The 278,277-nt window shown below is 36.5% G+C and overlaps 32 protein-coding genes, 4 long non-coding RNA genes and 1 pseudogene across 52 annotated transcripts in view; 19 read left to right on the forward strand and 18 right to left on the reverse strand.

The window, feature by feature from the left end:
* Positions 1 to 2,141: 2,141 nt before the first annotated feature.
* LOC113705667 (ACT domain-containing protein ACR8-like) lies at positions 2,142 to 5,708 on the reverse strand. The gene is made up of 7 exons (XM_072063857.1): positions 5,290 to 5,708; positions 4,551 to 4,596; positions 4,315 to 4,429; positions 4,108 to 4,175; positions 3,405 to 3,971; positions 3,177 to 3,281; positions 2,142 to 3,030 (listed from the first exon to the last, which is right to left on the reverse strand). Exons 1-7 carry the CDS (start codon positions 5,349 to 5,351, stop codon positions 2,668 to 2,670), a joined length of 1,326 nt encoding a protein of 441 aa, XP_071919958.1. The 5' UTR covers positions 5,352 to 5,708; the 3' UTR covers positions 2,142 to 2,667.
* A 17,356-nt stretch (positions 5,709 to 23,064) lies between these two features.
* LOC113707191 (ATP-dependent Clp protease ATP-binding subunit CLPT2, chloroplastic-like) lies at positions 23,065 to 28,218 on the forward strand. Its single transcript, XM_027229392.2, has 6 exons — positions 23,065 to 23,397; positions 23,493 to 23,531; positions 23,623 to 23,732; positions 25,588 to 25,767; positions 27,449 to 27,573; positions 27,776 to 28,218. Exons 1-6 carry the CDS (start codon positions 23,153 to 23,155, stop codon positions 27,896 to 27,898), a joined length of 822 nt encoding a protein of 273 aa, XP_027085193.2. The 5' UTR covers positions 23,065 to 23,152; the 3' UTR covers positions 27,899 to 28,218.
* Positions 27,733 to 29,855, reverse strand: LOC113707190 (protein DETOXIFICATION 56-like). Its single transcript, XM_027229391.2, has one exon. The coding sequence runs from the start codon at positions 29,685 to 29,687 to the stop codon at positions 28,173 to 28,175; it is 1,515 nt and encodes a 504-aa protein (XP_027085192.1). The 5' UTR covers positions 29,688 to 29,855; the 3' UTR covers positions 27,733 to 28,172.
* Positions 29,856 to 45,511: 15,656 nt separating this feature from the next.
* LOC113706606 (AT-hook motif nuclear-localized protein 24-like) lies at positions 45,512 to 48,314 on the forward strand. 3 transcript variants are annotated; one of them, XM_072062308.1, is made up of 2 exons: positions 45,512 to 45,883; positions 46,171 to 47,384. In XM_072062308.1, exon 2 carries the CDS (start codon positions 46,198 to 46,200, stop codon positions 47,074 to 47,076), a length of 879 nt encoding a protein of 292 aa, XP_071918409.1. In that variant the 5' UTR covers positions 45,512 to 45,883; positions 46,171 to 46,197; the 3' UTR covers positions 47,077 to 47,384. The 3 variants fall into 3 exon arrangements, with proteins under 3 accessions (XP_071918409.1, XP_027084337.2, XP_071918407.1); XM_027228536.2 differs by adding an exon at positions 47,679 to 48,314 and having other exon boundaries at positions 45,513 to 47,104; XM_072062306.1 differs by adding an exon at positions 47,679 to 48,314 and having other exon boundaries at positions 45,513 to 47,086.
* Positions 48,315 to 50,671: 2,357 nt separating this feature from the next.
* Positions 50,672 to 61,625, reverse strand: LOC113707275 (kinesin-like protein KIN-UB). 2 transcript variants are annotated; one of them, XM_072063707.1, is made up of 18 exons: positions 61,262 to 61,625; positions 60,653 to 60,753; positions 60,387 to 60,509; positions 59,761 to 59,946; positions 59,357 to 59,578; positions 59,076 to 59,232; positions 58,019 to 58,168; positions 56,585 to 56,673; positions 56,197 to 56,400; positions 55,466 to 55,582; positions 55,249 to 55,380; positions 53,929 to 54,061; positions 53,760 to 53,852; positions 52,991 to 53,116; positions 52,741 to 52,866; positions 52,073 to 52,216; positions 51,259 to 51,387; positions 50,672 to 51,182 (listed from the first exon to the last, which is right to left on the reverse strand). In XM_072063707.1, exons 1-18 carry the CDS (start codon positions 61,500 to 61,502, stop codon positions 51,019 to 51,021), a joined length of 2,637 nt encoding a protein of 878 aa, XP_071919808.1. In that variant the 5' UTR covers positions 61,503 to 61,625; the 3' UTR covers positions 50,672 to 51,018. The 2 variants fall into 2 exon arrangements, with proteins under 2 accessions (XP_071919808.1, XP_071919809.1); XM_072063708.1 differs by lacking the exon at positions 59,357 to 59,578 and having other exon boundaries at positions 50,880 to 51,182; positions 61,262 to 61,624.
* An 8,242-nt stretch (positions 61,626 to 69,867) lies between these two features.
* On the reverse strand, positions 69,868 to 70,873 carry LOC113705596 (zinc finger A20 and AN1 domain-containing stress-associated protein 1-like). The gene has a single exon (XM_072063434.1). It carries the CDS (start codon positions 70,607 to 70,609, stop codon positions 70,109 to 70,111), a length of 501 nt encoding a protein of 166 aa, XP_071919535.1. The 5' UTR covers positions 70,610 to 70,873; the 3' UTR covers positions 69,868 to 70,108.
* Positions 70,874 to 84,019: 13,146 nt separating this feature from the next.
* On the reverse strand, positions 84,020 to 88,458 carry LOC113705477 (uncharacterized). 3 transcript variants are annotated; one of them, XR_011820493.1, is made up of 5 exons: positions 87,967 to 88,377; positions 87,795 to 87,873; positions 85,303 to 85,371; positions 84,619 to 84,791; positions 84,020 to 84,532 (listed from the first exon to the last, which is right to left on the reverse strand). XR_011820493.1 is itself a non-coding variant. In XM_072063365.1 (4 exons), the coding sequence occupies exons 1-4, from the start codon at positions 88,326 to 88,328 to the stop codon at positions 84,684 to 84,686; spliced, it is 618 nt and encodes a 205-aa protein (XP_071919466.1). In that variant the 5' UTR covers positions 88,329 to 88,454; the 3' UTR covers positions 84,659 to 84,683. The 3 variants fall into 3 exon arrangements, 2 of the variants coding, with proteins under 2 accessions (XP_071919466.1, XP_071919467.1); XM_072063365.1 differs by lacking the exon at positions 84,020 to 84,532 and having other exon boundaries at positions 84,659 to 84,791; positions 87,967 to 88,454; XM_072063366.1 differs by lacking the exons at positions 84,020 to 84,532; positions 85,303 to 85,371 and having other exon boundaries at positions 84,659 to 84,791; positions 87,967 to 88,458.
* Positions 88,459 to 89,002: 544 nt separating this feature from the next.
* On the reverse strand, positions 89,003 to 92,797 carry LOC113705402 (probable sodium/metabolite cotransporter BASS5, chloroplastic). The gene is made up of 9 exons (XM_027227248.2): positions 92,495 to 92,797; positions 92,326 to 92,373; positions 92,130 to 92,233; positions 91,784 to 91,914; positions 90,893 to 91,086; positions 90,572 to 90,824; positions 90,235 to 90,488; positions 90,067 to 90,149; positions 89,003 to 89,572 (listed from the first exon to the last, which is right to left on the reverse strand). Exons 1-9 carry the CDS (start codon positions 92,649 to 92,651, stop codon positions 89,501 to 89,503), a joined length of 1,296 nt encoding a protein of 431 aa, XP_027083049.2. The 5' UTR covers positions 92,652 to 92,797; the 3' UTR covers positions 89,003 to 89,500.
* Positions 92,798 to 100,107: 7,310 nt separating this feature from the next.
* Positions 100,108 to 104,975, forward strand: LOC113706212 (uncharacterized). Its single transcript, XM_072063476.1, has 4 exons — positions 100,108 to 100,877; positions 101,766 to 102,002; positions 102,109 to 102,326; positions 104,178 to 104,975. The coding sequence occupies exons 1-4, from the start codon at positions 100,533 to 100,535 to the stop codon at positions 104,356 to 104,358; spliced, it is 981 nt and encodes a 326-aa protein (XP_071919577.1). The 5' UTR covers positions 100,108 to 100,532; the 3' UTR covers positions 104,359 to 104,975.
* Positions 104,976 to 108,900: 3,925 nt separating this feature from the next.
* LOC113705559 (probable LRR receptor-like serine/threonine-protein kinase At1g12460) lies at positions 108,901 to 112,800 on the forward strand. Its single transcript, XM_027227453.2, has 2 exons — positions 108,901 to 111,051; positions 111,142 to 112,800. The coding sequence occupies exons 1-2, from the start codon at positions 109,886 to 109,888 to the stop codon at positions 112,622 to 112,624; spliced, it is 2,649 nt and encodes an 882-aa protein (XP_027083254.2). The 5' UTR covers positions 108,901 to 109,885; the 3' UTR covers positions 112,625 to 112,800.
* A 343-nt stretch (positions 112,801 to 113,143) lies between these two features.
* Positions 113,144 to 118,194, reverse strand: LOC113705451 (1-aminocyclopropane-1-carboxylate synthase 6-like). 2 transcript variants are annotated; one of them, XM_072063435.1, is made up of 4 exons: positions 117,409 to 118,194; positions 116,629 to 116,758; positions 114,784 to 114,940; positions 113,144 to 114,696 (listed from the first exon to the last, which is right to left on the reverse strand). In XM_072063435.1, the coding sequence occupies exons 1-4, from the start codon at positions 117,877 to 117,879 to the stop codon at positions 113,841 to 113,843; spliced, it is 1,614 nt and encodes a 537-aa protein (XP_071919536.1). In that variant the 5' UTR covers positions 117,880 to 118,194; the 3' UTR covers positions 113,144 to 113,840. The 2 variants fall into 2 exon arrangements, with proteins under 2 accessions (XP_071919536.1, XP_071919537.1); XM_072063436.1 differs by having other exon boundaries at positions 117,405 to 117,528.
* Positions 118,195 to 121,601: 3,407 nt separating this feature from the next.
* LOC113705640 (protein TPX2-like) lies at positions 121,602 to 128,865 on the forward strand. 2 transcript variants are annotated; one of them, XM_072064094.1, is made up of 18 exons: positions 121,602 to 121,920; positions 122,601 to 122,747; positions 123,325 to 123,420; positions 123,683 to 123,836; positions 124,220 to 124,328; positions 125,302 to 125,352; positions 125,807 to 125,904; positions 125,989 to 126,064; positions 126,142 to 126,204; positions 126,385 to 126,471; positions 126,764 to 126,816; positions 127,294 to 127,369; positions 127,442 to 127,507; positions 127,597 to 127,659; positions 127,753 to 127,818; positions 127,910 to 127,954; positions 128,093 to 128,193; positions 128,267 to 128,865. In XM_072064094.1, the coding sequence occupies exons 1-18, from the start codon at positions 121,749 to 121,751 to the stop codon at positions 128,283 to 128,285; spliced, it is 1,542 nt and encodes a 513-aa protein (XP_071920195.1). In that variant the 5' UTR covers positions 121,602 to 121,748; the 3' UTR covers positions 128,286 to 128,865. The 2 variants fall into 2 exon arrangements, with proteins under 2 accessions (XP_071920195.1, XP_071920194.1); XM_072064093.1 differs by having other exon boundaries at positions 128,375 to 128,865.
* Positions 128,866 to 128,869: 4 nt separating this feature from the next.
* Positions 128,870 to 131,237, reverse strand: LOC113705639 (guard cell S-type anion channel SLAC1-like). The gene is made up of 3 exons (XM_027227556.2): positions 130,698 to 131,237; positions 129,728 to 130,533; positions 128,870 to 129,574 (listed from the first exon to the last, which is right to left on the reverse strand). The coding sequence occupies exons 1-3, from the start codon at positions 131,235 to 131,237 to the stop codon at positions 129,214 to 129,216; spliced, it is 1,707 nt and encodes a 568-aa protein (XP_027083357.2). The 3' UTR covers positions 128,870 to 129,213.
* A 4,026-nt stretch (positions 131,238 to 135,263) lies between these two features.
* On the forward strand, positions 135,264 to 136,262 carry LOC140013275 (uncharacterized). Its single transcript, XR_011820354.1, has 2 exons — positions 135,264 to 135,734; positions 135,839 to 136,262. It is a non-coding gene; the product is annotated as an uncharacterized lncRNA (long non-coding RNA).
* Positions 136,263 to 136,631: 369 nt separating this feature from the next.
* On the reverse strand, positions 136,632 to 137,840 carry LOC140013207 (uncharacterized). Of its 2 annotated transcripts, none has more exons than XR_011820274.1 (2): positions 137,704 to 137,840; positions 136,632 to 137,014 (listed from the first exon to the last, which is right to left on the reverse strand). It is a non-coding gene; the product is annotated as an uncharacterized lncRNA (long non-coding RNA). The 2 variants fall into 2 exon arrangements; XR_011820273.1 differs by lacking the exon at positions 137,704 to 137,840 and adding an exon at positions 137,509 to 137,696.
* A 4,820-nt stretch (positions 137,841 to 142,660) lies between these two features.
* LOC113707351 (uncharacterized) lies at positions 142,661 to 143,595 on the forward strand. Its single transcript, XR_003452201.2, has 2 exons — positions 142,661 to 143,131; positions 143,236 to 143,595. It is a non-coding gene; the product is annotated as an uncharacterized lncRNA (long non-coding RNA).
* A 433-nt stretch (positions 143,596 to 144,028) lies between these two features.
* On the reverse strand, positions 144,029 to 145,237 carry LOC140013211 (uncharacterized). Of its 2 annotated transcripts, none has more exons than XR_011820278.1 (2): positions 145,101 to 145,237; positions 144,029 to 144,411 (listed from the first exon to the last, which is right to left on the reverse strand). It is a non-coding gene; the product is annotated as an uncharacterized lncRNA (long non-coding RNA). The 2 variants fall into 2 exon arrangements; XR_011820277.1 differs by lacking the exon at positions 145,101 to 145,237 and adding an exon at positions 144,906 to 145,093.
* Positions 145,238 to 153,165: 7,928 nt separating this feature from the next.
* On the forward strand, positions 153,166 to 158,502 carry LOC113707276 (blue copper protein). The gene is made up of 5 exons (XM_027229517.2): positions 153,166 to 153,356; positions 153,850 to 154,062; positions 154,806 to 155,122; positions 157,167 to 157,344; positions 157,962 to 158,502. Exons 1-5 carry the CDS (start codon positions 153,338 to 153,340, stop codon positions 158,303 to 158,305), a joined length of 1,071 nt encoding a protein of 356 aa, XP_027085318.2. The 5' UTR covers positions 153,166 to 153,337; the 3' UTR covers positions 158,306 to 158,502.
* A 1,292-nt stretch (positions 158,503 to 159,794) lies between these two features.
* On the reverse strand, positions 159,795 to 161,900 carry LOC113706938 (probable sugar phosphate/phosphate translocator At1g12500). The gene is made up of 2 exons (XM_027229019.2): positions 160,576 to 161,900; positions 159,795 to 160,190 (listed from the first exon to the last, which is right to left on the reverse strand). Exon 1 carries the CDS (start codon positions 161,678 to 161,680, stop codon positions 160,625 to 160,627), a length of 1,056 nt encoding a protein of 351 aa, XP_027084820.1. The 5' UTR covers positions 161,681 to 161,900; the 3' UTR covers positions 159,795 to 160,190; positions 160,576 to 160,624.
* Positions 161,901 to 172,556: 10,656 nt separating this feature from the next.
* Positions 172,557 to 176,351, reverse strand: LOC113706214 (geraniol 8-hydroxylase). The gene is made up of 2 exons (XM_027228102.2): positions 173,812 to 176,351; positions 172,557 to 173,373 (listed from the first exon to the last, which is right to left on the reverse strand). Exons 1-2 carry the CDS (start codon positions 174,733 to 174,735, stop codon positions 172,762 to 172,764), a joined length of 1,536 nt encoding a protein of 511 aa, XP_027083903.2. The 5' UTR covers positions 174,736 to 176,351; the 3' UTR covers positions 172,557 to 172,761.
* Positions 176,352 to 183,207: 6,856 nt separating this feature from the next.
* LOC113706215 (nudix hydrolase 14, chloroplastic-like) lies at positions 183,208 to 186,168 on the forward strand. The gene is made up of 7 exons (XM_072063993.1): positions 183,208 to 183,725; positions 183,984 to 184,089; positions 184,209 to 184,286; positions 184,415 to 184,507; positions 184,645 to 184,737; positions 184,952 to 185,050; positions 185,757 to 186,168. The coding sequence occupies exons 1-7, from the start codon at positions 183,478 to 183,480 to the stop codon at positions 185,991 to 185,993; spliced, it is 954 nt and encodes a 317-aa protein (XP_071920094.1). The 5' UTR covers positions 183,208 to 183,477; the 3' UTR covers positions 185,994 to 186,168.
* A 773-nt stretch (positions 186,169 to 186,941) lies between these two features.
* Positions 186,942 to 190,274, reverse strand: LOC113705290 (copper chaperone for superoxide dismutase, chloroplastic). Its single transcript, XM_027227096.2, has 6 exons — positions 189,882 to 190,274; positions 189,722 to 189,748; positions 189,435 to 189,507; positions 189,208 to 189,342; positions 188,620 to 188,840; positions 186,942 to 187,340 (listed from the first exon to the last, which is right to left on the reverse strand). Exons 1-6 carry the CDS (start codon positions 190,140 to 190,142, stop codon positions 187,107 to 187,109), a joined length of 951 nt encoding a protein of 316 aa, XP_027082897.1. The 5' UTR covers positions 190,143 to 190,274; the 3' UTR covers positions 186,942 to 187,106.
* Positions 190,275 to 192,936: 2,662 nt separating this feature from the next.
* Positions 192,937 to 195,386, forward strand: LOC113705462 (subtilisin-like protease). The gene has a single exon (XM_072062938.1). The coding sequence runs from the start codon at positions 192,937 to 192,939 to the stop codon at positions 195,193 to 195,195; it is 2,259 nt and encodes a 752-aa protein (XP_071919039.1). The 3' UTR covers positions 195,196 to 195,386.
* A 2,458-nt stretch (positions 195,387 to 197,844) lies between these two features.
* LOC113706573 (subtilisin-like protease) lies at positions 197,845 to 200,299 on the forward strand. The gene has a single exon (XM_072063890.1). The coding sequence runs from the start codon at positions 197,850 to 197,852 to the stop codon at positions 200,091 to 200,093; it is 2,244 nt and encodes a 747-aa protein (XP_071919991.1). The 5' UTR covers positions 197,845 to 197,849; the 3' UTR covers positions 200,094 to 200,299.
* A 5,086-nt stretch (positions 200,300 to 205,385) lies between these two features.
* On the forward strand, positions 205,386 to 207,783 carry LOC113706607 (subtilisin-like protease). The gene has a single exon (XM_072062435.1). It carries the CDS (start codon positions 205,403 to 205,405, stop codon positions 207,665 to 207,667), a length of 2,265 nt encoding a protein of 754 aa, XP_071918536.1. The 5' UTR covers positions 205,386 to 205,402; the 3' UTR covers positions 207,668 to 207,783.
* Positions 207,784 to 209,652: 1,869 nt separating this feature from the next.
* On the forward strand, positions 209,653 to 211,836 carry LOC140013717 (subtilisin-like protease; annotated as a pseudogene).
* A 1,209-nt stretch (positions 211,837 to 213,045) lies between these two features.
* Positions 213,046 to 215,200, reverse strand: LOC113705672 (uncharacterized). The gene is made up of 3 exons (XM_027227591.2): positions 214,925 to 215,200; positions 214,020 to 214,135; positions 213,046 to 213,795 (listed from the first exon to the last, which is right to left on the reverse strand). Exons 1-3 carry the CDS (start codon positions 215,036 to 215,038, stop codon positions 213,285 to 213,287), a joined length of 741 nt encoding a protein of 246 aa, XP_027083392.2. The 5' UTR covers positions 215,039 to 215,200; the 3' UTR covers positions 213,046 to 213,284.
* Positions 215,201 to 217,264: 2,064 nt separating this feature from the next.
* LOC113707166 (uncharacterized) lies at positions 217,265 to 223,300 on the reverse strand. 4 transcript variants are annotated; one of them, XM_027229360.2, is made up of 10 exons: positions 223,093 to 223,300; positions 221,584 to 221,685; positions 220,273 to 220,502; positions 219,938 to 220,189; positions 219,742 to 219,818; positions 219,481 to 219,659; positions 219,288 to 219,409; positions 218,358 to 218,414; positions 217,743 to 217,804; positions 217,265 to 217,664 (listed from the first exon to the last, which is right to left on the reverse strand). In XM_027229360.2, exons 2-10 carry the CDS (start codon positions 221,669 to 221,671, stop codon positions 217,610 to 217,612), a joined length of 1,122 nt encoding a protein of 373 aa, XP_027085161.2. In that variant the 5' UTR covers positions 221,672 to 221,685; positions 223,093 to 223,300; the 3' UTR covers positions 217,265 to 217,609. The 4 variants fall into 4 exon arrangements, with proteins under 4 accessions (XP_027085161.2, XP_027085163.2, XP_027085160.2 ...); XM_027229362.2 differs by having other exon boundaries at positions 217,402 to 217,664; positions 220,273 to 220,698; positions 223,093 to 223,263; XM_027229359.2 differs by having other exon boundaries at positions 217,402 to 217,664; positions 220,273 to 220,511; positions 223,093 to 223,231.
* Positions 223,301 to 227,365: 4,065 nt separating this feature from the next.
* LOC113706216 (transcription factor bHLH118-like) lies at positions 227,366 to 231,371 on the forward strand. The gene is made up of 5 exons (XM_027228103.2): positions 227,366 to 227,394; positions 227,505 to 227,544; positions 229,995 to 230,114; positions 230,837 to 231,184; positions 231,294 to 231,371. The coding sequence occupies exons 1-5, from the start codon at positions 227,366 to 227,368 to the stop codon at positions 231,369 to 231,371; spliced, it is 615 nt and encodes a 204-aa protein (XP_027083904.2).
* Positions 231,372 to 237,065: 5,694 nt separating this feature from the next.
* Positions 237,066 to 238,594, forward strand: LOC113705255 (transcription factor bHLH118-like). 3 transcript variants are annotated; one of them, XM_027227047.2, is made up of 3 exons: positions 237,066 to 237,518; positions 237,701 to 238,042; positions 238,147 to 238,594. In XM_027227047.2, the coding sequence occupies exons 1-3, from the start codon at positions 237,219 to 237,221 to the stop codon at positions 238,195 to 238,197; spliced, it is 693 nt and encodes a 230-aa protein (XP_027082848.1). In that variant the 5' UTR covers positions 237,066 to 237,218; the 3' UTR covers positions 238,198 to 238,594. The 3 variants fall into 3 exon arrangements, with proteins under 3 accessions (XP_027082848.1, XP_027082849.1, XP_027082846.1); XM_027227048.2 differs by having other exon boundaries at positions 237,067 to 237,518; positions 238,160 to 238,594; XM_027227045.2 differs by having other exon boundaries at positions 237,072 to 237,518; positions 238,175 to 238,594.
* Positions 238,595 to 238,995: 401 nt separating this feature from the next.
* Positions 238,996 to 240,763, reverse strand: LOC113705254 (leucoanthocyanidin dioxygenase-like). The gene is made up of 2 exons (XM_027227044.2): positions 240,105 to 240,763; positions 238,996 to 239,830 (listed from the first exon to the last, which is right to left on the reverse strand). The coding sequence occupies exons 1-2, from the start codon at positions 240,602 to 240,604 to the stop codon at positions 239,203 to 239,205; spliced, it is 1,128 nt and encodes a 375-aa protein (XP_027082845.1). The 5' UTR covers positions 240,605 to 240,763; the 3' UTR covers positions 238,996 to 239,202.
* Positions 240,764 to 243,455: 2,692 nt separating this feature from the next.
* LOC113707421 (PGR5-like protein 1A, chloroplastic) lies at positions 243,456 to 250,233 on the forward strand. 3 transcript variants are annotated; one of them, XR_011820547.1, is made up of 11 exons: positions 243,456 to 243,785; positions 244,730 to 244,845; positions 245,171 to 245,267; positions 245,388 to 245,488; positions 245,856 to 245,912; positions 246,720 to 246,796; positions 247,061 to 247,112; positions 248,701 to 248,822; positions 248,901 to 248,998; positions 249,085 to 249,169; positions 249,937 to 250,233. XR_011820547.1 is itself a non-coding variant. In XM_027229750.2 (11 exons), exons 1-10 carry the CDS (start codon positions 243,578 to 243,580, stop codon positions 249,143 to 249,145), a joined length of 978 nt encoding a protein of 325 aa, XP_027085551.1. In that variant the 5' UTR covers positions 243,458 to 243,577; the 3' UTR covers positions 249,146 to 249,169; positions 249,472 to 249,590. The 3 variants fall into 3 exon arrangements, 2 of the variants coding, with proteins under 2 accessions (XP_027085551.1, XP_027085550.1); XM_027229750.2 differs by lacking the exon at positions 249,937 to 250,233 and adding an exon at positions 249,472 to 249,590 and having other exon boundaries at positions 243,458 to 243,785; positions 248,701 to 248,811; XM_027229749.2 differs by having other exon boundaries at positions 243,461 to 243,785; positions 248,701 to 248,811.
* Positions 250,234 to 251,538: 1,305 nt separating this feature from the next.
* LOC113706227 (expansin-A18-like) lies at positions 251,539 to 252,927 on the forward strand. Its single transcript, XM_027228110.2, has 3 exons — positions 251,539 to 251,713; positions 252,112 to 252,427; positions 252,519 to 252,927. Exons 1-3 carry the CDS (start codon positions 251,539 to 251,541, stop codon positions 252,829 to 252,831), a joined length of 804 nt encoding a protein of 267 aa, XP_027083911.1. The 3' UTR covers positions 252,832 to 252,927.
* Positions 252,928 to 254,253: 1,326 nt separating this feature from the next.
* LOC113706599 (uncharacterized) lies at positions 254,254 to 255,722 on the forward strand. Its single transcript, XM_072063925.1, has one exon. It carries the CDS (start codon positions 254,594 to 254,596, stop codon positions 255,515 to 255,517), a length of 924 nt encoding a protein of 307 aa, XP_071920026.1. The 5' UTR covers positions 254,254 to 254,593; the 3' UTR covers positions 255,518 to 255,722.
* A 2,519-nt stretch (positions 255,723 to 258,241) lies between these two features.
* LOC113705556 (B-type cell cycle switch protein ccs52A) lies at positions 258,242 to 262,801 on the forward strand. Its single transcript, XM_027227447.2, has 10 exons — positions 258,242 to 258,959; positions 259,190 to 259,312; positions 259,407 to 259,511; positions 260,465 to 260,644; positions 260,757 to 260,819; positions 260,923 to 261,117; positions 261,449 to 261,550; positions 261,645 to 261,707; positions 261,836 to 261,904; positions 262,345 to 262,801. Exons 1-10 carry the CDS (start codon positions 258,462 to 258,464, stop codon positions 262,396 to 262,398), a joined length of 1,452 nt encoding a protein of 483 aa, XP_027083248.1. The 5' UTR covers positions 258,242 to 258,461; the 3' UTR covers positions 262,399 to 262,801.
* A 2,270-nt stretch (positions 262,802 to 265,071) lies between these two features.
* Positions 265,072 to 267,258, reverse strand: LOC113705295 (protein STAY-GREEN 1, chloroplastic-like). The gene is made up of 4 exons (XM_027227102.2): positions 266,696 to 267,258; positions 266,391 to 266,564; positions 265,774 to 265,941; positions 265,072 to 265,686 (listed from the first exon to the last, which is right to left on the reverse strand). Exons 1-4 carry the CDS (start codon positions 266,828 to 266,830, stop codon positions 265,336 to 265,338), a joined length of 828 nt encoding a protein of 275 aa, XP_027082903.1. The 5' UTR covers positions 266,831 to 267,258; the 3' UTR covers positions 265,072 to 265,335.
* Positions 267,259 to 270,172: 2,914 nt separating this feature from the next.
* Positions 270,173 to 278,277, reverse strand: part of LOC113705296 (agamous-like MADS-box protein AGL19) — a 9,626-nt gene continuing 1,521 nt past the window's right edge. Inside the window, exons 3-8 of the mRNA XM_027227103.2 lie at positions 272,272 to 272,347; positions 271,376 to 271,437; positions 271,146 to 271,245; positions 271,018 to 271,059; positions 270,846 to 270,887; positions 270,173 to 270,533 (exon numbers count right to left, since the gene is read on the reverse strand). Coding sequence (XP_027082904.1) covers positions 270,429 to 270,533; positions 270,846 to 270,887; positions 271,018 to 271,059; positions 271,146 to 271,245; positions 271,376 to 271,437; positions 272,272 to 272,347 — 427 coding nt within the window. The 3' untranslated portion in view covers positions 270,173 to 270,428. The remainder of the gene's footprint in view (positions 270,534 to 270,845; positions 270,888 to 271,017; positions 271,060 to 271,145; positions 271,246 to 271,375; positions 271,438 to 272,271; positions 272,348 to 278,277) is intronic.

Raw genomic sequence — 278,277 nt, forward strand, 5'->3', positions numbered from 1 at the left:
TTAGAATGGTTAGGACTGTCAACGGGCGGGGTCCGGGCTGGAATTCATTGTTCAGACTCGGACCCGGCATATCATAACGGACCCGAATCCAATTCGTTTTACCCGACGGGTCTGTTACTCTATGTTCTGGATCTGGATCCGATGGGTCTCGAATCCGAGTTGAACCTATCCAAAAAAATTATCAAAACTTACAATTTCTAATAAAAATGAGAAAAAAAAATATTTGTAAACTAATTTCTAACTAATACAAAAAAAAACCAAATAAGAAAAGAAATCAAATTGATTTTATTCAAATACATCACCCTAATCTAATTATATTGATAAATATATATTTTTTAAATTATTAATCCATTTGTATCCGGATCCGGATTTAATACGGGCCGGAATACTATATTCCGTATCCGACCCTTTTTTTTTGTTTGACGAAATGGATCCGGATCCAAGTACGGGTAACAGAATTAAATCCCTACCCGTACCCGCAAAAATTTCACGAATTCGGTCCGGGTCCGGATCCAGATCCGACCCGTTGACAAGCCTAAGAATGGTGGAGAGAAATGGCGATACCCCAATTTTAGGGGTATAAACAAGTCGAACACTTTGGTGTTCAAATTTATTTGATTATTTTAATGAGTTTAAAATTTTATTTAAATTTAACTTATTTATTGATCGAATCAAGTTTGGACAATTTTTTAAATTATATTTAAATGTTATCGAACATAAAATGCTATTCAAATTTAATTAGTCTACGATCTAAACTCGAGTCAAATCTTGCGAATCTGAATTTAATTGAAATATCGGATAGTTTGATTTATCTTTCGGCCTCACCTAATTTATTGTGTCAACAAAAATCTAATAAACATCACTCTTTCGATTTGACTTGCAAGCGTGCATTTATATATCAATTTTGAAATTGAAACTATTACCGCAAATTGTTTCACTTACCATGTTAGTGGCTTTTATTTTACTTTTAGTATTACATTTTCTATTACACCATATGTATGAGGTGATACATGTACTTTCACTTTTTATATACTAACATTTAGTGGAAATTAAATGAAAAAAACACGTGTCACCTAAAAAAACCATTTGATGAAAAAAGACCTTAACTCCATGGTAATTTTGATCCAAATGAAGAAGACTAAAACAAAGCGCGTAATCACCTTGGATGGCAGAACGAGTAAATTAATTTTCTGGAAGCTTCAAACGACAGCCGCCCTCGCCTAACCTTTGAAAATGGGAAAACAAAATATGTTCCCCTTTTGCAACGCAATGCACCTACAAGACCCAACCATACGAAGTTTGCGGTGGGAATTTAGGGGTCAAAAACTAACCATGCATAAAATCAAAGAACTACGCTCAAAGTCTATGGAAGCAATGGATACTACACTCAGATTCAAAAGTGCAGCTCCCAATGACAATTATACGGGAGAAATATTTGAATATCACCTCCATGATAGCTTTCTTTCATTTTCACCACTTTCAATAGCCTAGTATCATGGAAGTCTACGACTGTAATTGTCACAATGTACGTGGGGCAAGTTTCTTCCATTCTTTCAGGCTAAACTAGAATTCTTTTTTTTATACATTGTCAATGTACACTTTTTTTTTTTTTTTTATATTAACAAGTTTAAATCATTAGCATATAATATGAATTTGAATTTAAAATTCAAATATGTAACATAGATATGTAACTGTTAATGTAAAAAATTTACTACACTGTTAGTATATCCTTAAGTCTGTAAAATATAGAATTTATCTATCTTAATTCCTAAATTATAACATCTATTCCAAATTAGCACCTAAAGCAAACCCATTTAGACATAAAATCTGTCTCACTTCCCGAATGAATGATGTTATTTGAGTTTGACAAATTTTATAATGTAGAGACAAAAGCTGCCCGTCTTGAAGTTTAAGGACTAAAGCAAACTTTAGGTATAGTAAAAGGATATGAAGTGAAATTAATCCCAATCAAAATCATCATCAAAAAGCACATCGTGCGATGGACCATTTGACTAACTTTTGATGCATTGAATCTGCGGCGTTGGACCAGATTTTCTTCACACAAATTAATGACAAAAACAAAGATGTTTCCCTCGAAAAGAAACAAATGTGATCGAAAAAACGAAGTCAACAATTAGAGCTGATAATTAATCCTACTACTACAGTAGTAGTTTTTCTTTAAACAAAGAAGATGAGTAGCGGTTATGTACAAATGTGAGCTCTAATCAAATCTCTTTCTCTATCTCTATCTCCACCAGCAGTGCTTTCTTCTCCTCTATCAACCCTTCACCGCCGGCAATCAACCCACCCACCAACAACTTTTACTTTTGTCTTCCTCTGTTTTCTCCCATCCATCATCCCTATTTAAAATTCAAATTCTAACCCCATCTTCAAGTTTTACATGCGGCTGTCTACCTGTTCAACCAACCAAACCACCACCAACTATAACACCTACTGATATCCAATTACCAAATAAGTAGAGAGTACCCACTTCCTTCTTTTTCCATATGTACACAAGCCCCCATATCCCTTGGGGGGGGGGGGGGTATTATCCTCTGGGCAATTCTTGATTTCCCAAGCAAAGTATATATGCCAACAGGGGGACTGGGGACATCCCCCTGCCAAATTGTTGCCTTTCGTAGAAGGCTCTCGTCCTTTCTCAAGTTTTCAAGAATATGATCTGATCAACCCCAAATTGTATAGATTCCTCATAACTAAGCTCCCCAGTGATAACATGGCCCCACCTACACCAACGGTGGGCTCACCCTTTTCCTCCGCCTTCTGATGATAGATCAGCGGCAGTTCCTTCACTTTCAAGTCATTCAATCCGATTTTTTGTCGAACCCCCTCGATAATCTTGGAATCGGCAGCATTCCCAGCTGCATCTGTTACGTAGAATACGTTCAGGGCAGTGTCCCCCGTTGTGGAGATCTCAGCTCTTGTCACGTTAAGACCGTTTTCTCGGAAGGTTCGTGTTACATCGGCCAATAGGCCTGCCCTGTCGCTTGTACACAGCTCTAACCTTACACCCTGTCATCAAAGAAAAATTGGCACATAGTAACTGTTAAGACTTCTTCTTCCAAAGAAAGAGACCAAAATAATCCTACTTACTCCAGTTTTTTATTCCTTTCACACACACACACACACACACACAAAAGAAGGGAAAAAAAAAATACCTGAGACGCCCTTCTTTCAATTGACGCTTGTAAACAGAGAATCACTCGTTGCTTCTCAGCTTCTGAACTAATGGGGGTTCCGTCAGTGTGCTTAATAAAGAATTCCTACAACCATCCATTTTTTATCAAGATTAAGCAAGTCAGTCGTGATTAAGCAAAACTAATACTAACACAAACAGCTTGGAGAGAGTCTCAAATGCTTAGTGAAGAATATATATATATATATACCATGCACGCCCTGTCTGCAGCAGTGTTAATGGTGGCATGAAACACAACATATTGCATGTCTGTCAAGGTGCAAACAACGTCGAACAGAAGCTTCATCCGATCCTTGCACTGAACATTTACAACAGAGTATCCCCTCTCCAAACAATTCTGAACTAAAACCACCAGAGAATCATTGCTTTTGCTAATTATCGGCTTCCTCTCGTAATCACGATCAGCAAACATCATTTGATGAAGCCTCCTCTCTGTATGAGTAACAGACATGGAAATCGATGTTTTGGCACTCTTGATATCATTATCACCCTTCAAAACGTTCCTTAACCGGGCTTCTATCCGATTGATTTTCCGACAATCCTCAATTTGGGACCCCGAATCACAGTCTTTAACGTGAATTAGTGACGCAATTCGTCCATTATGAGTCCACACCTTAGATTCCACCACATTGCACTGCAAATCAGCTAGCACGGCGAAAACCTCAGATAATAGCCCAACTCGGTCAGTTCCGGTTAATTCCAGTGCTGTTAAGCCCTCAATGGATCTTGAACTCGTATAATGAATTGTCCCGAGTGACTATACCAAACATACCAAATCAGTAAATCCCACGAATTGGCTTTTACGAATATTACCAAAGAAAAAAAAAAAGCAACTAAATGGTAATAAATGCAATTAGGATGAATTGAAGATGAGAATAGCTAATTTTATGTACCTGTTCAATGTAATTGATGACGCTTTCGTCGGTTAATTTGTTGCCGTTTAAATCAGTCACATGAAAAACTGCAAAACAGAAACGAAACGCCACAATCAGCAAAAGGGCTAATAACGAAACTAACGTCCCCAAAGAACGGTAACGTAAGCTAAAAGGCCGGCGCGTTTTAACAGAAACCTTTAAAAAAAGACCAAAAAAAGTGCTTACCGTCCATGAACCACTGACCATCGGAAGAAATGTAGGCTTTCTTAATTGAAAGATTCAGATCGGTCAAAACCTGTACTGCTTCCAGAAGAATGCCGTGTCTTCGAGCGCTGTCAATCTGGGAAGAAAGCAAAAAAGGAGAAACAAATCAATCAAAATTACTACTAATATTTAGATGAATATTAAGGAAAACTTGAGTCAAATCATTAGAAGCCCAGAAGAGTATAAGCCGACTTTACCGTAACGCGTGTTGCATTAGAACAGCCGGCATTGTCAAACATGACCCTGTGGGGAAAGAAAAAAAAAACAGAATTGGTGGGGAAAACAAGTCAGAATTGGTGAAGACGTAAGAGACTTTAAATTGAAATTTCAAACTTTCGAATTCTTGAACATTTCAAATAGGGATTTTTCCAGCCAGATTTTCCACGTCCTCGAAGAGGAGTCAAGCGTGGGAATGGAGTGACTTAAAAGGTAAGGAATGTGAGCACAAGTGCCACATTAAAAAAAAAAAAGAAACTATAGTGATGAAATTAGTCAACAATAAGGAAGTTCTAAAAATTCGTGGAGATGTATGATTTGATTTTGTGAATATGTTGTACAAGAGCTGGACTAAGGAAACTTCCATAGGAAGATCTGAATATTTTTGAGGTTAGAAATCACAACAAGTTTGGAGCGAATATTCGGAAAAATGGAAAGGAAAATATTTGCAGAAGTTTCCGTTTTTTGTTTTTTCTTCTCCAAAAAATTCTTTCCGCAGTAGCAGGGAAACCCAGAAAACAAAGAAAACAGAGGAATGAACCGACCAAAAATTCACCAAAATCTTCAAGAAATTGATGAATAAGGCTTCATTGTTTTACTCAAAAATGGACTATTCAAGCAAAACTCGGATGAAGAATCGAAACAAAATCCGGAAAAGTAGACCCAAAAACCAACAAACAAGTGAAGAAGAAACAGAGGAGAGCAAAGTTAGTAGCATACCTAGGAGTATTCATACGAATCACAAGCTTTTGATATTCATCTAAATAAGAAGGCCACTCCATAATTTCTTTCTCAGTAACCCTTCAAAGATTTCTCCTGTTTCTTGATTCTTCTTCAGCTATAAAAACCCAACAAAAAAAACACACGGCTCTAATTGACGAACTTCACAAAGAAACTCAGAACTTAATATAATCTTCGTTTCACATAGTCCCAATCGCCATTAACAACAAACAATAGATAGCCGTTCTTCTTCTTCTTGTTGGGTGAAAACACACACCAAAAACGAGCCTTACTTTCTTTGGTAAGAGAATACTACCATGTGTAGCTCTGTAATGTAAGCTCTGGTGTTGTCTCTCTACAAAATCTACTCTCTCTCTCTCTCTCTCTCTTTTTCTTTCTCTAGCAGCGCAAAGCACGCTTTGTGGTTATGTGCTTTACCCTGTCTCACTGACTCGCCTATTTATATATTCTTTAGTTTATTTACTAATAATTGTTTTCTTTTTATTTTTGGTTGATTTATCATATTTTATTGATGAATTTTGAGACCACGCCTCTACGCAAAGGGTGGTAGCGTCACATGCGTGACTCGTGCTGCCCCAAGTGCCTGCCCGACGTGACCTACATTTGATTTTTCACTTTTCCTCTTTCATTTTCTTCCCTTTCAAAGAGCCATTTATGATATTTGTTGGTATGTAAAATCAGTGGTATACTTCGAACCCAAATATTCATACAAAAATCTCCTATGTTTTAAATGGGATATAAAATCTTTAACCTGAAATTTCATATACAAAGTAGTGTAACATGACCGTAATGTTAGAATCCCCTATGATGTAACATTTAATTTGAATTCTCGTACACAAAATGACGTAACATGAACGTAACGTTTTCGTATACATGATAGTAGATACTTATTTATTTGAATTTACCTTCTGCTATAACTATAAAAGAAAAAAAAAACTTAGAACGACTAGTGCCAAAACATAGACACCACACTCATACATATAAACTCCACGATTTAATTCATCATTTAAATTTAATAAATTTAGATTTTAATGTATTCATACATGTTTGATAACAAAAAAAATTTTGAATTAACTAAGTTGCATTAATTTTTTTAATCAAAATTTATTCTGAAAAATAAGTGATAAATTATTTATTTATAATTTAATGTGATATGTATTCAAATGTATCGAATTTAGTATATTTAGATTTGAAATTTAAGTTTTCACGTTTCAAATTTCAAATTAGTGGAATTTAAGATGGAATTGCTAAATTTCAAATACAGTTAGAACTTGAGAAGGAAATGAGGAACACAGTAGATGGGATGGGCATATTAAGTCTTGAATCCTTTGGTTCTCTTTTTTTTTTTTTTTTTTTTGGTTTGCTTAAGCGAACAATAATAATGTGACAGGCGTCCTCTGATCACAAGCTCCGGGGGTTGTTTTGAGGTCCAGCGACGATGCCACGTTGGCTATTCTATCGATTGTGCCTTGCGTGCGTTCGACTCAATAGAGATTACAATTGGAGTTGGCGGGTTGGGTGGAAGGGCGTAAGCATAGAGGAATTGGAGGTTGGAAGTAATGAAGGGACAGTACATATTCATTCTACATCGACGTCTAGGGTTTGTTGCACGTGGCCCAGTGGGAGGAATGAATTTGGGGATTCCTTTACCTGTTACCGCCACCCCCTCATCATCCCACCACCCTCTTTTATTAGTAGTAATCTTTTATCTTTTGTAACCATAATAATCCTCTTATAGTAGTACTCTTTCTCGTTTGTGTGCAAACTTTAGGCATGAAGTACAAGGCAAAAATAGAAGAATCAATTAATTTAGGCACTTTTTAAACTTACATCCACTTACATTTCAAAGATAAGGACATTAATAATGGCAAGAAAGTCTTATAATACATTAATTTTTTTTAATACTTTAATTTAAGGCCGCTAGCTCTTCTATCTTATCACTCATCCCCGTGGCAAAAACATTAATGATTGTAATAAAGTCACATAACACAAAAACCCGTCCAGGCTGTATTGTTTTCATTTGAATTGCTATTTTCTGGAGTTTTTGTAGAAAAATGTATTGTAATAATTTGATATATGTGTGATAAAAAATATTTAAATATTAAAAAATATTAAAATTTCTCTTTAGAAAATAACAATGTAAAATATTTATACGAGTATAATGTATTTGTAGTTATAATGGATAAAGGGTAAATGAAAAATGATTTCTAGTGACATGTAAGCTTGTAATAAACCCTAAGTACATTCTTAAAGCTCCAAATATTCTAAGTGTTTGCAATTGAAAACTCCAAACACTTACTATATTTTTATAAGAAAAAGCAGCTTCGAGAAAAATTCTTTTGTGCTTCTTGTTTTTGTCTTCTTGCATGGTAGCTTGAGAATCAAATTGATTACCTTTAATTCATCTGTTTATGGATTTGGATTCTTAATTTAATGGGAATATTCACCAGCATTGTGTAAATTCCAAGATAAAATCAGTAAAGTTCTTTGTGCGTATATATAACAGAAGAAATTGGGGCAGTGATGGATGAGGAGGAATTATCAATTAAGATGGATTGTACGTTAAGTTGGGATCTGCCGAGTGCCGACCAATATTATGACGTCCACACGTGACAACACCGCCTCAGTGTTCAGTTCCACTCGGCTTTTCTCCTGTCACAGTACTGGCCGGTTTTCTTGTGATCCTCCGTCCCCTTTGATCATTCCTGTTGCTTATAACCAATGTTTTAAAAACCGGACCGTTAATCGAACCGGTGAAGTGAAAGGGTCGAGGTTCAATCGGTCGGACCGGTTCAACCTCGGTTCAATGAATTTTTTTTAAAATAATTTATATAAATATATATGTGCACAAAATAAGACATGTAATGGATAATTTAATACTTTATATAATGAAAAGTTTACTATTTTTGAATAACTTGGATTTTTGAAAATAAATTTTTTATATTATAAGTTAAAACAAATAAATTTCATCTCAATTTCAATTATATCTACCAAAAAAATCTTAAATATAATCCAAAAATATCACAATATTTGAAATTATACAAAATTCACGTCTATGAGAATTTAGACATTGTGAACTTAAATTTTAATTTACATTTTGGAATTTAAATTTACAATTTAAAAAAGGAAGTTTGGAGTTCGAAGAAAATCAAGAGAATTCAAAATAGAAATGCAAATTTGATAAGAAACAAAAAATGAGATAAAAGTGAGTGGTTGTGGTATTAAATAAATTGGGTTAAAGAAAAATAATTCTTTTTTAACTTTTTAAAATTTAATGGACAAAAACAAAATTAAAATATGGAAGAAAACATCAATAAATTAAAAATAAAGATGTTTGATTAAAAAATGAGTGGTAAAAGAAAAGATGATAGAGAGAGAGAGAGAGAGAGTGTGTGTGTGTGTGTGTGTGTGTTGAAGATTAAAAAGGAAGAGTCATGAAAGGATGATATTTTGTAAAAAAAATGGAACAAAAGAAATATGAGTGTTTGTTTTATATAAATAAGTTATCGAAAAAAACTAATAAGATGTGATAGTGCAACGGTTACTACATTGGTCTTCTATTAGAAAGGTCTTGAGTTCGAATCTTGATAACTACATTTTGCAAAAAAAAAAAAAGGAGGAAAACTCAAAAACCGGAAATAACCGGTTCAAATCCGGTTCAGCGGTTTTCGCGGTCCGACCGGTTTTTGACCGGTTTCTTGACAAAGTCAAACCTGGCATTGAACCGGACCGGAGCCATGGCCGGTTCGCGGTCCAACCGGTCGAACCGGCCGGTCCGGTTTTCAAAACACTGCTTATAACATAACGAACTTGCTTTCTTCCTTCTCTTGCCCATGTTTGTGATATCAAAAAAAAATATATATATATATTTCCTTGCCTGCTCAGCTATGATTAATACCAGCTAGAGGTCGTTAGTTACTAATTAATGATGTCTTTGGATGGAAATTCTGAAGGAAAAATGTAATTATTATTGAATAATCGAGTTAACTCTACAAAAGATGTACGGTAATACACGTTCCGATGCACTCACTCTGATAGATTTGATTTTTTACACAGTTTAAAAAAAGTTAGTTAATTTTGTTAGAAGAATAAATATAACTTACCATCTTCCTAATATACCATTACGCTAATGGAGCATGACTAATTAGTAACATATTCTTACCCTATCAAAGTGTGACGGAGGGCATAGTAATCTTGCAGAGTAGTTAACAAAAGACTGATGATATTAACTTCAATTGTGTCGTACATGCATGCCAGGTTAATACTTGATTTCCTTGCCTACATTTCCATTTTTCCAAAAAAAAAAAAAAATTCTTGCTGAACCCTTTTGGTCAAAATGTGCACAAGATGCAAATGGACATATATTTGCAGTTGAACCAAACTTAAGAATTGTATGGGACAAAATGCACGAAAATGGTTTCAATTCACTTGACAAAACTAGAGCAAAACAAGATTGTTGCATCAAGGTGATCGAGTTTGAGTAGAGCGATCATTATAAGGTTTGTCCTCTAACTTTACCAACGCGAAGCTTCATAATGTTGGTTTCATCTAAAGTACATGCCACTAAACACTCCACGTGACATAAAAACAAGCTAATCATCCAACCCAATTTGTTTTCAAACGTAAAACCCAAACACAAAATACAAAAAGAGGAAAAATATCAATGCCATTTTAACCCTTTCTTTATCATCCATGTCAATATCCAAAATGGCTTTATGGATTCATGGTGGTCTTATAAGTACACGAGAGGTTTGTCTCCCTTGTACATTTTAAATAGTAGTATAATTATGCAATATGAGTGGTGATGCATGTTAAAAATTTTAATCAAAACATAAAGAAATTCTATCATTTCTTTTGGATATTATACTAGTATTCTTTTTTTTTTCATTGAATACCACGCTCATCATTATAATCCAACAAATTCTTGCTGCATCATTTCATAATTTAAACTCTTAAAATTATTTAAAAATTTATATATCTTTTTATACATTCAACCATAAATTAATATTTATATTTATGAGTAGGGTAGCCAAAAGTGCTATAGAACTCTTTCAAAATTTTTTTTAATACTACTCCATTTGAGAACTCCTTTTTTATTTTTTTAAGTACTAAGCTGTAGTAAGTTGTAACAGCGGACGTGGTGAAATGAAGGCACGAGCAACGGCCCAAACATGGGTCCCAATTAAGTGATCCTTCTGTCCTGACAATCACGTGCACAACCAGCAGAAAACACGTTCCTTTACTGGCCGTTGCCTCTGCGTAGTTCCCCAGACGTGGCACTATTAAAACCGTCGGTCGACCAATTTTTCCCCGACAAAGATCTAATACTTTAATCATCAATGCTGCGCCGCACGATCTTTCCCGTGATCTATTCAGGTTTCAGCCACGTGTCAGACAAATCAAGTGTTACTTCAAGACGTGCGGTAAGGTAAGTACCGTTGGTAACGGCCGTTAAGACGGCAGTTATGGCGGTTGCTACGTTGTAGTATTAATTGGCGGGAAAGTGAGGTGAATATGGGATGATGCTCCCGCCAGATCCGACGGTGGGGGCGAAGTTATCAACATCCACAATGTCGAGTGAGGGTCCCACGAGTAGTTGACGTGGATACTACGTAGGTAATAAGGCGACTGATTCCAGATGGCGGGGAAAAAGATCAAAAGAAAGACCGGGTCGGGGCGGGCGGCTTTTGCAGACGCCAAGAGGCAATGTACGAGGAGGATTGGGCGGGGAAGGATCTTACAAAAGTGGAAGGGAACTCGACACGTAGATGACAGCTCTATCTTGGGTATTGGTCATTTGTCAGCTGTCACTTTTTCTTCCCTGGGGATATTTTTAGCTTTAATTGGAAAACCCGCCATTTTCTGGCTTTTTGACCGTTCAAATTCAGGCGCTAAAATTCGAAAGCTTTTTAAGGTTGGTGGTACCTTGTCACGCCCAAAAATGGTAACCAGGAAACGTAGAGCATGAGGTGAATAAATAAACGTAGAAGTCCAATTGAAAAGAGTAGCGTAGATTGTTGCTACTAGATTAAAAAAAAGTAACACGCACAAATGGAGTGAATAAAACACTTTTCGTATTAGTGGGGTGAATAAAATTTATAATCTTGATATCTTAATTACTATAGCTTTGAATATTTACTGCCCATTTGAGATTCATCATGAAAGCATCACTTGAACATGGCACACCACATGCTAGTGATCTAGCGTTGGAGTATTCGTTCTCCTTGGGTTTAATGTTCAAATTGAAAGGCATAAAGTCCTAGATCGAGGTTAAGGAAGGACAGCAAAATTCCTACAAACTTCCACGTTATTGTATAGACAGTAGTAGATATTGTCAAAAAATTTCTATATATTTTTTGCGAACATATTTTTAAATTATTTTTTTAACTCATATATATTAAATCATCACAATACTATTTTTTTTATTTACAAAAATTTCAAAAAATTGCAATCGAAACAGGATCTAAAATGCACGACCCAAGAGTCCAAAAGGAAGGACTATAGGAGTATTCAATGAAGTTACGTAACTTTTACAAGGCATGCAAGAAAAAAGATAAAGGTTACTGTAAATTTTTTTTTTTTTTTTGGGCATTCCAATTTTCCGCTGTCAAGGTAACACCCGAGCGTTTCTATTTGGAGATTGCAATTTGCAGAATAAAGGTAATTTCTAATCTAGTACTAAAAGAAATATTGACTTTGATGGTGGCTGGAGCATTTTTCTATATTTTATAAGGCAGCACCTTTTAACTCTCCGCAAGATACTGGCAGCATGTTTTCTTGTATTCTGATTGAAACATGATGTTTAGGAAACAGATCTCTTCCAATTCGCACTTGATCGAATTTAATTATGCTAATTATGTATTGCATGAATCATGATTGGATAGGGAAAACTAGGATCCTATAACCTATAATTTCGAGGCATTGAGATTTTGATACAATCTTGTTAATTTGATATTGAACGCAGATTAACCAATTTGAACGAGTAGGTTAGTCAAACGAGCGTTAATCAAAACACTGGAAAATTTATAGAATAAAAGGTCAAAGTAGAATCCCGTGAAGTCATTAGGCTGGATTGTTGGCTGTCACACGTTAATTGAATACTGAGGGAATATTCTTTCTTCTTAGAAAGATTCTTGTCTTAATGACAGTCAATTAGCATTTAGGCATTTGTGTACGAGGCAGTCGCTTTTGTAGAGTGGAAACTGCCTGATTGGTTAAAAAAAAAGGGGGTAGCTCGATGTTTTAGTAATTTTGTACCTTTCAATCTGTAGCAATTCATCTTGTATGGACGCTGCTTGATCGAAATAAAATGACCCTGTAAATGTTTGAGTAATTTTATACCCTTCAAAGTTCAAACTATGAGCTTTGAAAATTGAATGACAGTTCAATGGTGTGCTTGGATTGCAGTTTTCTACCAAAAAGTTTTTTTTTATATATTTTTTGTAAATATATTTTTCTATCACCTTTTTATCTCATATATATTAGATCGCTACGGTATAATTTTGTATATATATAAAATTTTCAGAAAATAACAATCCAAACAAGAGTACATGCACTAACACAGCCATTTTTGCCGGGAAAGAAAGGAATATCATTGCATGCGTATAAAGATCACAATATATTTTTAATGTAGCAAGTCTAAAAGTGAAAAAGGAAAAAAATTAAGGGATTTGATCCAACTAAGTAATCTCCAACATGAAAGAAAAATGGAAGTAAGTGAGAGGGAACTCCTCCTTTGTGTTTTTTTTTTTGTTTTTCCTTTCATACAAACAGTAAAAATGAAAAAAAAGGAAACCCAATAAAAACGAGTTTCTTTGTTAGTTTTCAAAAAAAAGAAAGCCAGAGTAGCATCTTTACTTGGAATTATTTCTTAATCAAATCCATTATATCCGGAGGGGGGCTGACCAATAATCTGATTGAGACCGTGTCTGCCTTGGCTTGTCTTGCAGGTTTAATCCATTCTCCATGCACCGAGTCCTCCTTCAACACAGAACACGGCAGCAATAGACTTGACTTCGTCCATTCTTTAAGGGAGTATTATTTATTCTCCCAATCGGACCCAACCTTCTTGTTTTGGGAGAATGAAAAACGAAAAGGTCAGACTTGACTTGAAGAAAATATGAACCGGTATTCTAATTTAACATTAGATCGTAATATTGATCTATTTTCTGTAAAAAAAGGAAAAAAAAGGGGGGGGGGGGTTTGCTCAATTTTAATCATTTCTATGACGCTTTAACATTTACATTTAGATCAAATTTGTAAAAAGAAGCCCAATGAATTTTTTTCTTTCTCGTTTTGGTAATGCCTATTGTTGTCATTCAATGAGCCATCTAAGTAAAATAGCTATTTCTCGTGAAAATGATACTAATCTTTTTGTGATACAAACGAACCGGAGGAGAAGTTATTGGAAAAAAAGTAAAATTTGATAACGTAAAAATTACCACTGGAAACTGTCTGAGATTGAATACTACCTACAAGAAACATATTGTGCAGGTGAGGAGCAATAATTTGTTTTGGCTGTCAAACAAATTGTTAGTTCTTCCTGTACAATAGTAGTAATGTATATGAGTAACAATAATCACTGCGATAGCACATCAATTCTGTGAACTTTAGTTAGTCAAAAACTTAAGCAGCCTTATCAAAACTGATGCCTACATTCCACTGCTATTTCCACAGAACAGTTCCAAACGTTAAAGGCAATTACTGAAAGGTAGCTGGAGCGTTGAAAGCAGTGGGCGGAGAAAAGTAGGAAACGCAGCGATTATCTGCCCAGCTATTTCAGCGTGCTGCAACCTTTCCAAGACTTTAAATCCACCTCCTGTAATTTGACTGTAAATGTTTTTTTTTGAAAAAAAAAAACCAGCTAACTTTTTTTTTAGGTATAATTCACCGGTGTTCGCATCTATTTTATGGTTTGCGATTAATTCCGTTCGAGTCGGGTTGGGTCGCTTAGAGTCAATTCAATTTTGGATGAAAAAAATAATCTTCATTTTTGCGGCTGATTTGTACAAGAATCTTGATTTGCCCCCCCCAAAAAAAAATAAATGGAGTAATAATAATAATGTGCATTTGATCTTAGTTTTATAACTGGCGAAAGGTTACATGGCTTGCGATTCTAGTAATCGTTTTTATTTGTATGGTTTCAATGCACCAGCACCACCTAAAATTTGGAAACAAAAGCAAGAAAGTGAAATGTTGAGTACGATTGAATGAGAGACAAACTCGAGGAATTGCGCATATAATAATAATAATACAATATAAGCCGTGTTTGCCCGTGCTTCACTCGTTTACTTACGACTCGGTCCTTGAGCTGGTAAAGGACAGAGGTAATTAATTCCTGGTGAACTGAAGAAGAATTCTCAAGTAACTTGAGAAAAAGCAGAGACAGCTGCAGCAGCACTCTACCATTGGTTGGTTTTCTCTGTCAGCGCTTATAATTCTGTTGACATGTTGAAAAAACAAAAACAAAAAAAAAAAAAAAGAAAGAAAGAAAGGAAATCAACAGAGACTATTTTGGGCTGCAATTGTCAAAATCGGGGGTCAGCTTGGTTTATCAGGAACAGGATTTTATGTCACAGGCAACAAGTGAAGCCAGTAACCTTTGTTCCCCGGACAGGAGGAATTAATTCACATGACCTGGACAGGAAGGCCATGAACTCAGGCTCGCTCTGCCATAATTCATTGTGGAATCAATAGGCATACCCAATTGCATTTGCAGCAATAAAAATCCAGCGCCTCCGCAGTCTGTCTTTAAGCTTTGGTGAAAATTGCATGTGATGCTCGTCTACATCAATTCCACAAAATGGCGCGTTTCCATTTATGTTTTTGCATGTGGATCTCCTTTCTTATTAAAAAGATACTACTACTATATGTAAATTGTGAACTATGCCCGTTTGGATTGCTGTTTTTTTTTTTAAAAAATTTTTTTTTTGGTAACTTTACATTGGAATAGTGGTTCAATCCCACGTAAATAAACAGATGTTTGTACATGTGTATCGGTATCTCTCACTACCTCCTAATTCCACATTCTATCTACTAATCTTATTGCAATTCTTTTCCTCTTTTTTCTTGATTAAAAAAAAAGAAGAAGTAAATTAGGAAAATAATTGGGCAGTTTGTTGGCAAATCAATTACTAGTCCTCCATATGCTCTCGGGGCTTTGATCTGGTGATAGCAACCTAGTTAGGCGAGTACTACCGCTAAGAATCGAAATCCGGGTGAAACAATTCACACGATTTGGGTAGGTTGGTGGGGAACATGTGTGGAATAAATAGTTTGGTGATTTCGACAAAAATAAAATAAAATAAATACTAGTCCTCCATATAGTTTGTTAAAAAAAAAAAAGAAAAAGAAGAAATGAGCAATGTACTAGGTGGGGGGAGTTTCACATCAATAAACCCATTAATGCAAGCTCGGAGATAGAGGTGCACAGTAGCAAGTACTCACGGACTAGGCTTGACAGCAATGCGCCAACTGATGCCTCATTTAATCGACTTCTCCCCTAAGTCCTAATGCATGCATGCGAAACTCGTGCGAATGTGGTAATTACACTAATAGCCTCTGGCAGCACTTCATCTTGCCAAACAATTACACTGAACTTCCAGCTTGCTCGTGATTCATTTTCGCCATTTTTCTTCACTTTGAGCTTTTTTTTTTGGGGCCCTTTTTATCACATGACTTCCTGAACTCATTTCTTGTCGAGCAACTCTTCTTGCATGCTAATTGTGGTTTGATTAGAGAGTTACTGACTAAACAGAGAGCTGAAAACTCTTCTTGCAGTTGCATGCTACTTATAAAAATGCAAGCAAGAAATTAGCTTTACCAGGTACGTTCTAGCGAAGCGTGCAATTTCTTGATGGTTTTTTTTTTTCTGCTTTCTACTCATCAACTCGCATTGCCGAGGTTAGTTGGACACCCTCGTTAAGGAGACAAAAATGATTAAATGTCTCCTCTTAACGTCTACAATTTGTCTCTCCTAAGTCCTGGGGTTGATTATTTTCATGATTTTTCGTTCTCCAAGCCAAGGATGGAAAGTCAATATTCGCGATAATTGTGTCTAAAGTGGTCCTTGCGATGGTAATTCTTCCAGTAAAATATGCACTATTGCAGTACTACCGAGTGAATGATATGTAATTAATGACATAGCATTACTTAAACTTCTTTTCTTGAAAGGTCGTTACTCGTTCGGTTCTGTCTGCTGTGAACAACAGGATCTATTTACTGACTAATTTTCTTTCAAATTAGAAGGCATGAGATGAGATGTATGTAGGATATTCCACCCCTCTTCCCCAAAAAAGACAAAAAAAAAGAAGAAAGAAGCTCTAATGATTGACTACAAAAAAGGTGGGGTATTCCACAACCAAAAGAAGATGATAAAGATGGAAAACTGGCTCGTCCGATACAACTTTCAGTCCCGTATCAACCAATTAGCTAGAACAAAATTTAGTCTGATTCAACAAAATTTAGCCGACCTAAGCCTGCTTTTAGAAAGCCTAGTCAATTGGCTTTATAAAAGATTGAATACTCAAGAAATTGATTGGTTCCCTCATCCTCTTCGCAATTTGTTGAAGTAATTCATGAAACTACATTAACGTTATGACAAATATCTAATAGAATTAATTACATTTTGCCCCCTGAACTTTGAAGATAGTCACACTTTGCTACTCTAAACCTTGAAATTAGACACCTTATGCCCCCATGAAAACGAGTCAAACATTGGAAAAGCTAATTCCATCCAATTTTTGATATCAATCACATTATTTCCGTTCTATTGTTGTTGAAAATGGAAATTTAGGTGCTGCTAATGGTTTGAATGCTTTCTTTCTTATTGGTATAAATTATGTTATTCTAACAGAAAAAAATTGTTTTTCTTGCTGTGGAGCAACTATTTAAGTGTAATAAAACATATGCATGCCGTTTTGATATGACCAAGTTAATATAATCATCAATTTTCTATCTCGTTTACCATCATGCTTTGTATTAGAAATCTTGACAAAATGGTTTTTTGAAATCAAATTTATAATTTTTTTTTACATGCCTCATTTCCTTTCTCTTCTTTGAGACCAAAAACCTTAAGATTAATGCTCATAATTTTAAAAAGATACTTAAACATAAGGTTATCCATGATGCATTGTCATAGAAAATTAACAATAGACGCTGCTAATCCCATCTTGAAAACAGACATTATAAACAAAAAAAAAAAAAATTAGAGACTTTTAGATTTATTGTAAACCTAGATGAAACTTATTTTCAAGAACTGCATATGCGGGATTTTCATTAAAAATAGTAATGAATAAACCATATTTGGTTTTTGAGCATTACAAATTATATGCTAATCCTATGACCATTACATATATTTAAATTAACTTCTAAACAGTTACGAGGAAAAGAAAAAAAAATTAGGTATTTACGTTACCAAATTCCCAGTTCTTTGGATACTTTATCACCATAAATACTGAAAATATACACTTTGCCCTTTGGGCTTCAAGGAAATCACACTTGACTGCTTGGCTAAATTTCGGTATTCGTACGATTTGTCAACCCAAAAAAAAAAAAGTACTAACAATAATATGCTATCTTGGGGGGGGGCCAAAGTGTATGTATTTCAACTTTCAAGTTGGGGGTCACAAAGCATGACTGCCCTTAAAGTATAGGGGGCAAAGTTTAAGTTACAACTGCAAACATACTTGCAGTCAATGCCAATAGCGTACAAGGAGAATTGGTTACCGGGCGTATACTATGGACAAGTGAGTCAAGACACTATTGAATCACCCCACCCCTGCGTCAAAACAAAATACAACAACACATTCTAAAATTTACAAACAACAATCTCCTTTTGCTGGTATTTCGTGACCAGTTTGCCTTGTCCCAAATGCTTTCTTTCGCACTCATTTGTTTACACGGAAACGGTAACTGCAGTAAATGATGTCCGACAAATACAACAAATTTATTTATGCTTGACTGCAAAACAATCAAGCAGTGAAATTGCAGTACATCACCAAACACTTTTCTTTACCGACAGTCTCTGTCCTTGAAATCCAATTGTTTTCAAAGGGATGGGAAGGGGATGTATGGTGTTACCAGTTATGCACATGCGTCTGCTTCCGCATGACGATGCCCAGAACGACTCCTGATTTAAGGACATTTTGTCTGCTAAACCTTTGTAAGAGTCAGCTCAATTACTTAAGAGTGATGCTATCGATCCGAAGCATCAACATTCCATTTTCACTGGTCGTTCCTCTTACTAAAATCTATGGTGATGTGGGGCAAAAAAAAAAAAAAAAAAACTCCTAATAAGTAAATTTTAGTCAATTAGGAGGTTTCTCAGTTGTATTTGTAAACTAAAGCAGTCAGGAGTTCAATTTTAGTCAATTTTTCCCTCTATTTCTCCCTAAAACCAGTTCCAACAAAGGCCCTGCCCTTTGGTGAGGATCTCCAAAACCTTTCTCCCTGTAATTACTCGTACGGAAAAATCTATGAGATTAGATGTTTAAATCTAAGTGGGGCACGAAGTTCTCATCAACTTTAGTGGTGTACAACTAAGTTGCAAAGTCTTGAGTTAACACATGATCTTACAGAGGAGTGAGATTTGCCCACAAAATTTCCTCAGTACAAGGGCACAGCAAGCATAATAATAACGCCGGTGATTGGGGCCTGATTTACAATTAATTGGCAGCGGCACCCACCTCGCCTGGATTGGAGGACCCCAAAAAACAAAACCAAAAAAAAAAAAGAATAAAAATCAAAAGAAAAGCTCTACGGAGCTGAACCCTTTGCGTGTCGTGTCTCTGATGTAGCACTGCGCACCATATATCATTTCAGGGCCTTTAAAGCCTTGAAGGTGATGCAACAGAATTAGGTGAATGAAATGAATTCGCGTATTTTGACTCTTTGATCACTACTATAATTCATAAACTTAGTTAAAGAAAATGGAATTCAAAGCCTGGCTCTCCAAAATGGGATGTGACAATAGGAATATGAACTCTGCAAATGAATGGCAGTTTTCTTTGCCAACTGCCAAAGTTGATAGTTATTTTCAGATGTCAGTTTCTTTATCCCTTGAGTTGTTATTGTTGTGGATAATGGTGGTTCAAAATTTAATTTTACTACAATTGATCCCCATTTTTTTTTTTTTTCCCTTTTCGAGTCATGATCATATTTGTTTGGATTGCCATTTTTTCTCCGAAAAATTTTTACGCGCTTTTCAGAAGCACAATTTTCTAGTCATATTGTCACATCACATGCATTAAATCACTATAATATATCTTTCTACAAAATTCCAAACGGGTGACTGAAGCTTACGTTCTGCATTTTGCAAATGTAGTAGTGCTTGTTAAGATTATACACAGCACTATCTTTATCCGTGCTTTCTATGTGATGTTAGTTTCATTGAATTAGGTGTGCTTTCAATGAACATGAAGTAAAATAATTTTGAAGAAACTGATTTTTACAGAAACGTGTTCAGGGCTAGAAGTTGCACGATCATTTTTTTCTTTTTTCATTTTCTGTTTTGATTTCAAAGAATTTGTCAAACTTAGATGAAAAAGCTCCCCGGTAGTGACCACTGGACTTGTAAAGTATTACGTTGGTAGTTCTGCAATTGGTAAAAGTAATTGAAATTTCGAACCTTATAAAGCCATCTTGTCCAATTCCTAGGAAGTAATAATAAAAAGGATGACAATTATCGTTGTCATGGTGGTAGATCGAAACTAATTTGCCCAGTAAATTGGTAAAAAGGCGCGGGCTGTCACATGGAAAATAGGCCCAATTGTGTGGTTCCTTTTTCGACTTATTATAGGATGGCCCGAAGCAAAGGCCGCTGCATAAAGACACGTAGAACTCGGTGTCAAATCACTCAATGATCTATTGGGCTTTGTAAAAACAAAAGCTCCAAAGATCCTAATTCGAACACTGTTGGTCTAAAAGTCCATCACTGTTTCAGTATCCGGTATTGTGCTGTTTGCATTTTCATCGCACAAAAATTTAGCCCAGGTGTGTTTCACTAGCCCCTAAAAGAACATTCAGAAATTTTTGTTTTGATCGTAGGTTTAAAATGAGATAATTTACTTCTTGAAGTTTCACAGATTTGCCACCTTGGTCCTTTGACATACGAAGCTTCAAATAAACTTTCTAGTCGCAGGAGTTTGTTTAGAGACACAAAATTAGAAAATTCATCCTGATTTCTCATAAAAAATTGCGAATTTCAACTACAAGTTAACAAACTAAACTAATTAATCCTTACCAACTAAGTTTAGTTTTTGGGATATGTGTTTTCTTTCTTTTACAGTAGTAAAATAGATTTTGGAAATGGGTTATATGTTCTTCTTCGTAGTAGTAGCGAAAGAGTTAAAACAGGTGATAAATGTGATAAACTTGCAATAAAGTTAAAATAATTCACATATAACGGGGAAAAAATGACATGATATTAAACCATAACTCACATGATAGTATATAGGATTAATCTTATATACAATATTTGTATATACACAATCACTGCTATATATATATAATACATGTGCAAAATTTGAATTTAAAATTAAAATTTTGCTCATGTATCATCCATCCAACTATGATAGTGCATATACTGACAGTATATATAAGGTTTACTATAATATAAGGGACTGAATTATTTATTTTTCATATGTGCAACAAAATTAAGAATCTTTTTTAAAGGAAAATTTTTTTTAGAACCACTCTATTGAAATTTTCCTATTCATGAACTTCTACCTATTTATAGAAGTAGACATGGTAATTTAATGTAGCATCCTTATTTTTTTGGCATGCGGCATATCTTCCCTTTGAGAAAGTTGTAATTTTTTTCTCAATTTTTTTATTTCCCCAATTGACCAAGATAGAAGATCTACTATATGGGTATATGGGTTAAAACAGAAGATTTCCACTGCAAGTTATTTTTTTAACTGTACGGACTTGTGTTGCTTTTATGTGTTGTCTAATTTATAATCAAAGAATCGAGTTTTACAAATTAATGAAAAACTTTTAATCCTTATATACTGATTAATTATGTTTGATTAGTAGCTAACCTAACTGTTACATTTAAACGGCTCATTTTAAATGGTCAATTAAAGTCTCTTTTCTTGTTCCCTTATAAATTGTTTGTCAAGTTGCACTAAAAAATTAGCTTTCTTCCTTTCCAATTGTACTCAAGTCGTGCACTTTTTTCATTGCCTTCCTTCATGAACCTAAAGATTAGTGATGTATTTGATACATTCCTTTTCACTCATTTCCTATAGTCATAATCTAGTTCTTCACCTTTGCTTAGGAGAAGCTTCAAACTCATTTTGACTACTTTTGATTTAATTACAGCTAAAGTTATGTTGCTACCAAGTTGGTAATACAGACCTAGTGTATTTACTTTCTCTCTTTTTTTTTGTACCACCATATCACACAATGCTGATTCAAAATTATTTATCCAAATCATAATAAGAAGATTGAGGAACGAGTGCTTGTAGAAGAAGATGGGGTGAGCTAGACTGATGGCATGGGAACCTATGTTTTCAGAACCGGACCGGATAGCGACTCGGCCAAGGTCAGGGGTCAGGGGTCAGGGGTCAATGGGTTCGACCGGGGGTCGATAGGGGTCGAACCGGATGACGTCATAAATAAAAATTATTTAAAAATTAAAATATTATATTTATAATATCTAATAATATATTGATATTAAAAAAGGTATATTCATATATATTTGATGTTTCAAATATATTTAACAAGAAAATATAAAGAAATTAGAACAATTAAGTAGCAATTTATATTATTTAATAAATATTAACAAGTTTAGAATTAAAATTATGAGTTTAATTGAAAAATAACATCAAATTTTAGGACAATATTTATAAAGTATCAAATATTTGAGGTATATCGATAAGTTTTAACAATTTAGGGGGTCAAAACATAATATTATAAAGTTTGAATTTTTTTTTTTAAAATTACTGTTGAACCGAAAAAACCGATTTTTTCCGGTCAAACCCGATTTTTGACCGAATTTTAAATTTCCGGTTTTTAATAAGACTCGGACCGGCTACCTGGCCGGTTCCCGGTCCGACCGGTCCGAGTTTCAAAACAGAGCCTTCCTTTCCTCGCCTCTAGCCTAGACTTCAGACGAATTTCCGAGTTTCCAACGAGTGGAGAATGGCCTGTTCTCCACGGGGGCTAACTTCGGCCCTGTTTGGTACTTGAGTTTTTTGTCAAATTTATTTGTTATAAATTTTTTGAAAATTTTTATCTACAATAATCTCAAAAATTTTTTCAAAAATTTCAAACTATACATTTTAAAATATTTAAAAATTGACACACTTCAAAATTTTTTTAAAAAACTTCTACAGTAAAATACAGTAAAATTTTAAACAAATATCAAAAAAAGTTACTTACCAAACAAGGCCTTCATTTGTTATAAAATTCGAGGAGAGGGAAGGAGGATGAATGGTTGACTAATTTCATAGATGAAAATTTCTTTTTATAACAAATTTTAATTATTCAATGTTTAATTTTTCTTCTGTATTTCTGCTTATTTATGTATAAAAATATATAGATATGTTACTATAGGTTGAATTAAGCAACTAGATACCGAAGCTATTTTTATCACTGTAAGAAATAAACAAGAGAAATCGAGCACATTGTAGGCAACGCACGAGTCTCAAACTTTTCAAAGTCACTTATCTTAAACGCTGTCGTAGCCATTTGTCAAAAATTGTAAGTATATTAATTAATAAAAAAAAATAAAGAGAAAGGTTAAGAACAATTTCTGCAGCCTCTTTCAGTCTTCCTATCCAATCCAGAAAATAATTTTCAACTCATTTTCCCTTAACCCAGTACAAACTTTCTGGGCATGAAAATGGCTGCTCATACTCTCTCAACGCCAGCAACTACTCCACCTGGAATTTCCCCACAGAATTGGAAGCACACCAACCACTTTTTTACAGCCCAAAACATGTTAAAAACACAGAGTCCCACACTACAGAGTCCATGGCTGGGCTGTACAAGCAGAATATCGGTCCATTCCTCTAATCTCAGACCCTTTATCCAAAGACATCGACCCATTAAAGCCACTGTCATTTGTAGCCTGCCCACTTCGTAAAGTTTCAATTTTTCTTGTTCTCTTTTTAAGTTTGATTATATTATTTTTGCAGGAAAATAGAATAAAGTTGGGATTTTTATTGATGTCGCAGGAATCCTGAGAGGGTTGCTTCAGCTGAGAAAGTTCCCAAGTGGGTATTTTTTGAGCTTGTTTGTTGCTTAACTGTGATTGTTTGATTGCTGTATTGGGATTTTGCATTATGGGTTTTGTTGAAATTGTAGATGGTCAGCGAAGGCAATAAAGTCATTTGCAATGTCTGAATTGGAAGCTAGGAAGCTCAAGTATCCAACTACTGGGACTGCAGCTCTTCTTATGGGAATCTTAATTGAGGGTTGGTCAAATTTTTTCCCTTAATAATGTTATTTGTTTAGTGCTGGACGGTATGGTTTTGGTTATTGATTTATCGTCTTCATATTCATGTAACATGTGCTTACTCCATTATGCAACAAATTAGTCTGTTTGCTTGAGGATGAACTTATGTTTTGAGTGATTAGTTAGTTTAACAAACCTCAGTAGAAGAAAAGTAGTTTTCGATTGGACAACGATACAGTTAAGTATCCAATCGAGTCAATGAACGCATAATCTAGTTACTGTTTGTTTTTACGAGGTAGTAGATATAACGAATTTCTGATCAACAACGTGTAGAACGGTAGAACCCTTGTGGTATCTTTCACGTATTGCAGGATTAGGGACCTTTTCAATATAAAATGAACTGAGCCATAGGGGAACAGTATATGGAAGTCATGATCCGTCTACCTTGTGACATTGGTAGTACCAAGTTGTATGCAAGTGCCTGCATAATAGCTCCCAAGGGCATACCTTTGCTAAATCAGATGTAAATAAGTGAGAAGGTAAGGGCAGTAGTAGACAAATAAAAGAAAAAATTTTCAAGATCTGGGCTGATGTTGCCAATACGCCATGGTAATCACAGTTTTGCCTGTTTAATGTTGCTGCTTTTTGTCAACCAGGGCTCTTATCAGTGTTATACACTTATCTCAACTAGAGCTGAGTATTCCCTCATACATAAATTTGCAGCTTGATGTCAAATTCTGTCATGCAATTGTAAAACCAAAACCTTTGACATTAAGTCTTTATTTGGTTTCATTTCCATTCAGCATACTGCCATAAATTTGGAGAACCAAGGAAATGAAACTGAACAGGCTATGTTCGACAAAGACTGATGGATAAGCAGTTGTGACCAAACTATCTTTCAAACAGAACTCAATCAACTTGATCCTATTTTCTTAGCTCAATTTAGCTTCAGAGTTAGGAATGCTACGTTCTCTTGCAAAGTTGAGTCCCTGCTTCTACCTCCACTTTTTCTCACTTAGTCACTTGTAATGATGTCTAAGCATTGAAAGAAATCATGTCTTTAAGGCTCTCTGTTTCATTAATTTATGGTTCGGTTTTGTCTGCCATGCTTAAAGAAGTTAATTAGTAGTATTATTGGAGTGATTCAAGTTAAAAGGGATGGGAATGGGAAACATAAATGCACAAGGACTATTCTCTTTGTTTACTAAGTAAAGAGGATGTTAAGTAAATTGGGTTCTTTCAATTCCCCTCTAGATCATCGATATATTTAGCTGGTGGTTTTCCTTAGTCAAGAAAAAGCAGTATAGTTTTGGAACTGCTCCTCTTATATTTCCAGTTTTGGTCTACATGAAATTGAAAAAAACAGCTGGGCCTTGGCAAGAGCAGAAAAGAACTATACAGCAGCCAAGGTATGACTACATTAGTTCTCTTTTTTTGTTTAGCATTTTAGGAGCCTCTGTGTATCTGTATTATTTGATGACATGTGTAACTTCTAGTTGGGCTTGAACCTTTTTGATGTCTCATATGTAACTCATCATATCACTTGCCTACACTTTGTCTTCAGCTAATTGAGATAGAATCGTGTAAATGGTCAAGTTAGAGGGAGCTAATCATCCTCCAGTCCAATATGTCTTCTGTACAAAGAATCAGTTGAGAGAAAAATGTGTTCAATAGAGCTTCTAAAACTTTTCTAAATCACTAATCCAGAACTCTTTCCTGTGATGCATGATAAAATTACAGTTCTTTCATCAATGGAACTACCCATGATTATAAATAATATGCATGGCCATCTTTGATTCTTGTTTTGTTTCTGCAGATGAATGTGATTTATTTCACAAAATTTCACCCATGTTTCAAAATCTTTTGTTTTTTAGGAACAAATTTTGCTTCAAAATTTTTGCGGGCAAATGGAATTACACTTTCGAAAGTTCGTGAAGAAACTGTAAAGCTACTTGGAAAGGCAGATATGTATTTTTTCAGTCCTGAGCATCCTCCTTTGACTGAAGATGCTCAAAGAGCCCTTGATTGGGCTGTCGATGAAAAGCTCAAATCTGGTATGCTTCTACTACATCTACCAAGGTGGTTTATCTGTCAATTCAAATTTGAGATACCTCCTTCTTTTGATCAGTATGATCTATGATCTGATTTTAACTCATTACGTTGCTGGAATCAATTATAGTCAGCTTGTCTTTTTCAAAAGAGCTCGCACATTAGATTGGGGTTGAGCAATCTTACTCTTTTTTATAGTCTGTTCATGAAGCTCAGAAAGCTACAAGGCGTTAGTTATATGGAATTATGAAATTAAAATTAAAGGGAAGATCTAGGATCAGGTATTTCATATGGATCAAGAAAGAGGTGCTTTATCATGGTTGCAAACTAGTTTGTTCAAAAAATTGATTGGAAGTTCTAATTCATGCATCAGCTATATTGCATGGTAGTGTTGCTAAATATCAACAAGTGCAGCAAACTGGTGATCGTGGCAGAACTGGAAAAGATAGAATAGGAAAACAGTTTTTGAAACATAAGCTGAAAGGACGGAACTTTTTGGTGACTGCTTTTTAGTCGTGGATCTATCTGAGAGCTGAATCAATAGCAAATGAAAGAATCCTGGGCAACTAAGATGGGGTAAATTATCAGCTGAATAATGTGTACAGCATGACCTGGGGAATATTCAGATGCCTGGCGGCCAAAGAAAAGGACACTGCAACACTCAAACGGTTAATTATTGGACAAATTTAGAGAACATGGTTATAACAAATAAATGGTTAACAAATTTTTCCAGATAGAATTAGGTTGAGTTCTTTAATTGCACATCAAAACTTAGTATTAACGAACAAAGAAACTCAGGAAGCAAAGGGAGAATAACTATATTTAATATCAAAAGGTGTTAGAAGATGTGGAACTGGGGAAATATTATATTAACAAATGTATGAACGTAAAGCTCTTAGCTTTAAGGCCTTAATATAGACGAAAGTAGGAGGAGAAGAATCACTTTTATTTGTATCTTCTGCTGCCTAGAAAAGATTTTCGATTCTAGTTTTGTTGATAAAGAAATGATTCCCCAATAAATGAGAGTGAATCTCTGCTCACTGATTACTGTCCCTTCAAGTTATTTTTTCACCTTATTAGAAATTCAATATCTGTATAAATCTTGAAGCTAACCAACTAAAGAAACTTGGTGCTCCAACATTCTTTGAGTCGAATACTCAGATTTTACCTTGAAACCGAAACTTCTGCTAGACCTTATCCTGTGGATATATGTGAAGCAATTTGCTGATCATTTTTATCTTGTCTTGTTGGCTCGTAATTTGTATTCATGCTGACAAGTTTTGGCTGTTAGCTTGAATCTTCCTGCTACAATTCAAGCGAGACACTTGTAGAACATAAACACTTGGAATATTGATTGGAAGGGCAACAACAGTCAGTAGGAATGCACTAGATCAAGATTATAATGGGCATTGGAAGCTTGAGGTGGTTGTCCTAGAGCCAGTAAAAGCTCTTGTATTTTTTTGTACTCCTAGATGTCATGGCTCGAAGGCCCTAGTTTTCCATGACATGCGTTTTTTCTCAGCAAAAGAATTAAACAATGGATGGTGTAGGTTTGTTGTCGTGTACTGGAAAGAAGTACATGATGTGAGATGCCTTTTTTGTGTTTCTAAAGTTGCCTTTATTGCCTGCAGAAAATGGAATGTCTATGCTTTTCTATATTCTCAGTGAACATGCATGTGAATGCAGGTGACGATCGGGAAGTTACAACTGCTCACTTGCTACTTGGAGTGTGGTCACAAGACGAATCACCAGGGCACAAGATATTGGCTGCCTTTGGCTTTAATGATGAGAAAGCTCAAGAGCTGAAATCTGTAATTTCTGAACCTGGATTTATAGACGATTAATAGCTTTTGGATTTAATTGTTGCAATTGATATCATTTTTAGGCCTGAAAACTACATGAATGAATTATTTCATGCGATTATCAAAGAAATGGTTACGCATTTTTAGAGGGCAAGTTGATTCCAGTACTTGATGACAGTATTCCCGTGTTTTGCCTTTTTATTTTTGTAAGAGGGAGAAACAGAAGGTGGACATGAGGGGCTTGGGTTTTGGGAAGAGAAGAATAATACTGATTCCACAATATCTACGTGCTGATGGACAGGTGGAGCATGTATTTGCAAGGTTACGCAACTGAATCTAATGCTTTAGCCTCCAAAGCTTTTGGCCTTTGGATGCATGCTTTTACTTGTGAGACTAACTCAACTTTGATTTGATTCGGCGGAGTTTGATCTAATCGTCTGTTTTGCTGGCTTCTCTTGTTGTGCAAGCACTGTAATAAATAGAGATTAGCTATCCCAGAGAGTAAATCGATAGAGTGATCAGAGTAACCATTTTCTTTGGGCAAGCTTTGTGCAGCAGAATGGTTAGGCATTAAGAGAAATTGTTCCTGGAATCCTGTTTGTGCTTTGTCATAATGCAACATTATTTACTCCAGAATTCTTGTGGTCTTCGTGATCCTTGATCTCCTCCTCCACAGGGGATGAAGTCAGCGATCTTGCCTTCCTTGCTTCATCCTTCCAGTCGATCCGTGCTATAAAAACCACCAACAGAACCAAGCAAGCAATGCATCCACTTAAGAAGCCTATCAATATCCCAGGAAGGCCAAGATGGATCTTGAAAGCCAAAACAGCTCCAACGGGTAAGGCAAACAAATAGAAACCCGTGATATTGGCATACATGGCCAATTTTGGTCTAGCCGTTCCTCGTACTATTCCTCCACAAACTACCAATGGAAAGTTAAAAACTTCTGTTACAGCCATTATCAACAGCATCTTTTTCACATTGCTCATGATTCCTTTTTCGTGGCTAAATAAACCGCCCCAGCTGTCTCTTGCTGATACCATTACAGACGCTCCAATAATGCCTGAGATTACACTAATGCCTACAGATATGTATGCTGATCGATAAGCAGGGCCAACCTGGTTTGCTCCAAGCTCATTTGAGATGCGAACAGATGCAGAGGTCGATAGTGAAATCATCACTGAATAAAGTAAGTAGTCAAAATTCATTACAATTGCTAGGATTCCAATTGCTTGTTTGGCATTTGGGAGCCTTCCGGTTAGCAGCATTAAGATCTCGTAGCACCACCATTCAAGGCAAGTGGTGATGCAACAAGGACCACAAAGTTTTAGCAACCTCTTCCAGTCATGAATTCCTTGCTCCCACCAGCCTCCTCCATTCCAGTTCCCTCGCTTTCCATGTTCTGCTATCAAAACATAGAAGGCGAGTAGAACGACTACTACAAGATCACTCATCCAAACTGCCATGGACACTCCTTCGAAGCCCCTAGCTCTTGAGAGTAACATGGTGATGGGCACATGAAAGCCTAATCCAAAAGCTGAGCTCAACATTATGGGAACAGCTAGACTTTGTGTGCTTAGGTAGGATTTCAAAGGGCCCAAGAATGAATAGACAACCAAATCAGGAAGGAGATACAGTAGGTATTTCCTCACGGCAACCGAAATTTCTTCTTGCTGGCCAAACTGAATGAGGATCTTGTCAACGTAAAGCCACAAGATAGAAATGGGTATGCTTGCCACCAACAGTACAATGATTGCCATGACAAGGGTCTTGTGAAGAAGCTTAAAGTTCTTAGCTCCAAAGGCCTGACCACATATGGGTTCCATGGCACAACAGAGCCCGTTTAAGACTGCGAAACCGGTCACATTAGAAAAGGTGGCACCAAGTGTACCACCAGCCAAGGAAAGCTCACCAAGCCGTCCAAGAAATGCAGTTGTGACGGCAATCCTTGCAAACCATGTAAAATTCATTGCCAACATTGGAACTGTTATACCTCGTTGCAGTTTTAACTCCGAAAGGATCAAAGATACCATGTTCCCAGACCATCTTTCTTTGGGACTTGAAGGTGAACAAGGCTCAAGATGAAGTTTGTCTGCTGTGTTTTCTTCTAGTTTCGATGCCATGGAAAGAATGGTGATTGCAAGACACTAGTGGGATTTTGGTGACCGGGATCTCTAACTTGAAAAAATGAGAAGCCAGTCAATAAAAGAAGCGAATGATATCATATGGGAGCGCATGCATTTCGTGAAGGAGTTGTATACTGAAGAAAGATGACCCCAAAAACTTGGCTTTATGATGACCAAAACGAAGAGAATTTGTTGGTAGATTTATAGTGCGTGATGATTCTGCAAGCTAAAGCTTTAATTGGTTAGAGATGCTGATGGGAATCGCAATGCTTGGTTCAGAAATGTCTTATTGGTAAACTAACTGCCTCATGAATAATTACCGGATTTATGTTTGCTGCTACCTTTGCATAAGAATAACATCTACCACTTGCCCAACTTCACAGGTTCATCTACTTTTTTTTTTTTTTAATCTTAAACGCAAATCCAGTGTCCCAGACATTTATAGAATTCAGTTCCATGCACAAAAGGTAATCCCTCCCAAGCATGGTTCAAAGTCGTGGTCGCGGTCGCGGTCGCGGCCGGGAACGTTCCACATCGGTCTCGGCATATCGGTCGCGGTCTCGGTGAGACGCAAATTTTAAAGTATTTAATATTCTAAAAATTATTAATAATATAAAAAAAGTATGCTAAATAAAAATAATAAAAAATAGCAAAAGAAATGGCCGAGTCAATCCGTCACGGTGTAACTCGGCTAATTTCTCATCTTGACTCGGGATAACTCGGAGTGACTCGGCCGAGTCAATCCGTCGCGGTGACGTCTCGGCCGATTTCTCGGCGAGTCAAGTATTTCGGTATCGTTTCGTCACGGTATCGTATCGGTAGGGGCCGAGATGGTGACGACTCAGTCGAGTCGTCTCGGTCTCGGCCGAGACTTCGAACCATGCTCCCAAGGCCCCGCATGAACCTAATAATACCTTAGCTGGAAAATTTTGATCATTGAACCATAATCAATTAATGCTAAGGATAAATGACAAGGCCTTTGCTCTGTTTTACTATGTACGGTTCGCAGAACACCAATCATTTTGTTTAAAAAATATATATATATATATATTTTAAAAAAAGAGGAAGTTAAAACAAGAAGAAAAAGGGCTAGTCGATTGATTTCTTTCTTTAATTCTCTTTATCCCTACACTTTCTACTTTTGAAATTTCAGGTCACGTAGCAATTGGTGGACCGTGCAGAAAAGTTCCAGAATATGACACCATTGCTGTCTGTTCTCAAAAGGAGCAAGCAAATAATTCGTCCTCCACTGCCCCTTGCTTGCATCGCCCAAGGGGCTAGGAATTCTCTCATTTGGATGATTAAAATGATTTTTTTGGTGATGGAAATTTTGATCATTGTTCCATAATCATTTGTCTCATGATTACCTACATTTTCTTGTATCACAAGGCCTTCCGCTCTGCACTGCATGCGTATTACGTACAGTTCGGACAGCACCAATCACTTTGTTAAAAAAAAGGGAATATTATTTGCACTGTATTTTTTTTTTTATAGTAGAAGCGTAATTAATAAAAATGAGAGTGTAAATAATTTTTTTACAAAAAAAAAAAGAAAATGGGCCACAGTCAATTGATTTCTTTTTGGGTAAAAAACCGCGGTGTCCTCAAACTTTCAACTTTGTACATTTTTAGTCCTGCAACTAATAAGTGCGTAAATGTAGTGTTTCAATTAATAAAAATGTGTAGTCATAGTCTTTCCGTCTAATTTGACTGTTAAGATGGACGGGAAGATACAAAAATGATACAAAAAATAAAGGGATAATTTCATAAACCTTCCTTGAGGTTTTTAACAATTTCATTTAGCTTCCTTGATGTTTTAAAAATTACACATACCTCCCTTATCGTTTAAAATGACAATACTACCCTTGAATATTTAATGAAATTTCCTTGTTTGGTATGTTTATATTTAGAATGACTTTTAAAATTATTTATTATTCTTTTTCCTTCTTATTCCTTTTTTTAAAAAATTTTTGCCAATAAAACTATAAAACTATCACTATTATCTCTAGTTTCTATTGCAATCAAATGTCCAAATAGTGATTTTTTTGATGAGTTAACTTTATATGCAATCCAATGATTTTGCTGATCTTTATTTTCTATTTTTTGGTATTAAAATTAACAATAAATCAAATGAAAATGGTCCAAAATCACTATTAAATTATGACAATCCAACTATTCTCCAAATTCATAAACACTAAATGAATTATTTCAACATTTTCTTTTCTATCTTATAAATTTAAATCCATAATAAAATACCATCAAAAGTATCCTATCATAATGGTAAAATTATTATTATTGCCGTTTATCAATAGTAGGTACGAATATGAAAAATTTGGCACATTTTTCTTATAATTAAACTAGGTAATCTTATAATTGTATAAGGAAGTAAATTAAAACGCATTGCACAAGGGTATTTTTGGAAATTCATTTAAAAATTTGACCAAATCAATATTATTTTAAGGTTTTATTACTAAAACTATCAAATCAAGGGAAGTAGGTGTAATTTTCCAAACATCAGGGGAGCTAAGTGAAATTTTTAGAAACCTCTAAGGAGTTTTTTGTAATTATTCCAAAAATAAATGTCATGTGAGCAATGTGTGATGTGTTTCCCGTCTGTCTTACTAGTCAAATTGAACGGATGAACTACAACTACACATTTTTATTAATTAGAGGGCTACATTTATGTATTTATTAGTTGGAGGACTAAAAGAGTGCAAAGTTAAAAGATTAAGGATCACGCGATTTTTTGCCCTTTCTTTTTTAAATTCTCCTCATCCCTTCACTTTTGAATTTCAGGTCATGAAGCATTTGGTGGGCCGTGCATAAAAGTTCCAGATTACGATACCCAATCAACCAAAGATTGCTGTCTGTTCTCGAAAGAAGCAAGCAAATAATTCGTTCTGCATTGCTAAGGGGCTAGGAATTCTCTCATCTGGATGATTAAAATCTTTCCTGAAAATTCTACATTATTAATTTTGGACCCCCATTATTAATTTTGAAAACTATAGACTGATGTTATGGCTAGAAGGCAATATTATTCATCAAGTAGCACTTTATCTTCTTGGAAAATCAATTTGCAATCCTTAGCTTTTTCCATACTTTCACTTGCACCTATCGCTAAGGTTGAAACTCCAAGATTCAGAGATCTTTCGAGTTCAAATCCTCCTCCCAATTTATCAAATCCCATCCTTCCCTAGTCAGAAAAAAGTTTTTTCTTTCTTTCGAAAAAATGGGACTGTCAATCTGTCACACAATTTCCGATTTTGGCAAATTCCGCACTATGGTTCGACAATCTGATGAGAACGGGCAGTGGCATGATCTTGAATGGGGCTCGTCTGGATTGCTATTTTAAGAAGATTTTATAGAAAAATATAGTGTAACGATTTGATATATATGAGATAAAAAAGTAATTAGAAAATGTGTTCATGAAAAATATAAAAATTTTTCTACGAAAACCACAACCCAAAGTCATCATTGATCAATAAATCTTTTCTGCAAAATATAAATAAAAAACTGATGCTTGAGATCGTTCGCACGGAGTCTACAGATGGGCATGCCCTGTAAGTAAACGTTAAAGCGGTTAGCCAAGCCACGTATGGCAACCACTGCCTATAGCATGATCTTCGTGTTCACAGGTACAAATCAAATCAATTGCTGCTGATGTTCGGTTAAGAATCAACGTATCAAATCCTAAGGTTGGTGATATATTCGCCAACTACAGAGGAAGTGATTTGTAAGTCTAAAATCATATATGGTCTTAGCTTTGTATATTGGTGCTATATTTGTTGTACGAAGAAGGTGTACTGGTGTTATCTCAGCTTTTGTGTGGATTCTTTTTTGTTTTTGATGCACAATTCCCACATCCAAAAAGGTAGAATTCAAAGGGGGAAACGAAAAAGAAAAGACTGTGAAGACACTCATGAATCCACCAACAAAAAAAAAAAAGGATATATAACAAGTACAAGAATTGAAAAAAGTGTATTAAGAATTTAATAAATGGCACTTCACTAACTAAATGGAACTCTAAACGCAAGTGATTGGCTTTGATTTGATTGAAAGAGGATTCATCGAAGCTGCCTAGGTTTCGTTCTACACCATGCAAATATATGGGGTCAAGATCATCTAGAAGGTGAAACCAAAATTAGATCCATACCAAGCTAAAGAATATATGGAAGCCGAGGAAGAGAATAATTAAGGTTGAAGTACTATGATATACAGTGACAGATACCAGAAATACCCAGGTGGATTCCTTATTCTCCTAACACTCGTGGAATTTAGAGAAAAGCAAGGATTATGCAATCCTCGTAATCTCAATCGACATCAAGGATATGTAGAAGGATTAATCCATAAAGATTATCTTGTAATTGGATAACCATAATTGGCCCCTTTTACTTCTCACATGATAGTTAATATGTAAATACAAACTAAGATATAGTTCAATTATTTAGGTTAGAGAGAGGAAGTATAAGGGAAAGTTCTCGAATTCGAAACCTTCCATTTATACTAAAAAAATGTACAATTACTGATGTGTGCGTGCATGTGCATGCTTCTCTCTCTCTCTCTCTATATATATATATATATATATATATAAAATGCTCGTATTGAGTACTAGCAACCAAAATTTTATGGTTACAGTATGAAGCAATTGTTTAGTGAAAAGCCAAAGAAGGTGCTTCTAAGTGCGGGGTGAACTTTGCAATGCGCCGATAGGGAGATCAAAACTTTAAAATGAAAAGGTAGTGGCAGTTGCTGCAATCAAGCATTGCCAAAGGACTGTTTCACCTTTGCATGAGTTGGCTACCTAAATGGAGCAAAAGGGGACCATGAATCAATAAGCAACAAGAAAATGGCAGCCATTTCAATAAATAAAGATATGCATGCAAATCATTTAATATTGGGTGCTTTATATCTTGACTTCTTGACTCGACTGTGATTGAATCAAGCAGTAAAGATTCAGAGGTTTTGACATGGATGGCAGATGCAATGAGATGTGAAAGAACTCGGATGGATCAATACTGATTTGAGGATTCAAATTCTGCGATCTTGGTTAAAGACAGGAAGAGGGATAGGCTGGAGATAAAAGTTCTGTACTCAGTTTTGTGTACGTTAACTCTCAGCATTTTATTTTATGAGATTCAATTTAATTCCTGATTTTCATTCATCTTTTTCACTAGAATTCCAGTTTGCAGGGAAATATCTATAAGATGTGTAAAATTTCGCGAAAACTGAGTCTATGCCTACTCCTTCCCACTAACAATTAACAATTTTATCAATTACATTACCTTAATTAAAGTTACCGTGATTTGCAAGGCTAAACCTTTTGTCCCCTAAAATTAAGGAAGTTCCCCGATCAACACAAGTAACTTTTTTTTTGCTTGCTACAATTGGCTTATCAGATTTACATGATTGCAATGGAACATCTCTAGGTGCACTGACTGAGAGATCTAAAAACCAAGATAGCAAGTGCTTTTGGTAATCATCATCTCAGATTCTTCCTCTTTTAGTGGAATCAGAGTTGGACCTCTGTACTTTGTCCTGTCGTAATTTTAGGCAGCTAAATATTTGTGAAAGCTGGGCCCTGAGATCAATCAAGCAAAATATGATTGACAGCATTCAGAAAAGTTGATAAGAATTAGTAGTATCTTTCGCATCTATAACATCTAAAATTGCTTATCCTACCATCTCCGTTTTCTTCCACGGATCTAATTCCTCCCATTAAAATTTTGAATAGACCAGCGACCATTAGCTTTGTAGTCCCAAATGAAACGAACTCATTTTTTGCAGACGATGAAATTAAAATTTTTGTTTGACGTTTGATTGGTATGAAGCCAAGGAAAGAGCTATGCCGATAAATTCAACAGTGATAAGTCTGTACTGGGTTTAACCTGCAGATTTATAATTTCTAGCGCATGTTTAATCTGTTTTTAAGACTATGATGTAAATTAAATCGTGTTGGACGATTTTTAACAATCCGTTAGTGAAATTTGCTTATTATATATATAAGAAAAAATCTGTATCGAGTTCGTGCTTAATGCATATATTCAAATTCAAGGAAACTCTAAACCCCGTGTAAGGGAGAATTTGAGAACTAAATTAGAAATATAAACTAAAGATGTCATGGTCATTTAAGTAATACCACTACTAATCAAAGCTGAGTCTCGGGACTAATTTGTTGTTCTCGTATGGGGATGTATCATGTATATAGTGGACTATCATTGTAAAGTTGTTTGGGCCAGTGATAGTCTTACACGGATAACTGCTAAAAAGAGAAACCTTACTTACAGGGCTTTGCATTTCTCAGCAATCAGCGCAATTGGCCCGAATTAAGTTGAAGCTTGGTCCAACAGTTTGACGCGATTCTTCAAAACACGCCCCACATAGGCAGAGTAGGATTGACAAGGCCACGAGAAGCAAAGGGAACGATGAAACCCAAAAAGTAAACCAAAAAAAATTATTATTATTTTTTTTGGTAGTCGTAGTGAATGGAAGTGGATTTATTAAACTAAAAGGTTGATTCCAGAGATGTGATCTGCAATGGATAATAAAATTTTGCTGCTATGCTGTCTTGTGTGATTCCCCATCCCCACAGACTTGGGATGCAATTTCTAAATTACTATGAAAGATGAAGATGCTCCCAACATATGTGCCACTAGAAGAGTTAAAAAGTCAAACTATTCTATCACAAAACAACACTCTATTGAGCTTTTGATTATGTAACTAGACTTAATTGTTCAACGGATTTATCCTTCAAAACACAATTGTTCAGAGGATTTCTTTCGACTCACAAAGGTCTCTCTCTCTCTCCCCCAACATGTACTATTCACATAGATATAGAGTACCACAGAGGGATGTTCATTGTGAGGTCATTTCTTGAATACTATGGGGGAATTAGAGAAATTGTTCATGGAAGTTGAATACCATAAGTTTCAAGAGAAGAGCTCAGCTGCCCACTAGCTAGCCTTTACGTACTATTGGTCTGAAAGAAATCACTAAAAGGATGTACTAGTTTATCTCATTTATTTTGCTGTGTTTAGGTTCAGGGTTCAAACCTAAAACTCACAGTTGAGGTTAGGAAGGACGTGAGAAGAAGGGAAAGGTTTTTTTTTTTTTTTTAAAGAAAAAAAAGAAAAAGAAAATCCTAATCATAATCTTCAAATTTATACAATTAAATCGAAAGAAAATAATCATTTAAACCTACAAGAAAAAGTGAAGGATGCGAGATGTATATTGAACACAGAAACGAAAACAAAATGGGTTAAGGATCATGGTCAACTCCTAATGGCCCTCTTAATCTTGTGGTACAAACTCGTTAACATATGATTACTTAAATCGCATGGGACATTTAAAATCCTACCCCATTGTGGGAAGTGTCAAGTACTTACTCTTCAAACAAAGCAACAAGAGAACAACAGAAAGGCCACGGACTTGAAGAAGCTAGCTGCCAATTAAATTGCCAAGACACCGCTGACCCGAATCGCCATTCAAACAACTAGTCCTCTCAAATGCGGAGGGTTTGGTCCCCTCTGGCTACTAGAAAACAAGGCAGAATATGGTTGAATTTTGGCATCTGACTCTACTGATAATTGATTAGGGGATTAGTTAAATTATTTCTTGATTATGCGCCCCCAATGGCATATATCAACAATCACATGCATTCCTCATTTTTGTCGCTTGCTTAACCCTAAAGTAACTTAATTCTGTCGATGCTATTATCAACTAATTCTATCGTCCTAGAACACTGACGTCCCAAAATCCGGTATCCTCCCAAGTGAGAAAATAATGCTCGGATTATACAACCACGTTAATCTCATTTTATACAACTCAAATGAGCTTAATGCATGTATACCTAGTGTATCACTATATATCAGGATAAACATGTTTGGTTACAAAGCAACTATGTAAAGCTGCAAATTGGGGAGCTGGATAAGGTGATGAAATGAAAATTAAGATCGCCCTTTGAGAAAGCAGAACAGTTAAAACCTCCCTGATTACATGCCATTGGCGCCTATCACACTATCACATGGGACTTAATTGGTTTAGTATTTCTTTTCGTTTTTAGCTTCCAATTGGTGCAGTCCTCTGTGGGGTGGCTGGAGAAGTAGAATAATAATAATTTAATGGAATGGTTAAGGCATCAATATCTTTAGTGGAAATGATTGATTAATTAATGTCTGGTGACTTAGTAGTGCTTAAAATATTTCCAGTCATTAGCACCAAGTTGTTTAAAGTTTCTGAACCTCATCTACTTGCTACATTGTTAACACTGTTCCACCATGGCAGGAGCCTGCCTGTGAGGGTGAGCTAATCTTGAAGAACTCACTAGTTATTTTACTTCGCCTATGAGTCTCCATAAGCCCTAATGTTTTAATAGTCCTGAATCTTTAGCTATTAACTCTTTTTTAATACAGCTAAGCTACTTATTGATTCTCTTCCTTGAATTTTAGGCACATCTACTCCTATTTCATAAACACTCAAACGATTTTCTAAAGTTTCAAACGTAATTTAGACTTTTGTATGCGTTTATAATTCTCAAAATCAATTACTATTACCCTTTTTTCCGCTTTTGTAACAACTGATGCACATCATTGGGCTCACAAAAGCCTAGAAAAATATCTACTTCATGAAAAGACTAAATTCAATAAAATTTTCTCACCATCTCTCACTGAAAAAAGATGATCGCTTATCACTTATAGATCTTGTTATTGTTTATAAATAGTTACAAACATATTTTCTATCATCTTTTTATCTCTCATGCATTACATCACACAAAAAAAATGTAATAGTTATTTTCTACCTAAACACTCTATAATCTTCTTCATTTTAGATTACTTCTAAAATAAAGGGTGTGATGCTCTCTTGCGTTAGCTAACAGGCCAAGGTTTTTGACAAGTAATCATTAGGTACATGTATTTATGCGGCTGATCAATCAATCAATATTCAATAGTGTAGAGTTGGAGCTAATCATGGCTCTCATCTTTCTGCCTTTTTCATTAGCAAAATAGACAAGTTGATCAATAAGTTCTATAGCATCAAGATGTCTATTTTAAGCTTTCTTCATGTCCAATCACAGCATCAGGATGGTCATAGATAATCATAATAGAGCTCCGGTCATTAAAGATTTTAATACTTTGCGTGATAAACCAAATGAGGTAAGGACTAAGTACATTCCATAATCATGGGTATGTGCCCTCCTTTCCTTTCTTGTTTCTACTTAAATTTCATTAACTCGAATTGTACCTCGAAGACTCTTGTCCTAGGTTTTTCTCTGCTAAAATATGTTTAGAGCGAGAGGGGAGCGGGGCAAGGAAGGTGGGAAAGGAGAAGGTGATGATAGAAATTGAACTTCCTTCTCCTACCTGAACTTTGTTGGTTGTTTGCCCTTTTCTCTTTTTTCTTCTTCCTCCCTAGCTAATACCTATTGGATTAGATTTGATCACTTAATCTGTACATGATTTCATGGTTCTACACAAACTGATATGACTCTGGTTATCTGTATGAGATTATAAAATCTTCTTAGTGCTTAAAAAAGTAACCATAAAGAAAATTGAGTCGCGGTATCTAACCACAAGATTTTGTCACCAAACGAATACAAGGATGATCTATTTCACTGAACCCCTCAAGTAAAAGGCAGCCGCAATTGGACACCTCTCAGAGTTGACTCATTGGCGAGAGAAATTAGGTATTTGTGGCGCACTGCTTCGGTCCTAAATGAGTTGTGAATGGACATGGTGGGATGTAAAAGCACTAGCTAATTGGCAATATTACATGGTACTCCTAAAACAATCAATTTTTTTCTCCTCAAGAATGGATTCAAATCCATTTTACATGCAATAAATAACTCATTCAAGTATACAATTCTTTTTTTTTTTTTAGATACTTTTCCAATGTCCAGGAGTGGCGAAATGTCCATTTGAACTAGAAACTCTTTTAAGATTTGTTCAGTCTTCATGCATGAGATTATCTCACAATGCTTAGGTAAACTGAGGCAAGAGGTTGGAGATAGGGGGAGAGAGAGAGAGAGAGGGAGGGAGAGCCGACAATGAGCATCTTGGCTACATGGGTTTCCGCCCAAAAAAGTCATGCGAGAGAGAGAGAACGACAAGAGGATGGATCAGCCAGATTATCAGTTTCAGGACCAAGGAAGGAAAGAGAGAATCCCAACAACATTAAGAATTGGTACTACTCACGAAAAAGCAAGTAATAAAACAGTGTGTTGTGAACCAATCCAACATAGAACGAATCCCCCGCGGAGGGCGCTCGTGCTCGTGGTGCTCTTGCTGCTGATGCCTTCTAATTGTGTCAGCGCCACCCACGCGTCTTTTCTCCCAAACCCCAACTCCCTCTCCCAGCCCACCAACACCAACACCAACACTCTCATATCTGAAATTATGCGGTCAAACCATGCACTTGCAACCATTCACCTCTATACCCCTCCCTATAGCTTCTGATGCATCCGACGGCATGCCTAATTAACAAGCATATTCCACCCTGTGCCAACCCAAAACAAACAAAACTTTCCATGACTGCACCACTCCCCTGTGATCATGGATGCATCTTCTCTTCTCAAAGGGTTGATCAGAGCCACAGTTTTTAAACTCCTAGTTTCTTGCATCAAGTAATTGTACGTACTGGGCGATGATGTGTATTGCCGCAGCAATAATTTTGTTGCCAGCTACATCAATTTTAAACTAAAACGGCCATAATGTAGTTTATAGGGTAAATCTTTTCGTATAGTGTGTATATATTAGCATGTTTGAATGCATGTTATATAGTATATAATATTTGAAATTAGAATTCAAATTAATGTTGCTGGTGGCGGGAGGTTTTGCCCTTATGTAAAATGTTGCTGTGCTGTTAAAAACATAATTGTTCTAGCAATAACATCAACCATGAGCACTTCACTAGCTTTATATATCTAGGGAGTGTCTTTATATATACACCGTTTAGTTTAAACTCAAAACGGTAAGAAAAAGTAAATCGTTGAAAAGAAAAATACAATTCTTGGACTAGTTTAGATTTTAAACAATGAAGAACAAGTTTTGCACTCTTCTAAACTGAGTTTACAAGACACATTTAGGATTCGACTTTTAAAAGAAGTTATAATAGTTTGTTGAACAAATCATCACAATTACATAGATTACTCGTTTAATGATGGTAGTACTGTAGCGATTCATTATCAAAGGTATTAATTAAATGCATGACTTATATCTCATATACATGATAGATAACTTTTGAGGATTAATAGTAAATATAACAAAACTAATACACCATCTTTGTTACTTGTCCCAATCTTATCACCAATTTTACAGGTACTCAATAATATCTTCTCGAGTCAAAGTCTTGCTCCGATCGAGTTATTACTAGCAATGAATGAAATTTTTAAATCATTTCACTAACTATGTGTTTCAAAAGGAGGATAGGCTGCATAATCTTGATTTATACGAGATGTATATGTGAAGGATTATATGGTATGTTAGCGATTAGATATAATTACTCTATCTATTCCAGGGAAGAATTTCCCAGATATCAATGCAGTATTTGCTGTCTAGATCCCGTTTGCTTCATCTTACGCCCCCCCTTTCAGAGCAATGGTCCAATTAATCTTCTCTACTGGATGACGAAAATATTAATAGTTCAAAATTGTACCATGTATTGTTGGCCTTGTGTCTACTGAATTTCCTTCCCCGACTAAATCCCTGTGTGATTCCTACATATTAGCAATATAGATTTGTCTGACGGCGTCAAGAGCTCCAAATGCCATTTACTATTTTAATCTGTACATTCAAATCTAGTCTTCCCCGTTGCATGTATCTAGGTATATAGACCTTCAATTTTTAACTTCACTTCTTGAAAAAAAAAAAATTAAAAGAATCTGCAACCCCTCTTAGCTAGTAGTGTCATTAGGCATATCCTCATATGTTAGAAACTTTTTTTTTTTTAATAGTTTATTTTGATATGCAAATCTTAAATTCTTAATTGAACTACGGTAACTCTTTAGTCTTTCAGTGACTTATCAGTAAGTTGCAACCCTGCTTATATGTGGTCTATAGAACAACCATTTGAACCTTAAGAGTCCGAGGAAAGGCATTGCCATTTTCATAGCTAGTTACACAAATAAATGTGAGTTTTAGTACAAAAATGTTTGTTTTTTTTTTTTTTTTCCAAATTGTTGATAATGAGTCAAATATCGTCCTGTTGCAGCAGAAAATTGCAATTATGTGAAATAATCTCTATTCGTATCATACACCAAATAATAAAAAGATATCGGGTCGTGCAGGTGGAAAGTCAGATTGAAATCCATTACTGTCTTCCCCTTAAAATATTACATCCAATAGAAATTTTCTACAGAGACTGGTGAAACATGAGGAACCAATAGGTAATGTGAACTGCACGCTATCTTCATTGCATAACAAATTCCCGGAACCAACCACCACTGTGATTTCTATCTGGTCAACACATATTGGCCAAAAATGCACGAACCAAATTGCTCACTTCCTGCCTTTTTCTTTTTCCAAATTTCACGAAGCTTGGCAAATTTTCATTTTAATCAAGGGATAATTTCAGAAACCTCCCTTGAGGTCTCTACCAATTTCAAGAGGCTCCCTCTAGATTTCAGAAATTACACTCATCTCCCTTACTTTCACTATTTATGCTTTAAAATAGGTCCAACAGGTAACTAATTCCTTCAAACATCCCAAACTACCTTTTCTACCAAAAGACAAAAAGGAAAGATTAAAAATGCTTTGTTGATTGCCTTTCTTCTAACACCAAAGCCAACAAACTCTTTCTGCCAAAAAAAAAAAAAATCCAACTATGATGATTGACTTCTTCCAAGCAACACTACCACAAAAGCCAAGCAAACACCTCAATCTAAATCATAATAAATTTCAATAATTCTAGCACTCAAAACAACGCAACCTAATTTATGTCCAATAGCTGTAGCCTCTACACTTCCTAACAAGTTAGTTAAACTCATCACTTGGTGCTAAACTAGATAAAAAATCAACCTCAAATATTACCCAAAACTAACACTTCATTAACAACCAATTGCGTAGTTCTTTCCCTTTTCTCTCTTTGCAGACTCCTTTATTTTTCTTTTCTAAAGCCCATCCATCTCTCAAATTCTTGACTTTTGACATCAACAAGTTTAATTACCCATAATCAACCAAAATTGGATAAAACAAATAGACGCAGAAAAATCAAACCCATCACACTTAAAATTAAAAGGAAAAAAGAAGAAGATGACCCTAATCATGTTTGCAAAAAGGAGATGAGGATAGACCAAAAAGAAGAAGGGAAAGGAGAGGGGCAAATACGAGTAAGAGACGTCAGACAGAATTTGATCATGAATTGGAAAAGAAATATTAGGCAAAGAGAAATGGAATTTGTGCAAAGATGGAAGTGGAAAAAAAAAAAGCAAGGTAGAAAGGTGGAAACGTGAAAGAGGCGTGATAAGTCGATTTTGGTTTTCCTTGGAATTTCTAAAAATTTTCCCAAAAAAAAAAAGTCATTAAGTATCCTATATAGGAGTGGTAGAGTACTTTTGCAACAATAGGGAAGGAATGTTTAATTTTGAAATATTAAGGGGAGCTTTGTGAAATTGTTAGAAGTCTTAAGCAAGGTTTGTGAAATTATGCCTTTGAGCAAGGTTTGTGGTCCATGCATTGATGAAAAGATTGCTACAAGCGACTGAAAAGACTTGAAAATTCGCAAACTACTACCAAACCTAGTACTTTTGGTCTGCAATTCATGCAAGTCAAAAAGATGCTTTTGATGTGAAAGTATAATGTTTAAATCTTAGTCCTTAATTAGCAGTCATTTCCTTGACAAAAATGCACGCATAACACTCAAGTAACCAAGAATACGACTTATGGGTCGGAAGAGATTATGACGAAAGAAAACAAGAACCAGAAGAAAAAATGGGATATACCATACATTGAAGGCAGCAAAGGATATACCATACTGTGCATAATATGCGTACAACAAGAGGCTTCATATGATTTGAAGGCCCGAGACAGATTAAGGGCCGAGGACAAGGACTAAGAAGATGTCGTAGTTCAAGGAATAGACCCACGAATTGCGGGGGGTCTTGCCACGTGTCGGTGTGAGCCGTCGCATGTGGACCCCCGCTGGTTCTTGCACACACTGAGAGTTAGAGATAGAGTTTGCAGAGGATAGTGGTGCATGTGGGCGTCCAATGGATTAAATATCTCTGAGTGGCTCTCAAACTGTCACTATCCCTCCCACCTCCAAGTTTAGTATTTTTGTTTTTTTTTTTTTTTGGAAATCTGTAAGAATAAAAAGCCTATTGAGATTAATTGTATTAAAAAAAAAAAAAAGATCTTTGTGACCACTTCCTTCTCTTGAAGTAGGAAAAGATGAAGTCATGTTTAATTGTCCCGGCCGGCCCTATGTATTACTTGTAGCCCGTTGCAAATTTCCCATGATCACTCTCTGTAAGGCATTCAATTTTTCCTATTCAATTTGTTGAGCAATATCCATATGTTTATTAGAATATTATTGTTCTTTAAAAGAAAAAGAAAATTGCTATCCATGAGAAATTTAACTACCTATAATGGTTGCAGAAGGTTGCCAAAGGAGCCCCCGAATTTGAACTGAAATGAAATATGTATTAGGATCGAAATAGATATTATTGTAATGCAAGACCGTACTATGACATAATTGCTTAACAACGGAAGAATTAACGTGTCCGTCTTACTTTGTTATCCATCTAAATTTTAGTAGTTTACTCCAAATAACAATAATGAAATTTTAGTACTTGGTCAAGGGATTTTATACAGTACTATTAAACGAAATAGATTTTGGGTTTTTGGGTTTTCTATTCAAAAGCATGCTTAATTAAAAGTCATATATTTCTCATGAATTAGAAACTCAGTCAGTCATGACTCCATTGAGTTTTTCAGTTTAAGATGCTAGTTAGTTAATTAGAGCTGTCGCAAAAAGTTGTGCATTATAATCTTGATTATTCTATACATTTCATTTCTCTTTCATCTATCTATAGTATTGGCAATTAATTCACGACCAGTATGAATCGGATTTTCTCTACTGTTTTACTGTTTAATATTCTAAATTAATAATGCCCTAGAAACTTATTGGTTGCATGATTACGAATTCATAATCAAACTTCAAGAAGATATATATATATATATATATATATATAAGTTGTTTATATGTGTTTTCATTTTCAGCACTTGAATTCCCAACCAAAGAGCTCCTTTAAGTTCGTATGCAATTATTTGTGAGAATATATATATATATATACATGTGGAATCCTTTTTCACAATAATGCTCTATATCATATTTATTTTACGTTTGTTTTTGTCAATGTATGAAACAATAATGTTCCTTTTTTACGTAACTCGCCTCGTCCCATTTGTGAAACATGTCAAACTTTTAAAACACAAAACTACCGTAAATATAACCACCCATGCAAGAAGGTATGAAACTATAAATATTAAGTAGTATATAATAAATGGAAACCTTAACCAATCGTGAATCACTAACCAAGTACAAACACACCAATCCTTGATTTAAGCAGACAAAAACCAGCGAAAGCCTTCTTGGATTGGGACTATTGGGACTAGTGACTAGCAAAGGGAAATGGACAAAGGGAAGAGTTGAAGTTTGAGGAAACCTTTTTCTTTTGGAGACACAGTTTTTGATTGATTATGCGTTGTTGTTCCATCATATGCATTAGAGAAACACAAAAGGAAAAGAAGAGGAGAAATAGGGGTAGACGGTGACAATTAACCAAAAAAAAAAAAAAAATACAGAGAAAAGGAGGAGGGGGAAGAGGACCCATCCACCGCCCACGGGCACGCAATCTTACCACCAAAAATGAAAAAACCACGCCCCATCAACAATCTATCCTCAACAAAATCTAACCCTAACCCAATCTCCTAGATTAGTAACTCAAGCACAAACCAAACAAGACCTGTTCTAACTCTCTAGCTCAGTCCTCTCTTATCTTTTACCACTCCAAAACCCTCCAAGAATATAGTACTCCTCACCAAGAAAACCTGAAATAGCCTTAGGGAACCAAAAGCAAAAACAACAAGAGCACCATCGGCAAGTAAAGCTAAGCTACTCAGGATGAGGAGGATTGAGCCTTGAGCTAGCTGGGGGATATGGTGAATGAGTTCATTGAATTTTTCAGCTGGGAATTGAATTTTGGTGGGTAACACCCAGAAACTCTACTTCTTTCCTTCTCCTTCTTCTTCTTCCTCGGCCTTCTTCCTCTTGATGGTCATGAAAACTATTGAGTAGTGCTTTGATTTGTTAAAAAACAAGGCCAGCAAAGTGAGTAAGGCAGAAAGCAAGAAAAGGAAAGAGAGAGCAAAAATCCTCTCATCCCCAAAAGTCTACTTCTTTCTTTCTTTTTAGCTTTCACCATCTTTTTGAATCATTTCAGCCTTTACTTGTACTTTCATCTGGCAACCTCATCACATACATCCTTCTAGGACAAAAGAGAAAAGACTTGGGAAAGTATGGATCCAGTCACGGCTTCAGCTCATGGTCATTCCCTCCCACCTCCTTTCAACACTAGAGATTTCAATCTTCAGCAATTCCACCACCAGACCCATAATTCAGAAGATGAGCACAGCGGCACCAGCGGCCTAAACATGGGCCAAAAGCGAGATCGCGAGGAAAAGAATGACATCAACGGTGGCGATGGCAAAGATGGAGGAAGCTCAGCTGGAGACGGAGGAGAAATCACAAGGCGGCCTCGCGGCAGACCAGCTGGATCCAAGAACAAACCTAAACCCCCCATCATTATCACCCGTGACAGCGCGAATGCGCTAAGAACCCACGTTATGGAAATCGCAGATGGATGCGATATCATGGAAAGCGTGGCGAATTTCGCCAGGAGACGCCAAAGAGGGGTATGCATCATGAGTGGAACTGGCACCGTAACGAACGTTACGCTTAGGCAACCGGCTTCACCGGGTGCTGTAGTGACATTGCACGGCCGGTTCGAGATCTTATCCCTTGCGGGGTCTTTCTTACCCCCACCAGCTCCTCCGGCCGCGACAACCCTGACTATATACTTAGCTGGTGGGCAAGGGCAAGTGGTGGGGGGAAGTGTTGTTGGAGCACTTATGGCATCAGGGCCTGTTGTCATCATGGCTGCTTCCTTCAGCAATGCTGCATATGAGAGACTTCCACTAGATGAAGATGAGAGTTCGCTGCAAATGCAAGGAGGATCACTGGGATCTCCAGGAGCGGTTGGAGGGCAGCAGCAGCAGCAGCAGCAGCAGCAGCAATTGATGGCGGACCCTTCTTTGTTTAGCATGCCTCCTAATCTTTTCAACTCGGTTCAATTGCCTAATGAAGCTTATTGGGCTACTGGTCGCCCTCCATTCTAACTCATAACAGGTTATGAATTGATTTAAGGTGAATTATTCTCATGATTTAGTACCACTACTTTGTTTATTAATTATCTTGATCAGCTCTTTAGGTAGAAGAGTTTTCAGGTTGGTTCTTTCGAGCAATATTTCAGCTTTTGATTTTTCTTATGATCATGTGTTGAGTTTGCTTTCCATCGGTTAATTTAGTGAGCTAGCTAGTAGGTCTTTTGTGTTTTTTTTTGTTTGATGAGTAGAATGATGTGGCTTCTGCATTTGTATTTTGATTAAAGAACTTTGTAAATTATTTCTTTCTTGATTGAGGTCAATTCGAATAGGCAACAAGTAATTCAAGTAATTAATCTGGCTATAAAAAAAGAGGAAAGGAAGATGATGATCTTCAAGAACAAGAACAGTTATCCATGCATTAACATTTGCTATTGTTTTCCACTATCTTTCCAAGCCAGATTACACTTCCTCCATTCCATTTCATTAGTCATAATCCCATGATCATCTTATTTAGTATACCGCATTGAACATTGTTTCCTTTTTTCCCCGAACCCAACAGGAACAAATTATGCGATAATCATGATATTTAGAGTTGAAATTATTGTGTTTTTCAGGGGATGATACTCTATGACATTAAGAAGAGTGCTTTTGCTTGGACAAAATCATTTGACTGTTTGAATGGTTAGGTGGCATGTCATGATGCTATATTTACGAGAAGATAGAAAATGGAAGTATGGGCTTTAGAAAATTGCAGTTTCCAACATTTTTCCCATTCTGATGAATGTTAGAGTTTATTGGGTTGAACAATGTAGAGACTAGAGAGCCTTTATTAAGAGAGTCATATATATCTGGACATGTGCACAGTTTCAAACGAGCTCCTTTTCGAGGCAATGCAGCGGTTACAATGAAGAAAGAAGGGAAGAGGCAACCAACCTGGACAAGATGTCTCTTGAGCGTTATAGTTTTAGAGGCTCGGACTTCAGTTTAGTTTAGTGTAGTTTAGATTTCTTTGTTCTCTTTAAGAGTGTAAAATTTAAGGGGTTTGGGAAGGAAGGGATAGAATGCAAAAACCAAGACTAGAACACAGCTAAGATTCTTTGAATTGAAGCAAGGGTGAGAAACCCTTTCTAGTTTGCTCACAATGGTTGCTTGTTTTTTATGCAACAACCCATGTAAGGGGAGTAAGATTCATAAGCTTATCCATTCTCTAGAAACACTCGCTTCACTCGGCCATGCAGCTTTTGCTTTTATCTTGGGATGATGATCATCTTTCTTCTCCTTTAGTTTCATGGATTCATTTTACAACTAGGTAACCTCTGATCGAAAAAAACTATTTTATTCCATCAATGTTGGATCTGTCTTTATCTTTCTCTCTCTTTTGAATGCCATTTCTTTGTTTTTTTTTTCTTGACCTGGTTCAACTTTAACGAGGGATTTTCTTTGAACCTATATTGATTTTTTTGGGGGGGTTATTCTTTGGGCCCAAAATTTCATCTTTGAAATGCTTTGTCAGTGCTTCAAGTTCAACACATTAATATTTTTAATGGCCAATGATTGGATGCAGTCTAAATTCGTACCCTTCAAATTTGCTACTTTTTCAGTTTAAGGTTTATGTGGCTGGAGAATCCGTATCGGGTATGTGTTTTTTGGGGTCTTCCACACATATTATCAGATTTTTAGATCGATAAGGAGAGGGATGATATCCACAGACACCTAAAATTGTATGTACGGTGGCCCCTGGCGTTTCTTTCTATAGTGCCAGAGATCATATCACGCTGCTGGCACATTTTTCTTTTTCTGGGAGCAGCATTTGTTAATACACTAGTGTATGGTGGCGAGTAGTACATTAGACACTATCCATATGGGTCTTCTCCACTCAACTTTCTTTTATTCTTTCGGGCTGTTGGTAAGCCAATGATCGTGATCAATATATTTTTATCTAGTTCAATGCTTTATTTTCTCTGTCTTTTTTCTTTCACACAAATACAAGCAGAAAAAGAAAAGAAGCAAAGCGTAGGCAGAGAGAGTGAGTGCATGGTTCTATAGTTACGATCACCTCACTACCAGTCAGTCTCTGTGTAGCTTGGCTAGCTAGCCATTATTTCTGGCCAGAAATTTGGGGCATTTTCCTGGGAACATTAAATATAGATATGGCCACAGTTGAGCTGTCGCTATTTAGTGAGGCAACTAGTCTGTAGATATTGCAAGCAATTTCGGTAGGTTTTCTATAATGTTTTGGACGTATACGATTGTATGTATGAAGTTTACATCATCCGACACAGCAGTAAATGTTGATCAACAAAACTGTTGTTGCTTGCGTGGAGCACCCAAATCTATCTATCTATCTTCAGTTTCATGATTTTCATTTTACTCTCTCCAAAAACAAACAATTTCAACAGTTCTTTAAAAGTCCAGATTCGATGAGGAACAATATATATTGTCATCTTGAACCTAAGATTTCCCCAATGTGATTCGGTTTGGGGGGTCCGTCCTTTGCACGGACAACTAAGGCACACCCGTGTGTGTGTGTGTGTGTGAGAGAGGGATAAAAATAATAGGCAAGAATCTGACAAAATTTTCATGTTTTAACTCTAGAGACATAATAGTTCATCTATCCATTTTTATCTCTCCAAATGGCTACAGTCTACCGGTACTATAATTGTATATAAATCTATCAACATTGAGCCACTAGGCCTTTGGCCAGGTGATCACTACCGGTCTTGGTGGGGTGGGAGGCGAATCATTGACCTCCCACTAATTGCTACTTCATGTGCCGGTCTTAATTGATTTTTTTTTTTTTTTTATGAAATCTCTACTCATATTGAGTCCTTCTCCCCTTTCCTCTAGATTAGGTTATACGAATTCTACCGTTGCGACAAGCGTCCTGCCTCTTTAATTTTTCTATTTTTTTTTTTAATGAACTTGGAGAATTTAGCTGTACGCCTGCAAGTAGACCCATTTGTACTTATTTCTGGTTTAATTTTTGTGCAGAAAATTATTCGACTAATCTTAGTGTTTGGATTGTAGTTTTCTACTAAAAATTTTTACGTTTTTCATGATCGTATTTTTTAATCGTCTTTTATCTCATATACAACAAATCGTTATAGTATATTTTTTCCATACAACCTCCAAAAAATAACAGAAACTAGTTGAAGTTTAAAAAAAAAAAAGAAAAAAAAGATTCTAATGCAATAGCTGTAGACAGCCTAGCGGCCGACTGGCAAACGGTCGAAAGTATCCCAATTTGGTCAGTTCTGAACTATTAATAGTGGTTAGCCCAAGATTCGCGGAAACGATCTGACGAATTTCCAGGATAAACCATCTTCTTGAGCCGTGTACGGACTTGGATATTCAAAACCTGATTTTTTTTGTTTTGTTTTGTTTCGTTTGGTAAAAAGGGCAGCAGCGGAGAGGCACCAATTACAAACTTGAGGTGTGCCTCTGCAGTATCTGCTAATCTCTGCTTGGGAACTCAGTTAAATATATGGGACTGAAAAAATATTCCTAAACATGTCCAGGCCACGTGCTCATTTTAACAACTGCATGAATCCTAGAATACGAGGTTAATAGCTTGTTACCGGTACATTGTACATCTAGACTCCTGTCGTTAATTTTGTGAACACAGTAAATACTCAGCTTCATTCCATATACACACCAAACTATACAATACGCAGCAAGTTCATGTGAGAAGACCATCTTAACCAGGCAACTTCTATCTAACTTTAAGCAAATTTACATGATAAGCCAATGACCTGCAAATACCGGTCGTTGGATCGGACACAATAAATGCCACAAATCAGCCTTCCCGCAGTCCAAATAATGATAAAGACTTTCAGACAGTTGCTACCTCCAGGGGGGATCCTGCCCATTTTTCTTATGGGCAGCCACCTTGTGTTTATAATTGTCTCTGCAACCCAGGAGCTGGTATGTTAACCAAGGTATCATCACATTTCTTTAACCATAATCTATCCGTAGACGCCTCAGTTCCACTTGGAAAGCTGGGCTGTGAGTAAGTGTTTTGTGTGCAAGGTTCCTTATGTCATCTCGTGAACAATCCCGTGAGATTCGAACAAGCTCCCACAGCGCTCTTGCAGTAATCATATCCTTTGCATTTACTTCTGTTATACCAATTCAAACATTTTAGAGCAGCCCAAACAGTAGGAATCAAGGTTGGAGATGTGAGTGTGAACTTACCATGCTGTGCTAAGTGGCAAAGTGCTAGCTCAATATGTCGCCTGATTGGTGAGGCTTCATTATTGGCATTCTGTACAATCCATGGAAGGGCACCATCTTCAATTAGGAGAGACCTTCCCATCTTTGTTCCTGAAAGAATATGAAAATGACAAATAAGACGGAGAGCTTGAAGTACCTCAAGCCAAAATGATCTATTTATCCAGATGTTGATAGTCTTATTGCAAATTGAAGAAATTCAGCGCAAAGAGATTATTTTCGGTCAGCAACTACCAGCTTTTCCACTGCATTATGATTGCAAATTGTTGAAATCTAGGTAATTAGATTTGCCTTGCACAGCTCACTTAAAAAACCACAAAGTTTTTCAATTCCTTTTCCTTTTGAGATGTTTCAGAAAAATATTTCCAGTCCACAAGTTAATTCATGACATTTCTTTGAAATCTGTATGGGTCAGTAAAAGAACAAAAGGAACACTTTCATAGTTAACCAATAGAGATTCAAAATAAGTGTTCTGCAAAGAAACAAAATTTCTCATTTCTTTTGGACAAATTAGATGCCATAGGCTCACTCTCCAAAGTGACATTCCCGCTCAGGGACCTACACACTAGGGACAAGGACGTGAATCATGCATTCTACATAGAGCAAATAAGGCATGTAAACCAAATTGCTTTCGTTCAAACAATATGGTCGTAACTCGATACTAAGACTTAAATTCCAGGCAGAAAACAACTCTAAAAACCAAATAACCAACATGATATATCTGTGTGTGTGTTTGTGAGAGAGAGGGGGGAGGGGGGAGAGATTGCATACAAGTCACCTTGTGTGAATGCTCTAGACTCGCATTTTGCAAAATTCGCAATCCCACGGGCAACTTGAGCTAGAACATCAGGATGCCTGCATCTCACCATTCCTAGCAATGCTTTAATGCCGCCTTCGCCTCTTAGCTTCATTTGTAACTTATCTGTGAAATTAGAGTATTGCAAATTTAATAACAGTGAGGTGGAATCACACATTCAAAAAACCAAATGCTTAGCATGTTTATAAACGTCCGTATACTCATTGGGAAGATAAGCTTCTCAATTACACAATGGGTACAAAAGTTATGGTCGACCCAGAGTATGCCTATTAGAAACCCAGCATAGATTAAGGATGCGGCACTATCTCTTCAACAAAAACACAAATAACAAAAACACACATGCAGAAGATACAGATAAATCAGAGATTAAAAGTTTCAGGATTAAGGTCATTCCCTCTCTCAACCCAATGCAGCCAGTGCACTGTTTGAGTCATATAAGGATGTCAATGCTTCATTGGATATTTGATAAAATTAAGGACTATAAAGAACCAGCACAGATTTATAATATCTGTGATAATCCTTTTTTCCAACAATTTCATTGCCTGAGCGTTTTGAAGCAACGGCCTGATAATAATGCAACAAATAACAAATAAGTTTGAAACTGCTACTATTTCAAGAACAGAGACTACCATTGCCACAAAGATTTGCAATGGCTCCAGCAACCATGCGAAGGGTCTGCGGATCGTTGGCATTAGCAGCTGTAGTTGACAACAGTTCTAAGCCCCCTTGAGATACAATAAGCTCCTGGTTGGTTTCTGCTTATGAGAATTCAATTGTTATCTGGTGATTTCTTGTTGGGGTAAATGATAGCATAAAAATCTGTACAATAACCTTTCCAAGTTGTTATATAGTCTAGTTGGCAAGGTAACAAAGGATTACCACTCATTGCAAGGTTAGCAATTGCACCAGCTGCAACCCGTTGAATGGTTTCATCATCAGAGCTTCTAAGAAGCATCAAAAGGGATGTAAGACCACCTGCTTCAACAATTCTTTCCTGATTTGACTCTGTAAATTTGACAAGATGTATAAATCTCTTGTAATCAATATAAGTAAACCAAAACTGCTTTTAATGACTATGGTACTTCTGCAGTAATAGGTTTATCTTTACAATATAAACAAGAATTACTCGTGTTATTGCCACAGCTATAGAGTGCTCTAAATTCCTTTATCAGCTATAGAGTGCTCCAAGTTCGTTGATCAACTCATGTTAAAAATACAGCCGTAGCAATGCAATGGTCATGGAATGTATCAATTAAAAAAAAAAAAAAAAAATTCCTGCACTTGGATGCTATTCACTGGATGCCTGGGAGTGCCTTTGTTGGAATCTTGCTTGAATTTTGTTTGAAATGGGTGAAATTAGTGGATCTGAAGGAGATTAACATGTACTAGAAGGAATTGGGTGGAAGAGTCCCAATTAACAGGTTTCCCAAGTTAACAAAACCAGATTAAGGTAGTATTATTAGCTGATAAACATGGCAACAACTACTAAAATCCGTACAACATAATCAAACATCTCCAAATAATAGCAGTTACAACTTAAAAGGAAGAAAACCAATAAAAAGAAGTTGATTGCCTATTTAGGATTGCAATAAATACATTACTTTCAAGAAAAGAAGATAGTCAAAGAACATGAAAAAGGATTATTTACCTTCAGCTGCAAGATTAGCAACAACTTTTACTGCATGAATTCGCACATCAGCATCATCTGCTTCAAGTAATGACAATATCTTCTGCAATCCCACTGTGATTGGATTGTGTTTATCAGCAGAGGAGACAGAAATAGAGAGAAAAGTTGCAGAATGGACACTATTAACCACCTTGTTCAAAGAGTTTTGCCATGGAGGCTCCATCAGCAAAGTCTCTAGATGATTGATGATTAGATTGAGGTAATAGAGAATCTAAATCACCAGATAATTTTGCCATTTCTCCTTTGTCAAGATTTCGTCTAGTCTGCAGATACATAGAAACATGGATATGTAACAAGATCATCACCCAGTATTCTTGTAAAGACATACTAAGTAACACTAACGCATGACAACAGAAACTTCACATTAAAAGAGGTGACAGATGCCAAAAACTTTCTTAACTTCCATAATTGAGTGATACATGTAAAATTTCACCTAAACAAATGACTTAGCCAACTCCTAGCTAATCAGTAAATTTTGAATACAGTTCTCTCTGAAGTAATGCAATTGCAATCCACTTCTTCCATTAAGCATTTTGATGAGGAAAATTTTCCCATTGCCAAATGAACATTTTCTCAATCAATGGTGAAGCTCATCTAATCTCTTCTTACAATGACCATAAAGTGGAATTATTCATATCATACCCCAACAAATCCCCCTTCCCCACCCCCAAGGGCAGGAGACCAAAAAAAATATGATGTATATACATGCATCTATCTATATATAAGTATGTGTGTACAAATACATTATAAATATATGAATGTATGTATGTGCCGTTACAGGAAATGCCCCCTAAGCAACCTTAAGTGCTTAAGGGGAGGTGTGTGTGTGTGTGTGTGTGTGTAAAGATCCTACAGAATCATGATCCTATGCTACATGATCAAAGTAGTACGGTTGTTATGCTTATAAAAAATACCACTAACCCATACTCATACACCAGCTAATAGACTGCCTCTAACACGACACTAATCCATCACTACAAATAATAACTAATGATACAACTCCAGCCAATAACACATGACCTCTATTTCTCTTCTAGTTTACTTTGACCAAATATACCTATATACACACCTCCGGCCATTGTTAATATTAACATGTTATTCGAATTCAATCCAAGATGTCCTCTGCTTATCTCCAATTTCCACTCACCCACTAACATATGTGATCTCCACTTTGATGCCCAAGCCCACAAATTACTTGCACTTACTAGCCCTTCAACATCAGAACTCTTTCTTTTTCTGACAAAATTCCTATCCTATATCTTTTTTATTTTATTTCCTGAAAATATGCACACAAATGTTGTGCCTCACCACCAATATATATAATATGTATATATTCAATCTTAAATTGCCAAATACAATTATAGATGTAAAACCAAGGGCTGTAACCATATGAGAATGTAAAGGGCAGTTCTGACTATTAAAAGTGGACTAGAAATTAAGATTACCGTACCTCATCAGCTTCATAACTTAATTGCAATAGCTGACTTTGTAATGCTGCAATTTCTTCTTCAAGTTTTGCTTTTTCCTGTGATTCATCTTCCAGCAACTTGCGAAGCTTTAAGATCTCAGAACTTTTTGCTGCCTGAAGAACAAAATTTATAAGCATCACCAGACAGAAACTTCATCTGGAATCTCAAAAGTTTAGTATTTATTGGTATGAATCATACCTCCAACCTTTTCCACTGTGCCACTTCATTTCTTAGACCACTTATTTCTTCTTCTGCAGCTCTTCGTAGTAGAGTTTCATTTTGGAGCAACTTCTTAAACTCATTAATTTCTGTTGACTGTAGGACGGGGGACAATATGGAAAATTAATACCAAGTTATGTCTTGATGATTCAACTATAACTTGTGTAACAAAAAAGAGGGCATAAGTGACAAATATATTGTGTTCGGATGGAGTTTAGGATGCACAAGAAAGCAAATTTTGATCAAGTGACTATTCAAATTGGAGAGGACATGATCCCAACAACAGAATACATCTAGGTGAGATACCAGAAACTTTTCCTATTAAAGAGTTTAGCTAGTCTAACTATCATACTGTAATACATCAACTATATTTTTGTGAAAGCAAGATGAAGCCCCCATACAAAATATTGTGGATCAAGACCACCCCTAATTTGCAAAATTTTACATTTTTACAAGGAACTAAAAATTTTGCATAACCTCATGATTTATTGATGCATTAGAAGCTGGAGTTTTAGCTAGCCCACCATACTCGAACATAAATCAGGCAAAACCCAAGCAATTAGCGATTTATTAGATGTGCATCTGCAGGAAGTATCTCAAATCATTTGTCAAGCATTTGCATTCTTATGACATAATTTATGTTATACATCTACATTCTGTCTCCTTTTGGAATATCTGATACATTCTTCAACACACATACAGGTATTTACCTCCAGTGCACCAGCACAATTGCTCTCAACCTCAGCAATACGCTTTTGTGCTTCAGATGCTATTCTTTGAATTTCGTCCTGAAAAGTTTTTTGTTGTCTCTCATTTTCAGCAATTAGTTTGTCCAACTGAATGTCAAGCCTCCTGGACAAACTTTTGTAATCAAATTCTTCTTTAATTTTCAACATATTCTCCACCTTCATAGCCTGCAAACATACAGAAACCGTCAGTATTGTCAAGAACGTCCGGGGTTTACTGATATACCTATTTGCGGTATGCAACATACGAATATTTGAATTTAAAGGGTTCCTAAAAGACTGCATTAAGGTCTAAGAATAGAAGTAGAAATAACCGTTACATTCTCAAAGGAGATGGCCACGATAAAATTACCCTTTGTCCAAACATTATGGTACTTGCTGTCTCTCCCCTATGCTGTGGGGATGGCCCGATTGTAACAATTAATGATGTTCTTGCTGTGCCTACAACAATCCAACATTGTCATTCAGCATATCTTCTAAACTTGAATTGAATTTAAAAGATTACCGCCGAGCTGGTCAATGATAGCACATTAGGAATACATGCATCAATTAATTGTTGAAGGGACAACCACTTTAAGGCAATTTTAGAAAAATCTACATGGGACTACATATCTTTCAGTAACAAATCAATGTCGCTGAAAGCATAGAGAACCATATGAAGATTCCGCTAGTAATTTGAGGTATTTGATTGTGAATGAAAAGCAGTTTGTTGTAGGTATGGTTGCTTACAGTATACCAGCACCCAATTTAATGATATCATTGCAATAAAGCCGAAATTCATCTAAGCTTCAAAATCAGACTCATTCTTATGGTCTAAGTGGCATCAACCCTTGGAGCCTCTTTTTTGTTGCAGGTGATCACATGCAATGTACCACATAAAAACCTTGTGGATGAGCATGCCTTATATCAATCGACAAATCCTTCCCATAACTTGGTGGAGAGAAAAGATTACACAATGCTGTTGACTAGGGTTTGTGATATTTAAGGTCCCATTGCTTCTCTTTTAATTGAATACATCTATAGACTGCTGAACCAAAGTTGGGGCATGGAGATGGTTGTGGAAGGCTTAGAGAGAAAACATAAGACAAACTACTTACCTAAAACACATATAACTCTTAATAGTTGCTTTTGTAAAGTTGCTAAACTAGTTCAATGATTTAAATTATATGTCAAAGATTTGCAAGAAGGATCCTTCGGATCTTGAAAGTAAGCTGCTTGCACAGATTCATTCAATTATCAACACAATGCGTGTATCATATGCAAAATGAAACTTTGTAGGCCTTATTGCATGTCTAATAATTAGTCTCAAGAAGTTATCATAGTTTTACACTCCCTGATTGTTCAACCAAAATCCAGAATTCTCAATGAAAATTCCAACAACCAGGAGCCTAACCATTTGACACAGTAAACCTGACTGTTTACTCAAGCCACAGCTCAGACTTAGTTTTGAAAAAAATTACAATAACCTAAGGATTTATAATCACCTATACTGCAATTCTACACTATCCAAAGGCAGATATTATGTAGCCTCAAATTGTTTTCCTCTGTGGCCTTATGGCTAGATCCGGCCATTTTACCCATTAACCTTAACTGTAGTAAAAGCCAGAGTTAATTAAGAGATCTCGCTACCATACATTTTCTCTCTTACCAGTCATGCCTTCCCAAAGTCTAATTCTAATCTTGTACATGCTTCTTGTTGTCTAAGATTCCTTATATCAAAGATCTAAATTTCTTCTTTTAAAGAATATATGTTGAACGTATGTGAGAAATGTATATTATATTTTACCTCCAAATGAATCTCGAAGCAACCTTGTAAGTTTTGAATCCCGGACTGGAACATGAGGACTGTTCTCTGCGAGTGCATTAATACACTTCCCTAGAGCACTCAAAGAAAGGTTGATAGACTTCGCTTCCTCTAATGTATGACCCTCACTTCCTGCAAAACAGCACGCAGATAAAATTTAACTTGCCAGAAAGGTAGGCTAAACAATGGTCAAACACTAAATACTCTGATTCTTTTTGCTGTCCTCAAGCTCCTCTCAAACTAAGCAAAAAGGAGTTTTAGAAACTCTATAATTGAATAATATCCTAGAGAGGAAGCACACAAAGATCATCAATCAGAATTTCATTACTTGTCATGCAAGGGCGAGAAAAGTACAGCCATACACATGTAAGAAGTATAAGCCTAACTCAATTTATGAGTAAATGATAGAAAGAGGGGACAGGCTGGATGGTTTCCTATGATTAGAAGAGCAGAATTTCTGGAAGCAAAGCTACAGGAAAGCATGAAAAGAGAATACCTGCCATACTACCCTATGGCCGTTACGATGGGATTTGTGAAAGATTTCAAACATACTATAGAAACTTTTTGTTATATCCCAGTTTAAATTAAAAATTCATAATACAGCTACACACTTCCTTGCATATTATGTTCTTCGCAAACTGATATTCATTTGTTATCTTATCTGGACTGGGTCATTTAGCATCTTATCTGGACTGGATTTTGTGGCAAACAAAGTTGTTTAGAGGAGGTAATACATAAACATGCCAACCTTTAGAGATTCAGTGTCCATGAAACTTTTCCTTAATGTATGCCATTTCTTTTCATTAAGACACTTAAAAACGACACTTCAAAAAAAAGGACAAATGAAAAACACCAGAAAGAAACCTAAAGAATTTTGTTTTCCAGGGGAATAGACAATTTCAGCTTCAGAAGTTGTAAACAACAATACAGTTATATGAGCAGAATGAAAATCACAAGTGACAACTAATTTTTCTGCATTAAAGAAGAAGAGTAAAGCAACAGCTTTTTTCACCTAAGCTCTCTGTCTGACATACATTACCTGACTTATCAATGCGCTCAGAACCAGCAAGATCTACAATGACTAGCTTTCCTCTACGCACAATGGGAGGTTTTAAGATTTTAGCTGCATGAGAAGCATTCCCATTTTCAACTGAAAGAGCAGAATCCTTACCCTTGATAGACCTCTTTACATTTACCTGCAAGGATGCCAAAACTATTTTAGCATTTAGCAGCAGATATGAGATTCTTTGGAGCATTAACAAACCTATTTAGTGTTTTCTGCGAGATCATCAAAATATAGTGCAACAGTCTTGTGCATACCATCAGAATGGCATGACTACGTGAAGATTCAGTATTCAATTTTGTGTTAGCAGCAAATCGATGAGCCTCTCCTAAGCTTAATAGATCCACAAAAGTTTTCTGATCCTTAATCTCTACTAGAGTTGCCCCAGGCAGTGAAACATCTCCAGTTTTTGGATCTTCAATAATTGATATCCTATCATTAGTTGGCTGGAGAAGATCCTGAATAGTTTCCATATAAAGCTGCGCATTTTTTAAAGAAAATAAGCATCATACAGATCTAAAGTCAGAAGCAGTTTTTGAAACCTTTACAGGACTGAAACAGGTGACATTTAAAGATGCATAACACAAAACAGTGGTGCCAGACCAGTATAATAAGTTTCTTTATCTGTTTTTAGTATCACAACTTCAGAAGGTTAGATGACCTGCAAATAGGAGATAGAGACTGAATCAGTCTCCGGAGATATCTCTGCCAAAATATCCTCCAAAGCACGCACCATTATTCCACGAGCTGACTTATCTTCTTCTCCCAGCCGTGCAAGCGTGTAAGTTTTCCCCGTACCAGTCTGCCCATAAGCCATGACTGTGCCATTGTAACCGTCCAGAACACCCTGCATAAAGTAGTGCTCACAAGCTTATCAGAGCAGATTAAAATCATACAAAATAAGGAACAGATCTGGTTCAATCTTAGTTTCAGTGTCAGATTAAAGTGAAACCTATAGGCATATGGAACAGGATTATCAAATAGTGATAATACTGTATAAATGATAAAGTTAACTTTCGAAAACCCATAATGAGCTTTTAAAACACAACTCATACAACGTAAACAAATGAATTTGAATTTCTAATTCAGTTCAATACACTGGTAGATGAACAAGGGTATGCAAAGTCATGAAAATGCATCTATGAAATCTGAACATGCAAGAAAAAACTCAAGTTTGACAAACAGAAGATTGATTTACAAAATAACCCACGAAAATCATGAAGACATGCAATGTAAAAGAAGTTGTGCTGTAAAGACCCCAGGCCATTGCGAAGCATCAGAAATTACCTCAACAACAGGCTTGGCCACGACCTCATAGACACGCTTTTGTGATGCAAATTCAGTAAGCACTTCATCAAACTCAAAGGTATCTGAATCCCAGTTGTTGCGCCTAAGCTTCAGTCTTTTGAGCTGACAGAGAAGCAAAACACGTTTCCAAAAAATGAATTCCTTAAGGTTCTTACTTACACTACCTCAAGAGAGCAACAACAACCAGAACATGCTTAAAGAAAACATAACACTTTACGTTAAGTCAGTAAGTATTCAGTATCTACCTCTGGCTGCAATTCCACACAGTCGGGCATATCAGCATCAGCCACAGCCTCCTCTGCATTCCGAGGCCGTAATCTTACAGCAACTCGAACTCGCCCACGAACTGTATGCAAGAATTATGACAATAAAATCCTTCACTTACTCTCACTTCATTCTAAAAATTTCTCCCTTTCCCCAAGATTTATACAAATATAGTTTTCAAATTCTTAACAGAATAAAAAAGCACTCGCTAGTGATTCGCTTAACAAGATATGCGCAGCAAACTAATTAATCCAAGACCATTAGTAGATCAGTTCAACTGTAAGCCCAATTCAATAGTAATACCAAATATACCGTAGTTGCACCGCGTCAGATTATGCAGCAAGGCTAATCATTTCACAGGAAAAGTTCCTAAATTTTTCCGAGGAAGTGAACAGAGTACATGAATACGACGTCGATAACTGCGCTGAATTAATCAATACTAGTAACGCGCATTCAACATTTTAAGTTCAAACTACAACAATTAGGCTGCGATCAAACGTTAATTAAAACAAAATGAATTAAAAAATTAAAAAAAGAACGGAATAAGAAGCAAATTAAGAATAGAGCTGCCTACAGCTACAGAAACTGACCTCCCCGAGACTCGTCCTTAGCGGTGGCCGAACCGGCAATTGAGCCGGTGCTGCTTCTGCGCAAGCTCGACTTCGGCTTCAAGGAAGATGACGACGTCGTGGAAGACTTGGGATTGATAGAATTGAGTGAGGAGAACAGTTGTTGTTGCTGTTGCCTATCCGTTATCACCTTCGTGCCATTACTAGTTATGCTGCTAGTGTATCCGACGCCGCCGTTTCGGTGAGAATTGCTGCTCGCCATTATTCTACTTCGCTTTCACACATTTGCTTCTGAGAATTTCAGCTTTTTTCTTTTCTCTTCTCTTCTCTTCTCTGGCGCATTCAAGAAATGCAGTTATGGGAGAAAGGACTGGAGAAGAAAAGTTGTTTGAGAAGTAGTGAGGGAGTGAGGGGAGAGTCAAGGGTGGGGTCGTGGGCCGACTCTGGAGGAGAGGTGGTGGGTCAAGGACTATTCTTGCTTGTTTTGCACTTTAAAATCTACGGGAATGGCCCTCCAATTTCTTTTCGTTTTAAATTTAATGCATATAACGGTCTTGTATATTTGAACCTTTTTTTCCCATTAACTTGTGAATTTTAGCCGCACGGGTAGCTTGGCTTGACTGAGACTGACCGTCTGTAGTTACAGTAAGATTTCGGGTTCGATCCTTCCCTACGAGTAATTAGATTGTGTAAGTTAGGCATGCGAGTAGGAGGAAATAAGAATTTTTTTTAACGAATATTCAATGGGTACTTATTAATCTGACTAATTTATATCAAACTTATTATATGGATGCATAGACTCATATATATATATTACAATCATACATTCAATCACGTTTTCAAATTAATACTACTCTTATCAAAAGATTGAATCCTGAAACCTCAGTTAATAAGTGTACAATTAGGCACACATTAATCAAACTCGAGAAAAATAGTTTGAGTATTTGACTGCGATGTATCCAAATGTTTGGGTACCACACTCATCCCCCACATAAGTTTCATACATAATTTAGCACGTTGTATTAGTTGTTGATCCATCCCAAATTTGGAAGGCATTTGACACCTCTAAAACGGTGGATGAACTACACACTTGAGATGCAAAGTTGCTCCTTACAAACTTCGAGGGATTATGGTAACCCCTCGAGTGAAAGTATGTATATTGTTTAGAAATTAAAAAAAAAAAAAAAAGAAAGATGAAAGTGTGTATAGCGAAATGTTAGGAAATTTTATGGTTTTAGAGAACCATTTTCTCAATTTGCATTCAATAAGTAGTTGAAACATCATCATTAATCTAATGATGCAGTGTAATTACATTTTAGATGATTGAAATTATTATAATATTAAAGTTAAAATTCATATTCTATCATCCAACAATGAAATTTAACCTTAAAGTGTGATCCTCAAAAGAAAATACAACATCTCGAGTTTATGTAATAACACAAACGGAAAATACCAACTGGCTTTGGGTGCTTGTATTTCAGCCATTTTGACAAACCTAGATTGAGATGTAATGGCTCTTCAATTCAGCAGCCCTTAAAAGAATCTAAGTACAAGCATCCAAATTATTAAGGGTATCTCAATTCATAGAAATTGAATTTGAAATTTCACAAACCAAAAGAAAAAGGTACTGAAATCATTGCTTGTGTTTTGCAGCATGAATTTGAAATTGTCAAAACCCAAAAAAAAAAAAAAAGATTATAATTAAAGAAAGTGAAAAACTAGTCAGACGGGCTTTTGCAGAAAGTGAGTTAAAAGGTGAAAAGGAGGGCCTATACTCTAATAACAAAATAGAGAAATCAGCTCAAAAAAAATTTTTTTTTTTTTTTTTTTAAAAAATGGAGATGTCGGAAGTTTAATTCAAGGCGCCAAACTGGAGTATTTACCTCGCAAACCGTTTGAAATTAGTAGCAGTCCTAGGATTATAAAACTGTACAATGTCATAATAATAAAAAACTGTTTTCAAGTCAGCGGCACTGTAAAGCAAATTCGAGGGCCAGTCGAATAATTGATGGCCTAATTTCTGCTGCACCATCACCATTTGAAACTCATGATTCGCTAACAATATTAATGTTCATCTGTCTGTCTTATTGGTGCTTCTGCAAATTATTGATTTGAACCCCAGGAGACAGCATAGGAAAGAACATCCTCACCAATTTTCATTTTATCCGGCTTTGAATTATGAACATGATTGATGAAGCAATGTTTCAGTCGAGGGAGGACCCCCCGAGATGCCCCCCGTCTAAGAAAGTGTATGCCTTTAATGAATCTTGGTCCACATCAGGCATCCAAAACAGTACTCCCTAGTAAACGTTTTCCCTGCTTGAATTTCCCATGAACTTCAATTCTTGATTATTATCACATTGGGTGCCTGACATAAAGTAAAACCAAAAACACTGAATTTGGAGGCCATGAGTTGAGACACTCCATATATACCTACTTTGTCCCTTCAAGACAACAATGTACCTTTTCTCAAAGTTGCAGGTTTTCTTCTTCGTTGTCTTTGATCCCCTTCAGTACAGTATATATAGTTACTTTTCTCGGCCGTTTGGATGGACGCAAGGCTTTTTCAACATATCGACAAATGTTGTTGCTCCAGGAAATTTGCTCTTTAATGGAGTGAAAAAAGTTGTAGATGCCACTTTCAAGTAATTTTGCTTTGTTAAATATGCAAACTTCTGGACATTTCACGTCTGAATTGCTCTACTTTTCTAGGGTTGATACAATTGTATGAGCTCACCTTTATTTAGAACCCTAATGGCACGATATGTTCGGCTGAATGTGGCGAATACTGTATCATTCAGCGACAAGAAAGTTGCCAGTACAAGAGGTCATTGGGTGATACTGCACAGGAGAAATTTGGTCATCACATGAAGTGAAGGCAAGAAAGCATAACAATGAGCGAAAGTGAAGTTCATTTACAAATTGTTAAAGCCGACATGTAACGAGAGTGACATAAAGTGCTAGCAGATAAATGCAATTTGAAGCAAAGTGATTATAAAACCTGCAGGTTGGTGGGATTAACCAAATTTGCGATGAACCCAATTCAAAGGCAGATGAAAGTGCAAGAAAGCTAGCATGTCCCTGTGATGGATTAGCATATGTAATGACATAGTTTGAGGGCCTGTCTTACCAACCCAACGATATTAAGCAAATTATATTTAATTTATGGTTTTACATTAAGTCTCATGCCAATAAGTTTATGGGTTGATCAGATTTTTGGAGATATTTAAAGGACTTTTAACTGAACGACAGACAAGACTATTTTCTGTAGAGAAACTATATATTATACATGTTCAAAACTGAATAGATTTATGCGTTACATGCAACATTCGTTTATGTGAAAGAGATATACGGAGGAATACAAACAAAAAGGGTTCGTTAATTCTTTTTTAAAAAAATTATTTTGGAATAATTTTATAAACCTATTCATTTAACACCCTTAAACTTCTAAGATAAAAAACATTTAAAATTTTATCTCCCTTGTCATCAAGATAAGACCCAATCTCAAAGTAACAAGGCACCATTTAAAACTTCTAATCCTAGTGCTTTAGGCATATTTTAAGAAAAAAGTTTTCTCCCCAAAAGTCTTACTTGCTCGTTCTCTTTTTTTTTTTCCATATTCAAAAATGTTATGCCCTATTATTACTAAAAATGCCACGAAAAGTTCTACACCAATTTAGGGGCTTATATTTTTGAAGGTGTAGCTTTTTGACACTAAATAACCTACATTAGTTTAGATTATTGATGATCTCATCAATTTTATTAATATCACTAAAAAAATGCATTTTTCATGACAAAAGTAAATCCTATTTGGGATTTTTCTTTCACCTTGAAAAAAAAATTCTTTACTCTCCAAATTTTTTATTATGGCCTTGCAATTAGAGCTACAAATTTTTACATTGAAAGATGTTAGTGAATTGTATGGTCAAATCCACTCTTAAACTTGAAGAGTTTATACTTGCGCTTTCATATTCTTAATTTTGTGCTTTCAAAATCTACTCCTCAATGCTTTAATGTTTCTCACCCCTACCCTATTTACATTCAATTCCAGCACCATATATAAGTAACTGTTGCAATTGTACATTAATTTTCTGGGTGGATGCCGCTACTATGTTTGTTGCACTGCTCCTACAACCCCCTAATCTAGCATTTGGTGAGAAATTAGCAAGTAATAAAAGAAACAAAAAGGGCAATTTGGAATGAGAGTATGATCTATCGACTTAAATGAATATTTTAAGCTTACTTTTGGTCATAGGGACTATAACATTTTACAAGATATTGAACGAGGGCAGGTAGTGAAATTTCTAGAAATTTTGAGGTGCTAAGTGATATTGTTAAAAACTTCTATAGGTAGAAACTATTTTTTCTTGTTTTGACGATCAAATTAAAAGTCAGAAGTTTGAGGACAATTCTGTACTGAAGATTATTTAGACAAGGAATGTAGAATATGTCCAACCCAGTCTGTCAAATTGAATATTGGAAACGTTAAAAGTCATAAAGAAATGAAAATTGCTGCCATCACATTACAATTCTTTAAAAGCTACTAAAAGCTGAATATCACTTATAGATTCACAAAATCGAAATACCCTCAAAAAAGATCATTCACTCACTCGAAAGTTACGGTTGGATAAGCCCCAATTTTTTCACAATTCCCACCCTAAAACTGCAAGGTTGGAATCTAGTTTGTTTATGTGAAATCAACCAGGCCGTGAGTGCGCATTTGTGAATTATTCTTTCGTCTTTTTTGAGCTGAAAAGGTTGAAATCCTTGGTTCACAGTGCCTACCGACGGGCACTTCGCATCAGCTAAAGATATAATTGCTCTCAACTAGGCTATAGGCTGTTTAAAAGAACAAAAAAAAAAAAGGTGGGGCGGGGGGGGGGGGGGGTTGTAGCTTGGAAAGGGAAGAAGATGAGGATCCACCAGCTGCAGGCTTCAAGCTTTAATGGAGCTTTGATTTATTTTTGCATCTTCATCACACAGAATTGACTGGGACACTTCAGTTGTAAAGTTTAAAAGTTCACAAGACTGTGGTCCTATAGTTGGAAGTTGAGTGCCTCGCGCAACTCCAATTGCTACTAACGCAATCCCACATTCATGGCATCTTTTTTCTTTCTTCTCTATTTTTGTGCAACACATTCACAATATACAATACAACCTTTCTTTTTGGATTGACATCAAAGTTGCCATTATAACGAGACAGCTGCGCGCATTAGCGTCATCGACTGGAGACACATGCAGTTCTTTTGATTGCATAAATACTGTACACATCTTAAGTGAAATTTATTTTTTCATGAAAATTGTTCATAGCATTTTTCACATTTCATCAAATGAATTTTTTCATCCTTTTTTTTTTAAATAATGATTTTATATCCGTTACAAAATTTAGTTCCAACCTAAGTTTTCAACCACTTCTTATCTTGAATCTATCACATGACCTGCACATGGTCATTTTTTAGGAACAAAACCATTTATAGTTAAACAAATGACTCAATCCATACGTATTTTTTGTCCCTAAAAAAAGTAGGATTTGATTTTGAACTGTATCTACTTTTCTACTAAAAAAGTGATATCTAACCCAATTCATATTTATTTTTTGCCATTATAAAGTGAGATTTGACCTTTTTTTTTTGTATATAAAAAATGACTGGATGTGAGTCATGTGATGATATCGTGCTAAAAAGTGGTCGAAAAATTAAGTTGAGATCAAATTTTGCTAATTTGAATTTGTAAGGGACATAAAATTTAATATTTTACAAGTAAATGATGAAAAAATTCATTGCACGAGATGTGAGACGTTTAGAACAAATTTTCCTGTTTTTTTTTTTTTTTTGGTTAGAATGTATACTTGGTCCAAGCCACTAAAGAAAACTTTTTAGGATTTTGAGATAATTATAAGTTGTGACATCAATTTTTATGATCAAAGTGGTATTCTAAAGGTGTTATTTTTATGATACTACCCGCACTCAAGAAAGAGGGTTCTATCCTATCTATTCTACAACTTGCAGTGCGTGGATAGAAGTTGCAAGAGAATAGCATCTCAAGTTTATGCAAAAATTTGCCCCAAAAGGAACACTGAAATTTTCTCATTTTCGCCAGTTAATTGTTTGGTATCCTGAACAAAATGGTATCCTTTTGTTTTCGTACCTTGAACCTAGTTCCTCGATATGCTTGGCTTTCCTTCGACTTCAAGGAAGAAGGCTTGGGACGTGTTTCGACTGGAGTAATCAACAAAACAAGCGATCTCTTGCTTGCTTTTAAGGATTCTCAATTTGGACGCAATCTTGCCGGTAACAAAAAAAAAAAAAAAAAAACAGCTATTTTGTGGAATACCCAAGGATTATTTGATGCAAGATTAAAAACGAAGCTGGAAAAGCCTAATGTATTAGACAACCGAAACACGTTCCTACCAAACAATAATATAATACTAGAAAACCTTAGTACACTACAAATTTAAGAATATAGGATATGCCTTCGCTGTAAAAGTTTCCCCTCCACAGCAGACAGCAGATGATGTTAAAATGTAGAATTGCACTGTTTGCTAGGCCACTCTAATGTGATCAAAACTATTAACTCTGTTCTGCTAATTTTAAAAATTGGACCTCATCGAAGAAGACGAAGAAAACAAAACAAAAGAGAAAAAGCTAAATGGAAAATCCAAAAACCCTTTGCCCCGCATGTCCATTTTGTTAAATTAAAATTTTTCATCCTATACTATTCTTATTAGTGAATATCTTTAAAAGGATATGGAGGAAAGTTAACGAGAAGTTCTCATGATTTTAGGCCGTGAGGCCCATCGAATCTCCAATTTTATTTATTTTTTTTTTTTTTGAGGCAAATGTGAGCTCCATGGTGTCACGCTGTCACTCTTATGCTAACATGTAAGAGCAAATTTTTTTTTTTTTTTTAACTTTTGAAGTTAGTTAATTAAACATAATCCCAGATATAAGAACAATTCGAATCTTCCGTCAAAATATACACCAAATATTTTCTCACATGCAAAATGAGGCGGCTAATGACAATTTGGATCAAAGCTGTGAAGTGGAGCATTAGTTACGCAATCGAAGTTACTGCAACTTCAGGATCCACTTCCCTTCCATCCCGCTTCTCGAATCCCACTCTACCCCTCTCCTCTTAGGAACCGTTTTTTCTTTTTTTACCATAAAAATTCAAGCTAAAGAGTTCGTATATCACCCGATCATTTATTCCTGATAGTTTATACGTATACCTTCGCTTTACAGAAAGAGAGAAAGTTAATCACAAATTGAATTTTAAAGGCTATAAAAAATCTTCTGTCCGTCTCCAAAATTTACATTTCCTCATATTGTATACACGAGATCATTTGCCTCAATAAATTCAACGACAGCACTCAGGAGAGAAAGAAAAGATGAATATTATAACAAGTTACGTTTGAAATACCAAATTTCAGGGCAGCTTGATGTACGAGTAAAAAATATTATTGAAAATTTTATTCACTGAAAACGTAAAAATTTTTTGAAGAAAAATGGAAATACAAACAAGCAACATTTATGTCATCGTTTAAAGAAAAGCAATAGTGTAGACTTGGAGAAAGGCGATGAATGAGATAATCCTAGGCATTTTAAGAAATCAAGTCAATCCATATGTAATCGTCCAATTGCTTTGTTGCTAAGATATTTACTCTTTTTTTTTTTTTCTGATGGAATGGGTATCTGGATCAATCCTTACGGGGCCCGACTTATCCCACTCCGGTCCGGGAGAAAAGGCCCCATTCCTCCGAACACGATAATCACGGGACTCGGACCCTTGCGAGCATTGTTGAGACCAACCGACCTGTCCATGAAGAGCAGACAATTTGATGAGAGACAAGGATTGAACCCCACCAGGAGAGGTGGTGGCCACTGAGTTAGAGCTCAGTGGTTGCTTAGAGCTCAGTGGTTGCTAAGATATTTACTTCCCCGACATCATTATCCAATCAAGAATAGCATTTCATCAATGCAAGGCCGCCAAACGGAGGAAATTTTTGTATGAAGCCGACAAGTAGTAGGCTGAATAAGATTGATTGAGTGTACAATTTCATTAGACAATTGTTTGATTTGGGTAAAATATGGATTAGCAGGCGGGAGGATACAATGCAAATCACGATTGAGAATTTGCGTTAAACCTTTTCCAGCAGCTTAGTGGTCGGATTAGTCCACAAAACCAGAATTTTACTCATCCACGAAAAGGGTCAGAAATTTTTAATATTGTATCCCGGACAAAGACGCAAATTTGATCAAGAGATCACCCAAAAAATTAGTGGAGAATCAAATCCAAATACAAGAATCAGGAATTGATAACGCATTCTTGGCTAATAGATGAGCAACCATATTGTTACTTTTAGGGCCCTGCACCTAAAACACACACATTTAGTTCCTCGTCCACCATGGCAATTGATACACTAGTAATTAGTTCGTCCTTGGAAAAGAAAAATACATACCACCATATTAATCGTTCAGTGACTTCTTTTTTTTTTTGGCTTTTCGAAATCGACAAATATAGTATATCCTAATTTATTCTCCGCAAGGAGGGGTGAACCTAAAGAGGTCCAGGACGACTGAACCACTACCAATAAAACAATGCGCCAGCAAAGAAAGCATCCACCAAACTTAACCAGCAACAACAATAACAGTAATAATAATAATGCATTTTTCTTTTCTACATTATTATCGAATCCAATTAAACCCGTCCCATCCAACCTGTCCTCTACCCTCCACACTATCACCAATAATTACTTCTTCCAACCACAACCCACCTAACGGAGCTAAGAAACCCATTTAGAAACACACGACGACCCGACTCCGACCCGGATCGGTTCCGGATCCGGACTCAGGCCTAAACCCATCCAAACTAAAACCGCTGGATTTTATCACCCTTCACCACCGGGTTTGCCTTGGCTATGGCATCCCGGCCCTGGCCCTTGAAATCGAAGGTACAATCGTGCTTTTCTGGGTACCTGTGGAGCCCACAGAAGGTACTACCACATCTGCAGGTGAACCCCATCACCCCTACTTTTTTATTGCAACAAAAGCACCTATTACTCTTCACAACCGCCGCCGGCGCCGAAGCCGCTTCCTCCTGCCTCTCAACTTGCACCGCGGCCGTACCGTAAGACTCTGGAGAACCCACATGAAAAGCATCATCGGCCTTTTTCTGAGACGTCACGAGCTTCTCCAAGGCAACCTTAGCAGCTGCCTTCTGTTGTTCTTCCATCTGGAAATCGTTGTAGCACTTTGAGCAGAGATTCATCGTCGCCGGCGAGCCGAAAAATCCGCAGCCGTTCGCGCACAAGGTCGGCTCCGATGGCTGGTAGCTGGTGCCGTCGTTCATCTTGTTTCCTTCAGAACCCATCTTCAGATGGTCAAGGATTTTCTTCTTCGGATTTTTTGGACGAAATTTTTCAGAAAACAAGGAAGAAAGAGTGCTTTCAGGTTAAGGCTTCTTCTGTTTCGTGGGGAAGTTAAACTATGAATAAATAGAGGTTTGGTGGTCAAAAAGCTTATTTAATGACGGTGGATTTGGTGAATTGACGAGAGTACCCTCAGACTGAGTCCACATTGGAGCCGGAGAGGGGGGTATAGTAACGAGGGGGCAGTCCTGGGAAAGAACTGCAAAATCCAACTTCGTTAACACGTTTAATTAGTGGAGGAAACAGCATAGAAATAGGAGAGGTTTCACTTGATAAGAACGATGGGTTTTCTCCACTCGGTGCCTTTGAAAGACAAAATTAACCTTCTCCTTTCCTCTCTAGAATCAGACCGTGGGCTTTTTTTTGTTCCATTTAAGATTCGGTAGTTTATTCTCAAATTTGATTGAGAAAAAGTGATTTTAGAACGTTTTCCATTTTGATTTTGGATGACGATGAATTTTACTTTGTTTCTACACATTCATGACTAGCATTAGGGGTACTTTGAAGCTAGAGTTCAATGTTTTTATCACAAAAAATTGTATTTTCATGTTTTATCAAAATATGTCTATTTTTGGATTATTGATCCATCATATTGTTTTTGCTCCCTTTAGGGAGGTTGTTTTTGCATCTAACTAATGTCAAACATTGAGTTTCTTAATGGTTGACTCTCAAAATTCTTTAAAAATTCTAGGAGTACATGTTCTTGTTTTGGAAGTTTTAAAAATTAAAATTATCCATGAAAGTTCTTTACTGGTTGTTTTTAACAATAAATTCTTTTTTCCAATTAAATGATATGAAAATAAAAGTCAAATTTCAATGAGAGTATTGTTGATTTGAAAAAACTTAAAGGTGTGTTTGGATTGCTATTTTTCAAAGAAAAATTGCTATGTTTTTTGTAGACACATTTTTTAATCACTTTTTTATCTCACATATATCAAATCGTTACAGTAATTTTCGTACAAAAAGTTTAGAAAAATACAATCCAAACAAAGCCTTAGCATCAGTTGATTTCAATCAACCTTTTTTTAAAGGACAATTGATTTTAATCAATGGAGAAGAGGTCTATTCTATCTTTGTTCATAGCCATGGTTATTTTTTATTTATCCATCACATGTGTATCAATCTTTGCAGCTGTATCTGTAAAAAAAAAAAAAAAAAATTGCTTACGAGTTTTAATTGAGGATAACTTTTTATACACTCTTAATGTATAATTTTTTACACTGATAGATTTAGATTATACTATATAACATGAATTTAAATTTAAAATTTAAATTATGTACTTGTGAAATACATTTAAATCTCCTAGTGTTAAAAAATCATTACATTATTAGTGTATTAAAAAAATTAATCCTTCAATTAGATGGGACTTTTGAAGTGGGAGTTTGGGGGGTAAAACTGTCTTTACAAAGAGATACACGTGCACGCGCACGCCGAATTCGACGAGAACCCGGTAAAAGCAGCGTTTCTGTTTCTGGTACAATCCAAAAGACAAAAGGCATGCTTCTGCCATATTCCGGAACCGTACGCACCCAAACCCAAATCCGACCGTTAAATTCTCTTTCCCATGATCTGAACCATCAACGGCTGGCCATATTGCAACATTCGATTTCTGAAGTCAAAAATATACTACAAGGCATATTTTAACAGAAAAGAGTTTTTTTTTTTCTTTTTAACTAACAAAACATAGACAAATCTTTGAAGTCTAACCCAAATCATATTTGCTTGTTCAGTTTCAAAAATGCTGAGTAAAAAATTTGCTTTGTTAATTCACCTTCGCTGGAATTTCTAATTAACCATTCTATTTGTAAATTATCTCTGATTTACTAATAATTGAACAATTGGTTACACCTTGACACAAAAATAACGGGCACACATATGTAAACATACGTCGTAGTATACTTTATCACACTTTAATTGGTCACAAAGATGAGTTTCAACAACTAATTAGATTTCTTTCAAAAAAAAAAAAACTAAATAGATTAATAATGCATTAGGTGGTTCGGGAGTAAGGGGATGTAAGCGAGAATTTTCGGACTCGAATCCTCTCACTTATACTAAAAAAAAAAAAAATGTAAACCAATTAGATTAAAAAAAAATACTGGTCTTATTTTGAGAACTCGTATTTTAATGCCATAGCAAATTTTTATCGACGCACAAAAATTAATTTTCTCACGTAGAATAAAACATCATCACAAATTAACTTGAATGGACTATATATTCTCGTCATATACATATTTGCTGTGACATTATAGATTAGACGATTATGGCAGATCTTTTTTTTGTCATTACATTAGAAAATCAAAAGAATTGGAACAAGAAGTTGTCTTTTAAATATACCAGCAAAACAAGTAGTAATACAGAGGCGGGATTCCTAGAACACGGCCGCGGACTCAATCCTAAGGTTTCAAGTTGGTGGCAAATGGCAGCCGCTGTTTCTTGAGGCCGCAACTTGCATGGCTGCGGCACGCAGTAAACTTTGTGCGGCTGCCAAGTTGAACAAGTGGACATGATTTGGCCTCGGTGCTAAAAGCTTGTGATGAATATGGAATTTGTGAGCTTTTAGTGCTTTACGATTACTTACGTGGAGACCATTTCAGATCATGCAAGTGGTTGGAGAACGATCTGTGTATCAAAAACAGTAAATTTAGGAACCAATTAAGATTGATTCTCTAGTGTCTCGTGCTGTTTGATTGATTTCAGCATGCTATTATCCAGAGCTTTGGAAACATTACAAGAAACTATTGTAATTCTTTTGTCTGGTCTGAGGTTCACCCCTCAATTCCTATATAAGTCCAGTTTGGCTTTTCCTTCTCTGGTAATATAAGAGTGAGCGGAGTAAAATGTGGTTGTAAGGCAAAAAAAAAAAAAAAAAAAAGCTCAGAAATCTCGACGGTCCGTTGCAGATTAGGATTTTGGCACATTCTCAATTCATTATGATTTTCGTAAAATTTAATTTTAGAAAATCTCATAATCAGAAGTCAAAAAAGCAAATTCTTTGAAACCTTCTTCTATTTAGTTTTCTTTTTGGCATTGGAAAAACTAAAAACTACTATTTTTAAAACAGTACCTGAAAATAGTATGCAACAAATTACCCACAGTTAGAAGCTAAAAGAAAGTTTGACCATTAAAAATTAAGAGGATGCTTAAAAATACCAACTGAGAATCTGCCTCTCTATTAAAAAAATATATATATATATGCAGTTCAATGGGGCTTTTGGGCTCAGGTTCATACAGGGTTCTTGACTTCGCTCTCATTTTTTCATGTTTCAAACAATTTCTTTTGGCAGACCATTTCGGGTAAGGATGTAGAATTACCGTCGCCGCGGGCTTGAATTGCCGTGCTACATAAGACCAGCTTACAAGGTGGGCTAAGGGTTCTTGTGGCCCCAAAATGTGGTCATCTAAGACTGGATTAAAAAGTCTAGTAAGTGCCTTGCAATTCGCCAATGGCGTATTGGATGAACGGGCTTGCATTTCGATATCACAGCCAGCATTTCTTTCCCAGAAATTGCAACATTCTCTCTTACAGAATGTTGAAGCTCGGTCTAATGGCAAATACCAAAGGAAAAAAAAAACATTTTTTTTTCTTTTTTCAGCGACTTCTCAGTTGCATTGTGTCTTCTTGAATTTCTGTACAATGCTTCAAACACTCAACAACACAAAAGCCCAAACCCATGATCCAAACACAAGTAAGTAACTTTAGAATTCATCTAAGTTGATCTAAAAATTTGGGAATTAATCAATAGCCGAGTAAAAGAAAAATAATGGATCCATCAAAAATTGGCAAGGTGCACGCATTAGTAGTACTCAACATTTCAGCAACTATTGAGAAGAAGAAGAGACAGCGACCAATAGCTACTGTAATGATTAGTACTCCATTTCCAAGTGAATAAAATAGTTTTCTTTCTTTTGTGTGTGTGTGTGTGTGTGTGTGTGTGTGTGTGGTGAGGGGAGGGGAATTAGACCACGTCATGCATAATTTCAAGTAATAATGTAAATTTTGAATATATGTAGATATAGCTCCATAGATGACTTCCAATATCAAAAAAAAAAGAAAATTTTGGTCACAATTATGATCCTAATGAGTGGTTGTGATGATGTTGATCAAGAAAGACGGTGCTCAATCGATTGCACCAAGCTGTAGATGTTAGATGATGAATACGGTGGTGAATGGTGATAGATACATCATAAATGGGGTTGGATTGATATGGACTCGGCCGGACCCCATGAATTCATAAATGCAATGTTTTATCATGATTGATGCATGTGAATTCTACGTCATGTACAATCCAAATTGGCTACAAAGACAAAGAGCCATTTTGCACCAGTACACTTGAAAAAAAAAAAAAAAAACTGGAAGCATGGCAACTAGGGTTTGGAGGGGGGGGGGGGGGTGGGGTGTATTTTCATTTCCTTGTTGACTACACCAAGCTTACTCGACCCTCATAGATGAAATTAATAGTGGTTGCAGTAGTAAAAGAAGGAATAAGTGAGGTTTTGAGTGGTTCTGCTGCTCTTCAAATATGGCATTATTAGCCTTTACATAGATGCGTACACTACACTGATGATCAATGTAATGTAGATAGGCATATATATGTGTATGAATCATGAACCTCGATCATTTGCCCAAAGAAAGTAGTTGCTACTTGAGCCTGCCTTTGTACTACAACTTCTTCTCTTGCGGCTTCTCATCGATCCAGTTCTATTTATTAATAAGATCAAGGCTAGTAAAAGTTTTGTTGATGCACATTATATGAATTGAAACGAAACCTTTCTTTCTTTGCACCTTTGGGTTCTCAAATTCACTATTTACTAATTAGACATGAATTAATTCAGACACTAGTTACGGAGGATCATGTTGTGAAGCTAATTCAGGAAAGAGACTCCATCAGATATTATAGAACAAGTATGTTAAAATCCTTTTCTTTTTTTTTTTTAAAAGGGTATTTGTTATATACTATATGTTAGCTCGAAGGTTAATATATATCATTAGTTTAACACGACAAAGTTGTACAATTTTGATGTCGCCTGCAGCAACAGCATCCTTTTGTTGTCAACTAGCCGGCCAAAACTCCTATCCAGAGAACTATCAGTACACTATCAGTAAGCAATTATAGTGTGTCAAGTGGCCGGTTGTAAGCTGCAACGAACGAAGTGCGATCAATTAAAGGAGTTGTGGAATTCACATGACTAGAATTTTCTTTACAAGTGTATTCCTTCTGGTAATAATGAGTCTATGCAACTACATCAATTTTTTTTTTTTTTGGCAGTGGTTTTGTAATCTAGTGCACTCATGCATGCTTTGGTGATCATAACCGGGCCATCAAGCACAAAATAGACCGGTACTAGAGAAGGGATATATGCTATAGGCCCTCAACACAGATTTTGACTCTTTGATATTTGTGTTCAAACAAAATATAATGAGGATGGTTAGAAAGTCGGAGAGTGCTATGGAAAAGGAATTAGGGTGGAATATGAAGGCCGGCCACCTTCGCATTCTAATGGTCCATACGAAGTCTCAAAGCCAGCAAATTGAGCGATTCAATGGTCCACAAAAACACCTAAAAGGGCTCAGAGAAGAAAGGCGCCTCCTCTCGCATTAAAAATTTGACGTTTTCAAGGCTCGCTCGGTTAATGATAATGGGATTAGCAAATGTGTGTAGCATCAAACTCCTCCCTCAATGCCCATGTAACACCAGCTGAGAATAGTGCCATGCAAGATATTGCTAATTTGAAATTTGGGTAGTGGTTTACATGTACATCTTGTAACCACTCGCACCAGAACGGTAGTGGCAAGCACCTGCTCTAAATTCTCATGATCACATCAGGAATTCTTCTCTTTCTTGGTGGAAGGCATTTACAGAAGTTTTGTGATTGATTAAGTACTGTGTCGGTTCATTTCACCTCCAAAAACACACACGACGCCGTGTCTGCAAAAGATTCAGTTTCACATGGTGCCTGCCATCTTCTTTAAGTTCTTAAACTAGCTACAAGACTTAAAAACACACAATCTATTAAGAATTGAAGCGCTAGATGTTTAGAACTTTAGTTGTGCTTGTTTGAATTTGTTAAAAATCTTTAGGGACATTTTCTGCATTTTTGTTTGATTTACTATTATTTCCGCAATCAATTTTCCTTTTTTGTTCGGTTTCGTGCAAATATTCTCATCCTAGTACACAGACAAACCGTTGCCTACTTAAACCTTTCTTTCTAATTCGGGAGGGAGTTGGGTTGTGCAAATATTCTCATCCTAGTACAAAGACAAACGGTTGGTTACTTAATTAAACCTTTCTAATTCAGGAGGGAGTTGAGTCGAATGATAAGATAGAAGAGGTTATAAGTAGAACATTTTGGTTTAAAAGCTCCCACTTACCTCACACAAAAAAAAAAAAAAAAAAAAAAACTTTTGAGTTCAAGATGAATATTTTATTTACACGTCAGTTCACTCGTTGGTTCATATTTTCAAAATATTCGTTAAAGAACACATTCATTTCCATACATTTATCTTTCTTTAAAGTTGTCAACTTTATCTCGTTGTTCTTGGTATCCCTCGTTTCCCAGGATCACAAGAAAAGAGGGAAAAAAAAAAGACAAAATAAAAAGGTGTGCTAGACAAATTAAAGTGACCAATGCAACACTTGGCTGTTCGAGGAGGACTTGGTACTGAGGGAGAATCCGAAGACTCCACAATTATAATTTTCAATTTTGGTTCAATGAAAACAAACAAATGTGATTTTCGCTTTCAACTGCTACTATGGTAGTATAACTTATTGAATTCGGGTCTTCTCCATGCAAAACGGATATGATTTATCATTCATCTTTGAAACTGAAAGCTAGACACTTGTTCTGCACTGAAGAAAGTCCGCAATTTTCAGCTTCCTTTGTTCTATTCCTCTGAAGTCAAAAAGGGGAATGATAATATGATGGAAAATATATGCATCCTTTAGAAGTTAGCTTCAGAGTCCTCCTGGACATGGCAAGATGTTATGTATGTGTACACATGCACGCAATTGAACTTTTTTAACGAATCTTGAAAAGAAAAAGGCATACGAGATAGTAAAAAAAAAAAATTCAGAGATCAAGTGGTTAAAATTTATCAGAAGTTATTGTGCAACAAATTAATGTTCTAATTAAGAGCCAAACCATCTCGAAAGTTTTTCAAAAAGTACCCTCCAGCTGAGATAATATTACTATTCAAATCCCTTGAATAGGGATTCAAACCGGTGCATATTGGTATTGCTTTCTTTCTTGGTTTTGACCAATACTACTGAGTCCACAAGAATTGCTTTTGTCGTGTGACAAGAAGCTTTTCTTGCATCAATGCGAATTACTACTGTAATAATTTCAGATTTCTTCACCTTGACAAAGTGGTGCAATTGAATACACCCTACATTCCCACTCACAATTTCACATCCCATTAGGCTACAATCAATAACATTCTCTTTTGATTTTGAGCTAGTATTTAAATCCCTATAATAGTTAATAAAAAGTTTCACCTGCTGGTGAACCTGAGCTAAAAAACCGCCCAAGTTATGGAACAACTACTGAAATCAACACAGTACTGGAATCATTTAATGCAGTGAAAGCAAAAGGGCAGTACTTGCATGTTCCATATGGCTAAAAGAATCCATGCAGTTCATCAACCATAGATCCAGGAGAGTAAGTTATAGTAGCAGGGAACACTACAATTGTACAATTTACAACTACTAGAATGATTTCAAGAATACATCCAAAATACAAGTACTCGATTGCATCAAGAGAAGAGAGCAGAGATGGGGAGTGTCAAGGATACAACAAATCACAAGTGCATAGATCAAATTAACCAATACGCCTACCATTCTTCCACACCCCCCCCCCCCGGGCCCGTGCCAGAAGTTGACAAAGCCAACACCATCACTCTGATATATCTAATTATGATATCTCTAGCTAGTCACAAATCAATATATCTCATGAACTGAGAAATAACTGAAACTACTGAAGGAGGTTAACTGCATTTACTTCCACTTCTAATAACATTAGACTCTCTGACGCCATTTTCTTTATTCATTTTGTCTTGTAAGGGGTAGGGTTGGGAAAAACGAAGGTTGGTTACGATAGTGCCTTATTCCTACACTGCATTTCCCATTTATCATGAAATTTCAGTGAGCAATTACAGTTTGTAGAGTAAAAACTAGAAACCATGGTTGCAGTACATCTTTCCAAGTACAGACACGCATGCAACGGACTGTCAAATCATTACAGTTAAGTCCCGTAGGTAAAATGTTACTACTATTTTCTATTGGGTCATAATTTTTTTCTTTACGACAGTAAGTAGTATTTGGAGTGTAAACGATGCTGTTAGTTGTGGGGTGTACATGGTATATTATTTTCTACTTACTACAGCCCAATAGCATCTGGCATAGTACTTGGATGAACTTGAAAAACATTGCACAATTATTAAATTTCATAGATTGCACCCCAAGATTGATCGAGTTGATAATCACATTTCACAATATTAAACTCTTATGCTCTCATTTCAGAAAGATACTTTTAGAGTTGAGAATATTAAACTCTTGAGGGTTAATTTGCTAGTTTTCCATCTTACGTGCACGGTTCTTGGAAGTATAGGGCTTTGTGTTTTTTTTTGGCCTTACACCGCTAGGGGACTTTACTATTTGTTCTAAAATCATTTTGAATATGTGGCTTAGGTCTACATTTTTTGGGTGAGAAAATGATCAACTGTTAATTCATTTCATTTCAAACCAAATTAATTACTTTTGTCTGTCCTCATATATTAGTACATTAACTGCTCAACTTTCCCTAAAGGTTGACACTTTCCCTGGTGCATTTACATGGGGATATTTAAAAATAATAAAAAAAAAAAACAGTTTCTTCTTTGTGGTGTCGGTCTTTGCAAATTTATGAAATCATCATCAGCTGAACAGTCGCATTTACACCCATGACAGTTGACAAATACTCTAGGAGGAGTATAGTGCATGTCAACACTGATCAGTATTTTTAGGTAAAACTCTGTCACGCGCTGAAAGGGAGGTTTGAGTAGGATTTGATAATCCGATGCTTACAAAAGTTTCCCATGATCATTAGCTTCCAAATCTGCCAAACAAATGTAGTCTTAAGCAGAGAAAATTGCAGAATACAGAGACCTTTCCTTCTTCTTAGGCTTTTTCTTCATGGATATAGATGGGGTTGCTGCTCTTTGCAATCATGAGTCCTCTTGTCATCATTACCCTACTTGAAACTAATCCACCCCCTCCTCCCCTTTCCCTCTCTGTTTCTCTCAAGTCTCGCTACATCCAACTATGCAAGGCAGGGAACCACATGGGCACATACAACACATTGAAAATAACAATTCCACCTATGACCTGTATATAAAGACTTGATCTCTAAACATCTCTCTCCAAGTTTCCACTGCTCAATTCCATTTCAAAGCACCCCTTCTTCTTTTCATCCTCTCTAAAAATTTTCTTTGTAAAACCAACAAAAAGACCATATAATACTAACATGTGTATATCATCTCATAACATCTACACTTTTATGCATAACAAGCAATCAAGGCGATGTAAGATTCAACTTCCCAGGCTCACAAGGTACTCCACCTTCTATCTGAATAACTTGTACAAGCAAGAAAAGTGATATGCATATGCCGACATTTTATTTTTGATGTTTATATTTCATATAGGAGGAGGATCAGATGTCAAGAAGAAGTTGGAAAAGACATGGTACTGAAGAATTTGAAGCTGTATATTGAGAACATCACCATCTTGGAGGAGAATGAGAAATTAAGAAAGAAGGCCAGTCTTCTTCATCAAGAAAATCTTGAGTTGATGTCTGAAATTCAGAAGAAGTTCGCTCCTTCTGATCGTGTCTCGACAACCCTTGATCTGTTGCTTCACAACAAAGAAAACCAGTGAAAATTGACTGCTCCTTTCTTCTTTGCTGTAATATTTCTTCTACTCGTATCAGCTTTTTGGAACTCTACTAAACTAGAATAAGGTAGGCAAGAGCATGTTGACTGAGGAACGGGAATGGGAATCCGAGTGGAATATTGTAAGTTGTTAGCAAGTCAGTTAAATTGATATTGTCCAGACTACATCCTTATTTTATCCTACTGTTGCATTTCTTCTTTGATACCTCAAGAACATCAATAATGTTTAGCATTTTCATAGGAACAAAAATTATGCCACCACTGTTATGATAAATGAACGATATGTTACTTGATGGAGAGACCAGACATTACATAACAATAAAAAAAAAAAAAAATAATGGAACTCCTGTCCATAAGTGATAAATTTATTTGGCAAGAAAAACCTGTTACGGATGGAACTAAGACTTGTCAACGTTGCAGTGAAGTTCATTTCACTGTGCCTGGTCATTGCATGGCTAATTGGATACTGCATAGGGCTCCCAAAAAAAGTGTTCAAATGCAATAAACTTTGGCCTTGCATAGAAGTGAGGGATTGGCATTGGCTTGGAAAAGAAATTCAAGTTAAAAGGACTGGTAAAATTTTGTTCTCGTCTTATTGATCCGTAGTACTTCAGCTATTTTGTGCGATAGATAGGAAAAGAAAGAATCTACAAAGATTTTTCTCCACGACTAAGTACAATCATGAACAAAAGTTCAAAAAAGGCTGCCAATGAACTGAAGACCATCAAAATCTAACTCCTGATCAGTATATCCGAAGTTCATCCTCACAGCTGTCATAAACCAGGTAGCCATTAATTGGTAAGACTAATTTAGCCCCTTTACGCCCAAAACTGAAGCATAGAAAGAGAGAACAAAATTTAAGAAGGTTAGGACCTATGTCTGCAAACTGACTTCAGTCCCTTCTCTCTCTTAAAAATTTGGGTCATAAAGTCAGATTCTGACCCAGGTAATTTTGCCTATAAGATAAGATCAAGAAAAATGAATTACAACACAGAACGATTTTTGCGCGTAACAAAATTTTAGCTATTCAAACCATCTGTGAAAATGTGACAACATTTCTATTCGATCCCTACGGTCAGATGGTTATAGTAACTGTACAAGGGGAGCAAAAATTTCCATCAAGAAAGGGGAAGAAAAAGAAAAAGAAAAAGAAAAAGCCCCCAGGAAGAACCAGTTGTAATTTCTTGCAGGGCATGGTGGTTTTAGTGTATTGGACCCCAGAAATTAATCAAGACTTATCATTACTTATTTACTTTTCCCTTTCCCCGAGCCACACGTGCTTAGGGCTATTTGAAGGTTCCTCACACGTGGGGCATGCAGCAAAACCCATAAAAAGGACTTTGTTGAAAATCCGGCTGAAGCTGTTGGCTCGAGGGTACTCTTTTCTTTTCACTGTGCAGTTAAATTCCACATAATTACCTTCCAGAAATTCCACACAATTATGTTTAATTATTTCAAGTTGTGTATACATAAAGTAAATGTGCTTATTTAATATAGTGAAATCATTTCCCGACAATCTCTCAACTAGAATAAGAAACCTGCAGAATCCCAATTTTCTTACCAATACAGCAAAGCAGAATCATTCAATCATATAGCATTCTACCGTGAGATGATGCTCAAGGAAAATAAATATCAATTAATGACCAATTATGAGTCCTAAATAAAATCCCAAAACAACAACTTGGATCACGATGAATATTCCCAACTTTCTTTCGTCAGCTTGAACATTTTTAAAATGGAAAAGCTTTGATGTCAAACTAAAAAATTTTTATCTACTAAAATCCGTGAAAGATTTAAAATTCTCTAGTCTTCTACGAAATTTTTTTTTGCATTTTCCGTGAGCATATTTTTCAATCACCTTTTTACCTCACATCTATCAAATCGTTACAGTACATTTTTGTACAAAAACTCCAGAAAGTAGCAATCCAAACCGGACCTAATTTTTCGTGATTCTCACATTATGTATCACCTTGAGCTATATTGGGGAGTTTGGGGGGTTTTTTTTTTTTTGATGTATTTCTGGAAAGTCTTACTGTACACTTGTATTTGAAATACTACACACAAATTTCCCACTATAATTTGCACTCCACCATTAATCATGATACGTCAAATTAATTACTACAGTCTAAGAGTTATCACACACTATATATATAGTACTACTAGTATATTTTACTCTTACCCCAGCGAAGCAAGCATCAACATCGACATGAACACAAAAGTCAACTATGAAAGCCTGAGTGTTCACTTAACAATGTTCAAAAAGTCAAATTAGCATTCCTAGTTAATGTGTATTTCGAGAACTACGTAATTAGGCTGGCCTCTTAAAGGTATGCAGAAGGTCAATAGCATGGCCTCTGGATCATTATACCATTTGAATTCACTCAATTGTCTTGGGCCTAAAAGGGGTTGTAGCATCCCAATGCTTTGACCTACAGTTTCCCAATGACTTCAATGGTGGAAAGGTAAAGAAAGGAAAGGGAAAGAAAGGGAAGGAAGCTCATCAGTCATTACAACGAGTATAAAGAATTACGGTGAAGAAAAAAGTAACAAAACAACCCCTTCGATCCTCGTTTCCATTCACATTAGCAACATTTGACTAAATTCGGATGAACTAGCACTCAAAACATTAGCACCCAGAAATGTCTAAATATGCAGCTCTAGGCTCCACAAAAAAACGAGTAGCTTGAGCTCCGCTCTGCTCAATCAATAAGGCTTATAAGTTCGTGAGCGTATGAATTTATGGTTTTCTGAATGCGATAGTCTGATGTTGGTTGGAGACCTCATTTACATGGAAGTGGAACGGAATGTTTCTTCCTACTGCTAGATGCTTGAACACATTCAACTTTGGCTTCAACCAGAAAGTTTCTTTGGGTAAGGGTCAAGCTTGAGCCCAGAGGCAGGCGTTCAATACATTAGCAAAACTAAGCAGAAAGTATCACAAATATTCCTTATGTGAATTTTTTTTTTTTTTTAAAAAAAAAACCAACATACCTTGTTTGTTTGTTTTTCATTTCCACAAGTATTAAGAACCAATCTCGTACTATATAATACACATGTTCAGTTTGATACCATAAATTCATGACGCTCTTGATATTCCATCTTCATAAATCACAGTTCTAGAGGGTTACTGAATTTTGGATTAGTTAATCGGAAAAGAAAAAGAAGAAGTATAATTTGGTTTAGTTGCATCTATCTTCTTTTTTTTTTTTCCCAACGATAACTGTTTGTATAACCTATTCTAGCCTAATTTATTCTCGCCTAATCTATTCTAGTCTAATCTAAGGAAAAAGAGAGTGAAAAACCACAAATAGTATCTGATGCGCGCTGTTACATGAAGCTGCTACTGTTGCTTTGGCACAGGGATACTTTTTCTCGTATATTGCAGCGCATATTGGAGGAAAGGCATCAGTGTAGTTGGAGCACAGCCTAACCAACAAGTAATAGTGTGTCTTATCTAAACACGACTAACGAATTCCAGGTTCATCTACTTCAATCATACATGTCAGGAACATTTGTCAGGATAGTCATCATAGTTCGCAAACTTTTGGTGCTAAGCACAATAGACCCAGTTGAAACACGAAACTGTAAAGACGGATTAAAAGGCATAATACCAAATAAAAAGGCTTTTCAGCAATAAAGAAGCTAAAGCATGACAAGAACTGGATACAAAGTCAATAAACGTTGTTATGCCATATGATGTTTGGCCGAGTTGAGCAAAGTGTACGATATTGCAGCAGAGAGCCCAAGTCAAATAACTCGATTGACAAACTTCATCCATATGGCGGCCAAATACTTTCCAGCCATCTGGCTAGTGGCAGCAAGTGAAGGCAAACTTCCACGAACTCCTTCCACGAGGGCAAGGAGATAACGTAATTCATAAAATTGATGAGCTTCCACAATTTCGTTTTTGGAAAAAAATTTCCACTTTTCATTTATATCCCTGCATAAAACGGAGAGGCACCATTTGCTAGTTGCATGCAATGGAACCTCAGCTGAAATTTACGCGAGAAAGAAGGATGCACTTACCGACAGCAGACTCTGGTCAAAGAAAGGGAAATTAGATTCCTTATCGCTTGCCACATATGTAGAGTTCATAGATTCTTTGAGCTTTCCTCTGAAGACTTGAATATTCGGAATGCAGCAATGAAGATTGTCACATTACCGATCACAGTTAATGCTGCTTGTATAGCCACTAATACCTGACAATCCGCAAATAAGAATTGCACATTTCGCATCAGATCCTAAATTACTCCATGCAGCGTGTACCAAAACTGAAAGACCCATACGGTAAATTATGCTACTCCGGCAGAAAAGTTAGAATATAGGAGCATATTAGGATGTAAACAATACATAAATTTCTGTTGATAAACAAGTTTACTGAACTCGTCACTCTGGTCGTTAAAATGTTATTATGTTGATTTATACAGTCTCAATGGTTAAACAACAAACACTGTTGAGTCATTAGGGTTTTCTAAAGCAATGGTTCAATATCGGATACAGATTTGTTTAAGAATTTCACAAGGTAATCTTATTTTAAAAAAATAGAACCAATGGAACAACTAAGCGGAGGAAGAGAAGCACAGGAAAATTCCATTGAAGTAGCACATAATGCTCAAGTATCATGATGAATGTCAATCACTATCATGGGAATGTGAATCTTGATAGCAAGATTAAAGTAAATCTCTGAAAGAAAAACCATTATCAATTTACCTCTAAAGATTCTGCATTATAAAAGAAGTGCCATGTGCATGCACAAAACGCTCCACCTAGTAAGGGCACCTATAAAAGGTTGCATGTCAAATTTCATTATAAGGAAAACAAACTTCAAAGTTTTCAATTATCTATTACAATATCAGAAAAGTAATTACTGTTCTTTTGGAAGGCTAAACCCACTTGACCTATATAAGCATGTACTATGGACATCTATGAACAAGTATCAAGACCTGATCTGGGCAAAATAAGACTTGAAAGTGTCCATTCTGACAATGCCATTCAAATTATAAACTCAAGGGCCAGCAGAGGAATCTAAAAGCAAATAGAATCTGCAACAGTATCATCATTTCACTTTCAAACAAAGTGATAGTAAGTAACAGAGAAAATTGAGTTGACAGTTTCACAGTTGCAGAACAAAATTCTAGGATGCATCACTTGGCATTATGTAACTCATCAAACCCTAATGGCACTAGAGATTCAAATCCATTATCTTTTCATGTATGCTAAAAAAGCTCACTAGCTAATATTCCATTTATCGTTATGCAATACAGAGATTCAGACAGTTCTATGCTTTTCACCACTTCCCATTGTTGGCAACAGCACATTCCTTCAGCGCCATCAACACACTACACAAAGGACGAAATGGCATAACTTTATGTCAAAATAGAAATCCTGTTACCAATTCCAAGCAGCAATAGCCTTCTCCATCTCTCTGAAGATCACTCTCTAGAGTTGCAGGAGTTGCAAAAACTAGCCCTAATTTCTGGATCTACTCCAAATAGAGAATAGTTCACTAACTAGCCTTATTGTGGATGACTTTTTTATTTTTGTTTTATGAGAAAAATAACATATTTATCAGAGTATTTCCCATTTATACAAAAGGTACAACGAAAAATTGAAGTAGGAGAACTTATCTGCCTACTCCAACATACCAGTGTGCTTCACAATCGATGATGATGTTTGTAACTTACCTGACATGGTGGAGCACAATCCTGATATAAGCCATAAGTCATTGTGGCCTGGTAGTAGGGAAGCAAATGCTCTTCATTGTGTTCATTTTCATATCCTTTTCAACTGTGACTATTGGTTTTTGTACTATTCCCACGTATGTTGATTCTGATGACTTGATGGCTGACACTATTCAATAAAAGCCAACATGTGCCAAATTGAATATCTTCAGCTATGGCCAGAACTGTTATTCTCACCTATAAAAAAACAAGCACTTCTTGTCCTTTGATTACTTATCTGTTTTTCTCTCTTAATATTTTGCATTGTCTGCTAGAATGATTTCTCATAATATAAAGTAGAGCTGACGATCTCCTGTCACTCTAATGATTCCCAACTAAATTAACCTAATGCCTTCTGCAGAAAACTTACATGCACACGCTCACCCTCTCCTTTTACAATAGATTGTCAAGAGATTGAGGAAAAGTATAGTAATACAGAAAACATTTTCATTGCAGGCCGAAGATGAAACTCAAAGCTCGCTTTCTAAAGTTACTGATCTCTAGTATAGAGTAACAATTTCCAAAGGAAGATCATTAGGACATGACAGGCCAGCATGCAGAGGAGGCATCAATTAACTCGATTCCCAATTCAGTGTTGGCTGCTTCTGTTACGAAGGCATATTAATGTCAGAGAACCCTGGACCCTTCTCAAAATGGTCAGGCTTGTAACATCATTCAGACTTGGTTTTAAATTTATTGGAAAGAATGTTCCCATTATTGGGAAGATTTACACAAAAACCACAATAAGCACCACATACATTTTTTCTCTAATCAATCCCCAAAAAAAGATTTCTTCCGGAAGCAAATCATTATGCTCGCTTTTGTGCCTGCTGGTATCCTTATTTTCTTTTCTTTCATCCTGTAATTTTCATCCTGCTACTTCTAATCATCCCCAGCCCTTTCTTCTTCAATGAAGAAGCAGAAATCAGAATAAAGTTCCATGATCCTATTTCTTTTGATTCTAAACAAAACTTAATTTAGTGCATTAGACTAATCCACTTCAGGATATTAGTTACTTATCCAGAAAGCTTATGTAACAGAACTTAACCATGGGGACAACTACACTCCTGAAAGCGTACAAGTAACAAAATTTAGGCAGACATAACAGAAAGCAGTATGGCATCAGAACAATAAACACAACATAAGCAAAAAGCACATAAACTAGATTTTTTTTTCCAGCTAAAAAGAAAATGTTACTTAGCAACCAACTCCAATCCGCTAAAGAAAAACAAATAATGAAAGGTCCTTAGTTTCATTTTGTCGTTTGTGTTGGAAAATTGGTGTCAATAATTACTCATTTACTAGGATCGGTTTGGTGGATATTTGGTGTAACCCGCGGATGCCGTCAATATTAGGCCTCATATCTGTGTTTGGTTGTGACTGTGAGAGTGTTGAGTGAAGTGCAAAAGAAAAGAGGATTCTAAGTAAGCAGGGATGGAGATACAATAGCAAAATTGGTGTAACAGCACAAAAATTTCTCACCATGCCCCAAGAAAGCCCCTTCCAAGATTCATTCCCAGATTTTTCCCCATATTGCCAAACCAAAGCCATAGCAGTGATCCTTCAACACAAAAATATACATAAAACACATCAGAATTGCCACACAGGAGCACGCACACTCCCTGAATGAGAGATAAATTGCAATTAATGGTACCATTCAACCACGCTGGAGACGTGAACAGCCCAGGTAGGCAAGGAGAGAGCATTTGAAGGTTCAGCGAGCGGCAAAGAAAAGCCCACTAAAGATGGTGCCTCAGCTGCAAATGCAATGGATGATCCCACTCCCACAAGGGTGGTTAAACTTAAGGCCAATCCAGCACTTCTCACAAGAGTGGCTCTGCATTTCTTGCTCGGAGTGATGTTGTTATTGAAGGGCCTCGAAATTTTGGTAGTTTCTCTAGCAAAAAGGTCGGATTTTGCAGATGTTTGATTTGGTTTATATAAGGACAGTTTTAAAGGAGAGAGCGAAGTAATAGTTGCCATTGGTGTGGCCTGTGGATAGCCAGGGAGCTGCATCTGATGATTCTGAATTTGCTACAAAATGTAATAAGAAGCCAAGCAAATCCAATCTGCCTTCTGGGGTTCATCACTTACCTGGGATAACTGACATGCTTGATTTGGACTTTCCATATTTTCATTTTCTTTCTTCAAGCGAAATAATAGCACTAATAGACAAAAGAATTTAACTTGCTTTTTCGCAATTGATCCTACTCCAGTGTTCCGTGATTTTAAGCAAGTATCCAATAATTGGAATGCCCAAATTATAACTCTTTCAAGGAGTTCCTTTTTTTCTTCTTCTTCTTTTTTAAATATATACTCGTTGTTTCATTGCTCGATTGCTCATTTTATACGTAGAAATGTTTACGCTTTGCCTCCTCCATGGATAATGATAGATGAATGAATGCATAAAGGGGCATAATAATAGTGTATGAGAAATAGAAGATAATGCGCCCATAAAATGTCACCAGTGGCTTTTGGTAAAAAATATGTACTGACAAATTTTCTCCTCGTCAGACTTCTATATGAAATCTGTACCATTTTGCAACTTCAAGAATCAGCAGCTTAGAGGATAAGGACGGTGCTCGAATATGATGCAATGTGAAAATGAACTTTTAAGCAGACCTTATCCTCGACTAATAGCAGGAACTGTAACAAACAATAAATCGTTCGAGGCAGATGACATTCCAGGGTACAGTAAGAAAAGGAACTGATTCAAGAACTTAAAAACACTGCCACAAGCACAAGTTGTCAAAAATATTCCTCGTGCTTGTCATTTCATTCAGCAACAGTTCAAATCAAATTGGTTAATACATGTACTCTGCACTTTTACAAGCCAATATGTCACCAAGAACCGAACTTGGAGATGGAGCATGACAAAACACTCGATTAAGAAATCCTCTCTGCTAGAAGTCAAGTTTTACGTGGTATTTTCTAGAGGTGGCGCCAAGATTTCCAATTCTTCTGCTCTTGAAGAGGACAAAGAGCATGCAATCAGCCATGCATTCAAGATCCTTTAGCGTTGTCAACCTGGCAGAATACTTTGACAACCAAAGGCAGGGAATGATAGGAAAATCACATTCCGCATCAGTGACCCCTGCATTCTCCTTTTCTTTTGCACCAAAGGACAGCGGATGGGCAGAAGCCAAGGATGTGTTATTACATTAGAAGAAATCAAGTAGTAACATTTATCAGGCAATAGCTTCGCTCTTCTTAGACCAGAGCATTACAAGTGAGAAACCCATTAAAGACATTATTACGACCTGCATATACAGATAAGATGCTCATGTTAAGTAATCCGATACATAGAAAAGTAAAAAAGAAGTCCATCAAGCAAAAGAAATAGTATCATTATCTAACTCATTGTATCTTACACCATACATTGACCGTATAATCTTTTTTTTTTTTTCTTTTCTCCTGTTGCAGAATTGGTCGTATTCACACCATCAAGTGAACACAAAGTAATTGACTCATGAAAGATGCACAGAGCTAAAAAGACAAATCAAAATAACATAGAGTTAAAAAGACATCATGCACAGCAGTGAAATGTCAATTTTATCCAAATTCATGGTTGCCATTAAGATTTGTCCAACTCAACAACATTAATAGGCAAGATAGTGAAACTTGACAACCAACCAGAGCTAAATGATAATGCTAGGAATATCATTATCCATGTAAAGGAGCTCAAATTCTCCAGATTAGAAAATAACGATCTCTAATTGCTCAAGAATAAGTTTGTGTAATCCAAATGACTTACAGATATAGCTGGAGGAACACCAACAAGAGGGTCTTGAAAGAACCTATTTGCAAGTGCAAGAGCCAGAAGACTACTTTGCATGCCTACAAAAGAGGATAAGGAGTAACTCAACATGGACAACAAAATTTTAAAAATGCAAAAGTGCACAAGATTTAAACAATCCAAAACCTGTTTCATAGGATAGGGTTCTTTGCAAAGCTTTTACATCAGGTGTGTTGTGGAATAAAAGGCCAGTGAGGGTATAACCAGAAACAAATGCCGCCAAATGGAATGCAATCACAAGAAAAAGCACTGACAATCCTGATGGCGACAAAACAGATCTTATGTTGATCGCCAATGGAGCTCCAACACAGAGGGCAGTCACGAATACTGATAGAGGCGGCAAAAATGGACGAATAGCATTTGAAATCCGGGGAAAGATTCTGCACATGCAAATCAATTCAGGTAATAAAAGAACTGGCATCCTTAGTGAGAAAAGGTAAAGTATCTTGACTTGTCTCACTACCTATTCAGAAGCAATCCAGCAGCAATGGGAGCAACTACAATCTGCAGAATGTTGGAAACCATTCCTTTTACATCAACTGGCAACCTTTTTCCAATGAGTAACAATGACAACAATGGGGTGACAAAGACTGCAGTAGCAGTAGATAATGATGTCATCACAATGCTTAGAGGAGCCATTGCTGGATCTGTCAGGAAAGTTGCATAATTCGAAAGCTGTGCCCCACTAACGCAAGAAGTCAGCATAATCCCCGCAGCTGACAGATACATACACTTTAGTTAGTTTGTCAAACCAACTTTCTAGGTATGAAGAATAGAAACTTACCTAAAGGAGTAGGAAGACCAAATATAGTCATAGAAATCGTGCCAAAGAGATACCCCAAAAGGGGCTTTACAACAAATTGGCCGACGTACCCAGCAAAAATGGCTGCTGGTCTGTTGAATGCTTCGATAAAATCTTTTTCACTAGAATTTAGACCAACTGCAAACATCAGAAAACCTAGTGCTGGGGCATAGTACCTAAATCATCAAGAAACAGATATTAGGTATACGATAGATACTATGTATGTCTCTTTTCTCTTCAGCAGAAATGAAAACACTGATGACCATTATTTCATTCTTCAAGAACAGCATCACATTACATTCCTGACGCAGAAACTTTTGTAATAGCTAGTTGCCAAAGCAATCAACATGAAACAGGTCAGGTTTTCCTTTTAGATAGGAATGACGAAAGTAAAATATCATCAATTTTGTTGGAGGAACAACCAATACTATTTGGTCAAATCAGAGATGCACTGGGGGAAGGCAGATGCCAAATTTCTTAGATAACTCGCTGTATGGTGGACATTCAATATGCTCAAACAAAGCAGTAAGGCTACTCAGTTAAGACAACATCCAGAGTTCTTAAGTTAGCATATTTTGCACTTGGATGCAATGGATTTAGAAATGACATACATACTTTTATAAGATTATGGTCTTCATTTTGCAGGAGATCTTGAACTTGAATTTTATGGAAAGTTTAAACTTCCTTGGAATTTTCTTTGTTTTTACTTAACTTGCTTGGAAATTTATTGGGAAGATCCAAATCTTCCCCTAGTAAAAGATTCATTTCCCGACTTCAAAATACAGCTATAATCAACAAGCATTCTTGTGAGGAAACAGAGAGCTACAATGCATCAGATGGCCAACTAAATCATATGAAGAATAGTACACCAACCTGTTTGTGAACCATGTAAAAGAAGGTGGATAAACAAGAGCCAGAACAGTACTAGCAATGACCACATGAGGCAGAACGGAGTTGGCCCCCTGTAATATTGTCAAGAAGGACGCCTTCTTTGGCTTAAGAATCTGAAATTCAAGCAGGAAATTTAATGCTACTTGTATGCCTGGACTAATTAATATTCTGAAAGGGCGAGATTTCATTATTGAGCAAAAATACATTCAGTCCCAATCATAGTACAATTCATGCATTTGTAACTTCAAACAAGAGCAAAAGTATTGCCATATTCCTTCAACTTTAACTAAAAAATATAAAGAAAGGAGAAAGAACACTTCAAAAGTACCTCAGCCGCTTCTTTTGAGTAATTAGAAGATTCATCAGGCTCCAGTGAACCCGATAACTTCTCACCAGCACTTCTGAGCGGCGCAAACCATCTCGAATTCCCACCTATTATTGCCGACCTTAAAATCATAAATATTGTACACAGAAAACTCAAAAAGCATAGTAAAAAAAGATAGAGTCTTTAGCACAAAACTCACATGCTGAGACGGGATGAAAATTAAGTGAAAACCCCCGAAGTCTCCCTCCTGAAAACGAGTATACAAATGATTCCACTTTTCAACATGCGAACAAGATGAGATTTTGACATATCTCTACCCAATCTTATTTCTACATATTTAGCAAAAGAAGCAAGAAACAGAGGCAGACCTGACAAATGGTGGGGAAATTTGTGAGTTTCTGGAAAAATACGTAGTGGGATTTTGTGTTTTCCGAGGAAAGACGGGGAAGGGGATGATTGAAGGAGGATCTGAGACTGCTGGAAGTGCTGATGCTGCTGAGGAAGGAGTTGACCACTTGAACTCATCTTTTTCCCACTACAATGCTCCTCCTATGTTTCTGGAGCTCCCTCTCCAGTCTCCAGCACAGCAGTACAGTATTTTGAGCTTGGAAATGCCCAATGGAATCGAATGAATTGGCAAGGAATGGATCGAATTTCGCAGGGATTAAGGAGACAGGGTGGGAGGTTCGTCAATCTGCAGTCCTACTGGGAGAGTGCACAGAGATTCTCCCCTGCGCAGATTGACGCATTCTTGGCGAGGCCCAATCTGTTTCAGAACCAGCCCGAACAGTGACCCGTTGAGGTTCAGTTGATGGTGCCCAATCTTTTTCAGAACTAGCCCCGCGAGCGACCCATTTAGGTGTCGACACCCGGGTCAATTGTCCTTCTTCTCCATTTTTTCTTGTTTTGGTTAATGAATGTAAAATAGTGTATTGTCATGCATTTGTGAATTTTGTATTTATGATATGATACATTTGTATGAATGAGAAAAGAGTGCCACAAACATTAGTGTCACCTCACATGAAAGTACAATGCCATCTTTCTAAGTTTGATTATCCAAATCTTTTTTTTTTCAAAGGACCTTTCCAAAAAAAAAAAAAAAGAGAAAAAAAAAGTTACAAATTTTTGTAAGTCACACGAAAAGAGAGAATTATTATAAAAGAAAATTGGTAAAACAAGTTCAATTCTCCACCTAGTCTGATTGAGTTTTGAAACAAACCTAACAAATAATTGCTACTTCATAAACCGAGTGAAACTTGAAAAAAAATATAAAAATAAAAAAAAGGACAAGGGTTGAATACTAATTAATTTAAAATGTATGACAATAATATTACACTTTCGCCACAGTTATTGTGAATGAATATGTGCTTAATCTCTATTTGAAAATATATGTGTACTAATTAATTATATTTGAAAAATAGATCTCTCCATTTTTGTCAGAATCAAAATTTTAATGCTATAGCAATAAAATGACTCCTCTACTCAATCTTTCAAGCCTTGGACTAAAAATTGTCTGTGAATGGAAATGGCCAACCAACAAAATCGGTTTTAACGAAGGAAATTGGGCTGTGTAACACTGGTTGCTCGAACTCAGGAGTGGTGAAAAGAACTTCGCGTCAACAAATGATTAATGCATTTCAGCAGCAAAGTCAGTTAGGCAAATGGTGTGGATGTCTCAACAAGTCCACAAAACCAAGCACAAGAAGTCCCCATTCACAAGTAGTTTCTCAAACTCGAATTGATGGAGTGGAAAAGGCATTTGCATGAATGAAATCTCAACAAAATAAAGAAATTGAAAGACCACATTTTAGAGATGTTTTTGAAGAGACTAAATGGCAAAGTTAGTTATATCCCACTTTGACAACTGGATGATAATAGTGAAGAAGATGGTGACAGAGATCAAGGCATTATTATTGATGAAAAGCAGTTCATCCCAATCATTGCAAAGAAGACCAAGAAATGAAAGAGTATTAACAAACCATCAAAATAATGCAAAAACGAAATAAGATTTTAAGTAAAAAGGCTCAAACACCTTCACGGTACCCTAAGTGTGGAGCATGTTAATTTCATTTAAAAGTTTGTGAAATTTCCAATTTTGCAGATGATTGATTACACAGTCTAAGAATCTTTTTGAAAGGGAGTAAATACTCTCCATTTAGTCGTTGTTTTCTCTTGAACTTGGGTGTATATTTCGGACAAGGGGCTCTACCGGTTGTGTGCATTTTTTATTATGCGTAATTTTGATTGCACACGATGTAACTTTCTTTACACACGACGTAACTTTAGAACAAATTTTTGTACGTTCCACACACGGCGTGAAAATCGTGTTACAAGATGTGATTTGAGTCGCACAAAATTTTTTAATCAAATCATGGCCGTCAACTGACAACCGTTCCTGCCCCATTGCAGTATATTTCATATGTATTTCTTTTTTTTTTGTTGTAATATAATAAGGGGTTGGCGACCCCATCATCTGTTTAGGAGGTTATTTTGCCAAAAAAAAAAAAAAAAAAGATTTCCTGCCCCCGATTTCAAACAAATGCAATTTCTATGACCCCGAATTTAAAAGAATGAAAAGTAGTAGAAAGCAAGAAAAAGAAGAAAGACGCACACGTCAAGCCTGACCGGATGCAACAAAAATTAAGGGAAATAATGCAAATGAAAATACTGCTGTTACGATAATTTAAAAAGTGAGGATCCTAAAGAAAGAATAGAATCAATGAGAAAGTAACAAAAGAAGGGGGGAAAAAGCAATGAATGAAAAACAAAACATTAAGGTTCTAACTTGTCGTTTGCTCCCTGATCTTTGCGCAATGATTTTGACTTTGTCCGTTGGCACAGGACTATTCCACCTCAGATTATTTGTTCTACCTCGTTGACAGTTTATAAGCAATCATACACCGACTGCATAGCTACTAAAATATTTGTTTTCGTGAATGATTTCAGCACCTTTTTTTTTTTTTTTTTTTGGGTGTGCGTGTTAATAGTCAACTACTCCCACTCTGATTTGTAGTGGAGGAGAAATGAACAGGGTCAAAGAGAACTAAAAAGAGCATGGTTAACGCCTCTAAATCAAAGAAATGCACTGCTATGGAAAGGACTCGGCGTGGCTAGAATTCCAAGCGTTTCGGTCCGGTTGTTGTATTTTTTATATTATTTGATGTATCATTGTATTGCATTGTTGTATTTATAGTAAAAGTGATGTATAAAAATCAAATATTTGATATATATTCAGTATAACATTTTCATGTATTTATATGCCAAAAATTTGAACACATAGAACAACCGGACAAAATCGCACAAAACACAACTATATTGAGTTCTTGTCTGATTACTGCACACTCTTCGATTTTTTGGTGTAAGTGTAGAGGTTTGAAATTTGAACTTCTAACTTCTATCTATGCTTGCACCTTATCTTTAATTGGCGTTCAACTTACCTAAGGAGAGTTGAATGATTTCAATGCCAATTGGAAAGCCAAAGTTTTAGGCTCTGTTTGATAATTCAATTCAATATTTAAAATTAATTGATTCAAATATTAACATATTCAAATCGTTTGATAATAAAAAATTGAACATTTGAATTAATTGAGTGGCACTGAATTTACTAGGCAAAACTCGCTTTCAAAATTAAGTAACTTATCACTAAATATGATATGCACTCAAGTGTATTAGATTTAATATTTAACAATTTAATAATTTAATAGATTCACACTTCAGATTTAAGATTTCAAATTTCAATTTTATCAAATGCACACTTAGGGTTTGTTTGATAACAAAAAAAAGTGCTGAAACTAAACATTTTCAGACATTCAGATGTTTTGAGTGTTTGATAAATGAAAATCCATCTGCTGAACTTGTGTATATTTTTTCGGCACAAGAATCCTAATTGAATGCTTAATTCTGCTAAGAAACAATAAAATTAGTTCAACTACCTTATCTTATCTACCAAATCTATTCTTATTTGTTAATTATATTCAAAATTATTATCTAATTAAATAATATCATATTTTCTATCTAACGATTTTCTATTTCTCTTTTCTCCATTTTTAATAATTTTCACATCTTCTCCATACTTCTCATATAATATATTTCATCTTTTATATTAATTTGAATTTAAAAATAAATATTGTCATTTTCATACCTAACAATTTTAAGCTAATTAAATCATAGATTCTATTTCTTTTTTTGAATGAAAATATATAAGGGCAAAATTATCAAATTAAACTTATTAATCATTCAGTTATAAATATTTATCAAACAGTATAAATTAGTTCAGCATTAAAATTCAGACATTCATATATTTATTTTCAGTACTTAAAATTCAGCAAATTAATTGTTTCAGTATTCATATTTCAGAATTCAGATCTAATTTTATCAAACGCAACCTTTGTCTAATGATCCTCTGACTTCACTGTCTAATTTTTTACTCGTGTGAGTGATAAACATCACATCCAAATTCGACTGGAAGTTTTATATTTCGTACTGTGCCCTACACGTGTATGGTTTAATCTTGTCTATACATAGTTGGTTGGTTATGTTCATCATGATATGGATTGTAGTATAGCACATTGTTTAGAAATTTGAGGATTGAGAGTGTAAAAATTGAAATGCGTGATAGTATAATTTTAAGCTTTGTCATGGAATTAAACCTCTGCAATAGGGCCGATATTACACCATTAAATGCAATTGAAACGGATTAATCTAGAAAAACTTAGGTCCTACTTGGATTGCTATTTATAGAAATTTTTATAAAAAAATTGTATTGTTATAATTTGATGTATGTGAAGTAAAACGATGATTGAGAGATATGTTTACGAAAACGTAAAAAATTTTCACAGAAATTTACAATCCAAAAACTATTCTCTCACCACATGAGATTTTGAGTGCAATCACCAAAAAATTGAAACGAGTTTGTAGTGCATATGGTTTAGATAACTTTCAAGTAATCTTACGCAATTGATTATGTATGTTTTATTATGGAAATTAAAAGAGTATTATATTTCTATTATAAATTTTTTGAATAAAAATAACAATTTCATTATATGTGCGCTAGAAAATACATCAAGTACATCAATAAATCTATTATAAAGTTGGACAATTGTAGTGAATTATAATAACTTTAAACCCTAAGGAGCAATTGAAGTGCTAGTGTAGAGTGATGTTTTGTTTTGTTGGCAAGGCTTCACGTAGACACACACTAACATACACGCACCAAACAATAATAATTTCAAGTGTCAAAGCAAAAAAAAACTGTAAATAAATACTTCCACGAAATTCCAAGCGTGGCGGTGAAGTCACGACGGCAATATCTGGGGCCACTCTAGCCTCAGCTTTTCGTTGAAAAATGTCCCACCACAATTCCAAGTCCCTCTTTTCCGCCACGTGTTCTCTAAGCTGGCTCCCCAGGGTGATGTCACAATCATTCGACGGTGCCGTTTTTTCATCTTTGATTCTGTAATCTTTCCGTTGAATTTGGAAATTCTTTTCTCTTTCGTGCTGTTGCCACTGAATTAACGGAAAAATGTAGGGATAATTTCAGAAACCTCCCCTGGGGTTTCTGACTATTTCACTTAGTTCCCTCAAGGTTTAAATTACACTTACCTCCCTTAATTTGATATTTTGGTTAACAAATTTTAAAATAAGGTCAAAATTTTAATGAATATACTAAAATGCCCTTATCTTATAAAGTTTAATTCATTTTTCTAAACAATTATAAAGTAATTTGACACAATTATTTAAAAAAAGAGTCTCCAGTTTTACATGCTAATATTTGTTATTTAATAATCAATTATAACAATAAATCTTTTGCTATGATAGGTTATTTTTGTATAGTGTTTTATTGGAAATATAGATTCTTTATAAGGTAGAGTAGAAAGTGTTAGCTTGTGTTTTTTAGGTTTATGGATTATTTTTTTTTAATAAAAGTTGATGGACTAGTTTAGTGATAGAACTACCATAGTTTGTAGTGATTTTGGGTCATTTTTTTTTAATTATTATTGATTTATTCTTGATTTTGATACAAAAAAAAAAAAAGAGTTACAAAAAAATTGGATGATATTAGAAGTCATAAAAAAATTCCTAGTTTAATGTTTGATCTAGATAGATATTAGCGACGGCATTGATAGTTCTTCTATACTTCTAATGAAATATAAGATAAATTAATAAGAAGGAAAAAGAAAAAAATTATAAGATCCATCTTTTATATAAACATGACAACAAGTGAGTTTTATTAAAATATTAAGGTTAGTATTGTCATTTTAAATCAATAAGAGATGTAGGTATAATTTTTCAAATCTTAAAAGAGCCATATGAAATTATTAAAAATTTTAGGGGAGGTTTCTGAAATTATCCCAAAAATATATTAGCTATCGGCCGCTACTCAAAATACAGAAGGCGAAATTTGCATGGCCGATTTGACAAATTTTCCCAATCAACAACGGTGTTCAGATTCAGGCACGGTAGAATATGAACTATTCAATCAATCCAACTCAATCTATCTGAGTCACGTAACGAAAACAATTCCATAAAGGGCCTGTCTGACATTGGACATCCGTTAAGATTTACTTCAATTATTAAATTTTTTAAAAGGTATGACTAATTTGGAAGAAAGTATAAATACAGAAGAGAATAATAATTATTAATGTGTATATATTCATGAAAGATCGAATAGAATTTAAATGTGTCAATGAGTGTCGTTGGATGCGAATTAAAAAAAACTCTTGAATGAATGAATTAATTTCAAAAGCCAAGTTTATTGTCCTCGAGCACTTTATTTGAACCATTTCCTTCGTAGTAGAAGTTCTATGACTTATTCGAGCATGTTATTCAGATTTTCATTTATTTGAATGTGCAATGAATCAAGTATTATTCAAATTTATTTTCTTCAACTTATAATTTACCCGTTTTTCAACACTAGTTTTCGTTTGATAATATGCACTGTTTTCAACACTAGTTTGAATATGCATTGAATCAAGTATTACTAAAAATTATTTTTTAACTTATAATTTATGTGTTTTTTAACACTAGTTTTCGTTTGATAATAATAAATTTTTATAAATATGTGTAAGTTTTCTCTTCCTATTCCTATCAACAAAACGTGAAACTTATCAAAAAAATCAATTAAAAAATAACAACAACAACTTCTAAGTAATCACAACGTTCTTAAGATTTAAAATTTTTTTTTCTAATTGTCACAACCTCGAATCATCCTTTTAAATGTAGAATTCTTTTAGGATAAAATACAGTAAACTCCCTTGTAGTTTTGCTGAAAGACAATTAGACATCTTATGGTTTCAAAATATTCACATAAATTCTTTGTGGTTCAGACCAAAGTGGAATAGTATTTTTGTTGGGATACCTTATTTTTTCAACTAATATTTTGTTTGCATCATATATACGTTTTTCAATCCATCTTTTTATAATGTCAATCATTTTTTTATCTCACATATATTACATTACAAAAAGTGTTACTATTTTTTGACCTATTGTGATATCGATACCCATCGTTTGTTACTTTTTCTTCCTTTTAAAAAAAAAAAAAAATTTTCTGGTCACAGGGAGGAAGGGGAGAGAAGGGGAGGGGAGGAAAAAGGGAAGAGGAGCGAGGGAGAATTTTGGAAAGGGAGGGTGGGAAGGAAAAGGAAGGAGTAGTAACCGATAATAGTGGTAAGTGACGGTGGTGGTGATATGTGAAGAAACAAAGATGGATAATTTAACAAAATTTTAAAATTGTCTCAAAAGTTCTAAAATTTGCAAAAATTTGAGCACAAAAAAAAAGGAAAAATAAAAAATAATAATAATATACATCACTTGCACCTTCCACGTCAGCTTAAAGTACAAGAGAGTTACGTGGACATTTCGAAATGATAAGGTCCCCAATTGTCCGGTGAAACCACGACAGAGTTTATTGTAATTTTACCCCATATTATTTACTGTATATATCTTTCCGTGGGCTGTGATTTTCGTATTCTTGTTGTTCACTCAGCTAATAGGTAGTAGGCGGTTTGAGTCCAGGTACAATGGCAACAATGTCCTTGAACAAACTGATTGACCACTATCAAGCTGAACTTTACTTTCTCCCTCTGTCAAACTGATTGCCTCCCTTCATCCGCCAGTCATCTTCTCCAACCGCCCCATCCCCCAGCCCACAAAACCACCCACTGAAACACACATAACTTGCACACAATTGCATTCTTTCTATAACCCTTCACGCGTTTTAATTTCTCACCCCTCCTCCCCCTCTATTAATTATAAACAGTTACAACCATTCAAAAAAAAAAAAGAATTGGTTAAATCTTTGCAAGAATATCCAAAAGAAACTGACTTTCTCTAACAAAATTAAAAACCCAGAAGTAGTTCTGGGTTTTTTTCCTTCAATAATTTGTCGGTTTTAAATTGGGTGTGGTGATGATGCATGGAATGGAGAATGGGGGGGCAGGCGGTGGGTTTGTGGTGGTGCCGGTTTTGGGTTGGAGAAAAGCAGGGGAAGAAAAGGAGGAGGACCCAAATGGGGATTATGTGAAATTGAAAGATGACGATGTGGAGGAAGGTTATGGTAGGGTAGCAGACATCGGAGAAGCGGTGGGGTCTGCATCATCATCATCATCTTCTTCTTCCTCCTCTTCTTCTTCTCGTTGCAGCAGATGCTGGTATTCTATTTGGTGGTGGGCTAAATTGATTCTTTTGGTGGGATTTCTATCAGTCTTGGCAGCTGTTTTCTTCAAATGGATTGGACCATTCTTTATGGACAAGGTTAAATAAAATTCCAGCTTGTTTTTTTTTTTTTTTTTTTAAAATGTTTCTTTGAAGAAGAAAGATTAAAAGCATGCAACTTTATGGTTCGTGCAATTCAATAGATACAAGTGAATGTGTGTTTATGGGTATATATGTTGTCGTTGGTATGTCCTTGCACGCGGGCTTGATGCTGTTGAAGGGTTTTGATAATGACATTTATATTGATGTGCTGGTGTTTGATTGTCATATTTACTGGTTAAGTTCTTCTTTTGTGTTAATTTCTCAAAGTAGCAAGTTGTTAGAATTCAATCCTGATTGTTAAATTGAAACAGTGTTGAAAATTGTCTTCCTAGGCCAATTCCGACGTCTTTCATTGAACGATCTTTATATTAGCAGAGCAACAGCATAACATTGTCTACCCTTTTAGTATACAATTAATAGATTACAGATATATATTTATTGATAATCCCCAGATACTAGTAGCATGAATTAGTTGTTTGTAGCTTTATTAACTTGTGGTGAAATTGTGATAGATATAGGTTTACTGGCTTGTAGAGATAAGAACATCAGCCCTTTGACATCTGGTATTTAATTGCTGTTATACTTTTACTGGCTTTTAGATATAAGTACGTCAATCCTTTGACATAGGTATTTATTTGCTCTTAGCACTTGATACATGTCAAATGAAAGTTTAGGAAGATAATTCCTGATAATAACTGGTGGTTTAATATTGAGATTGTGAATGCATACTTGTTATCTTCATCAGATTTGTTAATCTGCATCTTGCTGTTCAAGCAATAATTGATGTTTGTGTTATAGCAATGGGCAGTGAGAAAGCTGGATGTTGAATTCCATCGTACACCATTGAGCAATAGTAATTTCTAACTTATAAGTTGCCTTTTCCAGGAGATCATCCCTGCTATAAATTGGGAAACTAAAACATTTAGTAGACCAGTTTTGGCACTTTTGGTTTTTGGTTCTGTGGCGTTATTCCCAACCCTTCTTCTTCCATCTTCACCATCCATGTGGGTGGCAGGGATGACCTTTGGATATGGTTATGGGTTTTTGCTTATCATTGGTGCCGTGATCATTGGTGTTTCACTTCCATATTTCATAGGGTCTCTTTTCCACCATAAAATTCAGGTCTGTATCCTTTTATGAAGTATATTCTCCATTGCTTCGCTCTTCCATCTCTCTTATTTCAATTTTATCCACATTAGTGATTTTATTGCTTTGCTGTGTAATGAAGGGATTGCTGGAACGATATCCTAAAAGAGCTTCATTAATAAGACTAGCTGGTGAAGGGAATTGTTTTAAACAGTTCCGAGCTGTTGCCTTGATCAGGATTTCTCCTTTTCCATACATTATTTATAACTACTGTGCTGTGGCAACTGATGTTAAATATGTCCCTTACCTGTTGGGATCACTTGTTGGCATGGTACCAGAAACATTTCTTACACTTTACACGTAAGAATATTCTTTCTCCCTTTGCTCCTTGTTGTTTTACTGTATAATGTTTATGGGCTGGGCCTAGTTTGCTCTTGTAAGTGTGATGCATTTCTTGTCCAACACCAATGTACCCATGTAACTGCTTAGTGTACTTCTGACCTCATTTTACTTCTTTCTATAGTTGGTTAATGCCAATACTTAGATGTGCAACTGTATATGTTTGACCGTATCTACTATCTTTTTGACAAGCTCTGGGGTTGGTTCCTGATGTCTTCCGCTCTAAATGACAATGATTCTGCTAACTATTGGACAATAACATATATTTGGTAGCAGTCAGTAGCATATTTATTCATTACCAAATCATCGGATGACATTGTTGCTAGGGACTTGATGAATCTGTTTATTCTGGGTGGCTTGTTTCATGGTTGGTTCTAGTGTAATTCTCACTGATTTAGCTCATATCTTGATTGTAACAGAGGATAATGTAATTAGATAACTTCTGAAACAAAAAGCTCGTAACTTTGTATTGCCCTTTTTTGGGTCAAGTTTGTCAGAACCAAAACAAGGGCAATTCCCCTTCTCCAACTTGTAGTCACATAAAAGACAAGGTTTGAACTGGATCTAGGGGGCTTGGCAGCTTGGGCAATCAGGTAGAAGTAATATCTTTAAGACTAAGTGATGCTATAGTCCTATAGAACTCTTGAAACTGAGACACCTAAAAAAATTTGAACTGATGCTGGGTTGTTTCTGCTGTGACTGGGCAGGCAGGTAGAAGCAACATCTTTAAGACTAAGTGATGCAATTGCTATAGAAGCCTTGAGACTGAGACCCCTTAAAAAAATTTGAACTTGCTGGGTTGTTTTTACTGTGAACGAAGTGCTTCTTTGATGGTCAATAGGGTGATTATGTCTTCATGTACAATCTATCTAAATCATGGTTTTGGCTACAGCAGCTATGCTCTTCATTGCTTTGGTATTTTAGTTGGATACCTTAACTGAAGAAGTTCATGAATTGATTGGCATCTGCTTTCATGTTATAATTGCTTTCTGTTCCTTCTGTCTCTTTGCTCTGGGCTTTAGCATCTTCTCGTTTGATGATTACTCATTGATCCCTTCCACATTTCTCATCCAGTGTAAAGCTTCAAGTTTTCAATTTTGTTGGCCCATTCCTTTATTCACCACTTCTCGACCTCTCCAGATTTTTTTCTGAATGTGTTAGCATATGACAATCCCCCCGGAATCCACAAGTGCAGACATTTGTGCTTTCACATGGAAGAGTTTTGTTTGTACCGGTGCACTGTTCAACAAACCAGCCATCTAAAATTAAACAACACGGTTGGACCAATTTTTATGGTGGCTAGGGTTGGGAAAAGTTGATTAAGTTGCAGTTTTCAAAATTAACCAAAATGTTGTATTATGAGGATAAAAGGCATTTAAAGTGATTTGCTTGTATGATGCTGGAAGGAAAGGGTTATTGCAGTTACCAGTCAGTAGATGCTAAGTAATGCTGCTTGTAAAGGTAATGGAAAGTTTTTAAGTCTAAGTGGCAGAAAAAGGTGATTGTGAAAGAAGTAGCAGATAGGTTGCACGAACTTCTTAGAAAGGATAATAAAGTTTCAGTTTGTACAGTGTTCTAAAGTTAACTGTCTATGCAAAAGTAAAATCTCTTGGATGAAATAAAGCAAGCTTGGAGCTTGTGTTCATAAAAAGACTCCAGATTAATTTCAAGTTCTATGAAACTTTTGATTGTGTTTGCTTGGTATGCTGCTTCATCCCTTTACCTAGGTTTTTATTGAGGTAATTTTGTCTGTTATTTTTTTTGTTATATGTTAATTTTGATTTACTTGAGTAATAGTATACTTTTTTGCAGAGGTATTTTGATAAAAACTTTAGCAGATGCTTCACATGATCGCCATGCCTTGTCAGCTCCGCAGATAATTTTGAACCTTGTCGGTTTTTGTGCTACTGTGGCTACTACAGTAGTGGTAACAATCTATGCAAAAAGGAGGCTCAAAGAGTTGCAGAAGGAAGAAGAGCTTTTACTTCAGTAAGCCTGTGTTGTTTTCTTTTGGGACCAAAGAGTGAGATTGATTTGCATCCAGTTCAGGTTTGATTGGCATGTCTAGATGCAAATTGTTGCTGGATGGATTGTTATTGACTGATTACTCCATCCTTAATTTCGTGGTCAACTTTGTGGGGCTGTGTCCTGCATGGATTATTGGTGGATGACGGGGAATTGAGACAACCAGCTAACATGACTGATATTTATACCGAATTGTATAGTTGTCCCAAAATAAGGGAAAATCATAAATGAAGTTGATGTATGTAACATCATTGCCTCCAACCCCCAAATGGAAAAAACTAATCTCCCTCTCCCTCTCACGTTGCAACAGTCACTGTATATAATTAGAATGCCCCTTATGGTTGTAATAGAATTCAGGGTGTTATTTTGTTGGATTTGGAAGATAACAATTTTATTCGATTGTTTAGAGATATTATCAGTTGGACACCCGAGTTGCCTATATAAATTTCGTGAAGAATTTATCGTATCCTGGGGCAATTTAGGTAATCATTGTATTGGGATTGCACTGAGTTTGCAGGTGCCAAGCTGCAAGGGCTGTCCGGAATTGTAATCCATTTCCAACACTATGAATTTAGCTTTCAGCTATATTACTTCTTGATCCTTTTTTTTTTTTTCCTCTCAAGTTAATCTTATGAGTCTCTTTATCTTTTTCAAGATTTCAGCTTGTAGAGGATATGGAAATTGTGAATAACATTACTGCATTAGACTTTTTACTCGCGCTAGGGATCTTTTATGTGCTTAGCGCATGTTGGAAAATCTGGCCTGCACTGGATGCGGAGAAGCATGGGGAAGCTGTTTTGGCAATTGGAAGAACCTTCTACTTGACAAAGAAGGGAGGGGGGAAAGATGCAGGAAGTTTTTCCTTAAATTCTTTCCTATATCTCTTTTGAAAATTGCCTCATGATAGCTTGCCTTATTTATTTGTCTTGGTCAATGTTAATGATGACTTGCTGTCCCTATATGACTTGCTATCCTCTTTTATCGAGAATTAAGAAGGGAAGAAATGTCAAACTAGAGGCTATGTAAAAAACCCTTTTGGCTGGATCATCATGAATTCATTAGAAAGCAAAGAATATGAATGTCAGTCATGCCCTGATGATCTTCTTACCCAGTTTTCTTCCTCGCTTTTTCTTGGAATCCTTTTTGTGGTCCATCCGCTGTCTCAATCATGTTTACTGAGAAGGTGGAAGCTTTGAACCTTTCTTCTAATTGTGTAGTTTCACAGTTGCATTACAGATGGATGCAAGTTAAGTATTGAACATTGATATTAGCAACTAAATGGTATTGGGTTTAAGTCTCCCCCTCTCACTCCCTGCTTGCCAAATTCCACTCCTCCCTGCTAATTTTTTTTTTTTTAAAAAAAAAAAAGAAAAGAAAACAAAAACCTGAATGGGTACTTATTTGGAGCCCTTGATCAGTTAATTCAAAGTTGTAGCATACAGCCAAGACTAGGTGTAGGATGCTGAGGTTTGTTTTGCTGCAAGAAGAGACCGTTTTTTGTAGATCAAAAAGCATTTACATTTCTATGACGTTAATAAAAGCAGTATGGTCTATGAAAGATGGAACCAGGTTTCAACACTGTTTCATCCGATCTTTAAAGTTGATTGTTTATTCCCAGTAAGTCACAGGGATAAATCATAAAGTATAAAGATGACTGGTGGTTCCCATCCCATGCAACCAACGGCAAATTTTTATTTAACCAACCAAAAAAGAGAAGCTTCTGCAGTTGTCACATTCATGTTTTCAATTTCACAGTGAATTAAAGTGAGTAGGAACTGATCTTTTAATTAGCAACATCCATCCATATTGCCTTTACCAAAATTCCCATTATCTGTCTATCGCATTTATCGGTATTGGCATCTGGTGGTTTCTTTCCCGTTCATCATTGGACCAAATGAAAGTTATACATGCTTGTCAGCAGCCAAATCAGATTAATTCCAGAAGGCCCACATGCAGATCTAATCTGTTCTTGGCTTTAGGAATAAATTCTCCAGACAAGTATTTTCATGTTCATAAACCGCTTTAATTAATCTTGGTCTCAGCAAAAGTTTCAAAACTTCTTTTTACATGTGAAAAAAAGGAACTTGAAGAAGCATCTTCACAAGTTGAGGAATGGAGTAGGAGCAACCTTGTCCTCGAGCTGAAGGCGGAATGAAAATGTGCATATGAGACAAAACCCACAAACATAATAATACAAACAAGAACGGGACCTTATTAACTGGCCAGAAACTTTTATGCACAAAGGAGTAATACATGGTCAACAGCATTTTTGTAAATTAATGAGGGAATCCAACTGTACCCTGCAGGTGAATGATTGTTCTTTGATGGTGTAGTACTACTGTTATGCTCGTGCGTTTGTTTGAAGAGGTCCTATTGCAGCACTCGATTGATTCTCTAGCTTCTTTCCGGAGCCACGATACATTTTTACTGCTGTGGTAAAATACATTACGTTATTGTTTTCTCCTGCCAAACTTGAAACCATTTTTATGAAACCAAGCATTCATCTTTGCAAACAATGGAAGAAACGTCACGAATTAAGCACCATAAAAAGAGAGTTGAGGATAATAACCTTATGAATAAGGGATCATATTTGGTTGAAAAATATTTGTTTTGTTAGCTCAGTATACGTTGAAAAAAAGAAGAAGAAGAAGAAGAAGTTGCATTGTTATTTCAATTTTTTTTTTAATCTTTTCAATCATTTTTTTTTTGTTTTCCGTCACAAAAAGTGCTACAATATATTCTAAAAAATTTGTTTAACATAATCCTCTGTCCTAACACAAATTCCACTTGCTCTTCTCCTTGTAAGCTCTAAAGTATATTATAAGGCAAAAAGGAAAGGGAAAAGAGTTAGGACCGCATAAAACATCTTGGCGTGCACTGATCTGTCATCTAACTATGTAAGCAAAAAAAAAAAAACCCCCTTAAAAATGTCAAAGAAAATCATCAGAAAGGAACTTGATAAGGGGAGAATTCCCAAGGCTGCGACAGCCAACGAGTATGCTTCTGTGGTTACCGTCTGGTGGGGTTCATTTCTTACATCAATTGCTATCTACCGTTTGGCTGGTCTCTTAAAAGCTTTTGATTCACTTAGAATATCCCAGGTATATATAAAACCCTATTCATATATCCAGAAGGATCCCCAAAATAAGAAAAAAAAAAAAGAGACTAATCTGTATGTGATTGTTGCTAATCTATTTTGATCTAAGAAACCCCCACCCACAACAAGGTCCAAGGATTATTTTCCTAGGAAATGTTTACGTACATAGACTCGTGTGGCTGCAAGGAAATCTAGGCAATTATGCTTGCTTAAATTCCATTTTCTGTATACTAAAATCAAGAAACAGGAATAAATGCACATAATTAACACAAAGAAATATCAGATCGTGCATCTACTGCATGGTAAGTTCATACAGAAGACATAAATTGTCAAACCCAGAAAAGCCAAGAAAATCTTTTTGCTACACGTTTTAAATGTTGAAAATTTGAGAGTTGAAAAAAGAGAAAAGTAGAAAAAACAGGCTAGATGTTCCCAAAAGATTTTTAGCTCGCCACCATGATCCAATTGTTTGTGCACAAAAGTCTTCTACCGGATTTAATGCATATGCTATCTATCCATTTCATAAGAATTCTCAAATGTTTGATAAATGGCAGTGCAAGTATTTCATGCTTTGTACTATATGACAAACTAATCTCGACCTACCTTACCTTGCATGAGCCATGAGGAGAGTTGGAACAAAATTCAATTTGGACAGTAGTCAGAAAAATGATGCCTGTGGCATTTTAGGCCTTGTTTGGATTTTTTTTTTTTTTTTTACAAAAAATTACGTCATTTTCCATGATCACATTTCTCTATTACCTTTTTCCCTCACATACATCAAATCGTTACAATAATTTTTCCATGAAAAATCATGAAAAATGCAATTCAAACACAACCTTAGTATATCACTCACCTTGACGCTTAACCTTTAGCCGTTGCGAATTAAAATTGCATGGTCTTGATTACTTTTTGATTCTTCTTTGTCCCAAGTAGTCAAACGCGCAAATGAACAAAGGGATTGAAACAGAAAGGACTATAACGGGTTGAAAACAGATTATATTTATGCAATTCGTAGAATCCAGATGGGGTTCAAAGCTTGAATGATAAATAAATAAAAGTACTTAAACATGACAAGGAAATGAGAACTAATCATGGATGTCATCAATATTGGTACTCAGCAGCCAACAAATCACATGCTTAGACTGCATAGCTAGTTTAGTACTAAATCAGCTTTTGTTAGCCTATACTTATCAATGCTGTTTTTGTCTAATGTAGGAAACAAAATTAGGTGGACCCTTTTTGTTTACGTTTATGGAACAAGCAATAATAATAATATTCTAAGCGAAAATGGTGTATGCTTGAATTAGCAAGAAAATGTCAAATTGCTGGATACTTAAATTAGAGTGGCCAAAACCAAAACTTGAAGAAACAAAAATGACCGAGGAAAAATGCTCATTTAAGACTGCAGCCCCTATCAACTTCAAATTTGTGTACACACTATACATTGTAGGACTCAGGCAGGGGCGGTGGCGAAGGACCGATGGTGTTGGTGCCCCGGTGGTTGATCAGAATAAATGCTTCTTTGCTGTGTTGAAACAGACCCTACATCAAGCCTGATAGGTCATAGTTATGGTCAATAGCATGAAGACTCGTAATCAGACAGAACGGTTCCTTCTTTTGTTTCTTTACCCCAGCATCCTCATTAGTAATTACTGGTCATAACCACCAACACATCCCACAAGAAGACCATAACTTTCTCTCTGTGTTGTGTGTGAAAGAGAGAGACTCATGGAGAGTGAGGTGTGAGAGTGGAAGAAGAACGGGGCAAAAAGTCCACGTGGTGGCAACTCTTTGATTTATAGTGACCTTTTTTTAGTTTTTTCTTGATACAAGATTTGAGCAGTTAATATTAAATTTTGCAAACTGAACTGTACCTGCTCTTTTCTTTCCAGCCAATTTCCATTTCATTGCTGGCGTTTCTCTAGCATGCCATTGCCAGCGAGCCAGCGAGCCAGCCAGCCCAGCAACAAAAACAACTATTTTTCCCCACCTTTATTCTCTGATTCTCTCTGTTTATCCCCAGTTCTTGGACGCCTCAATTTTCTTGAAATTCTAGACAACCATAGAATTTAGGGCTCGCAACTCACAAACTACCCTAACCTCCCACTTCATTGTGAGAGAAGATTCCAAAAAAAAAAAAAAAGAGAAAGAAAGAAAGAAAAGGGTTGGACTGTTTCAGGCCAAAATGTACTTGGGTTCTTGATTTTCTGCTGCAAGGTTAAGCATTAAAAACTAACAAAGATGCTTCTTTTCAGTCAAGATTGTGATCTCGTTCTTTTTCTTATACTTGAGGACCACTTGCATTGATGGGCATCAGTGTGTATGCAGCACAGAAGCAGAGATCAAGCTGTTTTAGAATTGGATCCAGCAATTATAATGCTGGGGTTATGCTGGGAGCATGAAAAGATTAGGTACATGTTTTCATTGCCTTGCTCTTTTTAGCTCCTTATGTTTGCTAGAGCTTGTGACTGTTGCCTCAGTGACTGAAAAAGAAATCTTGCTTGAATTCAAGAGTAGCATTTCTAGTGACCCGTTTAATAGTTTGAGCTCTTGGGATCCAAGTGGAAGCCCTTGTCAAGATTACAAAGGTGTGTTTTGTAATCCTGCTGGAAATGTGGTGAAGATTGTGCTGTGGAATACTAGTCTTGGTGGTAATCTGTCTCCAGCATTAGCAGGATTAAAATCTTTGAGAATTCTTACTTTCTTTGGGAATAAATTTACTGGCAACATACCTTCTGAATATGGTCAAATTGATACACTTTGGAAGATTAATCTTAGCTCTAATGCTTTATCCGGCTCTATCCCAGAATTTCTTGGGGATTTATCCAATATAAGATTTCTTGATCTGTCGAAAAATGGGTACAGTGGAGATATTCCTTCGGCTCTGTTCAAGAATTGTTACAGAACCAGGTTCGTTTCTTTTTCGCATAATAATCTTTCAGGAGCAATACCAGTATCAATTGGGAACTGCTTAAGTCTGGAGGGGTTAGATTTTTCTTATAACAGTCTGAGTGGTGGATTGCCTTCAGAAATTTGTACTATTCCAGGATTAGCGTACTTATCTTTGAGGGGCAATGTGCTATCAGGAAGTGTTCAAGAGCAGGTTTCTGCATGTGGAAGCTTGGAGGTTTTGGACATCGGTAGCAATTTGTTTACTGGTTTGGCCCCTTTTGGAGCTCTTGCACTTGCAAACATCACAAACTTCAACATTTCCAGTAATGAATTTCAAGGGGAACTCCCTGAGATTGAATCTTGCAGTGAGAGATTCGAGTTTCTTGATGTTTCAGGAAATAACTTGGATGGAAAAATTCCATTAAGCATTACAAAATGCAGTGCTCTTAAGTACTTGGATTTGGGGTTCAACAGACTCACTGGAAGCATACCAGTTGAGATTGCCAATTTGAAGAGACTTTTGGTAATTAGGTTAGCTAATAATTCAATTGATGGGACCATTCCAAAAGAATTTGGGAGTATTGAATGGCTCCAAGCTCTGGATCTGCATAATCTGGGCATCAGTGGTGAGATACCAGATGAGATAACCAACTGCAGATTTCTTCGTGAGCTGTGAGTCCAATTTTTCTATCCAATTCTCTGTCTAAATTATCCATATTGCTTTCACTCTGTGTTTGAATGGACTTTGTAATGTTGCTGCAGGGATGTTTCTGGAAACTCGTTACGGGGCAGCATACCGCAAAACCTCTACAACATGTCATACCTTGTAATTCTTGACCTACGTAGCAACCAGCTTAATGGGAGCATACCATCCACACTTGGAAATTTGTCTAACTTACATTCTTTAGATTTGTCACAAAATATTTTATCAGGACAAATCCCTTCTAGTCTGGGAAATTTGAAAAATTTGACTCACTTCAATGTCTCTTATAATAACCTTTCTGGGGCTATTCCTTTGGTACAAAGCATCCAAGGATTTGGATCTTCAGCCTTTTCAAATAATCCAGGCCTCTGTGGTGCTCCATTGGAGACATCATGTGCACCCAATGGCACCAAAACTGAAACAGGAAAGCCAAAGTTGAGCCCTTCAGCCATTGTTGCTATTGTTGCAGCTGCTGTGATCCTCACAGGTGTCTGTGTGATAACAGTGATGAACATCAAGACTCGCAGGGGGAGACGAGAAGATGAAGCAGTGGTTGTAGTAGAAAGCACTCCACTGGCATCAACAGATTCAAATGTCATAATCGGAAAGTTGGTTCTGTTCAGCAAGGCTTTGCCCTCAAAGTATGAAGATTGGGAGGCTGGTACTAAAGCATTGCTGGATAAGGAGTGTCTAATTGGTGGGGGTTCCATTGGAACAGTGTACAAAACTACTTTTGAGGGTGAGATCTCTATTGCTGTGAAGAAGCTTGAGACCTTGGGAAGAATCAGAAACCAAGATGAGTTTGAGCAAGAAATTGGAAGATTGGGAAATCTTCGACACCCAAATCTTGTTGCTTTCCAAGGTTACTATTGGTCCTCCAGTATGCAGTTAATTTTATCTGAATTTGTTCCAAATGGAAATCTGTATGATAATTTACATGGGCTTAGTTATCCTGGAACCAGCACCGGTGCTGGTAATCCTGAATTAAACTGGTCAAGGAGGTTTCAGATAGCCTTGGGTACTGCCAGAGCCCTAGCCTACCTTCATCATGACTGCAGACCTCCTGTTCTTCATCTCAATGTCAAGTCCACTAACATTCTCCTTGACGACAACTATGAAGCTAAATTGTCCGACTATGGTTTGGGGAAGTTACTTCCTCTGCTGGACAATTTTGGGCTAACCAATTTTCACAATGCAGTTGGTTATGTTGCACCTGAGTTAGCTCAAAGTCTCAGACTAAGTGATAAATGTGATGTTTACAGTTTTGGCGTAATTATGTTAGAATTAGTTACTGGAAAGAAACCTGTGGAAAGCCCGGCAGCAACTGAGGTGGTGATTTTGTGTGAATATGTTAGGGATTTGATAGAAAGGGGTACTGCTTCAGACTGTTTCGATAGAAGTTTGCGTGGTTTTGCAGAAAACGAGCTGATTCAGGTTATGAGATTGGGATTAATTTGTACTTCTGAAGTGCCTACCAGGAGGCCAAGCATGGCTGAGGTAGTTCAGTTTCTTGAGTCCATCAGAAATGGTTTAGGCTTATAGCAAGTCAACAGAAAGAACTGTTGGACAACCATGGCAATTCAGAGTACATGTGGGGTGATTAGGAGTTTAACTTTTTCAGTATAAAGATACAAAAGATTCTTTTGTATTCATTTTGTGATTCATCATCATCAATTGTTCCCTGTAATTCTGCAATAAATTCATTCGTTTTTTTATCATCTCTCGATGCAATCAGAGAAGAGTTTGTAGTAACTCATTCTCTTCCATCTGCTTTTAACTCAGCATTTCTATACTGGTACATAAACTGCTTTCCTAGACTCCTAATATCAATACTAACATCTTCTTAAGCCGAGGGTTACCAGCTTTACTGGGATATATGTTTTTATCTCATTGCCCTGTAGATTTAGTTCCAAGAATACGTAGGCAAGGAAGATGCTATTTGCTGCAAAATGCTCCGTTTCTGCATCAAGCTTGCAGATGTCAATTTATAGTGAAGATATGAAAGCGCTTGGTTGTTTTTATCATATTTGGTCATCCCGTGGACACCAGAATTTCCACAACTTTGAGTGAGAAGGAGATAGTAATTAATCACTTTAACTCAATTGTTGCACAAAATTGATTGCAGAGGAAAGAGAATGACATAACCAATTCTCTGTCCTAGACAAATGTAAGAGTTCTTCTAAACTTATTATTACTACCAGAAAAAGGTCGTGACTTGCTTTTTGCATCAGCATTAAATGACCTATTTACAATTTCAGATATTTAAGGCAAATAAACTCTTCGAATTTTGCAATAGCAGAATGAAGAAACCTACTAAGACACATCAAGGCCTTGTAGACACTCAGCTCATGAGTACATGATACTGTTCAGGCGTGCCAGAAATGTTTTGACTCCGAGTTCCTGCCAGAACTGTTCCTGTCAGCTCATGAGTATCTCCATCTCTGAAATCAACGGACGACACTTCATCTTTAGCTCATGAGTATCTCCATCTCTGAAATCAACGGACGACACTTCATCTTTAAACCAGCCAGAACTGCAGACAAAACCAGATCATGAAATGCAGCACGGGTCTCCAATTCTAAGTTCCTCCACCAATTGTTCCCAAACAATCTGATATCTTCAAATCATCCCTCAATGGTTCCCCTCATCTGGTCTGGTTCTGACCTAGCCTGAAACTCACAGAATTCTACAAGAGGACATCCTCCAAAGAAATTGTAGGGTTTTGATTCTTTAGCTGAATGAGCAAAGCAATATCAACTCAACTACGAGATTTACAGATTTCAGAAACTTTCCTAATACGATCCATGACTACAGGAATATCTTTTTCGCTCAGGGTGGTGAAGCATAATCTGAACCAACCAGGTTCAATACAGTGACAGGAAGATCCGGGAGTAACATTAACCTTACCCACACTCAAAAGCTTATCCCAAAGCTCAAGTTCTCCTTTTTCATTATAAGATCTGATTAGCCCACTCATGTCCATCCAACAGTAGAAACCTCCATTACTCTTCATGCACTCAATTCCCAACTGCTTTAGTCCGGTAACAAATGCATTGTACATCCTTTCAAGTCTTTCCCGATTATTCTTCATAAACAAGTGGATGAATTTTGTGTCTGCCAGCATTGAGATAAGCAAACGCTGACTTGGAGCCGAAATGGATGAAAATCTTGCCAACTTTTTAGCAGCAGCCAAAACATTCTCATTGAAAGTATAAATCACTCCAACCCTAAAGCCTGGAAGAGAGAGATCCTTCGAAAGACCATACACTATATGGACTCTTGTCCGATCAAAATCTTCAGAATCAATTATCTCTGCCAAACTGACAAAATCTTCACTTCCATGAGTGGATCCTGCCAATATTTCATTGGAAATGAGGTGAATATTCTTCTCTGTTGCAAAGTCCAAAAGACTATAAAGTGTCTCTCGATTGAACAAATTGCCCACAGGATTTGAAGGGTTTGAAATTATGATCCCACGAACTTTAAGCCCCCGTTTCCTTGCTTGGTTAAAGGTTCGATCAAGAGCAGTAGTACTCAGACAGAAATTGTCAGCACTGCGGCAAGGTATGGGTATAATTTCGACACCTGTTCGCCATTTTACATCCCTGTCAAGACTGGACCATAACTTGTGACATCAGTGCCTGGACAAAAGAAGCTGATGACCAGAGATAAATATTTTGTGAACAGTCAATTAATCTTACTCAGGATAATATGGTGATGGAACAAGAAATGCATTTCCAGGATCAGCTAAGCAGAAACTGAGAATTTCAATTGCAGGGGTTGCACCAGCTGTCAAAACAATTTGTGAAGGGTTGAAGGATACTGATTTGTCCATTACTTGAGACATGAATCCAGCTACTGCCTACAAGACTAGTGAAATCAGCATATACAGCAACAAGATAAAAAGCAAGTCCAAGCACCGTACACATGATTGCAAGTCAGCTAATTGAAGAGACAAATTGGATATCCTAATAGCTGGAAGCTATAAGAGCTACGCCTAGAGCCAAAAGTAAGCTATAAGAGCTACACCTAGAGCCAAAAAGTCAAACTTTATCCGAGTCCATGTTAATAGTAACCTGTGGACTTATTGCCCGAATAATTACGTTTAAGACTCCAAAAGTGGCAGGGGGAGAGAAAGTGCTACTACAAGAAGCAGAAACATATTCAAAACTATCATCTTTTAACTAAAGTGAGTTAGCAACTAGTGTTCATTAAGCACATCTGTCAATATCATAATTATGCAGACACAGTACTTTGGTTAGGACACTCAGTAATGTCAAAGCCATTATTTACAAGTGACAAGTCACATACAACAAATTGTAGTGACCAAACTTGTAATTCATTGTTTGAAAACCACAAATTTGATTACCAAAAAAATGAAACAGTAATCATTTTCAAGATTTTTGAACAAACAAGTTTTCTTTAATTGAAAGAAATGCAAATTCAGTTCATATTCGGCAAAAGCTGCTAAGATAACTTGAGATCTCTCAGCCACACACACTAGGCTAAGAAAAAGTTCTACAATGCAGAAAACAACTCAACAAATATGATTTCCATCATATTACTAAGAAGATAAAGCCATAAATAATTATAGACCGGATAAGAAAGAGTTTAATATTAACTGCTCCAAAGAACTGTCAACAGAAAAGCCCAGAATCACCAGAAATGAAAGCATCCACTTATCAAGATTATCTGTTCAATAAATCAAGGAAATTGTAGATTGAGACTTTAGGCAGGCAAAAGCAAGCCCTGAGTCTTGAATACGTTCGGAATTTTTTTAATCTAGTTTTTCATTTTCTTGCCTGTACTCTACTACCAATGGAACGCATTGCAAATTCCAGTAGTTCAAAGAAGCAGTACAACATACATGACTAATTTGTGCTGTGACATCTGCCAAAGATTGTCTTCATGACACGACTCTGTGCATTGACATAATGATTTACACTCATGCAGGACATATTTGCTTCATTTCGAATGTCTTTCCTTTGTTTTTCTGTCTTTTGTTTAGATAGAATCAGGATATCAACCAGCTTCACACTCAATTTTGTATCACAGGTGGAGATTCTTCACCAAGGTTCTACTCGTTCTAAAGCACTTGCCAAAAGATACTCATATGAACTAAATACACATCTTCCGAAAAAAAAAAAGAATTAAATACACATCATCAAAGCAGCCATTCAATCGAATTACTTGCCGCATGGGAAGTTTCTACTTCAATTTTAACAGAGTCAATAGCACTTCAGAATGGATATTGCTTCAGAAAAATTAACACATTAGAAGCAGGAAATGCAATAAACTTCAGAAATTCTTATGCAACTCAACAAGTATTAACCGTAAAACAGATAGAAGGCATTCATTCGAATTACTTGCTGCATGGGAAGTTTCTCCTTCAATTTTAATAGAGTCAATAGCACTTCAGAACAGAAATCGCTTCAGAAAAATTTGCACAGTAGAAGCAGGAAATGCAATAAACTTCAGAGGTTTTCATGCAACTCAACAAGTATTAATTGCACAACAGATAGAAGTGAGACACAATGTCAAAGTACTTGCCACTTTCAACTCCATCAATCCATCAAATGGCTGATAAGTTGCTATTCCACTAATACTCATGTCCTGTCCCAATATTGATTCCTTGGCATTCTCTGCTAGCCATTCTTGAACCAAATCTAGTGACAACTGTTACAATAAACAAACAAAAAAAAAAAATCTTAAAGTAATTACACCCCATCCTTAAACTTAAAATCAGCATATAAACAAAAGCGAACACTTAAGTGCAACCTACAAAAATGTACCTAAACTCATATAGGATACAATTCGATTCCAAACTTTCAATTTTGCCAGGGAACCAAAACGTTTGTTCTAATTCAAACATTTCTGACTACATAATAACCACACACAAATAAAAGAATTATACTATTCATTTAAGCGTCAAAATAGCCAAATTCACCATGCAATGCTAAATGAAAAGAGACAATAATTATAAAAATAGAGTTAAAACCAGAAACAGCTTTACAAGGCCAAACACACTGATCCAGCCTTTTAACTAAAAAACTAAGAACATAGAGACACAGCCTTCAATAACTTAACAATGACTATCCAATCAAACTACCTACATTGCAATTAGTAAAAAGCCCAGTAGTTAACATCTCTCATTCTCTATCAGTCTATCTCAGATTCTCAGAGTTTGCATACCCTTTCTCGCTTCTTCCTTCCCAACCTAATCAGATGATTAATTAACAATGCCCAGGTAACAAAGAGACTAAGTTTCAATGACAAAAAATAAATAAACAAATAAATTAATTAATTAATTAAAGGGAAATACCCACTCTATTTTCAGCTAAGCCAAGTTGAATAACACCATCGGGATTACTTGACCGGTCATAAGGGTCCTCTGAGACTCTCTTCAACCCAACATAGTAGGGCCCGTCAGCTTGCTTGGCAATAGAGTCGGCCCGTGAAGCCAACAGTGGTGCTGGCCCGCTTGACCCTCCTCCTCTGGGAGATAACAAAGAACGAGACTGAACCCTTTGCAAAGGAGAACTTTCCTGCAAATGGGTTCCCGACGGTGACCTCGCGGGAGGCGGCGGCGGAGAGTTCTCGCCGGAGCCACCTTTAGACCTGTTGCGCTTTAAATAGAGCTGGAAAAAATAAAAAAGAGCGCAAGGGATTACAGAGCCTAGAATTAGGCCACCTCGGCCTTGAACTACACCTTGTAAGGGCACAATCACCCTCATCGCCGTCGTGGCTCCGCCGCCAGTGCTGGTGCTGGAAGGAGTGGATTCTTGGTCTTTTTTCATTGCTGAAACATTTTCCAGACGCGGGCCCTCAGGAAACAATGAATCATGAACTTGGGGTCGTGAAAAATGTCAGCATGGGGGGGTGGCTGAAGTGAAGGTAGCGGACGACGGATACTACGAAGGAAATGAGCGAAGGAGAAGTTAGAAAAAGAAGAGAGAGTGGCTGAGGAAGGAGGTTTCTCGCTATGATTTAATTTTTGTTAGTATCGCTCCAATTTTTGTTAGTAGAAATATATGAGTGGTTTTAGCAACTTTTGAGGATAAGTCTAATAGAGTGGAGTGGGGAGTTGGAGTCTTCGATGATATTGCGCGGTTTTTGTTTCGGTTTCTACTTTCGACTTTCGAGGGGGAGGGGATGAAATGAATCTTGTCGTTGGGATCTTTTCGGAGGGCAGGTGAATTGACTAAAATGGCACTCCAGTCAAGTAAAGTTGGGTGTAGTAGTACACAATTTTTCAACTTTCCTGGGGGTGTGTTCGACACAAAACCAAACTCTGGAAATTAAAATCTGAAACTTGAAATTTGTATTTATTAAATTACTAAATTTTTAAATTTGAGTGTATATCACATTATCAAGTTAACTTATCACTTAGCTTTTGAGTTAGTTTTACCTAAAAAATTCAGCGTTGTTTAATTAATTCAGATATTTAATTTTTTTTATTATCAAATGTATTTAAACATATTAAGATTTAAACGCATTAAATTTAAACATTGAAATAAGGCCTTAATTAATCATCGTGGCTGTAAATTTTAAAGCTTTCTTTTTTCTTTTTTTTTTTTTATAAATAAGAGCATCAAATTCTAAATTTTTTCAAACTGAAATGTCTAAGAAAATTCTTAAAAAACCAAGCAGAATTTCAAAGCGTCTTATTTGTCAACGAAAGATAGCCCTTCTGTGCTAAATTGCATGAAATCATATAGATGTCCTAAAATTGATAACTATTCAAACTCTTTTTTTTTTTTTTTTTTTGCACTTAATGAGTTTTGAAAACCGTCAAGATAGCAATTCCATTAAATAAAATTCTGTACGGATTATTCTAAATATTTAAGAAAAATGTTTCAAAACTCAAAAATTCATAGAAGTTTATTTGTATAAATAAGTAGTTCACAAAATAGCGTAGAAGATAGCAGAAATATTTTTTTGTAACCATTATTTAATTTGCAATCCAATAATTCACTGTACGAGTGTATTTAGGTTCGGACGCGGGGCTGGAGCGGTTGTCAGAACAACCGCTCCGGAAGGTGTAACACAATTTGTACATGATGTAACATCATCTGTACAAGGTGTACCAATAGAACAACAGCGAGTAACATTAGAACAACATTTTTATGGATTTCACACGGTGAGAAAATCGAGTTACAAAACGTGATCTGAACCGCACAAATTTTTGAGGTCTCGTCCAGGCCGTGAACTGCCTGGGACGGTTGTCTCCAGGCCCCTCGTCCGGAAGTTGTGCTACATGCAGTCACCCAGCCAACGTTGTTGGTGATTGTACAGCAAAGATTCAAAGCTATGGATTGAAGCAAGTAGGTTTACTTGTAAAATCTGAAGAATTATATTTAATAGAATAGTTCTCTCCCTCCTTTGTTTCTGTTTTTGTTCCTCTTTCTTTTTTTCTTTTTTTTTTCTTTTGAAAAAAATTATTTATTCAAATGTCATATTCCTTGTGCAGCAGTAAAGAGGCTCGTTGTGTTCATATTTGGGGGTAGACCCTTTTACCTCATAGTGTTCAGTGCATGGATTTTTCCCATGGGCCCCTTGTCCAGATGTTGTCCAATTGTAAGGTTTACTGGCCTTTTTTCCATTGGGCTTGGTTTACATTTTAAGCCCTCTTCTTCCTCGTACCCTTTTGTATGCATGAGAGATACTAAAAAAAATCATCAATCAATCAACTAAAATAAAATCCTGCATTCTAGTGTTGAGGTTCTAGTACTACTTGATTCAAATTTTACATGGGAAATATCCAACAATAGGTTTAGCACTCGAACGCAAAACAACAACAACAAAATTTAACAAACAAATGCATGTACCTTCAAAAAAGTTAAAATTCATAGACATCTCTGGATGGTGCTTAAAAAATTCTGCAATCTGAATTTGTCATAAGTGGATTTCTTAGCCATCACGGGCTGGGCTTTAGCCCTCCAACAAACCCCAAAAACAAAAATATTAGGAAGATTGATGTATGGATTCCTTTTTTCTTGTCTTCTTGTGATGCAAATTGTGTAGCTTGATCATCATGAATAAATTGAAACGTAAACTCTAGAGGAAAAAGCACAAGTTACGTTTGGCAAAAATGCATATGTACAATTGGAAACAAATCCATCCTATGAGATAGGGTTCCAAATGAGCCGAATCTCAATATAATTTTATGAAACTCGAATTCGACTTTGTGCTCGACGAGGTCAAAATCTCAAGTTCGATTCCAATTCAAGTCGAGGTCGAGTTTAAAGAACAAAAAAAATTATTTTTTTAAAAATAAATAAAATAATAAATTTTTTAACAAATAATAAAATATTAGAAATGTATATGTAATTTTACTATTAAAATAAAAAATTATATATATAATCGAATTTGAATCGACTTGCGAGTCAACGAATTTAATATTTTTCAACAAAAAATTCGATTTAGTCAGTTTGAATTCGACTCGAATTCGGATTTAAGCTACTCGCGATCGGCATGTGAGCGGTTGAATTCGTTTGCAACTGAGATAGATAGTGCATTTATTTGTAAACTCCAAAAAAAAGTTGTAAATGGCTGGCGTCCTCGTAAATGATAAACGATGGGTGTTGAAAATTCCGAGCTCATTTTCGGGGTAAAGTTTCGGTCAAAGTCTGGGATCAGAGAGGACAATCTTTCAATCGAGGATGGGCAGGTACGGGTAGTAGTATTGTGCAGGATATTCCACTATTTATGACGCCAATTTATTACTTTTTTCAGCTGAAAAAAAAAGTACATTTCCATTTTGTGATGTTTCCCATCTTTTGAATTTTATGGGGGCGGGACCCACTACTTGAATTGACCAGACAAGGAAATCAACCGTTAGGGTGGCAATCTCGCGAATGGATGACAAGACAAGGGGTAAAGCTGGACTGGCGCCGAAATTTCCTTCGATTCGGACAGTTTTTTGAGCCGCCCGAAACAGAGCTCAAACTCCGATAGCCAGTTTGCCCCTCTCCTCAAAGACAAACATATTATCCTCTTTCCATCAAATGACGCTTCCGTCCCCAATTCCCCATGTTTTCAAATTTCAAATTAATTCTCTTCAATAATCTCAACTAAAACATGCTATTTAAACCAACCCTTTATCAGCGAACTACAGGCCAAAATTCAAAAAATAAAAAAAAAGAGAGATAGAGAGAAGAAACTAATAATTGATTTGAAAAAAAATTAAAAATAATGGTCAATCATAAACTTTTATTTGATACAGGCCAATTTGGCTAATCAATTACTAACAATAGAAGGAATATTCTTTTGTTTACACACATAATGACTTGGATTAAACGATTTTTGCATACTAATGACTTACAGCTTGCCTTTCACAAAAATAGAAAAAGATCAATGCTTATCCATCATAGAATCCAAAGAGAAACCTTTGAGTAATTAAGAAAATATCGCCAACGTAATTCAGGGGCAAATTCGTCAGAACGAACACTAAAATGCTAACGTTATCTGCCCGGCCCTTTCCCCCTTGCCCGTCCTATTCAAAAATTCGATCCTTCTTTCTCCCTCTGCCTTTTCTGCCCTCTGCTGCTTTTCTCTATCTATACACACAAAAAATCTGTACCTATACATTTCCCTTTTTTCACCGGCGCCGGTGGACTGGGATCATTAGCCGGACGAGACGAGTTAGCAACTCATTTCAAACAAAATGGACGAAGAAATGGAGGAGAGTGAAATCTACACCTTCACGGCGGTCGAAATCGACCTTGATTACGAGTTCGACGCCGTTCGCTACTTCGACTTTAGCCGAGAGGAGTCGTTAGCTGAGGCTCATGAAGCCGAGCTCTGGTTTGAAACCGCCACTACTTATCCGCCTTCTCGTAAGTCCTTGCATCTTTTTTTTTTTTTTTTTAAATCCCCATTTTTTTGGTGGAAATTTTATTTTTTGTTAGGATTTAGTTAGTAATTCTTTATCTGAACAGAATAAAAAAGATCAGATTTTACAATCTTAGTGGGAACGCTGGGGCCATGGGAGGGTTTTAGGAAACTTTTTGGTGGTTTATTATGCTATTTCATTAACTTGAGTGATTAGTTATTTTGTCACATTTCTTTGCCAATTTCTTGTTTTTTTATTTTTTTTATTTTTTGTGATGCCTGTTTTCGGTTTCGAAATTCCAATCCGGAGCCTGATATTTAGCAATCATCGTTTGCATTGTAGTTAATTCAGTTATTTTAAGCTCTCTCTTTTCCGGATTGATAAAGAATTTCTGGCATTTAATTCGATTTTATTTGTACACATTGGAATGATGCAATGGCAGTGATGAGAGTTGGCATACTGTCCGTGGTAGGGTGACTTTATCATTTTAAATTTAACATTTTTTTTGGGTAAGAAACAAGCAATAACGTGAATTTGGGGTACGTAATTTCGTTGTTGTTGTAGTACAATAATATACTGTTGCAATGTACAAGATGTTGAATTGCAAATTTACTTTGATTTCACGCTTGTTGAGAATTTTCATATTGAAACTTGAAACTTTACATCTCTTGCATTCTTTTTCAGCTTTTGTGGCAAGGTTGTTTAATGTGAATGATGGCTTGCTGGAAAATGTAAATACATCCCCAAAACCTAAGCACGTGGAGGAAGCAAATATGTTGGAGAGTGATTCCGATATCGAGGTGGATGAAGAGACTTCAGCTGTGGATAAAGGTATAATCTATCTCCTTAATTTTTACTTCTTTCATTTTACGTAGCTTATCTTTTAGCGGCAACATCCATGAGGACTGGCCGAGCATGTGCCCAACTATGCTCTGAAAAGTTCATTAGTTGTTTGTTGAACTCAATGAGTATATATAATACCACCAAATCTGACTGATAAAGGTTAACTGCATGAGCATGCAATGCTCCAAGATTTGCTATTTATGGAACTGTGAAGTGGGCGAAATACAAGAGGTACTAGTGTGTGAGACCGTCAATACTAGGTTTTGAGGATGGTTGCATGAAAAATTGCTCAGACTGTTAATAACCATCCATTTTAAACCCTATTATCTTATTAAAAATAAGTTTTGTCTCTAAGAATAAATTTAGAAGACTTTCATGAAGCATATTTGCTCTTAACTTAATGCTTCCTGCTGTTGATGGTTGAACAATTACTTATTTGAAAGGCATCCCAAAAACTTATGGGTTAAATGCAGTTCACGAGGGAGCTTCTTAAGAAAGTTCTCTTCAGGCTGATAATCATCCTAAGGTGCATGGGTTTTCCATTATTATGATTCTTATTTAACAGATGGTGGACAAAAGGAGTTCAACAGTAGAGGGACTTCAGCAAGTTTGCGGAATAGCAACCAACAAAGGTTTCAGAACCACCAACAATTGGCTTCAGGTCTTATAGCTGCCTTCTTTTTGGTATTTGTGCTTCAGATTAACTTTTAGGATCTAAAATTCATACTGATCATAAAGGTAATTTGAATTTGACTTAATTTTCTAAATAAATGAAGTTTTTGGGTTTCAAACTCTAAATATAGCTGATAAATATATCCTTCTATGGAATAACATTTTCGAGTAGCAAAAATGTTTAGATCTTAGTCCTCTTCTAATGCTTTCTTAGGTTGAAAATTATGCTTAGAAAACTGTATTCTGTGCAGGGTTAACATTCTATAATCACATGAAGAAAGATAGTTTAAAAGCTAAAACTAAGTCCAGTACAAAGCCATATCTATCAAGGACTTCAACCCTAATGAAACCAACAGCAAGTCAATTGGCCAAGCAGAATGAACCTCGTCAAATGTATTCTTCCAGGTATGTATGTATATGAAGAGATTATACTCCTTATTTCCTTGTTTTCCTAAACTATCATTGTATTGTAGTTAATGCATTTTACACAATGTTCTCTTCTCTTTGATAATGATTAGTATAGACAATGTAGAGTTTCTGGAACTGCTAAGTCACCTGGCTTTCTTGGGCTATTGATATCTTTGTTATACCATCTAGATGTGGGTTCAATTTCAGTATGCTTGAACTGATACTGAGTAATATACACTATTGTTGTCTCAATTTGCTAGAGAAGGAATGTTTACCAATCATATAACTCTTTGACCAGTGTGTGAGTGCACTGCCATTTGAGCAAACTATTAAAGGTTTCAAGTCCTTATCTTCTGACTAATTTCTTTCCTGAATCCTAGGTTTCAGAGGCAGTTGGTTGATAAAAATGAGAAAAGCACAAATAATTCTTTTGGTGTTGAAATTCAGGCTGCCAAGAGACAAAAACTTGAGGGAGGTCACTTGAGCAAGGTACTTTTTTGCTGTTTTGTGTTGGTTTTCTTGGTTGCTTTAATCCACATTCAACTCTTGTATGTATCAAATGCTATTTACTGTTTAATTGTGATGGACTATTAGTCACATTTCTTTAGTTTTTCTTAGAATGTTGTTAAGCATATCAGGTAGTCCTTTTGTTGGGTATATGAGCATAAGAAAAGGCCAAGTGAAGAAGAAATAAGACAGAGATATGAGACCATAGCATTTCCATGGTTATTTTTATTTGATGTTTTGATATGCTTATCCTTAGATGTTATTGGCAGCAAAATTTTTTTTTTCTGTTTACATTTAGTCTGTCTACAGCATACACGTGTTGAGCCTATGGTTGCATGGATCATCTGCTTTTTGAACGCTGTAAATGAGCTAAAAATGTAAGGATGACAAATTTCCCATCCAGTAAAACAATCTTGGTATGTTGGAGAGGAGTCTTGCTATTGATTGTTGCAGCCAATGGTCAAGTCTCCACCATGCTTTTGTCTTTTAGATGACTTTGTCATCTTCATGAATCACTAATATCAAAGATCTGACATTTTTTTTTGGAAAGGGACTAATATAATTCTACAATTTCCTTTGTGCTTTACCATATTCATTTCTTTGTTAAGAAAGATATCATCTTATTTCTGTTTTTACAATATACTACTATGATGTTGTCAACTATGTTAATGCTCATGGGCCACTGCTGTTACTTGATGTAATGATGGCAATGCGACTATATTCAATCATCATTCATTATGGCCATAAGGTGTCTGCTCAAAATTGCAGGATACAATGTTCTTTTAGTGCATCACTGAATGATCAAATCCTTATGGTTATCATGATATATCATACATTTCTTAAGAACCTTATAAGTTCACCTCATTGATGTTGTTGTTTTTTATGTGTTTCAAGTTTTTATTTTGCACAAGGATATTAATTTAAAGTGTCTGCCTATTCTGGTTCTCTGGAACAGGTTATTGACACAAAGCATCAAGTGAACTTTGTCCACAAGGAGCCTAAAAGGGTAAGTCACTTCCACTGGAAGTATGAAGTCAGCCAATTTATGTACTTGCTTATAATATGGTATTATTGATAATTTTGACCCTTAACTCCTGCACATAAGAGAATTTGGCTATGACAAGGTTATCTGAGTGTGCTATCTTAAAGTAATAAGGCCCAGCTGGTTGGCATCTGCAAGTCTTGGTTGGTTTTTTATTTGATTGGAGAAGGCAGTTAGGGAGGGATTGGAGGACTCTTAAAATGGCTTGCATTTGTTTTAACCACTATGTCTATGTGTATCAGACGTGACAAACTGTTTTTATAGATTATCTGGAATTGTATAAAAGTTGTACATTTTGTAGCCATTTGGTGCTTTGATAGCCCAGTGATTAAGAAAACAGTATATATAGGACTTCTCATTGCATCTTTTTCTAAATGAATTTTTGGTACATGTAATGTGCTTTTGGAATGTTCCAAAGGATGGGATTGTTGTTGGCAATACCATGCAGACCAAGTTGAGGATTACTATTCCTCGAGAACCTGATCTTGAAACAACTTACAGGGCTCACAGAACGAGGTATGCTATACACATTGCTGAGCTCTAAGCAGAGATATCTTTTTCTGAAAACATCAACTGATGCTTCTAATACTTGAAATTCAGACCTAAAACTGTTGAAGAACCTCAAAGTTTGACATCAACTGTTCATAGGTTCAAAGCTCTCCCATTGAATAGAAAGGTTACTCAAAACTGTCTTATCAAAATCTTTTACTAACTGCCTCTGGTTGTACATTGCTAAAAGTAAACTATTTGCAGATACTTGAGGCTCCTTCTTTGTTGGCTCCGAAAAGAAGCACCCCTAGAGTGCCAGAGTTTCGTGTAGGTTCTTTAACCATTGCTTTTCTTATTTGTATGTTACGAATGAATTCGGCTCTGTACAAAAACTATTTCTTTTCCACAACTAAAAAGTCTTAAATTCACAGTGTGCAACATAAGGGATATCCGCATGAAAACCTCTTGAATATATTTTTGAAAGTTTTCTGTCACTAAAATGTGTAGGAATTTCACTTGAAGACTTCAGAGAGAGCTATGCAGCACACTGCAATTGCTTCAGTGTCTGCTGCATCTTTCAGTAATTCCAACAAGGTTAGCTATTAGACATATTGGATGTGATAAGATTAGGTTCTTATAGTGCATGGTATTCTATCTTTGTCTGCTGTACCTGTTGTTCTCGACTTAAAATAAAATGAACAAAAGTAAATTGTGATGTTACTCTTTGTAAATTTTTTCCTGCTTTGTGGCATTCTACAATTGTTAATGGCGAGGCTGACCCTTATTGTTTACGGGGCTTACATTTATCGTGTGAAAGAAACGTCCCCTTTACTAATATCTGAAATAATAATGCCTTGTTTTCTGATTAATGCAAAACTTATTTCAGGAGGTGGAGCGCAGGAATTCAACCTCACAACAATGTAGAGATGAATCCAGAAGGTAAATTTAGGGGAAGCTTTAGTGCTTTTTTGTAGTTTACTTTCCAAAATTTCTCTACCACCTTGTGACGTTCACAAATTCTGTCTAGTGTTACTTTTGGTTTCATAGCTGTCCTGGCCTGTGTTTAAATTTTAGATTGTCTGAGAATTTGCATCCACATAAAGGTACCTTTTTAATGGACGGCAGGCCTTAAGCATTCTTTTTCTTTTGGGCTGTGAATGTTACTTTCACTACTTTTGACATTAGTGCAACCCTGGCACTTCATTTTCTAATCTGTCTTGATGTGTTCTTGTTAGAATCCATATCGACATTTTCAGCACCACATGGTGCTTGTTTTGTTCTTTTAATCTTTGGGCTGAAAGCTTAATTACACAAGTAGTTGCAGTGAATTTGTTTGTTTTTGACTTGTGATTATTGTCATACTTACTTCAGTTGAATTTTTGGTGCGTTACTCAGTATTTCTCTTCTCTCTATCAGATGTAATGTTGTAGATACATCAAAAGAGAGGTCCGAGTTATCTCACAATTTCAAAGCTCTCCCTCTTAATAGGAAGGTCAGATGTAAAACATCTCTTGTAGAACTTATCAAATTGTTTTCTAGGAGTTATTGATGGTTTCTAGTACAGATACTTTCAAGTAAAGGAGACATTGGAGTTTTTAGAAATAGCAAGAGAGAGATCACAGTTCCAATGGTAGAGAGCATTCCATATTTTAATTTGTGGTTTGTTTTGCAGTTTGGCAATTCTATTTCCTTCTTATGTTTGTTCGTTCTATCTTACAGGAATTTAATTTCCATACAGAAAAGAGGGTTCAGCATAATCCACCAATTGAACTTTTTAACAAGGTAAGTCCCAATATATCTACACCAAGATATGCAGCAGAACTTCTGTTATTCTTCCACATTGACGGACTTCAACATTTCTTTTTTCTATGCCAGCTCTCACTTGCGTCTGAACCCAAATCAAAGATAAAGCAGCCACATCCTGCCAACCTACCTGCAAAGGTAAGACATTTTATTTTAGAATTGATTTTGTTTGTCTGTGGTGAATTCAACTGCTTATGTTTTCTGAATGAGAAATCTTTTTTCCTATAAGGGTTCAAAAGAAAACAGATGGGATTCTTTTTGGGAAGAACAACAGGTATGCAAGGCTGTTACATGATTTTAATTTCATTTCTATTCCAATAGGACTCGTAATGAATGTTTGAGAGTTGTTCTCTGTTTATTGCATAGAAAGCTGACAATCATAAATTTTGAATTATTATTATTATTATTTAAGGTAAAACATGACATGAAAGAAAAACTACCCTTGAATGGAGGAAAGCAGTACGGCAACAACTTGAAGAAAGCTGATGATGGTTTAGTCTCTGGCATCAATAGGTTAGTGGCTTTAGGCTTCTGAGTTTCCAAAGGTTATCTGTTGAACTACATATTCTAAATTGAGTTGCTTTAGGAGTTTGGGAGTTCGCTGAGAATAAAGGCCAGAGGTCTTAGCTGCATCATTGATGGGCAGCTATTCATCTAAGCTTTCATTCTGATCGAAGTTGGCAAAACCATACAGGATATATTGCAAGTACATTCATTGTCAAAAAATTGAAGATCGTTAGGCACATACATCCACAGTGAAAATATCAAAGCTTGTTCAGCACAGAGGCCAACTTTGAGGAACCTTGTTTTGGTTCTGCAAATCATTTTTTTGCAAGTCATGCCTGAAGGCAATGATACTACAAGTTAATCATCTCAATATGCTGAATGTTGTTGGACAGTGTACAGCAACCTCATTCCATCTTCTTCAGGTTATACACCATTGAAAGTTTACTGTATCAGAGCTTATAGCTAGACAGAGAAACAGCTCAAGATATTATATTAAATTATTAATATCTGAGCTGCTGCTTGTAATCGACCTTAAGCTAGATGGTTAGTTGATAAAGTGGTAGTTTTTCTATTTGAGAAGAATAATTAGTTGGTCTAACTGTTTCCACTAGTAAAATGCTGGAACTTGGCTTCCATTGAATGCACCGGTTCTTCATCCCTTCCCAAAATTTCAGCATATCTCTGGGCATGGTGCTATTTAACCAAATTTTTTGCTTAACATAATCGTATAAGATGGAAACTCATCTACTTCTCCTCAAAATTGGTACATGGAGTTGCTGCTTTTCTACGGCTGCATGACATCTGTATGCTAGTAGCAGAATTGTTTATTTCTAGAACTCTCTTACTGGTCATGAGCAGGTTGATAATTGCTGCAGCATTCAAATCTGTTCATTTCTACAAACACATGCCGTGAGCTGTAAAGGTGCTGAAAGTTGTTCTGCACCATTTTCTGCGACCGAACTGTGTTTAAGAAACTGACTTATTGGACCGTCCGTAAATTTTATTCTCTTTGCCATCAAAGTCTCCTTAGTTCTCCCCATCAGAACCCTTATTTCCTGAGTTATGCTTTCTTGTGGTAGATACAAGAGATAGAGGGGACTGCTTTGTCCAACGCTTTATGTCGCAACTCTTTTTCATGGGTTTTTTCTCCTTTGCAAGCCTTCTCTTTTTTATGGCAATGGCAAGGTCATTTGGGAATAATGTCCGCCAGACAAAAGCATGGAGCAGTGTGGAGACAAACAATATTGACACCATTGCTGATGACATAAAAGAAAGAGTCAAGGCAAGGCCTTTGCTTACTGCTGAAGGGGCTGCCTCGGAATACTTGATGCTTGCTATTGACACTGTTGTCATCGGGAAGGTATAAGACCACCACGCAACAGAAAACCTACAGAATGCAAGATCATTTTTGCTGTTGGAAAAAGTTCTTTATTCGGAACGCGAGGAAAAAGAACGTCATATAGCTATCTAAACAATCGTATATCTTGGTGAGGGTGGGAAGATAAATCTGCCTACAGCAATTTAGACAGTCAAAGCCTACCTGAATCCCCTGAAGAAGTTGATACGGACAACCAGTGATGTGTAGAGAAATAAAGCAATGAAGTAGCAGGTCCTTGCCAAGCCATCAAATTCGCCATAGACAGCTCCCCAAGCAAGGCTTGCTGCAGCTGGAGTTGCTATAAACATGGAATATACAGGGTGTAGCTCCTTAGGGAGTGCTTCACTTGTTGGCAATCGCTGATACAATGTTACAAACACCACCAGATAATGAGCAAATCCAATGGACCACAAGAACTTGCCAGCTTCTTTCCATCCCACTTTGGCAGCCAATATTGCTCCAACAAAGTTTCCAACAACTGAGAGATGAGAAGATGGATTTGCCACCTTGCAGAGACGTCGTTTTCCACCCGAAAGCCATTGACCATAAATTTTGAGATCAAGAAACAGAATTGGGGCCATAAAGACACACCAAATCGCTGGATGAAGAGTTTCTGGTGCTATTCTCGGTGGTGCTCCAATGGCTAAGAACATGCAGACAACCCAAGGTGCAAAAAAGAAATTGACTCTTACTGGATGAAAATACTCTCTCTTGACTGCTTCAAAATACAATGCACATTTGAGTGCATAGGTGACAGAAATTGCAACAAGGACACCTACGGCCAACAGCCACAGCACAAAATTGATGAAAGGTGTAACATGAAGGAATTTGGTAGATGGACTGCTGGAGAGAGCACGCCAAAGAATGGCCTGACTGCTAAGGCCTAAACAGATACCAAAGCAACCAATTGGGAAACGAAGGAGGAATGGCCATTTCTCATCTTTGGGTAACAGTATGTCCTCCGAGTCCTGCAAAATGATTAGGAAGAAATTGACACTTTGGACTCAGCAAGAAGCTGGTAAAGTAATCAGGGATAGTGCTAAAGAAAGCATCATATAATGGAAAACATGCCACTGATCTCGTAGTGTGGCGGTCATCAATTTTCAGTCGAAGGCTGGAAATCCTATGGTACCTTGACTTGGTCTAATTCAGGCCCTCTAAGAGCAGCAAAGTATCTTCCTGCGGGAACACTCTCATTAACAGATTCACCATCATGTTGAAGCCCTTCTCCAGGAGCATCTTGATTTTTCTGAATGTGATCAACCCCACTCTCTCTCTGGGGCAATGCTGAATTCTGTCTACTCAGAGCAGATTTAGTTCTGAAGATGTTGAAGTCTGCTTTCCTTCCTTCAACAAAGTGACGAGTTGAGCCATAGTCTCCAAAACTTGTTCCGCTTCTTCTAAGTAATTCACGTTGATCTTTGGTTTTAGACTCTTTCCTCAGCACCGAGAAGCCTGTCTCCAGGGAAACTTGTCTGCTAAAATTTCTCCGAGCCCTCTTTCCTTCCCTAGTTTTAACAAGCCCGTGAAATCGGTTCTCTGCATTTTCAACATTGCTGGCTATCTCTTCTTCTCCTTCTGCTTCTTCGTCTTCTTCTTCTGGCAAGATCTCATGGATGTCGACAAAATGAGTTTCCAGGAAACTCGGAGAATTATTTGACTTTGTATCCATTTGTATTTGTGCGTATAAAATTTCGCTTCTTTTGTCAATGGAGGAGCCTAGGTTAATTTAATGCTTGATATGGTTTTCATGCATTACAATTAACTGATTAAAGAGACACAGAAATATTTGTACTTGTATGTAATTTATTAACGTTGGTAGGATCACGAGAATACAGTGTATACCATAGGTGGTTGTTTATTTGGTGCATGAAAAGAGAACCAAGGTTTCTTTGAAAAAAGTAAACTGCTTTAAGGGGTTTCTCGTGAGAGAAGAAGAAGAAGCAAAAGTTGTGGTTATGATCAACCATGATTTGAATTTAGGTGCAAAATGCAAGAGGCATCAGTCTGCCATACCATGCTTTGCTGGTAGATGAAGGAGGTTTTCACCTCTAAATTGCTTCACGGGCGCTAAAATAGTGGGCAAGAATGGAAGAAATCTACTGCCTGGAGTCTTCGATTGTTGAATAAAGTTGTGCGGAGTTTGACCATGCTGAAAACCAATCACCAAACTGATCACCGCTGGTCATGCACCACTCAGCATTAGAGAATACCCATTTTTGCGCCTTTAGATAATTATTCTTTGACTAAACTTTTGCAGTACATTCATTTCTTGACTTTCAGTGCCATTTAACAGTGTCGAGAAAAGACTTTTGCATATTTAATCCTTCGCGCACATACATAATTTTTTTTTCAAGGGAAAAAAGGAAGAAAAGTCTTAAAAATCGAACTAGGAACGTCATCATGACGTGGTTAGTCTTGGGGATGAAACACCCACATTTGCTGCAACATTTTTTTGTTTAGAAGTTTTATGAGATCCAAATACAGCATGATCAATTTGGAATTAGAATTGGACTCAGCTTGGATCTCTCCCTTTTTAAACGGACGTGGGTTTGTTGCGAAGGCAATGAAGAAAAGCTAGGACGATCAAGTCGCAATCTGGGCTGGGAACTATTTCATGTGTGCATCCAGACCTCGACCCAACAAAACTTCAGATCCTTGTACTGTGTGCTAACATCTTTGTTAATCAGATTTTGACCTTCATTGTTACCGGAAAAGGTCACCGTGATAATTTTTATTGTTACAAAGACTAAAAATTTGTTATTTTTCTCAGGTCTATATTCTAGTTTCTCATGGTTATTCATGTTTCTTCTTCTTTTTTTTTTCTTTTAATTTTTGGTATAGTCGTGAACAATTAGTTGGATGAAAATTACACGTTGAAACAGAGCTAATGTGATACAACACAAATAAACAAACACAAGCACGTAAAAGCAGTTAACTGAAAATAATGATCCGTTTTGTCATTAACACACATTAGGTCATTAATTAATGCCAAAAGAAAGAATCTAGCTAGCAATTTAGCAACTGCTGAAGATCTAATTGCATGCTCTGACATTTTTATCCTGTGCTACCATTTGCTTTGCAAAGAGAGGGAAAGAAGAAAAAAAAACTAAAGAGAAGCTGTCCATCATGCATGGAATACTGGGGCACGGCTCAGCATATATTCTCTCTGAAGCAGACAGGAAACTACAGAAAAATCCATTTCTTGTTGAGATTATTACGCAATACAAACGAGCAGTTTTGCTTTAGTCTTTGCCGGTCATAGCAGTGGAAGAAGATTTGCAAGCAATGCCAATTGGAAACTTTTAGTGTTTTTAAGACCATTCCCAAAACGGGTTTATTGTGTTCCTCCTGAAAATGTGTTTTGCTATTCTCAAATAAGCAAAAGATGGCGATGGTTTTCTTTTACATACATTTCAATATTACCCAACTAATGACAAAAAGGAAAAAAATCCAAAATAAGGGCTTTGTATGTGATTACTCTTGCTAGTCCAGGAAAGAAGTGGTACATTTGTGGAATGGACAATCACTGTGCATCCGGGATGAAGCTTGCTGTTGATGTTACTACACCTGATTTGGGATCTCCTGCTTCTGCACCTGCTCCCAGTTCCAACCCTGGCTCAGCTGCAGTTAGAAAAATGGCTCCAACATTCTTTGCTTGGATTATTGCTGCATTTGGTGCATTCTTGATGGTGTAATACATACATACACAGGCCCAGAGAGCCAGTGCTGCTCAGATAAGAAAATGGTTTTGTTTTGTTTGTTTTTTTTTTTCATTATTTTCAAGTCAAATTCTTATTGTATTTTACTTTTCTGCGTTTCATAGACATGAGATAGAAATGATATATATAATTATGTTATGCACTGTTTCCTCTTGCGAGATTGTCTTAATCTTGCATTTTTTTTTAAAACTTGGCCTAACGTACTTGACCAATTAAAAGATATGTATTCTCGAGTTAGATCTAGATGGGGGGCGTAAACAAACTTACTCAAGCCAAATCTTTAGTGTTAAAACTTGTCTGATTATTTTATCAAATTTAAAATTGTGTTTAATTTCATTTGTTTATCTATTGAGTCGAATTCAAATAAATTTTTATCAAGGCGAGCTTGAGTAACTTAAGTTTTTACCTATACATTTTTATTTTATCAGTAATCAAGTTAAGTTTGAGCCGAGCTTACAAATTTATCGAATGCAAAATACTATTAAAACTTGATTGGATTAGTTAACTAATTAAGTTTGAATATGCTCTTGTTGAGCCAAACTCTATTTGAATATCGAGTAATTTGATTGATCTTTTAGCCTTAGATCTAGATGGTGTGACCAGACTGACTTGGAAATGTGTTTGGCATGAATATGTATATTGGTGAAAATGAGATAAAAGAAAAATATTTCCTCTATGTGTACGTCTTGGACCTTTTCCCTTTGTAATTTTGGAGATAGCACTGAAGTTTGATGGAATTATTAATTGGGATCATGCAGGCTACTACACAAAAATTGTCGGACTCTAACCAACTTCTTTTCAAGGATGGAGAATGGATATGTACACTGCTTCTTGGCCAGCAACCAGTATCAATACAACATGCTAGGGAACCGCGGAAGAGCAGTGACCGTTGCCAAATCAATCATCCTTGACCAGCGTTTTGTAATTTTATGTAAACTTCTTGTATATCCTTACAACAGAGGTGTGATATTTTGTTACTGTTTATGTGGATTTCATATGTAATAATTGTGTCTCTGTTTTTAAGTTTTACAAGTAATTCAAATAGAGTTACACCTTGTTCAAAAAATATTATATTGTTCAGAGCTATTGTCACTAACAACTGTCCGTGGCCTTGGTCCGGTAGGCTATTATTGACAGATCAACTCGGCAACTAATTTTCACACAAGTGATTAACAGACCTTATCATAAAGGAAGAAAAATATGAAACTCTTAAAAGTAAACGAGGATTTTAACCGGTTAGCCCTCTTTGTATTGGACGCAGGAGCCTGCCATTTTCTTAAGTAGGAAAATGAAATTTTTGTTCTACATTGTGGATCATTTGAGAAACATAGAGAAGGAAAAAAAAAATGAATTGGCTTTTACCACTTCGACCGTGGCAAAAGACATTACTCTAGGAGATAGAGATGATTGGAAGCTAGATTTTGATTACCAAGCTTGGGCTAAGGGAAAAGAGTTCTACGTTTGTGACAAGCTCGGTAGGTTCACAATCATTCGAAATTTTTTGGGTCACTTTCACATTTCTTTTTTTTTCTTTTCCGGAATCCTCAATTAGCATAACATCTTTCACCTAGCTTGTAGAAAGAAAAAGTTCATATTAATAAAAAAAAAACAGAATGTACACGTTTATCGTCTTAGATAAGAATTCTCAAAATGGCTTCTCAGAATGCATCGTAAAAGTACATTCCATAAACAGTAATTTTTACAGGATTAGAATAAGCTAGCTATAAGGTAAAAACTAAAAGTGGGTAAAAAATGGGCGCTGCTTAGAGCTGTTAATCGAACCGGGCAGCTCGCGAGCCGAGCTCGACCCGGCTCGATAAGAGCTCGGCTCGGCTCGTTAACAGAGAGAAACGAGCCGAGCTCGAGCTCTAATGAGTACTCGTTTATTAAACGAGCCGAGCGGGCTCGGCTCGTATAAGCTCGGTAAGCTCGAAAGATAGGGGCATTTTCGTCATTTCAGCGTGTATGTAGTACACTAACTCACTAAGTCATCTCCCGTCTGCTGTGCTGTAACCCTAATTCCTCCTTTCCTCTTTTGGTATTTTGTTTCCCATCCCACAGGCCAGAGCCGTCACCCCGCACCCGCACCCGCACCCCATTCCCCGCAACCTCCCTTCTCACTGCCAAGCGCCATCCTCCATTCTCACAGCACTGACCGTAGCCTCCATTCTCACCCAACCCCGCAGCCTCCATTCTCACCGCCAGCCTCCATTCTCCTAATTTTTTCTTTTCCCCTTTCTGTCAACTTTTTTCCCGTTCCACACCTGCAGCCGCAGCCGCACCCTCCTGACAAAAGCAGCCCACTGAATCAAGCGACTGAATTCCTTCCTTGGCCAGTAGCTCGCCTGATTCTTGCCACCGTCACTGACTCACCATACGTAGCAGCCACACGGAGCCACCTCGGTAGAGCCAGGGGCCTCTACCATACCCCGATTCACTGCATTCTGGTAACTGCCCTGTGACTCTTCCTCTTCGACAACTTCCAGATTGCTAACTCTTTTTCTACTAGTCTTCTCATTGCTGGGTTTCTTTTTCTTCTTTGAATTTGGAGCTGGAGGGCGTTTCTTCACCGGCCCACTCTGCGGCTTTGCCGCGGCGGTGGCAGCAGCAGAGTAAGCTAACTTAGACAGTGGGAGGAAATTCTTGTTCGAGTCAAGGATGGAAACAAAGTTGAATTGGGGTTGAAAACATGAATTTGAAGAGTGTGTGAAGAGATTTGGAAGAGCTGTTGATGTTATTGAAATGGAGAAAGGCATTGTCTTCTGCAAACGTCCACCAACTGTTTGTGAATTTGACTTCAACGTTTTGCCTTGTTTCTCTCAAGGAAGATGAAGATATACTTTGTTCTGTATAGGTAGTTTTGAATCGGCTTAATTGCAAAATGAGGTGTGGAAGTATTATTTATTTGTTATATATCCCCTACAGCTATTAGTTGCTGCATTTTAGTGCCTAATAAAGATCAATTAGTTGCACGCCATTCCAATCAATTAAAAATTCATTAGGAAGGTACTCTCCTTTTTCCGAAGCTCGAGCTCGAGTTTCGAGCTCGAAAAGCTCGGCTCGAGTTTGTCTCGAGTTCGAGCTCGAGCTCGAGCTCTCTACCAATATATCGAGTCGAGCTCGAGTGCCTTGTGAAGCTCGAATTAGTACTCGAGCGAGTTCGAGTTAGCTCGATTAGAGATTCGAGCCGAGCTCGATTGTCATATGCTCGAGCTCGACTCGGCTCGTTTAACAGCTCTAGACTGCCGCCGCTGCTTAAGATTAATTCGTTAAGCCGATAAACACAGTAAAAATACAAATAAGATATACAAAATAAATATGGAACTCTTTGCTATAGTGCGTAATTAATTGTTAATTGATTTGTTTTATTTTATTTTATTTATGGTGATATTCAATTACTTAAAAGGAGCCCACAACGTATAAAAAATGTATTGAAAGGGTTTCAGAGAATACACCAATCCAGCTGGTCAAAAATGCTCCAGATAGTGGGAAAGATGTAATCACTACTCTTGCAACTACAGGAAAGAAATGGTACATTTGACTTTGAGGAGCTGCAAACCACTCTGAATCTGATCAGATGAAGTTGGTTATTAACGTTCAACAAAAAGAGGGATCTTCTGACGAGAAATCAGGGACAGCAAAAGCTTTCAGTTCTGGACACTTAGAAGACATGGATGATTGCTTCATTTGCTCTCTTCGCCATGACAATGTTCTGAAGTTTGAGAGGCTGCAATGGAAAGATTAGTGCGAGATTTTAATCAATTCCTCCACTATGATATAGGGATTGCTGAAGTGAGATGCATGTATATATTGCCAATTATTTCTTCATTCGTTTTTTCTGATAATTTCAAATAATTATAAGTCCTAGTGTTTTTGCAAGGTTATGGACCATTAATAAGGTGCCCAAATTGCTTTAGGACGTATTATGAAACTCTAGGTAATTCACTAGTTTCTTAGATTGTGTCAATTTGTAATTAATACCTTTTACTTGATTGCTTGGCATGAAGGCCAAATTAATTGTTGCGGACGTTCTTGAAAAAAAAAAAAAAAGACATTCAAACAAGTAGATCGAGTTATGTAGTAAAGATTATCAATTGTGTTAAAGAATTTTTCAAAGACTCAGCATACGCAAAAAATGGTTAGCAGTGAATGAAGTAAGCCAATATCAGAAGAGTTGCTTGAAAGCTTTTTGGGAAAGCAATATAGGAAACCATTACTAACCTGTACACTTCCACATAATTCATATCAAATAATTAAAAGCTCATTGAGGTGTCGGTACATTAATCTCTAGAACTTAGAACCCTTAAAAGATGAATTAAGAAAGAAAAGATTGCCAGAACTAAAAGTGGAGAGAAGCTGACAAATGAACAATGAAATTGAGAGTAAATGAAAATGCAAACCAAAAGTAATACCCACAAGGAACCGAAATCATCTGCAAATGCTCCACAACATGTTTTTGTGGAGAATAAAAATGCTGGTTTGTTGTACTAAAAGGTGTACTATTGTACTACACTACTTGCTTGCTTTTAAGAATATATATATTTTCTTTCCCTAAATGCATGCTTATATATGAGGCTCCTTGTACATGTTTAAATACTTTAACTCGATATTAGAACTCTTTCACAGAAAACTCTTGCCTATGTTATCACTTCACATTGAATTGGGATGAGCTGGTTTGATTTGTACGTCTAGTCTTAGTTTTTTTTCCCTTCTTTTTGCTTTTTTTGGTAATGTTAAATACGTTTCATTATATCCAAAAGAAGCTTTATTTATTCATTTTGGCCTGTTGCTTTATGCCGGAAGAGAAGCTTTTTTTTTTTTTTTTTTTTTTTTCCCCGGTGTCCAGTCTGCAACAATTGCAAGTTGCCACAAAAAAAAAGGGTTCTCTAGGATCGATCGAACTGAGAAACAACCAAAGGGCATGTCCAGCACATGCGAGGACAAGGAGGCCAAAAGTATTGATGGGAATCGGTCTAACTTCCCTGCTCTATTGTCCAAATGGAGATTTCGAAGCGAATATCCAGCAAGCTGGAAACAAAGGCAACCTTTCCTGGCTCAACCAATCCAAATACTGTTTTCCTTAGTATACGTTGATGATTATTTCTAGGTACAGAAATTAGAATGTTATATAGACAATTTTTTTTAATGATTTTTTAAAGTATGTATGATTGGGAAGTATAGACTGTGAATATTAGTGTCGCCTACATGACCACATGATATTGTTTCAATATTCAATTGTTATCTCACTAGCTCATGAGATAAGTAACCACATGAATAGATTTATGTTGATAGTTTTAGAATCCTGAAGATAGACAAATTGGAGGAAATAAGAAGTTCCATATTCGTTGTATATAGACGTATTATATATGATATTTTATCTGATAATTACAATGATTATTAATCTGTATCTTATCATAATAAAGTATCATATATCTGAAGATATTAGAGTCTATTATAATTCTATGATGGGAGGGATTGTGACTCTATAAATACTCTAGGGCTTCTGATCCCTCTCACCACTCTGACATTCGTTATTTTTACCTATCACTAAAATAACATAATAGAGAGTTAGGTAAGGGATGGCTAGACAGCAAAGGTTTATAGTTTACAACCTTGGTGATTGGAAGGCTTGCTGAAAGGGCGGTGAAATTCTTCTCCAAAATGTCTTCAATATCTCAAGGTATGCTAATCTAGAATTTATTTATTAATTTTAATTTACAAATCATACTAAAGATCCTGCTCCTTATGTCTAACATTTGGTATCAGAGCTATGGATTGACGTTTATGATTGTAAATCTATTATGTTAGTAATTTTATTGGACTTGTATAAAATTTGATATACAATCAAATGTAAACCTAACTATTTGTTTACTTCACCATAATGACTTTGGTCTAGAATTGAAGGACCCATTTTCGTTTCCTTATGTCTAACAGGAACTGTTCGAATTTAGCTCACTGTTCGAATTCTGCACAATGATCTCTATTTCATTTTAATGTGCCAATGTGACACCTTGAACCGTATGTGCGTTATGCTCAATTTACTTGATTTATTAAAACTGTTAGTGTGTTTTTGAACCTCATTGGACTGTTTAACTCATTCCACGCTTTTGTTTTCCTTTACAAAGTGCAAGACCGAGAGTACCCGCGAATAGTACTAGGTTGTTTTTTTTAAGACTTTAAGTTGTATTGTAGCATATGACTGTAGTACATATTCTTTTGGGTTGTATTTAAGATTGAAGGTTAACTAATGGTAAGTATTACATGTTTTAGAGTACTTTAAATATATATTGAAAATATTTAAAGTATTTCTAATTTTGAGTTATGGATTGTAGTGAGTTCTGACGAGAGATGGGCAGGCGTTCCGCGGATACCCTTGGGTTCACCCTTGGGAGAAGTGGGGGCGTCAAAGGTGGTATCAGAACCACTTCGCGTGGTCTCTGAGCGGGATGAGGTTGGGCCAAGTAGTGTTATGGTCCTTATTATGTGAATGAGTAAAGACTTAAGTACTTTTCTAGAGCATAAGCTGTGAATCTTGAATATGATAGGTATAAACCTTTTATCTTGATACTTGGGGAAAATTAGATATGTATGTTGGGTAGCAATCTCAAATATGGTGATTTACTTTTGGGACCGGCCGGCTTGAGTTGTGAATTATCTTATTTCGGATTCTTGTACTCGAATATTTAAGAGTTGAGGGCAATACTAAGGATTTGAGATCTCCATTTGCGGGGAATAAGAATGGGTTAATGCTTTGCGAGAGCAAGCGCAAGAGGTAAACGAACATCTAGTTCAAGTAGTAAGAGAAATGAGAGATCAGACGGAGAATATCTTAACCAAGTGTGGGACAATATTGTCCAGAGATAAGTGGAATGTAGTTGAGCTTAAGAGAGAAAGGTGAAGTAGATCGTGGCCTAGAAGATCCTAGTGTTGGGAATGAAGTTGAACATGTTAGGGAACGAGAATTATCTAGTTCCAATTAATCTAGCGAAACACTATTTTTGACCTTTTGTAATGGGACGATGGGAATAGGATTTAAGAGTTTGCGTCTTGGAGATGCATATACTTTTGTTAATCACCCGTTTACTTTTGTTTACTGATCTTGGCTTGGTATGTACTTTACTTAACTGTAACTTGTGTTATGATTTAATGAGCTCTACTTTGTGTTTGACTTGTACGGTAATAATGTTATTTATGCAAGTAATTCCATTTCTTTAGAATTGTTACCGGTATGTGTGTGTAGTTCAGTTATGGTTTACTGTGGGGTTTATGCAGGTGCATCTAAATTAGTTGTGAACATCGAAACTAGATGACAATGAAAGGGACATCAACCCAGACAATCCCTAAACCAAAGGGTAGATAATCATTCTGCAACTGATCAAAATGCCGAGCCAAGAATTGGGGGAGGAGATGATCAAATGGGATTAGTTTTAACTTCCATGACGTATGTATTAGAGTTCTTTAGCACAACATGGTCCAGGGTTATGGAAGGTATGAATTTTGAGAACAAAATTCTTTTAAGGAGGGAAGGATGTTAGGACCCGAAAAATTTTCTTATTTTTATTTTATTTTACTGGTTTATTTAATTATTTATTTACCCGTTTACCCCAAATAATTTATTTCACTCATTTTAAGTCCATTTGTATGCAAAAATGTCCCTTTTATAATTTTAAAACGTTTCGTTAGCAAATTTAAATTTTCTACTAATTATTTAGCGAGAGATAACGGGTACATGTTTTTCGAGATAATATTCGATTCGAGAGTGCATTAGTTTTTGGAGAATTAAGAATGATTAATAGTAGACTAAAAAAAAGTTAATTGAAGGATTAGAAGTGAATGAGTTCAAATTAAGTTTTTACCGCGCGCGCGTCAATAATTTCCCCAAAGTCGCGCTGGTACGACTAATTGGAGATTTGAGAAATTAATACTAGACTACTAAGGGTAAATAATTACCATATTCAATGAAGTACGTTGGAGGATTAGTGCATGAGTGTATCAAACCCAAGAGAAATTGGTGGTACGAAACACTAACGCGACACTATTGAAGGTTGACTTTTTGCCCGACACTTATGGCTACTATTCCATTCTTTCTTCCCAAGTTTTAGCACACATCTCTCTCTCCTCACTCCCTCATTTTCGGCCAGACCAAGGAGAAAGAAAAGGAATAAGAGAAAACTTCAACTTTTGCTCCATTTTGCTTCTATTCACTAGAGAAATCTTCACCCAACTCCTAAACACTTTGGAGATTAGTTTTATCTTGGAAGAAGACGTCATCTTGAGGAATTTCTTGGAGGATTTTTGGTGGGAAATTTCTGGTTTCATCAAGAGTTTCATCTTGGGTTTTGAAGGTATAAACATCTCCACCAAAGGTTTTACTTTCTTGTTTCATTTCTTGGTTTTGAAGCTTGTAGCTTCCTTATTATTGTTGTTGCTTGGATATGGTTGGTTGAAATGGGCTCTATGAACTCCCACCTTGGTTATATAAGGGCTGCCATGATTTTTATGTGTGTGTTAGTGTGTTTGTGATGAGTTTTACTAAAAGAAACTAGAAGAGGAAAAAGAAAGAGAGAAAACTGTGAGAGGAAGTAAGCTGGCCGAATCTGTCCTGTTATTGCCTTGCCTATGTTTCAAATTTTTGATGCTCAAATGACTGTGAAACTGATGTATATATGTAGTATATGGTGTGTAGAAAGTGTTTACAAAAAATCATTTGATTTGGCTGAGCAAAACTTGAATTTTCAAAATTTAAAGAAACCTGAAAATGGTAATCTGGGCTGCCGAACAGTGCTTCTTTGATCGAACATATCTCTTTGTACAAAAGTCAAAATCAAGTGCCTTTTACGGAATTTGAAACTAGACATTCTTAGCTTTAAAATGGTGTAAAAAAACAGTCTAGTTCATTTTGTGTGAACTGCAGTGAACTTATAAATCAGCTGTTCTGTTCAGCCTGTTCATTCGAATGGAAATGAGAAGCTGTAACTTGTGGCTTGAATTTGAACTGCTTGTGAACAGAATGTACACGTTTATCGTCTTAGATAAGAATTCTCAAAATGGCTTCTCAGAATGCATCGTAAAAGTACATTCCATAAACAGTAATTTTTACAGGATTAGAATAAGCTAGCTATAAGGTAAAAACTAAAAGTGGGTAAAAAATGGGCGCTGCTTAGAGCTGTTAATCGAACCGGGCAGCTCGCGAGCCGAGCTCGACCCGGCTCGATAAGAGCTCGGCTCGGCTCGTTAACAGAGAGAAACGAGCCGAGCTCGAGCTCTAATGAGTACTCGTTTATTAAACGAGCCGAGCGGGCTCGGCTCGTATAAGCTCGGTAAGCTCGAAAGATAGGGGCATTTTCGTCATTTCAGCGTGTATGTAGTACACTAACTCACTAAGTCATCTCCCGTCTGCTGTGCTGTAACCCTAATTCCTCCTTTCCTCTTTTGGTATTTTGTTTCCCATCCCACAGGCCAGAGCCGTCACCCCGCACCCGCACCCGCACCCCATTCCCCGCAACCTCCCTTCTCACTGCCAAGCGCCATCCTCCATTCTCACAGCACTGACCGTAGCCTCCATTCTCACCCAACCCCGCAGCCTCCATTCTCACCGCCAGCCTCCATTCTCCTAATTTTTTCTTTTCCCCTTTCTGTCAACTTTTTTCCCGTTCCACACCTGCAGCCGCAGCCGCACCCTCCTGACAAAAGCAGCCCACTGAATCAAGCGACTGAATTCCTTCCTTGGCCAGTAGCTCGCCTGATTCTTGCCACCGTCACTGACTCACCATACGTAGCAGCCACACGGAGCCACCTCGGTAGAGCCAGGGGCCTCTACCATACCCCGATTCACTGCATTCTGGTAACTGCCCTGTGACTCTTCCTCTTCGACAACTTCCAGATTGCTAACTCTTTTTCTACTAGTCTTCTCATTGCTGGGTTTCTTTTTCTTCTTTGAATTTGGAGCTGGAGGGCGTTTCTTCACCGGCCCACTCTGCGGCTTTGCCGCGGCGGTGGCAGCAGCAGAGTAAGCTAACTTAGACAGTGGGAGGAAATTCTTGTTCGAGTCAAGGATGGAAACAAAGTTGAATTGGGGTTGAAAACATGAATTTGAAGAGTGTGTGAAGAGATTTGGAAGAGCTGTTGATGTTATTGAAATGGAGAAAGGCATTGTCTTCTGCAAACGTCCACCAACTGTTTGTGAATTTGACTTCAACGTTTTGCCTTGTTTCTCTCAAGGAAGATGAAGATATACTTTGTTCTGTATAGGTAGTTTTGAATCGGCTTAATTGCAAAATGAGGTGTGGAAGTATTATTTATTTGTTATATATCCCCTACAGCTATTAGTTGCTGTATTTTAGTGCCTAATAAAGATCAATTAGTTGCACGCCATTCCAATCAATTAAAAATTCATTAGGAAGGTACTCTCCTTTTTCCGAAGCTCGAGCTCGAGTTTCGAGCTCGAAAAGCTCGGCTCGAGTTTGTCTCGAGTTCGAGCTCGAGCTCGAGCTCTCTACCAATATATCGAGTCGAGCTCGAGTGCCTTGTGAAGCTCGAATTAGTACTCGAGCGAGTTCGAGTTAGCTCGATTAGAGATTCGAGCCGAGCTCGATTGTCATATGCTCGAGCTCGACTCGGCTCGTTTAACAGCTCTAGACTGCCGCCGCTGCTTAAGATTAATTCGTTAAGCCGATAAACACAGTAAAAATACAAATAAGATATACAAAATAAATATGGAACTCTTTGCTATAGTGCGTAATTAATTGTTAATTGATTTGTTTTATTTTATTTTATTTATGGTGATATTCAATTACTTAAAAGGAGCCCACAACGTATAAAAAATGTATTGAAAGGGTTTCAGAGAATACACCAATCCAGCTGGTCAAAAATGCTCCAGATAGTGGGAAAGATGTAATCACTACTCTTGCAACTACAGGAAAGAAATGGTACATTTGACTTTGAGGAGCTGCAAACCACTCTGAATCTGATCAGATGAAGTTGGTTATTAACGTTCAACAAAAAGAGGGATCTTCTGACGAGAAATCAGGGACAGCAAAAGCTTTCAGTTCTGGACACTTAGAAGACATGGATGATTGCTTCATTTGCTCTCTTCGCCATGACAATGTTCTGAAGTTTGAGAGGCTGCAATGGAAAGATTAGTGCGAGATTTTAATCAATTCCTCCACTATGATATAGGGATTGCTGAAGTGAGATGCATGTATATATTGCCAATTATTTCTTCATTCGTTTTTTCTGATAATTTCAAATAATTATAAGTCCTAGTGTTTTTGCAAGGTTATGGACCATTAATAAGGTGCCCAAATTGCTTTAGGACGTATTATGAAACTCTAGGTAATTCACTAGTTTCTTAGATTGTGTCAATTTGTAATTAATACCTTTTACTTGATTGCTTGGCATGAAGGCCAAATTAATTGTTGCGGACGTTCTTGAAAAAAAAAAAAAAAGACATTCAAACAAGTAGATCGAGTTATGTAGTAAAGATTATCAATTGTGTTAAAGAATTTTTCAAAGACTCAGCATACGCAAAAAATGGTTAGCAGTGAATGAAGTAAGCCAATATCAGAAGAGTTGCTTGAAAGCTTTTTGGGAAAGCAATATAGGAAACCATTACTAACCTGTACACTTCCACATAATTCATATCAAATAATTAAAAGCTCATTGAGGTGTCGGTACATTAATCTCTAGAACTTAGAACCCTTAAAAGATGAATTAAGAAAGAAAAGATTGCCAGAACTAAAAGTGGAGAGAAGCTGACAAATGAACAATGAAATTGAGAGTAAATGAAAATGCAAACCAAAAGTAATACCCACAAGGAACCGAAATCATCTGCAAATGCTCCACAACATGTTTTTGTGGAGAATAAAAATGCTGGTTTGTTGTACTAAAAGGTGTACTATTGTACTACACTACTTGCTTGCTTTTAAGAATATATATATTTTCTTTCCCTAAATGCATGCTTATATATGAGGCTCCTTGTACATGTTTAAATACTTTAACTCGATATTAGAACTCTTTCACAGAAAACTCTTGCCTATGTTATCACTTCACATTGAATTGGGATGAGCTGGTTTGATTTGTACGTCTAGTCTTAGTTTTTTTTCCCTTCTTTTTGCTTTTTTTGGTAATGTTAAATACGTTTCATTATATCCAAAAGAAGCTTTATTTATTCATTTTGGCCTGTTGCTTTATGCCGGAAGAGAAGCTTTTTTTTTTTTTTTTTTTTTTTCCCCGGTGTCCAGTCTGCAACAATTGCAAGTTGCCACAAAAAAAAAGGGTTCTCTAGGATCGATCGAACTGAGAAACAACCAAAGGGCATGTCCAGCACATGCGAGGACAAGGAGGCCAAAAGTATTGATGGGAATCGGTCTAACTTCCCTGCTCTATTGTCCAAATGGAGATTTCGAAGCGAATATCCAGCAAGCTGGAAACAAAGGCAACCTTTCCTGGCTCAACCAATCCAAATACTGTTTTCCTTAGTATACGTTGATGATTATTTCTAGGTACAGAAATTAGAATGTTATATAGACAATTTTTTTAATGATTTTTTAAAGTATGTATGATTGGGAAGTATAGACTGTGAATATTAGTGTCGCCTACATGACCACATGATATTGTTTCAATATTCAATTGTTATCTCACTAGCTCATGAGATAAGTAACCACATGAATAGATTTATGTTGATAGTTTTAGAATCCTGAAGATAGACAAATTGGAGGAAATAAGAAGTTCCATATTCGTTGTATATAGACGTATTATATATGATATTTTATCTGATAATTACAATGATTATTAATCTGTATCTTATCATAATAAAGTATCATATATCTGAAGATATTAGAGTCTATTATAATTCTATGATGGGAGGGATTGTGACTCTATAAATACTCTAGGGCTTCTGATCCCTCTCACCACTCTGACATTCGTTATTTTTACCTATCACTAAAATAACATAATAGAGAGTTAGGTAAGGGATGGCTAGACAGCAAAGGTTTATAGTTTACAACCTTGGTGATTGGAAGGCTTGCTGAAAGGGCGGTGAAATTCTTCTCCAAAATGTCTTCAATATCTCAAGGTATGCTAATCTAGAATTTATTTATTAATTTTAATTTACAAATCATACTAAAGATCCTGCTCCTTATGTCTAACATTTGGTATCAGAGCTATGGATTGACGTTTATGATTGTAAATCTATTATGTTAGTAATTTTATTGGACTTGTATAAAATTTGATATACAATCAAATGTAAACCTAACTATTTGTTTACTTCACCATAATGACTTTGGTCTAGAATTGAAGGACCCATTTTCGTTTCCTTATGTCTAACAGGAACTGTTCGAATTTAGCTCACTGTTTATAATTGGGGTAGTACTTTTTTGGTGATTTATGTATTGCACATAACTATTGCACCGTACTTGAAGTTCTAACATATCATAATATCAAACCAATTATTAATGGGTTGACTTGGTATCACTTTAATGGTACTAATCAAATGACGTGAACGAGTTTGCATCTTTGACTCATAAAAGGAATAAACATCTGGTATTGATGATTGTTTTGAGTCTATCGGCATCACAAACTATCTAGATACTATATAAGGTTATATATATTTTTTAATCATTGAATTCCCGATCTTTACTTGTGAATACCATATAGGTTAGTTTAATGGTCTGAGACATATAAATTCAATAATTGAAAAGCCTGTAATGGGCGTCTCTTATAAGGCCAACATGCTTCAACATGACTGGTCACTTAATTGGGCACTTAATTGTTTAAGTCAATAAATGACTTTGTGCTTACATGTATAAGTTAATCGGATATTAATGTATATATATTGGAAATTTTTGGTAATGCTATTTTGAAACTTCCTTATGGTTCATGCGAGTACTATGTTTTGTAGTCCCTTAATGTTTTGAGTTGAAGTTTCTTACGTGGCATCGAGTTATGATTTCGATTTTAACATAACAAATTCATATGGCCTTAGACTATATCAAAGGTTATTGTTTGTGAATTTTTGGAATATTTGTAATATATTGCTATAATATTATAATTTCGATATGCCCTTGTTATTTTTCACTAATTCTTGAATAATATAAATTTTATTGGCATATCTATTTTGAATTTAAATATTCAAACTTGATTTGTAAAACTCAAATTATTGAATATTGAGTTAACATGTGCTCAATGGTGAGTTGACAAGATTAAATAACCTTTATAAACATTTCAAAAAAATTATCAATTAGTTATCACCAAAGTGGCCTAATCGGTAGTTTATGCAAAAGTTATTTATATCTATTTTATATGACGATTATGGTTATTAAAATTTGCCCAAAGGTATTTTAATTTCTATAGTCATGAGTTATTATATTACCCAAAGGAATATGATATCTCTATTAAAGTTGTAAGTGAATAATTGTTATCACTTACTGAGTGAATCGTTAGCATGTCGATTTTCTAGCCCAAAGGTAGAATACGATGATGCACTTGATTACTCTATATGTGTATCTTATGGCTTAACTTGTATTTACAGCTATTACTCTAGTTTCAGCTTCAGGGATTGCAGCTAATATTCCAAAGTTGAATGGGTCCAATTTTTCTGATTGGTGAGACCAAGTGCCTATCACCTTGGATTGGCTAGACTTGGACTTATGCCTCTATATTGATGAACCTGCACAACCTACTTCTGAAAGCACGAAACAAGAAAGGATCCTGCATGAGAATTGGGAGTGTTCCAATCGACTAAGCCTAATGATTGTTAAGAGTAAAATTACAAAACACATAAGGAAATCAATTCCTGATTCTGATAGGGCTCGTATGTTTTTGGCATCAGTTGAGCAGCAATTTCAGACATCGGACAAAGCTTTGGCAGGTACTCTTATGGCTACTTTGACAACTAAGAAATATAATGGGGTGAGTGGTGTTTGTGAACATATCATGGAATTGAACAATATTGCTGAACAACTTAAGGGTATAGATATGACTATTTCTGAGTCCTTTTTGGTGCAATTCATCCTCAACTCTTTTCCTCCACAAATTGGTCCTTTCAAGATCAATTATAATACACAAAAGGATAAGTGAAATGTTTCTCAACTTACCTCTATGTGTCACGAAGAGGAAGAGAGGTTGAAAAAAGAAGGATTACGGACTCAGACTGTGCATGTGGTATCACAAGATCATAATGCAAATAAACTTAAAAGGCACAAAAGGAAGTATCCTAAGGCACGAAATAAAGAGACATCCAACCATAAATGTATTGGTAGGCAGTGCCATTTTTACAAGAAGAAGGGGCACATGCAGAAAGATTGCGTAAAACGCAAGGCATGGTTTCAAAAGAAGGGTAATTTCCTTTCATTTATTTATTTTGAAACCAATTTAGTTGATGTTCCTTCTAATACTTGGTGGCTTGACTCTAGTGCAACTATTCATATTTCTAATAATATGCAGGGATACCTTACACTAGCCAACCAATGACAAGGTAAAAGACAATACTAATGCGGAACAAGATGGGGGTTAAAGTTGAAACTATTGGGACCTATAGACTTGTTCTACATTCTGGCATTTTACTAGATCTTCCAAACACTTGCTATGTTCCTAATTTTTCTAAAAATTTGATTTCTTTATCCCGTCTTGATTTAGATGGCTATAAATTTCAATTTGGGGACCAGATTTTTTCTATGTCTAAAAATAATAGTTTTGTTGGCAGTGATTTTTTAGTTGATGGATTATATAAAATAAATCTTGATCCTATTTTTTCACAATCTCTTTTCCTGCATATGAATGTTAATGTTTGCACTAAACGCAGCCGTAATAATGAAACTTCATCATTGTTGTGGCATAAACGTTTAGGTCATATATCTAATGACCGATTTAAACGACTTGTAAAAGATGGAGTTTTACCAACTCTTGATTTTACAAATTTTGGTACTTGTATAGATTGCATTAGGGGTAAACAAACTAAAAGTACCAAGAAAAATGCCACTAGACGTTTAGGGCTGTTTGAAGTGATACACACAGGTATTTGTGGTCCATTTCCTCCTTGCATAAGTGGTGAAAAATACTTTATCACTTTTGTTGATAATTTCTCACGTTATTGCTATCTCTATCTGATTAAGGAAAAATCCGATGCTTTGAGTATGTTTCAAATTTTCAAGACAGCGGTTGAAAATCAATTAGATAGAAAAATAAAAGTTGTGAGATCTAATAGGAGTGATGAGTATTATGAAAAATATGATGAAACTGATCATAATTTAGGACCATTTGCTAGGTTTCTTCGAGATAATGGAATTATTGCTCAATATACAATGCCTGGGATGCCACAGCAGAATGGTATAGCTGAAAGGCTTAATCGAATCTTATTAGATATGATTCAAAGTATGGTTAGTGACACAACTCTTCCTGAGTTTTTATGGAGTGAAGCCTTGAGGACCGCCCTATATATTTAAACAGAGTTCTTGCCAAAGCTGTTACTAAAACCCCTTATGAATTATGGGTTGGTAGAAAATCAAGTTTAAATCATATACATGTTTGGGGTTGTCCTGCTGAAACAAGGTTTTATAATCCACATGAAAGAAAATTGGATCCAAGGACTATTAGTTGCTATTTTATTGGTTATCCAGAAAAGTCCAAAGGATATCGATTTTATTGTCCTAATCATTACAATAGAATAATGGAATCGAATAACTATAATTTCTTGAAAATGAGAGTTTTAGTGGGAGTCATGACAAAAGAGATGTGGTGTTAATTCCAGAATCAAATAAAATTTCTGAAACATCACATCCTAATGGTGATAACGATACTATTATTCTCTTAGATACACAGTCTGATAATCATCATATTCTACGAAGGTCAAAAAGAACAAGGTCAATGCGATTTTAGATGACTATTTAGTGTATATGCAAGAACAAAATGGCACAGGTGTTGATGATGATCCATTGACCTTTTTACAAGCCATAAGTTGTAGTGAATCAAATGAATGGATGGATGCTATGAAAAATGAAATGGCATCTATGCAGGCTAATCAAGTTTGAGAACTGGTTGAATTACCTAAGGGTGTCGTACCTATTCAATGTAAATGGGTATTTAAGACCAAACGAGACTCAAAAAGTAATATTGACCGTTATAAAACCCGACCAGTGGCTAAAGGGGCTAAAGGATTCACTCAAAGAGAAGGAATAGATTATAATGAAACCTTCTCTCCAGTATCCAAAAAGGAATCTTTCCGTATACTTATGGCCCTTGTAGCTCATTATGATTTAGAACTACATTAAATGGATGTAAAAACGGTTTTCTTGAATCAAAATCTAGATGAAGACATTTACATGCAACAATCCGAAGGGTTTAAGGAGGAAGGCAAAGAGCAATTAGTATGTAAACTCAAAAGATCAATATATGGACTTAAACAAGCATCTCGTCAATGGTATCTTAAATTTCATGATACCATTACATCCTTTAGATTTCAAGAAAATAAACTTGATGATTGTGTATATCTAAAGGTTAGTGGAAGTAAGTTCATATTTTTGACCTTGTATATTGATAACATATTACTTGCTATTAATGCGTTAAGTTTATTGCATGAAACTAAAAGCTTTCTTGCTGAGAACTTTGAAATCAAAGATATGAAAAATGCATCTTTTGTGCTTGACATTGAGATTCACAGGGATAGGTTCAAGAAAATTCTTGATTTATCTCAAAGATCTTATATAATCAAAGTTCTTGAAAGATTTCAAATGCAAAACTGTTCAACAACTCCATGTCCCATTATTAAAAGTGATAAATTGAGTCAAAATCAATGTCCACAGAATGATCTTGAGCGACATAAAATGGAAGCAGTACCATATGCCTTAGCTGTAGGAAGTTTGATGTATACTCAAACTTGTACACGCCCTGATATTAGTTTTGTAGTTGGAATGTTTGGTAGATTTCAAAGTAATCCGGGATTTGATTACTGGACTGCAGTTAAAAAGGTGATGCGATATCTTCAAGGTACCAAAGATTTAAATTGTTGGGTACTCGGATTCGAATTTTATGGGATGTGTTGATAGTATGAAATCTACTTTTGGATACGTTTTGATGCTTGCTGGTAGAGTTGCATCATGAAAAAGTGCAAAACAAACTATAACTGCTTCTTCCACAATAGAAGCAGAATTTATAGCTTGTCATGAAGCTACTTCTCAAGCCATTTGGTTGCGAAATTTTATTGAAGGTCTTCAAATTATGGACTCTATATCCCGACCTATTATGGTATATTGTGATAATTCTACAGCTGTATTTTTCTCGAAAAATAACAAGTGCTCTAGCAAATCTAAGAATATTGAATTAAAATTTCATGTTGTTCGAGAGAGAATTCAACAGCAAAAGGTGTCCATGGAGCATATAAACACTGATTTGATGCTTGCAGACCCATTAACGAAAGAATTGGCGCCAAAGAAATTTCAAGAACATGTCAGTTCCATGGGTCTTACTATTTTATGAATATTATGTATTACTCTGGACACATAATTGCTTATATATTATTTCCTGTTTTGTGCACATTTTTGTATTTTCGAAAGAAATTAGTCAGGATATAATATATGGACCATTAATGAACATTCTTATTTTGTTGTTCATTCCTTCCTCAATTAGTTTATCTACATCTGGTTATTAAAATTGTGATATATAGAAGGGAATATGTTTGTCAATTGACATACAACCGCCATAATCCATTTTGATAACAATGTAGGGTAAACATTTTGTTGTGGCCACTTATTTTGTTTATTGATTGTGAACTATCAAATGTATGTGATCATTTGTCCAAGTGAAAAAATGTTGGAATATTAGTGTGGCCTACATGACCACATGATATTGTTTCAATATTCAATTGTTATCTCACTAGCTCATGAGATAAGTAACCACATAAATAAATTTATGTTGATAGTTTTAGAATCTTAAAGATAGATAAATTGGAGGAAGTAAGGAGTTTCATATTCGTTGTATGTTGATAGTTTTAGAATCCTAAAAATAGACAAATTGGAGGAAGTAAGGAGTTTCCTATTCGTTGTATGTTGATAGTTTTAGAATCCTCAAGATAGACAAATTGGAGGAAGTAAGGAGTTCCATATTCGTTGTATAGGTTAATTTCGAGAAGGTGTGGAGCCACCAGTTCACTCGCTGAGTCTTTTTGCATCCATGGTTGAATGGTGAAAGCGCCCGAACTCTACCAACTGAATCAAGTTATCTTATAAAAAAGCATGAATTTCGAGTCACGAGTTGCGAGTTACATTACAGGTTTTAGGAAAAAAACGAGTGTCTCCGTCATCTGCGAATCTATTGCTTTCATTGAAATAAGGAAGGGCTTCCCTGCCCCTTTGTGGGGACAGGAATGAAAGACTCAAAATAGACGTATACAATGAATATGGAACTCCTTACTTTCTTCAATTTGTCTATCTTTAGAATTCTAAAACTATTAACATACAACGAATATGAAACTCCTTACTTCCTCTAATTTGTTTATCTTTAAGATTCTAAAACTATCTACATACAATGAATAGGATTCTAAAACTATCAACATACAACGAATATGAAACTCTTTACTTCCTCCAATTAGTAAGGATTTTCATATTCGTTGTATGTTGATAGTTTTAGAATCCTAAAGATAGACAAATTGGAGGAAGTAAGGAGTTTCATATTCGTTGTATGTTGGTAGTTTTAGAATTTTAAAGATAGACAAATTGGAGGAAGTAAGGAGTTCCATATTCGTTGTATATAGACGTATTATATGTAGTATTTTATCTGATAATTACAGTGATTATTAATCTGTATCTTATCATAATAAAGTATCATATATCTGAAGATATTAGAGTCTATCATAATTCTATGATAGGAGGGATTGTAACTCTATAAATACTCTAGGGCACCTAGTCCCTCTCACCACTCTGACATTCGTTATTTTTACCCATCACTAAAATAACATAATGGAGAGTTAGGTAAGGGAAGGCTAGACAGCAAAGGTTTATAGTTTACAACCTTGGTGATTGGAAGGCTTGCTGAAAGGGTTGTGAAATTCTTCTCCAAAATGTCTTCAATATCTCAAGGTATGTTAATCAAGAATTTATTTCTTAATTTTAATTTACAAATCATACTAAAGATCCTGCTCCTTATGTCTAACATAGACTTGTTGATATCTTATGTACACAATTTGATAACTACAATGAACAACCCAAAAAAAATGATAAATTCTTTTTATGCCATTGCAACAAGTTACTAGTTTTTTCTTTTTGTTTTGCCTGATAAAAAGGATTACTAGTTTTTGTCTTGAAATCGCAAATAGATGGTATTGGTTCTAAGTTTCATGTTTGACCTAGGATTTGCATCGGCCAAAAGTGAATCTATATACATCTTTCACGAAGTACACATTTTTAACGTTAATCTGTGAACTTATTCGAGATGCGGCAATGTTCTTCCGGTATACTTCCAATTACCTTCAAAAGCCGCTGCCGTCAAAAGCCGGCTGATTTTGTCAAAGTTTAATCAACACTCTATATAAATGTTGTACCATGTATTTGTTCCACCACGCTCAAAATTAAGGCACAAAAAAGAAAGCTTTCGCAGAAGACAGAGAGAAATTTAATATACAAATGGCGTCGAAAGCTTTCTTGATTGCAGTAGCTATGGCTGCTACAATTGTCGCTCCAACAATGGCAAAGGAAATATTGGTTGGAGGTGCAGATGGTTGGAGATTGGGCATTAATTATCAGGCCTGGGCTGATGGAATTGAATTTGACGTTGGAGATACCTTGGGTATGTCAATCTCCTTCAATCCAGACCTTGATCATGATTCTTACTTTCATACATTCATCTTAAAACATTATTCTGATCCTAACAAGTCAGTAATATTAGACAAATATTAGTCATGCTCTTTTCTTTTCTTTTTTTTTTTTTTAATAATGAGAATCCTGCCATCATTTTTGTCACGTAATTTTTATTTATTTATTAGACTATATGATAAAAAATAATGAAAATATCATTGTAAAAATGTAGATTACGATTGTTGAGTGAATTAATAATGTCTGAACCCGAAGTGCTTTCTGTACTGATTTATCAAAGCTTGCTCAATTCTTAGGAGTGGTATAGCATTTCAAAAAGTAATCCTTAAAAACTAACACAGGTTGGACAGGAAAACGGTTATGCTTGTGTATCCATTATGGATGCACAAAAAGCTTTTATTATCCAATTTTACTCAATTTTCTTGATGTTGGCTTGAAATTTATCTCACATTGATTGTGAAAAGACCAGTGCGAGGAAAAGTCTAGCTAATTTTTAAGGCAAGAGATCCAAAGTGTCACTATTTTTTGGATTTTCTAACATCCAACAATATGATGGCAGAGATTATCAAATTAAAATCAGTTGAAATCTTCATTTTTATTACCAAACAAAACAAATCTCTCTGTGTGTATGTATATATATATATATATATATATATATATATATATATTAAAGATTCATCGTGTAATTCACTAACCAAGTCTTTTGGCAACATGTAGTGTTTAACTACGTGGCTGGAAACCACAATGTCATCAAAGTAAATGGGACCGACTTCCAACTTTGCGCGGCGCCGCTCGGCGCTGCACCTTTAACCTCCGGTCATGATGTGATCCTCCTCGCCACTCCCGGAAGGAAATGGTACATTTGTGGCGTTGCCAATCATTGCCAGGCTGGACCAATGAAGTTTGCCATTACTGTCCAGGTCCAGGGAGGTAGATCTCCTCCATCTGCATCTGCTCCAGGATCTCCTCCATCTGCATCTGCTCCAGGATCTCCTTCATCTGCATCTGCTCCAAGTCCTGCCTCCCCATGTTCTTGAAATTCTGGAATTGCTTCCTCAAAATATTCCTAGCTTGTGTTCTATGGGACACACCCTTTGATGTCGAACATCATCCATTACGGATGAGGGGCTTATAGGATATTGTCAATAAAGTTGCCCAAGAAGTCATTTGGATTTCTTAGTTGTGGAGGGGTAACCGTCGTGGTCTTAGATTGTTATTACATTTTCTAGTTGTATTTGTGTTCAAGTTTTAAATTACTACTACAATAATCGGACGAGTTGTTGGAGCAGCTTCCTTAATTGTTCTTTAATCATATTTAGTATGTTGTGCCTCGTAATTAATAGCTTATTACTACACTTTTATCGATTGTTATTCAACTTTGGTTGGTTATTTCCAAATGTTTTTGGGGATGAAGAAGGCCGTCTAGCGTATATCATTTCCTTCTTTGGAATCGGTTTGATGTCAATATTCTACCTGCCATATTTCTTAAAGTAGGAAAATTAAATTTTCATTCTATTTAGTGGATCATTTGAGAAATATAGACAATATTTTTAAAAAAAAAAAATGGAGTAGTTTTTCCCAAGTAATTAAGAAAAGAGTTTAGCCATTATATGTATGCATAAATAAATAAATAAATAAATAAATAAATATATATATATATATATATATATATGATGACGCAGTATTCAATTACTAAAAAAGGAGTCCACAATGTATACAAAGTGGAGTGGATGGAAACCGTTTCAAACAGCTGACCTACCAAAGGCGAAAATGCCCTAGAAAGTGGGAAAGATGCATAGTCACTCTTGCTACTCCAGAGAAGAAATGGCATATTTGTGGAGTTGGAAATCAGTACTGCAAATCTGGGATGAGGCTTGTTATTAACGTCCAACAAAAAGACGCTTCTGCTGACAAGAAATCAGAAAATATCACTTGACACCCCTGAAGTTTTAAAATGTCACTTGTCTCCCCTAATAATTGCAAAAAAAAAAAAAACTATATTTACTCTTACTTGATACATAATTCACATATCAAATAAATGGAGCTCAAAAAATTACAAAAAAGAAAAAAAAAGTAACTTTGTTCTCTTTCTCCTTTCTCCAACATTCTCTCTTACTCTTTTTGTTTTTGGATGACTATGCAATTTTTTATTTATAAATTACAAAAAATTGAATTTTTTTTTATTTTTTATTTTATGTGATTGTCATACAGTGAGGTTTGATTCGTTTTTTTATTTTAAGTTGATTTTTATAATGATCAGTATAATTTAAAGGCCACAGGTTGAGAAGAAGTTGAAAAAAAAAAAAAGAATCATAAGAAATTGATTTTGGGCATATAAAGCTAAATTGGTGCTAGTGTATTCTTTGCAAATATCATTTTTTGTTTTTCAGATTTATATTTTTATAAACTATATAGCATTATGACGTGATAATACTACTATTGGAGATTATTTTTTAGATGATAATTTTTTTTGGAGTAAACAAAGTGACTTAAAAGTTATTTAGCGAGCAAAAGAGTAGTTTAGAATTTTTCAGAATTTTGTCACACAAATAGCAAATGTATGGGATGTAAGTGATATTTTTAAAATCTTAAGGGCGCTAGGTGATATTAAGAGAAACTTCAGGGGAGGTTTTTGATATTATCCCAACCAAATATCCGACAAGCCGAGAACAAAGGCATCCCTTCCCGTCTCAATCAATCCAATTACTGATATTCCAAAGTACAGTAATGATATTTACATTAGGCACAGAATAGTTATAATACTTGACATTTTTTTTTCCTTGAAAATAAACAGCTGCTTGCTTCGAAGTTTCACCTACGACCTAGTCGAGAATCCATGAACAGCTTTTACGAAGCACACATTGTTATGTTTTTAACGTTAATTCGTTAACTTATTCGAGAAACGCATTCCACTTGCCATATCTATTTTCGATGTTCGGGTTGCCGTCATAAGCCGGCTGATTTTCTCAAAGCTCAATCAACACTCCATATATAAATGTTGCAGTACCATGTATCGGTTCCTCCAAGCTCACAATTAAGGCAAAATAAAAAGAAAGGAAGCTTTAGCAGAATACATAGAAATATAATATACAAATGGCGTCGAAAGCTTTCTTGATTGCATTAGCTGTTGTTGCTGCAATTGTTGCTCCGACAAGGGCAAAGGAAATTGTGGTCGGAGGTAAAGATGGTTGGATGTTCGGGATGGATTATCAGGCCTGGGCTGATGGAATCGAATTCCACGTTGGAGATACCTTAGGTATGTCAAAATTCCTTGAATCCACAGATACCTTAGGGATTGCAATTTGCATTTATTGTGTTCCATTCTACAACGTAATCTTGAACTCACTAACGTTGAATGAGTTAATAATAAATGTCTCGAAGCTAAAGAAGTCTCTCTTTTTTTTTTTTTTTTTTTTCTAACGCATGGGGTATCCAGGCCTTCGGCTTGACTAATCCCCCTGCGGTTTGAGAGGAGAGCCACATCCCCTCGAACACGGTAACCATGGAATTCGAACCCTGATGGGACTGAACAACGGTTACGAAGGAGGCTTCCGTGACCAACCGAGCTGCCTATGAGGGGCTCGAAGCTAAAGAACTCTATATACTGATTTTTAGTAATTTGCTCAAATAATATTTCAAAAAGCATAATCCTCAACAAGAACACAGATTGGACAGGAATAAGGTTAATCTTGGCTAGTTTTTGGGATGACAGAGCCTAATAACACCCGACAATATGGACGACAGAAATTATTAGAAATTAGTTAAACCCTTCTTTTTCTATGAACCAAAAAAAGAAAAAGAAATCTTTATCATTTAAAGTTTCATCATGTAAGAAATTCACTAACCAAGTTTTTTTTTTTTTTTTTTGGGTAGTGTTTAACTACAAACCTAGAGCACACAATGTCATCAAAGTAAATGGAACCGAGTTCAAACAGTGCGCAGCACCACTCGGGGCTGCTCCATTAACCTCCGGTCACGATGTAATCACCCTCGCCGCTCCCGGAAGGAAATGGTACATTTGTGGCTTTCCCGACCATTGCCACACTGGACAAATGAAGTTTGCCATTACTGTCCAGCCCGGTTTAGGATCTCCTTCACCTGCACCTGCTCTAACTCCTCCCAAACCCGATGCTGGAGCAGCCACCGGATTTGGTCCCTCAAAAACTTTATCTTGGATGATTGCTGCATTGGCCGCCTTCATGATGATCATGGCTTGACGGAGATTCAGGAGTAACCTTTACTACTATTTATACTTGTTTGAAAGCAGAAAGGCTCACAGGTTTCATTTTTTTTCCAGTCCTTGTAATCCATTTATTTCTACTTGTTTACGTAACACATTCAGTCAGTTAATGCAATGCATGAGGATTTGTACGAGCTTTGAATAATACAGCATCTTGATCCCGTTGTCGCTTTATTTGAGTAATTATTTTTTACAGTAGCAGTTTGATCAGAATAACAATGATGGCTTAAATATTTATAACCCGTTTTTCATTTCACAAAAGTCATCCTCAATCATTCTAATTTTGGTCAAATCCGTATAATAAGATTGGAGAAAACTTTGACGAGATGGAGGGTCAATAATAATAAAATATTTTGTCTTGTACGTAGTGAATTGATTGCAACAAATAAACCACACACGGCCATAGGCAAGGAAGGGGGGATGACATCAATGACAACAAGTACATGCAAGAATTAATATCCGTTCTCCTATTCGTCAAGATTCAACCAAGCAATCCTTCATCGAAAGAGAAGTCCCTGAAAGACAGGGCAGATTAAATGCACAAAGATTTCCAGCCATTGCAGAACTTCATGCAGGATTCATCGTCAATCACAAGAAAAGAAAGAAGGAAAAAAAGGGTACTAACATAGCAATCATTATTGAAAAAATTGGTCCATGTAAAGTAGTAGTATATAATTTTAAATTGAACTCTTTTCATTATGAGCATAGTTACCTCTTGACCTTGGGTCCTTCCGCACTACTAAAAACATACTACCATTCAAACGGAAGTTAATATAGTAGCATTTTAACTTTCTAGTAAATATGCTTTCCTTTTCCTACAAACTGCAAAATGGTTGCATGAAAAGTGCTTAGACCTGTCTTCCTAAAATCTTACTTCTGTCTGCAACTACGCTAACTATTCACAAGATTATCATTAAGCTGAGCTAGCTATGCTGAAAAAGAAGTCTCAACCACCAATTAGTGTCGTAAGTGCTAAGTTGCTTTCTCCATGTGGAAATGGTCCCACTCCTAACTTGTAGTCGACAGAGCAACAGCTGATATCAAAAAGAATTCCCAACTCCCACGACATGAGCGCAAAATCATAACAGTAGTTGAGAGATGTATATTACTTGCTAATCCAGATTAAAAGCAGAAGAATTCAGACCCAACTTTGGGCCTATCCTTGCGACCTATTAAGAGACTGGGTACCTTCTCCTTCAGCTTAGAACAATTAAGCATGTAGCATTGGCTGGCAAATAAAAAACTTAGATTATACATGCTGGCAGATTTAGATCAACTCAAGATTGACAAGTGACACATCCCTCCCCTCCCCCCAGCTAAATTCCTGTTTAGCGCGAAACATCCCTCTAAAGCACAAGGAAAGAGGTTGACATAAGCTGAAATGGTAAAGTTCAACAAAATAAAGCGTGACAGATCGATCCATAGGAGTTGATTCAGGAAATGGACAAATAACATTTCCAGAGTCATGCATCCAATATCCTTGTATATAGATAGCAGCCTGAATTTCTGCTGTTTATTGACATCAAATTGATTGCACATGCTATGATGGCTAGTGACGAATTAAGACCTAAATACATTTTCTTAACAAATTACCGAACAATTTCTCAAACATCCTAATTTTCAACTTAGATGGATCACAACATCTGATCTCATATGAAGGCAATAGCGATATTACATTCCTACCGACGTGCCACCATACTGTTTTAATCTTGCATCATCATCTTCAATAAACCACGACAATTTCCCATTATAATCTGAGCTAATTATGCTAGGATCACTCCAAATGCAATGATCTCATACAAGCTTTCTCATTACATAAGATCCAATCCCAACTTTTGCAAATCCAACTGAGAAATCAACTACTGTATATATAGAATAAATGGCACCAGATCAGGAAACAAAGGACATGTCTAACAGAAGTAACAAGAAAGAATAAATTTTCCCCCCTTAGATTTAAAAAAAAAACTAAAAGAATTTGTCCTTCCTTCTGTGGTAATATCATAAAACAATATAAAGTTACACGAAGGGGATAGTAAAAGAGGAAACTTTATTCTCTTAAACCACCCCTATTGAAGAAGCAATTGTATAAAGCAGGAAAAGAAAGAGAAAAAGAGAATAAACATAATCCCTTCTCCCTAGCCCAACTTCCTGTACAACAAATCAGTGAACCTCTCTCCTTTTGATCCCACAATTAAATCAACCAATTAAAGACAAAACAGGCATAGAACAATTGGAAAAGAGCCTCACCCCGTGTATTCTTGTGCCGGCACCACCACCAACTAGCTGATATTTGCTATCAATGAGCTGTAAGTTTAGACCTCTTCTTGGCCTCACTGTAAAGCACCACCCCCATTATTGTCACAGCAAATCCGGTCATCCCCATAACGGTCACCGGATTCCTGAATATCAACACTGAAACCACAGCAGCCACAGCAGCCTTGGCATTCCCCAACACTTGCAAAGTCAAAGCACTAGTATGCTTTGTCACCAAGAAGTTAGTCAAATTCACCAAATAAGCCACAGTGGCATTGGCAACCAACAAAAAGATCATAAACCCATCGAGCCTCGCCTTCTCAATTGTCACGGCAGTCACGTTCCCCTCAATATACAAAGTAAAGGGTAACAAAATCATAGCTGCCATCGGAGCCATGTACAACAAGAGATTCATCGAGTGCAATTTCTCAGCATCAGACGTTAACAACAACCCTTGAACCACAGACTTCAAGGCTCTCCCAGCAGTCGAACCTAATGCCATTAAAAACCCAAAAAGATGAAACAAGGGCTCGCTATTGCTAGCCAAAACAATCCCAAGAACCACAGGGACAAGTGCTAAATAAACCTCAGCAGATTCCTTTTTACAAGTAATCACAAATGCAAAAATGGCTGTGAAGAAAGGGGTAGTGGCACCAATTGCTTGGTTGAACGAGACAGGCAAGTACCTCAAAGAAGTATTCCCACAGACAACAGAAAAGCAAAAAATAGCAGATAAAGCAAGAATCTTGAAAAACTGCTTCCTACTATGAATTTGCTGAAAAGGGACAATTTCTAGCCACCTGATGGCTACAAAGCTATAAGAAGCACAAGAGATCATGTGCAGCATGGTAAGGAAGATTGGGTAACGGTAACCATAAAAGCTGAGGAGATATTTGTTCAGTAAAAGTACACCAATGTTTGACAAGTACCATGATGCAATGATAAGTGCTGTCAGCAAATTTGGAGAGATTAAGGATCCCACCCCCTGTTGATGTTTTATTTCAGCAGTTGGCGTAACTGGGATATCCAGGACTTGGTCTGTGGACTCCAATCTTGGGTTGCTTCCCCTCCTTGTTGTCCATGACTGTGCCTCCACCATCCCAGTTCCCAAACGTCACGCTTGCTTGATTGAATAGTCTGGTGTTTTTAGGCCTGTGCAGTGTGCGTAGTATGTGCAGAGCTGGTGGAGGAGATTTTGTTGTATACACTATACACTGCAGTGGAGTTAGAACTTAGATCTGGGGGTGGTGACTGGTGACAAGGTGTGAAGGGGGCGTTGAGTTGAGGGGAAAGATAAGGTGGGAATGTGGGCTTTGGGCTTGGGGGGCCCTGATGGATCGGATTTGACTCGAAGGTGGAGATTTAGATTTGGGTAGGGAATGAGGACAACAGCCGTTGGATGAGAGATGGCGGGGAATAAATTATTAATGGCAATAACATCATTAAATTTCTCGAGATGGTTTCTGAATAGTGTCGGCCTTGACTTGGATTGGGTACTTCTGTAAGTTATGTACGTCACTGTGTGTACTCTACCCCCTCTGTGCGTGTGTGTGTTATTTTTTAACCGTTGGTGGAGATGGAGAGATAGAAGGTATTTTCACTCGTGGGGTTACTGCTCCAGGAAAAACTACTACTACTAATATTCTCTTCATATGGGTCGGGTCGGGTCGGCAGAATCTTTTTTCCCTGTTGTGTAATGCTAAGCCCCTGCAAATTTAATGCAGTTGAGAATGTGTTGACTCTGATTCGTGGACCAATAGGAGGGTGCTTTAGATTGTGATTCTTGGTTCCGAGCATCTGTCCATAATTGGATGTTCGAATTGGATGGCAACACAAAAAAAAAAAAAAAAAAGGGAGGGAAGTACTTTCCTATCACCAATTGATTGGATGGGTGTTTCTTGTAGATTTTCCGTAGATCACCTTCGGACCGCTCTTTCGGATTACTCCCGTGTTTGTTCTAAATTGAGTGTGTGTATGTGTTATTACCCTTCTTGGTAAAAACAAAAAAAAAAGGGAAGTAGTCCCTGTATTGACAAAAAAAATAAAAAATAATTGGATGGCAACAAAACTGTAAACTCTTCCACTACCCAACCTTTGTATACAACATTACCAGCAACACTACACTTCTTTTTTGTAGTATAATTTATGGGATTACTATTTTTTTTCCCTGATATGATAGACTTATTCCTACTTTATATTATGGAAAAATGGATGATCCAATTGGACCAATGGGGAAATTCGGGGGGACAGGGACTAAATCATTACTGATCCAGACGGATGCATACGCACTCACTGGCGAAATATTTCAGGAAATTTTGAATTTTTAAAATGTAAATCAAATGATTCGATGGTCAGTTACTCTAAGAATAGTTGGTTTATGAGACTCCTATGTTCACTTGAGTTGGCAGTTTGAATCTAAAAACATGCACAAGAAGAAGCCCTCTGCATTGAATATCCTTTTGCGAGGTTCTATCCACTAAAGTCCATTTAACTCTGATCCTTCCTCCAGATTGCTTGGCAACTATGCTAATTCCCAGTTTATGGCCACTGCTGATTTCTTGGTAGCAATCTGAAGTTCCATCAGCTTACCCTCCTCCCTTCCTCCCTCCCATACTCTCTCATTTGCTTCATCTGTTTCTGATGTACTTTTCTCATCCTTGCCTCTCCTAACTTCCCCATACTCCATCCATTCTATATTGGCTTTATGTACAATTTTCAGGCCATCTCTGTCCTTCCCTTCAAATTCCTTTTCATTTCTGTTTTTTCATAGCTACCAGAGTATGTTGGCAGTCAGAGCAATATGCTGTCTTTCATCTTTCCTGCTTGTGGCTCGAACTAATGCTGCCCACCACTTCTTGAAGCAACCTATCTGATTCTGGATGCCATCCCATTGTACTGGTGTAAGCTTCCATACCTTCTGAGCTTGTTGGTAGTGGAATAGACTGTGTTCCACAGTTTCCATATTATCTCCACACCTTGAGCAGAGAGGTGATCCTTGTTTTGTTATTCTAAATATTGTTTCCCTAACTATTAAGGTGTTAGTAATGCATCTCCATATGAATAGCTTGATCTTATGCTTGATGTTCAGTCCTCAGAGAGTTTTCCAAATTTGTGTATTAGAGTCATCATAGTTCGATCCAGATTCTCCTTTTGCTTCTTTTCCCTTACTCCTCTCTTCCTTTAGCAGAACCTCATAACAGGATTGAACTGAGTACTCCCTATGTTTGCTATGTACCCAGAAGTGCATGTCCCCAAACCTTGATAGACTAATAGGTATCTTCAGAATGTTTTCAGCATCCTCCCTGTTGAACCTCCTGTAAATCTCATTCCTATTCCATCTGAAGTTTGAAATCAGATCTTTCACCCTTTGCTCCTCCCCAATTTCTGGCATTCTTGTAGTTGGTATTCGATTTAGATTGTTTGGAATTCACTGATCTTTCCAAATTCTTATACGCTTCCCTGATCCAACCCTATTCAGAATGCCCTCTTGACTACCTCTTTTGTTGACATAATACTTTGCCAAAACCAAGATGAGTTTTTTGGGATCTCACAATTCAGAATGGAATCCTTGGGATAGTACTTAGCCTTTAGTATTCTGCTAATCAGTAGGTTTGGGTATCTGATCATCCTCCAAATCTGCTTTCCCAATAATGCTTTGTTGAAGCAAAATAAGTTCCTGAATCCCAATCCTCCTTCCAATTTTGCCTTCATCATTTTGTCCCACGAACACCAATGTATTTTGCTCATCCCTTCTGATTCGCCCACCAGTATTTGGCCATCATCCCTGAGATTTCCTTGCATAGTGTAACAGGTAACGTGAAGCAAAACATAGCATAATATGGCATGGCCATAGTCACAGCTTTTAACATCACCTCCTTTCTCGTTGCACTTAGGAATTTGTTCTTCCAACTGTTAAGTCTGGCCTTAATGCTATCTTTTATATAGGCAAATGCCTGCTCTTTTGTCCTTGTGATTACCATTGGGAGACTCAGATATTTGCCTTGGTTTACTGTCCTTACATCAGTTAATAACTCGCAAGTTTCTTCCATATCCTTTTCTTTGGTGTTCTTGCTAAAATAGATAGAGGATTTGTCCAAGTTAGTTACCTGGTCAGACCCTCTTTCATACTAATCCAAAATTTCTCTTAGTTTCCTTACTTCTGCCCCCACAGCTTTATGGAAAATCAATGTGTCATCAACAAAGAAGAAGTGAGTTATAGCAGGTCCTTGTTTGCTGATCCTTAGTCCACTTAAGAATCCCTGTCTTGCTGCATTCCTTAGCAGACTAGAGAAGCCTTTAGAACACAATAAGAATAGGTAAGGTGATAGAGGATCACCTTGCCTGATGCCTCTAGAAGGAATCACATATTCCTTGGTCTCTCCATTAACATTGAAGAAATAAGAGACAGAACTAATGCACTCCATTATTCAAGCTACCCACACCTGATTAAACCCCATTCTTTACATCACAACTTTCAAATGACCCCATTCAACTCTATCATAGGCTTTAGACATGTCCAGTTTAATTGCAGTATAGTCATCCTTACCTTGTCTCTTGTTTTTAAGAAAGTGAAGGGATTCATGGGAAATGATTATATTATCCAGAATCTGTCTATTTGGAACGAAGACTGATTGACTTTTGCTAATGTAGTGTTCTAGGATAGGGTTCAATCTGTTTGCTAGGATTTTGGAGATTACTTTATAGAGTACATTGCAGAGGCTTATTGGCCTATATTGTTTCAAGTCAGTGGGCAGATCCACCTTAGGAATAAGAGAGATAATGGTATGGTTCAGAGATTTGAGTATATGTCCTGACTGAAAGAAAGATTTGACTACTTCCACCACCTCTTCTTTAATAGTAGGTCAGAATTTTTGAAAGAAGATGGGTGTCATCCCATCAGGCCTTAGTGCCTTATTGAGATTCATGGCATAGACTGCTATCTTAATCTCATTTTCCTCCACAGGCCTAGTAAGATTAACATTAATCTGGTCAGTAATTGTTTCTTGAATACCATCCAGTAATTCCTCTAGACCATCTGCCCTAGTAGACTTAAAGAGTTGCTTATAATATCTAAGCTATCTCTTCAGCAATCTCCTTGTCATCAGTTATCCAAGATCCATCTTTCCTCTGCAGATTCCTTATCTTGTTTCTTTTTCTTCTCCCCTTCACCACTGCATGAAAATATTTAGTATTCTTATCTCCTTCTTGTAACCAGTTAATTCTAGTTTTTTGACTCCAGTATTGTTCCTCCTCTCTGTAAGTTCCCACCAACTGGTTTTTCAAAACTGCAACTCTTCCTTTCCTATCTTCAATATCAGAACTTTTCTCCTCTATCAGCTGCTGTTTCAGGGTCAAGATTTTCTTCCTAAAGTTTTTAATAAAATCATTTCTCCACTTCAACAAGGCAACTCTATATCTCTTAATCTTATGTGTTACCCTAAACATTCTAGATCTCCTTATATCCTCATCCCAAGCCTTTTTTTATCACTTCTGCAATTCCTTCTCTCTGGATCCATCTTTTGTCAAAGTAAAATTTCTTTCTCTTTTTATTTTCCTTTGGGATTGTGTCCAGTATCAACATGCTGTGGTCAGAGGCTAAGCTTTTTAGGTGAGTGCACTTAGGGTGTTGAAAAAGGTTACTCCATTCTCCACTGCTAAGCCTCCTATAAAGCCTTTGTCTAATTTTCCTATCTTGCCACTGATTACACTAGGTCCAGGAGTTACCTTCAAACCCAATATCAACCAGTTAGTTCTCCTGAATGAAGTGTCTGAAATCATAGCTCCTCCCTAGCTCTACCACCCCATTTCTCCTCATTTGAGTATAAGTCATTAAAATCTCCCATAATTAACCAGTTTTCCCCCCACAGGCTTTCCTTCTACTGATAACTTCCCATTGCTCTTTCCTCATCTGTTTATCACAACTGGCATAAATTCCTATCAACCACCATTCATGTTTCACTTCTTTATCCTCTAAAAGTACTTCAATGATAAAGACTGAGTATTTGATATCTTTAACTTTTGTTTCCTCATTCCACATCAAACTCATCCCTCCAGATTTGTTCATAGCCTCTATCACATAACTATCATCAAAGTTCAGAATCCTTTTCACCTTCTCCATGTACTTAGCCTTATTCTTAGTCTCACTTAGAAAGATCATGTTCAGGGAGAGGAGGTAGTCAACCTCCTTCAGGTGGGAAATTATTAGGAGGCTCCCTGCATTTTGACAATTCCACACCATAGCTCTCATTGGTCCTTTGGGGACCAGTGTGAGCTGCTCCCTCCCCCTCCAAATAACTCATAGTCTTTCCCCTCCTTTTGATCTCCTCTAGGCCTTTTGTTTGTATGTTCTTGCTCCACAGCCTCATCCATATCTTCATCTCTCAGTTGAAATTTTCTCTTTGTACCATTGATCTCTGTAAGAGGAATTCTTAGCTCTCTAGGACCAGAATGCGCTCTCCTAAATCTCTTCTTTTCTTTCCTAAATCCTCCTTCGTTCTCTTTGTTTGTGGTCTCATCAGTTTCCATACTCACCAGTTCCCCCCAATGTTAAGTCTTCCTTGTACTCCTTATTCATCTCTTTCTAACCTCCCATTCACTTGTGTCCTTTCCTTTCCTAAGACTCCTTGTTCCTCCATGACTATCTCAGTGCTTACAGACTCAGGTACAACAATAATTCTAGCTTCCTCAGATATAACCTTTTCCATTCCTATGCTAGTGTTCTTACTACCTTGCTCCCCTTTTTTCTTCTCTATCTCCTTCTCAGTACTCCACTTGGTATTATCCTTCCTATTTTCCCATTAACTTCAGCAGGTAAGCCATCATTCTCCATTATTTATTTCTGTAGCTCTTTTACCATAACTCCATCTGATCTACTTACATTCCTGTCCTGAGACAAGTCTACTCCTTTGTCCTATTTCTTTAACTCCTCTATCCTGATCATTTCTCCATTTCTCACCTTCCAAACCTGTTTATGTGGTGTCCAAATCTTTTGACTATGCTCTTTTTGAGGGGAGCTTCTTCCCCCAAACACCCTCATCCACGGGCCATATTGATTCTGATATTGTTCCTTTTCCACCAACACAGGAGACTTGCAATTCTTTTCAATATGCCCAATGACACCACAACTATAGCAAAAGTCAGGACACTTCTCATACTTAAATGATAACCATTTATTCATTCCATTAATCTGAACCATGGTTTCTCTCAATAAAGGCTGCTTAATATCTACCTGTGCTACTAGTTTCATATGTTTTCCTTCCTTACCTCCCGTCTGAGAAATTAACACATTCTTAACCTCATTAAAAACAGATCCCACTTTCTTCCGAACTGCCTTAGATAGATAGTGAATGGGAAGATTCCACACTTGCACCCAAACAGGGGCTAAACTGAAAGCATCTTCATCCTCTTCAATCCTCACCTTCCACTTCCTAAACACTAATATCTGATTATCAATAATCCACGTACCCTCCTCAATAATTCGTTCCTTATCCTTAGAATCTGGGATAATAAACTGGAAAATAGTAGGTCCTAATTCTGCTATTTTAAGACCCTTAAGATAGCTCCAAGCCACAGTAACAAAATTTTTAACTCCTGTGAAGTTAACTATTTTCTCCCCTCTTATTTTTCCTATGATGCTACCTTGACATTCTGTTATCCCCTCATCTAGGTTCCCCAGATCCAGGAATGTACTTCTCACTTGCTTCTCTGAAAGAGCAAATTTTTGTAACACCTCTGCCAGCTCCTCCTCCATCAAACCACAAGAGGAAGACTGAAGGTACTGTAAACACTTACCACTAGAGACATGTTACTCTCCTAATACTATGGAGTTAAAAGATAGGTAGCAAAATCTAGGTTAACACACTAAACTAACACTCCAAACACAGAAAAGACAAGAAAGCAACTAAACAAGAGCAAAAGGCAGTCAAGCTACCTGAACCGGACTTCTTTCCTTTTATAGAGTTGTTGGAGTTTCCAACCAACTGCTTAGGAATTGCGCCTGCAGATGTACTTTTCTCTTTTTTCTTTGCTTTTCTGTTTTTTTTCCTCACCAACCGACCAGCTCCACTTCCATGACTTCCTTGAATGCTGTTTCTTAATGGTGTCTTATCCGAATGTGTGTTGAATGCTTGCCTTTAAGAACCAGACTTGCACACAATGTTAGGATCTAGAAGTTAGCTCAGACTCAAACTTTTGAATTCTGTTAATTGGTTGCTTGGAATTTTCAAAAGCTTGAAGTTCCCACCAAGGAGAAAGAAGCTCTCTTCCCAAGAGAGAGAAAAAGCCTCTACACGTGAGAGGACTCATTTTTGCTTCCCAGTGACTCCTATGTTCACTTTAGTCGGCAATTTGAATCTAGAAACATGCACAAGAAGAAGCCCTCTGCAAATCCCCCGTCTCGTGCTATTAAAAACGCAACATTATATTTGTAAGAAAAAAAAATTAGTAGCCCCTTTTTTTATTTGCTTTTCCATAGCCCATCTAAATTGTAATTTTTTGAGTTTTTTTATACAAAAAAATATTATAGTAATTTAATATATTTGAAATAAAAAGATGATTAAAAAATGTGTTTATGAATAATAATTTTTTTAAAGAAAAATGGCAATTCAAACGAGACATAAGTTCTTGATTAGTTTAGGATATCATTCTCAATCGGCGTCTCTCACTTGATTAGTTCTTGTTTTCTGATACTTGTTGGATTTCTTAAAGGATTAGATGTAATCAAACTCGAAAGAAGAAGAGAGAACAAGAAAGTGACTCAGAAGAATCCGAAGCATCATTTGTTACATGATATTTGCTGTTTGCCAATTTGATATATGCTAATTACTGAATTGTAAAAGAAAAAATTGATGGAAATGATGAATTTGTTGAACTTTTGGATTTATATCTAACGAAACTTTAAAAAAATTAATTTTACATATTTTTCTTCAACTAGAATATCAAAATATGGATAATTTAACGGGTACATGATGCACTCCTCAGTAAACGTTGCTATTCGGCATATTTATCGAACTAATGGGGTGGATTAAGAACTTTGCCTCCTTTTTCGTCTCTTGCTCTTTTGTTGTGCAAAGACACATTGAACCTTTCTTTAACTTTCAAGACTTCATATTTTTTTAATCTATAGAAATACCTGGTTTTTTTTAAAAGCGAAAAAAGAAAAGCTGGTTGGACAATACATGGGTTCAAATATGCTATTTAACACTCGTTCATCAATGACAAATGTGTTTGGCAAAAACTTTTGTACAAAATAGGAATTAACTTTCTTGAATTCTTGTTTGATGTCAAATGGCTCCACAAAAAGTATAATTACAAACTGACCCATCTAAATTATGTTTGTTTCATTCTATTTTCTTTAAGACATACATTTGGAAAATTTAAGTACGTTTTTACACTATCTTTTTTCTCTTTCAAAAACAATTAATCAATAAAAGTGCTACACAAAAATCTTTCTATGACATCCCACAAACAATAATCATTCAAACGGAGCAAGCGTCACTGTGAAGTCTCGATTTCCCCGTGACCAAATGGTCCATGCAAAATTGAATTGGGTACATCTCCCTGAAAAGAAAAGGAATTATGTCTTGAAAGCCCAGTTCCCGAACAACTTGTCAAGGGTTCTATTCCCTTCTTTTGCCCTGAGTAAGGAGCATCTTCAGGGCTGTGTTCATGGCGGCCTGATTCATTCTGTCCCAGCCCAGCCCGGTTACCTTGGTAAGAAACCTTTATCTACAATTCTCTCGGCATTGGATGGACTTCCAAGGCCTGTTATCTAGAACTTTTCACGAGTCGAACTGAGCAAACTCTGCTCGTATATTATACTAATAAAGTTTGAATTCACATTGAATATTAATGAGTTACAGCTATTAGTTGAATTTGATTTGATTATTTGTATAAATATTCAAACTCGGCTCGTTAAATTATGCGGGTTGAATTCGAACTCGAACTCGAGTTTGAATTTGATTTTGAAAATGATTTAATTATATTTTTTAATAAATAATACATTATTTAGAATAAGTTTAATTGTATTTATTGATTTTTTAAAAATAAATAATGCTAATTTATGTATAATTACTTTTTTAGTAAAATATAATAAATATTTAATAATATTAAACATATTTATTTTTTATAATTATATATATGTTTGCGAACTAGGGATGTAATCGATACTCGAGCTCGACTCGACATAAAAGAAGGGTGCTCGAGGTCGTGCTTGAGCACGTAGTATTATTAGAGCTCGATGTTTGTTTACAGAACTCGAGCTCGACTCGCATAGGTTCGAGTTAATGCGAGACTTATTAAGTTCGAGTTAGAAAATTTTATTTTCTTGACAATTTTTTAGCAAAAGGCATTATTGCCTTTTAAAAATTTTTATATGACCTGAAACATTTCGTAAATTCAACAACTCTTTTGGGTATAAAAGTAATTTTATAATAATAATATATTAAAGAATTAAAATTAAAAAGCTCAATAAGGTTCGATGAGTTTTCGACCATTGCTTCTGAATTCTCGAACTCGACTCGCTTGCTTTATTGAGACACTCGAATTCGACTCAAATTCGATTAACCCAAATTCAAGTCAGGTTTTTGAGCGAGTTGCTCGCGAGATACTCGCGAATAGTTCGATTTGATCATAGCCCTATCGCAAACTATTCGAATAGTTATCGAATAGGTTCGTGTTCGACTTGATTATTAAACGAGTCTAATATTCTATTCGAATTTGATTCATTTATTAAACAAACAAACGTTTTTCGAACTCGAACAAGTTGAACACAAATACGTTCCAAAATAGCTCGGTTCATTAAATGCTTTGTCAGCTCTGTCATCCATTGATTCTGGTTTTTGTGGTCAAAAATAGAGTTCAAAAAATACGTATCTTATACTCCTTTTGGCATCTTTTTTTATTTTTATGTTTTAAATTCAAAAGCTAAAAGACTAAGTAATTGAGAAGATCACGTAATATATTTCTCAAGCTCAGAAACTAAAGAAAGTCCACGAAAATTGGTTGTAAACAGATCCTTAAATCTTAAATTCTCGCGGAATAAAAAAGGTAGGACCGACTAACTTTTATCCACAAGTATATGTAAATTAAGAGATGGTGATAATTTCAAAATATTTTAATGGGTGTTTGTCTTACGCCTTAAGCCATATAATAGAAAAAGCATTTAATCTTTTACCATTCTCCCAAGTTTAATTTACTTGGCGGGACATTTGCTTAGCATAAGTATCAAGTTTCTTAAGGCCCTTCGGCTTTCTTATTGTAGTCTTGAGGTCTAGTTATCAGCAAATTTGGCATAAATGAGTTGACATTACCTTGAATTAAAAACCCCACATTAAAAAAAAAAGAGAATCTTCATAATATTAATTCCATAATCAAGATAGAGAATTTGCTATTCTTTGCCCCAATGTTCATTAGAGCGTAAGTGTTCTGAATTATATAACAGCACATCTCAAAAGCCAAAACCTAGATTAAGAATAGCAAAAGAAGTTCATTAGCGCAAGCAAGAGCTGAACCATCATTTATCATGCAGAAAATCAATGCATGAAATGCCAAAAGTTCAATAATGCCTTTAGTTTTAATCCCTCTGTGTAAGGACATAACTGACATTAATGGAATTGTTTACTGAAACTTTGAAAACCGCCCTTGGATGGTCTACTATCATTGTCATTAAAGTGCTCATGATTTTTAAAGTCTAATTTAATTTACTATTCTTCAGAATAATAAAATGTTCTTGCCTAAGATGTAAAAAAGATATGCATAGAGTTCAGAGAATGGACAGTGCCATCCTTGGGAGGCAATGAGATGACCGTATATTTACATGAATATTGGTCGAGCTGTGAGAGTATGAATCGAGGAATTTTTTTCATATGCTCTCTGATGTAAATTTGAAAGTTAATTATTGATTATTTATTGACTTGCAAAAAATGTCTATTATTCGCGGCCTCCCATTGGTGAAAATGAAATAAAGCTAGAAAATAAATAGCAATGGTCAATCTTTTCCCTGACCAGAAATCAACCTTGATCATTTTATTCACATGTGGCTTTAGTTAGCCATTAGAAGATACAAAGCCAGCTTGCTCAGTGACAAATTGATCTATGATCAACTTCAATACGAAAGGACATCGACTTGGACACTGAAATATGCGGGGATTCCCCAACCCCAACAGTCTGATAAGGAAAACTTCAACAATTTGAAACTCTCATTGGAATAGCAGCAAGTGGCTTAGCTTTCTCAAGTGTAAGCCCAAACTTATCTCTCATGTCCATATCCTTTGGCTCCATACCATTAGGAAGTTTCCAATCAAAATTATGTACAAGAGTAGCTAACAACAATTTCACTATTCTCACTGCCAGAGGCAATCCAGGGCAAATTCGCCTTCCAGCGCCAAAAGGGATGAAGTATAAATCCCTCCCCCTGAAATCCAAATCTGAATTCAGAAACCTTTCTGGTAGAAATATGGTGGGATCTTTCCAGTAAGCTGTGTCCCTCGTGATCGACCATGCGTTCACCATTACTTGAGTATGTTTTGGAATGACGAAACCACAAAGTTGCACGTCTGTCATGGCAGAATGGGTGATAAGCGGTGCTGCGGGATGAAGTCTCATTGTTTCTTTTAGGACTGCATCTAGATACGGAAGTTGCAGGATGTCTGCCTCCTTGACACTAAACCCTGGGCCAATTTTTTCTACAAGTTCTTGCTTTACTTTTGCCATTTTCTCTGGGTTGTGAAGAAGTTCTGTCATTACCCATTCCACGGTGGCGCTGGAGGTATCTGTACCTCCTATAAACAAATCCTGTTGGTGGCGCAGAAATATTATTGTCAATATTCACAGAGTAATAATATTATATGTGGGAATTGGATGTTTGAGATAAGAATTTCATTTAGCACTTGTCATTCAAAAGTCCTACAAGCAAGTATTTGCGTAAGCTTTCTAACACATCCAGCCAATCACTTATCTGTCACCTTATAGTCCCCCCTCCCTCTTCAGAAGCTGTATTATGTATGGAGTACGTCGGAAAGTCAACGTGAGATGCATCTAATGTCATATATCATAATAGTAATAAATTGTAGATACACAGATAAGAATTACGTATTCAGGGTAACAAAAAAACCTGTAGATGAATGCAAAGTGCATCTTAAGTTACGAATCTTATAAAAGAAGAATTAGATTAAAAAAAAAAAAAGAGTAGTTGGTAGATGAATGCAAAGTGCAATTTACGCTACTAATTACCATGAGTAGTAGTCTAACTTCGCGGCGATCCAGTTCATCCGGGCCATATTGTTCACTGTGATCGAGAAGAGCATCCAAGAAATCCCCCGATCTTTCTATGCTAGAAGCCCTTTGTTTCATCCGGCGATCAATATTGTTCTCAATTAGCGAGTGCAAACCATCATAACCACGCTTAATATCTCGTCTAATTCGCTGAGGGTCAAATGGCTTTAGAATAGGAAAAAAATCAGCGAGATTTGGCTTGCCAACAAGCTCCAAAATCATCTGAATCAAATCTTTTAATTCTTTAACTTCTTTTGAATTTGGATCCAGCACGTCAGCTGAAAATGACATGTTGGACAATAAGCTCAAAGATGTACCGAACACTAATCTCCCAATATAAATAGCTTCTCCAGCTTCTCGAGCTTCGAAGACACGTTTAAGCATGTTTTCCATCATTTGGTGCCGTAATTCTTGCAACGCATCCAATCTTTGGGGGGTCAAAACTTGATTGTTCAAAAGCTTTCGCAGCTTTTGCCATTTTGGACCTCCAGGAGTCCAAATTACGGAATGCTGGTAATCAGTTTCTGCAGTTGCCGCATCTGGGATTGGCCTGCTCAAGAAAGCCTGATCATTCTTCTGGAGAATTTCTCTAGCCATTTCAGCTGAAGATGCAACTACAGTCGTGACACGGCCAAGTTTGATTGTCATGAGTGGACCGTGAATCTTGGCTAACATGGTCAAGGACTCATGGGGTCTGTCACCTAATTTGAGGAGATTCCCAATAATTGGAAGGCCTTTGGGGCCTGGAGGAAGCCTCTTCTGCTTGTTGATTGATCGGTTTGCTATGTAAAGCAAGATGGAGGTAAAGCAGAATAAGAGCGGAGACAGGAGGAGTAAACTGTTAAACTCCATCGCCAACTTTGGGGTTACCGACTGGAACATTTGGTTATGCTAATCGGGTGTCAAACCAAGGCCTTAAATAAAAGACGGCATGAAGTGTTGAGTAGTTATTTTTTATTCCTGAAAGAAAGAAGGGCCTGATCCAACGCTTGCTTGCTTGGTTGCCCCATTTTTGGGTTTGAACAATACCTTCTAAGACCGGACGAAGACAAAATTAGAGGCATTTAGCAAGTTAGGAGGGTGAGGTTAGGCCTGTCAACAGGCGGGGTCTGGGCCGGAATGCATATATCCGGACCCGGACCCGTTATGCTAGATTAGTTCCGGATTTGACCCGAATACCCGACGGGTCTTCTAATCTGTCACCGGACCCGTACCCGACGGATCCCAAATCCGGGCCGGGTCTACCCGGCAATCAGACCCGTTAAAACCTGTTCAAGTAACTCCTGGAAAATGCATCAACAGTTGATGAATCGTTTTTCCTATCATCACCACAGCTCAAGAGTTGAACACTTAACAGATTTCAGCCAACAAGAAGAAAACTGCATGTAGCAAACTATTTCATATAATCTAATCCAACAAACACAAGGATTTAAAAAGTCCAACGCTGGCAGGCTTTACCCAACCCACCGACTTCCGTCACAAGCTTCGTCCCCACAATTTTACCCAAAAAAAAAAAATAATAATAATAAAATGGAGATTATTATACAACAGCAAAAACTTGGGTAAGATAGGTGTACGACCCCACTGGTAGACCTTAGCGGACCCCAATTCACCATCGCAATTCAATACTCAGAAATCCTTCTTTTGGCAAAGTCCATGAAAGAGATGAGACTGAGAGAGGTCCTCTGATGCTTAAAAATTTCCGATTTTTTCTTTTAATTTGTTCCCAAGTAATATCAACCAAAAATCTTAAAGAAAATGTTGTTGTATGAATCCGTTCAAAACTCGTCGCCGGAGCCAATATTCGTATCAGTAATTCAGAATAATAATAAATAAATAAAGCTCTTAATTCCTCAAAGCAAATGAAGCCCGGTCGTTGAAATTTGTTGGTTTTCCTTCCTTCCTTGGACAAATCATCCTGTGCCCAGCTCCAGAAGAGCGGAAAGAGTCTGCCGTGTGATTTTGTGAGTTGGAATCGAAGAGTAGGCCTTTTGCTTGGAGCATGGTGGGCAGGGTAGGCTCAAAAGAGTCAAGAAAAAGCATAATGAGCACAGTAGCCGCCGGTGAAGACAGTCCAGGAAGAGAAGAACACACAACGGTTGACTGAGAAGCCGAGCAGTCGGCAAAAGCAGCGGCGGCAGCCGAGCAGGAACTCCAGGAAGACTGAAGACGGCGAGGAGGCGAAGAGCCGAAGACTGGAGTAGTGGAGTGAACTGTGAAGAGTAGATTGAAGATTAGACGATTAGGTTTAGAAATTAGATGACGTTCGGTTTAGACGTTTAGTCCTTTTCGGTCAGACTCAAACTTCAGTCAATTTCCTGAAAAATTGCAGATCTGGTGAGTGGTGAGTGGTGAGTGGTGAGTGGTGGTGGTGGAGGCGCGACTCAGGAGTTGGGAGGCAGAGGAGAAAAATGGTCGCTGGGGCTGGGTAAGGAGCAAAGGAAAAGAGAGTGCGGCGGCGGTAGGTTACGTGGGTATTAGACTATTAGGGATTTAGGGTTGAACAAAATTGGATATATATTTTTAATTATTAATTAATTAAAAAATGGGTTCGGGTCCTATACGGGTCGGAACGGCATATTCTGTATCCTACCTGCAAATCTATTAGGTTAAACGGGTCCGGGTCCGGGTCCCGGAACTATATGTCTACCCGTACTCGGCAAATATTGATGGGTCCGGACCGGATCCGGGTCCGTTGACAGCCCTAGGTGAGGTGAGGGCTGTTTAATTAGCTGGGGACAGCAAAGCAATAGGAATCATACCAACAACTATATACTACAAAACAACGATGCAAAACTTAAATTATGTGAAGTTACCAACAATTTTTGATAATATAATATAAGGACTTAGATAATTTTTTTTTTTTCTGACGGAGTGGGTGTCCGGATCAAATTCGTAAAGGTGGCCCGACTAATCCCACTTCGACCCGGCCCAACGCCCCAACTAGACCTAGCACGTTAGATGCACGGAGAAGCCGATGTTGCTGCGGAGGTTCGACCCCAGGACCTACCGGTCTCGAGGAAGAGGCGCCAACCACCAGCCCATTCACGTGGGGACATAAGGACTTAGATAATTGGTGACATACTTTTGAGACGATTGTACAATACTGTTTCAATGCATGTATGCGTAAAATGTACCCAAAAGAAGTAAAAAAAATTAATAATGAACTTCAAAATTTACAATCAATTTTATCCATTGAAAGAATGAGTGTATAGCAAGTGTTTGGACCAAAAAAAAAAAAAAAAAAGAAAATCTCTTACTCCTCTTCCCAGAACTTGCATTGTAGCACATTAACCATTGTCTTTGTATATAGCCAGCATCCTTCCGAGTTCTGGGATTTTTTTTTTTTTTTTTTGGGATGGGAGCTGGTAGAATCCTCATTAGGGACAAATTGACGTAGTCTTCAGCATACAAGGTGATTGATATATTTACAAACATCCTCATTTCCTCAAAAGATAAGGAGGGGTCTGATAAAAAAGATATTCTAAAGGTGTTTTTTGATCTTTTTTTTTTTTTAATGTTTCAACTTCGATTTTACTGCTATTTTTTCTTCCCATCTTTGTTTCTTGTCCTTATTGTTGTTTAGTAATTATAAAGAACGATTCCGTTGATTTTCTTTTGAGAATTGTTCGGGTAAAATATGAAGCAGGGCATCCTTGACTTTGTAGTTTGTCTCCTACATATTTTTATAATGATCATTGGGTTTGGTCCGGAGATTCTCTATTCCTTCCCACGGCGTCATTTTGTGAATAATACGCTACAAGAAACAAGCTGGCAACCATGTCCGGTCTCCAGTTTTTTATTTTTTTATTGAGCGGGTAATGTTGACTGTTGAGCTGACCAACCAACGAGCTACTGCAAGGATATGATTGATCAATTGCAGGCAAAAGGATTTTCAGCACTCAACTTTATCAAATGTGACACAAAGGCGCTTAGTTCTTTGTTCCTTCTCTTGATTTTCGTAACGGATCTTCTGTCCCATATTTTGTGCTATTCTCTGTCTTTTTTTTTATTATATTATTATTTTTCCTGCATAAACATCATATTTTAATTCTTTTTTGTTTCTTTAAAATCCAATAACTATTAATTGAGTAAAAAATAAATACAGCAGTTTCAAAAAAGCAATATATAATAGAAAATTAAAAATATAGCAGAAAATTCATAAAAAATCTCATTTTTATGCATTTTGATTTTTTGAGTTTGTTAAATTTTATGTATTACTCAATTAATAGTTATTGGATTTTAAGAAAACAAAAAAGAACTCAAACATGATGTTTATGCAGGAGAAATAACAATATAATAAAGAGTGGCACAGAGTGTGGGACAGAAGATCCGTTGCGATCTTGTAAGCAAGAATTATTTAATAAGTTCCTTAATAGTACTAGCAAAGTTTGCCAAGGATCTCAGGTTGGACATTAAGGCCTTATTTAGTTAGTTCCAGGAAGAGTGAGGAAAGGTAAATGAGGTAACGAAAATTGAAAACTCTGGTCTCGTTTGGCAAGTGAGTTTTTTAAATATTTATCTAAAATTTTATTATAATTTATTATAAAAATTATAGAAAAATTTATTAAAGTGTGTAAATTTTTAGATATTTTAAAGTGTATAGTTTAAAAGTTTTGAAAATTTTTTTAACGTTACTATACCTAATGTTGTTAAAAAACTTATAGCGGGCAAATTTGACCAAAAACTTGCTTACCAAACAAGGCATCTAATTCATTCTCCTATTTGGTAAAACAGAAAGGGGTGGGAAAATAGTGAAGGGATTCAAAGAAATTAGTGTAATTTCTTCGTTTGCATTTCGATTTTTTCTTTAAGGGAATGTAAAAGAAGAACACAACTATTTGCATTTTAACCAAACAATAGCTAATTACATGGAAATTTCAATTTGGTAATTATATGGAAAGTTTCAATTTGCTAATTTAAATTCTTAGAGTACCTTGCTGCCAGCAAGTTGCTGAGGGTGGTGAATAGTCTGCGGGGTCCACTCCCTGCGGGACACACCTAAAAAAAAAAAAAAAAAATCATCCTCTAAGGAAATGAGGAGTTTGAGAGTCGAATAAACGATATTTGTCAATAATATTCCAACTATGACCAGTTTGAGAGTCGAGTAAAGGATATATGTGAATATAATATTCCTACCATGCGGACCGAGCGTTTAATGGTAATTCAAATATTAAAATTGAGTTGGATAGTCACCGCAAAATGAAGTAGTTGCAGTCAGATTAGGGACTTGTGGCCACCGTATAGTGTAGGTACAAGAACAACAGACATTGACATTAACGTAATAAATACACAAGTAACATAATAAATAGTTTGGTGAGTGTTGAGAAATTTTTTTAAAAGCCCAACTCTCCGTTTTCTAATATGCCAGAAGAATCCAAATGTTTTCTTGATTTAGTCAAGATTATAATCCAAATTGTGTTTCCACCACAATTTCTCCGAGCCTTTTTCAACTGAAATTAAGTCCACAATTGAAATTTCTGGAAGCCATTTTCAACCAAAGTCGGACCAGCCCAGTCACCTTTTTCAATACTTGCACCCCGATGACGTAAGGGGCATCAACGGGTCGAATTTGGACCCGGACCCGATAAATTATTTTGAGTTCAGATGAAAAATAATTTAGATACCCGTCAGGGGCATCACCTTTTTTTTTTTTTTGGGGGGGGTGGGGCAACAGAAGGGGCGCTGTTGGGTGAAGCCGCATCGTTTCTTTTATGACTGCATCTAAATAAGGAAGTTGCAGGATGTCTTGCTCCTTCACGCTGGATCCTGAGCCAATTTTTTGGTTTAATTCTTGCTTTGCCTTTGCCATCCTGTCTGGATTGTGAAGAAGCTCTGCCATTGCCCATTCCATAGTGGCGGAGGTGGTATCTGTACCGCCTATAAACAAATCCGGCAATTTGTTCCATAGATATGCTGTCAATATATGGAGAATTTTTTGGATGCGAAAGGAGAAATTCATTTTTAGTTAATTGGTTATACCAGCAAGCTATTCGTCACCTTATTACTGTTTTGTCCCCTAACAATGGCGTATTGCAAGAGTTCGTTGATAATTGCGTCTAACTCAAATACATTTCCTAATCCATAATAGATTTGACCAGACAAAAATTTCCGAAATAAGAAAAGCAGGGGGTATGATATGCTTATGATGGTCTGTGGTTCTTGCTTGGCTAGATAAATTAAGGGTATTATTAATTCAATAGAAAATTCTGTAAGCAACGTTAAGCAGAGGTGTTATATGATCCTGCCATTGTTCTGGAAACACTAGTGCATGTGCAAATGCCTAGATACCATTGGAATACATGTTAAACTTTTAGCATGCATGAAACCAAAGAGTTCTCAGGTCAACAGATTTTTATTGCTGGTAAACTTCAATACGAGATTAAATTACCATATCTCAGGAGTGCTGTTTCCAAATTATCCTAGCCAGATTCAATTACCAAAGTAGATGAGCGCAAACTGCAAACTAAATTAATCGTTACCATGAGCAGTAGCCTAACATCGCGGCGGTCCAGTTCATCCGGGCCATGTTCTTCACTATCATCAAGAAGAGCATCCAAGAAATCCCCTGACCTCTCTGATCTAGAAGCCCTACGTTTCGTGCGACGATCAATTGCGTTCTCAATTAACGCGTGCAAACGATCGTAAGAACGCTTAATATCTCTTTTTATTCCCTGAGGCTTCAAAATAGGGAAAAAAATCTGCAAGATTTGGCTTGCCACAAAGCTCCATAATCCTCCAAACCAACTCTTTCAGTTCTTTAACCTCTTCGGAGTCCGGATCAAGCATGTCAATCGAAAACATCATGTTGGACAATAAGATCAACGTTGTCCCAAACACTAACCTCCCAATGTAAATAGCTTCTTCAGCTTCTCGAGCATCTGAAACTCGTTTAACCATGTTTTCCATCATTTGATGCCGCAATCCGCGCAACGCGTCCAATCTTTGGGTGGTGAAAACTTGACTGTTGCAAAGTTTACGAAGCTTTCGCCATTGTGGACCTCCAGAAAGCCAAGCCATGGAGTGTTCGTAATCAGTTTCTGCAGTGACTGCATCCGGGATTGTCCTGCCCAAGAAGGCATGACCATTCTTTTGGAGAATTTCTCTAGCCATTTCAGTTGAAGATGCAACTACAGTTGTGACACAGCCAAGTTTGACTGTCATGAGCGGACCATAAATTTTGGCTAACACTCATGGGGTCTGTCACCAATTGTGAGGAGGTTTCCAATAAAGGGGAGGCCTTTGGGGCCTGGAGGAAGCCTCTTCTGCTTGTTGATGGATCTGTGAGCTACATAAAGGAAGATGAAGGCAATGCAGAATAAGAGGGGAGAAAGGAAAACTGCTAAACTGTTAAACTCCATGGCCAAGTGGCCAACTTTCGGGTTTCTGTCGGGACCTCTGGCAATAACAAGCCAGGGCCTTAAATAGAAGATGAGACGACAACTTGATGAGTTGTGTGATATCCACGAAACGAAACGACAAATAAGACAAGGAAGACCTGATCCCATTCCAACATGTGCTGCGGTGCGGGCAGCAGAGGTGGGCTTGAACAGACGGCTAAAGTTGAAATTAGACAAGTTTAGAAAAATTAATTTGAGGGTTATGGTGGGTTTTAACCAGGGGAAAGCGAATAGAAACTATCTTTAGAATATGTTAAACGATAGTGCAGCAAATTGAGTTTCCTTTAAATATGCAAATTCAACCATCAAAGGAAAAAAAAAAATAATACTAAGCAATTTATACACTACATGTCTGCACTTTCCAAGTCTCAGAAAAAATTCCATCCAGCATTGCACTTTGAATTTAAAGCATTTCATCCATCAAGACAGCCAGTTTTTTGAATTAACAAAAAATGTTGCTCTTACTCCAACGCCCAAAATTTACAAACCAACAGATCAATCTATACCTTTGTGGTTGGCATTTTTCCTTCCACGTTCAGGCAAACATTGATAGCAGAACATGTTAACAAAATTTATTACTGCTATAATCAAGCCGTAACTTCGGGTTCCTTGCCCCTCATGACCTCGTCGATTGAAACATCAAGAAAAGTAGAGGCTGGTTCTTTTTCAGGATTTTACTTTTTGAATCTGTCCAGGTTGGATCTTTAGTAGTATAATCATCTGAAATTTTTCTTCAAGTTTAGTTGGTAACAATTCCGACATTAAAGCGAATTGATACGAAAATATTGCTAACACGTAGGCTATAATTACCAACAAAAAAAAAAAAGGAACTTCAATTTCACCCTTTGAAATTATCAAACTTTTGAAGAGATTGTTTTGCAATAAGCAACATCTGCATTCACAAATATTTGATGGAAATTAATGTTATGCTGTGTAGTTTCTCATGATATCAGTCTTACCCTCTACCTCAGTAATACTCGTAGTTAGTTCTACGTATTCCCATGCTTATATGTTAAATTCGTCAATGTCGAAAACCAATCGTCACTTGTTACCCTTAAAAATGATCTTTTTGACACTTAAGAATTTGTCCTAATATGATGACTTTATGCGTCTCTTTTTTCTTTTATTTTGAAATTGTTTTACACTCTTGCGCTCTTTATTTCATCTAACTTCTTGTTTTGAACTTTTTATACTTCCACGACAAGTTTTGAACTTTTTACACTTTTGCGCTCTAAATATAATCGCTTCAATTCTCATTCTATTATTATAAGTAGCATTATTTGTTTGAGACTGAAAAATTGCTTTTATAAGTTGAAGGATTTTAAATATTATTATTTCATATATTTTTAATTTTCTTAAATTATATGAGTACTAGTTTATATGATAAAAATTGAAACACTTAAAAGGCATTTACAAATAAATGAAATGCATTCAAATTTTTTTTTAAAAAAAAAACTAATATAGTCAATTGTATGTTATAAATGTTAAATAAGAGTTAATATGTAATTATAGAGAGAGAGAGAAATGAGTAGAATAAGGCAATAATTGTTATTGTCTAATTAATTGAAGATAATTACTCATGGGTAATTGGTAAACTATTGTATTTGGAATGCCATCAACGAGATTGGTTGACCAAATTCAAAATTGTTGGCTTATTAAGGTTGAATGTTAAATCGACCTGTTCTCACAAAATCATTTTGGATCAACAATTCAGTAGTTGAATTGACGGGTTCAATTGATTTAAATATAAATTGATACTAACTGATTTTTAATCAAATTCAAATGGGAAAGAAGGTCGGTCGGCGGTTCAATCGGTTCGACCGATCGGACTGGATTTTTAAAATATTGACGAGGCTTCGAGAGCAAACCCAGGAAAAGCAAGGTACAACCAGAGACATGATGAATCGAGGAGTAGCATTGAATATGGGTGCGGAGCTGTGGGGGGGGGGGGGGGGGGCATACTGAGTGGACTGAAGTTAGCTTGGGACAAGGGATTATTTTGGAGACAGGTTTAAAGGTGGGATTAAATTTAGTCCGGGAAGCAAATTAGGAATCTCCTCACTATAACCTGGCGCTGTAAATACGAAAAAGGTGCAAAAAAGAATGGGAAGGCAAGCTACAACACATTTGGAGAGAAAGGAAATGATTGGGTGACTACCCCCAGACTTGTTTTGTGTAATTAGGAGCCCTTGCTCTTCCCCTGTACCAGAAAAAAAGAAAAACGATGCAGCGTTTGCCTTTTCACATATCCCTGTCTCCCAGGCATTTCAAGAAATTCACGCTCCCCACTGTTCCTATTCTTCTTCACACACACTCACACAGTAAGAGGATTCGCCGGACCTACTCCAGGAAAACGTCAACCGAGTCACCTTCCAGCTCGCGACAACTCACCCACATCATCAACCTCCCGCGTCAGCTCGGCCAACCCGTTGATGTCGTCGCCGCACCGGGGGTCTCCGATTCCGACTTCCGGTGCGTTTATCCTCCTACTCAAAGTTTTATACTTAGCAATCAAAAATTGGATAAAAAAAAATCCCGCATAATTGGCAGTGCTTTGTTATTTATATCTAGATTGCACTTCTATTTTATTTTCTCCGGGCAGACTTTTTTCGCAAGACTAAACTTTTCCTTGTCATCATAAAATGAATTTGTTAGACTTGCTCATCCGAATGCGTGCAAGAATTTTTGGAGTTCGGGACTAAACTGTATATTGGATATGGTTTGTTGCAGGAATGCTATTGAATCCTCTTTGTTCAAGCAGTGGTTGAAAAACATACAAACTGAGACTGGACTTCTGGCTAATGGAGGGATGTTGTTGAAACAAGTACTTATCCAGGTTAGCTAGCTTAGCTACTTTCATTCTTTAATAAGTTCAAAGAATTTTTTGAAGTGATGCATTGCTGTCTTGGTACCCTTTTTTGCAATGGAGTTGTGAGTCTAGTCTTGTTGGTGCAGGGTGTAGATATGTTTGGGAAACGTGTTGGATTTCTCAAATTTAAAGCTGATATCTTTGATAAGGAAACTGGGAATAAGGTACCTGATTTTCAATTCTTTGTTTATAAGGGTGGGATCCATGTGTTCAACTTCATGGAGTTTCTGTATGGATTCAAAATCTTCTTTTGTTGTTGTTATGTGTGGATTTTATGTTAATATTTGACTAGGTTCCAGGCATTGTGTTCGCAAGAGGACCAGCTGTTGCGGTGCTGGTCCTTTTAGTCTCAGAAGGCGAGACATATGCTGTGCTGACTGAACAGGTAAGTTTCTGGGAGAACGACTTTCTACCTCATTAATGACATTGCGAATTTTGAATAAAATTCTCATATAAAGAACCGAACTGTATATATAGAAACTTGAGCTAGTATTAACTAATGATAATAGTTCTAATGTAAAGGTTAGGGTTCCTGTTGGGAGGCTTATTTTAGAATTGCCAGCTGGAATGTTGGACGATGACAAAGGTGACTTCCTTGGAACAGCAGTTCGTGAGGTCTCTGTTTCTTTTGCTCTGGGAACTTTCTCTCTAATTTCTTGAGTGCATTTCTGCCTCATCTGCTCCTTTTTACGTAAGAATGAAGTAAACCGGGGTTCGTTGTCCATTTTACCTGAGATGGTCTTCAGATTTTAATCACATGTTATTCGGTATTCTGTTAAAGATCTATGCATTGAAGTACGCTAACACTTTGCTTTTAAGTCTGTGGCAGGTGCAGGAGGAGATAGGAATACACTTGAATCTGGATGATGTGATTGATCTCACTGCCCTTTTAGATCCATCAACCGGATGCAGAGCTTTCCCTTCTCCAGTAAGTTGGCACCTGCTTGTTTGAACTTTCATTCCATGGTTTAATCTGACCTATCACTCTAGAGGTTGACAATCAACTTGAGAATTCTGAGTATTTCTCAAGGAACTAAAACAGCTCCCCCTGGAAAAGATTTTTAGGCTGTATATAATATTGTATTATGTTTGTAGAATAGAAGGATTATTAAAGACGAAAAAGAATCAAATCAAATGTTATAAAAGTAGTTGCCGCAACCCATACTATCTTACTGATTCTCTTGCCATTTGAGATTATTTGAATGATATTTATTCCTTCTCTCTTTTTTTGGGCTCTCTTGAGAAACTACTGCAAGATAAGCCATCTTTCTGTATCCTCCATTCAGAAGAACTGTTTCATACAACTCATTTACTGGAATTCTGCAGGAGTAGCCATCATCGAAGTGGCATGGTTATAGAGATTAAGTTTACGTAAAACTACATGTGCTCTGAACTTAAACATATATGTTAAAGATTTATTCATAATATGACATGGACAAGGAATAGAATTGTTTAGTAATGGTATCACACACTTCATTCCTAGAAAGATTTTCAGAAGATACTATAATTTCAAGCTTTTCACTCAGTTTTTCATTCTCTCATTTGTTTTCGAGTGTCTACCTGTTGGATGGTTTCATTATTTTCTCTAGTCATCTCATTGTTGGCGACCTGGTTTCCTGTTTGTTCAATCGTAGGGTGGTTGTGATGAGGAAATCAGTCTATTCTTGTACAGAGGAAATGTGAGTAAAGAAGTCATCACGCAGCTCCAAGGGAAGCAAACGGGCCTTCGAGACCATGGTGAGTTAATTAAGGTGCATGTAGTTCCATATCAGAAACTCTGGCGTGCCACAGCGGATGCGAAAGCTCTAATGGCCATCGCTTTGTATGAAATGGCTCAGAGGGAAGGGCTGCTGCCACCTTTGAAAATTTGAGTCTTTTCCAGTTTTGTTCCACCGAATAAAATCATAATCTATACTGTTTATGGACTTATCAGCTGTGAGGTTTTTTGTGTGACTCGCCTTTTTGCAAAAAGTCTGTACAGCTTTGCTGAGATCAATCATCAATGTGGTTCATTAAGATATATTTCATAAATTTTGTTCAACAAAATTGCCTTTTGACGAATTTTTTTCATTAAACTTTCTTTCTATTTCTATTTTCCCTCGCGTTTCATGCGTAAGAAGTTGTTACCCTATCTTTCTTTTCATTTCTTCCTCGCACTTCATTTGTTTTTGGTTTGTTTTGGTCGAACACTTCTGTACATATTACATAAAGAATCTTAAAAAGTGAACTTTAAAATACTAACAGGGAGATATCGCCATGCATGCTGCCGTTTGTAGAACCATCGGCTCTCCATTTTGGGTAGGTTAAATGAAAGGCAGAGCGAGGATTCTGATGATGTGTAATGCAGACGAGTAAATCAATGTCTATAATGACGTTAAAAGAGTATAATCAGTTGTAGTTACGGATGATCTGATTCGGAATTAGATGAATAGGATCAAGAATTAACCGCAAGCTTCAATGAGTCACAGAAGTTTATTGTGTTAACCGCGGTTGTTTCATGCAGTAATTAGCTCCATTTAAGAAGCTTGAGGGTTCGATTCTCCAATCCACATCTTCACGAGTCACTTCATTCTCATAAAAATTCTATGAAAGAACCAATGATTTGAGCGCATTGCTTCTTTGTTATGACCACCGATCTAGACATGTCCGATCCACCCCAACAAAAGAAGGAAAAAAAAAAAATTCACTTTCCAATTTCATGATCTCCATTGGAAAACAGCAACAGCCATCAACTTTCACCCTTTTCCGATCACTCCGCTTTGGCCACGTCTCCTGCCAATCTCTTAGGCAAAATGAAAAGAAAAGAAAAGAAAAGAAAAGAAAAGAAAGGAGCCTTTTGCATTTCCTTTATTGCAGCAAAAGAAATAAAACATTTAGTTGCCTCACAAGTTATCCTTGCATCACCAATAATAATACAGTACATACATGACATCTGCAGGATCAACTGCTTCTACACGCATGGATGATGTATGAATCAAAATTTACTAGGCTTCCCAAATGGTTGTACCATCACATGTGCAAAGCTTTTTGTAGTTCTCACCCACTCCAGCACTTCTAGCTATCACTGCTGCTACAAGACCTGGATCTGATTTATCTTCAGTTTCATATACCACGACAGATCGCCCAATGAGATCAAGAACTCGCAGGTTTTGTTTACCACCGGAGAAAAATGCATCACCTTTCTCATCAAATTCTAATGTTCCCAGGTCACCCAGTGGCTGAGAAATGAATGTAAATTTTAGAAGCAGCATTGACCATGTATTCATATATCAGGAAAAAGGAAAGACAAAAAGAATGAAGAGAGGACCCCACACACAGACTGCACGTGCACAAAAGAATGAAATTTAGAAAAGCCATGAGGAACATAAATTCAGGTTCCCTGCAGAGGAATCAATTAGAACATAAATTTCCAAAAGGGGTGCTTTCACAGAAGTTACTGCCTATTTCAAAAGGGTAATGATGCTGTGAGAGAAACTTCCTGCTTATGGAGAACAGCATCTCTCATTGGTGGCATCTCATGCTCTCTTATTCTACAGAATTAACATAATCAATCCATCTTCCGAAAAACCATTAATATCACAGGAGTTGTTCATACCAACCAAAGCAATCACAACCTTTTGACATATTGCATCCACCTTTTGTCCAACTTAGTATTTCAACAGATCCATACAAGTAAAAATAGAGACTCAAGCTTTGCCAATATATGCACTATTGATTATTGCAGCCTCTTCTGCATGTAGACATAAAACACTAGAAATAGAGAATAGTGAAAAGAGATTTTGTAGTATCTCGATTGTCATGGGTTTCTTGTTTTTGTGGTATTAAGCTCATTGGCATTTCAAACTCATGACCTTGAGCTAAAAGGATTTTTCTGTTGCTTTAGGATCTATTGTCCTGTATCCTACAATTTGTAAAGGCAGAGCTTTAGCTTTAGCAATATGGCAAGGCATCACTAAGATAAAAATCAACTCGTGAATGTGTTGACAACAAACTAAACCTCAAACAGACAAACACACACACACAAAAAAAAGATTTCTAACAGCAACTTTGAATCCCCTCTTTTTAAATGTTCCACCTTGTAAATCCTTTTGTGCATACATTCTTGTGGCACTGCTAGAAGAAATACAAAGTATTACTTTGACAAATCTTATTTTCCTATTTTACAGGTTACTAGAATCAAATTTCTACAAGCTGTTCTCCAATTCTTCTTCTTTTCTTCCGCAACCCCCTTTTTGTGTTCCATGCTTTGAATGTTACTGCTAGGTTTGTTACAGCTCCTAAAGGAATCTACCATCCTATTAATGCAATGAACAACCATGTCATAACCAGAATAGTTTAGGAACCAATTAGAACAAGCAAGATGCATTGTACTTATAAGAACAGGCCACAAATAGTAAGGTGCTTTTTAGTAATTTAAAGACTAGCACTTAATACAAGTGAAATTATCTCGGGCAAAAGAATGGTATAAAGCAGCACATAAGTGAGAAAGAAGCACACCTCTTTATCAGCAGAGTTAGCTGGGTTGTAAACTTTGCCAGTGCTTGCTGCACCCCCAGTCAAATCACCAAATTCATTAATGGACCAACCATGCTTTCCAGGTGATAATCCATTGAAATTAGCTTCAATTCTAGCCAATTCCATGTTTACTTGAGCAAAGCGTACAATACCAAAAACCAGTGGACCCTTAAATTCAGATACAGCAGCAGAAACCAGATAATCTGCAGCACATCAAAATGCTGAATTATGTCTAGAACATGAGCAATATCATTGCATTAAGACCAACAGTCCTTTGAAGAGAAAGGACACAGAAGCATCCAATACAAAAGAGAAAAGGCAATATGCAAGTGCAACAACCTGTAGCACTCATTATGAATTTTACAAGACACCAAGGACCACAAACCCAAAATTAAGAAATGAGCAAACAATTTCAGAGTGGGATGTTGGATTCAAAATATCATGTAACCATCAAAGGAATAACTTGAAGCTAAAAGAACGAGTTGATGGAAGACATGATAATGAAAATAAAGCTCTAAAAGAACGAGTTGATGGAAGACATGACAATGAAAATAATGCTCCAAAACAAACCATCAGGGCTTCCTTGTCCAATCAGCCGGGCTTTTCGACCAGTCTGCTCCAGAGCATCAGTCATGGTTTTCACAGGTGAAGTACCGAGTACCCTCACAACCTGGTTGGTCAAATCCACTTCCACATTCTTAACTCCTAAAAAATTCAATCAAAAAATGTAGAAGTCAATAACACCGCAGCAAAATACTGAATCAAAATGACATACTACAAAACTTTCAGGCACCCACCAGCTACCGTCTGCAATTTATTCTTCACTGCCTCAACACAGCCCTCACATGACATGTCCACCATATACTCTGTCTGTTAACATATTAATACCATAACTCTCAGTACCAAGACTCCATTTTTCCCACTAAAGACTGTCAGAAAGCATTTTCTAATACATCCATTTTCATCAATAGTAACAATCTTAGATCTTTCCACTTCCCCCCTTCCCCCACCAGTAACGTATATATTTATGTTGATCAAATTGATACAAGACATGCAGTAAAAACAACCAAAGAATCAAACTTACAAGTAGCTCAGGCAAGAAAGCGCCATTCTGCGAATAAAAACGCAAAAAATTAGCAAAACAAAAAACGAAGCTCTCTAGGACTTAGAATCTAAGAACACCAAAAGAGACGATAAGAATATTCTCTTTCATAGAAAAATTCCATGAAAATTGATGTGGGAACCTGAATAGAAGAAGAGGGTTTGTGATTGGACGAGGGGGCCTCCATCTTAGAAGCAGCAAGACTCTTGACTGCCCCCAATCTGAATGGTCTAAAATTATCTTTACAAGACAAGGGAATTGACCCAGAGTTTAAGGTTTTCGATAGGAATCCTGGGAACTGTGAGGAAGAATCTGAGGAAGATGAAGGTAGAGAAGAGACGAAGGCAGCAGCAGCAGCTATGGCAGCTGTTTTTGGTGTCACGATCGACCTCAGAAATGCCATCCTTAATATATATAGTTCGGCTTTTTGAGTTTTTCCTTCCCCCCTCTGGGCTATTTTTCTTGTCTGACCATTTTGGGTTTTCTTGAATCTCCCTTTCAAGTTTCAACTTTCAACGTTGTTGTTTACGGGCGATGTGGCCTCCGAAACATAGAGTGGTCATAGAGGCATTCACAGCATGGTCACTACGGCCTTGTTTGGGAGATTAAGATGATAAGGAGAGCAACATATCTTATTATTAATATAACAAAAAAAAAACTCTCTATTTTTTTAAAATAAATCTTATATACACCTGGCAGTGCATATATATTATCATGGTTAGATGCATAACATATGAACAAAATTTGAATTTAAATTTTAAATTCAAATGAATTGTTATGCATCTAATGATGATGGTATATACAATATGGCTGATGCTGGACCGAGTAGTTTGACTCGAGCTCACAAGCTATTCAGTCAGCAGCTCGGCTCTAGTTCGTTTTGACTAAACTCAAACTCGAGCTCGAGCTCGAGCTGCTTGATAGAAGCAATGAGTCGAGCTCGAGTTTCAATATTTTACACTCGAAAGCTCGACGAATCTAATCGAGTTTTTAATAATATATATTTTAATTTTTATTATTGTGAAATATCAATAATATCCTTTATTTAAAGTTATATATAAAATATTAATTTTTATTATATGAGTTTGATTAGCCAGATTAGGTTTGATTAAACTCGAATAGGTTCGATTGACCTTGATTTGAATTGATTACATTTAATTAAACTCGATTTCGAGTTCGATCTCGAGCTTAGTTATTTTACCTTCAGTCGAGTTCGACTCAACTCGAACGTACCCCTAGCATACATTGTTAGTGTATAAAAAATTAATTTTTTTATAGCAGTTAATCTTATACATGCATACTGTATATACAGTTTATGAATATAGAATTAATCTACATAAAAATTCTTTTGTGAGCAATCTCTCAATCGCCATTTTACCAAATCTTCCTTGTATAAAATTATCCCAAATGACAGACACATGACGCAGAATCCAAACAAATATTGACCAAATAAATGGGTTTAGCCCACAACAAGTGCGGAAATGGACCTAAAACGGAAACTTGCTCAATAATTTTGGATTGCACAGAGCCTGGACAGCGAAATCTTGGGCTTAAAAGAAGCACTTTTGAGTTTCTTTGGTCGTAGAACTTCTAATGTTCGATGGATCCTTAAGCTATTCATCTGAACAAAAAAAATGGAATGATGTACCAACGTGGGTATCGAGTACTTTTTTTTTTTTTTTTTTTGAAAAAGGGTATCGAGTACTTTAATATTATTGACAGAGAATTGCCATTTTGATTTTAAATGTTCGGGGTACGAGTGTTTTAATCCTTAAAGTTGAATAAAAGCAAATATAATTTTAAGTATTTTAGTTTATATATATATTTTTAGGTCTAATGGTTGATTTTTACCAATTACTTTTGGGATCCGGTCATGTGTTAACAACTAATTTTGAAAAAAAATTAGAAAAAATAATAGAAAGATGCTAGCCTTAATATGTAATAAAAGATACTAATGACTCATATACTGGTCTTGTGAGTAATTAATCTTTAACTTAATTTTTTGGTTAACTATTTTTGTATTTCTGAACTATAGAGTAATTATTCATGTGATTAGCAGGGGAGTAATTAGTCCTCTTTCACCACAAATTATGACCAACAATACTTATATTAAGTTTTTTTTAATTCTTTTAAATAAATTAATTGCCGGTCTGTAAGAACATGTCACCAGATTCCCAAAGCAATTGGTAAAAAGAGAGGAAAAGTGACTGGTCGAAAGAGAGACAAAGAAAAAGAAACAATGAGAACATGGTCAACAACACAAAAGAAAAAAGCACTGATTTTTTTTTTTTTTTTGAATTTCTCTCCAAATTATTTACAAATTTTTCGTGATTGACTCCAGCATTTTATATTGGGTGGTTCAAAATATTCACAGTTTTATTTTACTTACAAATGAATTTATGAACATGATGATTAATGAATACCAGCGGACTAAAAACGTTTGACACATAATCGTGAACCATGTCATCGTGTTCTGGTTCAATTCAGACGAACGGAAAATAATTATACAGAAGAAGTCCTATAGAATCCTCCCAACTCCCAAGTATTGAGAAGACACCCAATTAATCCGATTGATAAGATATTGTATATACTTAAGTCATTAAAAGTGTTCCATCAAGAAAATTCGTTATATCTATATGTTTTGTGCAAAAAAGAGAGGACTATTTGGTTAAAAGAACAACCGCGTAATTCTTGTGAAGAGCTTTTCTTCTAAATTATTCTGCTCAAAGATTATCTGTTGGATAGATCAGAATCAATTGCAGCCAAATAGGGTAGATCCCATTTCATACTAAGTGATGCGCGAGTGTTAAAAGTACTGATATAGCGGCTTATGAAATTGAAGTCAAATGCGAGAGTTGTTCATCAGCTTTTGCTATATATAGTAGATTATTCTTGCAGGTTTGGCGTGTTTATGAAAAGCCTGATCGACGATCATGACTACTTCAACGCGTCCTCTGACCCAAAGAAGACTTGGTCACAAAATCTTCTCAAAGAAGATGAATTAACGACGAATTTCCCACCAGTAGAAAGCTACGATTAGTGTTGCTATATAAATATGCCTCTGCTGCAACCTTGAGAATTATGCTCAGACAACTGAATCTTCACTTCCCTTGAGTAAATACCTTTATTTTTCGGTGCAGAACACTGGTAGCTGCAAGCTGCAGTTTGACTTTTTGAAATTTTTAGCCACTTCAGACATGGGATTGACGGAAATTCTCATTCTGATTTCTGTACTCAGTTTTCATTCTTTGGCAGTTGCTGCTAATGATTTTCTTGACAAGAGCAATTTAGAGACTTACATTGTTCATGTTGAGTTACCTGAATATTCTGATATTCAACTTTCAAGTTCAAGCGGCCCAAATGAAGATTTGGACAGTTGGTACAGGTCATTTCTGCCAACAACAGTTGCAAGCTCGAATGAAGCACCACAAATTGTTCATTCATATCACAATGTCTTCAAAGGTTTCGCTGCAAAATTATCTGCTGAGGACGTGAAAACGATGGAGAAGAAGCCTGGTTTCATATCTGCTCAGCCTCAAATGTTACTGTCTTTGCACACGACCCACAGTCCTAATTTTTTGGGGTTGCATCAGAATGTGGGATTTTGGAATGAATCGAATTACGGTAAGGGGGTCATTATTGGAGTCTTGGACTCTGGAATTGCACCGGACCATCCATCATTTAGTGATGAAGGAATGCCTCCACCACCTGCTAAATGGAAAGGAAAGTGCCAATTCAATACTTCAGCATGCAATAACAAATTGATTGGAGCAAGATTTTTCAGCGATGGAAATGGTTCGCCAATGGATGAGGATGGTCATGGTACTCACACTGCAGGCACTGCTGCTGGAAACTATGTGAAGGGTGCTAATGTTTTCGGAAATGCTAATGGCACTGCTGTTGGTGTTGCGCCCCTAGCTCACTTGGCAATTTACAAAGTATGCTCCCCTGGTTGTTCGGAGAGTGACATATTGGCTGCAATGGATGCTGCCATACATGATGGAGTTGACATCCTTTCCCTCTCCCTCCAAGGAGGATCAGGGCCATTTTACGCTGACAATATTGCTATGGGTGCATATAGTGCAATGGAAAAGGGCATCTTTGTCAGCTGCTCTGCTGGAAATAGCGGTCCTTTTAATCGCTCTTTATCAAATGAAGCCCCGTGGATTCTCACTGTTGGTGCAAGCACCATTGATAGGAAAATCAGGACAAGTGCCAAGCTTGGAAACAATGAGGAATTCGATGGCGAGTCTCTTTATCAGCCTAAGGATTTTCCTCCGGCTTTGTTCCCTCTGTACTATCCTAGCATGAACCAGAGCGATTTTAACTCTGGATATTGTGGCTCAGGATTATTGAACGACACTGGAGTCCTGGGGAAAATAGTGGTGTGTGACAATGGTGGCGGAGTATCACGAATTGTGAAGGGACAAAATATCAAGAGTGCTGGTGGTGTCGGTGTGATCCTTATTAACCAATTGTCACAAGGATATGCAACATCAGCTGATGCTCATGTCCTTCCTGCAACACATTTAAGTTATACTGATGGAGTAAAGGTTTTGGCCTACATAAACTCGACAAAATCACCCATGGGTTCGATCTTGTTTAAAGGGACTATTATTGGAGACCATCAAGCTCCATTGGTTGCTGCATTTTCTTCTAGAGGTCCAAGCAGGACAAGTCCTGGTATTCTGAAGCCTGATATTATTGGCCCTGGTGTCAACATTCTTGCTGCCTGGCATCGCTCTGTCGAAAACAACAGCAACACAAAAGCCACTTTTAACGTAATCTCTGGGACATCAATGTCTTGTCCTCATCTCAGTGGTGTTGCCGCACTTCTCAAAAGTGTGCACCCGGATTGGTCTCCAGCTGCAATTAAGTCTGCGATCATGACTACAGCTGATATTGTGAACTTGGCCAAGAATCCAATTGAGGATCAAACGCTCCTTCCTGCTAACGTCTTTGCCACTGGCTCAGGCCATGTGAACCCCGCTAAAGCAAACAATCCAGGGCTGATTTATGACATCGAACCAAAAGATTACATCCCTTATTTGTGCGGATTGAATTACACAAACAGGGAGGTTAGTCACCTTGTACAACGCAAGGTGAACTGCACGGCAGAATCAAGCATTCCTGAAGCACAACTGAACTACCCTTCATTTTCAATCGTTTTTGGATCCAGTATTCAGAAGTATACGAGGACGGTTACCAATGTGGGTGAGGCTAAATCGGTTTACACAGTTAAGGTTGCTCCGCCAGCAGGGGTCAATGTTACAGTCAAACCCAATACACTTAGTTTCTCCGAGGTGAACCAAAAATTGACATATGAAGTCACATTTAGCCTATTAGCATCTTCTGCTAACAATACAGTATCTCAAGGTTCCCTTGCATGGACTTCAGCAAAGTACTCAGTCAGGAGCCCAATTGTAGCACTTTTTGGAGCAACGCAGAGGTTCTAGCAGCATGGGGGGATGGCATTGAACTGTTGCCGTCGTCTCCGGCATCACGGGTGTAAATTTTTTCTTGTTGAATTCTACTAGTAATTCTTTGTGCCTGAGTTGTAATCCAGGCTTGCTTGAATAAGTGATTGATTGATATCTGACATACATGTATTCTATTTTCTTGATACTGATTCTATGATAAGTTGCTCCAAGGATGTGTACAAAGTTCTAATCTTCATTAATTGACAATCTGAGATGGAGTATTTGTTTAAATCATGCTGCACCACGCTCTGAACTAAATGTCCTTTACTTATTTCCTTCAGGTCTCTGAACCAAATGTGTAATTCCTGACTGTATTAGAAGAGAAATTACCTACTACCAGTTTTACTTATTACCGTCTGTTTGGAAAGCTTTGCTATCATACAACAGTAAAAATAACTGGAACTTTCTAGCGAATTTTACCACTCCTATAGTACCAAATATATTAGGGTAAAATACACTTTACCTCTCTCTGTGATTTAGTGATTTTTCATATAACTCCCCGTAGTTTCAAAAGTTATATATAAGCCTTTCATAGTTTGTATTAAAGTGTCGATGTGATGGAAATACCTAAAGAAACGTCGAGAATATTCTTGTTTAAAAACTAAAATGACTGAAGTGACCAAAATATATAAACTTAATATGCATGACATTTTAATCTCTCATGATTTTATGTTTTAGTACATAACCACTTATAGTTTAGCGGTTTACCATATAACCCCATTATGGTTTTTAAAATATATACATAACCCTTGTGTAGTTAGTTAATAATTTTTAACTTTAAAAGGGATACTTTGAAATTTTAGTTGATTTCGTTATGGAATGCAAATTCCATGACTTTGACACTTTAGATCAAATTATGAAGGGAATATATATAGTTTTTCAAACCACAAAAGAGTTATGTGAAAAAGCGCTAAACCATAGGAGAGGTAAAGTGTATTTTACCCAATATATTAGAAAATTATTACCTGTATTCAAAATTATTGAAATTCAATGCTCGGATACCCTAAAACCGATTCCAACTCTCCATACCGCTTTCCAGTTTTCGGATCAAATCCAAATGTCTCCAGTTTATTTTGCAAACCTTTTGTCAAGATCTGTTTGAACTTCAGACAAAGTCCCAAAGCGTGATTCTGCAATTATTCTCTTTTTTCTTTTAACCTATTTCTAATGTGAATTCACTGAAGTCCTCTCCATTTGTCCATGGATTCTAGAATAGTATGAGATGGCCAGATGTTGTAATCTATCAAAATTGGCGCCTCAAGTTACGGTCTCTAGCAGTCCCGCTTTGTGGAGGGCATTTTATGTTCCAGGGCAGCGAAAGAGTTTCTGGACAGCTGTATACGTTTTCCAGTCAGAATAAACAACTTTATTTGACCCATAATATAATGTTCCCCTTAAACATGCATCTGCTGAATCCGTGCAATTGGAGAGGAAGGACAAGTAATGTCTGAATTGCCTTGGGCTTAAATCTTCTTAGGGAGAAAGAAAAAAATAGAGATAGGGAGAAAGAATAGTTATGGTCAGCAATTTGAGCGACCAGTTCCTGCCGTCAGTTCTTTCACAACTAAAACCTACCCCAAGTCAAACCCTTTATACCGAATAATTTAGGATTGTTTGTGAAGTCAAATCTTTGATGATAATATCAGTTATACTAAACAAGCTGTTGCAGGAATAGTCAACTTGCCGTTGTAGAAGATTAGTTCTTCATGTGCCAAGTCAAGATGACGCAAGTTTTGACATAGTTACATTAACCATTTCAACCTTTTACGTCTTCTCCGGATGAATTTAACAGTAGCTAATCTTGCATGATGCAGGTAATCAAACGCCGAGTTGCAAAATGACATATATTTTCTTCCCTTGAAAAAATTAGCTCTTTTTTGCTCTGTGTTTATATGTATACTTTTGGATCGCTATTTTTTGAAACTTTTTTAGAAAAATATACATTAACAATTTAACTCCACCAATTTAAGAAAAATGAATGAAAAATGTAAGGATTGATAGAACTCCACCAACTAGCTCCTTATGTCTTGAATCCGATAATCAATTGATGAAGTGTTTTACTAATTAAATTTTACATCGCTATCAATCTACGCATAACTTTTAATGGGGGAATTAAAACTAGATAGAAGAGCAATATCTCCTACAGTAAATTACATTCCGCACAACAAAGTGAAAAAGAAGAAGAAATTAAGTGATAAACACAGTTTTTAAAAGGGTGAACATTTCAAAAATTGATACTCTACTTAGGGTAGGCCCTCGAAAGCCTTTATGTTTACAATTTTTGCATTCTAGAAGTGTTGCTTTGTCGTCCACTTAAGACCAAATAAATGCAATTGGGGTAGACGTTTATACAGGTTAAGCCAAAACAATTAGGCGCCGAAAATTCAAGGAATTAAAAACGATGGCTTACCACGACGATGACCAAGTACAGTCATTCCCCGGAGGCCGACGAGTTACAGGGACCTATTCAACTATAACTTCTGGGGGTGCATGAAAAAGACTCTCCACATAAATTAATATCATCAAACACATTATAAATAGAAGTAGTTTGTAAGTCTTCTCCAAGGCAATTCTCAGCCAAAAACATTTTTCATTACATTGATTCATTTTATTAACCATCTTCAATATTCATGGCTTCTATGGCTTCAATTACTCTCTTTTTCATTCTTTTCCTACATTCATCGCTTGCAATACTAGTTGCAAGTGATGTTTCTAACCAGATTGAGTTAGAAACTTACATTGTTCACGTACAAAAACCTCCTGCAAGCAAGGTTTTAAGTGACTTGGAAAGTTTGGACAGCTGGTACAGCTCATTTTTACCAGCCACCACGGCCAACACAAATGAGGAGGAGCCACGCATGGTTTATTCCTATCACAATGTTTTCACAGGCTTTGCAGCCAAATTATCTTCTGAGGAAGTGAAAGCATTGGAAAATGTGGAAGGATTTGTATCCGCGCGGCCTCAAAAAGTTGTATCATTACATACAACTCATTCTCCTGATTTTCTTGGTTTGCACCAAAATTTTGGCTTTTGGAAGGAGTCAAATTATGGAAGGGGGACAATTATTGGAGTGTTGGACACCGGAATTAGGCCTGATCATCCGTCTTTTGCGGACGAAGGGATGCCTCCTCCACCTGCTAAGTGGAAGGGAAGATGTGAGTTCAATTTCACTGGTGCATGTAACAACAAACTCATTGGAGCAAGGTTTTTTAGGAGTGCTGGAGGAGGGACGCCCTTAGATGAAGAAGGCCATGGAACTCATACTGCAAGTACAGCAGCTGGAAACTTTGTCAAAGGGGCTAATGTATTTGGCAATGCTAACGGGACTGCAGTTGGAATTGCACCATTTGCTCATGTGGCCATGTACAAAGTATGTTCAAGTTCTTGCCCAGAAAGTGACATACTAGCTGCAATGGATGTTGCAATTGATGATGGCGTCGACGTTCTTTCCATTTCGATTGGTGGGTTATCTAGTTCTTTCTATGATGACAACATAGCACTTGGTGCCTTCAGTGCAATGGAGAAAGGGATCTTTGTGAGCTGCTCAGCTGGAAACAACGGTCCATTCAGTAGCTCTTTGGCAAATGAGGCCCCTTGGATTCTCACAGTTGGTGCAAGTACCATTGATAGAAAAACAACGGCCACTGCTGTGCTTGGAGACAATCAAGAATTTGATGGCCAGACGCTTTTCCAGCCTAAGAATTTCCGTCACACACAACTGCCTCTCATTTACCCCGGATTATTGAATGCAAGTGATTTCGGTGCTCCAACTTGTGGTTCAAGCACACTGAACAAGACTGATATCAGGGGCAAGATCGTGTTGTGCCTGATAGGTGGATCAACAACAAGAATTGAAAAAGGCAAATTAATAAAAGATGCTGGCGGTGCTGGAATGATACTCATGAACACTCAATCCCGAGCCAATACTACATTAGCAGATGCTCATGTTCTCCCTGCTACTCACATTGGTTATGCAGATGGACAGAAGATCATAAACTATATAAACAGAACTTCCAATCCTACTGCTACAATCATGTTCAAAGGAACTATAATTGGTGATGTTCATGCTCCAGCTGTTGCGGGGTTTTCCTCTAGAGGTCCTAGCTTGGTGAGCCCAGGGATCTTGAAGCCTGATATTATTGGTCCTGGAGTAAACATCCTTGCAGCTTGGCCTGTCTCTGTCGAGAACAACACCAACGCAACATCCACATTCAACATTATCTCCGGCACTTCAATGTCTTGTCCTCATCTTAGCGGTATTGCTGCACTTCTCAAAAGTTCCCATCCTGATTGGTCTCCGGCTGCTATTAAATCAGCAATCATGACCACCGCTGATCTACTAAACATTGAGAACAGGCTTATTGAGGATGAAAGATACCTTCCTGCTAACATTTTCGCCACTGGTGCAGGCCATGTCAATCCCTCAAAAGCAAATGACCCTGGACTTGTTTATGACATCCTTCCTGAAGATTACACTCCATATTTGTGCGGCTTGAACTATACAAGTCGACAAGTTGCTATCATTTTACAACGAAAGGTGAACTGCACGGAAACCATACCTGAAGCACAGCTGAATTATCCTTCATTTGCCATCAGACTAGGATCATCAAGCACTCCCCAGACGTATACAAGAACTGTTACTAATGTTGGTGATGCTAATGAATCTTACAAGGTCCAGATTATTCCACCAACAGGTGTTTCCGTAGCTGTTGGGCCTTCAACACTCAACTTTTCAGAGCAGAACCAGAGGTTGACATATCAAGTGACTTTTAGCCGAACGGCAAATAGCTTCAGTGGCACATTCCAGGGATTTGTTATCTGGTCTTCTGCCAAGCACTTCGTCAGGAGCCCAGTAGCAGCTACTTTAGTCTGACTCTCTGAGACAAGATAGAAGAGTTTTCTTTTATCATCTGTGGTTTTAACCTTTTTCTTTCACGATTTTTTGGATTCTGAGTAATCTCACGTCTGTACTTTTCTTGTCTTTATTTGTCATTTTTTTAGAATATGTTAAATTCCAATAACTAAGCAAGATCGCTTGCTTAATCACTCAGCGATCTGTCAATAAATATTTCAATGGAACTTTCCCAGTCAACTCCCTCCCCCCCCCCCCCCCAAGGGGTTAGCATATCCATCGTTTAATTTTTATTTTATTTTTGTAACGTCAAAGCTAGTTTTTTTTTAAAATAAAGATTGACTTTTATATATAGCAAGATTAAAAAAAACAGTTTACGGGATATTAAAAAAGGAAATTATTTTTAGATAGTTGTGTATTTTACATTGCTCCAAAAACCTACGAATATACATATTCCGAACATATACATGTATAGATTGTTTGTATGAAAACGTAAGGCCAATCCTCTCTTTTCAATTGATTTCTTGGCGAGCCCATATTGCTAGAGCGAAAAGGTTGTTGCCATTGATAATTTCTAGATGATTTACACACAAAAAAAAAAAATGTAAGAATTTAATCCTTCTGGTCTTCGGGCTCGAAGTTAGTGAAATTTTAAGGGCTTCTATAATTAATTTAGAAGAATTTGTATAAGTACTCAGTCATATATGTTACCGTTCAAAACATTCTTATTTTCTAAATATGAGCTCAACCCTAATAACTACAACAAATTCTGATGCTGTTTTAACTTGATGATTACAAGGAAGTAAAAATGTTAATCATTGGTCATTGCTTCCAATATATATTATTACATAGAGAAAGTAATGATGCCTTTCCCCCGTTAAAGTTTCTACCCATTTTGGTTATTAGTCAAGAAACTGAATTTTATGGTCCCATTCTTTTTTCCTGCTAATATCCTTCTAAAGCTACAAAACTGAAAGCCGTACGTTTGCATAACATGTCCCGTAGAAGTCAAATGTTTGCGGTCCTGAATCCACTCTTGCATGTTATCTGGCACTGCCATTCTTGGTCTTGTTTATGGCATTGTACCTGAAGATTAGATGACACATTTTGTGCGGCTTGATCCTACCACTATGCCTGCCATTCTTGGTCTTGCATATGACATTCTACCTGAAGATTAGATGCCACATTTGTGCGGCTTGATCCTACCGCAATGGGCTCCGCGTGAATGGTCCAGCGGCAGCGCCTCTCACCAGTGAACTTTGAGATCACAAGTTCGAGTCTCCGTTCCGCTGAATTCCTCCGCGCACTTAACGTGTTTGGGCCAGGTTGGGATGCCGGACCCGAATCGCAGAGGATTAGTCGGGCCCCGTAAGGATTGATCCGGACACCCCTGTGTGGAAAAAAAAAAAAAAAAAAATCCTACCGCAATGGAGGATTCCACTGATGGCTCCCATCCTTAGATCAACGGATGCAAAGACTATGTGAGGTTCGTTCTAGATCAAATTAAATGTCACATTACGAAGTTGAGGGCTGGCCTAACAGCTTTTGAGCTATTCACGACGGACTCAAAATGATTAACTCAAATTATTAGTATCTCGTGAATCCTAGACTTGTATACGTACTATTCGTTTCCTTCCTCTCCCACCTGCGACTTAGGGCCTCATATATTTGATGGCTAGTAGAAATTAAGTCCAGCAGGAGAAGGCTTAGGTTGGTGGAGAAAATACAGAAAATTTAAATGTAAGTCTTAATTATCATGCCATATAAAACTAGAACAACTAATATTTGTGAATCATTCCAGAACATTATATTATGTCCCTATTATAAAATTATGAAAGTTATTAGTCATGAATTACAACTTATTAAAAACATTACACGCTACACAATTGTACTGTCAACTCTTCCTAGAGAAAACTTCTGAGTAGCATATTAATACTCCAAATCACGTTCCCATGTTGGATTACTATTATATTGCTACTGATCAGTCTTCGACCAAAAAGAATTGCAAAGGATAATTACTAGTCAAGGAACTTTCCCAAAGCCAAAAGATAAAAAGCCTAAGGTTCTTAGGAACTGCATCCTTGGGTAAAAATCATTTAAACAACAATATTATAATATACTTCGCTGGAAGGTTTGACAAGAAATCACTCCAGAAAGCTACACAAGGAATTAATTCTCAAATACTCCTCTAAAACCATTCAGCAAACCCAACAAGAGAATCTGTAGCTGGAACAAAGAGAAAAAAATTCTCAAATACTCCTCTAAAACCATTCAGCAAACCCAACAGGAGAATCTGTAGCTGGAACAAAGAGAAAAAAATGCTTAATACTTTTAAACCTCCATGCAGTCTCAGGAAATAATGCTATCCTTTTGTTATGAAAGGCCGTACACAGAAGTGAGGAACTTCAGGTCCTATACGTGACCTAAAGTTTGTAACATCCTTCAAAATACAACTGCCATCGAACGAGAAAACGAAATTGCATTTGCCAATATTCACGAGTTCTAGCATCATTTACGAAAAGCCAAATATTCAGATTATTTTAGTTTTAAAAAGTTCTACTCGAAATAAAGCTTGTAAATTTTGACTGTCAATACTTTAAGTAAAATCAAGTACAAAAATCAACTAAAATGTGCAGTTGAAGGAGATCAAAGATTTACCTATTGTTGTGGATAGTGTAAAACAACTACTTGAGGGAGCACTGTTGGTCATGATTTTCTTGTGAACTCTTCCTTCTTTCGTTGGGTTTAACTCTTAAGCAGGCAATTCCAATAAATTTCCACAGAAAATCCCAAAATCAGAAAAAACAATTAGGGTTTTTTTGCTAAAATTTCAAATGTTAATTAAAAGTTCATACAATTACAACATTTCTCTTCAAAAGATCGAAAATAAACTTATTAATGTTTGTATATCTAATATCAACAATAATATCAAAGAATAAAAGTAAAGTAAAAAAATTACCCATATCTAATCCCGAGCTCAGCTTGACGATAGCAAAGCCTGGATGACGGCAGCTAGGGTTCTTGAGATGGTGAGTTTTGCAATTTCACATTGTAGTAAGTAGAGAGAACTGGATAGATAGGTTATACAATAGTTGTCGTTTTCGGGAAAAAAAAAAAAAAAAGGATAGTGAGACAGCAGCTAGGGTTCTTTCCATTTTTCAAAGGTGTTAAAATGCTTCTCTGGTCTACATTTTGAGGGATTCCAATGTTTTGAGAGTTTTTTGACATTGTTTTGTCACTTGTGCACTAATATGTAATTTAGTACACACTAATATATATATATATATATATATATATATATATAAACAATTAAATGAATGAACAAATAAATAAATAAATACATATATATTATAAATATATTTCTTTATATATAGTAGCTACTGGTCAAATAGGTTCAACGAGTTATCGAACTTAACTACAAATGATCGATACTCGAGTCATTTGACTAAACAAGTTGCTCGTGATCTACTCGAACTCGATCATCGCTAAATCAAGTCGACTATTTGATCGGACAGCTTGTAAGCTGCTCGGTTCATTTGTACTCCTAGCCGCGCAACGCAGATGACATCAAGTGTCACGATGTACTCTACATGTGCCCAACTCACTGCTTCTTTTCAGTTTTGTCTCTATTTTGTTGTGCGACGTGGTGGAGCCTTTTTCTTAACTATTTTCATTTTCTTTTCGACATGACAAGAGTTCCTGGCTTTTTTTTAATCGATAATAAAAAGTTTAGGTGATTTTGATTCCAATTATCAATGCAGACCATGACATACCCTCAACCATATATCACTTAATTTTACAAAATATTTACCAACACAACTTTTATGTCGGCACTCCTCACAGTTCCTAGTCACGGATGCAAATTGCGCAAAATATAATATCCATATGATGCCAAACTCTCTACTTTTTTGGTCTCTTTATTCTTCTTTAGTTTCCTCTTTCTCCTTAATTCAAAGCTGGGATTTAGTTATGTAAAGGCATCGAATGTCTTGTTTGAATCTGGGAGTCCATTGACAATCCCTGCTCTTTGTACGGTACATTTTACCAAGTTTTTTTTTTTTTTGACTATTTTGGTATTGTGTGTCGTTATAATACGTTTTCTTGACAAAAATACTTGTGAATTGAATTTCATAAAAACACAAGCACTTAAGTCGTGGAACTGAAGGCTTGAACATCATTACTTTAGAATTCTCTTTATTGTTTTGGTGCTTTCGACGTATAGCACAAGGAAGAAAACGAATAGAGCTAGCTAGGCAAAGAGAGAAAATTCAGTGGATGTTAACTTATAACTAATGTGTCAAACGCATAAAATTTCCCAACAAAATTCGAAGGTATCAACAAGACTGAACAATCATGTGATGGCAAAGTTCGTAACTTGACAATCCATTAGCCCTTTTAGAGTGGAAAATGTCACTGAAACACAAGTAGAATTTAAGAGGAAAATTATATTTAACCCTCAAAATTATGTTGATTTGCTCTCGCAAAGTTGTGTTTTAAGGCGCAAAACCGCCTATAGATATTCATCGCACTACCATCCTGCCAAAGATCCATACACATAAAATCATGTGAAATTAGTCAATTTGTTTATGTCTTAATTTCTTCGCATATATGCGCATACTTTTTAACATATACATGAGAAAAACCATTTTGAGGTAGCTGGTTAAGGGAAGTTTTTTTTTTCTTCTTCTTTTCCTCTTTTAGGCTATAATTTAACGTTACAGTAGAATGGTTCCAGATAAAACCAGCTCCTTTAGTTGTTTTTACAGTAGAATGGTTCATTTCCTCTTTTAGTAGAATCGAGCATGATACTTGAAAAAGAGTAATATTGATTTAGTGAGCCTAGGAATTGTAATAACTTTTAATTGGCATGAAGCAAACGAATAACGGATTCAAGTAATGGTCACGATAAGAGTTTCTCAAATACAAGTAAATAACAATCAGGGCCATCAGTGGTTCTCAAAGCTGGAGTGCTGTAATCTAGCAATTGACAACTAATGAAAACGATCAAAAGAGAAACAGTAATCGTGTTGATTCATTCTTTGTTTAATTCTGTAATGACTTACCTAAGGCTAACGGCCACCAAGATATTCTATCAGGGATGATTCTGAGGGGTGTTTCCAAATTCTAACTAGAGTTTGACAAACTTTGACATCATTTGCTAGAAGATGCAGATGCCACGCCTGATAATTCATTGCTTCTCTTTCCCAATTTTGCAGTTTTTGGTATGCACTTCAGAATCGTATCAAAGAAAAACACAGCCCATCTGTATATAAATATGTTGTTATTTTAGCTGTAATTACTCGAAGAAAAACTTCTGTTGTTCTTTAAACATGGCTGGCATGTTTGTTTTCCCTATTGCTTTCTTGCTTTTTAACTTCTCTTCAGCATTTTCTGACGAAACAAAACCAGTACCAGTCCAAACACAGCCAGCGAGAGACCCCTTAAAAAATTTAACTACTTACATTGTTCATTTAAGGCTGCCTGCTGGTGATAATTCTACCCAGTTGAATGACCTAGAAAGCTGGTACCAGTCCTTTTTGCCAAAAAATACAACAGGCCTGAATGATGCATCGCGCATGGTTCATTCCTTCCGACATGTTTTCACCGGCTTTGCAGCCAAACTATCACCTGAGGAAGTTAAAGAAATGGAGAAGAAAGAAGGATTTCTAGATGCTAGACCTGAAAAAACCTTGAACCTGCAGACAACCCACAGTCCTAAGTTCCTGGGTCTGTATACCAACTCCCAATTTCAGTGGCAATATGGACGTGGAGAAGGTGTCATAATAGGCATTATAGACAGTGGAATTACACCTGGCCATCCATCCTTTAGTGATGAAGGTATGCAGCCTCCACCACCTTCTTGGAAAGGTAAATGTGAGTTTGTTGGAACTGGATGCAATAAAAAGCTCATTGGCGCAAGGGACTTACTCGGCCCTAAACCTGGACAACCTCTTGACGAAATTGGTCATGGCACTCATACTGCTAGCACAGCTGCTGGAAATTTTGTGGAAGGTGCAAATGTAATGCGCCAAGCCAATGGCACAGCTGCTGGGATGGCCCCTCGTGCACACTTGTCCATTTACAGAGCCTGCTATCCTTCTGGAATGTGTACTGAGAGCGCCATTGTAGCTGCAATGGATTTTGCTATCCAAGACAATGTTACTATGCTGTCCATGTCACTTGGTGGACCTTCTAAACTTCCTTTCTTTGATGACCCCATTGCTCTCGGAGCTTTCCAAGCAAATAAAAAGGGCATTTTTGTGAGCTGTTCTGCTTCCAACTCCGGTCCAGAAAATGGTTCTTTATCAAACGAGGCTCCCTGGATTCTCACGGTTGGTGCAAGCACAATTGACAGGGACATTAGGGCAACAGCCTTACTAGGCAACGGCGATGAATTTGATGGTCAGTCTATATACCAACCAACAGATTTTCCTCCCAATTTATTACCTCTAGTTTATCTAGGAATGAATGGTGACACATTTGCTGCACTATGTACTAAAAACTCGTTGAAAAAGGCCGGTGTCAAAGGAAAGGTTGTATTATGCGAGACAAGTGATCTCATGGCAACAGTTGAACAAGGCCAAAATGTGAAGGATGCTGGTGGCGCTGCCATGATTATCATGAACCAGGAGATTGAAGGATACACCATTATTGCCGATCTTCATGTTCTTCCTGCAACACATGTGAGTTTTGCTGCTGGACAAGCTATCAAGGCTTACATAAATTCGACATGCATGCCTCGAGCAACAATACTGTTCAAGGGAACGATTTTAGGAGTCAAGAATGCACCTGCAGTTGCCTCATTCTCTTCAAGAGGACCCAACAATGCTAGCCCAGGCATTTTGAAACCTGACATTATTGGGCCTGGAGTTAACATCCTTGCTGCATGGCCTGAGTCTGTCGAGAACATCACAAACACAAGTTCAACATTCAACATACTCTCTGGTACCTCAATGTCATGTCCTCACCTTACTGGCATTGCCGCCTTATTAAAAAGTGCACATCCTAATTGGTCCCCAGCTGCTATCAAATCAGCTATCATGACCACTGCCAGCTTCGTGAACAGAAATGATGGCCACATCCTCAATGAACAGATGTTTCCTGCAGACGTATTTGCTACTGGTGCTGGCCATGTGAACCCCCCAAGAGCTATTGACCCCGGGCTAACATATGACATACAACCAGATGATTACATTCCCTATTTATGTGGCTTGGGTTACACAGACGACCAAATTATGAAAATTGTGCAGAGCCCAGTTAAATGTTCAGCTATCCACAGAATTCAAGAAGCAGAGTTGAACTATCCTTCATTTGCGATTCAACTCAAGTCTAGTAAGCAGACATACAAAAGGGTAGTAACAAATGTTGGCGAGGCTCTTTCAACATATTATGTTGACATTGACAAGATTCAGGGTGTTGAAATCGATGTTCAGCCTAGAGTGCTCAACTTCAGAAAGGTCAACCAGAAGATCACCTACCAAATAAGTTTTAGAAGGTTAAACATGTCCGTTGGAAATTGGTATGAGCAAGGGGCAATCACATGGAATTCTGAAAAGCACAGAGTCAGAAGTCCAATCTCTGTTAAATTTGCCTAAACGAAGAAGTTGGCTGTTATCCTATAATAATCTAGCAGCTAAAGTTCCAATTGCTTTCTAAATAATCAAATTACTACCCACTGAATTGATTACAACAGATTTGTTTTCAAGGTTCAGCTATTTGCGTAGCAATATTTTTCAAGTATCAGAGGCACAGCCACATTCAGCTCGTAGTTTCATGACAACACTTTTAAGCGGCAAATAACCATTCATTTTTTTTTTATTTTTAATGATATCCATTTGGTGAACACTTCAGGCAATAAGTTCTTTTCAAAATCGCTACATGGTTAAAAATGCACCTAAACATGGCTTGAATTTTCAGATATATATTCCTTGCCGAGCTCATAGGCAGTATGAGAATTTTGGCTTCAGGGAGGACGTGGTTGATGAAAACTTGACCGAGTCCACCGATTTTATTTACTATTTATTTTTTTGGTGCCTATTTTGTTCTTTTAGAGCACAGAATAGAATTATTCTACGTTATCCCATCAGTTTCATGATTTCACCATTCCAAGTTTCACGTCAAGTTAATTTAGCTGTTTACTTGGACAAGTACAAGTGGACGGAGATTAGAATAATAAGCGCCATATCCAAAAGCATGATAATATTAATCCAGTGTTCAATTTTAAAGTAGTTATATTTAGTCTGAAACAAATATGAAAAAGAGAAGAAATCTTCAAGACCAGCATGAAGAATAAATCAGTAAACTAACATGTCAAAGAGAAGTCTAGATTCAGTCCACAGCACAGCGAATTTCTAATGTGAAATAATCAAAGTTTTTATGATTAAAGTAAAATTAGTGTGATAATTTTGAATTTCAGTTAATCAAGACTTCAAAATCTTATGACTAAAGTAATCAAAATTTAGATTAAAGAAATCTCAGTGGTAAAACCTTCTCTCTTCATTCAATTATTCAACCACTGAAATGAAATGTGCAAAAAGGGATTCCACATGTAGCATCTTAGTCGTCAGATGCTATGTATCTTTACATATCAGAAAGTTAAATCAGCCCAACTTCTGATCTTCCGTTTCAGATACTGCTAAGAAATGTTTCAAATCAAGATGTAGTTCACAATGTTAGGTTAGACCCAGTTCAGGCAAATGGCTGCCATTCAAATGCATGCAACGTAACGTAACGTGCAACCTCCCACCATCCCATCAAAGATGATCTCGACGTAATTGGATATTTTCCTTTACTGGTTTAATATTTTCATCGCCTGTCCCTAACGTGAACATATTGAAATGCAACTAATTTGTGCTAGAGCACTCGAAGAGATCCTACAAAGACAAATTCGTCTTTTCTTGATGAAATCTTTAAGATTCTGGAAATTTGGTCCCTTCCATACAGTATCTCTGAAAAATTTCTCAATACAAGACATTGTAAAGATATTAGCTGACTTAAGAAGTGGTGCTATTTGGCTGCAAGAAACCGAGCAAAGCACTGAGACCAGGACGAAAAGCCTTCCCCATTATAGATTCTCAAAAGGCGGCGGACGCTCTAATTAGGCTTTTACAGGACTGTGAACTATGAACTAACAGCTACTGAAATCAAAAGAAAGATGGGTAATCATGCAAGTTGATGCAGCGAGGGGCCATAGAACTTTTAATACTTTACTCAAGACTAATTGCCAATGTAATTGTTTTATGCACGGGGGACATATCACCGCTGTTAAGCGATGTTTGCAATCCTGAGTGATAATATCAGAAAAACTTTTGCCATCCATCGTTCAAACCCATAATTCTGTTCAAATCTCTATCCTTGGCACGTTCCATAATCGTGTATGTATCTATGCGAGTAGTTCATAGAGCTGGGATGACTCAGAGTGATACTTTCCGCAACGGATCTTCTGTCCCACACCCTGTGCCACTCTCTATAACCATGCAAGGCAGGATATATCGAAATTTGCCGATGATGGCTCGTTTCCCAGTTGTCTCTTTTATCTTCATGGTTAGTTTCTCTCGAGCAGCTTTTCAGGAATTTGAAGTCATGCCTTTGGAAATAGTACCAGCAACAAACACCTTTTCGCTGAAAGATTTAGAAACATATATAGTCCATGTAAGTTTACCTGCTGGGGTAAGTTCAACCAACTTAGAAGACCTGCAATACTGGTACCATTCTTTTATGCCGAAAACTACCACAGGCTCGAACGATGCATCGCGCCTGGTTTATTCCTATCGTCATGTTGCCACTGGCTTTGCAGCCAGATTATCACCAGAAGAAGTAAAGGAAATGGAGAAGAAGGAAGGATTTCTATATGCTAGACCACGAAGAATCTTTTACCTGCATACGACACACAGTCCAGTCTTCCTGGGGCTGCACCAGAACATTGGGTTATGGGCAGGCTCAAACTAGGGAGAAGGTGTGATTGTGGGGGTTTTAGACACGGGAATTACACCAGGCTATCCTTCCTTTGATGAGGAAGGCGTGCCACCTCCACCAGCTATATGGAAAGGGAAATGTGAATTAAATGGAATTGCATGCAATAACAAACTCATTGGTGCCAGGAATTTTGTCAGTGATGTACCCGGGCAGCCTCTTGATGTTGATGGCCATGGCACTCATACAGCAAGTACAGCTGCAGGAAACTTTGTGCAAGATGTCAATGTGTTTGGCAATGCCAACGGAACAGCTGTTGGTATGGCTCCTCATGCACATTAAGCAATTTATAAAGTTTGTTCTGGGAATAAATGTGCAGTTAGTGAAATGCTAGCTGAATGGACACTGCTGTTGAGGAGGTATTGATGTGCTGTCTCTATCAATTGGAGTTTCTGTTCCTTTCTTCGATGACGGCATCGCTGTTGGAGCTTTCGGTGCAATCCAAAAGGGGGTTTTTGTTAGCTGTTCTGCAGGAAACTCTGGCCCAGTTAATGCTTCTTTATCGAAAGAGGCTCCCTGGATACTAACAGTTGGTGCAAGCACCATGGATAGGAGCATAAGAGCAACTGCCCTATTAGAAAACAATGGTGAATTTGATGGAGAGTCACTGTTCCAGCCCAAAAGTTTCCCCAGGACATTATTGCCTTTGGTCTATGCAGGTATGAATGGCGACCAAAATGCGGCACTATGTGCACCAGGGTCATTGAATAACACTGACCTTAGAGGAAAAGTAGTATTATGTGAGAGAGGTGGTCAGATTGCTCGATTTGCCAAAGGGCATACCGTGAAGGATGCTGGAGGCGCTGCCATGATTCTCATGAATGAGGAGACCGATGGATATAGTACTTTAGCTGATGCTCACGTCCTTCCAGCATCACATGTGAGCTTCTCTGCTGGACAAGCAATCAAGGCTTACATAAATTCCATGTCAACACCTGTAGCAATGATACTGTTCAAAGGAACAGTTATAGGAGGACAGGATGCACCTGCAATTACATCATTCTCCTCAAGAGGCCACAGCTTGTCAAGCCCAGGCATTTTGAAGCCCGACATTATTGGCCCTGGTGTCAGCATTCTTGCTGCATGGCCTATCTCTCTGGAGAACAACACAAACAAAAAATCAACTTTTAATGTGATCTCAGGTACCTCAATGTCATGTCCTCACCTCAGTGGCATTGCAGCCTTACAAAGAAGAGCACATCCTGATTGGTCACCAGCTGCTATTAAATCTGCTATCATGACCACTGCGAATCTCTTGAATGTCAATAATGACCTCATCCTTGACGAAAGGATGCTTCCTGCAGATGTATTTGCCACTGGAGCTGGCCATGTAAACCCCTCGAGAGCTACTGATCCTGGGCTCATATATGATATTCAACCTGTCGACTACGTTCCTTATTTGTGTGGTTTGGGATACACAGACAAAGAAATTGCAATTATCGTGCGGGACCCTGTAACGTGTGCCAGTGTCTCCAGCATACCAGAAGCACAGCTAAATTATCCGTCATTTTCCCTTCAACTTGGATCTGCTAGTAAGACGTACACAAGGACAGTAACAAATATCGGAAAAGCTAGCTCAACTTATTACATTGACATTGGGTTGATTCCAGGTGTCGATGTGTATGTCCAGCCTGGTACACTCAACTTTACAGAGGTGAAGCAAAAATTGACCTATCACATCAGTTTTGGCAGATCAGACAAATCCATCAACAACATTTACGTGCAAGGAGCAATTACTTGGGTTTCTAAAGAGCACAGAGTTAGAAGCCCAATATCTATTGAATTGATATAAGACAGAAATAGCAGTTCTAGAAAACTAGCAGATTAGACTCCAAACACTGTTTTCAATAATAAGTCATCCATATGAAACAGGTTTCATTCAGAACAGTAAAGAGCTAAACTTGTTTTCCCCAACATGAACCAATTTGTCAAATTTCTTAATCATTAGGTTTCGCAAAAGTACTTAAAATGGAAATAATGTCCACAAGATGTCTGCAGGCTTCCACGGAATAGGAAGAAACAATGGATGCAGTCAGTAGACAAATCCATTTTCCAGCATTACCATTTTTTGGTCCTGGAGCTGAGAAGAATCAAATACGTACAATAAGCACATGTACATTGCCTATCAATTCCAAGGTAACCTGCCAGATAGTGTCGTGGGTAATTGAGTATCTGGAATACGCAACACCATACTTATGAGAATGAGAAAACTACATTTAAGATTTTTATATTACCTTTCAACATTTCATCAATTGTTTGTGCTAAAGACAGAAAAAGTCACGGATAAGTATGAAATGATTGAGCCATCACCAAAGGAGCTAATCCGTTCAGAACTCAGTTGACTGCTTCAATAGACAAGGCAGAGCGCCTCAGTGTTATCGTGGAAAGCTATGATCCAATGCATCAGTTGAACTATCCAATAATGATATAGCAGACAACAAAGCAGGCTTACTTCCAAGTTGATAAACAGTTGTATGAAATCTTCAAAATCCAATCACATTAGTATACCAATTAGAAGATCAGCAAGAGATGCAAGAAGAGAAAACAACTTTACCTCAGGCTGCCTACTGACTCATCCAACCACTATGTGACTAATAAATTAGCATATCCCTCAAAATCAGAATGCTATACCTTCTTGTCAAGCTTCCTTCTAAGCAGCCTTTTCAGATTAGCACACTACTTTTGCTTCATTATTCAAGGCAATAAGATCCTAAAGCGTTTGGAAAAACAAATCCAGTTCATCTCAAAGTAGAACCTCAAGCTAAAAAGGTAATGCAAGAATATCGCCAGTTGTGGTAAAAAACATCACTAACAAAATATTCTAACTACAGGACATCGAAGTAGAGTCCAAGAGGCAAACATTCTTTGCAACTTACCACAACAAACAAAAAGAGAGATGATGATAAGCACGATGCATAAGATACTTCTGGCACAAGAATTTGCATTTGTCAATCCAAAATATGCATTAAAAGAAAAAGTTATATGCCAATAACCTGACCGATAGAGGAGAAAAACCAAAATAATCTTTGATTAACATCATTTCGAGTTTCTCATTGTGGAAAAGTTCCAAAGTCACAAATTTTGACACCAATATAATTTTGAGTTAATAAATTTGAGACTTCTTACACTAGAAAACTACGTGTATCGTCATTGTCATGGACAAAAATTTGAAAACCTATGCCTTGCAGAGTTATATAAGGTTCCCTTAGAAACTAAGAGGTTGAATTACATCACGACTCGTCAACCAAATCCTGGAGGTACATCTGGGTCATCATCAGTATCACCATCTAAATGCTGCTCAATGACTTCATGAAACCCAGGCTGCACATTGTTATATACACTCTGAGGCTCCAATCTATCAGGCGAGGAAGTGGTCTCTTTTATAGGTTCCACTCTTGCTTTACCATCACAAGGCCTAGACATCCGTAGTCTCTTTCCAGGTTGATCATTCTCATAGCTGCTTTTGTTGTTCCAACCTTGACCATGTAGACTGAACCCCGGTGGTTCATTTGGCTCCCCCTCAGGCTCTCTGACATCAACTCCACTGGCTGAAACACTTCCATTAACATCATGTCTCTTGCGTAGTAGTAACAAGTCAGAATGCAGTGGTGATTCACCATCTTCATTCACCTTGGGGTCTAATAACTTGTTGTAGACTGATTGCACAGTTTCTATTATTTCAGCTTTCATTTCACTACCAGACCTAATTATCTGCCAGACACCATCAGAAATCTTGCTCATGACTTTGTCCCTGGAATGCAGGAAAAAAAGGTATAATTTCTGAGCATCAACCAGCAATCATGGTTGAATATAACTTCTAAGAGCTTAATAGGACAACCAGATGACAGTACTAGAATAACCACATTACTTCACGTTTGTGACATGACGTAAGTTTGCATCAAATAAGACGAGAAATATCATAACCTTGCAGTGGAAAACACCATTCAAACATCTGAACATCATAAGGAAACCTACCCAATTTCTTCATGTATGGCATCAGAAAGTTGCCGTGGCTTCATGGTTTCAGCACCGGGACGGTTAAGTACAGCTGATTGCTTCACCATTGATATAATGTTGTCCCGCAGTTCAGCCTACAAAATATTGGCACGTTGATGACTAAATAGTAGCACATTTTGGTAGCATATTTAAAACCAGGAACAAGTACCCTTTTTTCCTTATGCTTCCGAGAGTTAGTGTTTCAATATGTCAATTCATTCAAAAAATTGATGGCAGGTCACTTAGGCATTACAGATTCCACTTTATCTGTTCAAATCCTTCACGACAAAGGAATACATTGTTCAACTCTAAAAACAGCATGCATAAAACCAAAACCTCAGCACCACAGGGCAGAAGCCTTCGCAATCAGTTCCCTTCAGTCAGCCATGGTACTAGTCCAAAAATTTGTTACAGGAAAACCAACGTTGAACTGATATTTACTTATTTTTTAATCTTTCACTCACCGAAGGGGCTTCTAATGTTGAATATCAGATAAATTCCAACTTTCCCGTGAATGTAACTGTCTATGTCTGATCCATATCGATCAATTAACCTTTTTACTGAATCATTCCAAAATGACAACAATATAAATCCACTAGAAATCCTGCAAGGACTCCGTTTGTTTGTTTGTTTTTTTTTTTTGGCACAATAGAAGAATTCTAATTTTTCTAATATGAAGCATATTATCTAGTCTGCAATCATTCAGGAAACAAATGCATCACATCATATCACAAACAGGCAAAATCTCATCATAGCCCGAACCAATACATAATTCAACAAAGTTTTTTTTTTTTTTTTAAATCGTAATTCGTCAAAGTTGAAAAAGCATAATCTTTGAGACATATATCATAAATTTTTTACAAGAAAAAAAATTGTATGCTTACATCATCTTTGAGTGTGCGAATAATCTTGAGACGTAGCTTATCGAAATCGCCGTCGTCCTTGAGCTTCGTTAACACTTCCTCTCCACTAATTCTCGCCTTATTATTATCCATCATCGATACCTTTTGTCCTGCTCAATATCTACTGGAAGAAATCCGCAGAAACAAATTCACATACATGTGTGTGCCCGTGAGTGTTCTTGAGACGTTGAAGAACGATCTCTGGGTTTTGTTTTTACGTGGGAGAATTGACGAGGAAAAGCAGAGGTTTAAGGACTAATAGGAAAAATGAAGGGAACAAAATGGGGACGGTCAATCGGGCCGGCCAGCCCGAACTCGGCTTGTTTGGCCCAAAAAAAGCCCAATAAACCCGACATTTTAGTGAGCCAATCTTAAATTGAATCTAACCCAAATTAAATATGAGCCGAGATTTCAACCTTTAAAGATGTATTGGATTTATGACCGCATATTTTATTACTATTTTCCATGTATTTTGAACGAATTAGATATAAATATTATTGAAAAATTCTTAGTTTATGTAATTTTTAAGAACTATTACTTGTTCATGTTTAGTTTTAATGTTGTAGTCATGTGAATGTTAAACTAGTTTTACAACTTAATAGTTATAGTAATTATGCTAAAAAAATTGTGGAGTAATAAGTGAATTTGGGTTAAGCCAGAATAAGGCTCAAAACCTGAATATTTTGTGAACTGAGTGTGATCAGCGCATTAATTAACTCGAATCTCACGACCCGAAACCTTAAAGTATTACAAATTAAATGCGTTGAGTCTAAGTTTACGAAAACTCGGCTCAAATGGCCCGATTGACAGGTCTAAACAAAATGTCCTAGGCTTTTACTGTGCCAATTGAGAAAATTTTCCTCTTTTTTTATTTATTTTCAGAAGAATGGAATTTTTATAGGCAAAGTTTAAATGGTAAATAATAGGGGTACATGGTCATAAGACAGTAAGATCATAAATAAATCTTTTTTATTTTTTTAATGAGTAAGATCATGAGTAAGTTAGAGAGGTTTTTTTAATTACTAATTTGTAGGGGAAAAAAGAAAAAGGTTTGCTTATGTGATGATATGTTTCTCACTTTTTCTTTTATGATGAGTTAGTACTTAGTAAGTAATTTTATAATCTCATAGTTATTAAAATCCATTTTATTGCGCATCCTAACAAAACATTTAATTTTAAAAAAAAAAAAAAAAAAAAAAACAAAAGGCTGGTTTATATGCATGGAAATACTCTTACCAAATACACTTAAAGGGATTCAAGAACAGATATGATAATTCATGATAAGTTTAAATGTTCTAAAATACATACATTCATAAACGATACGGATCATTATGGGTGTTCTTTTTAGAACAAAAAATAGTGATATATCTTTTCAAAAGAGTTATGAATGGAAAACATTGCATTATTCACCAAGACGTGAAAATATCAGTAGCAGAGTATTTCCGCAATTTAAAACAAAAGGACGGGGGAAGGATTAGGTAATAACCATTTTCCAGGGGTTAAAATTCGGCTGAAAAGTCGAGTGCCACAAAACCAATTCTGGGCTAAAAATGTGAAGTCCATAATTTTTGCAAATTAAAGTAACAAAACAAAGAGTGAGATAAATGCATATACGCAGGTCAGGTCGGGTTTCAGTAAGCGTTGGGGTTTGCTTGGTAAGAGTCCAATATGAGGTTCCTCCTACCACTCGCACAAATCCCATCTACATGATCGACCACCATAATCATCAGTGGATTTTCAATCTTCATTCATCCGGTTTGAATTGAATAATTCTCTCATCAAATTTGTCGAAATTACACAACCCTCTGCCTTAGCTTTTAATTGTTCTCATAAGATGGAAGACAAGTCATTGCAGCGAGGAGCTGACGACAGACATCAAGAAGGCCAGCTTACTTCATACATATTCATAGTTACATGAAAAAACAACCCAGAATAGTCCAACAGCAGAACTGTACCCTCAACCAGTAGGCTCCAGATACACAGAGACCAATTAATCTGATACTAAAATCCATCAAGTGCCTTATAATGTATCCAATATGCACATCTGTTCCTATGTATGCAAACAATAATCCTAGCTATACCCTTTGAAATAGTAACTCAGGCAGCTATCTAATCAAATCTCGTCCGCATTACAACCATTCAACATAAAACACCAAATACTCTGCTCTTATCAGCAACAGGAATTGCATAGCCATCAGCTTGAGCTGTTATCCTCTTCAACCCCTCCATCAGTACAGTATTCAGACTGAGCATCACCTTCAGCCATAGTTTTATCAACCAGTCCACCACCACAAGCCATATCAAAAGGACAATTATCAAATCTTGTACAGTAGGAAATATTCCCAGTTTTCTTTTTTTTAAAAAAAAAAGAGAGGACATCAAACTGACAAAACGTATCTAGGGTTATGGGCAGGCAACAGTCATTTTCTGTACAAGTTTGTTACCACCCATACAAAAAATTTACTAAAAAGATGTTCGCTAATGATTCATATAATAGGTCAACACTATAATACAATGTTACAACAGTTAACTCCTAGTTCCAGGAATTACAAAATAAGTAGTAACTCCATAGCAAAGCCATTTTGTGCAAAAAGAACAATTCTAACTCGGGACATTTTCAGTCTCATCATTGGGCTAACTACAGCAGTCTTTTCTTACAAAAAGCAGTTATCGTCTTGGGGACCTGTGACGAGGCCTCTTCTTTGAACTGCTGCCCAACTTCCTGCAAATTGTGTGCCCTACATTATAAACACATCTGCCTTGCAAAGTGACCATTTATGGAATATGTAAATAGCCTTACACATCATCAAAACGTGCAGCTTTAACTGATGATTTTTGAATGTTGGAGGCTGGCACAGCACCCTGTCAGATAAAGCATCATTGCACACGGGTCAGTTTGAAATCATAGTATGCAAAAATAAAGAAAAGTAAAACAAGAGCAGATCAATACAACTGCACAAATTAGGTGGGGGAGTCTGTCAGTTCAAAGAATTCTCAGCCCATACACTCAGCAATTTTGATTTTACTATTCCATACTTCTCCAACCATACACTAGAACATTCAATTGCAAGTTCCAACCAGATATATCATTTACTCATACTTATATCATATATCTTCACTGGCGAAAGAGTCTTTTGAGGAAACAAATCTCCGATATCCTAAAATAGAACATCAGCATGGCTTTAGCAACATTCATGATTTTAATTGCTTGTAATAAACCAATGTGCTCATGTCAGGATTCATATGCAGCCCAATCATGTCCTTTAGGAAAGAAGGTTCCAAGAAGACAGGAGTTCACATAAGCCTGGTCTAATTAGAACCTTGTCGATCTTTCAAACCGTAGTAACTCACACAATATATTCATCATCTCATTCTCTACTATATACTTAAATGTTGCGGTACACAGAATACTAACCGACTGGTATAGTTTCTTGTTGTGTCTGCTATGAGCTTCAAGGTACTCTTCATATGTCTACACAATGAGATAACCAAAAAAAAAAAAAAGTATCAGGAAAACAATCTAAAATGAAAAGGCACACCAACTGTAATATCATGAATATTCAGGAAGAGTATAGCAACCACCAAAATGCAATGCACAAGAAACAAGGAACAATAATAACAGGAGTGCGACAACATTTCAAAGAAACCATTGCAAAGCAACATCTTTACAGGGTATTATCTTGTTATCTAATCTTTACTTAATCTTTGCTTTTGTTTTATATTGGGAGGAAAAATTTTTTGGGATACTTCATTTTTTCTTTCCTTGGGAAGGTGGGGGTGGGGGTAGGGGGTTAGGGGCTTGGTGAGGAGCTAATGGTGTAAAGAGAGGAAACTGTAGCTTAAGCAAATTATGATGATCAATAAGCTAAAAGAATATCAGCCATCAGGTAACCAAAATCATTACAATCTCAGCTTTCTTAGAGAAACATATGGACAAGATGCTAACATACCAATAGCAAATTACAGTTGATTAGCTACAAAAAACATAGTTTAGGTACCTAGAAGTATTTCATACAAGTTCATGGAACAGATTCAGAATATCAGATACAGAATGTTAGACAATTATAACACAATACACTCTAGCCAAGAAACTAAGACAAGACAATGCCTCTATTCATTTTTTCCCCGCTTATTCATCTCACAGCTGAAAAAGCAAGAGCAGCTATTGAGAACCACAATTTTGTCACTATTAATGTTCCAGAAGTACCCCTTGTCCTAATGTTACTTAAATTCAAAAGGGTAAAGCACCCATTCTCAAGGGAATTAAATTATTTCAACAAGGATTATATGCTATAGCAGTACTTTTCCCAAATTAGCAATTTAAATTTCAGTAACAAAACCATACCATTTCCAGGAGATCATCTTCAGTCAAACTACTAGCAAGGGGGCTCCTTTCAGTTGACTTTCCCCAACCAATAAACTGAGCAGATGTATCACTGTCAGAGCGTACATTCCCATGGCTTCCAGCTGCAAAAGGTCATGGTGAAAATGTAAGCATTATTCTTCTCAGAAGGAAGAACGAGAATCTCGAAATATACCACTTGGTCTCTGATATCCTTGGTCAAATCTACTAGCTTCAGCTTGATGGTGGTAGACTAATGAGGGATAAAGTGTGGGTGCCATGTGCACTGAAGGCACAAAGTCTTCAAATCTTAATGAACCAGAAGGCTCCACACAAGGCCTCCTCAAAGGAAGATCAACCTTGGAGAATTCAACCCTGCATCACCTTGGTACAGCATATAAACTTGCTAACAAGTAATCTGCAGTATGCTCATATTCTAAATTGAAAAAATGTTAACCTTTTCAAACCGACATCCACATCATCCTTCCCGTCAAGAAGCTCACAAAGGGCTTCACCAATATCCTGAGGTAACTCCTAGAAGATCACATGAATCAGAACCGCCTATCCAAAAGATCTCCCAATTGACCAAAGGACAGGCAGTTTTACACACTAAAATTAGATGGGCATTAAGTAGAAGAAACTATAACTCATACCTGGCAATCTCTACTAATTTTAACAGGCTTATATTGATTCAATGGATTTTTTAGATGCAGAGTCTTTTGAAAAGGCAAATCATGTAACTGCAGCCATTTGACTTTAAAAGTGCGACCCCAAGGATTATTTCCACCAGTTCCTTGGCTCCAAACATTGTCTCGTCTCCAACCAATGGAAGACATCATTTGGGCATACCCTTGGAAGAACCCACTCATGTTGACACTGAAAATTAAAATTACTTTTCCAGAGTTCTGCAAAATAAGTACAATCCTCCTTTAAAGAAAAGTAAGAAAATCTTCATGAAATGTTCCAATAAACTGAAAGGAATCCTTACACGAAAGGCTTCTTCAAGAATAGGCTCATTCATGACTTGAGTAGCCCAAATTCCCTTCTCAATTGACAACTCAATATTTTGGTGGTTCAAACTCTTGATAATGAAGTATCTTGTATTGCATGGTTTACCCTTTTTAGTTTCACTACAATTTTGACGCTGTTCACAAGAGTGAACTTGCTCGTCTGCTCCAATTTGACAGCCATCCTCATTGGATCTATAGCTATGGCTCTCTGACAAAACTATTACAACTTTATTCATTTGAATGGCTAATGCAAAGCAACAAAGGTATGAATTGTTTTATCCATAGCCCCAGTGTAACAGATAAATAAACTTCATCAGGAGCAGCGGACTTTAGTAACCACATCCATTACAGTCACCAACTATGTGCAACTTGACATATCACATATTTACATTTACCAATCTTCCCTGTAAAGGAAAAATCTAGGAATAATGTATTCGAGCAAAGGAAATAAAAGAGCCTGACAAAACCAATCTTGTAATGAACCATTCAATTTTAACAAATAATTGAGGTTTTTCTCAAACAAACAAAACTCTAAAGAATTTTTCTTCCCCTAAACATAAATGCATGTTTCATAAACTCAATAGCATGTTCCATGTCAAATATTTTCAGCCCAAAAATGCTAATTTCCTATCGTGCTTTCATGTCGCATCAGAAATTCATCGCTCAACCTAAACATGGTCTTAGGAGATAGGAGCCAAAGTAACTTAAAAAAGCATTCAAATCCATGCTGGAGGTTGCTAGGCCAATTTTCTCGCACCTAATTAAATTGGGGATTTTGTACAAGGTTCTCACTCATTACTCAAACCTGGGTTCCAGAAAGGAGTGAAAAGTAGCAATTCACATTAAGAAAAACAAAACCCTCAATCAGAAAACGTGCCAAATCCACCTAAAGTCTCAATAGGAGGACCCAATTTGGATAACAGAAATTCATCAACAGGTCAGAGATTTCTGAAGCAAAAGACAAACCTTGAAAACAGACACATTTTAGCATATGCAATAATCTAATGCATCTCAGGAAAAAATAGGTGAAAAGAAAAAGAAATTACAGAGGGAAAAAGAGAATGACAGGGAAACAAAGTTTTCCATTATAAGCATATTACATGTGAATCAACTAATCTAAGAATACCCATTTTTGCCTTTTTATGGTAAGGGGGTAATGTTTGGTCTAGGATACTTTGCAAACTCCAACTGACAAAACATGCACATAATCATGAAAAGTCAGAACTCAGATGCAGCACAATCATCTAACATAATGCTGCTGACATGTAAATTATTAGAATTATTTGTACCTGGACCATCCAGATTCCTGTCATTTTTCCATTCAGTCACTGATGAATCAACTACAGATGCATTTTCTTTGGCAGTATCAGATGACATGTCTTGTTGACCACCTATACGATCAGGTATCAGATGAAGGGAAACTGAATTTAATATCAAGGAATATCATTATGGAGCCAGAAGCTAGAAAATAACCACGAGAAATTTTCAAAAATCAACCAACAAAACATATCATGGAAAGAACCCAAGTAAACACATCCTTTCTGGTGGAACTATTACCAAAAGCTCATGCTAAAAAACATATAATCTTGATTATAAAAACGTTAGCAGGCACATGCCAAACTATTGCAAATTAGGCTACTATAGAAGCAAGAAAGCCAAAATATTACAAATCTACAAAATTATACTGCCCAAGCAATGGAAAAACTCAATCAAGCACAACAGTAATACAAATTCCATCTCTACTTTTCTAAACAAAAGACCATGTATAAAAGTAACTTAGTAAGATTATGCGCATCAATATCAGTAGAAGGCAATCCCTATAGTCAAGCAACATCAGCCTCACAGAAGGAAAAAATGAGAAACTCCGATAGTCAAGCAATTGTCACTAAGGAAGATATGAGAAACTTGCAACATCAGCCTCGCAAAAGCAAATCTAGATGCCCCTCTTTGTAGCTTAACCTCTTCAATTGTCCATAGGACGAGAACTAAAGCTGTCTTTGGTCTCCAACAAAATTGGAATTGGAATTGGAATTGCAAGTTACTCAGATTACATACTAAAAGCGATTCCATTTACAATCGGTTCCGAAGTTAGAAACTCAACACAACCAAGAAAACTCGCAAACCTGCCTTGTTTCCAGCTGTTACTAATTTCTGATAACCTGACTTAATTAGAAATCTTTAAAGTGAGATACATTCAATGCCAAACACTTACTAATTCAACAAGTCCCTCAAGACAACAACATTTCCATAACTCTCCTCGAATATTCTTGTTAAGCAGTCAAAACATTTCCATCCTTTTCCCAATTTTCAATAACTCTTATACCTAGAACCACCAGCAAACCAAAGATCCCACAGCCAATGACACCATATAAATCCTACAAAACCATTTCTTCCATAATTTTGCCACTAAGTAAAAGCTAAAACCTTCCCCCCACCCCCTCTTCCTCAATAACTTCCAATCACGCTAAATCCTAACTTCCAATCACGCTCCATGAACAATCCACCTCCAGATTACGCCTATTTAAACCCTTAAAACCCAAGTAAAGAACACATTTCCAATAAAAGAACATCTCGAATTAACCATAAAATCCATTCCGTCATTCATTAGTCCCTACTTAAACATTAATTACTAGAAGCAATAATTAAGACCAAAAGTTATCAAATTTTTCAACATACTTGATACGAATATAAAAATCATGCCAATAAGAAAACAAAGCAGATACAATTCATACTACATACAAATGCTGAATAATACATAAAAGTCGTTAACAACTTCAGAGCCGGAGAAAAAAGCTTACCTGATTAGAGGCACAAGAGAGTCGGAACAAAAACTTTGGGGAATTTCGGAAGAAGCAGAGACAGAAAGCGAATGAACCTTTTTCTGGGAAGATTTTCGATAAAGCTCTCAGCCCTAGTCTTTTTCCAGTGATAGTGGTAGAGTGAAACAACGAAACCCTTTCTTAGGCCCCAACAGTAACACAAACCGGTTTTTCTCTGTTCAAAATTGAAAACGGAAAAAAAAAATAAGACAGGTATTAGTTTCTGATTTTTTGAAGGGTTAATTACAATTTGCCTCCTCAACATTAAGGAAAGTCACACTTTTCCCCTGTGGAGTATGGAGCATAGGAGAGAAACATGATTTTGTTTAGGGGTGGCAATTTTCGACACGACCTGAAAACACGACACGAACCTAACACGAAATTAATGGGTTTGGATTGAGGTTTTGGGAATTCGGGTCAGAATCGGGTTGGACCCGATGAACCCGAAAAGAAAACATGTCGATTTCGGGTCAACCCGTGGTGACCTGATATGACCCGATATGACCCGTTTACGAATTAAAAATAATTTAATAAATATAAAAATAATTTTATCTAACTAACCTAAGTTATTCTTTTTTTCAAAGGCATTAATTACTTAATCATAAATGAATTTATTTAATTTGTGTGAAGTTGAAATTATTATATTTGGACAAATAATATATTATATTATTTTTTACTTTTATACTGTTTTAATTTATTTTATATTTTGTTTGGGATAAAACACTTTTACGGTGTTTAATTTATTTTAGATTTGGTTTGGAATTACTTATTTAAATTTTTATTACTTGATTATGTAATTAGTTTTGTGAGAAATTGATTTTATTAGAAATTACAGTGATAAATTAATAAATTAAAATTAAGTTTCGGGTCATTTCGGGTCGACCCCGCCAACCCGTCAACCTGAAATTTTCGGGTTCGGGTCAGCATACCTGACCCGTCACGGGTTGGCGGGTCGGGTTCGGGTCAACAGATTTTCTGGCGGGTTGACCCGAACCCGACCCGCCAACCTGATTTGGACCCGAATTGCCACCCCTAATTTTGTTGTTTCGATTGGCTTTTGAGCAGGGAATGAAAAGAATAAGGAGGAAAAGAGAGGGGAAGGCTCTAACTATTTTATTTTGTTAAATTATATTTTCTGCCCAAAGTGGGCGGAAACGGGGAAATTAATTGAAATGAATTTAAATATTTTCAAAAGATCATTTTGTTTAGATTTCACACACGAGAAAAGCGATTGAAAATTACAGCATGCTTAAGTGATAAATATAAATGTGAGAATATTTAAAATCAAGGAATTATATCATTTTAACTTTGTTTCCTTATACTATATAAGATTGAATTTTGGTCAAAAAATAGGTTGAATTTCAGGTGGGGGTTTTCTGTGAATATGAAATATTGTGTACTAGTTTAAAAACTTTAGATACAAGTTAAGGAAGCATGTATTTGGATATATTTACTGAAATGACCCCATTTTAATACATTTAAAATTGAGTGTGTTTGGATTGTAAGTTATTTGAGATATTTTTACTGTAGCACTTTTTGTGATGTGATGTATGTGAGATAAAAAGATAATTAGAAAGATAAAAAGGTGTATTGGAAATTGTAATGGTGATGTAAGCAAATATTTTTGGCCAAATAACTCACAATCCAAACACACTCATATTGTCATTGATGAGATATCTGGATATTGATGGAATGTGTAATTAGTGTGCATCCGTTCTTTACATTTTGTACAACTCATATATGCTTGTGTGTTGATATAATTATCGAAATATCCCTTAACTATCAATAATTCCCCTTTTCAACCACAGATAACCGTTTGAGATGTTACTTTGTCTGAAACGTTTGAATGGCAATCGGATTTAGGAAATGAGCCAACAATTTCTCTATCAATGATAGAAACTCATTTCTTTGTCATTTATAATTTGCATTTATGAGTCACAAACGTTAGTCAGTTTATCCCCTTTCACCTTCAAGAGTTAAGTTTTTCCTTTTTGCCTTTGTCTACAATGATTTCCTTATCGTTTTCTCTTCCATCTAAATTCAACTCTGAAATTACCTATTATTTCGTCATTAATTATACCAAATTCAATTGCTGAACTGTTGGTATGTTAATGCCTAAACGGTTGATTATCAGTTTCTCTCTGTTCGCATTCTAAGATTGAGATAATTCTACCTGACTTCATACTAATCAGCTTAAAATACTCTTCAGTCCCAGCTACTCCTGGTGGTTCAGCATGAGGTTAGATTTAATCCCTCCTCACAATTTTTCAGTTCCTCCCTTAATTTTGTCGGTGTGTTTTTAGTACCTACAATTAGCGACTCTTTTCACGTTGCCTAACCCAATTGGTCTGGATTGGTTATAATCTTATAGGTTTGGAGCAACAGCAAGTAAGAGCTCTCAGTGGGGATTTTGAAATAAAATTAGCTTTCTGTGTTACTCTGCCTTTATGCATTATCAACGACCTTCAATTTGACACAGTTTTATTGTAACGCTGTGTGAATTGATTGATTATATCGTTTATTTTTTTATGCTTAGTTTTATTTCTTCTCACAATGTACTATTGTTTGTTCAACAAAAAAATCTCTTTCCCTACAGTCACCAAACACCGGCGCGGTGTGCGGGCACTCCCCTTAGTCTATCATATAGAATCGTGTATCATATAAAATGACATTTTTTTCCAAACAATAATTACATGTAATCTGTTATCTTCTAAACCTTGCAATGCCAAACAATTTCATTTGAGTACATCATTATTTTTCACGCGTATGGTAACCTTTCCTCTACCTTGTGAGGTATAGAAATCGTTTCTTTCCTAAATTGGAAAAAAATTTTAAACACAAATTCTTCTTAGTAGTATGCGATATACATGAAACTGTAGTCATTCTCAAGCAAGTCGGAGCTAAAATTTATGCTATGCCAACTAATGAACTAGCGTATTTCGAATTAGGGAAGGAAGAGATTTAATGAGCGAGAAGAGAAAATAGGGAATTTAAATACATAATCTCTAATTGTTGAAATCTCAACCTCAGTCATCATCGGATCAAAACCTTCTTGACAACATATAAATATATAGTTTGATACAAAAAGCTGGCTGTTATAACTAGAATCATCTCTAACTTTTTTTTATCTCTTTTTTCCCTCGCTCTCTCTCTCTCCCTCTCTCTCTATTTTCTTCTTTGAACATATTATTTCTAATTTTTGACATCTCAATTTTAACCACTAAATCAAATGTTCCTTGATAACCTATGACTATATAGTTAAGATACAAAAGCTGACTTATATAATTAGAATCATCTCATCTTCTTCTCCTTCCTCTCTCTCTCTCTCTCTCTTCTTTGTCCTCCCACCCAAGCTTCCAACCTAGGCCTCAGGGATCAATTTGTTTGCATGGCTAATAGTATGGAGATGTACCTGAAATTCCCCCTGATCAAGAGCCCGGAGTATAAGTTCAAACTTCAAAGTTCACTAATATGGACACAAAATCAAACATTCCGTTTTACTACATATTCTGGCAAGAAAAAAGATAGCAAAAAACTATAACAAAATCCCTACCAAATTTTGGATGCTTGATTTAGGTGTCACCAATCGTCAAGAAAACAAAAATCAATTCTTTTATGTTGTTCAAGTATTTCTGCATTTTGAGTTGTCGGAAATTGATTGTCAGCGCTGAGCGAGAATTCTTATATAATCAGTTGTTGCATCAAATGGACTGCTTCCGCTACAATCACGTGACGGATTATGGCAAATGAATAGCAATCGTCCACCACCGACTTAGGAAACTTGCACTAGTATAGTTAACTATATATTGGCATTGGGTGAATCAAAGTTTTAGCTCCTTGAACTCTCACCCCACCAAGCCTTAACGGCTGCCTATCGTGTTACCTCATTTGTGAGGATGTACACTAAACGAGTGAAGGAGTTAGGCTTTACTTGCGTCGTTGTGTCAAGAGTTGATCAATTATGTAATCTTACCCAACTTGATACTCAATATAGGTCAAGTATAATCCTTTATTGAGTCGTTGTATAATAGAAATTTATCCATTTAAAATGAAAACGTCCACACAAGATATGATTTCGACGTATAAAGAGTTGCCAGGAAAAGGAGGACATATAAAGAGTTGCACTTGTACGTCCATAAAAGTGGAAAAGAACTCTGCTTTGTACCCGTGTAATTAAAAGCAAATTACACGCAGTAAATCTTTATTAGTGGACAACATTTTGAAATCATTTGTAAGGAGAGGTAGACAAGACATGAAAACAGTTCATCTAAAAACGTTCAAGTACTTTCTTACAAATGCTATAATGGGACATTTTCCATGTAATTCTTGTTACAGAAAAGGTAGTTCAGCGGTAAAAGGCTTCTTTTTTTTTTTTTTTTTGGGCAATTCAGTGGTGAGAGGGCATATTTTAACCTGAGTGCAAGTAAATTAGTTTTCATTACTACAGTTACAGATGCAAATTCTATCAGTCTCACTACTGTCTTATTCAATGGCCAGTGCTGCTTCCATATCAGATAGATCGCATATCTCTTTATTTCTCAATATATTCCCTAATCTTCCAAAAATTAGTATTACTTCTGTCTGCCGTAATGATTTTTTAAAGGATCAATCGTATGAGGTGGCTGTTTTTGCAGTTGCCAAGTAATATAAATAAAATGTTTATTATTTCTTTTTCTTTTTTTTTTTGTTAGACCTGTAAATGAAATTCCGACAATCACAATTAGCGAAATAGAAGTCCTTGACTTTTTAGAATCATAGTTGGCAAAAGTTCAGAGTGAGAGAGTGAGATCCGGTGAAAGATATGGGTGAAACCTATTATCGTTATTAGAGGTCTAAACGAGTTTAATCAAATCGAACACTCTCGTGCTCAAGTTCGTTTGCTTATTTTAATGAGTTTAAAATTTTATTCAAATTTTATTTGTTTTTCTTACCAAATCGAATTTGAACAAATATTTTATCGAATATAAAATGTTATTGAATCTTGATTTGGCTAGTTGGCGAATCAAATTTTAACTAACTCTTATGAAACCAAATTCGATTTAAGTATCAAGTAATTGATTTGTCTTCTTTTTTTTTTTTTTTAATAATTTGACCGTTTTGTTGGAATGTCATAGTCATGATAACTTCTGTCAGTCCACATACGAAATTGGTTGACCTTAAATTTTGCATTCTGAGGTTTTTAAAATTTGTTGGTTTACTTGACCTGTTGGTTATGTTGATTTCTGGTTGCATCCATGAAAATTGTTGAGAAAAAAAAAATAGTGAGCAAAAAATAATACAATGGGAGAAGCTGAATTCACAACACCTTTTATCTTAATTGGAATGGTAGAAAGTTGATTTATCCCCTCACACACACACACACACGCACGCTTATATATGTGTGTGTATGTATGTATGTATATATATATATATGTTTATATATACACACAAGTATCTTTATGTACGCATAAGCATCTGTGCATTTTCTATGCATGCTCTCAACACGTGGTAAACCTAATATAGAGCTTTTTAACACGAATATGTTTGCCATTCCAATAATATTACAGCACAAGGGTAACAAGGCCAGCAATGATTGCAAGCCTATGCAGTGGCAGAGCCACGTCTCATTCACGATACGGACAATTGTCCTCCCTCAATTTTATAAAAATTAATGAATATGCTTAGAATTTTTATAAGAATTTTAAAGTTTTTGTCACAATTTTCGCTAATAAGTATTAGGAACTACCCTTCCCCCGACTTGAAACCTTATAGTTTGGAAAATTCCTATATTCCCATGCATCGCCTCACTAAGCAATCAACTTCTCTTTGACGTCTCTCCCACAATACAATTGTTTTGGAGTTATTGAAATGAATATTGAATGCTATTTTAATTAAAAATAAATTTAAAAGTTTTAAGTAGAAACTCAAAATAAATAAATAAACTTAATGCAAACTGCTCTTCATGCATGGCTTAATGATATCAATTTACAGGTATATATATTACTTCCCCACTAGCCTTATGTTTGGTTTTAGCAAATTATGAGAAAACATTGAATAGAGCAGAGCACCTACAAAACGCAACATGTTACGTAGTGCATTAAAATTGACCACTCGCTGTCAAGTAGCAATTGGGATCCTCTATGCCACTATTCGGTGCCACGTTCAGTATCAATCCCACTTATCACGTGATGATAGAAAAAATTTAAATAAACAATACATGACAAATTAAATAAATAAAACACTTGACATAAATATATATAGAAGGCACTGAATTGTCACTGGAAAAGTAGCACTGAGGATCCCGTATGATCAAATAGTACTTGGCTAACAAATACTATACAAGAAATGATTCAAAACAATATTTGGTACTTTCTGATTAGTAATAATGTGCCACGAAAGTTAGGAATATATATATATATATATATATATTTTCGTGCTGCTACGACGGGTGCACCGTTGTTGGCAATGTGGATGGACTGAGCAACGAAGCCAACAAGATTTGGCTAGCTAAAACCTGGGAAAATCATGTAGTCCCCACAATGATTTGGCGCCCAAGCGAAGCCTTCTTCACTGCCATCCTGCCACCTTTATAAAGAGCAGCATATATACTTACAGTTACAGCAGGAGAGCGTCACAGCCACTGATTATTTGAATTTGAGCCAAGAAGAAGTAGAAAATAAAAAGGCAATTGGTTTTTCTAGCTAGCCATGTTTTCTCAATGGCTAAGTAACCAAGATGAACTTTTCAAGTTCATTTCACCTCCTCGTCCTCAACAACAAAACGATAAACTTCTGGTGGATGTGAATAATCCTCCCTTTAATGATTTGGATCTTAGTACTGTTGCCAAGTCCAAGCCAAAACAGGGCCGTCGAAGGAAGATTAGTGCCTTGGAAAACATTGAGGAGAGCCCTAGAGACTACATCAAGAAGATCATACATAGAGATGTCGAAAGGCAAAGAAGGCAAGAGACGGCTGGCCTTCACCAGACTCTGCGTTCACTGATCCCCTCTCAACATCTCGAGGTAAAGCTCGGTCACATGTTGTGTCAAACATTTATAGTTCCATGATCAAGAATCTTATTTCCATACCTTAGACGAATGCTAGAGGGTTTTGAACCTTTTACTGCCTCTCTTCCAAATCCTCAAACGTCGCTTACAGAAACAAAAGATAGGAAAATCAACATAGCCCTACGATTAAGGATTTTTAATTTTTAAGAAAATGACATTAACATACCTTTTATTATTTTTTTTAAAAGATTTTTGCACATTGCTGACTCTACTATGTATTTTATTTAGGATAAATCACCTTTTACCTCCCGTAATTTGGTGTTTTATCACATGACTCTTCTATAATTTAAAAATCTATATATAATTCTCTTATAGTTTGAATTAAAATATCATCGTTTATTTTTCTGTTAAAATTAACAGTCAATAGCAAAAAGTTAAATTCAAACTAATATTTCATTACTTTTTTAACGACCACATAGCGCGTAATATGCTTGTTATTTAGTCTAAAAAAAACATTGCGAATGGTGTGCAATTAAACTAAAACGAGTGTTTGAATATCATTGGCTCACGTGACTTTCGTCAATTTATTCTCCATTTCCATCTCAACCTTCCTTGTCTAAAAATTAAAGAAAATTGGGAGGAAAAAATTCACTCATTTTATGTAACATAACATACTGAGTTCATATCATATTGAGGGTGACAGCATTTCTAACGGTTTTGGTTTCTCATTGTTCTAGGGGAAGCGGTCCATATCAGATCATATTCATGCGACCGTGAAATATATTAGGTTTCAAAAGAAGAAGGTAGATGAGCTGAAGAGCAAGAGAGCAAAGCTGAAGGAATGGTTTATCAATCCGACCACTTCCAAGGTTGTAGAGAATGAAAATCCACAGGAAGATTTTGAGCAACCTAGTATTGCGGTTAAAACTTGTAGGGCAGGGATGGAGATCACCATAACCACTGGATCCAAAGTAGATCTTCCTCTTTCCAGAATCCTCAATTTTCTCATTTCAGAAGGCATGTCTATCAAAAGCTGCATTTCCACACGAGTAAATGAAAGGCTACTCCATGTTATTGAATCTGAGGTACTAATTTTCTGTCATATTTATATATGTCTGTTTTTATGGATGTACATTGTGGTTTTTTCCAGATGAGATATCCAATAATCTTACTATCACTTCCTAGCTAATGCAGGTGAATGACGAGAAAATTATAAGTCCAAGTGAGCTGCAGGAGAAATTGACGGAGATAGCGCGCTATCAAATCAGTTGAAATACCATATAAATTAACTTAGATAAGGGTCTCCTCTACTTCTTTATTTAGTAGCAAAATAAATTGGTGAGGTCTGAAAAGGTTTGATGCTACCACAGGACCATATGCTTGAGGACAACATGATATACTATCTTGAAAAAATATTACTTTTCGATCGGGCATGGACTAATATGCCCTACAGGGCGAGGGCCAACTCTGCTTTGATCCACAGCCTGGATGGCTTCAAACTCTTCTTTTCGATGATTTGAAATGCGGTCTGTAAAGTTTGTCTTCTGTTTGTTGCTTGGCTTCCACGAAGCCAGTGCATGAGGAAATCTGGCATCATGGCAATTGATAGTCTTCTTTTCTTTTCTTTTTTTTCCTTTTTTGTACTCTCTTTAAAGATCTATCTCTCTTTCTCTTATGAAACATGGATTATACTGAATTCTGTCATTTTTTTTCCCCTTACTGAATTTTGTCTTCCTAAAAGCAGCTCAAACGACTAGCCATTTGGATCAACGCCTTTCATCCAAATCAGACATAAAGAGGTGATCCCACCAATATATATATATATATATATATATATAAAGGCATCACGTTGTATTACGTACGTCCAAAATAACTTGTTTTTTAACTAGCCTGAAATATTGACTTCTTTTCTGAACTAGAAAGATCACTTATGACTCCAAAAACAAATGGAAATAAATCATACTTAACCTGCATAGTTCAGATACAGTTACACCCGTATAATTAGTTCAATAATCAGTAAGTTCTTCAAATGCATGCCTAGGGTACCGAATACCGTATGAAAACAACATTTTTTTTAATATCCATTATTTCACCCTGTTGAATTTCAATTTTTTTTCTCGGTTAAATAACTTTTTGAGTATCATTATAATCATTAATCAACCATTACCCTTCACGTTGACAACAGCTGGGTAAAGATTTGAAGCGTTTTCAGATTTTACAAATACACGACTAAGTGGTATAAAATTTTTAAACCCTTCATAAATTTATGCTTTGACTCTTTTGATCATGGTAGATTCTGTTAATACCTTAGTATTTTGAGTCTATTGCTGTAAATATCTCCTTTCCTCCTTTGGCTCTCCTGTTGGAAAACGATGGCTCTGCATCAACGTTTTTTTAGCCTCAACGTGGCAGCAAAAGTAGTGAAATTCACTAACTGTTCATGCTAATTTTGGAATATTTGATGTTTAATCGGAATGCCATATCATAAAACCATGCAAGTAACGTAATTAGGTAAACCATGTTGATTATTGATGAAGAGAAGTTAACAGCACATTCTAACTTTTGCGTGTTTTAATATCTCATCCTGGTGTGGCTTTTTAGTAAATCAACCGGATCAGCATAATAATAATAGATATGGTTCCTTTTCTCTGTAAACGTTTATTTGCAGAAAGAACTGAACTATTACTACTCCACCGAAAGGGAACGTTACGGCTGCCGAAATGGTCTTTGCATGGATGCTCCACGGAACGTGGAACTGAACTTAAGAGCAGCTAGCTTTCCCCAAAAACGAACAAACCCTACAATCCAAAGATGATGGATATTCAATCAAAGGATAACCTAGTAATTAACGAGCTGATTAACTTCAGGGTACCGCCATCAAATGCACACAGAAAATGGGATGGGCAGCTAGAGGTGCATCCAGCAATTATTTGTTCCAATTTTAGCAAGTACATATTTCAGCCCCGTGCATTCTTTAATTTAATCAAATGATAAATTTTGGACAGTTCATTGGCACTGGGACACATCTATTTAAAAGATCTCTATATGAATTTTTTTGGGTACGTAAGCAATTTAATACCTAATAATCATGCAAGGTTCCGTCACATCGATCTGTCACATTTTAGACATCTTATCACGTCTAAATCCAGCAGGCTGCATTAATCCAGCAGACAAAATCACTCGAAACATTTCGTTCCGAACAAGAAAAAGAATTAAACTAGGTAGTGGTTCATCTAGTGAGGCCGCTAACCAGTTTTTCTTTCAAATTTTAATATTTACGTGAAACTGGCAGTTTTAATTCGTTATATAGGTTGCTGCTGTGTTATTGTTGTATGAAGCTGATGAGAAGAATGCATTGACTGTATATATAACCAGCGGAACCGTTTGCAGTGGTCTTACAAAGCTTGCTGTGTTGTTACTTATTCGTTTGCAATGGTCGATCACTCGCAAGTATGTATTGCGTCGGTGTGGTCATCAATTCTCTTATTACACAATTAATAACGTGTTACCAAACCCTGATTATCATTAGTAAATTAATATCACCTGGCAGTCCGTTTTCAAAACAATAATATGATTGGTAAGCAGATCCACCAAAAATAGGAATGTGGTTGCAACTCGGCATTATTCTCAAATAAGTAATTCAGGTTGCCAAAATCGACTTCCAAAATCTGTTGTAGGTCCTGGAAGCACATAATGACCTGATCTTGGTATAATAGTGGGCTCTATATGTTTGACGTAGCTGTTTCTTGAACTATTTTAACACCCTGATGTCGGAGAAATATCAAATTTATGTTGGTGGGACATTATGACATATCACCCCCACCAGTATCAATGACAAAATATTCTACCAAATAACCAGTATTATTGGGAGGTGTATTAGGATGTAGCACAGATTGTTTCTTGTTCCACACACACACATGTCAAATGTGTACTTACATGTACACCTCCAACTAGGGCATAGAAAGACTCTGCACATGTAGGTTTCCCTTTAGGTAATATACAGTAGTCTAATATGGCTTATTTAGCCAATAAGTCCAAACTTTTAAGCAATGTGCAGTATCAGGCAGCTACTTCAGATTAATTTCAGATCTCTCTGTCCCACGTTATACTCTTCGTGATTGGCATCAAATGAATACTGGACCCAATTGACCAGCTCCATGAGTCCTCCTTAAATGAATGCTCTGAAACCATTAAATGCACGTTAATTCACTTAATTGTTCTGTGATCAAGTTGAATTTTCTTTCGAATTATGCTGATTTTAGTATCTTCTTTTTGAAGTGATCGGCTTTTACGATGGTGCCTACTTTTCGATTTTGCTTATAAAATTTTAGGGGTCAAGTTTTTACTAGATTCTCTTCTAATTTGTGTTTATTTAATAGCACTGGGTAAAAGATGTCATTGCTCACTAGAAATGTTGTTCTATAGAAGATATTAACCTTCTCGTCCCTAAACTTTCACTTGTAATTTAAATCTATCCTTTATGCTTTCATCTAATTAAATACATGAATCTTTGATAGTTTTAAAATTTACTCATCAAACTATTGACGGTTCATGTTATCGTTTGGAAAAAAAAAACTATTGACGGAGGGTTAATTAATTAGTTGATTTCTAATTGAAAAGAACATAGTAAAATTTTTGCATTTTTTGTCTTTAAGAATAGAAGTCTAATGAATTGGGAATAATTCGGTCAAGTTAGGTTTTATGTATTAAAATAAAATTGCAGCCGTATGCACTAAATTCGGAAAACAACAAAAGTCTAAGGATGAGTAGGGTAATATTCCCCTGCACCGACACAATCGTTGTTTTTTTTTGGGAGCACAAAATGGGACATGAACTGAGATAACAGTCATTATTGTCACGTGCACCTTCCAATAATGCAGATTTTGAAACCCATATCTGTTTCAGACTATATATATAAATATTTCTGACAAGTAAAAAAAAAATACTTTTTATCCATTTTCCCGGGTGAAGAACCACCATCAATGATACGTACCCACTTACGTACGTAGTAATAGTGAGATTAAAAAATTGATTAGCAGTGTTTAACAGAGGTTGCTTCAAAGCAAGTGCAAATCTAGAAGATGATTTCTGTCCTTTTTTGCCTAATCATAAGCAAATGTTTTCTTAACATAACTATATCTTTCCATTTGCATGCATTCTCTCGTTTCATCTGTGCATCAATGATTATCTTTGAGCGGTGGCGGAATCAAACTTAAAAAAAAAAATTTTTGTCACTTGTCATCACCTACATCAAACTTTAATATTGAACCGTGAATGAAATTGGTTCACCCATCTGTCATGCAGTAACCAAAAAGTAGTTGCTTCAAAATCTCTCCGGGAATGGTTACAAATGAACATGTTTTAGCAAATCTTTTGCTCAAGTTTGATTGCACGTATTAATCTGACATGTGTCAAAAAATTTCCTCTTCTTATTGTTGCAATTCCAATAAAGGAATCTAAATGTCTTTCCATTTTTAGAGTTTTTGTAATGGTAGAATATATATTAAAAAAATGTTTAATTTCCTACTTTTATGAAATAAACATTCTAGTTCACTCACAATCACCTGATTTCGTAATCCAATAAACTCTTGTCATGTCATTCAATAATTTAGATTCTTAAAACCATCTAAGAGTACCGTAGAGCTCCCCGAATTTAAATAGCAGTACAGAAAATTAGTGTAAAAGGGTTTTCCTTATTAACAAAAAAGTCCTTTTTTCATACAAGGGTAATGCAAATTAAAGTGCCAGAGTTGATTCGCCAAAAAGACTAGCTAGCTAGCAGCATTTGTCCACTTACTTCTGTAAAGGGTGCATGGTTAATCCATGTCAAATTGTTAGTTTCAGTTTATTGTACCCATCTAGCTTATTGAAACAATGGCATTCTTAGGGAGCCTTAAACCAAACACTCTTCTTATGAGGGTCAGGTGAAAGGTAAATCCGATTATAATAAGAGAGCTAATTTACTTAGTCCAGGAACCAGTAAAATGTGCAGCTCAGTCAAAAAATCATTGATCTACAGTTTCACATCCTACATTATTAATTATTTGCAATTGATCTGGTATGGTAATCAGCCTCCAAAGCGACGGTGCCTTGAATCTTATTTTAAAAAAAAAATGAAGGATTTATTGACTTAAGTTTTGGACCTATTCTACTTTAATTAGTTTATGTTGCTTTGGTTTTAACACATTTAGTCCTTTATCTTTTATGTTCCTCCCATTTTAGTCTCTCGTGTTTTAATTTTGACACATTTAATTCATCATATGTTTCAATGATCTGTGTAACTTCAATATGCAATAAACTGTATATCCTCAACTGCCATTATGATAAGAGATTAAATCTGAGGTGGAAGTGATCCAAAAGAAGGGCAAATAATTTTCTTTTGAAATGCTTCAAAAAAGAAAAAAGAAAAATGATTCAAAATCAACAAAAAATAGCATGCTATAATATATCGTTTGTATGAATTACCCTAACTAAGGCCTACATATGTTGCCAGGAAGAAAGGTAAGAAAACAACAACAACAAAAAAAACTCCAAGAATCAGTAAAACCACGCATTGATGTACATTTTATTCAATAATAGGCGTTAGTATCCCTTAAATATGATTTGGCGCTCGATAGCGCCCATTGGATTACAAACCTGAGATAATCCGACAATGTGGCACTTGGTGACAGAGCGCTAGTTGATATCAAATTAGAATCAACTACAAATTAAATAATAGCACTAGAAAACTATAATAACATGTGATGGCTAACCTAATTTTACTACTAATTAAAAACCCTAAAATGCTTTTTATGAGCAACTTTATTAATGGTACGGAGTTAGGTCCAAAATCTAGGGTTCAATGCTCCACGTCAAAATGCATACTATAACAACAAAAGTAGGATGAAACCAAAATTTTTTGTAAATTTCCTTCAAAACATAAGGGATTAAACTGAGACTACACTAAACATAATGGAGGAAAGGTAAAATGTTCCCTTTAAAAACTTGAGGAAGAAACCCAAGTCAAGTCGCCAATCATTTTCTCCCAGATCCTCAAAAACTTTGGACCAGTAATATTCATCTTCGGCTCTTTTTTCTCCATCTTTGGCCTAGAAAGATTTGATGTTTTAGCTAACAATCATGTTTTCAATGGAACACGATGAACTATTCCGCTTCCTCTCTATTCCTCCCCAGCAGCAGATCCCACAGGATACACCCCTAATGGCTCGGGCGCCTAATGCAAACTCCTGTAAGCCAAAATCTTGCACGAAGAAAAGGAAGTCATCGGTTGCTTTTGGTGACAATAATGTTCTTGACAATGAGAGTCCAGTAGAGCACAAAAAGCGGATTATACACCGAGATGTTGAAAGACAAAGAAGACAAGAAATGGCTGCTCTTTATCAATCTCTCCGATCACTGGTCCCTGATGAGTATCTCCAGGTACTTCAATTTTTCTTCTGTTGAATTTATAACAACAAGAAAAGAAAAGAAACTTTCGATTCGCAGACGCTTAACTGGGCTATATTCGACTCTCGGTGTCTCATCACTGGAACTTTTTTGCATTGAAATATGCTGAAAACCATAATAAATTTATTGCCGCAAAATTTCTTGATACGTTTTAGGGAAAGAGATCGACATCTGATCACATGCATGGGACAGTTAAATATGTAAGACATATGAAAAGAAAGGTAGATGAGCTGATAAGTAAGAGAGACGAACTCCAAGAACTCATGAAACCTGGCTGCAGTTTCAGTATGTTAACAGAATTTACAGTTAGTCTCAACAAGACTAGTGTAAGAGTGCAAAGTAGCACTACAGGGATGCAGATAATTTTGAAGACTACTTTAAGAGGAGGGCTGCCTCTATCAAAATTTCTCAGCGTTCTTAATGGAGAAGGCTTATCAGTTATAAGTTGCGTTTCCACCAACGCCAATGAAGGACAACTTCATGTTATGGAATCCGAGGTACCGTAAGAAATATTATGATAATGTCCTCAGTTATTTATTTCGTGTAGAATGTATATTATTATTACTGTTTGGTTTACTTTAGATTCTGATAGCATAAATAGTCTATTTATATAGGAACTCGTATGACAGGTGGATCAGGGGAGGAGCTTTGATCAAACTAAGCTGCAGAAGAGATTGAAGGAATTGCTATACAACCTATAAGCCCGAACCTATTCTCATTCTTGAAATTCTGTTATTTCCAGTATATAAGGATTGAATAAATTGAACTTTCAATGTGTGCAGTTAAATCGAACGCAAATAGTTTGTGAGCCTTCTCATGTGCATCTTGTTACACAGCTGTTTAATTCTCCAACAGCAAGAAAGGCCTTCGTTTAAGGGTCTCAAAGATCTGCTACCATGGAAGGATGTTCTTCTGATTCAAGTACATAAATAGTATAGTTTCTTGTGCTTGCCATCCAATTGAACTTCAAAATTGATTTGCTCTAGGTTGCTGGTTGTATGGACCGCATGATTTCAAAATTATTATCATTTCGAGTCTTTCATCAACAACTGATTGGCGTAGTTGGATGAATATACATTTTGCTGCATGTTCAGCCTGGCCTCCATAAATTATGCATTAAGTACCCACTTGTTTTTATGGTTCACAGAGATAGATGGGCTCCCTTCGATGTCAGCAGAGAGAACATTTAATGACCAACAAAATTGAAGTTTCAGTTAAACGAAGGAAACTTACTGAAATTCCAGTTGCAATAAGAATCGAATAGTTCAAATGGTACCTTTATATGTCTTAGAATTTTTCAAATTCAGACACAAATTTTTGTGTTGTGTTTCTGAAAATGGATTGCTTGGATCTTTTCTTTGTTCAATACCCAACTGGATTGCAGTTGATTGAATTTCATTGATGCCTGAACAGAATATTAGTAGCCTAAAACACATTCAGGAACAGATGATTAATAAATACATGATTTTATTCGATGCAAAGCAAAGCACGTAATAACTTTAGAGGACATAAGGACCAACTTCAAGGAATAATGAAACACAGCAAAATGGCGCTTGAACCAGTTGCAAACCGGACTCCCAAACGAGAACAAGTAGAAAAGGTTATTAATTAGCTTGGTGCAACTTGGATTAGCAGAAAAAGTAGGAGGGATCTCCATTCACGAACGTTTACCATCTTCACGAGGTTGATTGTCTTCAGGAGATTTATTGTCCTCAGTGGATTGATTTTTTTCAACAGCTTCCTCGGTTTTCCTGAACAGTTTATGGTCAATATGCTGCGCAAACGTTCGAGGCAGGTAGCGAGGGGGCTCAGTCTCTGAAACTGTCTCAGGCAGTGGTTTGAGGATGATCTTCTCCTTTGGTGGTTCACAGAAAACTGCCCAAGAGATTCTTACTTTGTCTTTGTTCACAAGGCTTCTATGAAGAATGCTCTTGTATTTTCCATTGCTTAGAATCTCAATGGTGTCCCCAATGTGCATGATAATGGAATTGGGGACACATTTGGCAGTAATCCACTTGTCCTCATAGAACAATTGCAGGCCAGGCACCATATTGTGAAGGATGAAAGTCAGAGAACTGACATCAGTGTGAGCTTCAACACCCAATGCTAGCTCCGGTTGAGGGCATTTGGGGTAGTAGTTAATCTTCATTTGCAGAATTAACTCTTCGATACCACCAACTTCCTTTTCTAGCCTGCCTTCTTCTAATCCCAAGCCAAGAGACAGCACAGCTAATAGCTTGGTTGCCAAGCCCCTCAATTGCTTTGCATACTCACTCGCTGCAGGGCTGGAAGTGGCATAATTTGGAGACTTAATAAAGCTGATCAAGAGGGATAAAAATTGAACTTGAAAGCAGAAAGCAGAAATACTATGAGCTGATGACATTTTGTGCATAAGAGTTCTATTTCAGATGATATCTACATGAGAATATATGCTAATGTCTTCGAAGTCAAGGAAATCTGAAAGCACCAAATTAACGTCCATGGATTTAAATTGTGTTTTAGCTTGAGATTGATTAAATCTTTCCTTGTAAATTTTGAGGCATGTTAAGAAGTACTGACATATAGTCTTCTGGAGTCTTGGGCCAAATCGACAAATCCCGCTTGTCCTCGGGGAAAACACAATGGAAAAAGTAGTCCTCCCATTCAAGCTGACCACTGGCAGTGTTTGCTAGTTTGCTGCCGTATCCTTGCAGTTTGCCTGATGCCTGATCATTGGCATACTTCTCCTTTTCCTCAAAGGGTGAATTGAAGAAGGCCTCTCCAGCAACCTTGACTCGATTAATGAGCTCATTTGATATGCCATGGTTGACAAGGTGCATCACTCCCCACTCCATGGCAGCCTTCTTCAACTCGTTGTGACATCTCTCACGAACAGCTTCGTCCTCTGCTTCAATGTCCCCCAAATCAATGGTTGGCACCTGAGGCCCTTCGTTGTTTTTCTCTTCCTCAAAGACGTTACCCATGTTCGTCAGCTCTTGCCTCACATACTCTTTTGGTATTAATTGAATCCCACTGTTGGCCAACCTCTCAACTCTTGAAGTCACCGCAGCAGTGGTCATTTTTCCTGTATGTTACTCTACCCGATTACCTACTTTTGATATCGCTTTTTCTATTTAACAGGGTATATCTAAAGCCTGCCGAACCAATTTTAACACTGCCCAAAATTCTTGACTAGGGGCTATATATAAGCTATGCCTCTGCTAAATTTATCTGCAAGTTTCTTGATTTTCCATGTGTTGGCGTACTTTGTACGTTATTCCCTGATGGAGTTGAGTACTAATGTACTTAGAAGTCATCCTAGATACGACCAAATGGTAGCTAAGGTTAATTGACTGGCTGGTGACGGCACGAGGGGCGTCTGACCATGACCATCCTTCAAACACAGGCAGTCAGCCAGCCAACTAAGTTGGCAAATTCTTGCAGATGTATGGTACTAACAGAAGAAAATTACGCACCCCCCTTGCAGTAACCTTGGGATTGATAGATGGCTCTAAATAATAATAAATAATATACCAGAAGATGCAGCAGAGCAAAGCACCAACTACCATTCACGTGTTAGCTAACTAAATTTGAGGTTTGCATCAGGGGCTTAAGACATCCAACAACCAAGCCGGCCCACCTACGCTTGCAACTTGGCAGGTTCTCCTGCTAAACAAATCAACTTCTAATCTTTGTTTTTATTAGTCTTGCAAGTACTATTACTGTTTTTGGATTGAGTGGGTAATCAATGCGCTATTTGCAAAATTGGTGCTGTCAATTTTAGGTAAAACGACTTGCAAGTTTATTTTGGCCAAGATCGATCCCACTCTCTTCTTCTCAAATCATTTTGGTTAAATTGGCAAAGCGTTAGATAAGTGACAGTAAAGTTTCCGATTTTACTCCCAAACCATATCCTTTTCCTTTTCCCATTTTGAGACTTGAATCTCTCTCAAATCATAAATAAATAAGGATTTTTCTAATGAGTGTCCAAATAGCACTTTTTAACACACCTAAAATATATCTAACCTACCGAATATATACAAATGCTAACAATTATTATTATCTCTTACATTTATATATTTTTCTGTTTAATATTATATGCTCTTTTTTGTATTTATTTATTTTCCTTAATTAATCTTATATTTCTAAAAATATGATATCAAAATATATTTTAACGATTGTCCAATAGTCACCCGTTAGATAAACCCAATAAATAAATAGAATATCCTGATTGCTTCAATTCCACTCGTTTAAGCTTGAGCAAACTCAAGCCCAATTGAGTTCGGACTCAAACTCGATGTATTGAGCTCGATTAGAAAAGGAGGTATTTTGGAAATTTACAAGAACTTAATACCTATATATGTAATTTAACATACACTATATATATATATATATATATATATATATATATATATATATATATATATATATATATATATAATATGTACTGCTCAATAAGACTCAACGAACTATCGACTTTAATTAAAAATGATCGATACTCGACTCATTTGGTTAAACGAGCCACTCGAGATTGACTCGAACTCGGTCAACGCTAAGTCGAGTAAATCGTTTGATCGATCAGTTCATGAGCAACTCGCGAGCTGCTCGGTTGGTTTACACCTGTAACCACTAGTAGGTTTCTAAAAACTTCCATTCATTAACGAGTGGAGCTCTACCCGAGTTTCCTAGAAAAAGGATTCCATAATTATCGTAGCAATTAAAAATTGACCATTTCACTTTCACTTGATCCATGCATCATGCATAGAAATGGGACATTATGAGACTTGGGTAGGACCAAGCTAAATCAAACCAACACTACACTTGCCCGATGAGCCGCATCCGTGAGGCCCAGATATGTAACGCCCACTGGGGTTGCTGCCGTTTATCTTATCTAGGGGAGCTAATAGAGATGTTTAGGTCGGGTTTTGAAAAGTTCAAATTCAGCTCACAAAATAAAGCATAGCTTTTGGACTTTCGAACTTAAACGTTGGGCTCCATTTACAATGTTCACACTTAGCTGACAAAAATGTTGGAGCTTCGAGTCTAATTTTGATGTGGTCCAAACTCAACACACACACACACACACACATTCTAGGTCAAATAAATATATAGGTAAAATATAATATATATATATATATATGCATAAAAAAGTATATGAACACGTAAAAATTAAGAATTAATTTTCTATACACTAACAATATATACATTTTCACTATTAGATACATAATTCAAATTTGAATTTGAAACTCAAATTTTGTATATGTGTTGTATATCCAACTGTGATAGTGAATACACCATCAATGTATCTAAGATTTCCTCAAAAATTAATTGAAATTTGCATCAAAAGTTATTATTATATTAGTATTTAAATTTATTATATTAGTATCTACATTTATTTAGTTAAAAGTTAAAACACACGCTGTTATATATAGTTGAAGTACTCTTGACAATCGTGAAATCGCTACATTCGCCACGGTGGCACCTAGATTCATAAGCATTGTACGGTATAATTTACCATACATCTACGTTCACAAATGGCTTGAACTTGCAGACTAAAAAAACAAAAAGACATAGCATGAACATGACCAATTCCTTGGATGCTTAGTTTTGCTCATGCAATTGAACATGCAAGCAGCGTCCTTCCACAAAAAAAAAAAAAAAAAAACATATAAGCGGCGTAACTAATGTAACTTTTTGTGGAAATTAGCTTGTCATTGTATGAGCAAGTAGAGTTATCAAGAAATGGTTTATAGCGAATTTGCTTCTTTCGATAACGTGTCAGCAATTTTGAGATTCTAAGGGAAAACTGGGTGCTGAATGCTGATTTGGCAATCAGACACAGTACTACAGTACAGGAACAAAAATCAGTCTTGATTTTCTTGAAAATCAGGCCAATGTGTCTGTACAAATTCCCTCCACAAATCTTCATCTGCCTTATCCTCAGAAGTGTCCCATTTCGCAACCAAAACTATCAAATCCTCCAGCATGCAAACATCTGTAAAATCTTGGCCTCCTTCGCTTCAGCGCTACTGCCACTCCCGCCACCATCACAAATGGCCACCAAACTTGCCTTTACTATAACAATTCCTCGTTTTTACTCTGCCCCTTTCAGAAAACCATTTAGCTGTGTCCCCTCTTCACCTTCTTCTCCTTTTCTGCACTCTTGTTCATCCTCTGCTTCAAGGTATCAACAGCCCTTTAATTTAAATGGGGGAAGAAGGCAGCTGGTTCTGTCTCCAAAGACCACTACTGATCAGCCAGGTTTGGTTGGCCTGCCTGCATTCATTTACTCATGATCTTATTCTTGTTGTTGTTGCATGACTGGCTTCGGTTGGATTAATAAAGATGAAGTGCTTGATCAATTTGCTAGATTTTAATTGCTTTTCTTTCGCACTCCATGATTGGCACAAGAGAGGTTTGTTTGGCGTTTCTTTTATGTAGAACGAATGAAGTACTATGAAAGATCATCCTTTGGGCCTATTCTTGGATTCCATTCGGGAATTTGCACCTAGTGGCACCAATTATCTAAGCATGTTTCCTGATACTGGGAGAGCATATGCATGGACTGAATCATGCATAGTTTCTGTACAGGTTTTACGGCTTGCTACACTTCAACTAAATAACTTTACTGTCCTTGGTTATTACTTTATTTCACAACCTGCTCAATTGGAGATTTTTGCTGATACAAAAATGAGATGCTCAAATTTCATGATCAGTTCCATAATTTTCTACCGAGTGCAACTTTGTTCTTCCCCATTTTAAATCAGATGCCTTTACAAAACCAAGGTTCTGGTCTAAGGAAATACTTATCTTTCTCCTTTCCTGAATAAGATTATTTGCTATATCAACCTTCAATCTCTATGTACAACGTCCATCGAGATGTCTCCATTCTGAACCTACCTTTTGCTTGTTTCGCCATATATTTTGCCCATTACCAAGTATTGAGTTAGTTTAACCTGGAGAGATGATGAAATCATTCCAAGGAACAAGATTTATTCAGATATGCATTACATTAGTTCCATTGCCATGGTTTGGCGCTCCATCTCTATCATATCATGTGTGAATAATTTGTGCTGAAATGCCTTCTTGCCTCTGCTAACTTGTGCTCTTGGTGCATCTATTGGAGTTCTATGTTCTTCACTTTACATCCTAAAGAGGACCCGAAAGATCTGTACCACATTAATTTTCCTTGGAATTGACTTCAGGTCCCGTCCAAGAGGATGAAGTAGTTGATGGTAAGATCCTGCAGTATTGTAGCATAGATAAGAAAGAAAAGAAGTCCCTGGGGGAGATGGAGCAAGATTTTTTGCAAGCACTACAAGTATGTCAGAGAAAATTCTCTCTCCCTCTCTCTCCTATTTCTTTTTCCTTTCTTTGACATGTAGATATGGGTAGTACTTTAATCCTTCAGAATTGCTTAACAGGTCACACATCCATTTGTAAGAGAAAATCCTCTCTCCCTCTCTCCCTCTCTCTTCTATTTCTTTTTCCTTTCTTTGACATGTACATGTGGATATTACTTTAATCATCCAGAATTGCTCATTAGGCACATCCATTTGTATTTGCAACTTGAAGATAACTCAAGTTTTCATAGTTTCCAGTGCTGACATTTTAGGTCCACTTTGTTTCTTTTCTTTGCACTACAGGCATTCTATTATGAGGGGAAAGCCATAATGTCAAATGAGGAATTTGATAACCTCAAGGAAGAACTAATGTGGGAAGGAAGCAGTGTTGTCATGCTAAGTATGCATTCATTCAATATTTTGGATCTGATCGAATAGCTTTTTAGAATGTTGACTTTGTTATCACTTTGGAATCCGTAAGCTGTAGGTTCTGTTTATATAGTCTTTTATTCTAATGTAGGTTCCGATGAGCAAAGGTTTTTGGAAGCTTCGATGGCTTATGTATCTGGGAATCCAATAATGTCAGACAAAGAGTATGATAAGCTGAAGATGAAACTTAAGGTGTGTAGCCGTCTATATGGTATGCAGAATCATGTATTACTGTGATGACTTAGATAAAAATAATAATAATAAAAGTTTACTTCCATTTGGAGTTCAAAAAGAGCTGTGGACCTTTTACTGTAGCATGTTATGAGCATTTCAAGCCCAATTTTATTCTTCCGACAAGGTAATAATGATATAGGGTTTTCTGTTGACATCTATGTCAGATTACATAGATAATTTTCAGTGGAGCCATCTCAACATGTTGGAATATGAGAAATTGTGAAATATGCCTGTCCTCTTAACATTAGCTGCATGAATATTGTTTCTGGTGTTGTTCTTTATTCTTCTTTCAACAGCTTTATCATGTGAAATTGTTCTTCTGTAGATCGATGGGAGTGAGATTGTGGTTGAGGGTCCACGATGCAGCCTTCGCAGTCGAAAGGTCTGTACTTCAGTTCTATATCCTATACTACCAATTCCTTGGCTTTTCCATCTGTTGTGTCCTCAAATACACACACTGAGAGTTTTCTTTTGTGTCTTATGCCATATATTTGTTGCTTAACTTGTTCCATAGATGAAAACTTTTCAAAATATTAGTAAAAACGAGTGTATATTTAAGTGGGACTAATTTACTCTTGTCTGTATGGACTTTTTGCTCTAGTGCACAAACAGTTCTGAATATCTTTGGTGAAAAGGAGAATTGTCTTATGAGTTTTCTCTCTCTTGAGTGGCAATAGTGGATATGCATGATACATGTTCTAAGCTTTTAAGAGTATCGCAAGACAGGTTTAACTGCTGGCTTGATGGAATATAGATGCTAGGGAAGTCAAATGTTTGGTGGTTTATATTTTGATGTTTTGATAATTGATATACAGAATTAAATGTATGGATATGTAGTTCAAGCGGAAAATGATACTAGTTGTCTGTTAATTGAGTATATTGTTTACTTGGAATCAGTTCACATACAAAGTTGAGAAAACACAAAACTTATTATTACAATAGCAAAGAAGAATTATTAACATGATTGCTGAAGTGGATAATTTGACACAGTGAAAAGAGGTAAATTCACATAGTTACTTCTAGCCTCATTCCAGCTTTCCTTTTCTAGTGAAGGTAAGCTTGATGATATCTGGTTACGTTAGTTTCAAAATTTGGATTCTGAAGGCATGCTTTCTGTCTGTGTTCTATCACTTCTTGTCCCCTGCTGGTAGATAAACGTGTTTCTTACTGATAATGTTCTTTCACTCAGGTTTACAGTGATCTTTCTGTTGATTATCTCAAGATGTTCCTTTTGAATGTACCTGCGGCTGTTGTTGCACTGGCACTGTGAGTGAGACTTTTATCTCATTAGTGCACATATTCACAATCTCATAGAGAGAAATTATATGGGTATTTTAAGCTACTTTGATTTTTTGCTGCTGATCATCATATTTTGATCACTGCCTAATTTCTGTGTGTAAATTTATAAACACACTTCCAAGTATTGGTAGTTTAGCTTGAGGTGAGGTTTCATGTAGTATTTAATTTCTGGTTCTTTTGTAGCAACTGCAAACGTGCTGATAATTGTTATTTTCATCTGTGTCATCTTAGGTTCTTCTTCCTTGATGATTTGACTGGATTTGAAATAACTTACCTTTTGGAGGTAAGAAATGTGCATTTTGTGTTTTGCTTTAGGTGGTGTGGAAGAAAATCAATTTTCCAATGTAATTGGCCAATGACATCATGATAGTCTTAATCTATCTAATTTCCCCAAGTTATCATATATTGCTCAAAGGAAACAAATTGTGAATATGCAGGCAAACAATTGCATCATTAAATTCTTTCCCTTCAGATTACCATATCACTGATATGCAGCATAACAAGTGTCTTATCATGAAAGATCTAGTGTATGAACGCAATTTTTGACACTATCATTTCATTAGCTTGCATTCATTTTTAACTGTAGAGAAATGTTGATAAAGGGAGACCCCCAAAAAAAAAAAAAAGGATGGTTGGACGGGAAATAATGACGGGTTTGATAACAAAATAATATTGGTAGATGTCATAATCGGAGCCTACTTGAACCATCCTTAAATATCCTGTACATGACGTATCAGTAATCATCACTTTTGGGGTGATGCCTCAACAACATATTTCCTTGCGAAGGCATGCTTATCTGAATGTTTGCATAGGTATCGCTGAGGGTTCTTTAGGGATATTGTGAATTATCTTTCTGTCCAAATAAAACAAAAAATAAGACGAAAAAGGAATTAGCGGTCTATCTCAATTTTATACCTGGAGGAATTCTGCCGTCGGAAGGAAGAAGATCCAGAGTAAAGAAAGTTGAAAATGCATAAGTTAATGTTCCAAAAGTAGATATTGCCACCTGCTATGATGATCCATATCTTGTTGAAATATGAGAAATAAGGGAAGATAAATTTCTTTACTTGAACTCACTTTGAAGTTTAACTCCACAAGCTTCCTAGAACGGTCTCTATGAGAAAAAAACCAAATATTGCAAGAAAAATTGTAAAGAGGAAGGTAAGTAATCAGGAAATCTGAAGGTGTGATGTGAAGAATAAAATCCAATGGAAGGTGTCCTATTGACTTTGCTGTTGTTTGTCATTTGACCATAGATGGCACATTATTGAGAATGCTTATTAGTATCCTAGATTGCAAAAAAGAACCAAGAAGAGAATATCATGACTGAAAGCAGATAGTCTATGTGAGCAAAAGGTCCCGATGTGCAACTAGCTCTTGTCTAACATGCTTTTGTTACCAATACCTGCAAACATACTTACAGTATGCCTGCTACTATCAGCTTCATGTCTAGTTTGTCTTTAAGTCTGCAATTCCATGTTTTTTCCTCCTTTCTATGACCTGTTGTCAATATTTGTTTCTTTAGCATCACTTCGGGCATTTAATTACTTCCATATCAATGCGTAAGCATTGACAAGCCACAAAAATGTCCACATTTTACATGATTTAAACTATCTCTCTCTCTCTCTCTCAAACACAGACACACGCACACAAGCACACTCAAAAGTACACGAGAACATATGGGCTCACTTACACAACCAAAGGCACTTACTACATATTTTGGCCTGTTGAAGTTCAGAGATGAGGTGATTGTGGATGCGTGTGACCTACACACACATGCACACACACAGAGATATCAGCATGCTTCCTTCATTGAATCATCTCCCAGAAACCTTAACGAGCAATTAACTTATTGATCTATTATATTGCAGCTTCCAGAACCCTTCAGTTTTATTTTCACGTGGTTTGCTGCTATACCTGTTATATTATGGTTATCGTCTTCACTTACAAAGGTCATCGTGAAGGATTTTTTGATCCTAAAGGTCAGAGCTTGGTGTGTACCATTGTTATAAGAACAATTATACCATAATTGTTATGTATCTGCAATCAGCTAATTATTTTGTTTTTTCAGGGCCAATGCCCCAACTGTGGCACCGAGAATACTTCCTTTTTTGGAACCATACTTTCTATATCCAGTGGTGGATCTAACAACACTGTAACATGCTCAAAGTAAGTTACCAAAATTTGATATTAACCTTTGAATTGAATAACTAATTTCTTGAACTTATGCTGATTGGACACAAAATTTTCCTTAGTTGTGAGACAGTGATGATATACGATTCAGAAACAAGGTTGATTACATTGCCTGAAGCCTGAGAGGTAGTTAAGCAATGATTCGAGGTAAAAATTCTCTACACTACAATTCTGACTCAGAGATAAAAGTCAACAATAATATGAAAGAGTGACTCCTCATTGTATCTTTGTTTTTAACTACATGCAATTCAACGTGATGGTGATAGGCAGTGGGTTGCAAATAGTGCAAATTAAGAAAGAGATTGCGAATAGAATAAAATATGATCAACTTTGAATGTCATTGGCCTTCCTAGTATTACACTAGATCTTGATTGATTAAGTAACTTTATCAACATCAAAGTTTATCAAGCTTTACCCGATTTGAAGGATGCATTTTTTGTCTTCTGCAGTTGGCAATGTCTAATAGTAGAATGATAGATTTCTTGAAGTTACACACAGAAAGAGGCACGTAATTGTGCTAGTAAGCATGTATAAGTTTTATTGCAACAACTGGAGGGATTGTCCCCATTGTATTCATTTATTTCCGTTCCCTTCAGTTCTTTCTTTCTGGATGTCAATTCATTCGAGGATACTCAGTGTGCTCATACTGTACTCTGACATTACTTGGAAAGATTGAACTGCATTTTCTTGGCTCTGTGCAAGTCATACCCGAGGCAACCCACAGACGCTCCTGAAACTTGCATTGATAGAATGATCTTGTAATTTGCAGTGTTTCATTGAGAGATGGTTGTTGTTCCAAGTGATGAAACTTGATTTGTTAAGTGGCCTTAGCAATTTCCACTGAAACTTGATTTGTTGTTTCAAAAATAGTATAGACAGATAAATAAAAATCAGCTTCAACTTTGGTGATGCAGGATGAACTGTTTTTGCACCAGAAATATGCAGCAAGTCCATCACTAACATGAGTTGCCAAAGAGGAAGACTATATCCAGGATGAATCTGTGGAAGTGGAAAAGGATTCCAATATTCAAATTGCTGGCTGCTTTATAATTGCCTGTATAGCAGCAGCAATGTGTAATTGAATCTTCTAGTACCATGTTGCATGGAACATGCTTTGTAAAGGGGAGAGCAACATGAATTCTCGCAACAAAGTTGTAACAGAAAACCTGGTTATGTGTAAATCATTATCTTTCTTATTTTGGATTTACAAATTCAGGTATTTGTGTCTGTATTTTTTGCATCTGGCCTATCTTATAATGGAGTAAATTTAACGGTCCATACTTGTTTTACTCGGTCATACATACTTAGAATCTATGCATGGTTAAACGGATAAATCTAGACGCGAGAAATTTATTAAACAATTTGTTTGTTTTGTAAATACATAAACTTATGGCTTATTACTCAGAACGCTAATTATCCATCAGTTCTAAGCTGTGCCTATTTGACGTAACATTCCATGCTATTCACAATTTTCTCCATACATCATTATTATTATTAGGAATGGTCTGGTGGTAGACTTATTGCCAACCTACAATCTCATATGCTATCGTTAATGGCGTATTTTATCATTAAAACATAGATAAAGTAAAAACATATACTTGGAAATGTTAGTGGCTAAGATTAACTTAAAGATTCTAAGTTTAAATATCCCTTTCCCCTTCCCACTTTTTAGATCTCACTTTTGCCCTATTAGAAAAAAAAAAATTAGGAAAAAAGTTTATATTCTCGAGATATTTAATTTAGTTATGTTCTATAGATGTTGGTTTCAGATGAGCAATAAGATCCTCAAATTATTAGTAGCTTTTGCTAATGGAGCCATTTTTTCAAGTCTTGTCACTCACCATATATAACTCCATAAATAACCACAATTGGAAGTCCACAGCAAAGCAATGACATGCCTACTTCAATCGTCCTTCATGCCAAAGTCACAAATTCTTAGACAGTTAGTTTTTGGGGGGATTCAGTCTACACAAGCCACTGTTTCGAGGGCCGAATTCACATAAATCCCTATTTTTAGTGTTCGTTCTTGAACTGAGCTTTTGTGTCCAATGAGCTTACATTAAATACGTCCCTAATTTTCCTTGGATGTAGTCTGCAATCATTAGCAAAACAACTATTGTGTTAATCAACACAAACCAAGACATTAATATATTAGTAGTTCTTCCTCAACGTAACCAACCCAAAAAAAAAAGAAAAAGAAAAGGGTATGGCAGAAAGCACAGATATAACCTGCCTCCACGTTCCCAAATATTTCGTACACTTAAGACATGCAAAGATACATTAATATTCATGTAGAATAGCCACCAAATTGAACCTTTCAATCATTTAAACACAAATGATCAGTTGACTTGAGAGACAAAATGTTCGTGAGGATCACGAAGCCACTCTTTTTCATTCCAAGGCACAAATTATATAAGGGATATGTTTAGAAGTCAATTTGGCATCCAATTTCATGTCAAAGCTCCTCTGAAAGAGCAAACTGAGGAAAAGAAGGGCAAAAAAAAGTTTGAAGAAATATGGCCCCTTTTCTTCAATCTCTGAGCTCTATCCTTTTCTTGATGGCATTGATCAAATTGTCAATCATGAGCAGAATATCAGCTGCTGGCTACAGTCCAGCAGTATTCCGGCCTTCCCCATGGCAACTTGCTCATGCCACATTTTATGGAGATGATTCTGGCTCTGGAACAATGGGTGCGCTACTTTAATTTCTCAAGTTTGTAACAATATCTAGTGTGCAACAATTTTTTTCTACTTTTTTTTTTCTTTTGGGTATTTACCACTGTTCAAGAATCCATTCAAATTTTGTATGCTTATTATCATTTGGCAAGAGTGATGTTTATTTACGCCACAAATGGTACAAATCAGAGTTATGTCAAGACATTTTTAACATGAAATCTTGATATGAAAAAAAAACAAAAAAACTTTTTTCGAAGTAACAGAAGCACTATCCTATTTATATATACATGCGAGATTTCTTGGCCTCTTTCTGCTTCTTTTATCCTTGAAATTTGTTTTTAATTGAAGGGGGCAAAATGCTATTAGCCAAAGCTCTATGTTTATACTAAGACTGTGAATCATTGAATCGGCAGGTGGGGCTTGTGGATATGGAAATCTGCTCAGCAATGGTTATGGAACAGATACAGCAGCCCTGAGCTCAGTCCTATTTAACAATGGATATGCATGCGGCCAATGTTTCCAAATACGCTGCGTTCAATCACCATTTTGCTTTAAAGGGTCCCCAATTACCACCGTGGCTGCCACAAATCTTTGCCCCCCTAACTGGTCCCTAGACTCCAACAATGGAGGCTGGTGCAACCCGCCTCGCACCCACTTTGACATGTCCAAGCCTGCATTTATGAAAATTGCCCAGTGGAAGGCCGGAATAGTACCCGTCATGTACCGCAGGTAAAAGCTTTATGACCGCGTTGCAATGCTAATTGCTGCATGTAGTAAAATTAATAGTATTAGTATATAATGCCATGCTTGCTTCTTGCAGAGTACCATGTGCGAGGAAAGGCGGACTTCGATTCAATTTCCAAGGAAATGGCTACTGGTTGTTGGTGTATGTGATGAACGTCGGGGGAGGTGGCGACATCGCCAGCTTGTCGGTGAAGGGAAGCAAAACAGGGTGGATAAGCATGAGCCATAACTGGGGAGCTTCGTACCAGGCTTTCGCAACTCTATCACGACAGGCTCTTTCTTTCAGAGTAACTTCGTACACTTCCAAGCAGACTGTCTTAGCATACGATGTTGCTCCTTCAAATTGGAACGTAGGAATGACTTATGAGGCCAATGTCAACTTCCACTGATATACAAGAAAGACCTAGCTAACATATCCATTAAACTTTGTATGTCGCCTGCAGCCATCATCATCGTGTTCGATTCCTTTACCCTTTCTTGCCTCATTTTTTTTTTTCCTTCCTTCCTCATAAAGTTTCCTTACCTTGTAAAAGGTCTCTTGCTGCGAAAATTTTTGTGAAACATTAAATACCAATATCGTATGATGTGCGCCAGTGCAAACAAAAGTGAAATCTTTATTTTACCCTGGCTCTGTTGCATTGCATATTGCAGAGCTTTAGGATTTTTTTTTTTTTAAGTTTCTTTGCTGATTTCAATGTTGACATCCATTCAATCATCGTCCTCTTAGTTCACCAGAAAAGCTGAGGGAAATGGATCAGTTTTACAATCTGCACACATCCAATGGATGGTATTAAAATTTAATGAAGGGTTCTGTTGTAAGCCAAATAAAAATTGAAGGAACAAGGACCCTAGCAATATGAGGGACAACTTGAAATTCTAGATTGGTGCTCTACATCTAATTTACTTAACTAACCGTAAAGTGCTTTAAGAAAAGACATCATTCGTGGTTAGTCAGATGAATTATCTCTTTATACCCTATAGTTCTTGCATCTTTTCTTTTTCGCCCACATTTTTCCTTGTCTCTTGAAACAAGAAGGTCGATCAACTATTTGGACCTTTCAACAGAACGCATTACATAGACAACAGATCCATGGATTAGGTACCACATTTCAATGCAATTGAAAGTTTTTTACAATCTTTTTCTGGTGACAGTAAACTGTTCGTAGAAAGACTGCTGCAAATCTACAACATGCCTATTGCGCAATCTGCATGAAAAAAGTTGTGCCGTTTAAGAGCAAAGAAGGGTCTTTTTAAGTTCTGAATGCTGATGCATGCTAGCTAATAATAGGAACCCACAGGTAGTTGGAGTGGGGAACATGTTATCGAAAACAATTAGCATTTTGAGCCCCATCCCTCAGGAAGACTTGCCTTCATTCCATTCCTTAAGCACGCCAACCTTCCTTTTTATTACCTTTAGACTTGAAAAGTCATCATCACGCCATGCTCCAAATCATTCCCCCCAACCTTTGCCACCTGACTCTAGACCCCCTTTACCGCATACATTTACATTAAAAGGCAAGCATACCTAAAAGACATACACATAAATTTGATGCACTTAGTTAACTTGAAGCACTAGCTAATTTTTTCTTATCCTCTTTACGTAGACTAAATGGATAAACATGTCCAGAATGTAATCCAACTTGATTGGTTACAAACCTTTCCTTTTACTTCTTCCGGAAATAGAAACATGAAATTACAGTTGGTCAACCACTTGACTTGCCAGGAATTCAAAATTTCCATCAGCTCATGTCAGGCAAAGTCCTGTTTCATTCAGATCTTCCAAACCCCTTTATCACAGTAGGATGTTCTTCAAAATAAATAGTCTTTTCTTTTTCTTTTTTCCCTCAGCAACCGGTAATAGAAGAGGATATAATACGTTTTCTTCTTTCAACTTTCGACTTTCGCCTTTCACCTTTCACGCAGAAAACAACTTCTATATTAAAAGCTTTCCCCAGCAATCCCAGTGCACTCTTTGCAATCCCAAACAATCTTTAATCAGTCAACAGGGGCACTAAACCTGTTTAACAGACAGGTTCCACACAAATTAAAAACTTTCTTTCCATGTTCCGCCCTGCAGAAGAACCTGAAAAATCATACTGCAGTGATAAGGAACTTCCTTGATCCTTCTGGTTAAATCTGCCACTTCTTCAAATGGGCTCTTTTCATACCGTCACTTTGATAGTATTTCTTTCACTAGCATCTTCAACAGGATTGCAGATTGAGGCCCAGGGAATAAAATCAGCTCGTCTTCTTGATCTTGTGATCAGAGATTACACTTTCCAATCTTATGATAGATTCTTCGGCACAGGCAAACTACACGCTGTAAGTTTGCCAGCAAATCTCTCTGGAATCAAGGTTGACACAGTGAGATTCCGCTGTGGCAGTCTTCGAAGGTATGGTGCAAAAGTTAGCGAATTTCATCTGGGGACAGGTGTAACTGTGAATCCATGTGTAGAGAGGGTATTGATAGTCGCTCAAAATCTTGGATCCAACTGGTCATCCATATATTATGATAACTATGAACTATCAGGATATCAGCTGATTTCACCAGTTCTAGGCCTACTAGCTTACAATGCTGGAGACAACATAAATTTCAGCAGCCCATTTGAGCTCGGCATTCAAGCAGGCAAAGACCCTATTAAGATAGACTTTCGGAACACTACAAAGTTAAACGCTACAACGGGGATCATACCTTTGTGTGCTCGATTTGAACGCGATGGAAAGGTGACGCTAGCCAACCAAGCATCACCAAATGTATGTGTTTCCACAAGACAAGGGCACTTTGGCTTGGTCATCGAGTCACCATTGATGCCAATGAAAAAGCAGGTAAGCAAGTGGAAGATAGCTGTAGGAAGCTCCATTGGAGCTGCACTTGGTGCTTTCCTTTTAACTTTACTTTTGATAGCAATATTTGTTAAGGTGAAGAAGAAAGCAAGAATGGAAGAGTTGGAAAGAAGAGCTTATGAAGAGGAAGCTCTGCAAGTATCAATGGTTGGACATGTGAGAGCTCCTACCGCATCTGTCACTCGAACAGTGCCTATAATCGAGCACGAGTACACACCTCCCCCCCATTGATCTGCTAGTTGTTTATCTCCATAAACATCATTCTTTGTGTAAGATCATCTGAAATTATAGGTTTATCTTTATAGATTGAAACGTAGGCTTGGAATATTTGCGTAGTCTTTGATACCTCAAATCAAGCTGACTAATTGTTGTATGTAATCTTCTGATCTGACAAATTCTTCTGTTGCACCATTGAGTTGAGAAACATTGTGATTCATTAATTGTCTCTTGTCTAGTGATCTGATTATCCATGTTTCATGCTTGCCATAATAGTCATTAACATACGGGCTTACATCAACAATTTACAAATACCGCCTGTCATATTCGATATTACCCTTCAAATTCATAAATCAAAATTGGAGCAGTTGATCCGAAACCTTAATCAAACTTTAGGGTATCAGAATTTTAAAGACCTTGAATGAGATGGGAGCCCTTTTTCTTTTCTTTTTCTTTTGTCTCTTTTTTCCTGAATGAGTCTGGTAGGAGCCTTGGATTACTAAATTCCCATCTTGTTGCAGGCAAAAAAACCAGGAAAATTTGTTATTTGATTCCTGTATTTTGAAACATTTTTCTTTTGAGATGTCCGCTTTCATTACTTTCTGTTACTAGAATATACCCACGCTCTGCTCTCAGAACGGAATGTGTCAGCTAACAATTACGAATGATAAAAGGAAATGATCAATGATGGTTTTTTTTTTTTAGTTTATTGCTTTTGAACGTATCCGTATGAAGAATTATACTGATGTACATAAGCACTTTTCCTTTTGTACAAACTCTTCTTGCTTATGTTAATAATATACTTCGATTCTTGCTCAAAAAGAAAAAAAGAAGTATTCATATGACGTACGAAATAAGACAGTTCTGTCTTTAGGAAATGTTATAATTGTTGTCTACATTTCTTGCAATCAATTTAATACTTTACCCAGGAGCAAGAATAGAGGCAGCTTTGGTTGTACTCAGCAAAGCATTGCCTGGTCCACCCCAAAAAATATATATATATATATACCTTCACCTTCTGATAAAGTTAGGATTCTCCATAACAGGTTTCAACTGTTGACCAGAAAATTTTGAATATCAAGAAGAATTAGGAAATATGCTACATCTACGACGGACTAACATTTGCATCATTAGGGTTGGCCTTATTTGTCCCATTTGACATCTGCTGTATGGCTGGAAAGCTTGAACCTTGTGTTGATTTTGAGGCCTCAAAACGCTCAAGTCCTGACATGAACATATGTCTGTTCTTTACATATACGTGCCAGATATGATGGCTGTATGAAGCACATATGTCGAAAATTTACACCTCTTCATTATTTTTATTATTTAATTAAAATGGGAATACAAACCACCGCTCTCAAACTGCTGGAACAAACAAACGAGAAATGTTTTTATTTTTCCTCTTAACGATTTAATGATTCAAAATACTCCCTCCGTCCCACTTTGATAGTTCTGTTTCTTTTTTCACACAGTTTAACCAAAAGTAGTTAACTTTGTTGGAAAAGTAAATTTAGATTGTTATTTTTCTAAAATACCCTCACATTAAATATGGTACAACTTTATGGAAATTTGAATTGATGGTAAAAAAAGAATCAATTCTCATTAAATGGGGTAGGTTTATAGTAATAACTACTTACATTGAATAAGAGTATTTTAGAAAAATTAAAATATACTCCCTCCGTCCCGTTTTGTTAATCTTGGTTTTTTTTTCACACAGATTAAGAAAGTGTAATTAATTTAGTTGGAAACATAAATTTAGATTAATAATTTCCTAAAATACCCTTATGCTAATCACGAAGAGTGCCAATTAATATCAGTTACAACTAATGGATTAGTATTGGAAAATCTCAATGTATTCAATGTAGTGGGTTAGTATTTAATAACAATGTATTAATAACAAGATATTTAATAAGGGTATTTTAGACAATTTGAAAGATTACTACATTTCTTAATGGGAAAGTGGACTACAATTTGGGACAGACGAAAAAGGAAAACAAGACTATCAAAATGGGACGGAGGGAGTAACTACATTGTTCAATTGGAAAGTGGACTATAATTTGGGACAGATGAAAAAGGAATACAAGACTATCAAAGTGGGACGGAGGGAGTAGCAAGCAAGACATCTACCGCAAATTTCATGCTGTCCCCTGTCTCATCCATAATTGAACTTCCTGTTTCGTCTTATTTTTGTCCCTAGCAACCTATAAGAAAGAATCAACGATTAAATAAAATGCAAAAAAGAATTAGTAGCTTTTCTGGCCAATAAATTGAACTCGATGATATCCATCCCTCCGCCTGGAAAAGGTCAAGGAATGGGATCATACTCCAGTCATTTTAAAGATTTAGAGTTAGAGATTTTACTAACTATTGATTTTTTTTTTAATCAGTGACACAGTTTTCATGTCACTTGTTATCAATAATTTTTATGTTTTACATCACCTGTTGTCAATAATTTTTATTGTTTTTTAAGTCAATAGGAGGATTCAAACACACAATCAATGAAGAGATCGAGGGAAAGTTAGATTGAGTTATAAAATAATCCCTTTTAATAATTTTAAAATAACAGCGAAATTCAAACACACAATCGATGAAGCGATCAACAAAAAATTAGATTAATTAATAAAATGAAAAAAATAGTAAATAAAAAGTTTTTTTATTCAATACCTTCCATTTATTATAAAAAAAAAACACACACACACACACTAACCTTAATAGTTCCCGGCCCCGGGATCCACCAGTAGTACCAGAAACTAGAACCTCACTAATCCGGTCAATTTTCCCGCAAAATTTCCCCTTCTGTTACTAATTTTCCCGGGAAATTTTAACTCCGTCGAGAAAATCAAGCCCCTTCACCCCCATAGCATTCCCCACCTACTCCATCAAACCAGTACCCCCAACCCTCTTCAGCTTCCCCTGCTCCCCCACAGTCTAGGGCTCTTCCCGCTCTTCCACCACCACCATGGACGGCACAACACCACCGTCCACCTCCACTTCTGACATTACCACCTCCACCACTCCGCCTCCTCCTAAGACCCCATTAAAAAACCACCTGATCCCAAACCTCAATTCCTACCACCCCTCCCCCTCGCGGACCATCTACAGTGACCGCTTCATTCCCAGTCGATCTTCTTCCAATTTCGCCCTCTTCAACCTCTCTCCGTCCTCGCATTCCTCCACCTCGGATGACTCTACCAATGCCTACACTGCCCTCCTCCGCACGGCCCTTTTCGGTCCTGACTCAGCTGGAGTCGTGCCCCCTGTCACGCCGGATAAATTATCTGGGATAAATGGAAAGAATTTGCAGATTAATCCTCCCAATTGTAATATTTTCAAGTTTAAGACTGAGACCCGGAAGTCTTTGCATTCTTTGTCCCCTTTCGGGTTTGATGATCAGCTCCCCGGTGTCTCCCATAGCCCTGTTAAGACTCCAAGAAAAGTCCCTAGGTCTCCTTACAAGGTAGTCTTTTGGATTACTTCTGTTTGCGATTGCTTGATTTGGGTTTCTTGAATTTGTTGCTTTTATCTGGTTTTGATGCCATGTTTTGGGTTTGTATGTTGATTAAATATAGGGATTGCGTTAAATTGTTAGAATTTTTGGTTTCCTTAGTTCAGGGACAAGATGGTGTTTTGCTGCTTTTTGTGATGTGGGATGCTTGAAATTGAAGTTGTGTGGTTGTTTTTGGATAGGTTCTCGATGCACCAGCATTGCAAGATGATTTTTATCTGAATCTTGTGGACTGGTCCTCGCATAATGTATTGGCTGTGGGATTAGGGAACTGTGTTTATTTGTGGCATGCTTCTAGCAGCAAGGTGAGTGTTTGATATACGAATTCTCGGGGTTGGACTTTGACACGTGATTTATGAAATGCAGCTATTAAACTTGTTGCGGTGTTTCTTTGTGCAGGTAGTGAAGTTGTGTGATTTGGGAATAGATGATAGTGTGTGTTCAGTTGGCTGGGCACAGCGTGGTACACATCTTGCTGTTGGAACTAGCAATGGGAAGCTCCAGGTAATCCAGAATTGCTATATGTTGTTACTAGTGATACACGTCTATTGAAGAATTCTTGTTGGAAGGGACTGAGCTTAAGCATGCTTCGATGCTCTCTCTAATTGTAGGATGCCTCTTCATTATGAGCATCAGAATTCGACTTGGTTTTCATTTTCCCATTAACCTTGAATTGGACTACAAATTTGGATTAGTTTTTAGCGTTCCTGACTGTAAGTACTTGTCAATGCATTATGAGGTGGTAGAAAAGGATAGGCACATGAATGTATGAAACTGAGTGAAAATTGCATTCTTAAGTCCATTAGTTAAAACTCGTGTTTGCAATCCTTGTTATGCGATTACTTTGAATTGCTAATGAAGCTATAATTTAGCGTATGGCATGGGTTCATCTATTTACTACACCAAGGATCATGATGTACTCAAGGAAACTATGATTCCCCTTTAGACTCTATCTAACACCATAGAACCACACAGACCAAGTTTCAAGTTCTATTTTGTGATTATTTCTTAAGTTTGTCTTGATAAGGATTCTTAATTCCTTCTAGTTAGAAATCGCAAGAATGCTAGTACATATAATGCAATAGCTCGCTGGAAAATGTGCATAGACAATCATTTGAACTCATCATCATAAAGCATACCGTGAGTTGCGAGCCCAAATTGAGCGGCAAATAGCGTTGTATGAATTTCTTGTTCTCAGCTTTAGTTGCTCTAGAAGTTCTTTTTTTAAGAAATCAATCTTTCTTTAGCTTTGCATCTTATAACTGGTTTTGGTTCTGCTTCTCAATTTGAAATGTCTTGGTGAGATGCAAAATTCTGTCTTGGGTTGCTTTAGCTTTATCAATTGAGTTAAATTTTATCTTTAAGCTGCATTTTTTACAATATGAGAGTGATAAAAATGTCACATTTTTTTAGTGTCTTGCTTCTAACTGACAAATCTTTGGCATTGCTGCATGTAGATTTGGGATGCCTCTCGTTGCAAGAGAGTACGAACAATGGAGGGACATCGTTTGAGAGTTGGTGCATTAGCCTGGAGTACGTCTTTGTTGTCTTCAGGAAGCCGTGACAAAAGCATTCTTCAACGTGATATACGAGCTCAAGAAGATTTTGTTAGTAAGCTAAGCGGACACAAGTCAGAGGTCAGGCTTCCCTTCCTCATTTGGATCAACCTATGAACATCATTTATTAATCTTGTTCCTCTTACCAGCGCTCAACATTCTGTAACCTGAATATCAACCATTTTATGTCTAGGTTTGTGGACTGAAGTGGTCTTATGACAACCGAGAATTGGCATCAGGTGGAAATGATAATCGAGTATGTAGTCCCCTATTATGCTTGCAATTAGTGGCATCTCTTATACTTTTCCTTTAAGCTCTATACTTTTTAACTCATGAAAATTTCCTTTTGCAAAATGCAGCTTTTTGTTTGGAACCAGCACTCAACACAACCCGTATTGAAATATTGTGAGCACACTGCTGCTGTTAAAGCAATTGCTTGGTCCCCACATATGCATGGACTTCTTGCTTCTGGTGGTGGGACAGCTGACCGTTGCATACGGTTCTGGAACACCACCACTAACTCACATCTCAGCTGTATGGACACAGGCAGTCAGGTATTCATGATTCTTTTTGGATTGGTTCATTATTAAGATTTAAGGTGTGCGCTACTTTCTCATGCATCTGGAATTCACAAGAGATGTTTTTGGGGCTTAAAAAAAAAGTATGTCGTGGCATGACATCATGAAAGGATTACTTATAGAAATCACTTCATATTCTTGCTTATTGTAATAAGTCAAAACTTTGTATTCTGATGATGTTGATACTGGAAACATGGTACAATCAAGGCTATACATAATTGCCATACTGTGCTTGCAGATAATTTAGACCTCTCATTTGTCCTCTTAATAACTACTTGTGGCATTCAATTTTTGTTGATCTTGGCAGGTGTGCAATCTTGTGTGGTCTAAGAATGTCAATGAACTTGTCAGCACTCATGGGTACTCACAAAACCAAATAATAGTGTGGAGATATCCTACAATGTCAAAGGTACTGTACTCTAACCATGACTTATTATCTATTGCTTCTGTGTAATTTTTTTTCCCTGCTGTTGATATTTTGTAACCTCATGTCAATTTTACAGTTGGCCACTCTCACGGGGCACACTTACAGAGTTCTTTATCTTGCCATCTCACCAGACGGACAGGTACAGCTGTAAACTGCCGTCTATTTTCCTTTTAACTTTATTTTGACAACAATTAAGTGCAACGCCATGATTTTTAAGTTTCATACTGGGTGACATTTCAATTGCTTATTATTTGTTTGTTATTGTAGACAATTGTTACTGGAGCAGGAGATGAAACACTTAGATTCTGGAATGTGTTCCCTTCACCAAAATCTCAGGTGAGCAATCTAGACATGAATAGAATCGCTTTCCTGTATACTCTATGCTGTATGAGATATTTGAGTTGCAAAAAACAAACGGTGACAATAATTGGTACTGGTCTAGCTGAACCTTGTTGTTTAATAAAAATAAGCTGATCCTGTAATCTGCATGATAAATTGAGCTGGTTGGAGCTTTTCCTGCCACTGTGCTAGACTGCAGCACAAAATGCAGTTGGTTTTCCTTAAACTAATTTGCCATTTTTGATAACTCGGGGTTTTAAAATGAAGTTGCTATGGATGCTTATCAGCACCTCATCAGATGAATGAGGACTAATGCCCACCCCATCCCCCAACCCATGCATAAACAAGAAGACCCCCAAAATCGCAGACTGAGAAGTACCTTGTTTCGTAATGTGCTGGTGAAGGTTGTAACGTTCTCATGCTTCTTGTCTGTGCAGAACACGGAGAGTGAAATTGGAGCATCATCTTTGGGAAGAACTCAGATTCGGTGACTCTGGCAAGTTTTTCAGGTGTCACACTCTTTGATAATTATTTGTTGTCATGTTGGTGCAAACAAGCAGAGGTTTTCGTCTGTTTGCCATTAAGTGAAGGAAGCTGGAAAAGTTGTATAAAATTACCTCTTGGAGCCTAGCTTTTCAGCAGCAAACAAGCACCAGTGCCGAGATATGGTAGAGGCCTAGATTCTGGCAAAGTGACAACTTGATTTATTAGTTTTTTTTAATCCCAATTGTACAGTGAGAGATGTTATTTGATGCTCAATAACACTCTCCCTCGCCTTGTGTATGATAGAGAGAGCTTATTATGTACGGGAAATTAACTGTAGCATGGAACTCAATGCTGACATTGTAAATCATTCACAAGTTATTCAAGATTCAAGACTGCTCAAATTAGCCACCTCCGTGTGTGTTATCCTCCTTTTCCTCTTGGAAAGAAGACAAGCACTTTTAGTTTGGTAACCCTTGGAAAATTCTGTCCCTTTTCGGGTCTAATTTTGCTGTGTCTGGAATTATCATATGCAATGCCATTTTCATGAAATATCAGCAGTTCAGAGAAACTGCACCTAATTCTAATAGCAGAAGTTGAAATTTCGACTGCTTGATAGGGCCTTCAAGATCCAGCAGCAAGGGATTTTTAGGCCTCGACACTTGTATATTCCAAGCATGATTTGACGGCCGCCCAATGACAATTTGCCAGATATCACGTACCATTGTTGAGTCTAAATGTTTCACCACATGAAAATTGAGCGAAATTTCTTTGAAGTCACAAGGTACCTTTTGGGCGGTGTCTATTGAAGTTTGGAGTTTCGAATGTCATTTTCCACTCGTTTGACAAAATTTGCAATGGCGTACCCCTAAAATCTGCCTTCGTTCTTCAATCGCAGATATCTAACAATCCTGCATGAATTATGACGATTGACGAGCAGCAATAACATACACGGATCTCTACCGCGTTCAAAGGGATGGAGGACGGCAGCAGCACTAGTCCTAGCGCCATCTCTGCGTCGTTCGTGTTTGTTTTTCTTTTATCTTATTCTTTTAGGTGTTTTTGCGCATTGGCATTACGAGTGTAAACGAGTCTAATCAAATCGAGTATCCTAGTGCTCAAGTTTATTTGATTATTTTATCGTACTTGAAATTCCGCTCAAGTTTGGTTTATTTATCTATGGAGCTGAATTCAATCGAACATAATTTAAGTAAAGTTTCAGCGATTTGGATTTTTAATTTATAAATTTCAATTTTATGCTTAATAAGTCAAAATTAAACAGAACTTAAATATTTATTGAATACAAAATGCTATTCAAACTTAGTTTGATTAATTGGTGAATTAAGCTTATACTGAGTTGAATTCGATTCTGGTTCTTACTTGTGATGCAGATTTTCAAATGAATACCGAACAAGTGCAACCCAAATTCCTAATTTTCAAGCAGACGACTGCGATAGAGTCCCGAATCCTGTGCACTTCCTTTCCTCTGCGGTTGACACTTGGCAGAGGGACCGAATCTAATGGCGACACCATCCCAATTCAGCACACCACGCTTGTCTAAAGCAGTCGGCGGCAGCATTTAGGTCTACCTCACAATTTAGCCAACTTATTTGGCAGGAAAAACGTGCTGTTCGGAAGAGATCTTAAATATATTGGCCCCACCCAACATGTATCGCGAGATTAGAGGTCAAGAATTCAAATCTTATTTTCATCAATGTGTCATTACATGTGATTTCTTTTAGATCTACACAGTACGTGATGCATCCGTATGATTCGATCCGATAGTAGTCCAATCATCGTCGGTTCTCTCGATTTAACTGAACCACCTCCTTAAAGTAGATTAGAGTAGGAGTACGAGTTTGAGTAGACTATGATAGATATGCTGTTACGGAAAAAAAAAAAAAAAAAAAAAAGAGTTCCTAAATAAAATTCAGTTGGAGATAACATGATTTACTTTCACAAAGCAGACATTCTTGGAAATATTGAAATACCTGTGGACGTACAAGCCCCCTCCACTTCATGCAGCATTCGGAGAACATGTTTTGCATTCCAATTCCTTTAGAACCTAACACTTGCCTCATTGGCGATGAAATGACTCTACCATCCTTACAACTTAAGATATTTTACACATATTCATGGAGAGAAACAATCAAAACATTTGCTAACACGATGAAATTGGCCGTGGGGAGACTTCGGTTCGTTGTTTCTTCTTCTTATCACCACGATGATAACAATTAGTCTTAAGGTAAGAAAAAACTTTGTTTTGTTAAATTTCGAAAGTAGTTACTTTTTGGTTACAAATGATGAATTTTTTTTTGTTAATCATGTGTAATTACGACTCGATAAATGAAATAATAAGTCAGATCGAATGATTAAATTAACTATTATTATAGGTAAGAGGCACTTTTTAGAGTCAAATGATGTTCTCACACCTAAATTCATTTTTTTTTTATTATTGCTTCTTTTTTTTTTTTTGGGGAATGGGATAAATAGTAACAAGGATATAGTTTTTAAAGGAAGTTAGTGATAGTTTCAAATTTTCGAACAATGGCAGTGAAACTATTAGAAACCCTAGTGGAGGTTAGGGTTTCTGAAATTATCCCTGTAAGTTATTCAAGAAGCATAATTGACTTCAAACATCAATTCCCCTTCATTTTTACTTGAAAAATAACAACATCCCCTTTTATTCATAACAATTATTGGAACTACTTTTATTCATAACAAATATTGGAACAAATATTGGAACTATGTACCAAAGTTTTCAAGTATCACATTCCCCAAAATAAAGAAAAAATTGGTAAGCTATGTTCTAGTATCTAGCTGCACTACTAGCAGGGCACGGGCGTCTGCTTCTGTGTAGTATTTACATTTTCAACAAATCACCTGCGTAATCAATCATCCGTGGAGTAGTCACTTGGAGATTAAACCCATAAAAATAGGGTATCTCAGCTTTGCTGCTGCTGCTGCAAGCTCTTGCCTTGTGGCTTCGTTCCATCGTTCTCCTTAGAGCCAGAGGAGAAAGATTGTGACCAAGGAATCAGGCTCATGGGTGGAAAGCAGCACGAGCAGGCCTCTTGGCATGGTTTTGGCATATCCCAGCAATTGCTTGCCGGGATTTCCTTGTTCTCCATCTGGATCCCGCTAGAAGGAGCAGCAGCAGCCTGAAGTGGACCCCAGCATTCTGCCTTGTTGAATTCTGGAATGTTTGAGTGAAAATATACCCAAACCAAAGCTTCCTGTAATTCTGGATAGTTATTCAGCAACCCTCCGTCAGCATAGACGAAAGCCTTCAACACCTGATCAGATTTCACCCCAGTTAATGAATAGCTTTTTTGGTGGTATGGTAATGGAATGATCATTTTATTCTTTTTGGGCTTAATTACCACAGGGAGTTCTTTGCAGAAGATCCAGTATCTGAGCCTAGCACACAAGTCTAATAGGAAATGACCACCACTTATGTGACAGTGAACATGAAGAGACATCTTTCCTTTCACTTTCTTCCATTCTGCAACCACTTCATCTCTCTGTAATTTGTTGTACCACCCCTGTATCTGCAACACAAAAATCCCATGTTCTCTTTTGCTGTAAATATCTATTGAAAGAATTCATCAACCCAGGATGGTTAGTGTGACAACATAGCCAGCTTCCTATTCCCTCAGCAATTAGCACTAAAATCTGAGAAAATTAGGACTACTCAAGATAGTTAAGAGGGTTCTAAAGATAAACAGAATTTCGATGTTCGCTATGCCTCTGTTGTTCCCACTCTTTTTGTTTACAAAAAATAATAATAATAATAATAACAACTCCCCAAAAAAGAACTATAAAAACAATAACAAGAAAATGTTTTAGCCCTTAAACTGCTGTTAATTTGCAGTTTTAGGTTCAAAAATAGATAATATCAAATAAAATCAAGTGCGGAGTTCACATGGGTTCCCCTGTTGTACTCTGTTCTTGACCGCTTCACCGCTAGCGTGGTGTTAAACCAGAAGATAAGGATTACCTGAGAGTTATTTATGGTTTGAGAGATAGCCAGAGTGAGCTTCGAGGTTACGTCACTATGTGTAAATGTATAGGCTCTAGGTAGCTGTCCTGGATGCTTCTCCTCATCAACTCCTAAGAAAACAACCTGCAACTTGGATGCTTCAAAAATAGCAGGTCCAAATAACCTGGCAACCTGATCCAAAACTCACCATAATTAAAATACATAATAATAATAATAATAAAACACACGAAGAGAGCCCCTTTTTGATCTTTGTTTATAAAGTTAAGAATTTTAATTCAGAACGTGATAATGGTAAGACTTACAGGGTTCAAGGATTGGCTTTTCTTGGATTTTCTTCTTCTTGTTGGGTACACAAGAACAGAGCTTCGGTGTTCTCTGAAGAGTGAAGAAGGCCTTAGCTCTTTTGGAAGCAGAGGACTGGTACTCAAAGTGCCCATATCTTCTAGTTCTAGGCAACAGCTAGTGCCGTGTGGGAGAGAAATAGAGAAAGTCGGAGTCTTGAACTGTTGAGCTTGGACTCCCTCCTCTGAATTAAATCTCCAATATTACAGGACACCCTCCCAAACAATATATCAAATATCTCATGTACATCAGATTATTAGTTATAGGTGGCGAGAGTCTTTTTTAGGGAATTTTGGGGCAGTTTGCTTTGCTTCGATGCTTCGCCTTTTGCAGCTTTGAAAGCTTTGGATATCAACTTTTCTTCGAAGCAAGCAGGCGAGCGTCTCTTTCAAGGCATGTGAAAGTGTTTTGAGAATGTGTTATTACGTGTATCAGGAGAGTTTTAGCGGTAGAAAAATGGACACAGTTGTGGAAAATGACGGAAACGCTGAGAGTAGCGTATAAGCATGAAGAATATAATTCTACAAAGTGAAGCAAAGGTTGCTTGAGGGCATGAAACTTCTTCCTTCTTGTTGCATGGCATCTTCGTTTTCTTACACCTTTGTAGTTTAGTTGGGTTGCAGTTGTAGTTTGACTTTGCTTTTTTTAGTTTGTTCATTTTGACTAGAATCTACTCTAGAATGTGGTAGTATTTGGCTTCATAATATTAATAGTTGAATAGAGTATTGCTTTTGTTTGGATAGAATATTGTTTGGAATAATTATTGAAGTATTTTTTGTGATGTGATATATGTGAGATAAAAAAATAATTAAAAATATAAAAGATGGATTCAAAAATATATTTATTATGTAAGCAAAATATTATTTGAAAAAATTTGCTACCCAAGCATTCGTAACATTTTTCTGATTTTGACTAATAACGGACCGTTAATAATTGTCTATGGATCAGTTAATGAATTAGCGAATGGAAACCACTTTTAACAACCACTTAACCGGAAAATGAACTCAGAATATGGATTTTGCTGTCTCTAATTAGTTTCACCATCTGGGAAATGAGTGGACACTTTTTTCTTTTTTTAATTTTAGTACCCAAAACTAGGGCTGCAAATGAACCAAGCGGCTCGAATCGAAATCGAGTTTAAAATATTAAACTCGCGAGTTTGAGTATATATATTTTTTTTTATTTTAAATATATATATTTTTTATTTTTTATTTTTAATAATAAAATTATATATATATTCTTAATATTTTATTATTTACTAAAAAATATTATTTTATTTATTTTTTAAAAATAAATATTTATTTTTTATTTTTTCGAATTCGAGTTCGAGTTCAATAAAATTATGTCGAGACTCATCTCGTTTAGGTCAAAACTCGACTCGAGTCGGCTCGTTTACGGCCCTTCACTTTAATTCTAGCAATTCGCGGCTGTCACGATGAACATTTGGGATACCTTTTCTTTTTCCTTTTTTTTTCCCTTTGAACTTTGTCCCTCCATGTGTCGGTATAGCCCCGCGTTTTTTGTTCTTATGCAATTTCCACATGCAATTTGTCCTTCACACCTCCTACTTTATGTAAACAGTATATTAGGAGATGTACAAAGTAGGATGCTGCCAAAACTACGCTATTCTGCGGCTTGAAGAACTGCTCTTGCATTGAATTATCCACTACACGTTAATATACAACTCCAAGAAATGACACAGAGGACAAATCATGAGTAAAAGTTTGGTGCTCTTTCCGAGCCCATTCGGATTGCTATTTTCTGTCATTTTTTATAAAAAAAAAAAATACACTGTAACGATTTCATATATATAAAATAAAATTTTTAGAAAAAATAACAATTCAAACATTAGCAATAAGAGGGAGAGATGAGTTGGACGGTACGTGCGGGAAAGGGAGTGTAAGCAAGAGATCTTGACCTCGAGTCCTCTCGCTTTCAAAAAAAAAAAAGAGAAAACATTAGCAGTAAAATCTTGAAAACAGAGAAAATTAACGTTAATTAATTCATGATAGATTGTATAAGCATGGTGCGTGATCACGTGATTATTGTTGATGCATTTTTACACTAGTTCACATGCACAACTTTTCTTTAGCCTTTAGTAGCCCAAGAACAACTGCCAGAATCAGCAAAAAGAAAAGCAAAAGCGGCAGCCGTGGGCCTGAGAATGCTAAGAATAAGGAGGATTTTTTTTATGTTAAATTTTTGAAAAGGTAAAGTTTGTCAGAAAAAGCGTATAAATGTAAGAGAAGGTAACAATTTTAATGTGTGTATTAGGTAAATTGGGTGTTATTTAAGCGATGGCTTAATATTACGTATCTGATAGAAAATTAATTTTGTTTTTTTTTTGGAGGTAAAATTGACTCCAAGAAAAATTTGACATAAAAGCATTTTGTACATGGTAACTTTTTTTGGATTCTCTTTTTCCTAATTGTAGAAACTGAAAAAAAATATAATATTGCCTCTTTTCTCATTCATTGGAGTGCCTAATGACGGGAATATGATACTAGACATAAAAGCATTTTGTACATGGTAACTTTTTTTGGATTCTCTTTTTCCTAATTGTAGAAACTGAAAAAAAATATAATATTGCCTCTTTTCTCATTCATTGGAGTGCCTAATGACGGGAATATGATACTAGAGAAGAAGATTTGGCTACCTAATTGTGGGATATTCTAAAACCGCGAAAAAGACAAAATGCTACACGTGGCCCTTGAAACTTCTAGCAATGTCCATCCTAATCCTGTAGAAATTGTTTATTCATTTTTTTTTTGTCTCAATCTTCCGGGACACATTGCACCCTCATTTTTATTGGCTATAAAAGTTTGCACAAAATTTCTTTTTTTGAAGGAAAAAAGCACAATTTTTAAAGCTATTGCATCTTGATCATTTTAATATTAATTCTGTAAAATAAGCTTTGACGGCATAATAACCCAACAGGCCAATGGGCTTTAAAAAAAAAAAAAAAGCAAAAACAAAAAGCACGTAGCCAAACACAACTTTGTTTTATCCGATATTAGATACTTCCAAGCATTATGTTATGCCCCTAAAATTACCTTAAAATTGTACCAATTGTTATGAAATAACAAAAGGTGTGAATGCCCATTTATATTCTCAAGAGGATTAATTCATGATTCATTAGTACATTGAGTAAAGGAGTTACTTCGGATGAACCGTTTCAATCCATAAAGCTATTCATGTATTGGATGAACGGTTTCAATTCATAGAACTATTCCCATAATGAGTGTTTAATAGAAATGATGTACTTTTGATTTTGTAGTACCATATATATATAGAGAGAGAGAGAGGTACCCTGGCACTTCTTGGGATGATTTTGATTAGTAGGAATAATAAGAATATTATTCTCTATACCTCTACTTCTTTCTCTAATATTTCAATCCCTACTATAATAGCTTATTTTATTAGTTTTACAACACCAATACATAGAATCTACAATTTTGATGTTACATACACATCACCAGTTGCAATACAAGTAGCCTATTCAATACTCCATCTATCAGTTATGTAGACGTTGCTTTTGCCTTATGTTTTATAATTTCCAGCCAGCATGAAATAAAATGTGTTTTAGAAATTAAAAAAAAAAGCAAGAAAAACAATAAAAGAAGTAAAGAAAAACAAATCATACAAAATTACATAGACTGATAAATTGTTCTTTTTTCTTTGGGGGGAACAATTCTAACTTTTGGGAGGTCCGATAAAGAGTTGTGTTTCTACCTCCTTTACTTGTCTCAGTGGTAAGGGCTGTGGACTAATCGATAGTTCCAATTGTTGCTCTTCATACTGCAAATTTTATTTTTTTTCAAAAAAAAATGTAAGTTACTTAATAAATAGGTTAATTTGGCCTACACAAGGTGCATTTATAATTTTACTGTTAGCACTAAAACTTGTAAAAGAGGTGAATTCTTTTTTTTTTTTTTGAAAAAAAAATATATTTGGATATACAGTTAAAAAGAATACTCCAAAATGAATTTACTTGCTTCTATTATATATCCATACTTACCCAACATCACAAAGTTAAAATAGACTTTTCATTTTAGGTCCATTTAGGGTATGTATAAATTAATAACGTTATGAGTAAAAAGAGTAATCCACCTTTCCCCGCAATTCTGCATTTTCCTTTCTGAGAATTTTCTCCTGAATTTTGAGAAGACATGCAAAGAAGATTAACAATGGCGATTAACATGTTATGCATGAACTATATTCCTGACCAAAATGTGAATAAACGAATAAGCAACTCCTGAGGCTTCAAAGGCGTATTTTTTACCTCTTCTTTCAGCTGATCCATTCGCTCCCTGAACAATAAACTCTGCAGAAGAATTGGATGTTCGATTTTGACCGTCAAATTCTACATTCTGATCAAATCATTTTAGAGATGCCTATTGCAAAGCGTACCTTTCTTGACCTGATGATGCTTAAACTTTTCTCCAGCTGATTTTCTATCTGTTGCAATTCATCAACACTGGAGGAATCTAAACCATCTCCCAAGAACCTTCTGCAACATAAAAAATTTACATTTATTGGTTTTTGTAATCACCAAAAACTGTAATCATTCATGGTGTTATACAATAAGGATGAATCGTGCTTAAAAACTAAAACAAATGTGTCAATGTTAGGACAACAACCGTCGAGTTTCCTCAAGGATCTCAATTTTTTTTCTCAGGATTGCAACCTCTTCTTCGAAATGCTGCACGCATAAGAATAAGCTCAGCACGAATCCAAAAAGGCAGCAGAATAAAATCGTACACAAGATTCTTTAAGTCAAAGAATCAGTTGGCACTGTAACGGGGATAAACATCCATGATCTTGAATGAGATTCCCAGAATCAAGAAATCAAGTGAATGTAAGACATTGCGGCTATTCAACAATAATTGTTTTCGCCTGTTCAAAAGGATCTTGAATGCAAGACATTACGGCTATTCAATAATAGTTCAACAGGATCTTGCCTGCCCTTCCGAGAGGGCCAGAAAGTGAATGTCAAGGAATAGCTTATTTTGGACATTGAACGCAATTCATAGGCTTTCATGCAACTAAAATTTGGTACCAGAGGAAAAAATAGATTTAAACCCAGGTCCTCTAATTTCTTGAAACTCAATGCCAGGACACAATTGAACCTTAATATGCGCTGTTCAAAGAAAATTCAAAAAGTCATTTCACATGTGAAAATGGTATATAAAACTCAACAAGATGACATTCTTCCCCAAAAACAAAGCAAGTTATATATCATCAAAATGGTAAACATATAGCGCAGACGCACAAAGAGCAATATGTTCAGTCAAGGGGATGGGCTGTGGGGGCGGTGTGGAGAGAAGAATTTTCTCAGTACGAAACTTTCTCCGTGTAAAAGATTTATAGATACTGATTAATCCCCTAAGCATAAAAAGATACCGTTGCTACTGCTTACATGATCATTCTCCATAAAACAACGCAAGTGAAAAACAGTTGCAGCCATATCCACTAAACTGCAGCAGCAAATCATATATGGAAAGAGATTTCTTAGATATGCTGATCAATTTCTGACCTGTGCTTGTTCCATTCTTCTGCTCGGACATAGATTCTTGATATTCTTCTGGTAGCGCTCTATTGTACTTGTGGCACTAAAAGCATTTGAGGGAACCGCCATGAGGTCAAAGGGACAAGTTGCAAGTAATAAACTATTTCTTGTCTAGCAATTTATGTAATAACAAAAGAGCAATCAATGGTTTGATTCAGTTTCCATTCAGCAAGACCCAAATCGTATGAAATTCAAGATACAAATGTGTATGTACTTTAACGCGAGGAAAATGATATGGTGCTTAACAACAAATGATTGTTTTGTTCAGAAGATAGTAAGTTGGGTTATGCAACTAGCAAGTCTCGTTGAACGACAGGATATACCCACTTATCACCAAAAAAAAGAAACTAATTTCGTCATAACTAGGAAAAAAGCTTGCTATACTTAACAAAATTTGCCACTCATGTTGGGGTTGCTTGGTTCCTTCAAGGTACCACAAAATTATCCTTTACACCGATACACATGTATACGTACAGTCATTTTACCTTTTAAGGCTTCTTTCGGATCACTAAAAAATGAGCTAATTATAGTTTTTAGTTCAAATTTCAGGTCATTTCGATGTATTATCTTACTACTTGTAGATTATTTAAAGTAGAAAATAATAGTACTAGTCGCTTTGTTGAATGTATTGGAACTTCTAAAAAATTGTATGTGAAAATCACAAACCATCTAAACAAAGCTTAGTAAAGACAGTAATCAGCCATTCTTACTTTGTTATCGAAACTTAAAAGAAACCACTTTAAATGAAACTGCACGACACGACGGAAAGATCATATTTAGTGAAAATTGATTAAAATATGTCTTATACTTCACTAGAGGATTAAAACTGAGTAGTGATGTTAAAATCAACTAAACTGGGGTGGTGAACCAAATCTAGCCTTTCATCTAGCTTAGATTTTGAAGATCCTTCACCATGAGATAGAGGATTTGAACTAGCAAATTTGCGAACAGTGTTATTTGAACGCTAAAGGTACATCCACGTACTTAAAACTGACATGTTCCTAAGCGTGGAAACAAATTCTTCTTCTAGTTTTTGTTGTTTAATGGGACAACCAGAAAAAAGAACTATGCTAATAATAGCAGGAGAAATTTTGGGTAAAATCACACTAATGCAATTACATCAACGCACTAGTATTATTCAGGGAATAATTTTAGGGTAAAAAACAAAAAAACCTCTGTGGTAAATCTAATATACAAAAATGCACCCTGTGGTTTTAAAACGTACAACATGACACATCATGCTTTGAACTAAATTGTAAAGGTGACGCAATCCGTTAAACTCAACGGAAATGACTTATTGGAACTTTAAAAAAAAAAATTTATCCCTAATTTTTAACAAATATACCTGTTCTTCCCCTTAATCCTTAATTCTCTCTATCTAGAGAATAAAACAAATGATTTTTTTGAACTATCTCTTACTTAATTATATCAGGGCATTTTGATCATTTCGTCTATTCCCGTTAAATTTAACGGATTTCATCACATTTACAATTTAACTCAAAATATGAGGTGTCGTGTTGTACGTTTTGAAATCACGGGAGGTTTTTTTGTATACTAGATTTACTACAGGGAGCTTTTTTATTTTTTACCCATAATATTAAAATAAAGTTTCTAATCCAGATTTCCGACATTGTATCAGTTCTCTAATGGATCTAGAGACTTTAAACTAACTTTCTTATCCCCAGCTTTTGTTTCTTTTTTTTTTTTTCTCGTTATCAGTTCTCTAACTGTTGTCAAGAAACTTACTTCTGTCCGTCAAACTTCACTTTCTTCGTCATCAAACTTAAATATCTCACAAAAGCAAATCAGTTCACTATTTCAGTCCTTTGGTTGCCATTTGGCAGCAATGGTAGTGTAGTAGAGTAGATTTCTTCATTAAGACCAAGTACGCAGTTGAAACCAATAAAGCTAACACAAGCACCCCATATTACACCGTAGGAGCCAGGAAAATATTAGGGGCACAAATAAAAGAAACTCACCAATGTCTTGTGAACTTATCAAACTACTAAAGTTTTTGTTACTTACTAGCGGTCTATAACCCCTTAAAACAATGGTTTCAATTGTAATGATAATCAAACATATGGATTATACATGTAATTTTAATAACAGTTGTTATCAAAAGACACGTGCATATTGACCTTCTACAAAATAGTGAAAGAAAAAAAATATAAATTCTTCTAAAATCTAATACCTAAATTAAAAAATTTTCTTTGACCAGTTTGGGCACATTAACAAATTAATGATGTTAAAACAAACTTTATTTTTGAAAATGTCATATTTAATATTGTATTTTTTTGGGTCAGCGGAGGAAAATGCCTGCTAATAATACAGAGACCTGCTGCCCATGCACTAGAACCTAGTCATTTCAATATGCCGTTTGAGGATAAACAGTTCTCGATGTCATTAATAACTGTTTGGGATGAAATGAGATGGAGAGAAGAGAAAAGAAAAACTATACCTATATATATACACACACACATATATAACTAAATTGAGCGAGATGGAATGATAAAAACTTAAAGAAAACTTTCTAAGATAAATGACCTCATTTGTCCCTCACTGTTAACTCATCATCCTATTTTGTTTCTTTAAAGTTATTAAGAGTCTATTATGTCCTTTGACTTATAAATTAGGTTTCAAAAGACCCCTAGAAAACATTGTGTCCATATTGATATAATGGACGTCAATCACGAAGCAAACATGAGTTCGCCATGGCCAATAGAAGGAAAAATTTTTTATTACCAAAAAAAAGAAGGAAAATGTTTAGTTTCTGGATCTGTAGCTCTAAGTTGACCACAATAGACCAAGTACATGGGAGGAGAAGAATCCTACCACTTCTTGCATTATTGGGACAAATTTTGGATCTGTACATCCTTTTTGCTAATCACATAAAGAGAAAGAAAGAGCGGCTGAGATGGAGAGAAAATGAGAGAACAAATGGCCAAAGCTATAGGTTCAATAGCAAGAAAGGAAATGAGAGAAAATATTGATGAAATTACTTGGCAGTGCATGGAAAAAGGCCAAATAACTAATAAATGAGTGCATATTCTTCTAATGGGAAAACTTAAGACCATACTTAGAAGTAGTTTCACACATTTACTTTATCCATTTGATCTCTAGCGCTTGCCATTCTATATATATATATGTGTGTGTGTGTGTGTGTACAAATTTAGAAAAAATGAAATTGATTATCAAATTTTGCCCCAATAGTGCAATAGATTTTTGTAGGATCATTTCCCTTTTATTTACTTAGTCTGTTTAGTCTCTTGTGATCAACCTAGGGGGTGGAGGTTTAGGCTTATCATTATTGTCATCTATTGCCCTTGGAGAACTGGAATATCTCTCACTTGATTGACATCTATTAAGTCAATTTGGACAAAAGTTTGCTTAGGGACCTTTTAAAGCACAATATGTAATTTGAAGAACATAATAGGTTCTTAATTTCAAAGCACAACAAGTCCATTTATTGTCAAATTGGTGTCCTAAAAAACAATAAAGCAATCCAAACAATTGAAAATTTTTCTTATATCCTGTTAGTTATTTAACAATAAAGTTATCTATTATTTTCTTCTTAAAGTTGAAAGTAATCCAATGCAAGTAAAATTTGCCCCAAAGCAGATAATAACCATGACATGCGTCCTTTTGTAGAGGATATTAAGCACATGGCCACTAAAATTTGCAACTACCAAGATATAAAGTCAATAGAAAAGTCTTGGATTCTCAATAACGTCAAATGATACCGCGGTATCGTCTTCACCAAAGATATGCATTTCATTGGAACTTAAAGTTATATTTAGCATTAACATGTTAATTTAGGAGTATTAGGAAAGCAAAGCTTCAAAAAATGACTATTACTTTCCTACTCAGACATTTTAAGATGCTGTGTAGTGTGCTAAACCATGACTCCGATAACAAGAATGCATTCTCTAATTCTTGAAACTTCGAGGGAGTTTCATCATTCCACAATGTGCTTCAAATGTGTCAACATTAATCTTACTTACACTAAGGATAGCCAAATTTGAACTAGCTAAAAAGCTTAAAGTTTCATAATATGCATATGTGATGTGACCTTTCCTGCACAAAAAGAAGATAAGAGGAAGCCATATATTTCCATCGACTGTTTAAAATGTTTGATTATACTCCGCGTTCAGAGAACACTTGTTTTCATCACGAATGCTGCACATTATACTTGTTGCTATGTATCTCTCAGGTGATACTGGACTACCTCATATTTCATGGAGAAAACTTATGTATATCTTATTATGCATAAAGTTTTTTTGTGATTTCAGCCTAAAAACCTAGAATGCTAAAATAAGTTGCTTGATCAGATGCATGTAATTGCACCAACTTAAAATTGAGAAATGACGTAAAAATTTTGTGAAATGATGCATTCCGTGGGGAACGTATTACTTTAAGAGACAGTGCCATTATTTAGAAGTGATGATCACCATATTGGTGATGTATTTCAGGATTCATGGATACTTAAAAAATTAAAGGCCCTTTATCACGTATTTGTAATACTGTAGGTTATATTTCAACTTTGACAAGTTAAACACAAAACAATCAGTTTTACGCAGTAATTAGCACATAGTTAGACAAATGAATCAAGCAAGAGTGAAAGTTGAATAAGAACCTTTAACTCTTAGATCCCACAATTTGAAGACATTGACCCAGAGATCATGAGTCATGACTAAAAAGTTTAAATGTAAGAAATGAAAGAGGTATTCCAATTTGGTTTGTCGTATTGGCATCTACTGTACACTCTAAAATCCCCGATGATGGCTTTGATTAAAGCACCAGACTAATAATATCAATCTTGGGTTAATGTTTCCCATTTCTTTGGCCTACAGTAGCTTTTTGTCGTCATCTTCTTGTCCCTTTTGCTTCGAAGCTCTACTGTTCCTAGTTATTCTTCATGGTTTCTAACTATCAAGTCACCTATTGCATTATTCCCCCTCGCTCACTTATTTTCAGATACATATATATGATATCTTTCTGTCCATACAATGAAAATACCCTCTGCATGTGTGTTTAAATTTTAATATGAAAGCAACTGCCATGCCTCTTCTGATACCGAACTTACCTTCTTAGTGTGATGAAGTCTGCACATTGTTCTTCATTAGTTTGAGAATCTATAAGTTATCAGAAACGAAGTAAAAGAAGCCGAATTTTTAGAAGATTACCATCCCTAATTAAATCCGGTATAAGTAGTTTGAAAGGGTTTATTTTGTTGTTGGCTTCCTTGAGATTAAAGCTCACTGTTGGTTCGCATTGTTTCAACAAAGAAGTTAAACATTTGAAATTTTCTTGGAAATAATCACCTCCTTTTATAGCACCTGAGATGAAACTTCGAATTGCTGGAGATTTGGTGATATCCTTTTGTAGTTGCATGAAAGAGGAAACTCGTGCATTTGATAATTTAACATTTCAAGTTCTGATAATACATCATCACTATTGGCTACATTCACTAGATTCTCACTTAGCAACATATATATCTTGAATTCTTGATCTATTCCTTAGCAACATATATAACTTGAAGCCCTTGATCTATATATAGTCATACGCCCCTTGCCCTCAGAATATGTATTTGTTGACTGCCTACTTTTAAATGCTTCAGTATGGTAATGCTAATAACGTCCTTTTCCATAGCCCAAAAAAGTTCTTCTTTCCTGTAACTTTCAAAGCACTGTCTAATATGCTAGTACGCAGGTACACTTTGATTGCATAGATTAGATGTGATGATATAGCCAGACTATATGCACGTCTACGCTTACTGGTACAATTTTGACTTACCCAAATAGCTTTAACTTTAACATGCAAATCTTCACAAGATATCGAGCCGTCCGGATTACCTTATTGAAAAGTTAAACTCTATATACACCTATGGTTAAGAACAAGCTGGAAGAGAAGAGATAAAGCTGACTTTTAGGAGATGAGAAGGTCCACTTCCTCATGGTACTAACGCATATGGTC

The sequence above is a fragment of the Coffea arabica genome, chromosome 8c (assembly GCF_036785885.1).
Source record: "Coffea arabica cultivar ET-39 chromosome 8c, Coffea Arabica ET-39 HiFi, whole genome shotgun sequence".
In the NCBI taxonomy this organism is placed as follows: Eukaryota; Viridiplantae; Streptophyta; class Magnoliopsida; order Gentianales; family Rubiaceae; genus Coffea; species Coffea arabica.

What these genes read in the sequence shown, in the direction of transcription:
- LOC113706214 (XM_027228102.2), bottom strand. Translation starts at nt 174,735, where the DNA reads ATGTTCCAGTCGGTAACCCCAAAGTTGGCGATGGAGTTTAACAGTTTA. An exon ending in AAGTTAGACTACTACTCATG is followed by an intron (nt 173,374 to 173,811) that starts GTAATTAGTAGC and finishes CGCCACCAACAG; the next exon opens with GATTTGTTTATAGGAGGTAC.
- LOC113706216 (XM_027228103.2), top strand. Translation starts at nt 227,366, where the DNA reads ATGAAAACAGTTCATCTAAAAACGTTCAA. An exon ending in TCCCCTCTCAACATCTCGAG is followed by an intron (nt 230,115 to 230,836) that starts GTAAAGCTCGGT and finishes TCATTGTTCTAG; the next exon opens with GGGAAGCGGTCCATATCAGA. An exon ending in TCCATGTTATTGAATCTGAG is followed by an intron (nt 231,185 to 231,293) that starts GTACTAATTTTC and finishes TAGCTAATGCAG; the next exon opens with GTGAATGACGAGAAAATTAT.
- LOC113705402 (XM_027227248.2), bottom strand. Translation starts at nt 92,651, where the DNA reads ATGAGTTCAAGTGGTCAACTCCTTCCTCAGCAGCATCAGCACTTCCAG. An exon ending in GCTGGATTGCTTCTGAATAG is followed by an intron (nt 90,489 to 90,571) that starts GTAGTGAGACAA and finishes TTGCATGTGCAG; the next exon opens with AATCTTTCCCCGGATTTCAA. An exon ending in AACCCTATCCTATGAAACAG is followed by an intron (nt 90,150 to 90,234) that starts GTTTTGGATTGT and finishes CCTCTTTTGTAG; the next exon opens with GCATGCAAAGTAGTCTTCTG.
- LOC113706938 (XM_027229019.2), bottom strand. Translation starts at nt 161,680, where the DNA reads ATGGTGGAGGCACAGTCATGGACAACAAGGAGGGGAAGCAACCCAAGA.
- LOC113705639 (XM_027227556.2), bottom strand. Translation starts at nt 131,237, where the DNA reads ATGGATACAAAGTCAAATAATTCTCCGAGTTTCCTGGAAACTCATTTT. An exon ending in CTGAATTAGACCAAGTCAAG is followed by an intron (nt 130,534 to 130,697) that starts GTACCATAGGAT and finishes ATCATTTTGCAG; the next exon opens with GACTCGGAGGACATACTGTT. An exon ending in AACTTCTTCAGGGGATTCAG is followed by an intron (nt 129,575 to 129,727) that starts GTAGGCTTTGAC and finishes TGCATTCTGTAG; the next exon opens with GTTTTCTGTTGCGTGGTGGT.
- LOC113706607 (XM_072062435.1), top strand. Translation starts at nt 205,403, where the DNA reads ATGGCTGGCATGTTTGTTTTCCCTATTGCTTTCTTGCTTTTTAACTTC.
- LOC113705596 (XM_072063434.1), bottom strand. Translation starts at nt 70,609, where the DNA reads ATGGGTTCTGAAGGAAACAAGATGAACGACGGCACCAGCTACCAGCCA.
- LOC113705451 (XM_072063435.1), bottom strand. Translation starts at nt 117,879, where the DNA reads ATGAAAAAAGACCAAGAATCCACTCCTTCCAGCACCAGCACTGGCGGC. An exon ending in GATGGAGTTGAAAGTGGCAA is followed by an intron (nt 114,941 to 116,628) that starts GTACTTTGACAT and finishes TCTTGTAGGCAG; the next exon opens with TAGCTGGATTCATGTCTCAA. An exon ending in CCATCACCATATTATCCTGA is followed by an intron (nt 114,697 to 114,783) that starts GTAAGATTAATT and finishes GTTATGGTCCAG; the next exon opens with TCTTGACAGGGATGTAAAAT.
- LOC113707190 (XM_027229391.2), bottom strand. Translation starts at nt 29,687, where the DNA reads ATGGCATCGAAACTAGAAGAAAACACAGCAGACAAACTTCATCTTGAG.
- LOC113706212 (XM_072063476.1), top strand. Translation starts at nt 100,533, where the DNA reads ATGATGCATGGAATGGAGAATGGGGGGGCAGGCGGTGGGTTTGTGGTG. An exon ending in TTTTCCACCATAAAATTCAG is followed by an intron (nt 102,003 to 102,108) that starts GTCTGTATCCTT and finishes TGTGTAATGAAG; the next exon opens with GGATTGCTGGAACGATATCC. An exon ending in ACATTTCTTACACTTTACAC is followed by an intron (nt 102,327 to 104,177) that starts GTAAGAATATTC and finishes ACTTTTTTGCAG; the next exon opens with AGGTATTTTGATAAAAACTT.
- LOC113706227 (XM_027228110.2), top strand. Translation starts at nt 251,539, where the DNA reads ATGGCCCCTTTTCTTCAATCTCTGAGCTCTATCCTTTTCTTGATGGCA. An exon ending in TTCTGGCTCTGGAACAATGG is followed by an intron (nt 251,714 to 252,111) that starts GTGCGCTACTTT and finishes TTGAATCGGCAG; the next exon opens with GTGGGGCTTGTGGATATGGA. An exon ending in GTACCCGTCATGTACCGCAG is followed by an intron (nt 252,428 to 252,518) that starts GTAAAAGCTTTA and finishes TGCTTCTTGCAG; the next exon opens with AGTACCATGTGCGAGGAAAG.
- LOC113706573 (XM_072063890.1), top strand. Translation starts at nt 197,850, where the DNA reads ATGGCTTCTATGGCTTCAATTACTCTCTTTTTCATTCTTTTCCTACAT.
- LOC113707276 (XM_027229517.2), top strand. An exon ending in TGACGTTGGAGATACCTTGG is followed by an intron (nt 154,063 to 154,805) that starts GTATGTCAATCT and finishes GGCAACATGTAG; the next exon opens with TGTTTAACTACGTGGCTGGA. An exon ending in CCACGTTGGAGATACCTTAG is followed by an intron (nt 157,345 to 157,961) that starts GTATGTCAAAAT and finishes TTTTTTGGGTAG; the next exon opens with TGTTTAACTACAAACCTAGA.
- LOC113705462 (XM_072062938.1), top strand. Translation starts at nt 192,937, where the DNA reads ATGGGATTGACGGAAATTCTCATTCTGATTTCTGTACTCAGTTTTCAT.
- LOC113705290 (XM_027227096.2), bottom strand. Translation starts at nt 190,142, where the DNA reads ATGGCATTTCTGAGGTCGATCGTGACACCAAAAACAGCTGCCATAGCT. An exon ending in TAAATTGCAGACGGTAGCTG is followed by an intron (nt 189,343 to 189,434) that starts GTGGGTGCCTGA and finishes TGAATTTTTTAG; the next exon opens with GAGTTAAGAATGTGGAAGTG. An exon ending in TGGACAAGGAAGCCCTGATG is followed by an intron (nt 188,841 to 189,207) that starts GTTTGTTTTGGA and finishes GATGTGCTGCAG; the next exon opens with ATTATCTGGTTTCTGCTGCT.
- LOC113705672 (XM_027227591.2), bottom strand. Translation starts at nt 215,038, where the DNA reads ATGATGGATAATAATAAGGCGAGAATTAGTGGAGAGGAAGTGTTAACG. An exon ending in TTCGCACACTCAAAGATGAT is followed by an intron (nt 214,136 to 214,924) that starts GTAAGCATACAA and finishes AATATTTTGTAG; the next exon opens with GCTGAACTGCGGGACAACAT. An exon ending in GCCATACATGAAGAAATTGG is followed by an intron (nt 213,796 to 214,019) that starts GTAGGTTTCCTT and finishes CCTGCATTCCAG; the next exon opens with GGACAAAGTCATGAGCAAGA.
- LOC113705640 (XM_072064093.1), top strand. Translation starts at nt 121,749, where the DNA reads ATGGACGAAGAAATGGAGGAGAGTGAAATCTACACCTTCACGGCGGTC. An exon ending in TGTAGAGATGAATCCAGAAG is followed by an intron (nt 126,817 to 127,293) that starts GTAAATTTAGGG and finishes TCTCTCTATCAG; the next exon opens with ATGTAATGTTGTAGATACAT. An exon ending in TTAGTCTCTGGCATCAATAG is followed by an intron (nt 128,194 to 128,374) that starts GTTAGTGGCTTT and finishes AAAACCATACAG; the next exon opens with GATATATTGCAAGTACATTC.
- LOC113707275 (XM_072063707.1), bottom strand. Translation starts at nt 61,502, where the DNA reads ATGGCGAGCAGCAATTCTCACCGAAACGGCGGCGTCGGATACACTAGC. An exon ending in TGGCCAAGCCTGTTGTTGAG is followed by an intron (nt 59,947 to 60,386) that starts GTAATTTCTGAT and finishes TACTTTATGCAG; the next exon opens with GGTGTTCTGGACGGTTACAA. An exon ending in TGCAAATCTTTGTGGCAATG is followed by an intron (nt 52,217 to 52,740) that starts GTAGTCTCTGTT and finishes CTAATTTCACAG; the next exon opens with ATAAGTTACAAATGAAGCTA.
- LOC113706215 (XM_072063993.1), top strand. Translation starts at nt 183,478, where the DNA reads ATGCAGCGTTTGCCTTTTCACATATCCCTGTCTCCCAGGCATTTCAAG. An exon ending in TTGGAACAGCAGTTCGTGAG is followed by an intron (nt 184,738 to 184,951) that starts GTCTCTGTTTCT and finishes AGTCTGTGGCAG; the next exon opens with GTGCAGGAGGAGATAGGAAT. An exon ending in GCAGAGCTTTCCCTTCTCCA is followed by an intron (nt 185,051 to 185,756) that starts GTAAGTTGGCAC and finishes GTTCAATCGTAG; the next exon opens with GGTGGTTGTGATGAGGAAAT.
- LOC113705667 (XM_072063857.1), bottom strand. Translation starts at nt 5,351, where the DNA reads ATGGAGTGGCCTTCTTATTTAGATGAATATCAAAAGCTTGTGATTCGT. An exon ending in ATTCGTATGAATACTCCTAG is followed by an intron (nt 4,597 to 5,289) that starts GTATGCTACTAA and finishes CTTTCCCCACAG; the next exon opens with GGTCATGTTTGACAATGCCG. An exon ending in TGGTCAGTGGTTCATGGACG is followed by an intron (nt 4,176 to 4,314) that starts GTAAGCACTTTT and finishes TCTGTTTTGCAG; the next exon opens with TTTTTCATGTGACTGATTTA.
- LOC113705477 (XM_072063365.1), bottom strand. Translation starts at nt 88,328, where the DNA reads ATGCAGCTCCCTGGCTATCCACAGGCCACACCAATGGCAACTATTACT. An exon ending in GTCTCCAGCGTGGTTGAATG is followed by an intron (nt 87,874 to 87,966) that starts GTACCATTAATT and finishes TTTGTGTTGAAG; the next exon opens with GATCACTGCTATGGCTTTGG. An exon ending in AGGGGCTTTCTTGGGGCATG is followed by an intron (nt 85,372 to 87,794) that starts GTGAGAAATTTT and finishes AACCTTTTATAG; the next exon opens with GTGCCCTTACTAGGTGGAGC.
- LOC113706606 (XM_072062308.1), top strand. Translation starts at nt 46,198, where the DNA reads ATGGATCCAGTCACGGCTTCAGCTCATGGTCATTCCCTCCCACCTCCT.
- LOC113707166 (XM_027229359.2), bottom strand. Translation starts at nt 221,671, where the DNA reads ATGTCATCTGATACTGCCAAAGAAAATGCATCTGTAGTTGATTCATCA. An exon ending in GTGGATGTCGGTTTGAAAAG is followed by an intron (nt 219,660 to 219,741) that starts GTTAACATTTTT and finishes AAGGTGATGCAG; the next exon opens with GGTTGAATTCTCCAAGGTTG. An exon ending in AAGATGATCTCCTGGAAATG is followed by an intron (nt 218,415 to 219,287) that starts GTATGGTTTTGT and finishes CTCATTGTGTAG; the next exon opens with ACATATGAAGAGTACCTTGA.
- LOC113706599 (XM_072063925.1), top strand. Translation starts at nt 254,594, where the DNA reads ATGGGCTCTTTTCATACCGTCACTTTGATAGTATTTCTTTCACTAGCA.
- LOC113705295 (XM_027227102.2), bottom strand. Translation starts at nt 266,830, where the DNA reads ATGGGCACTTTGAGTACCAGTCCTCTGCTTCCAAAAGAGCTAAGGCCT. An exon ending in AAAGCCAATCCTTGAACCCT is followed by an intron (nt 266,565 to 266,695) that starts GTAAGTCTTACC and finishes GTTTTGGATCAG; the next exon opens with GTTGCCAGGTTATTTGGACC. An exon ending in TCTGCAAAGAACTCCCTGTG is followed by an intron (nt 265,687 to 265,773) that starts GTAATTAAGCCC and finishes AAATCTGATCAG; the next exon opens with GTGTTGAAGGCTTTCGTCTA.
- LOC113705254 (XM_027227044.2), bottom strand. Translation starts at nt 240,604, where the DNA reads ATGACCACTGCTGCGGTGACTTCAAGAGTTGAGAGGTTGGCCAACAGT. An exon ending in AAGACTCCAGAAGACTATAT is followed by an intron (nt 239,831 to 240,104) that starts GTCAGTACTTCT and finishes TGCCACTTCCAG; the next exon opens with CCCTGCAGCGAGTGAGTATG.
- LOC113707191 (XM_027229392.2), top strand. Translation starts at nt 23,153, where the DNA reads ATGAAAATGGCTGCTCATACTCTCTCAACGCCAGCAACTACTCCACCT. An exon ending in TCAGCTGAGAAAGTTCCCAA is followed by an intron (nt 23,532 to 23,622) that starts GTGGGTATTTTT and finishes TTGAAATTGTAG; the next exon opens with ATGGTCAGCGAAGGCAATAA. An exon ending in AAGCTCAAGAGCTGAAATCT is followed by an intron (nt 27,574 to 27,775) that starts GTAATTTCTGAA and finishes TATTTTTGTAAG; the next exon opens with AGGGAGAAACAGAAGGTGGA.
- LOC113705556 (XM_027227447.2), top strand. Translation starts at nt 258,462, where the DNA reads ATGGACGGCACAACACCACCGTCCACCTCCACTTCTGACATTACCACC. An exon ending in TCCCTAGGTCTCCTTACAAG is followed by an intron (nt 258,960 to 259,189) that starts GTAGTCTTTTGG and finishes GTTTTTGGATAG; the next exon opens with GTTCTCGATGCACCAGCATT. An exon ending in GATATCCTACAATGTCAAAG is followed by an intron (nt 261,551 to 261,644) that starts GTACTGTACTCT and finishes TCAATTTTACAG; the next exon opens with TTGGCCACTCTCACGGGGCA.
- LOC113705255 (XM_027227045.2), top strand. Translation starts at nt 237,219, where the DNA reads ATGTTTTCAATGGAACACGATGAACTATTCCGCTTCCTCTCTATTCCT. An exon ending in TCCCTGATGAGTATCTCCAG is followed by an intron (nt 237,519 to 237,700) that starts GTACTTCAATTT and finishes GATACGTTTTAG; the next exon opens with GGAAAGAGATCGACATCTGA. An exon ending in TTCATGTTATGGAATCCGAG is followed by an intron (nt 238,043 to 238,174) that starts GTACCGTAAGAA and finishes CTCGTATGACAG; the next exon opens with GTGGATCAGGGGAGGAGCTT.
- LOC113707421 (XM_027229750.2), top strand. Translation starts at nt 243,578, where the DNA reads ATGGCCACCAAACTTGCCTTTACTATAACAATTCCTCGTTTTTACTCT. An exon ending in ATTTTTTGCAAGCACTACAA is followed by an intron (nt 244,846 to 245,170) that starts GTATGTCAGAGA and finishes TTTGCACTACAG; the next exon opens with GCATTCTATTATGAGGGGAA. An exon ending in AACACTGTAACATGCTCAAA is followed by an intron (nt 248,999 to 249,084) that starts GTAAGTTACCAA and finishes AATTTTCCTTAG; the next exon opens with TTGTGAGACAGTGATGATAT.
- LOC113705559 (XM_027227453.2), top strand. Translation starts at nt 109,886, where the DNA reads ATGAAAAGATTAGGTACATGTTTTCATTGCCTTGCTCTTTTTAGCTCC. An exon ending in TGCAGATTTCTTCGTGAGCT is followed by an intron (nt 111,052 to 111,141) that starts GTGAGTCCAATT and finishes ATGTTGCTGCAG; the next exon opens with GGATGTTTCTGGAAACTCGT.